The following is a 288,358-nucleotide window of genomic DNA, read 5'->3' as shown; positions in this document are numbered from 1 at the left end:
GGATGTACTACTGGACCCCTTAAAAGCCCACACGTTACAGTGTGCTCAGCATAGTTCCATGTTGATGGGAGCATTCTTAGAGCCTCCACAGGATGCTTCAGCTCCTGTCAGATCAGGCAACAGCTCTGCAACACGTTCACAGGTATTGAGTGTTCCCTCTGCGGCTGCTGTGGGAATTGAAGATGATCACCTTTGTTACATTGACCTGATTCAATTGGTATTACAGGAACCGTCATCTGCGGATGCAAGTGACAGTGATGTTGTGTCTACGACACAGGACACATACAGATTTGGCTTTCTGTGTGATGGGAACAATGCCGCTTTTTCCAAAATAAGCCAAATTGGAATTCGATTACACCATTTTGTTTTAGCATTTCCTGCTCTCACTGAGCACCATGGCTTTCGGCGTGCTCAGTCGGCCTAATCATCTATTGACACTTTTCTAGAATTATAGAGGTTTTTACTTTTTATAGCATCCTTTTTAACATATAGCATATTTTTAGATGTTTTTATAACTAATTTTTAACAATGTTTTTATGCTTTTATCAGGCATATTTTAGCATTAGTGGACCTTATCGACCTTCAGATGAGGAGTGGGTGTTATGTACCCCAACATACCCCAATCTAGGCCTAGGTAGCTACACAACCTTTTACCTAGAGTTATTCTGCTTTGCTCTGCATAATGATTCTAGCACTGACTTTTTACCCAGTTATGTGCTGACTAATTGTCGATCAGTTTCCTGGAAACTAGCATCATTTATTATGCATGAGGATTTTTAGAAAAGTCCCTGCACATGACGTACATAACAGCATGAATATACTCTGCGAAAAGGTCATGGCCATTTTCATCCTAGAGCGAAAGAACTGCTTTGTATAATCGCAGGTCTTGTTCTAGGCTCATTTGCATAATGGATCACTGACATAATATGCGAGGGACATAATATCGACTATCAAAAATATCGTCGACAAAATATCGACAGACAGAATATCGACTTTGTATCTACAAACAGGTAAGTACAAAAATATTGAATAAAAAATATCGTTTACAAAAATATAGTTAAAAAAATATCGACTTTATTAAAAACAATGTAAAATTAAATTAATATTAAAAATTAATTACTAAAATATGCTTAAAAATACTGAAATTACCTTATAATAATTAAATAATTAATGAAAGTTCTAAAAAAAAAATTTTACAATCATATTTGTTAAAACATATATATATAGTAACATAATATAATTAAATAATATCCAATATTATTACCGTAGGATACCGGAAGTGTAAAAATTACTATTCCCACTCCAGAGAGTGCAACAGTAGGGAAAGCGTTGGATAGCGTAGGGGTAAAATTTACTATTCCCACTCCAGAGAGTGCAACAGTAGGGAAAGCGTTGGATAGCGTAGGGGTAAAAATTACTATTCCCACTCCAGAGAGTGCAACAGTAGGGAAAGCGTTGGATAGCGTAGGGGTATAAATTACTATTCCCACTCCAAAGAGTGCAACAGTAGGGAAAGCTTTGGATAGCGTAGAGGTAAAAATGACTATTCCCACTCCAGTGGGTGCAACAGTAGGGAAAGCGTTGAATAGCGTAGGGGTAAAAATTACTATTCCCACACCAGTGAGTGCAACAGTAGGGAAAGCGTTGGATAGCGTAGAGGTAACAATTACTATTCCCACTCCAGTGCGTGCAACAGTAGGGAAAGCATTGGATAGCGTTGGGGTAAAAATTACTATTCCCACTCTAGTGAGTGCAACAGTAGGGAAAGCGTTGGATAGCGTAGGGGTAAAAATTACTATTCCCACTCCAGTGGGTGGAACAGTAGGGAAAGCGTTGGATAGCGTAGGGGTAAAAATTACTATTTCCACTCCAAAGAGTGCAACAGTAGGGAAAGCGTTGGATAGCGTAGAGGTAAAAATTACTATTCCCACTCCAGTGGGTGCAACAGTAGGGAAAGCGTTGGATAGCGTAGGGGTAAAAATTACTATTCCCACTCCATTGAGTGGTGCAACAGTAGGGAAGCGTTGGATAGCGTAGAGGTAACAATTACTATTCCCACTCCAGTGGGTGCAACAGTAGGGAAAGCGTTGGATAGCGTAGGGGTAAAAATTACTATTCCCACTCCGATGAGTGCAACAGTAGGGCAAGCGTTGGCTAGCGTAGGGGTAAAAATTACTATTCCCACTCCAAAGAGTGCAACAGTAGGGAAAGTGTTGGATAGCGTAGGGGTTAAAATTACTATTCCCACTCCAAAGAGTGCAACAGTAGGGAAAGCATTGGCTAGCGTAGGGGTTAAAATTACTATTCCCACTCCAAAGAGTGCAACAGTAGGGAAAGTGTTGGATAGCGTAGGGGTAAAAATTACTATTCCCACTCCAGAGAGTGCAACAGTAGGGAAAGTATATACTTCTTATATTATTTAAAAACAGTATAAATTATTATCTATAAAAAATTAATTAAAAGTAAATACCAATTTAATATAATATAATAATTAATCAATTAAAATTACTAATTACAATTAATTTTTACTATTAGTTACCTATTCAAATTAATTACAAATTAACAAATAATTAATTAACAATTAAAAATTAATTAACAATCAATTAAAATTAAAAACAATTAAATAAATTGAATTATTTAATTAATTATGAATAAATTACTTCCCACCCTATTCCCCTATAAACTCACAACCCGCTACAGAAAATAAATTAGTAAAATTAACATAATTAGCAATTAATCAATTAAATAAAATTAATTGGCAATTTAAATTTAATTAATTACCCATAAAAATGAATTAACAATGAATTCTAAAAAAAATACCAATAAATATGTTTACATATTTAATTAATTATAAATAAATTACTTCCCACCCAATTCCCCTATAAACCCACAACCCGCTACAGAAAATAAATTAGTAAAATTAACATAATTAGCAATTAATCAATTAATTAAAATTAATTGCCAATTAAAATTTAATTAATTACCAAATATAAATTAATTAACAATTAATTAAAAATAATACCAATATATAAATTTACATATTTAATTAATTATAATTAAATTACTTCCCACCCTATTCCCCTATAAACCCAAAACCCGCTACAGAATTAAATTACGCAAAAATAAAAAAAACAAAATTCATTAATTAAAATTAATTTTAACATAAATACACACTTTTCACACATATAATAACATAACAAACACTATAAAAAATTTGATATTATTAAAAATGCGATAATTTTAAAAACCTATATTATATACTTCGATATTTTAACTTTCTATATTTTTAACATTCAATATTACATTACTTACCTTCAAAACGATATTTTTGATGTCGATATTCTGTCCATTCGATATTTTGTCCAGCCTATATTTTGGACTCGATATTATGTCCATTCGACATTTTGTAGTCGATATTATGTCTGTTTACCTCGCATAATAGTGCTCACAACATATTGATTGTGTAAGGAACCCTGAGGCTATCTTTATGGTTAAAAAAACCATACTGAGACTAGATAGGTAGAGAAGAAGCTTCAACACTGACACTAGACACTGAGGTCCTAGCCTGCAGAATCTACAACATGCAGCAAGGTCCTTCATTCTCTCCTATCAGAAAATGGGGTTGGCTCTTTCCTAGGGGATTCTTGGCTTTACACCCACATACATGCTAGGTACACATGGATACACGTAGGTAGGGTTTTTGGCTTAGGAGTATGCTTGATTACTGTCATGTATCTATATGCCTGCATATATTCACTGATTTAGCACCATGATAGAATTCTACCTTTTATTTACTCTGGTAGTGCTTGTAATCTTATACATCTACTACATACAAAAATGGCGGCAGGGTATATCTTGCTGCACCAACTACCAGTGTTTATTGTAAGTCATTCAGAAAGTATTCCGTATATTTTTACAATCAGTGCCCACTTCCCGAAACCAGTCACCTACTATGGTTTCAAATACAACATGAAAACACAAAAACTGAGAGAGGCATTATTACGAGGGCAAGAGTTCATAGGGTTTAAATCCCACAGATGATGAAGGACAACAACGACAGAAATGGCATCTTGTCCCCCATCCTATTTTGTGGTGCGTTTTCAAAGATATGGGAATGCCGAGTCCCCTCCTCACTCTAATCATTAGACTACATGAGCAGAATTTTGCTCAGATTAGATGGGGGCGCCCAGGAAATGTTACCCCCCAGTTTCCTGTGGAACGAGGGGTTAGACAAGGCTGTGTCCTTGCTCCAACTTTACTTTCCCTGTACATCAACGATGTGGCAAGTATGCTGATAGAATCAAATACTGACGCCTCTATTCTTGCAGGAGAAAAAAATTCCCATTTTTATGTTTGCTGACGACTGTTTGATCATTGCAAAAACCCCGAGTGGGTTGCAAAAGGCTCTAGGAATCTTTGAAAACTTTTGCTCCACTCGAGGTTTAGAGGTGAATGTTTTAAAATCAAAATGTATGTCTTTTAATGAATCGAAAACCTTCAAGGGTACTGTAACTATGAACAAATTGCCACTTGAGAAGGTCCAAGCTTTTAACTATTTGGGTGTTTGTATTCAACATGACCTTTCCTGGAAACAACAGACTGAGCTGGCGACCCTTAAACACCGACATCTTGCTGGAGCTTCGAGACAAGAGCATTCTAGGTCACTCACTAAGCCAATAGCCCCGGCATTAACAGTGTATAATGGTAAAGTTGTTAGCTCTGTTTTATATGGTGTCGAAATTTGGGGATTTGAGAATTTGAAGAAATTGACATCTTCAGAAAATCTGTTTTTAAGAAATCTTATTAAGTTACCCCAGAGCACACTAATGTGTCCCTTATTATTTGATTTGGGATTAAGCCCAATTGCTTTAATTGCTAACCTACGCCCAGTTTTATACTGGAGACGTTTATGGATAACACCTGCATTGAGAGTATTTGCAAATGGGTTTATGGATATTATCAAGTCTGACACTTTCCATAAGATAAAGTGGCTGTGTAAGATTGGAGAGACATTATTGAACCTAGGGTTGAATGAAATGTGGGATGATCCCACAAATGCTAGGTTCCCCTCCAAAAAATCTTTAAAAATCATGTATTGGGAGACAGCTGCCACGAAAATCTTTAGGAACACTGCTCCACTTTCACTGACTGGTACCTTTTTGGTGCTTAAGGATCGGCCCAGCTTTGAAGATTTTGGGGATTTCATTACACGATCCCTAGACCGCAAGCTCTATTTCCAACTCAGAATTGGTAGTATACCGGTCAGAGCGGAGAAGTGTGGCTCACCTATTAGAGCGGCAGACCCTGAGGCAGAGGTCTGGCCCGGGACCAGGGTTCAATTCCTGACGCGGCAGGGTCTTGGGCTCAATGTCCACGAACTCGATATTTCTCGCCTCGGTGCCTACTCTAATCATGGGTCCCACTCTGCAACTCTGGGCAATAGCTTGCTTAATCTCCACAACGGCCTCGAAAGTGCTAGGATGCCTGGCTTCACCTTGGGGGTGCCCAGTAGGGGGCATCTCACAGGGAAAGCCAGGAAGGGTTCCACAGCGGTATACAGCGCCAGGATGCCTGAAAGGTGATAGTGCGCTTTACAAGTATACATACATACATACAGCGTTTACTAATCGCTGGTCTAGTGGAGGCAAACTGGAGTGCCCAGGTTGTTTGTACCCTAAGGAAACTGTTGACCAGTTACTCTTTGTCTGCCCTGTATATGCTACATCTCGCAGGGTGTGGCTAACTCCCATGTGTAAAACCTTGGGTACTAGGAGCGGTTTGGTGGCTGTAAGATTAATCTGTACTTGCACTGATCAATTTGCGGCCATTGCTGTGGCAACATTTTTAAGATGGGCTTGGCTAATAAGAAGTAAATTGTTGTAAGAATACTCTTCCTTCCTATAGATCTATTAACTTATGTTTGGACTCAGTGTATGCACTTTAGTTCCCTTGAAGAATATTGTATATGTAAATATTTGAATGAATTAATTATCTGAATTTAATTTTAACTCTATTTATTGTCTTATTCCATGGTGAACTGTATTTCTTTCATATGCTTTTATGACAACAGTCGAATAAAGCTTGTTTAACTTACTCTGGTAGTGCTTGTAATCTTATACATCTACTACATACAAAAATGGTGGCAGGGTTTATCTTGCTGCACCAACTACCAGTGTTAATTGTAAGTCATTCAGAAAGTATTCCGTATATTTTTACAATCAACGCCCACCTCCCGAAACCAGCCACCTACTATGGTTTCAAATACAATATGAAAACACAAAAACTGAGAGAGGCATTATTATGAGGGCAAGAGTTCATAGGGTTTAAATCCCACAGATGATGAAGGACAACGACAGAAATGGCAAGTCTTTCACTAGATGGTTTTGTAGATCCTTTTATTCTTTATTAAATATACCACCGCCAATGCGTTTCACCATTGCAGGCTTCTTCAGGGCAAAGAGATAGTTTGCACCATCCAGAAAGGGAATTCCAAATTAAGTAAGCCCAAATCGATCAACATTGTCTTTTTTTTTTGATAATCAATTTTTTTTTTGTCAAAGATATTTTTAATAATTTTTTGTAAACAACTCATGGCACAGTCCGCCCATGTTCCCACACAGGGGTGACCAGATCAAAGGCATGCAGTCAAACGAGCTAAGAAGGAACCCAAAGAACTAGGTTCACGTACCCCGGTCCCAATGTACAGGTCTATTTACAGGTTACAGTTTCTAAGAATAACGGGTACTCCAGTAAGCCTGTCTCAGCATTAATGTCAGTAGTTGTGCACTTGGCTCCAACGTCCCTGAGGAAGAGCTTGTGCTCAAATGGGTCCATCAGCGGGTAAAGTCCATTGCTCGTAAGTGAATAGTGATCGCCCCCTGGGGCTCAAAAAAGGCAAAAAGAGAAAGAAAAACATTGGAAGCAAATAATCAATTTTTATTGAAATTTCTGGAACAAACAAATTCATTGGTAGCAAATCACACAACAATGTTAAAAACCTTCCCCACCTTGGCGACCACACTGGCATATGTGGTTACATTAGCTTCCACATAACAGATATGCATAGTGAGGCTTGGACCCTCAAGAAGGCAACAAGCCGAACCATTTGCCCCACACCTTGCTGAACATTTCCGGGCAACCCCAGGCTTCAAAGAGGGACTCCTCCTGAACCCCACACCAATCTACCACCCTCCTCCATTTCCGCAGCGTCGGGCCGCAGCCTGGGACCAACTGGCCGCTATGTCCCCCTTCGCCACCACCTGGGCCGTTCCCAGGAAGCGCTTGTCAGCCCTGGAGCCATCTAGGCCAGCAAACACCCCCAGCAGCAGCTGTCTCGGGTCATAGGGACCCACCCACCCCAGAGCCTGCGCAAGCTCGCGTTCCACCCCCTTCCAGAATGGCTCTAAGGCCGGGCACAGCCACACCACATGGTAGACGTCTGCAGGGGCAGAGTCGCAGCGCGCACATGCCGGGGAGGTTCTCAAGCCGGCTCGGAAGAGACGTGCTGGGGTGAGGTATGCTGTGTGGAGATAGTAAAGTTGGACCAGGCGTAACTTAGATGATGTAGTCAGGGTTTTGGGTGCCATAAGGGCGTCACGCCAGTCTGTGTCGTCTAAAGGACCCACCCACCCTTCCCAACGCTCCCTAAGCCGGTCCAGGGATGTAGGGCAGTTGTTTACCAGAGCCCGGTATATACGGGACACCCCCCCTTCCCAGGTTCCCCATCATTACCTGAGCTTCCAGAGGTCTGAATTCTGGGAGAGTGGTGGGTGTTGGGAGATGTTGGTGGAGAAGTGTGGCTCAATGGTTAGAGCGGCAGACCCTGATACAGAGGTCTAGCCCGGGACCAGGGTTCAATTCCCCACCTCGGCGGGTCTTGGGCTCAAAATTCCACGGACCAGATAATTCTCGCCTCGGTGCCTATTCCAATCATGGAGTCCCACTCTGCAACTCTGGGCAATAGCTTGCTTAATCTCCACAACGGCCCCCACAACGCTAAGGATGCCTGGCCTCCACCTTGGGGGTGCCCAGGAGTGGACACCTCACAGGGAAAGCCAGGATGGGTTCCACAGCGGTATTCGTACAAGCGCCTTGAGACCCTTGCGGGTGAGTAGTGCGCTATACAAGTATCAATTTACATGTGCGTGGAGGGCATGGCGGAGTTGTAAGTATTTGTAGAACTGGGCGTGGGAGAGGGCATGTCTGTGTTGTAGGTCCGAGAAGGAGTGCATGTGGTCCCCCACCCACACATCCCCGAGGAGCGAAATCCCCACTAGGTCCAAGCAACAGAAATCTCCCAAGGACGAGACCTCCCTCAGCCAGGCGCCATGCCATAACGGTGTTTGTCTAGTTAGCCTCTGGTCCCATATCACATGTCTAAGGGCCGCGCGCCAGGCCGTGAGCACCGTCCTAGTGACTGGGGCCAAGGCCTATGGCACCGGGGAGCCATAGAGGAAGCCCTGTAGCTGTGCAAAATCGAAGGTACTGAGTTCCACGCGGTAAGCTGGGTCGGACCAGCCGCCCGCACACCAGTCGTGGATCACGATGAGCCTCGTGGCCAAATAGTAAAGGTGGAGTTTGGTGACTCCCATGCCTCCATCAAAGGGGGGAACCCGGCAATGAGACAGAGACATTCGCGAACGCCCACCTCCCCATAGGAATCGGGTGAGTGTGCTGTCCAATTCCCGAAACCAGCCAGCCGAAAGGTGGACTGTGGTGTTCTGTAGAATGTAGAGGAAGCGGGGGAGAATCATCATTTTAAAAAGGGCGCTCCTGCCCAGCGGGTTAAGTGGGAGGGATTGCCAGTTCCTTAGGTCGGTCCTCATCCGAGCGACCAGGGGGGCAACATTGAGGGCCCATTCCAGATCTGGGAGGAGGGTCACCCACACGCCCAGGTATTTGAATGATTGCCCCTGAAGAGGAACCACCGCCTGCCAGTCAAAACACGCCCGGGAGGGGTGTAGGGGGACCAGGGTGGATTTCGTCGGGTTAAGACGAAGCCCTGAGACCTGTTCAAATGGGAGTTCTGTCGGATTAACGCCACCAGGGGCTCCATCACCAGTGCGAATAAAAGTGGTGAGAGAGGGCAGCCCTCACGGGTGTGCCTCTTCGGATCGGAAATGGTGCCGACAGCTCACCATTAACGAATACACGGGCTCTAGGGCTATGATAAGGAACCCTGATCAGGCGGCGGAAGGGAAGGTCGAATCCCATTCTCTCCAGGACATCGCCCAGGTACCCCCAATCCACAGTGTCAAAGGCTTTCTCGAAATCCACGAGAAACAACGCCAGGTATGGGGACAGTTGATGACGATGGGCCAGCGCCAGATGGAGGTGACGAATACAGTGGCGGGTGCCCCTGGCCTGCATGAAGCCACACTAGTCAGGGTGGACCAGGTCTTGCAACAGAGGCCGAAGTCGCTGGGCTATCGCGGTGGCAAAGATTTTGATTTCTGTGTTAATCAGCGAGATTGGGCGGTAGTCAGAGCATTCTAGAGAGGGCGGCTGCGTCTTTGGGATGACCACAATGGTAGTCACATCGGATTCAGATGGAAAGGACCCCTCCTCAACCACCTGGCGGAAAAGTTCCGTCAAATGGGGAACCAGGCCGTCCCGGAATATAGCGTAGAACTCTTGGGAGAACCCATCGGGTCCGGGCGTCTTGCCGGAGTGTAGCAGGGAGATAGCCCCGTGAATTTCTTCCGGGGTGAGGGGGCCGTCCAGAGCATCAGCGGTCTCTCGGGAGAGACATGGCAGGCGGGTTCTGGATTCCTCCATTAGTCCAACTAGGGAGGAACCGGGAGGGCGCGCAGCGTATAAGGTCGCATAGTAGTGTGCGAAGGTTTGTGCGATGGCCGACGACGTCACTTGACGGGTCCCCGCGACCGTCCGGATCCGCGGGATAATACGGTTGGCTCTGGGGTATGACACCAGGTTATGAAGAAGTTTACCATTTTTGTCCCCCCAGCCGTAGATAAGTGCCACAGAGGAGCGCCAGAGCATTTTGGCCGACTCCAGGGAGATCCGCCGAATCTCGTCTCCGACTAGCGCCAGTTGCCTAGAGGAGTCGCTAGTACCATTAGTCAGCTGGGCATGCTCCAGTTGTACAGCCCGGGCTTCCAATTGTACCAGTTGGGCGACCTGGTCTGTGCGCTTGGCATGGACTAGTCCCCTGGCCACCCCTCAAACCTCCCAGAGCGTTCCATGTGAAGAGACCGAGCCCGTGTTGGTGGAGAAGTAGTGTCGCAGTTCCTGGCCCAGGGATTCCACCAATGTGGAGTCTTGTAGGAACCAAGCGTTCAGTCGCCAGACCGCCCTAGGGCACGCAGCAGGGGACCCAATGCGGAGAGAGGCGGGGGAATGGTCGGAGATTCCTCTGGGGAGGACACCAGTTGGCAGTCTGTGGCGGGCATTAGGACAAGATCTATGCGGGAGTGGGTATGGTGAGCAGCCGACGTGTGTGTATATTGTTCCCTTCGGGGGTGCCAGACCCTCCAGATGTCGCAGATCAGCACTGTCTTTAAGTGTAATTATCTCACACGCAGAGTCTGAAATACGTTTATATTCATCATCTGTGAGATTTAAACCCTATGTAAACCCTATGAACTCTTGCCCTTGTAACAATGCCTCTCTCAGTTTTTGTGTTTTTTGTAATCTTATACATTTGTTTCTGTCTAATGGTTGTCGCAGCACACGTTTTATACTAGAATGATGCTGATTCAATAAATGCTCATTGAAAAACGTCCCCATCGTTTATTCTGTGCCTCTCTGTGAGATTAAGTAAGTACAACTGACTGAGAAAAAAGTACTGTACTGTTTTGACGATCCCTGTAGGATCAAGGGTTGTCATGTTCGATAGTTGCTAGAAACTGTTTGCACCTTGGTAAGGTTAGGGGATTATGGTGGCACTGTGAGCTAGCTGGTCTAAAGGCTAATATATCTTTTGGGGGGTGTCTGAAATCAGTCTGGACACCAATCCATTAGCTTATGTTGTCTAAACATGCAGATTCTATGTATATTTAGGAACTACATGACACAGTACACCCTCCCTTACCCTCTCTTTATAGCAATTTGGGCTTAGATGGAAATCTTTGATGAAGTAACTTGACTAATCTGTCTGTGTGGCCATTTTCTGCAGGTTCCCACAATTGCGCCTCAGGACCATACCTTCTCAATTCAACTAGATTGAATTACTTCCCTTTCACTCTTTTTTAACCCAGAATACTTCGGATTTTGTATTCAGTATGTCCATCTAGCTACATAGGGATAGATGTGGGTTCCAACCGGGTTCCTATGTTTACTGATTTTGTCAAAGAAACGTGAAACACAGGGTGAATTAACATAGGTTTGGGTAGCTATAACTTCAACATAACTGGATTGAGTACTTTAGAGACCAGATAATGATCAGTAAATGTAGGATTACATTTATTGCCTTGTTTTATTTTCTAATGTTTAGTAGATAACAAGACTTGGTCCCACGCCTTAAATCGACGGGCAACTCTGTGTCTGTTATTGGCAAACCTTTGAAATCTCGCTTTTGGAAAGAGTAAATTCTTTTGGGCCCTTTGATGAATATTCTCAGCACTCTTTAAGTAATCTTGTACTGCAGGACTCGTTGGTTCTTTTATTGTTAAACCAGGAGACTTGGGATGGTAGTTATAGTTATTTTAAAAAAAAGCAAAAAGCCCAGTGAAGGATGAAATGGCCAAGGCGCTACATGGACTCAGGCCCGCCACACTTATGGCGGTGTGCTAGTCCTTGCCAAAAGAGGGCGGGGCTGGTGACAGAGGCAAATGAAGCTTCCAGCACCAGCCCCGATCGCGCCAATTCATTGGCTGTTTCGGCAATGTCCCGGAAGTGCTTCAAGCACTTCTGGGGCAGGAGGAGCTAGTTTGTGCTGGTTCCCGCCCCTTTAAAGGGGCAGCGGAGTCACGCAACAGTCTCTTTTGCACCGCTCGCTGCCCCCGACACAGTACCCTTCTGGCTGCCTCATTGGAGGCTTAGGAAAATCCTTCTCTCTTTTGTGTGTGTTTTTTCTCCTTTTTTTTGTCTGTGTGTGACTGCAGGTCGACGCCACGAGGATCGTTGGCAGCAGGAGGAGCATCAGCATCGCATCAGCTGTTTTCTATTAGGGCCAGCTGGGAGCCGCACTGGCTTAAGTGCTTCACTCGACTGACCCCCAATTTAGGTATTGCGGTGGCGGCTCTAGCAAGGAGGCCCAGGTGAGAGGGGAGATTGTGTTTAGGTGTTGGTATTGGTTTTCCACTGCAGCAAGCTGGGATTTTGGTGCTGAGTGGAAGGAAGGGACAATGGCTTCTGTATTTTGGCTTCCCCTGCAGTAAGTTGATTTGTTGGTGCTGTGTATACAGATGGGGGCTGTGTAGCTTCTAATTTTGTTTCCTGCTATAGGCAAAGGGCGTTTTTTTATTGGTGCCTTTTACTGGGATGAATAAGCAGGGTTGCAGTGCTGTCCTTTTTAGGTCGAGCGACCTGTCTCAATGCGCATGCGCATGCGCATTGAGCGGAGCGAGAGATAAAGGGGCTTAAACAGAGCTTACCGAGATCGGGCGATTCCATGCAGTGCCCGTGAAAAGGAGCTCAATGCGCAAGCGCATTGACATAGAAAAGCGCGTGCACAGGAAAGACAGCCATTGCCGCCAGCAGCTTCACTTCAAAGGGATCATTTCGCACTCTCAGGCATTTCTCCTCCCTAATTTATTCACTGCCGACGGCCAGCCGTACTTTCACTTTGACGGCGCCAGGCCGTCTCTTGTTGTCTATATCTCTCTCATGTTTTCTCTCGTCCCTTCTTTCTGCTCATCCTTTCTTCCTCTTTGGCCTCCCCGTTGCACTCTTCTCCTACTTCTCCTTACCTTATTGTTCACCTGTCCCTATCTCTTATCTGCCCGTTCTTTCTTTTTGTCTCCCAGACGGATGCTGTCCGATCCGCCTCAGCCTTCTAGCAAATCTCACTCAAAGTACGGCCACTCTGGATTGCTCGCATAGAACTCCGCCCTCTTCTTCCGGCTAATGCTACTATGTCCAATCTCACGCTCACCATCTCTCCTGAAGGCTGCTCCTCCCTGTATCGCCCGCCTAATCTCAACAGAGCTGTCATGCCCTCCACAGACTGCAGCTGGTATCCTGTATCTGCTTGCGTCTGGGTTTCGTTCTCCGATCTTCACCTGTCTTGCCTATTCCCTCTCCTCCCTGCTCTTTCTAGCAGTTTTTTCCTCACTCTGTCAGTGCCTCTTACTTTCTCTGTGTGGCCACTGTTTCTTTCCACTTCAACTCTTCGCTACTTCCCTCTTTGTGTTTTACACTCCCATTTCTTCTAATCTGCTGCCATATACATTTGCTCCACCCTGCGTTCAGCCTCTGTCGTCTCCTTTCACCGTTACCTGCGCCCCGCCCCCTTGTACACAGTGCGCTTGCACATTACAATTGTGTGCGTTAACAACTGTACCACCATCCCAGGAACGCATTTGGGTAAGACTGTTCCCGTAGTAAATCTGTTTCCGCCTCAAATAGCTTTGCTGACCTAAAATTGTTATATTTATCAGCCTTAAAAAATGTCGAAGGAGGCGCAAGGAGAGTTATTTGCAAAGGACCAGCTTGCTGCCTGTTTCTTGAGTTGAATCATGGTCAGTCAGGGATAACTACAGATACAAGAAATCCAAAACAAAACCGATACAGCATAAAATGGCTGCTGTGTGAGGAAGTCTCCCATCAAAGTTTTGGACTATTTGTCTGTTTTCTGTGTCTCCTACCATGAGACTGTAGAAAGCAAATCTACCATTACGCTTATCTCGAAGCCTATAAAGGGGTAAACCCTTCCATTAGGTATCAAATGCAAAACAAGCATTGGCGTAGCCAATAGGTCTCGCCTTTGGAACCTTGTAAGTATTTAATTATGCAGCATAATATCCTTGGTGCAACATTAACTGTTGCATGGCTAATGTCCCAAAGGTGAGACCTATTGGCAATGCCAATGCTTGTTAGATTAGGCATTGCAAATGTGAAGCCACGGTGCAGTGGCTGGTTGTCAAGGCACGCTCAATCACTCCAGAGGGTCTTGGCATTTTTAGGCAGGTAGGCAGCATTTTGGGGGTGATCGTGTAGGCAGTGCTGGGGTGGTGGTCACTTTTTTTTGGGTAGTTTTGTTGGAGCACGAAGCTCAGGTGGTGAGTAAGTATGGGTGCAAAATCTGTTCCGCTCGCGGAATTTGCGAATTTTCGGCAATTTCGCATTCCGCGAATCTCGCGAAATTGCCAAAAAATTCGCAAATTCGCTCGCGGGCGGATTTTTGCACATGCCCGAGTTGAAGTTCAAATAATCAGCCCAAACAACTAGTGAGCACGGTCTAGGCTAAGCAGGTGTGCTTCCTCCCTATATCTACCGCCTACAAATAGATGTAATCCTTGATGGAGGTCTTTGCATCCACGAGTTTCTCGAGCGCAATCCCCGTGTACTTCCTGTGACCAGGAGGCCGCTTTCTTCTCATCTGCTGCTCTGATCGGTCTCTGACCCTTTATAAACAAGAGGCATGTGAACTCGCATAGAAGCCCCGCTCGTTTGGCCCCGCCACACACACACTAGGGTATGCAACGTCTTCCCGCCCTTTCCTCACTATGATGGACAGCACACTCGAGGGACCTCTGCACCTTTCGGCGCGGTGGCAAAGTTACAGACGCACGTGGTCACTGGAGACAAGTCTTCTGGCCCTTTACATAGCTGTAGTGTACCAAAAGCACTATACATTTACCCAACGAGGTAGCACTTACTGATTAGCCAGTAGAAAGTACTCCAGTTGAGTAGAGGTATGGCACAACACGGTGGCATCTTCGTGGATAAATATGCAGGCAGGATTCATTCTGGCACGATGCTCCTGTCACAAAAATTAAACCTCAACAGGGAGCACTTACAGATATAAGCAGGTGCCCGAGTTGAAGCTCAAATTCAGTCTTGCATTATAATCAGCCCAAACAACTAGTGAGCAAGGTCCAGGAGTGCTTCCTCCCCATATCTACCGCCTACAATTAGATGTAATCCTTGATGGAAGTCTTTGCATCCACGAGTTTCTCAAGCGCAATCCCCGTGTACTTCCTGTGACCAGGGGGCTGCTTTCTTCTCATCTGCTGCTCTGATCGGTCGCTGACCCTTTATAAACAAGAGGCATGTGAACTCGCATAGAAGCCCCGCCCGTTTGGCCCCGCCACACACACACACACTAGGTTATGCAACATCTTCCCGCCCTTTCCTCACTATGATGGACAGCTCACTCGAGGGACCTCGGCGCCTTTCGGCGCGGTGGCAAAGTTACAGACACACGTGGTCACTGGAGTCAACTCTTCTGGCCCTTTACGCAGCTGTAGTGTAGAAAAAGCACTATACATTCACCCAACGAGGTAGCACTTACTGATTAGCCAGTAGAAAGTACTCCAGTTGAGTAGAGGTATGGCACAACGTGGTGGCATCTTCGTGGATAAATATGCAGGCAGGATTCATTCTGGCACGATGCTCCTGTCACAAAAATTAAACCTCAACAGGAAGCACTTACAGATATAAGCAGGTGCCCGAGTTGAAGCTCAAATTCAGTCGTGCATTATAATCAGTCCAAACAACTAGTGAGCACGGTCCACGTGTGCATCCACGAGTTTCTCGAGCGCAATTCCCGTGTACTTCCTGTGGCCAGGAGGCTGCTTTCTCCTCATCTGCTGCTCTGATCCGTCTCTGACCCTTTATTTACAAGAGGCATGTGAACTCGCATAGAAGCCCCTCCCGTTTGGCCACGCCACACAAACACTAGGGTATGCAACGTCTTCCCGCCCTTTCCTCACTATGATGGACAGCTCACCCGAGGGACCTCGGCACCTTTCGTTGCGGTGGCAAAGTTACAGACACACGTGTCACATTATTTGTGCAAATGGCAAAAAAATACGGGAGTTCGCTGGAAAATCCGCGAACTCGCTGATTTTTTGCCATTTCGCGCGAATTCGCGGACCGCGAATCCGCAAAATTCACCCATACTTAGTGGTAAGCAGCAAATGGCACCTAAGACGCAGAAAGGGGAGAAGCGCATGCGCATGGAAGAGCTGATGGAGGCTATGATGCACAGGATGGACGATATGGGCCAGTCCTTGGGAGAGTTGAGAAGTCGGGTGGATGGGCAGGAAGGGGCTGAGGAGAGGCCTAGAAAGGCTGGGGTAGCCCTAAAGCAGCATTCCCGCCAGTGCTCAAGAAAACTATAGCCAAACAAGGTGGGAGCAAAGGTCAGTTTCCTGAGGTGGAGATTCTGGGGCCCTCAACCCCAGGCGGGAGGGTCCCTTCTGAGAGGGTGAGTACAGGGGCTCCAATTGAAGTGCCATTGGGCCAACTGAATGCAGGGGGAGGCCCTAGTCAACTGGAATTAGTAGCCAGTTTAGCAGCTGTGGTGCAGTGGTTGTCAAAGGTCGGAAATGTGGGCCCCTTCCGCTGGCAATGAGGCCTTTTTGGCTGAGGGGTATGATTTGGAGAAAGCTAGAAGCTGGTGGTGCAGGTGGAGGGGTCCAGGGAGACGGGGGCCCAGCCTGTGGCTGTGGGCACAACAGTGGTTAGTAGCATTTCAGCTAACACATTTGCCCAGGGCTTTGCAGAGATAGACAGGAGCGCCCCTGAGGCGAAAAAGCCAGTACAGCAGCGGAGGGAGCTCCCACCAAGAAGCAAGACGCCGCAACCTCAGGTATGGCCCAAGTGTTGCTAAGTTTAGCTTTGACTGAGATACGGTCACCAAGGGAGATTTTGGGCAGGCACATTTCACAGGAGGGGAAGAAAAAGATTTGGGAAGGGGAATATGTGAACATGTTTGATTTGCTGCTGGACAAGCCGGAAAAAGAGGTGGCAAAAAGGTGCAAGGACTCCAGGGAATGTGGCCATTGGCCTTACAAAAAAGAAATAGAGGAGACTTTGGTTAACTATATAAAGGGTTTCTCCAACTCCCAATTAATTATGAATTATGGAGGAACGCTTTACCAGTTTAGGCAGCCAAATGGCATGTTATCAGTATAGGATTGCTTGTGCGCATGATGAACATGGGGGTGTGGGGTGGAAGTAATATGACATGGAGTTTAGGGGGGCGAAGGAGCTGACCCCGATTTAACATGGAATCAGATTGACCTCATTATGTGGTTACGCCACATGAAACAAGTGCGCTAGGACAACACCCACCCACCCCCGGCAGTCCTTTTGGGAAGGCCCTTCGGGTAGCACAGGGGGAGCTGGAAAAAAGGGGACATGCTGGGATAGGCCTGGGGCATGTAGGTTCAAGCACGATTGTTCATTTTGCGGCCTCCCCTTTCACCCCCAATCAAAATGTTTTAAGAAAACAAAGGATAAAGGTAGTAAGAAGCAAGAGTGATGATGTACTCCTCTTCAAGGCTCCCTCTCCGGTGAAGTTAATGGCGTTGATACCATGGCTTAATAGATACAGTGGTCCAACCACAGCCCAAATACATTTTGAGGGTTTTAAGGAGGCACCTGCCTGCCTGGGTGTTCCACACTGCCGGAATCAGCAATCTGTAAGGTCTAACAAGGCAATGGCAGTTGCAAAGGTAGAGAAGGAAGTGAGATTAGGGAGGGTGGCTGGACCATTTGAAACAGCACCATTGGAGGGTTTTGTCTGCTCACCTCTGGGGGTGGTGCCCAAGAAGGACATGGGTGAATTTGGCTTGATACACAACTTGTATGTTTCCAGGGGGCAGTCATTGAATGATGTAATCAACAGCACATTATGCACTGTCAGGTATGCCTCCCTTGATCAGGCGATACAAATGCTCCAGGTTCTGGGGCCGGGTACCCTCTTAGGAAAATTGGACATTGAGTACTCCAGGTGCACCCGCAGGATTTTCATCTGCTGGGGTTTCAGCTCAAAGGGAAAAACTACATCGACAAGTGCATGCCCATGGGTTGCTCAGTCTCCTGCTCATTCTTTGAGAAGTTCACTTCTTTTCTTGAATTGGTTTTCAGGCAGTAGACGGGCTATCAGTGGGTTTTGCCTTACTTGAATGATTTCCATTTCCTTGGCTCATCGGGTTCGCCAGAGTGTGGCAGGGCATTGCAGTCTTTCTGCGCGCTGATGAGTGAATTTGGAGTCCCTTTAGCACCGAGCAAAACTGTGGGGCCATCTATAGAAATGTTGAAAAATAGCAATGTGTATGTACATAAGCGGCGTTCATTTGTGTTCACAGTACCCCTTGTTGTAAGCAGAACGAAGATCGCTAAAACACTGACTGTGTTATCCCGCTAGCATAGACCCATGCACACACGTACACGACAGCCATTTTAGGTACCATGGTCTCTCTGTTTGCGATCGATCACCAGCGCCCCTTCCCTGACCCTGCAAGCTTCCCCCATGCACCCTGACTGCCCCCGCTCTCACATGCACAAGTCATGAGCCCTCCCCTCCCGCATGACTCTGTCTCTGAAAATCGCACCCCCGCGCCCGACCAACACCTCCTTTTCCTCCATGAATACCCCTCCTTTGATGACCTCTTCCTCCGAACCTAATTGTCTACATGGACCGCTGGTCACCTCCCTAGCCTGAGGATACAGTTTATTGCCCACTACTGTATGCACTCGCCTCTCTTAAAAAGAGCCACTATTGATCATGACCTCCCCACCCCCTGAGATTCGATCAGGAGCACACATTCCAAAGGAATCAGCAGAACACTCAGCTGCATGACAGCCCCCTCCTATTGTATGGAGGATAAGGGCCCCTACTGTAGCCACGTGTTGGAATATCTTCGTACTTCACAATGTCTTGATTGTAATAAAGGATGCCTGTGTGCCACAAACCTGTGTATAAAAGACGAAGCCTCAGAGAAACTTGTTAGAGCACCTCCCGAAGACACTATGCGAGTGTCCCAAATGACAGGCTCTCCTCTTGAGAAATAAACCTTTGTCTTTGTCTTCCTGCTTCCAGCGCCCGTCTCTTTATTTGGTAATTATTCAAGATGGGAACTAAGAGGCGTCTTGCGCCAGCAGCCTGGGCATCCAGTGCGTTATGGGCTGACTTTTCTACAATTGGCGTCCCAACGCGGGGTCCATCAGCGACATAAGGTCCGGTAAGAGAGGTCCAGACGATGAGGTGAACATCTAAATGATTGGAGTATACCTGCCTTGAGAGGGCCCTCGTCCGGCTGCCGATTGAATGAACTTCACCGATCCCGAACGGACCTCTCTCAAGTGACCTATTGTCCTGACTGGAATCCCACAGGAATGCTGCGGTAAAAACATGGAGAAAGAGAACGATCGGGCGCTGGAAAAAGGAAGGCGAAGAACTGTCCACATGGTCCGGTCCGGGTAAGGTCGTGACACACGACAAATTGCGAAATTGATTGTTTGATTGTTTGAAAATACTAGTATTACTCACTTTATTGTCTCTGAGAGATTCTCTATTTGCAAACAAGCACAGAGTCGCCATACTCTGTTTAGTCTTTGCAGATAGTGAAGGATAGGTAATGCAGACTTTTGTCCCCATTGTAATCCGTCATACCTATTTTTCTCCCCATTGATTGATTGTTTGAATCGAGCATTGAATTGTTCGAAGTTGGTTCTCTTAAGGATCATTCTCTGCCTACAAACGGGGAAGAATAGGAATATTCTCTCTCCCTTTGCAGATAGTGAAGGGTAGGTAACGCAGGCTTTTGCCCCCAATTGTAACCCGTCGTGCCTATTTCATTCCTCATTGATTGATTGTTTGTCCGAACATTGACTGTTTGGAAATTGGTTCTTTTCTTGGAGGTATTCCCTGTTTGCAAATAACATAGGAAAATCTTTGCAAGTAGTGAAGGGTAGGTAATGCGGACCTTTGTCCCCCGTTGTAATCTGTCATGCCTATCTACTCCCCACTGATTGATACACCAGTTTCACCCGGACCATTCACTAGAGGTAGGTCATCTGGCCCGACCAGAGAGCACCCCTAGTGAAAAGGACATATGCAATAATAACGAAGTGATCACTGTATCCTGTTAACAGAAACTTTAGCATGAAACAACCTGGAAAGAAAGGAATAGGAAAACGAAATCAGTAGGCCACTGATGAACTTTTTATTAAATAACGAACAAGGAAACGATAACAATACTTAATGATAAAACCTATTATTGTCCTAGAAACAAGAAACATTAGAAATAAGCCCGTAATAAGAAACCTGAAAATGATAAGAGAAGCCAAGCTTGACATTGCGACGGCCACGAGGCAACGAGGCTTCATCGCCCCTCATTGCTCCAAACATGTCTGTCCCACCGCCTGCCACGCCCAAATAACGGCAACCTGGGAAAGATACAAGTCAGCAGACATCCGCCCCCTTTCTGGAAACTCCCAAAATGCAACAGGTTTGCGGCTACGCCCAGCCGGAAGCAACACATGTAGGGCGGGTCCTGTTGCCAACCGTCGGCCGGAGATCATCACATGGGGTGTAGCCGGAGGAGAGGCCGAGGCCGACGGGACCTGGCCAAGGGGACTGCTCCGACAACCCTGGAGAGTTGCAGGGAGGGGGAATGTCCATGTCCTCGACCCCCCCCTCTCTCTCTCTCCCAGTCTGGACCGGCTTCCACGGGAGGTCTGGGGTGGAGAGGCCGCTACGCCAACAGCCCGAAGGCGGCGCCGCGCGCCAAGGCCTGTCCCCAGGATGGACTAAGGGACCCTTTCCTGGGGCCGTGGCAAGGAGCGTCCGGCCACCATCGACCAGAGGCCCGGCCCAATGACGGACGGGACGTTTCTTCTTTCTTCAATAATGGCTGCGACAACCCTGGGGGGGGGGTGTCTTGCACATGCCTCCGACCCCCCCGTCCTCATCGCCTGGTCCGGCCATAACAAATGTCAAGCGAGACGCCGTAGGGTGCACCGGGAGGGAGAGGCGGAGCGAATGAGCCTCTCCCACCTCCTCAGGTGGAGGCTCCCCAGCTGAGCCCTCAACGCTCCTCGCACCCGGCAAAGGGTTCGTCCACTCTTGCGGTGCAGCGACGCCCCACGCACCCGGAAAAGGGTTCATCCACTGTGGCGATGCTGCAACACCTCGCCCGGCAGGTTGGAGCCCGTCTGCTCATTTGACCCCGCGATCGCCGGTAGTTGCCGAACTCTCAAAATGGCGGTCGACCTTGCAAGAGCGGGCCCAACATGAAGGAATGGCCCGGTTGCTTGTGGATGCCACCATCATAAAAGTTCTCCTCGTCCTTGAAGATTCTAGAGGAGCCGCGGGAGTCCCCGACTCCCGCAGATACCCCCGATGGGGAATGACTGCCATGATTGCCCACGGAACGATGGAAATGTAGCCGCAGGACGTCGGCGCTCCCATGCTGGCGCCAGCCTCAGTTTGAATGACTAGAATCCTGCAGACTACAGTTCGGATCAGTTCCGGTGAAAACACAGCATGACCCGGTAGGAAAATTGTTGCCTCCCTCCCCTTTTTGACTGATGGTTCAGACCACCGATCCTTTCTTTTGCCCTTTAATGGAACTTTTGGACTGCCAAAGGAAGCTCTGGGCCAACCACGGGTTAGTAGAGATTTAGACTATGCCTGGTTCTGCCTGACTGCACCCAAAATGGCGCCGATGCAAATGAAACTTTCAACTCCTTGTTGTACCCCGATTGTTCAGCCCTGGTGTCATGAGATATGTATGCAGGTTTTTTTAACCACATGGATTGATATAGGATGTGTACTGATTATATGTTCGGACAATTAATTGATTCAGGATGTGTACTGTCAGTTCGGGAAATGAATTGATATGGGATGGGTACTGGTTATATGTTCGGACAATGAATTGATATTGGATGGGTACTGATTATGTGTTCAGACAGTAAATTGACATCAGATGGGTATTGATTGAACATTCGGACAATGAATTGTTGTTAAGTTTGACGCATCATGATTATTGAAAGTTCGAAGCCCAACACTTATGACCCTCGCTCACACTGAAGTCTCGACATGATTTTATTACACTTTTCGCACTTTTTATTATGAAATAAACGACCACCGACTCCATTAAAGTTTTTCACTAATAGGTATCCCCACATATACAGTTCCAGCCTGCTCCGTGGCCGGCCCACGGGGTTGTAGGCCCGTATTTGTGCACCGACATTCTTATTAAAGATTTTTGGAGAAAGCAAATATAGTTGCCCCGCGTAAATTGATAAGTCTCGAATGAATGATCACTATTTTCGATATAACTAAAATATAGGTGAAATGACTCAGCTCGATTAGATAAGGGTTAAAGGGTATAGTATGCAGAAATACTGCAAACATGAATGGTCCAGGTTTTTGTTGTATGTACTTTGCACGTTTTTGTACAGCCTAAAGCAACCGCTAAAAGACCCCGGAATTCAGTCTATACTTTATATGCCACCTGTATCAGGAAAATTGTGCTAAAATGCCCCTAAGTCGCTCCGAAGGAGTGCCATCTGGCCTCCCTACTTACGATCTGTAATACCACACTTGGGTGACCTATGCTATCTACCGGCCTCCGATAATCATCTCTCCCACACTAAAAGGTTCATCTGGGCTTAAATGCCGAGTTGGCAAGAACTGCGTTCCGTGGAGATAGACCGAGTATGTAGTAAGTAAAAGCCTTTTCGGGTTTATGCGCGCTGATGTGTTCTTAAATGCTGCCCCCGCCCCCCTTCTTTTTCCCTCTTTCTGCAGGTCACTTTGGAACATCGATTAAGAATACAAAAAAGGAAAATGGTGATCTAACGGACGAAGAAGACGGGAAAAAGGCGTTCGATTATGGTGCCCACGCATTCCGAATAATACAACCAAAAATAATGTGCACGCATGATTAAGCACTCCACACTTAACTAAATAGGGAAAAGTTTAGGGTATATTTCGAGGTAAGGTTTACATAAGTATCCTCCGCCGAGAGGACTAGGAATATTGCCAATATTTAAAAAACCTACTACCCCCCCTTTTTTTTCACATCCTCATAGACGTGTAACTCAAAGCTGCCCCATTGTTCTCCAACTGACACCGACTATTGTCTCAGCCTGGAAACACATTTGCTAAAATGACTCGAAAATACCACCGTGAGCACTAGCCCGACCAGGTTAGTTCATGACCAAGTGGCAGAGACGTAAGTGTGTGCAACCACAACCTCCAGTAAAGGCAGCCGACAATAAAAAGAAAAGAAAAAGTAAAGAGAGCTTAGGATGCTGAGAATGCGCAGCGTACAGGAGGAGATCATTTTGGCCAATAACTGTTCTATGTTTTGTCTTGGATTTTTGTATATAATATATGTACTGTCTCCCCCATCTGAGTTTGTGTGTACGTGATGCATGAATCTACGTCATCCCTCTGCCTGTGTTTCCGTATTACTTAACCCCTGTTGTTCTGTGTTGTGCGCGCACTGAATGGCCCATTATTGTACACGTCTCACTCTCGCTCTCTCTCTCTCTCTCTCTTTCTCTCTCCATGTCATACGTGTACCGAATGGACCATTTAGGGTGCGGTCTCTCTCTCTCTCTCTCTTTCTCTCTCCAAAAGCCCCCTGTTCCCTCTTTCCTTGTATGGTGACGTTGTGCCCCCCCCCCCGGCACAAAACATAATTGGGTTTCCTCGAACGCAAAGGTGTTCAGCAAAATTGACCAAAACCAAAACGATTGTGACTTGCCATATTACTACCTCTCCTTTCTGCAAAACGATAGAACCCGAGTTGGTAATGAAGGAAAGGACAGGTAAGACGACGGACGTCCCCTAATCTGGCCTTTTATAAGGGGACTATAACGTCAATGGTCTTCTGATTCTCAGTTCGTTAGAAATGCGATCCCCAATGCCCCGATTGCCCCACCCCCCTGCACCTAAGTGCGGATGTCCAGAGTACCCCACTTCTCCCGTTCAGCCCCAGCTCCCTGTCCAAAGCGCCCACGCTTCCCCTGAATAACCCCAGCCTCATGTACGTAATTGATGACCTTGATTAACGGTCATTCCCCAGGAAAGCCATGTTTTTCATCTGCCCCTTCCCCCTTCGTCATGACGATAACGCCCCTGCTTGCAAGAGTTAGCCAACCCCGAAGGGAAGTGTAAGACTGTCAGTACTTGGGTCAAAATGATAAAGGCGAGTCTATACATAGGGGCTCGAGTTTTGAGTGATGATATAATACACCATGTATAAAAGCCCAATTTCTCTCACCATGCGTCGCGCATGAACACCACGCAGGTTTATAAAATCAATAACAATATAGTCCTACAGACTCCATAAGTGACGACTTCTGACTGTGATCGATGAACATATCCCCCACCTACGCAGGAGTGGGGATGGAATTGAGATGTATAAATGTCTTCTCCTGCCAGTTTTTCTAAAACTTGTTTTCTACCCATTCAAAGATACAATCACCGGAGGAGAGGAGCTGGACGTAACGCACAGCCTGGCCACAGATCATGTGACAACCAAAGGTGGAACTGCAGAGCAACGAGACGCGGGACGAGGCATAACTTTCAACCTCAGCAGATGGAGGAATGAAGGGCTGCCTTGAAGCCCTCGACTCGCTGACCCACTTGTGCCTGAAGTCCCCCGTCCCCTTTTGAGTCCGACTGTTGGGCTTGCCTGCTCGTTGTCCTTTGCTCCCTTGGTCCCTTGGTGTGTTCAAAGATCTGGCCCCACTCCGCCCTCTCTTCCCTCGATTATCCAACAAACTCACCCTTTTTCGCATAAACTGTTGACTAATAGAATGAGGTTTTGCCACGGAAAAAGAAAAGACACGCAGGTGCCCAGCTTGAGGCACCCCTAAGAAAATAAGTTAGGAAACAGGACTGTGATCTAACAGCAGAGGACTGATCGCACCCTGCAATGTGTAAGGATGAATCCGAGCTGGACCTATAGCTCCACCGCCGGTGCTCAGCAGCGCCAACAAAAGAAGACGGACTCTGTTAAAAGACATTTCGACAAAGACCCTCCCCCTTTCCAGAACTTTCTACTCACCCCTTGCGAATTGAATCCCTCCCTCAACCATTTTTGTATTGCCTTTTAAAATGTTTCATCGGTCACTCATGTAGTTAGTTTTTCAAACGTTTCTTATAGTACTGACAAGACCCGAAGGTATCAGAGCATTTTTCCTGTATGTTGATGTCACTGGAGAGAAAATGTGAACCTGATTTTATAATGTGTCGGAACATTTTTCCTTGATTCTACACTGACTAAATATTGTGCCGATCTCTAGGCTTGTATGAAGAACCCAACAGATGTAAATTAACATATATTGCATTCTGCCTGTAGCATCGACTAGGTAGAAATTGAACTTGCTTATGTAAAAAAGCGGCGACTGTTGAAAAATAGCAATGTGTATGTACATAAGCGGCGTTCATTTGTGTTCACAGCACCCCTTGTTGTAAGCAGAACGAAGATCGCTAAAACACTGACTGTGTTATCCCGCTAGCATAGACCCATGCACACACGTACACGACAGCCATTTTAGGTACCATGGTCTCTCTGTTTGCGATCGATCACCAGCGCCCCTTCCCTGACCCTGCAAGCTTCCCCCATGCACCCTGACTGCCCCCGCTCTCACATGCACAAGTCATGAGCCCTCCCCTCCCGCATGACTCTGTCTCTGAAAATCGCACCCCCGCGCCCGACCAACACCTCCTTTTCCTCCATGAATACCCCTCCTTTGATGACCTCTTCCTCCGAACCTAATTGTCTACATGGACCGCTGGTCACCTCCCTAGCCTGAGGATACAGTTTATTGCCCACTACTGTATGCACTCGCCTCTCTTAAAAAGAGCCACTATTGATCATGACCTCCCCACCCCCTGAGATTCGATCAGGAGCACACATTCCAAAGGAATCAGCAGAACACTCAGCTGCATGACAGCCCTCTCCTATCGTATGGAGGATAAGGGCCCCTACTGTAGCCACGTGTTGGAATATCTTCGTACTTCACAATGTCTTGATTGTAATAAAGGATGCCTGTGTGCCACAAACCTGTGTATAAAAGACGAAGCCTCAGAGAAACTTGTTAGAGCACCTCCCGAAGACACTATGCGAGTGTCCCAAATGACAGGCTCTCCTCTTGAGAAATAAACCTTTGTCTTTGTCTTCCTGCTTCCAGCGCCCGTCTCTTTATTTGGTAATTATTCAAGATGGGAACTAAGAGGCGTCTTGCGCCAGCAGCCTGGGCATCCGGTGCGTTATGGGCTGACTTTTCTACAGAAATGGAATTCCCAAGAATCAAGTCAGACTAGGTAAATGGGGTGTCCTGGCTCCCACAAGGGAAGGTTGCCGCTTTCTCCCTCGCCCTGCAGGAGTGCTTGAGTAAGGATAAGGTCACCTTGCACCAGCTACAAAAAAATGTAGGGCAGCTCAACTTTGAGCTAAAATCATCCCCACGACCCGCACATTTTCGGGTTCCATCGCACAAGCAATGTCGGGTCTAAGGGAAAAGCACCACCACACCAGGATGACCAGTGAGGTCTGTCAGGGCATAGGTATTTGGATGGCATTCCTGCATGATTTTAACAGCACTGTGGTGTGGCCCAGTCCCCCCCGGTCCAGGGAGGAGCTGGGCCTGATGTCAGATGCAGCAGGAAGCGAGGAGTTTGGTGCCATCCTGGGCCCAGCATGGTCCACGCAACATTGGCCATCATGGTGGGTGGAATCCGGTTTGACAGCCAACATAGGTTTCTTGAAGCTTTTCCTCATCCTGGTGGCATTGACCATTTGGCCAGTGCAGTTCCGCAATCAGTCATCTTTTGGTCCGACAACATGTCAGTGGTTGAGTGCATTAACCAGCAGTCAGCTAAATGTAAAATGATACTGAGGCTGTTGAAGGAGATAGTGCTGCAATGCATGAAATTGAATGTGTTGTTTAGGGCCAAGCATGTCCCAGGGGTGATGAGTAATGCTGCTGATGCTTTGTCTCAAAATACAGGTGTTTAGGTCATACCACCCAGAAGCAGCGGAATGCCCAGCGCCTTTTTCCGACCATCAATGGTAACTTGGTGCTCTGACCCATCAGACCTTGCAGCAGCCACCCTAGCACCCAGGACGAGGCAGGCTTAAGAGGGGGCTTTTAGCGTCTATGTTCTTTCCTTGGGGAAGGTTGGGAAGGGGCGTGGCATGAATCCTCTGCTCTCTTATCATTCTTGAGGCCATTAAGGGATGAGGGACGTTCTGCAGTGGGCGCACTTTGCCATTTGGTAGCGATTTCCTTCTTCGCAAAAATGAAGGACCACCAGGATCCAACCAGCAGTTTCATAGTGCAGAGGGATCTGAAGGGATGGCAATGCTTACAGGGGTCACAGTCAGAAGCCCGGCACCCTTTTGGCATAAGCATACTTGCAGCGGTATTGGGGTATTGGAGAGTTTTTGTAGTTCCACCGGGGAGTTTCATCTTTCAGGGCAGCCTTAACCCTGGGCTTTTATGGTGCTTTCAGGGTGAAGGAACTGGTGGCATGCAATAAGAAATATTGGCTAGGAGGACTTCAACTGGTGCATATGCAGATACAAGGGGGTTTGGTGTTCCTATCAATCCCTCTGTCAAAAATGGAGCAGGGCGGCAGGGGGACCACGTTTTATTGTACAGAGCGCAAGGGTGCTTGTGCTGTACCATAGGCAACCTTGAGACAGTCTTGGCCCATTGACCGCGGGGAGCAGGGGGTCCTCTCTTAATCCACGAGGATGGCACCCCACTCACCAAGATTCAGTTCACCAGGGTTCCTGGGTTAGCCCTCAGGGCGGCTGGGATGGACCCTTCTGAATTCAGTTCCCATTCCTTCAGAATTGGAGCGGTGGCAGAGGCCACGGCTAGGGATCTTACAGGGCAAGCATTACAGAGGTTTGAAAGGTGGCCCTCGGATTGCTATAAGCACTATGTTAGGCTGCACATGCTTTACGGCTAGGTCGCTTTTCCTATAACTGTGCCTTTTCTTCGTTTTTTGCAGTTTTCATGTCCAGTGACGCAGGAAGGAAGTTTGCTGATGGATTGTGGGATCCTCGTGCAGCCCAGGTGCCCCCCTGGGGGCCAGGTGAAACTGAAGTATGGGTTGTAGGCCATTATTATGTAAAAAAAGTTGAGACATGCTTTTTTCACAGGAAATTATATGGGATGGGCCCGTCGGGCGGGTTCCAACATTTCTTTTCATGGGCAAGGGGGTTGTGCCTGGGACAGTTATGGAGCATGTTGGAGTCTTTGTTGGTTAAGGGATGCACACCCACCGGAGTTGTGGGGGTACACCTGAGGGGCAACGATTTGGTAAACAAGGGCAGGAAGGGCATGTTCAGGGCACTGATCAACGAGATAGGGTGGTTGGCAAAGAGATGCCCACAGTCAGTTTTAGCGTGGTCCCACATCATCCCAAGATTAGAGTGGAAGGCGATTAGGTCTGGACCCTGAACCATTCTGTTAAGAGAATTAATAAGAAGATGTATACGTTGATTAGGTCCCCAGACCATCTCACATGGATGCATTAGGGGGGGGGTGAGAGCGGTTTTTCTTACAGGATGACGTCCACCTCTCAAAGTTGGGGAATGAGTTTCTCTTAGAAAACTTGATGGCATGGTTGACCAGGGCATGAGACAAAGCATGACCTTGGGTCATGTGTGGGGGCGTGGCAGATAGTTGGAGAACTATCCTTTACTGTGGCTGTAAGGTCATGATTGGTGGGGCATTTACGGTCCTTAGTAGGCATCCCCATTGTTAATCGGCGTAGCTGGTGGGGAAGCAGTATCTCATGGAACTCCAGTGGGGCTTTCGGCCAGTCGACTGGAGGGTGCAAGGGGTAGGGAAGGGCACGCTTCCAGCAGGTCCTTGCGGCCACTCGCTGCTCAGGGGTGGAGGCTCCAAGTTACCATAACTGCGCAGCACCTTGGGGTGGTATTTGAGGACAAAGGGGCTGCCCGAGGTAGGTAACCTTCTGGGCCTCCTGCACAAGGTCACTCTGGGGGGTCTTGGGACCAGTCATGACCTTGCCCGTAAGCTCAATGCAGGATAGGCAGAAACAATGTATATATTCTTTAGTTTAGTATTAGGAATGGCTATTGTATTAGAATCTCTGTTAAGGTTAGCCATCCACAAATATTGTAAATAATATTGTACAAAAATATCGTAAATAATATTGCATGGAGTGTTATGGGGGGAGCGGTTGTCTCTTCTTAATAAAATAGGCCAAGGTTACTACGACCCCTAACCAAAAAAAAGCTCTGTTGGTATTTTGTGTGTGAACTATGCCTGGGGGGGGGGGGTGGTAACCACAAGGTCACAGGAATAGGGGTGTTTAGGGGCGGGGACTCTGCAATGCCTGTTGCACACACAATTTTTAACAAAACTGAGAGCTAAACTGTACCCCCCTATTGGTAATCACGATAGAAGGTATGCCATGTAAGCTGATAAGGTGTTGTGATAACGCTATTGCCAACTGATGAGCTGTGGCAACCCTTTCAATGGGAAAAAAGAAGACTTTTTTTAAGATGGTCCATTGTAATAAAATTCACTTTATGCAGTGTGCCATAGACCCAGTGGTACTGGTAGTGGTAGTAATAGCCTCCAAGGTGTAGAATGTGACGTTTTACTTTGTGTGCATAGTGTGCAAGTGCTTATATCTTTAAAATCCTTATGTCACCAAAGTTCTCTGTCCCCTGGATGTCGTGCTTACGGTGCCAAATGACACCAGTGTAAAACCTATTGCTGTCAATCAATCATAATCTGGTAAACATAAATTACCTGTTTCAAAGAATAAACCTGTAAGGAAATGCCTTCTTTGGCCTTGTCACCCCTAAGGTTTTGGAGTGATGCTGATTTTTTTTTACTCTTAGAGTGCATTGAGACCTGCTAACTAGACCTCAGCGCCAATGCTCTAAACCCTTACAAGTGAATGCTTAATTGACGTATACTCAATTGGCATAAGTTAACTTACTTATAAGCCCCTGGTATATGGTACCAGGGGTACCAAGGGCCTATAAGTTAAAGTGTCCCTAATGGGCAGCAGCACTTGTTGTGCCACCATGACGTTGTCAATAGTTTAACCCCTTCGCCGCTCGCGATATTTCCCCTCTGTGCTGGGGGGCAGGGGGGCGCGTACATCTCCCCCATGCTCATGACGAGGTCAGCTCGTCATGAGCCACGGCGCTCCGGTGCTCATGACGAGCTGAGCTCGTCATGACCGCGCCGTTCCAATGGAACGTTCAGCACAGCAGGGGAATCAGCCCAGCGTGCGAGCGTTCCATGGAACAGGCGCGGTCATGACGAGCTCAGCTCGTCATGAGCACCGGCGCGCCGTCGCTCATGACGAGCTGAGCTCCTCATGAGCATCCAAGGTGTTAAATGTCAAAGTCAAAATAGCAGTTTAAAACTGCTCTACCAGTCTGCAGTGGCACGCTGGGAAACCGGTTTTACTCTGTCACACTCATGGTGGCATATACCCCTGCAGCAAGTCTATCGAGTCCTAAGGCACTTTGCTGTATATTAAAAACTTGGGCATGTATTTTTATACCTCCTAACAGTAAAACCCCCAAATCGTCATTTTTACTGCAGAAAAGCTAGCAACCCCCCTTGGAACTGCTAAAATTGGAAAATCAAGATATCAAAATAACTGTTACATTAAACCCACCTTGATGCCCAGGTTGAATATAATTTTTTTTTTAATGCAATGTGAGGGAATTCCCAGGGGTGGACCCACCACTAATAAGGGAACCCCGATATATCCAGTGTAGATTCCCAACCGTAAAGAAGATGAGGAAGCACCCTGAACTTCGAAAATAACAGATGACTTTTCCCTCCTCACACAGAACGCAGGAAGTGACCCGGACGTAATCCTTCCCGAGGTGGGCGGGCCTGAAGCCCAATTCACCCAATCAGAAGCAACAACGAAAGGTCAAGACCAGCAAAAAAGGCGGAAAGACGAAACGTCAGGTGTTCCAGCGGAGAAGAATCCGAAGCCACACATTTGAGAGACCGAAACGCTGTTGAGGAGCAACACTGACACCGGAGTAAAAGAAGCCGAAGAAGAGGATCCGGACCCCCTCAGACGTGGACAGAAGAGTGATGGATCCCGGAGGACGTGCGTGCCGCCACAACTCATGAGAGTTGTGGCTCTTAGCAGTACGTGATGGGACGGGGAAATCAAGGGAAGGGGGGGATAAAGCACAGGGGAAGAGAGTTGGTGGTGGCTCTGCTTTTGCTTCTCCCGTTTTCAATACAAGCTGTTGTTCTTAATGACGGCCCCATATTATGCCCATATATTATCAGACAGCTGTTGGGAGCCATAATATATCGAGATCAGTAACTCCATCTCTATCAACCCTTGCGACCTCCCTCTTAAACTCTCCCTAAGCCCTCACAGTTTTCCGTGCACTTTATCTTTTCACTTGGTATGTGACGGTAACCAAACCTATAGAAGGACAGCCTTAATGACCGCTGCCTTTTTCTTGTTTCTTTTGGAGCACATTCCAGGATCCCGACTGAACCCCAGTAGCCCATAGCTGTGCCCTTGAACATTACAGAAGACAGACCTCTAATCAAAATCCCTGGAAAGACATCCTACTCCCAAATCCTGTGCTGCAAACAGGCCTAAATCCAAAACATACTGTGTTCATCCTGACCCGAATTCCTTTTGTTACCAAACTGTGTTACTTACCACCAATAAATATCTCAGTATTAACCCCATACGGCCTCCTCGCTTCTGCTTCCGACCATCCCTCTGACATGCAACTTTTAGAAAGTTGCTACTCTATTGACCACATTTTCCAGTGGCCATTCGCAGATACTGGCCACAAGGCAACCTTCTGCATTCCTAAGGAGAAGTGTGAACTCCCAGGAGAGGGATCAATAGGGTCTGCTTTTGGAAGAGGTGTTACCTCCCCCTGCAGGAAGCCACACAGTGTGTGAGCTCAAAGTGGGAGCTTCAAAGGGGAAGCTACCTTTTAAGGGCAAATTGTTGACACACATGAGAGGGGCTGCTTTTTTGTTCAGGTAGAAGGGTTGGTGTTCAGTACAAAGAGGGAAGACCAGTTGCCAAGTCGTTTTTTTCTGTGGGGGTGTAGCCCTTGGGTAACTACACCCCCAGGGTGGGCTACCAATCTCCACACACAGAGAGAAGAGTTCAGCCATCTTGGGAGTGGGCAGAATGTTGCACTCTGGGACAGCTAGATGCCACACATTGCAGAAAATCATCAAGTGGAAAGGTCCTAGTAGCCCATTGGCTATTAACCACTGCACCCCCAGAGGGCACTTTCTAGGCATAAATATACACCTCTGGCATCCAGACCTCAGATCACATCGGAACCTGAGAGAGGACCAAAGAAGGACTGCCCTGCTGTTCCCTGGACCTTGCAAGAGAGGCTGCACCAGCTGATGGACTACACCTGCTGATCCTTGAGCTAGCATAGACAGGAATGTGCAAGTGGAGCCTGGCTCAACAAAAGGTCACTCCTGAGCCCCAGATAAAAGAGGTGTACTCCAAGAGTCGGTTGGCTGAATTCCTGTTATCGTACGAGGTCAACAAAAGTTGACAAAGCCTTTCCTATCTAGTCTGTGGCCACAATCCCTTGATCGCAACCGACTGCTGTTGTGCAGCCAGGGAGAACAAGTCCCAATGCTCAAAAGAACTGGGTAAGTCATTGGAATGCAGTTTGCTTACTCAAGATGGACACTAGCCTTGACCAAAGGGGACCAATGGTTTCACTGTGACTGGGAGACCAGTAGTCCAGTGGCAACTGGGCTTTTGCTGGACTCAAGAAGGCTTCAAGGAACATCGACTCACCAAGACCGGGGACTGAGTAGTAGCCCCAGGAGACCCCCGTAAACCTCACTGCACCCTCAGCATCTTACAGCATCTTCAGCATCTTGTATCTCTTGCATCAGGACCACTCCATTATAATCTATGGCGGGTCAGCCATAGGACCTGGAATTGGACTGGAGCCTGCTTTGGTGACAAGGTAACTGTCCTGCAGATCCTTACTGGTCTACCTGACCCCCCCTGTTAGGACAGGTGGTCGGCCAAAGCAGGCCACAGTACCAAAGCACACCTCTTTCAAAGTTTCACACAGTTTCCTGTTGTGAGTAGGGGAGATGTAGTGTTAAAAAAGGTTGCTATCGGATAGGAAACATTTAAGGAGAAAAACTGCCTGCACAAGGAGATGAGTTGAATATGCTGTAGTCAAGGAAGTCCTCAGTTAAGCTCTTTTCCTTGGGTGCTTTAGGATGCTTAGATTCAGAATTATCATTTCATGTTGGAAATCTCAACAGTGAGGACTAGTAAGGTGGAGAAGTTAAACAAGCTGATTGTTTTGTTTTTGTTACTCTTGGTGTATCAAGGCACCTCCTGGCCTTATTTCTCAGTATATTAGAGGTGATGATTTTTGTATCCTGAAGGCAAGACTACATCATATAGAATTATGGAGGATGACCTTGTCAGTAAATTGCTTTCCTTGCTGCACAGCTCCACTTGGTAGCTGCTGCCCCCAGACCTTTCCAGGATCGAGACCCCTGTTCCCTGGTGGTCCAGTAGGGAGCATCTCTGCTTTGCTGCTACTCTCATCCCTGCTCTCTGCTTTTATGCATTTTTGCTCCTCTGCTCTCTTTCACCTTCTTTTTTTCTCTTACTGCTTTACTAATCTATTTTATTCACTTCTTTTATTTCTCCTGTTTTTGTGCCTTTTTCCTTTCTGTGTCCTTGCCGCTGCTCATCCCCCCAGCTCTGCCCCCGCAGCCCGCCCCTCCTCTAGCACTGTTTTTCCACCTCCCAGCTGTCCAGCTGTCCTCAACACAACCTAATGGCGGCTGCTGTGCAGTGAAGGAGCAATTTTACTGACTTTGCCAGTAAATTGCTTACCTCACCACACAGCTCCGCATGGTAGCTGTGATCCCCTGACCCTTCCAGGTCCTCTATTCGAGCCCCCATTCCCTCGTGGTCCAGTGGAGAGCATCTCTGCTCTGCTGCTGTTCTCAGTCATGTTGTTTGCCTTTCTGCCTTTTTGCTCCTCTGCTCTCTTTCACCTTCCTTTTATTCTCTCTTTGCTTTTCTAATAATTTTTTTTTTATTCACTTCTCTTATTTCTTCTCTTTTTGCGCCTTCTCTCCTTCCCTGCCCTTGCCACGGCTCATCCCCCATGGCCTGCCACCCTCCAGAGCCGTTTTACTGCTTCCCTGCTGCATGCCTCCCAGCTGCCAGCCCTCTCCAACACTACTTAATGGCAGCCGCTGTATGGTTGTGCTGCTGGTGAGCTGGAGGTTTGCCAAAGGCAAACCCATTGTGCCTGTCCGCATCTGGACTGCACCCAGCTCCACGGCGCTGGTTCTAGGACCATCTACTGCTATGCCTCTAGCGCCCTCCACAACGGATGTTCCACTGCCTGCCATCTCGCATCGCCGAAGAACACCCAAGGCCTGTCCACTTGCTGCAACTGCACCTTCGCCTGGCTCTGCACACCACACCCACCAACTGCACAACCCTCAAGAACCCAACCCAACCACCTCAGATGCATCCTACTCAATAGCTGATCCCTCAAAAGACTCGCTGTGGAGATCTGAGACCTGTTCGACTCCATCTCCCCTGACGTCGCGTTCTTTACGGAAACCTGGACGAACCCCACCTCAGCCCCAGACATTGCAACCGTCATCCCTGACGGCTACAAAATCATCCACAAGGACTGCATCAACTGACTGGGAGTACATCATCATTGTACACAAAAACACCCTTCACCTCACAACTAGCTCCGATGACCACTCACCCGACATAGAGCACCTCCACTTCCAGATCACCACCCAGAACACCACCCTCCACGGCACCCTCATCTACAGACCTCTCGGACCTCGCCCCTCCCTTAAGCAAAGCCATACCTGACCTATTTGCTTAACAACGCTCTTGCCTCAACGGACTACATACTACTCGGCTACCTCAATTTCCACCTGCATAACCTCGACGACCACAACACCACATCCTTTCTGGAGAACCTCACCACTATTGGTCTCACACAACTGATCCCAATGCCTTGCCACTCAGCAGGACACATGCTGAACCCCATCTTCTCTGCAAGCAACAACATCTCTGTCAGCCACACCTCTGAGCCACACTGGACTGACCACCACTGCGTCCACTTCTTCTTCACCAAACCCACCATACACCACGCGATCCTCGCAGAAGCTGGAACAAGGTCACCAAAGACCAGCTTACCTCTGCCCTCAGCAAAACCCCATCACTGACACCCACAGACACTAACACCTCAGCATGCAACTTCTACCGCCGGATTTCCGACTGCACCAACACACTGGCTCCCTCAGGAAACCGTCAGGAGAGCAGCCCTCCAAGAAAGCCAGCTGGTTCCCCCCCTGCCCTCCAAGAGTCCAGGTGCACCTGCAGACAGATCGACACAAGATGGAGGAGCAGCCAGATTGTGGCAGACCACGCTGTCTTCAAAACCACCGTTATCGCACACCACACCCTCTTCAGAACAATAAGGAAAACAGCCCTCCAGGAACGCATCGGCACAACCCGCACAACAGCAGAGAACTCTTCGCTGTTGTCAAAGAATTCACCAAACCCGACACAGAGACAGCAGACATTTCCCCTCTCAAGATCTCTGCAACAACCTCACCACCTTCTTCCACTGCAGGGTCAAGGAGATCTATGACAGCTTCACAAACCAAGTCCCACCCGTAACCACCGCACCCAGTGTCTCCAGACCCAAGCAAACCTTGACCAAATATACTACCCTTACCTCTGATAACACTCTCAGAATCATGAAGAGCATCCACTCTGGAGATCTCTCAGACCCGTTCCCTCACTACATCAACAGAGCTGGCACTTCCAATGCACTCGAACTCTGCCACACCATCAACTGCTCCATCGAGTACCCCACCTTCCTGGAAGACTGGAAGCATGCAGAGATCAACCCCCTGCGGAAGAAACCCTCTGCTGACCCAAAGGACCTCAAGAACTATAGATGCATCTTTCTGCTCCCCTTCCCATCCAAATTCATCGAAAAGGCCAACAACATGAAACTCTCCGAGTTCATCGAAATGAACCACATCCTGGACCTCTCCCAATCAGGTTTCAGAAGCAACCACAAACGATATCTGCACCCTCCTCGACTGAGGCAAAACCACTGCCCTCATCTTCCTGGACCTCTCAGCCGCCTTTGACACGTCTCCCACCACACCCTCAGTGCCAAACTCCACAACGCCGGCTTCCGCAACAAAGGCCTAGAATAGATCTACTCCTTCCTCACTGGCTGAACACAGAGAGTCAGACTTCCACCGTTCAACTCAGAACGCACAAAAATCAGCTGTGGGTGCCTCAGGGATCCTCCCTGAGCCCCACCCTCTTCAACATCTTCTTGGCCCCCCTGACAGCCATGGTCAGAAGCCACAGACTGAACATCATCTCCAAGGTCGACAACACACACAGCTGATCATCTTCCTCACAGACGAGAGGAGTTGGCCTGATGGCTAGAGCGGTCAACCTCGAATCTGGGGAACTGGGTTTGAGTCTCTGTAAGGATGCTGAACATCCTGTGATTCTGGGCAAATCACTTAATCTCCCCGTACCTAACAAAAAATGGATGTGTCCTCATGTAACGCAACTGGTGCTTGTAAAGCGCTCTGATACCTAATACCTTTCGGGTCAAGTTCGCGCTATATAAAACTCCGTAAAAAAACTGCCACCTAGAGCTACATCCACATTGGGACGAAAGCAGTCGCCATCTGGATGTAGGACAGCTGCCTCATGCTCAACTCAGACAAGACCGAAGTCCTCATCCTGGGTTTCACCCCCTCCTCCTGGGACCACTTCTGGTGGCCCGCGGTTCTCAGAACCACCCCCACACCCATGGACCACGCACAAAACCTCAGAATCATCCTCTGCTCCTTGCTCTCAATAAGCTGCCAGATCAACTCCGTCTCATCCTCCTGCTTCCACGCGCTCCATCTGCTTCATAAAATCTTCGGGTGGATCCCCACCGAGTCCAGGAAAATGGTCACCCATGCGCTTGTCAGCAGCAGACTCGACTACGGCGAAGCACTCTACGCCGACCCCAGCCAGAAGCTCCCAAAAATACTCCAGCCCATCCAGAACACATCCGCCAGATTCATCCTGAACATTCCACGTCGCCGACACATCACCAGCCACCTGAGACACCTTCACTGGCTACCTATCAACAAAAGAATTACCTTCAAGCTACTCATGCATGCCTACAAAGCCCTCTACAAAGCCAGACTTGCATAACTCAACCACCTCCCCTCCATCTACACTCCCAACAGACATCTCTGCTCCACCCAACTGGGCTAGGCCACCATCCCACGGATCCGCCAGACCACAACTGAAGGAAGATCCTTCTCCTCTTCGCTGCAAAGACCTGGAACTCCCTGCCTCTGCACCTCAGGCAATCACCATCACGGCCGCAATTCAGGAAGGACCACAAGACCTCGCTCTTCAACTGAACCGCAGAGCCCCCAACCCATCCTCACCCCACTCAGCACCTTGAGACCCTGACGGGTAAATAGACGTGCTTTGTAAGAATCCTGATTGATTGAATTTTCTAAAGTTTCTATAAGAGATAACATCAAGGTCATCGAGGTCATATTCCTGAATAAAAGCAGATATGTACATGACATGTCCATATCTGCTGTGAGGATATTAAGTTGCTAGTACAAGAATAGACTGTGCTTTTGAGGGTACTTGGGGGAATTGGTCCAAGATTCTGTCTGTGGTGTATGGTTCAGTCAATAGTAAAAATGGGGTGATGTGTGGCATCTACAATTGTGAAGTAACCAAGGTTGATGCTAGGGTTGAAGGTGGTATGGGTGGTGGCTTGTTTGTAGGGGTTAAATCTAGAGTGTAGGTGCTCTGATGTGAGACTGTCAAGTGTGCCTTATGCATGGAGGGTCAGGAGGGCAGCTTTAGTGGTGAGAGTGCATGATGGAGAGAGAGGTGTGCTCTGGGGCTTTTGTTTTGTTGAGTGGGGGTGATGTAATTTCAGTTTGATAATATTCAAGTTGTTTGTGAATTAGATGAAATAGTTGTGTTTGGCCAGAAAGAGGGGGGGGCAGTACTGGAATAGACGGCATGGAGTCACCTGTCTTATGAAGGTCGCTGATAATGGTGGTAGGGTCTGTCTGATATGTCACTTTGTACAGTTCGGGCTGGACTGTTCCTATTGGGCGCAGGGTCAAGACTGATTTGCATATGGCTGGGTCCAAACTGGAATGGCATGGTGAGCAAAAAAACGATGCATTTAGGCCCAGATCTCTGTACTGAGGTGAATGTATAACATTGTTCTGCATTCTGTCCATCAATTGTTCTTTTTGAGTTTGTACACTTATGGAGCTCCCAGGCAGGACTTTGAGCTTGGTTAACACAGGAAGGTTGTATAGGTGGTGGTAGTGCATACATGCCAACATTTCAGAAGAGCAAAGTGGGAGATTTAAAAAAAAATCGGGAGAATGGGGCCTTGAATCGGGTTACTGGCATGTATGGGGGGCTTTGGAAGTGCGCTGCTGCAGGTTCGGACATTTGAAACGCAAATGCACGTTTTTTTCTTACCTTTCAGAAGCATGGAGCATAATGGCAGGCAGAGAGAGGGTGATGCAAGTGTTGTACACTGGCCTGGCACAGGTTGCTGACAGTGCATGCACCACTCCCCCCCCCCCCCCCCCCCCCCCCCTCGGCAGCCCGGGCTGAAACAGCTTCCCCTGCACACACAAAGCTGTCCCCTCCCCCAGTACTTCACAGGTCTTTAAAAGACCATTCCCTTGTTAATGACGCTTTGTTGTTTTTTCACCCCATCGAGAGCCCCTGCATCGCCACTCTTTGTTGGAAGAATTAGCACTTTAAACAATACCAAGCCCTGTCAGCTGAAACCCCCAAGGAATCGGGTTTTGACTTGTAGGAATCGGGAGGCGGGAGACTAGCCTTCAAATCGGTAGTCTCACGCCTGAATCGGGAGGGTTGGCATGTCTGGTAGTGGGGGTGGGGGCAACTGAATCCTAAGAGATCTCAAGTGGTCTCACACCATATGTGAGTAGGTCATCCAGTACTTTTCTACTCGAATTGTCATCCTACATAACTTACAATCAAAAGAATGCCCATCTACTCATCTCGAGTCCTAAACGCCCTCCCGTCTCCAGATTTCTAAAGAGCTGGAGTCCTACCACTACCTATGTTGTGTTTGAATTTGTACATTATTATAATGTGTTGGCTTTATGTTCTTCGTATTTTCCCATATACCAGCAGCTCTCTGCTTTCTCTTGACAGTACAAATATAGTTTTTCTTTCTTTATGGTATTGGTGCCAATGGTGTCTGCAGTATCTGTATCGGGCCTTTATAAATATAAAAAATAAATAAAAAACTAAAGGACTCAGTTAATCACCGACACCTGATATAGTCAGCTTTTTTTTAAAAAAAAGCATTGCAGTGTACATGAAGCACAACAAAAAAGACGACGAAGTCTGATTTTTCTCAAAGGGGAAATGTTTTGTCTTTTCTCGCTGCAACTGTATGAGATTACGCAATGAAGGAACTATAAATAGAAAGTGTTGCGCTCCGGCAGGAGAATCACGTTTTAATGGTATTAGCCCCTCGCTTTCCCTCTGTACGGAGAGGTGTTAAGCAGAATTAGCGCCTCTGCGCGAGAACACCCACAAAGAAACACGCCATGGATGCAAACACACCAGAGAATCCCAGCGGCTAATTAAGTCCTGACTGCTTGGTGTCAGCAGCGCGAAACGCTCTCCTTGACACCACGATGTTTCCTGTCCCCTCAGTCACATGGGAGGCCTAACGAGCTGGAAACCAACAACGCCTTGCTGTTGAATTCCAAGCCTACACCTGTTTTGCTGCGCCGGTACTCCTCCCAAATTGCTCCTGTTGAAAAAGGGAACATCTGCGGATCAAAGCAGCGTCTGGCCTGGGACAGGCCATGGGGTGAATTAACACCTGTGTAGCAGTTTGAGGCTGACTTCCATGGGCAGGGATCCCGGCACTCGCACAAAAGAACCCCCGTCCGGGGTACTGGAGAGGCGCCCTGCTCACAAACATGCTCACGGAAAGGTGAGAAATAAAAAGAGGACTGGTTACTTCCTTCTCTTTACGTCGAGCCGTGTGAGGTCCTTAAACGGTGGCCCATTGTCTTATCGCACAGCTGACACCTTTCTCTTCTTTATGGCTGAGATCATCGCCCATGTAACGACCTCGTCACATTGTCAGCTAATGGAACACAGTCCCCCACCCTCAGAGCCACTTAGCGGGGAGGATCTGTAATTAGCACATCGGCTGATAAGGCACACCAAATACAGAAACCTCCTAAAGTGTAAAAGGACTCTTTATTAGGCCAGGCTGATGGGCCAAAATGAATGTATGTACATCAATGAGTAACTCATTTCACTAAAGGATGCGAAATGGCCAGAGCTGCTAACTGTGGGAACTGGGGAATCAGGTTCATGTCTCAGCGTCAGCTCACCATTCTGTGATTCTGAACAAATCACTGAAATGCACCTTTATCAATATTCAACGCAACACAGCAAGCCACCTTGCTGCGTTGCGTGAAATTGTGAGGACAGCAATGCGCCATAATTAACATTATATGGTGCCTTTCTGTCCTCTCCTTGTGATGGCGCAGTTTTGGCTGACTACCACCAACGCCGTCACCCTCACGTCAAGTGCAACGATTCCTGAATTGCAGGTAGGAAAGTATTTGTGTAAGAAGGGACACCTTCCTGCTCAAAAACAATTGCCTGAGGCTTTTTCCACTTTCTATGTGTCCAGCAGATCGCATCACATGTAGAAAGAGGAAAAAACAAGGCCTGGGCGGTGAAATCCTTCCGTTCGCAGAGTTTTTCTCACTTCACGGAGCACGCAGAGCTCTGAAAACTTCACTCCAAATTTTCCTCGCTTGCGCTCACCAATGTTAAGTTGACGAGCGAGGAAAATTCAACGCTAGACCACCTCCCAGCGAGAATGCTCAACACGGGCTGTCGCAGATGGCCGCTATAACTCGCATTGAGAAACCTTTCGTTCACGTTGAGGAAGCAGCAGCTCGATTTGAACTTCTATTAGAGCGTCAGACAGAAGCAACAGCCTTTTGTGCTGCTCATGGTGCCGTTTGCGCCGATTTTTCGGTGCATGCAATCCCCCTCTTGCAGAACTTAGCGTAGCGTGACTGAGTTTTTGCCACTTTGCAGAGTTCCGTATAGCAGAACTCCGCAAACTCCGCCCAGACCTGGAAAAAACAAGGAGTAATAAAGATATTTCTCCTTGCTAAGCCTCCCTGGAAAGGTGTAGCATTTGAATGCATTTCCAGGACTTTTACTCATGGTAAATTTGGGATTGCGCCAAATCCATGAATGGGTGCGTGGGAATGAAATGGAATGCATGGAACGTACGCTGCCTTGTGTTACTCTAGATTTACCAAGCACCGCAGGTGTATTCAAGGTAGCCTTGTGAGGCTTAGTAAATCTGACTTTGGTGTTGTGTTGCCCTTATGTTACTTGCGTGACACAAGGGAAACACCGCACTTTGATAAATATGGCCCTTAATCTCCATATTGCTAAAAAAGGGACGTGACCATGTGTGATGTAACTGGTGCTCATGTAAAGCACTCCAATACCTTCAGGTGGAGTTTGCTCTACATATAACTGCAAAAAAAGAACAACACAAAAATATGACCTAACATACCATCACCACCCAGTTGTCCAAACAAGGTGAATAACAGCTACCATCCAAATTTACAAACCCAGACTCATACAAAAAAGTGCACACCACCCAAGTTGTTCCTCTCTTGCTCCGGAACACCTAACCATTGCCATGAAATCCTACCTAATTCTTTGCCCTGAGTCCCTAACTCCTAACTGGATACATCCACCCTCAACACTCCATCACTTTTCAAACTAGTGCCTCATCCCCTTCTCCTCCTGCCTCAAACCTGTCCAAAAGCATCAATATCCAACAACATGAAACACCACTACCTTAGACTCCAACTAAGCAACCAATCACCAATGAAAAAGAGCGTCTAAACTGTAGCTTTCCAAACAAATCCACGTAAATAAATAATACCCACAAAAATTGGCCACACTCATAAATTAGAAAGAAAACCTTTACAACCATCATAACAAATGATCTTACCCCCAGCCTTCAAACCAATAGCAACAGGTTAGTGGGTTTGACCGAACTAATACCTCCAACAAGATTAAATGATCTGCTGGAAGGAGGAGCAAACTTTAGCCAGCAGTTAAGCAATAGCACCGGTTGCATTTTTAAATAATTCTTTTACATTTTTCATCGCATTTCTCCAGGCATTAAAAAAAGATACAAATGATTTTAAAATAATACAAATTCCACAAAATAAACACACATCGTGTTTTAACAGCAGTGTCTATGAATGCATAATATAATACTCGACTAGTGCACGCTGAGGCCACTTCTCGAGTGATAAAACTGTGATAACATTTTAATTCTGCACACTCCGACATACAACATGCAAAAAATAGTCTTTGTAACTGTCAGGACTGTCATGTGTAATGCGCAACTTCTGAACCATTCCTTGGTCTCTTTTTGAGAGCAGATTAACACTTGCAGGCATTGTGAACTTCACAAAGATTGAGAAGTTAAAAAAGAGTCAGTAAGAAAGCCAACTAAAACCATTTTTCGAACAGAATGCTTCAGAAAAAACATACAGCATAATGCATCAAGCGAAATTGCGATCGCAATCACAGCGAAACAGCGATTGCGATTGCAAATTCCAGTTCTGCAATGCATCAAGTTGAAAAGCAACAATTTGCGAATTCGCAAAACAAAGAATCGCTAAACCCGTCCAAACCCCCAGTGCGAGTCCTTAAAAGCAATTCCCCACATAATCTGCGAATTTGATAGCGAATTCGCAGTCAAATAGCAAATTCGCAAACAAATCGCTATCCACATGCATGAGCAATCGCAAATAGCGAAAACACCATAATTCTCAATATATGAGTTGCAATTTAAGGAGAAGCCAAAATAGGTGGTAACCATGAAGTCAAATTGTAAAAAAAAAAAAAAAGAGTTGGAAATAACAAACAGGTGTTGGCTAAATCAAACACACTTAAGGAGACTCATTAGGAGCATGAGGAAAGTCACAATGGCAGGTCTATACATCGTGACAAGGCGGCTGAGGCTCCAGGCTGCAGCCCAGAACAGACGCAGGATCCATGAACGCATCTTTCGGCTGCGGATTACACTACTGGGACAGACGGAAGAGAAGATCTACTCCAAATACAGGCTCAATGGGGCAATGATTAGGAAGCTCATCAGAGACCTTGAGCCCCGGATGCAGCACCCAACACGGAGGACCAATGCCGTGCCCACCAATGTCCAGGTCCTGTGCTGCCTGCACCTCCTGGCCTCCGGCAGCTTCCAGGGGATAGTTGCAGTTGCAGGGGGTATGTCCCAGAGTACACTTTCACGCTGCCTGCCGAGTTTCCTGGATGCCATGCTGAGCCGGATACATCACTACATCACCTTCCCAACAACCCAACAGGACTTAATGCAAACTAAACTGGACTTCTATCATACCACCCATTTCCCCCATGTAATTGGCTGCATCGACTGCACCCACATACACATCTGTCCACCCGCAGAAACCGAATACATGTACCGGAACCACAAGTCATATCACTCCCTCAACATTCAGGTGGTCTGCAATGTGAAGACCATCATTACAGACATTGTGGCACAATACCCAGGGAGCACGCATGATTCGTTTATCTTCCGGCACAGTGGCATACACACCCGCCTGGTCAGGGGTGAATTTGGCGAGGGACATCTCCTAGGTAAGTACACATGCCCACATACAGTATGTTAAGATCATGTTGCTGCCGTAGCAGGCACTGACCCTCTGCTCCTCCCTTCAGGTGACAGCGCCTACACCCTCCGTGAATACCTCCTCACCCCATACCTCAACCCAGCAACACCACAGGAAAGGAGGGACAATGGTGCGCATATACACACCAGAAATGTGATTGTGCGAACATTTGGCATGTTAAAGAGTAGATTCTGCATCCTCCACAAGACTGGCGGGGCTCTCAAATACCGGCCTGAGATCTGCTTCCGCATCGTGGCCTTGTGCGCCATGCTTCACAATATTGCCACCAAGCGGAGGATACCTGTTGAGGTGTCTGGTAGTGAGTCGGAGGGGGACAACCTGCCACCTGCACATGTGCATCATGCACACGGGGAGAATCCTGCTGAAGGTCACAGGCGCTGCGCGCACATCACACAGAACTATTTCTAGTGCATCCATACCCCTCACACAACACTGCACTCATGCAAGCCACATCAAAGATTGACATGAGGATGATTTGTTGTCAAAATAAAGCTTGTGTTTATTTCACACAGTCTCAATGTGCTTCCATCGGCAACAAATAAGGGTACAGCTTTTAAACATCCAAGGTCATGTAACCTGAGTTGGTGTGCATAGTTGCCTCACCACGGCACAGCCTGAAATGTAATTTAACTAGCGCCTCCTGCGGCGTGCACCCTGTCGCCTCTCACCCTCCACGTTAGGCTGGTTCTTTTGGGATGCAGTGTTGAGCCGGGCACTGCGCCTCCTGTCTGTTTGCACCGGCACAGACAGGCTTCTGAGGCTAGATGCCTCTTCGCTGGCATCATCCTCCCCCCTTGCATTGCTATGGTCTGCCGCATGTTGGTGCTCCACAACGTTGGTGACCTGCTCCAGGGCCCTTGCTACGTCAGCACAGCATTGGACCATCTGGATTTACATGGTCAATGATCTTTGAAAGAGCTGGGATGTGGCGTTCCCGATCAGGTGATTTGAACAGGTGTAGGCTGACAGCCGTGTGAGCAGCCGCGCTGCTCCATGGCTGCTGTGGAGGGCACGGAGCGCTGCTGCCTTGACCTGCTGCTGGAGTGGGCCCGCACACTTGCAGTGATTTGTGTCTGCCTCCTGGGTGGTGGTGGGGTCTGCTCTACTTCCTTATGTGCAGAGACGTGATGTTGTGCTCCGCCTGTAGCTGCAGGGGTGGCCCTGGGTGTCGGTGCAGGTGCAGGCTGCCTCTCCCCCTCCGTCTCTTCAGGTGTCTCCGCGATGTGGAGGATGTCACTGTCGGATGTGTCAGTATCCGCAGCACTTGTGATGTGGATGAGTGCATGATTACTGGTATGATTAAGGCAACCGGGATGTTGCAACATGCATGCAGACTCGCTATTGGTTAATGTCTGCATTCCCTGGCTGCTTTAGGGGTCTGTGCATCTTTACTAATCTGGCTGTGTTTGGATATCAAGGCACCTTTACACACTACAGGTTCCACAATGCATTTGGGGGTTTGGGAGGAGCAGGGACTGGAATACTGTGCTCACAAATATGGATAGCACTGGGGGCATGGGCATTGTTAGGGTACGGGGTCGCAGTAGCATGCCTCTAACCTTGACTTTGGTGTGTGGTGCGGGAGGTGTCCAGTTGGGCAACGCCCACTCTGGCTTCAGGGTGTATGGTGCCCTCCACTAGGTCCTCCATGGGGGTGTTTTCTGGGACTGTGGAGTGTCCCCCTCCCGTAGCCATTCTCTCCCCCAGTCTCTCAGCTATTCGCTCCTTGGCACGGCCTCTGAGGTCGTACCACCTCTTTTTTAAATCATCGATGCTCCGGTGGGTGACTCCCACCGTGTTCACCTTTGCCTTGATGCGCACCCAGATGCGCCTCTTGGTTGCCTCGGGCACCTTCTGGGACAGCTTCCAGAACAGTTGGTCGTGGTCCCTGCTCACTCCTTCGATCAGGTACTCAAGTTCTTTCTCACTAAACTTGTTTTTGCGCTTGCAGGCTTTTTCACTTGGTCCTGCAGCTTCCTGGGACATTGTGATTTGATTTCCACTCCTGTATGGGCTCTGCAGGGTGTGGCTCCTGGAGCTCAGTGCTCTGCCTCCTCCTGTATCAAGCTCTGTGCTCTGAATGATGCATGGAGCAGGCTACTTTCTGGTAGTGATGTCATCATTGGGCTCCAAATGTGACTTCACATTTTTGCGATCTCGCAATGTGTGAGATCGCTATTTGCGAGATCGGTAATTGCGAAGTCGCAATTAGGCTGTTGGAAACAACTGATTTTGTGATTTTGGAGGGATTTCTACGGAGTCGCATTTGGCGATTGCAGGCGGGTGCGAATCGCAAATATTTTGCGATTTTGATGGTGCATCCCATTCTTCGAATTCTTAATAGCGATTCTTTATTTTTCGCTATTTAGGATTCGCAGAATGGATGCTTGATGAATCTATAGGATAGTGGGGCTATAAATGGTCGGACAATTATGCAACACAAACTTTTTGACGGAACATTTTCTTGCAAAATCAGTTTTTCTTGATAGGCCCCTACCAAGGCCTGGACCTCCAAGTGTGTTTATTACAGCGTTGTTGTGATTTGGTGTGTAATTTTTATTTTTCAGCAGGTGCTGCAAACTCAAATTTGACACACCATTTACCTTTTAAGTAGCCAAATGTTCTGAGTGACGATGTCCAGCCTCTCCCCATTCACCAGTAATACATGTCGTTTCTGAGCCCCCCCCTTCTCCCATTGCAATCATGTAGAGCAGGCAATTTCAGGGTTCTTCTTTAATTAATTTATTTATTTAGTAAGAAGGGTATAGCTAAAAAATCCATAAATCCTGCCCATCAACAGAACCATGGTACAAAAGGTCAGGTGCACTTTGGGTAGCAACAAAAAGATTCTGTAGGGTAGACGAATGCTAGGTGTTGTATGCAATACAAAACACAGGCTTGATGAACACAGAATAGTCAGACAATAAAACTTGGTATGCCTACATATTTGCACATTTACAAAATAGGGTCACAGGAGCACTTAGGAGTGCAAGAGTGGGTAGACAACAATTAGCTGTGATCACTTTCAAGCATCAATAGGTCAGTCTTTAAGGACATTTTGAAAGCTGGGAGTGAGAAGATGGAGCGCAGTTCAGCAGGGAATTGATTCCATTGATATGATTCTAAAAGGTTTGGCTAAGCAGAATCAGGCGCAGCTAAGGTATGTTTGGAGCTGTGGGGATGAGAGTGTGTTCGAGAAACAATTTAGCACTAGGCAGAATTCTGGGTTCTGATTTAAGAGGGAAACCATTTCAGTCTGAGAGGAGTTTAGCACATGGGAATATATAGCCAGAAACAGGCAAATGGCTGAGTCAATCAATCATTCTGGGTAGGAGAAGAAAATGTGCACTTCAATGGCAGGAAATGCTGCAAGGTGGTTAAAAGAAAGGCAAATCCAAGGTGGCAGCGGAGTAAGAGCTCCACCGTGCTTCTTCGTGGAAACTGAGCAGATCCTGGTGTGATATTGGTAATTGTATCAACCTGAATTGGAAGAAAAAGAAACTCCTGAACAGAGAGAAATCTGGAAATGAGCAACAAGGATCCTTGAGAGCCCAGGAGACGAGAGAAGTGAAGAATTGGCTCAGACAAACCCAACAAACTCACCAGAACAACAAGATGCAATAACCATCTTCCACCATATGGCAGAGTCCACTGTTGAGGAGGAGCCCCAGATATTCTATCCCTTCAGAACCCAGGGCTCACATTTATCCCAGTTCACGTTGTTGCCAGGGAACATAAGAGAATGTGTTCAGAAGATCAATAAGGGTAGGCATGGTGACAGTCATAAGAATGTCATCAGTATACAAAAGTGTCTTCTCAGAGGCTGTATTAACAGACATCCCATGAATACATGGGCCTAGGACCCGCATACCCGCAGACTGGACTGTGCACCCCCAAACCCAAACGAGACACTGACAGAACAGACAGTATTTTGTGGGAAAAGTCACATTTATTGCAAGTGAATGATGTGCATAAAATGACATTAACATCATAAAGGGTCATAAGAAATCAAGAGATAACTTCATACAGTAAGCAATGAAGTACATCTTTTAAAAAAAAGTAGAAAACATGACTGAATGCTAACAGGCCTTATCTCTAAGTGCAAGAATACAGTTTACGCAAATGAGGTCTCTGCAATGAACAGTCCAACACCAGGGTCTTCGGCAATTTTTCATACCCATGGACCACACAGGTGGAACCATTTCCATCCAACTCACTGTACCCTTTTTCGCATCCCACGATCCCACGGCTCCACCCCCAGGCTGCCTGAGGAGCTACTATTAGTGTGCCCAGGAGCCATAGCCCATGCCCAACACAGGTAAACCACAAGCTCAAGCCCCTAAGTCAGTGTGTACATCCTCTAGATAAATCAGGATTGCTGCCCCATACCCTCAGTGCTATTCTGGGAAGTAGGACCTCTCTGCTGATTAGAAGCGAACATTGGAGTTGGGTTCCTGTCACAAGGGTGACCAGGGCAATGAGGTCCTTCAACCATCCCACTGCAGAAGAGAGAATGAGTGAACGCACATATGTCATCTATAAACAGATCAGTTCCCACATCAGAGAGATGAACACCATCTTGATAAAACATACTGTCGCCCCTCAGCAATTTTTGCAGGATATTCCATAGTCGCCCAGGGCCTAGGCACAACTTGGACATCTCTGAGTTCAGTTGCCTGAGGGACACGTTAATTTACTAGACCTAATGTCCTCATCCCAATTGCAATGCGGTACAATGTGCGACTAGGAGATGACAGCGTCAGGGTAGACCCTACCAAGGTAAGCAACTCTTTCCGGATTGCTAACCTGAGTGCCTTGCGGCCCAATTTTAGCAAATCATTACCATCAAGATGCACAATGACAAGGTCTGGGAACTGGTATCCCTCACGACCTCTGGTCTCTTCTACCAACAGTTGCAGCTGTGAAATCCAGAGTCCCCCGGCTCTGCACCACCGAAAGGAAATCACTCTCAGTGTCTCCAGCTTCGGCTGATGGAGCAGTTGCATCCTGTATGACACCCGCCAAACGAATGAATGGTCATCACCCACACAACCTTAGAAGGCATCCTACTAAATGAGAGCAAAGAAGAAGCATGAATACAGAGACACAGTATAAAGAATACAGAGTAGGGCAAATCAGGGTGAATATCATGCTTGAAGGATGCTGATGACCATCTACCTATTCTCTGAACTTCCTTGGGAGAAAGGACTGCCTCGGCCATAAGCATTGCTGCACCAATCCTAAAAGAGTGTGAAGAGTAACTGGTATGATTGACTTCTGCCACCTTAAGGGTGCAAGGCATTACCACAGTAAAGTAGTTGCGTGAAAGGCAGCCCTCGTTTACAATGAGAAATAATGCTCGAGTCTTGAAAGTAGGCCTAACAGCGAGGTTGGACTTCATGCGAAACACCCGACAAATAGGCAAGCCCATGGCTGAGCTGAGTTCCACACGTAACACTTCCTTATTGTTCTTTCCTAGATCTCCTTAACCAGATGGAGAGCCTATCCTGGTCCAAAAGGACATCTGCCCATTGCAGGCCACCCGCATAATCCAACTTAGATGATCCTACCAGTTCACTGACCCTGAAGGCATCATCGAATACCACTGTAAATGCAGCTGCAAACAATGCCACCTCGTGAGATGAACTGCACCCCTTGTGCAAGATGTCTAAAAGAGGCCCAGAATATGCGCATTAAAGAGTCGCCTGCCATCTTTAACACTTTCCTTCAGTCTAGCCCAACTGAATAACGCTTTAAGCAAAGAAACTAATAGCTGTGAGGTGTGCCCTCACATAAGAGACTGGCCTGCCCTGATCTCTGATGGCACCGAGAAAGAGATAGATGCTTTCGTGGTATGGTATGTTATGTTATTATTTTTGTAAAGCTCTCAAATACCTAAAAGGTGTCTTGGCACTGGCTAAGTTTACAGAGAGGAGAAAAGTGTACCCAAAGGTGTATCCAACTATTCTACAGAAAAGAACCAGGTTTTCAGAGCCTTCCTGAAAGTTAGCAGAGTAGGCATGGTCTTGATGTCCAATGGGAGAGAATTTCATGATTTTGTTGCTCCCAGGGAAAAGCTTCTGCCTCCCCAAGATGCGCAATGAAACCTGGGTACAGCTACTAATTTAGCAGATGCTGATTGAAGTTTATCTGAGGAAAAGTGGACCTTGTCCATACAGTGCTTTGTAAGTAATACAGAGGGCTATAAAAGGTAATTCTGTGGCTGGCTGGTAGTAGTGTAGTTTCTTGACTAATTTGGAAATGGGCTAATATTTGGGAATTTTAAAGAGAAGCTAGGATGCTGCATTTTGCAGTACTTGCAGCTTGTTTGTGACATACTGATGAGCATTGAGATATAGCAAATTGCAGTAGTCAATATTTGCCATCATTAATGAAGTAACAGCAAGTCTCTGCAGATTGGCAGGGATAAAAGGCAGAATCTTTTTTAACAGCCTGAGAATGTAAAACGTGGCTCAGGTAACTGCGATCACTTGATCAGAAAAGGTAAGTGTGCCATTGAACTTGACTCCCAAATTCCTTATGGTCCTAACCAGAATGGAAAGGGTGCAGAGTTCAGATGGCCACCATGATGGGGACCAAAACTAAGGTTTGGCCCCAAAGATCAAACCTTCAGTCCTAGCTGAGTTTAGTTGAAGGCAGCTTCTGGCCATCCACTAACTAACTGCCTGCATACAGTTGTTGAATTTAGCGACAATTCCTGTGTCCCGTGGTCCTAATAACACAACAATTTGCTTGTCATCCACATATGATGTTAAAGCAAACCCAAATGATCTTATAGTCTCAGCCAGAAGTGAAACAAAGATATTAAAAAGTGTTGGGCTGAACAACGAGGCCTGCGGGACTCCACAAGGAAGAGAATATGCACAAGAGGTAAAACCTCCCAGATTGACCTTTTGTTCCTGGTCATTAAGAAAGGCGTTTAACAATTTCCAGGCCGTGCCTGACATCCCTATCTAACTCAGTTAGTCCATCAGAAATACATGATTAACTTTATCAAAGGCTGCCAATAGATCGCGGGGGCGCTAGGTGGCACACATCCAAAATGGCCGCACACCTGTGAGGCTCTGGAGCCTTGGCGAATAACTCCGGCATTTATCCTTCTCGTACCACACAAAACTGCACTACGAGGTGGCAAGTCTAGTCTTCGGAACCTCGAGCTGATCTGGGGTGAAAATCGTGCCTCTCGCATTCACGGAGGCGCCTCTGGAGTGGACTTTCGGATGTGGGAGCGACTGAGCAAACACTGCTCCGGATGACCTGGGCGGCGGACGCCTTTACCAGAGCCCCGGGGATCCCACATGGGGGTAGGCCGTGCGCTGCACACTTTGCTTCCCAACATCTCGCTGAGAGATCTTCTACACGCTGGACAGACGCGTGCTGTGCCACAAATCTCTGGGGAAGGTAGAACACGAATGGACCTTCTATAGAGGGACTTGGCGCCATATCTCTTCTGTTCCCGGCGCACGCGACCGGAGACGCGTAATACTATATGGACCTCTGACCTACCTCGCAGCTCCATACCTGGCCCCTGTGGAGTCTACTGCTGGTCTGCTAACACAGGGAAATCGCATACAGCTAAACACAGACAAACGGAGCCGCCCACACAGCAGAGCACTGTGGACGCACTGCCGCCATCTTACATGCTTTGGAAGGACTCAGACGCTGCGGCCATGGGACGCGTATGGCAACCGGTAGGACACCTTCACCCTATCCTACCCGCATCTCCCACGGTGCCTCCATCCTAGGCTTGCCTGACTCTCCCCTTTTGCCGGGTGGCTGGCGGCCGCTGCTAGTGGGATGGAGCTCTGTAGGAACTCACTGTACCTGCTCCACGCGACCTCTACCTGCTTGGCTTGGGCCTGCTACTGGCTACATACCCGGCTACATACAGGAACACGGCGACCCGGGAGTACATGGCTTCTCTGCACTCACGCACGTAAGACATTTCGGCAGAATTTTGGGTTTCTTTATTGAGTTCGTACTCGACTCCTGATGACTACACTTCTTGACACCATTTAGAGAATTGAACGTTTTTAAGAGTGTCCTACACGGTACCTACATTTTTATAGAGATTCTTCGTATTGATCGTCCGCTACTGAATGCAGGGTGTGGACGTCACTTCCCTGAAATTTCACATCTAAAGCTTACGGGCCCTGCTGGGTCGGAAGTATAACCAGCAGAGCGACCTCCTGGTTTGACACAGCCACGGATAGCCCTGAGGATTTGCATAGGCGATGAAACACGTGTCGGCTGGCTGTCTAACATAATAAAGGATTGCATCGGACTACTCTCCCATTGGAGAACCCTACAATTTTCTGTTGCTTTGTTTTTCTGTACATTGTCTTATGATTGTTACACAACGTTTGATTAATTTTATGTGAGTGCATAGGGTGCTCCTGTTACATACCCGGCTACGACTAGAACTCACCTGTGAGTGCGTGGGGCCCCCGTGGGGTGCACGTGGGACTGGTCCTGCAGGGAGAGATGTGAAACTGTGCTTCGACCCTTGGCGTGACCACCCCATCGATGCTCTGACAGAGTTGGGCACCACTCCACAGCAAGGCTGCTACATCTCTCGATACACCACCCAACGAAATACACCACTGCGGCCTGGTGTATCGCTGACTGGCTCCACTGGCATAGCCCTTCCTGCCTAGACAACACTGATGAGCAGGTGATCCCTTCTCAATGACCTCCTGTGATATATCTCTACAAGGGCCCGCCATCATTGCCTGCCACCTCGTCGAACACAGGCCTGCTCCCCGCCTAAGGCTCCGTCTGCCATACATACAAGTGGTATGTTCATGCACCCCTGAAATCCTCTGCTAACTATTACCACAGGACTAACCTATCACAGAATGCTACTGTCTCCTGTTTTTTAATTGTTTGATCCCTGCCTCCCTTGACTTGTTTGTTTACATCCGGCATCTCACTGTGCTCCTCATACTGCTCTTCTCCTGGGCACAAGTCACGGGAGAAAAAAACAAAAAAACATAATGGGGAAGCCTGATGGCCGCCAACCTAGACTCACCTTCGACAATAAAAAAAACACTACTAGATCCAGCTCGGCTGATTCCGGACAGACCGCCACGGACCAGTCGCATGCACCCTCGCCGACACCGGAGGATGATGTAAAAACGCTGCTCCTGGCTATGAAACACAGCCTCAGCGACCTGTCTTGGAAAATGGACCAGATGAACAATCAACTGGATTTTCTTGTTCAGAAAGTCGACAAACATAATGGGAAATTGAAGGAGGCTGAACGACAAATCTCGGAAAATGTGGATGCCACATCCCAGATGCAACAGCAAATGTTGCAAATGGACAAATTGATGAATGTCATTGCTGCCAAAAATGAAGATTTGGAGGCTCAAAGCCCCCAGAACAACTTCCAAATTATTGGCATACCAGAGAGCACAAACATCGGGCGCATGGAAGACTTCATTGAACGCCTACTGACCAATACCTTCGGAGAGGACTCCTTCTCATCGCAACTGGTGGTTGAGCGGGCACATCGCTCCCTGAGCCCCGGCCTCCACCGGGAGGAACTGCACGACCCATAGTAGCACGTCTTTTAAATTATCGAGATGTGGCCCTCAAGAAAGCTTGTGAACAGAAGACACTGCACTTTGAAGGTAAAGAGTTCACCATTTAACCTGACTTGTGCTCGCTTCGGTAGCACATATACCATTTAACCTGACTTTACTATGGCGGTTCAGGAGGCGCGCCGCAAATTTTTGCCAGTTAAACTCAAACTCCGTAAGGCTCAGGTCGATTATGCCCTCATGTATCCTGCACGACTCCGGATTACGCACCATGGCAAACACACATTCTGCAATACCCCGCAGCAAGTGGAAGATTTCCTGAAGACAATTCAAAGAAAATCGCCACAACAGGACCGCATTTCCAGATCTCTTTTTCCATCTTTGGACTAAATTGAGCCCAAACTGTCCTCACTACAAGACCCAGCTTTGACCTCCCTTCTTCCCCCCTCGGGGGGGGGGGGCAGTTGAATGGAGATGCTGCACTGAAGGGCTCCATGCGCTTTGTCTCCCCTTCGGGGGTGCCGAGATCACCCTTAGTGATGAGTCGCCTCACATACTGGATGGACACAGACAGCTAAGTGCCCTTTGGGCTTTACACAATGTATAAGATGTATGATTGAAAGGATATGTTTTTTTTATGGTAGGTTTGAAATAGACTTCCCTTACCGCTCTATTCCCCCCTCACATTGGGATACTTGGGGATTGCAATGCAGTGGAGTTGGAACATGGGAAGGTTTGTTGTAGCCCACTGGCACCCCCCCTTATGGGAGATCCCCCCTACTGCTTATATTCTCATATCTCTTGTTGTATCTTACCCTACTGGGTTGGATTTTCTTGTTCTTGACCGTACTGTTCAAATACTTGGGGTTTATGGGTGGGCACCTAAGTACCGGCACGATTGGGGTGCTGTTGTGGGTGGGATGGTTGTTAGCTAGTCGACCCATTGCTGACATGCGAGGGAAATCGTTGGGGGGAGGATTCGGGGAGGTAATGTTACAGTTTGCATTGATGTATAAGAGACAGCCCCTGATGGCCATGTTCAAACTTTGTGGACCATACACACACCTTGTGAACACTTCTACATGCACTACAGCACAGCGCTACCCCCTGATACAACATCTCACTCGGAATGTCGATACACACTGAGCCTCTACGAATTAAAATGATCACGTGGAATGTCAGAGGCCTTGGGGATCCCTGCAAGTGCTGACAAATACTGGCGTACCTTGAGAGACATCATATACAACTTGCACTGGTTCAGGAAATGCACACAGGCCCACGACACACTATTTGTTTTGGCAGTAAATGGGCCTCTGCTCGGGTGTTCTCTTCTTATTCCACATACTCATATTGGTAAAAAAACACCTTTTATACTCGGAGGCACGTATAGTGACCTCTCAGGTCAGAGCTGCTTACTTTGGGGTACACTGGGCACGCAATCGGTTACTCTGACTTGCTGTTACAGTCCCAATAAGGAACACCCAGATTACTTCACTACACTATGGGGACAGATAATTAAGGTAGGATCCACTCATGTCATATGGGGCGGATATTTTAACACTGCCCTGCGTCCCTCCCTGGACAGGTCCAATCCTCTTCCACATCACTATACCAACACACAAGATGTTCTTTCTCAATTATTTCTCGACCACGGGCTTATAGATGCGTGGCGATATGTCCACCCATTGGCCAGAGAGGGAACTTTTTTACACAGCCGGACACCTGGCTTGGTCGCACTTGGAATACTGGGTGTGTTCCCGAGGGGTTAACACTTGGATACACTCGGTAGAGCATATGGCCAGAACATATTCTGCTAAACACAAGGAAGGTCCTAGGGGTAAGTTTATCGACCTCAACTGTTAAATCCCCTACACAGAATTGACACCAACCAAAATTAACAGTGAGTCCAAGAACAGACAATGTACCCAAAATATAGCAACACCAGGGAGTAGTTTAATTATAAACAAGTTCCCATCAGTCCACCAACGAGACCGCCCTTCATCATCTGGAATCTTTTATGTTTATAAATAACACAAAGAGGGTAAAAAAACCTGGGCTGGCAGATGGCTAAGCCATGCACAGGAAAAACCGTAGTGTTATTATAGATGTGCGAAGAAGGCATGTATACTCGGGGAACTAAAAAGCAGTGCAAAGAAAAGGTGTATGTGAAAGAGAGAAAGGCTCTAAAATTAGGTCGTGATCGGGAAAACAATTTTAATAGACACCCTCACACTCCTAAATCAATAAAAACAGTGCAAAATTAGTGGTGTAACAAATGACCACTAAAAAAGGTGTAAGGTCGACATGTTTCTGCAGACAGTTGGAGTCTAGTGATCTCCTGCTGCTTCTTCAGGACCATTAATGCTACTGCTGAATTAAAATAACAAAAACCATATCACCTGATGGTGTATGTGTGTTCATCTTCTCATCCTAAGAGAAAAAACGTATATAGAAGGGTACAAAGTCAAGAATACTTTTAACAAAAAACAACATGCACTATGTGCCATCATTTCAATGTGCTCGTCGTAAACAATTATCGACCATCATCTCGGACTGTCAAGGTCAGTCACAATCACCACTACAATCAATGTGTAGAAGTAAATTCACTCACCCACGTGATGGGAAGGAACTGCCCAACTTGTTTATAATTAAACTACTCCCTGGTGTTGCTATATTTTGGGTACATTGTCTGTTCTTGGACTCACTGTTAATTTTGGTTGGTGTCCAGAACATATTCTGTCCATGAGCCTGTGTGCCTCGAGATTACACCACCTAACTTAATTGCTACCCCACGATGTTGGAGACTTGTGCCAGAGGCACTTTTGGATGCTGTTTTTCAAGCAGAGATAGGTGAAGAAATAGCTGACTTTTTTAACTAGAAATAAGGGCTTTGTTACACACGTAGGTACAGTCTGCTTTTAAAGTCACTATGCATGGCACATGTATGTCCAAAAGTTTTGGGGTGTTACGTGACATACGAAGAAATTTGCGGTCTCTTGAAACTGAGCTGAAGCAACTTGAACTAGACTTGTGGAGCGAGACGTCGGGAACCCAAAGGGCATTACTCCGGGAAAAACTAACAGACTATACTACCACTGCAGACCGGGAAGCCAAGTTCAGAGGCAAGTATTTTACTGCCCACAGGTATGGGGAGGGGGAGTGACCTGGAAGGGCACTGGCAACTGAAATTAGACCACCCCGTTTTTCTAATTATATCTTGGACGTGGTGGACAGCAATGGGGTGCGACATCGGGATAGTCGAGACATTATCCATACATTCACTGACTTCTATGCAGATCTGTATAGCTCACGCCATACTGCTCACCCGGACCTCTTGCACTATCTTGAAGATATAGCGCTGGAATGGCTGGGTGATCATCAGCGGGAATTTTTGACAGCGCCATTTGAAGCCGATGAGCTTTGTGAAGCCATCATGCAGATGACATTGAGAAAGGCACCTCGACCCGATGGACTCCCCATAGATTTTTACAAAATGTATATCAATCAATTTCTCCCAGTGCTGAAAGAAGTATTCCTGGAAGCCCAGGAAACTGAGACCTAACCTGCATCAATGAGGGAAGCACTCATTATCTCATTACTGAAGCCCGATAAGACTGCAAGTCGCTGTGAGTCTTATCGCTCCCTCTCACTAATTATTGCAGACGCCAAGATACTCGCTAAGCTAATAGCCAACCATCTTAAACTCCTCATGGAGAAACTAGTTTTACCGGATTAGGCCAGATTCTTCCCTGGTAGGGCAAGTTCTAATAATCTTAGGACACTTTTCTCTATATTACAAAATGTGGACCCCATGCTGGCACTTGTGGCAATCTTCCTCGACGCCATGAAGGCCTTTGATTCGGAGGAATGGGATTATCTCTTTACTATACTCCAATGTATGGGACATCCCAAAGGTTTCCTGGCCTGTGTCTGACTCCTATACACGGCACCGACAGCGAAGATCCTGGTTAATGGCCATGTCTCTTCTCTGATCTCTCTTTCGTGGTGCACCCAGCAGGGAATGCCCGCTATCTCCCCTTTTATTCGCTCTTGCAATGGAGCCACTGGCAGCTAAGATCTGGCAACACCACCAGGAAAAAGGGCTCTGCTGCTTTCTGCTCCCCATTCTCATATCTCTTTATGTGGATGATGTTACTCTTTATGTAAAAGAGCCGCACCAAAACCTTAATCCACTTCTCAGGGAATTTCTTAAGTTCGGTGGCCACTCCGGTATTCATATTAACTGGACCAAATCCTAAATGTTCCCATTGACTGCTGCAGCCACGCCCTTTGACACAGACTTACCCATTGCATGGTGTTCTGACGAGGTGAAATAACTCGGGATCACTGTCAAGACAGATCGCGAGGAATAATGAGGCTAAACTATGGCCGTACATTGGATCACATTACTGGTTACATGACTCAATGGAATGCCCTCCCCCTTACCATGGCGGGCCGTATCTCACTCATTAAAATGGTGGTACTCCGAAATATTTGAATTTGTTCTTAAACATTCCATATGACCCAGGACAACACTTTTTCTCCAGCCTCCGTGTGAAGCTTATCAAACTGGTATGGGGAGGCAAACAGCCACGATTAAAATCGGACACACTTATGCGACCATACTCACAGGGGGGTTTTGATATCCCAAACTTTGAATTGTATTATCTATGCGCCCAAGCACACTTTGCCCATTTTTGGTTCCACCCTCCTCGGTATACACCTCCTGTGGCTACCGAACACTGGCTTGCAGATCCTATTCCATTAGAGGGGGTTATGTTCTCATCGATCAAGCCTCGTGAGCCTCGCCCCACTTCTGTGGAGTGCACGCTCCAAGCCTAGCACCGCATTGCTGACCGCCTACAGGCACCATGCCTATACTCCCCGCTGCTCCCACTTGCATATCACCCACAAATGCCCTTACTCTAGGAAGGGGTGTTCAAGAAGACAGCTAGGACTCGGAAACTTCGCTCCTGGGGAGACTTATACTTAAATGGTAAATTCCGTACCCTCCACCAGCTCTACCCAAATCCCCCACTTTCTACTATGGAAACCTTTCTCTATACCCGCTTACATCACGGGCTGAATGACTGCACCCCTGAGCACCCATTGGAGCCTGTGGTGGTAGCCTCGCTGCATCATGTGCTACATGCACCCACTGCCTCTCACATAGGGCTCTATTATGATGGCTGGCGGTCGCCCCGGGAAATGGGACCGCCAGCTAAGGGTGCAGCGGTCCTGCATGGGCAATTAGGATGCGCCCGCCACACTGGCAGGCGCATCCCGCATTTTTTGCATTGCGGCGGGTGGTGCTGTCAGCAGCGCCCGCCGCAATACAAAACAGGCATGTGCGCATTTGCATGCACAACATGGCAGGCACCGCGCGGTGCCTGCCATGTCATCCAGAACGGGCCCTCAACTGAGGAAACCGCATGTCTTTCCGTGGTGGCAACACCGCCACGGAAAGGCTGCTTCCTGCTGCCATCATAATATGGATGGCGGTGTCAAGCAGACACCGCCACCATATCAGGTCCCTTTTTCGCCCGGTCACCTGTGTGACCAAAGAAAAACCGGCAGACTGTCTTTCCGTCCGCTGGGGTCCCCCCACCATACTTATATGGCGGGGGAAAATGGCATGAGGGTGGAGGAGTATGACGGGTGGTTCGCCACCGCCATGCGGGCGGTGGCGATACGCCCAACATTCTAATAGACCCCTTAGTGTCCGCATTATATCGCAGCCTACACACAGATACAGCATACCCTCAATGCGCTGCCCGGGACAAGTGGCCGGCCGAACTGGAGCACCCCGTCTACGACACACAATGGGTGTTCTGTTGTAAACAAACTAAACACGTCTCTTCTAGTAGCCGCCTGCGCATCACTCACTACAAATGTCTCCAGCGCTGCTAATACACCCTGGCTAAACTACATAGGTTTGGGTTATGAGACACAAACAGATGTGATAGATGTAGGGCAGAGGATGGAGACTTCCTCCATCTCGCTTGGGGATGCCCGGCCGTGTACACATACTGGCAACAGGTCTTCACCGCATGGTATCTCTACCTCTCTCGAGATCTCCTCTGGCGACTCTACTCGGCTATACTGAGCAGATCCCGGTGAAACATCGTAAATTTGGGTCCTTTGGACTTGTGCTGGCCAAACGACGGGTGGCCTGTATATGGGGCCACAGGAGGGCACCTACGTTTAAGGAATGGGTTGGAGACATGATATTATGGCAGGACCAAACATGTATGTATGCTGAGCTTCTCCCAATTTCCTCATGCCCTAGGGACATATGGGGCCCACTTCAGACATACCTGCTGGAACACCCAACCACCATCGAACATATGATGTGCCTGTACAATACTAAGGTGAGGGCCCACAGGGTGGCGGATTGTTCCATATGCATGTACAGATTTGTTCCACGTGACTCTACTTGTCAATTGATGTGCTAAGGTGTTGTGTACATTGCTGATTGTCTCTTGCATATATTGTGATTTGCCTATGTACAACATTAATAACAGTAAATAAATGTAATTTAGAAAAAAGGCTGCAAATAGATCGAGTAGCACAAGGGCAGCCCTAACTCCTAGATCCATAGTACCTCTGATCTCCTTTGATGCTTGGATAAAAGCCGTCTCCATGCTGTGCTCAGCCAAGAAACTGAACTGAGTGGAATCCAAGCAATATTGGTCTGATTATATTCAACCAATTGCCTATTCAAGACTTTCTCAAATATTTTAGCTGGTAGGGACAGGTGGGAAATCGGCCGGTAGTTACTTGTAATTTGTGGGTCAAGAGAGGGTTTTTAAATTAGAGGCAGCACCAAGGCTTTTTTCCATAAGGTGGGGAAAAGGCCTGAGACACAGAATTGATTAAATATGTGTGTCAAAGGGGTGGCAATTGTTTCTGCAGCTAGGCTAGTCACTTTAGGTGGGCAAAGATCGTACAGCGAGCCTGACTTAGCTGACTCAATCAGTTTTGTGACCTCCTTTCCAGTCAGAGAAATTATATTCTCAAACTTGTCAAACATGAGCTGATAGGTGGAAATAGTAATGTCTGGTTTGGACCCTGTGTTGAGGATTTGGCATTTTTATAAATGTCCTCTAATTTAAGGCAAAAAGCCTCTGTCAGTGTTTTTCAAAAGGATTGTGAACAGTGGTTAAGAATTAGAAATGACTGAGGTTAAACAAGTCAGAAATGTTTACCGTTGTGTAAAAAAAGATCTATAATGCACAAACAATTTCTCATATAACAGCCATATCTCTTTTAATTTGGGAGGCCGCCACTAGATCCGAAATGGTGGAACTTCAATCTTCCACAGATATGACAGGAACTCTGGGCCCCATTAGGATGGCAGGCGGACTCCTGTCCGCCCTCCACCCTAGCGGTGCCGGGACCGGCCGCCAGTGGGGCGGCGGCCCCGCACTATCAATTAGGATGCCACTGCCACCGTGGCGGTAGCAACCTGCATCTACGACATTGTGGAGGGCGGGGCTCACGGTACCGCCCGCCACAATGTTGTGAATGGCCGTTGTACATTGGCATGCACAACGTGACAGGCACCGCGCGGTGCCTGCCACCTTGTCCATGCCAATGTTGGGGGTTAACATAGGTAACCCCCAAGAGCAGCCCCCCACACCCCTGGGGGCCCGCAACTAGCCCCCTAGCAAATACAGCATGCGTTTCCATGGCGGAGTCTCCGCCATGGAAAGGCATGAAAAATGCCACATCATAACATGGATGGCGGTGTCTTGCAGACACTGCCACAATATTGTGTCCCTTTGCCGCCTGGTTGAGATTTCGACTGGCCCAGCGGAAAATCAGCGGATGGTCTTTCCGTCCGCCATGGTGCCCCCCGCCATACTAATATGGCGGGGGGATAACCAGGGACTTATGGTGGATAGATACCAACAGCCGGGCCGGCGGTAGTGATCCGCCCGCCATCATAATGGGACCATAAGTTATCTTCTCTGCTGCTTGTAGGTGAAAATTCTGAAATTCCTGTAACTTGAAGCGAGACAAGGCCTCAGCAGCATTATTGTTGATCCCAGGCACATATTTAGTTTTAAACAAAAAGCTCGACTTTAAGCACAGCAACACCAGATTTTTCAGTGATATCAAAACAAACATGCAAGAAGCCCCTTGCCTAATAATGGCCTCGAGCACAGCCATGTTGTCCGTTCAAAAGACCATGCTTCTGTTCTGAAAAACATCTGCCCATATGGTTACAGTCACACAAAGGGGAGCATTCCTTGTCACTCCGCTGTCATGCCATGCAGAGTGCCAAGTTCCCCCCGCACCATTCTGCCCTAAGAATGTAGCCAAATTCCATGTTACCCACTGAAACAGTGAACAGACCAAGAGTGTGATTGAAAATTCGCTGCAAAGGCCAAATGTCATTGAATTGTTGCAGAAAACGGTGCCAAATTATCAGGTCATCTTTCCCTTCAGCCAGGAGTCATGTGTGATGATTTTTGTGTGTAAGGCCAGTCATCGCTTTTGCAATTGATGTTGAAAAGGGGCGCACCCTAGGAAGATCTGCAAGGTGAAATTCAACTGACCAACCAGTACCTGATGCTGGTGCAGGGTTACTCTCTTTAAAGCTAGCATGGTGTCAATTGACTGACTGAAAGCAAGCACCTTTTCTGTAGAGAGGCGGCACTTGCTGGCCACGGTGTTTATTTCAAAACCTAAGAAAGTGAGACGTGGTCGGGCCCATAATCTTTTCTGGCACTAGGTAGAAACCCTAAATCTGTGAACAAGGGAGTTAGGGCCTTCAATTCCCAGGAGCATGACCCCGACCCAGGCGGCCCCAAGACCAAGAAATCATCCAAGTTTTGAATCACCTCCAGATGCCCAGAAATCATTGTGAAAATCCATTGTAGCAGTCAGCTGAATTGTTCAAAGTATGTGCCAGAGGGTGCAGAGACAGAATATTTTGACGTTAAAATATCGAATTGCATGAATATCGAGTAAAGAATATCGATGGTGGAAAATATCGAGGTACGTTTTTTCGTTGTTTAAAATATAGATTTTTGTGTAATGTAGAAATATCGAATTTGTAAACATTGAATGCAAATATATTATTGTAAATAATATCGACTGTATTTTTTTGTTTAATGTTTTTATAACTAATTTGGTAGTAGTTATTTTATCATTTTTAATTTTTAATTTTGTCATGTTTTTGTTGTATCTTACTTTATTTTTAGGAGTGGGATGTTTGGTTTATAGGGGTATGGGTGGGAAGTAATCTAAAAATATTTGTTAGTATTTGTAAAATTTTAGGAGCAGGATATTGGGTTTATAGGGGATAAAGGTGGGTAGTAATTTAAAAATATTTATATGAATTTTGTAATATATTTTTAATTTTATGTAAAAATGTAGGTGCGGGATGATGGGTTTATAAGGGATGAGGGTGGGGAGTAATTTAAGAATGTTGCTTAAAAATAAAATTATTGAAATATATAAATAATTTAATATAAATAAATTATACATTTGAAATAATCAAAAATGTTGAATTTTTTTGAGAGTTAATATTTAGATGTAAATTGTGTAAAATATGTTATACATATTTTTTTAAATAAAAAAAATATTGGCTTATAATTTTTAATGTTTTTATATATTATTTTATTGTTTTACTTTTATATCTTTTAGTTTCAATACATTTTGGATAATTTAATTTCTTTTAATGTAAGTGTGATTTAGAATTTAAGATTTATATTTGTAAATTGTTTTGAGAATGGGTGTCTTAATATTGTAATAATATATTATTTAATAATTGTATTTTTAAAATATTTTTATTTAAATATTTCGAACACATTTTAGATACATTTTGTTACATTTTAAATTTTATTAAAAAAAATTAAAAACACGTTTTTTATTGTTTTGAAATATTTTATATTTTTACATATTTGTCAGTGTACAATATGTAGTTTTTTCCTTTACTTCTTTTGTTTTGGAGTTAGTAATAATAATTATATGGGGGGTTATTATCCTGCTTTTTGTTTTTAGTTTAGTTTGTTTTGGAGTTGGAATAATTATTTATTATGGTTTATTATCTAGCACTTTCCCTGAGTTTATTTTGTCTTGGAGTTGGAATAGTAATTTCTTATGGTTTATTACCCAGCACTTTCCCTGAGTTTATTGTTTTTTGGAGTTGGAATAGGACTTTACTATGGTTTATTATCCAGCACTTTCCCTGGGTTTATTTGATTTTGAAGTTGGAATAGTAATTTATTACGGTTTATTATCCAGCGCTTTCCCTGAGTGTATTTGGTTTTGGAGTTGGAATAGTAATTTATTGTGGTTTAATACCCAGCATTTTCTCTGAGTTTAGTTGATTTTGGAGTTAGGAATAATACATTTTTATTGTTTATTATGTCGTGTTTTAAAGAGTTTATATGTACATTCAAATAAAAAAGTAGATGTATGTTATTTTTTATTGTTAATGTTTTATTTGCAAACACATTTGTTTTGTTTGTTCACAATTATATTGTTTTTATTTTGTCTTGTTATACAATTTTTGACAACATTAGAATGATTCACAAATGTTGATATTATTCAGAATTTATTATAATGTACAATATGTTTTTTATTTATATTTTTCATGTACATTAGTAAAATTAAAAATACATTTTTACGTACATCTTTTTTAAGTTTTAAAAAATGATCCATTTTCTGAAGTATAGTCATGTAATAGTAAAGAGATTTAAAACATTTTTACTATGAACATTTTCATTTTTATTTTGGAACATTTTTTATGAGAAAAAGTAAACATTTTAGTGCATTTCTTTTTACATTTTTTTTAATAAATTTTATATAATTTTATTTTTGTAGGAAAATTATTTAATAAGTATTTTACAAATTTAGATTTTGTACATTTTTTATTATTATTCAATATATTAAATATTATTATTATTAAGAAAACAATTGTTAAATATTAAAGATTGTTCTTTTTTTAACAAATATATATTTTTTACAATTTCTTTGGGGGAAAACTTTGTTATATTGGTTGCACATTTACAATAGTATTAGTGTAATTTTATATTTGGAAGGTAAGTACATGAAACAAACATGCATTTTTATCTATATTAAATATATTATTTTTTGTTTTTGGATAATATATTATCTAATGTATATTTTACAAATGTTTGAATTTTTTTTGACTATTTGATATTTTTTTACAATACGTAAAAATATATATATTTACTTTTTGGGATTTTTTAAAATTAATTCTCCATTCTTGTCTATGGGGAGTTAGTCTTTTTTCATTTCTATTACACAGCCATTTTGTTTTCCTTTTTCTGACTTTTCTGTCTATCTGTTTCATTTTTAGGTCATTTTGCAAGACGGAACCTCACGTTTGGGAGCTGTATTTCATCGGTTAAGGTAAGTTTGATTAATTTTACTGTTAAGTTAGTTTTAGGGAAGGGGCGAGGCAATAGTAGTGTAGTGAGTTGTGTTAGTTTGTTAATTGTTCGATTTTGGTGTGGTTAGTTGTTGTTTTCATAGTTTAGTGTATTGAGGGCCTGATTCTGATGCGGTTTGGAAAGCTTCCCACCCAAATGGGTTTGGGAATGGTTGCCAACCAAATCGGATCTGGAGAGTCCAACCGACCGAGTACGATGCATCCAGATGCTTCCAGATACAATTTGTTTGGACTCCAATTAACTTCAATGGGAGCCTTTTTTCCGACTGAGGGGCCGACTAGAGTCGGTCTGCCATCGTGGTGGTGACCGGGACCATCCGCAATTCATGCTGCGGTCCTGCACACCCAATTAGGATGCGACCTCAGTCGAATTTAGCATTTTAACATTGCGGTGGGTGCTGCTGACAGTAGCACACGCCGTGATGTTAAAATAGCATGTTGGGGATTTCACTGCACTACGTGGCAGGTACCACACGGTGCCTGCCACTTGGTGCAGTGAAATGTGGGATACCATGGGTACCCCCCCAGTGCACCCATGCCTCCCCCAACACAAGGGGGCCCCGAAACGGGCCCCCGAAACCAATCTCTACCAGCCTTTCAATGGCGGTTTACCAGCCACGGAAAGGCTGGCTGGAGACAGCATCATAATTTGGCAGATGGTGCCTGCTAGGCACCGCCCCCATTTCATGGATGCAGACTGTTCCACCAGGCAATCAGAACTATTGCCTGTGGCGGTTCCGTCGTGGACGGTCTTTGCGTCCGCGCGGTCCAAAAGCGATTCCCCAAGCCATCTTAATGTAGCGGAGAGGACAATTGCGGTCCGATGGTGAAAGGACCAACACCGTGTGGCTGGCGGTGGCGGTCCTTCCTCAATCATAATCGGTCCTTGAATGCATAGGCTTTCATTGAAGAAAGGGGTGGCTGGAAAAAATCGGACACCCTGTGACGGGCACCCCCTGGTGCCTGCCAGACAGTGCATGGCTGGTAAGGGAATACCCATGGATACCCACACAGGCCCGATTGGGAAGGCTCCAGGAGCAGGGGAGCCCACTACGAGCCCCCAAAGTCTGATTCAGACTGCCAATTCGAGTGGGACAGCACAATTTGGAAAGGTAGTCTAAATCCTGTATCGTACTCGGTCATTTGGAAACGCGGCCCTTAGAGGCGTACAATTCTGCTCCGTACGGCTTGGTCATTCCAAATGCCGCCGGGGTTGGATTGGGGTATTCCTAACGCCTAACTCGCATTATACTCTGTCAGTTGGAAACTTTTCCGAGTCGGTTGGAAAGACACATTCATGATCCAGTTTTTGACAGAGCAAATGCTGTTAGAGGGCCTTCCTAACTGCATCAGAATCAGGCCCTATGGGGCCGATTCCGATCTCGCTCGGATGGCCCTCCCAAAGCCATCCGAAGCCTTACCTTCCGACCAACTCGTTCCCGGAGCCGGTCCATCCAAATGAGGAAGTATGATGCGCAAATGTGTGCATTTCCCAGGCGACACGCATGCTCCGAATCGAGCAACATTTCCCATATGAACCAGCTCTGTAAATGCTGAATGGACTCACCTGGAACCATTACCATAGCAGTTCCCGGCCGGGCAAGTACGTGGCGTACTTCCTCTGCGCCGAACAGGTCACCACCTCCAGCACATCACAGCTCCTGGATGAGCTGTATTTCAGCTCCGATTCGTACCACAACACGAACACCGCATACAAGACAAAGCTTCCATGTACATCACAGATGGTAAGTCAGACACCAAACACCCCCCCCCCCAACACAGCCCACCCCAGATGGGGTGGATGTCCATCCACCCATCATTGTCCAGCATTGTCCACCCCAGAGAGGGTGGATGTCTATCCCCCCAGCACAGTCCACCCCAGAGGGGGTATATGTCCATCTCCCCAGCACAGTCCACCACAGAGGGGGTGGATGGACATCCCCCAGCACAGTCGATCCCAGAGGGGATGAATGGCCATCCCTCAGCACAGTCCACCCCAGTGGGGGTGGATGGCCATCCCCTCAGCAAAGCCCACCCCAGAGAGGGTGGATGTCCATCCCCCAGCACAGCCCACCCCAGAGGGGGTGGATGGCCATCCCCTCAGCACAATCCACCCCAGAGGGGTGGCTGGCCATCCCTCCAGCATTGTCCACCCCAGAGGGGGTGGAGGTTGAACACTCCCCCCTACTCCCATGCCTAGCTTGTGTATTGTGTGCAAACATCCAGAATTAGTGACACATGTAGAAAACAAATACAGTAACATCCATCGTTGTAGTGAACAAAAGCAGATTGTGGGTTCAAATCCCCAGCGTTGTCAAGCACATAGGGGAGATGGTGTATAACCCCCACATCAGTGTAATGACCAAAAGGTGAGTGTGGGGTTCAAACCCCCAGTGTTGCCAAGCACATAGGGGGCATGGGGTGTAACACCCCCATCAGTGTAGTGACAAAAAGGTGAGTGTGGTGTACAAAACCCCAGTGTTGACAAGCATATAGGGGACATGGGGTGTAACACACCCATCAGTGTAGTGACAAAAAGGTGAGTGTGGGGTTCAAAGCACCAGCATTGTCAAGCACATAGGGGACATGGGTCATAGCCCCCCATCAGTGGAGTGACCAAAAGGTGAGTGTGGGGTTCTGACTCCCAGCATGTGCAAACAATCATGTATGACTTTCTGAGGCCTAAAACCACATGCAAAGTAGTGACAAAGTAGTGGTTGTGTGCCAAACAAACACATATCTGTTCAGGAAAACGTTGTGCCTTCAAAAGCTCCCCCTGCCATGTGGAGACAAGCATTGCCATTGTGGGCTAACACTGCCACCAATGTTCAATTGGACAATTTGAGAAGTGACCATAAAAATGCATAAACAATCATTTGTTCACAAACAGACACACATACAAAGGAAATCCTCCAGAAACAACAGGGTAGACAAGATCCTGTTCCACACTGTGGCAGCAATGGCAAATTATGAACATGATGAATGGGCAGACTGAAGATGTAGGAGTCCCAGGGACATTAGATAAACAAAATAAAACAAACATCGACTCACTGCCCACAAAGCCAGTAGAAATACGTGGGTCAAGATGCACTAAAACAACCAGCCAACCACACACTGCTGAACAAACACAACATGTGTGTGATGGGGGTCTAAACTCCATTGTGTTACTGAATGTTGGCAATCTGGCATTGTTTGATTTGCAGGTCCACAACAGTCACCTGTGGAACAAGCTTGGTGGAACAACAAACAATACATTAAGAGACTGACTTTCTATCCCTGGTACCCTCAAGGCCACTACACTGTGGTGATAGTTTCCCGTCTGATGACCCTCTGTGATGCTAAATTATGATGTGTACCATACTTTGGACCACACTCACTCTTGTGCACTGTTTCACCTGTCTTGCCGGAACAATTTCCATCACACATACCCAAACATTATTTACAGGGCATAGCCTGTAATGTATGGCAAAAATATAGGTAGGAGCCTTACCAAGAGGCAAGTCACATTTGGCCAGTCTAAAAACCACACACTTTGATCTCACACAATGTGCATCAGCTAAGCCTACATTGACTAGTGACATTGCACATGCACCCATGACAATCCCAGGGGTGGTGGTGGGGTCTCTGTTTTACAAACACAAGACACATAGCAAGGCATTACACATGGTGGAATTTGCCACACCGCTTAGGACAGAGTACATGTGCATAACGTGAAATGTATCAGACACATTGGAAAATTTAACACTGTCCCACAATGAAACACTCAAGGAGACCTACAAATAAGACATGTTGCCATCAGGTGACAGGGAAGGGAAGAATCTGCTGAGTGTGAACAGTCATAAACACATACAAGTGCCAAATGCCCGAAAAGAGATGAAAGATAAAAAAACACGCTGATGTTGGTAGCACAGATGTGACTTGTGGAATCCTAAATATGTCTAATGTGAGTTTGCCCACAGTGCAGACACTTATAGCAACCCAAACAGGGTGGACACCATAATGACTCTATTTGTCCCATGCACCCACATCATGGACACTCACAGTCAAATAGGCTGAGAAATCACTGGACAATTTGGCAAGCCTCCCAGACAGTAACATCTGCTGGGACTACAGTCTTGGTAGAAAAAGGGCTGTCAACACAAAAAATAATGTTCACAGAACACACACCATGGGTTCAGGAAAGGTCAGAGATTAACACACTGCCAAGAGGTGATTTCCCTACTGTGGAAGGTCCGCTGTGTCAAGCTTGGTCTTGGCAAGGGTCTGCCAAGTCAGAATCAATCAAGCAATCAATCAATCAGTCAGGGAGCGTCTGATGCTCACTGGGAGCTCGTTCCAGGTTTTGGCTGCGAGGTGGGAAAAAGTTCTTCTGCCGGTTCTGTTCCTGCGGATGTGGGGGACCTCTGCCAGGGTGAGGTCAGTGGAGCGGTGGTTCCTCTTGGGTACGTGGAAGGATACTCTTTCATTGAGGTATTTGGGTCCGATGTTGTGGAGGGATTTGTAGGTGTGGGTGAGGAGTTTGAAAGTGACCCTCTTCCCGATGGCGAGCCAGTGGAGGCCTCGTAGGGGATGGGTCATGTGCTCATGGCGTGGTACACGGAGGACGAGTCTTGCTTTGGCGTTCTGGATGGTCTGGAGTCTGTGTAGAAGTGTGTAGAAGAGTTTTGTTGATTCCGGCATAGAGGGCATTGCCGTAATCTAGTCTGCTGGTGATGAGTACGTGGGTGACAGTTCTTCTGCAGTCGGCGGGGATGCGAAGGCAGTTGAAACAGGTGGAGGCGACGGCGTTGATCTAGCAGTACATGGAGTCAAGGATGATGCCGAGGTTCCGCGCGTGGTCTGTAGGGGTGGGTGGGCTCCCGAGGGTGGAGGGCCACCAGGTGTTGTCTGAGGCAGAGATGCAGGGGCCGAGGATGAGGACCTCGGTCTTCTCTGAGTTTAACTTCAGGCAGCTGTCCTTCATCCAAGCTGCCATGTTCTTCATATCTTCCTGGAAACAGAGTCTGGTGTCTTTGGGATTCTTCGTGAGTGAGAGGATGAGCTGGGTATCGTTGGCATAGGATAAAATGCTGAGCCCATGCTGTCTGACGATGGCTGCGAGGGGGACCATGCAGATGTTGAAGAGCGGGGGCTGAGTGATGATCCCTGGGGTACTCCGCAGTTGATTACGGTAGGTTTGGAGAGGAAGGAAGGGAGTCGTATCCTCTGTGTTCTGCCGGAGAGGAAGGATTGGATCCAATCGAGGGCAGTTCCTTGTATTCCTGCGTCATGCAGTCTGGCTGCGAGAGTGCAATGTGAAATGGTTTTGAAGGCTGCGGAGAGGTCTAGGAGGATGAGGGCCACGGTGTGTCCCTTGTCAAGTAGCCTGCAGATTTTGTTGGTTGTGGCGAGGAGGGCTGTCTCAGTGCTGTGGTTGCTGCAGAATTCAGACTGGGAGGAGTCCAGGATGGAGTTCTCTTTTATGAAGACGGTCAGCTGTGTGTTTATGAGTCTCTCTGTGACCTTGGACGCGAGGGGTAGGAGGCAGATGGGCTGGTAGTTTTTCAGGTCCGTTGGGTTGGCTGATGGTTTCTTGAGGAGGATTTTACTTCCGCCCGTTTCTAGTCGTCTGGGCAGATGCCGGATCTGTTGATGGAGGTGTTGATGGTGGATCCTAGTTTGGGCTCTGTGGAAGGTGGCGGCTCTGTGGAAGATGTGCGGTGGACAGGGGTCCATTAGGGCTCCTGAGTGTGTTTTCTTCATGGTCGCTGTGATGAGTTCAACGGAAGTGGGATCCCAGGAAGTGATGGTCGGCTTGTCGGCGGCGGAGGGTAGGGGGTGGTGCTCGTCGTTGGTTCGCCGAAGTCATCATAGATGGCCTTGATCTTTTGATGGAAGTAGGAGCTGAGCTTGTCGCAGAGTACCTGGGAAGACGTGATGTCAGAGGCTTCGCAGGTGGGTTTTGCGAACTGCTGGATGACGTTGGACAGTTCCTTGGCATTGGTCGCATTGGTCTGGACTTTGTCTCTTATGAAGGTCCGTTTGGTGTCTCTTATGTGCTGGTGGATTCCTTCAGGGCGCTCTTGTGGTTGTTCCGTGCTTCAGTGGTTTTCAGGTTTGAAGGTTTGAATGAGACTCAGACATTGACTAAACTATTACAACACACAGAATACTTTGGTCCCATTAGCCTGTGTACAGGTGTGTCTCCCAAGTCATCGGCACATAGTCATATTCCATGTTTACCAAGTGGCACTGATGAGACGGATGACTTGTTCATCATCAATGTGCTAATATGCATGTCCATTGGAGAGGTGCGTACGATTAGAAACATTTAAAATGAGTACAAATGTCAGACCAACATATGTGCTAAATTGTAAGCCAAAGATGGGAGGTTGCGAAAAGAATGTCACACTCCTTGTCCAAAACAATGTGGATCCTGACAAACAGCAATTTCAGTCAACAACGACTCTGCTACATACTGTAATAGGACACATATCTCATGGACCTCAGGCAGTCCATCACATCACTATATCATGTTTTGTCCTCAAACAATATTTCAACAGCAATTTCAGTACACTAATCAGCAACATTATGTACACAAAATGATAATCACCAAAATAACAAAAAAAATTGCTTTATTCAGCATCTAAATATGAAATCACGAATCATGAAGAAAAATAAGGCCAATGGCCAGTCCATGTCAATGAGTCCTTCAGGGGGTAAACATGATGAGTCTCATCCATTGCTTGCCTTCACTGACATAACTAGGGGACAACTCCCCAAGGAGTGGTATCTTCTGGGGCAGGCCAGGCACCACAGGGACATTAGGGTGTACCAGGATGGGTAATGGCAGTGGACAATTCGGATTGAGGGGGTTGTGGCCCCACTGCAGTGGACAGGGTGGACTGAGGGGGTTGTGGCTCCACTGCAGTGGACATGTTGGATTGACAGGATGGAGGCTACACTGCAGTATCTGGAACTGACTGAGGGTGTGGTGTTGTGGGAATGGATGGACCTGTGGTGGGGGAGGGCCTTATCATCTTGGGGATGGTGTAATGGTGTGTGGATGAACCTGGGATGGCTTTTGATGTGTGAACTTTAGGAGGGATGGTCTTGGCTTTGGCAGATGTAGCTTTTGGGAAGGAAGTGTGGGATGGTGGTGGGGTTTTGCTTTTCTTTGTCCTGGGGGATGTATGGGTGGAGGCCTCAGTGTTCCTACTCCTAGGGGAAGGTGTGCATATGGTGGGGGATCTCATCTCTGTGCGTGGTGATTTCCTCTTCCTCTTGTGAGTCTAGTCTGATTTATCAATGAAGAAGAGGCCAAGGTCACAGAGGAAGACCCTCTGGGAAGGGGGGGTTTCAGGAGAGTCAAGGGTATGGCTTCTGGAGGGAGACGTAGCTGAAGAATGCAGAGTGGTCGTGGATGGGTGTGTGTGTTTTTTTTGCCCTATATCTTGTGTGTGTGATGTCAGTCCCCTCAGTGTGCGTGCATGTTTGTTTGGAATTTTTCTTAGGTTAGCGTGTGCTGCTTCTGTCTGTTGGGGTGTGCGCATGTGCCTGTGTGAGTGTGCTTTGGTCAGGTAGGTTAGTGTGGACTGTAGATCGGACAGAGGTAGAAGGGGTCAGGGACTGTTGTAGGAGGGATACTGCTGCCATCAGTGAGGTGGCCATGGGCTGATTTGTCCGCTGTAGGGCAGACATGTCTGATGACATGCCCTCCATGTATGACACCAATTGTGTCAATAGACTAGTGTGCATAAAGAAAACTCAGCATGGATGTCTCCCCCACATGTAACTGTTTCAGCAATTCCACAGACTCCCCACTCAGGGCAGCAGGGGTGACAGATGCAGTGGGTGCAGTGACTGGACCAAAGGAGACATGCTCCCTCACACAGGAGTGTCCACGGACCTTTGGAATGGGAGCAGCTGGGAGGGTGGAAGTGGTGGTGGTGGTGGGGACAGACTCTGTGGTTGTGGCCTCTGCTCTGGTAACACCCACAACCACAAGAGAGTCATCAATGGAGCTGGATGGTTCATCAGCAGATGTTGATGTTTCTGAGCGGCCCTCAGTGTGGCTCCCTTCACGCTCTGTGCCACTGGGTCCCTCCTCCTCCTCCTCCACAGTGGACCTCGTCTGGCTAGCCGCTTCCTCCTGGTCCATGGAACAGTCTCCTCCAGTTGCACTAGATGATGCTGTGAACAAGATTCACATCACATCAGTCATCTGCATATACTTGTCATATGATTTCTTTTAACAACACATCACAGAGCAAGGCCTCGCATAATGTCAAAACCACTATTCATTTTCCTCACACATATGTGAACATGTCACTTGTCAGTCTGCCAGTGAATCATGGCTACCAAATACATGATGGTAATGGAAACATCTGTTAGATATATCTCAAATTGAAATCAATACATAGAAAACAGGGCACTGTTTGCCTGTTGTCTGATCTGTAATGCTCCTGAGTGTCAGGCTTATCACAAACATGTCTCATCTCAAGCAAGGGTGTCTGGAAGTGGGCACTCAAATGGGTTTGACAAATTCCTGAGTTAACATGATGAACATACTTCCATCTCCAGTAACCATGATGGGCTCATGTATTGAACTCCAATGCTAAAATGGTCTGCATGCAGGACAACTGACAAGTACAAATCCTGCATCTTCAAGTTTTTTAATGTGGCACACTATGCCACAGTCCTGTCTGGCTAAACAGTCTGTACTGACTCTTGTTACCGGGGCAATGAATCACAAATGTACAGTCAGCACCGAGTCACACTCATGTATACACTGTTCAAGCAACATCTGTGGTGGTCAAGTATGCATGTTCCCTAAGTGCTACATACAATTCGAACACATTGATAAGCTCAGGTTGTTCTACTGAGACATTGGAGTATGTGAAGTCACAAATCTGTATACCAGAACATTTTGAAAGTTCCCAAGAACAATGTAATGCAGCATACACATATATGTGGAAGCCACCATTAAGCCCAGTCAAGGGATAACACACACATGTTTAGTCCTGTGTATCTAAGCCAATTTCCATACATGAAATGTCTGTCCATATTCTATATATTTGACACATGTGTAATCAAAATAGTTCGGCCTGTACACCCTGACACAGTCAGACACATTAATGTACATTTGCAATGGTTACAGTGTTGCCTGACACACAAAAATAAGATGTGACAGTGTCTCAGATGGCCTGACTTGGCATACCTCTCTTTGGTCCATGTGAAACATGGGATTAGTGGGAGTACTAGGCTGGTTACTAGGTATTTTGAAAGCTTATCCATTTCATTTGTCTGAGGCATCAACATTGGTCTTACCTTCTGCACATGTTTGTAGTATTAATCTCACAAACCTGTGTTTACCTAGATCTGCAAATCATACATTTATGTATGTATCACACAGACTGCAGGTCATATTTCTGTCAAGGTGCTGACATCTTCACATCACTCACGATGGTCAATTTGTGTAAATGTGCCTTTTTTAGGGGCACACCAGTGCAGGGTTCACCCTTCTCTGTCCACGGGTCCTTAGACTAACAAAATAGAGGTTGACACTGAAGCTGAAATTCAAAATAACAAGTTTATTCACTCATGAGTGAGATCACATCCATACAACATCCTCAAGTGTTCCAGGAGGTAGTGGCTTGAAAACACAGACCACGGTGCTTATATACAGAGTTTTCTGCAATGGTAAGCATGTAGTTACAAATAGAAGGTACACGCATACACAGGAAGAGTTACCGACAAACATGGACAAATGGGAAATCACTTAGTCAGCAAAGTGGGAGGGGGAGCAGGAGTGCTTATGGCAGCACTAAGAGATTGACAGTTGAGTCTGAGACCAGGTGTTATGGCAGCTACAAACTCTTTAGCATTTTTACACATAAACAAGGGAACCCAGAAGGTATAGTATAGGGACCTTGGGCAGTAGCATATTTTATAAAACAGTGGTCCCTATTTTAGAAACAAAATAGTCTGTGAGGACAGACAAAACAATTTTCATACACATGATAGGTGAAATGACTTTTGTCCAGCCGGACAAGAATTTTTATTTTTATTTGATTTAGAACGATAATTATGAAAATGGAAGAACCATTTAGTATCAAGTGGGCACAGCCGTGACCCATACAATACAAGACAAGACAAGACAACAAAACAATAGTGGCCAAGAGGGCAAAGCAAAAATTGCATCTGTATACTATTAATCAGTTGTTACAGATTTTAAATTTCATTATAACACTCCACTGCAAATGATAATATTTCAGTCATATATTGCATTTGGGGGTTCAAAAAGAAATATAAAGAGTATTTTGTCAGTTTTAGGCATGTTAAATTGCTATACAAATCTCATAACCATTTTTCCCTTTTTCCCTTTTCTTCCCATTTATAAATGTAAATGTTTTATGTACAGTATTGTGACTAAAGGCTTAGTTTAAATATAATGGTTAAGACAACAACTGTCATTTCCTGTCCTGATGATGATGCCCTAGATTAAAATACGGCATCGAAACGTCGTCGACCTCTGAACCCCCAAATGCAATATATGACTGAAATATTATCATTTGCAGTGGAGTGTTATAATGAAATTTAAAATCTGTAACAACTGATTAATAGTATACAGATGCAATTTTTGCTTTGCCCTCTTGGCCACTATTGTTTTGTTGTCTTGTCTTGTCTTGTATTGTATGGGTCACGGCTGTGCCCACTTGATACTAAATGGTTCTTCCATTTTCATAATTATCGTTCTAAATCAAATTAAAATAAAAATTCTTGTCCGGCTGGACAAAAGTCATTTCACCTATCAAGTGTATGAAAATTGTTTTGTCTGTCCTCACAGACTATTTCGTTTCTAAAATAGGGACCACTGTTTTATAAAATACAAACTCTTTAGCATGCATATTGCATTTAGCTGAGTCAGGTAGTTAACTAAAATAGACAGCACAGGCAGGGAAAAAGACGAGCAGCAGATGATGGGAGAATTACATAACTGACAAAATGGATGCCACAAACAAGATGGTTTCAGCTTATGCTAACAGAGATTATCTGTGATTTCCACAGACGGCCCTTTTAGCATTTGCTGAAGACATCTTCCTATACTTTTGAGGGCGTACAGAAAACATCGTGCACATCTATCTGTATTAATTCAGTAATTTCTCGGTCCATTGCCAAGCGAGCATTTACATTCTTAGCATTTTGTTTAGTCGGTATACACGAGGTACAGGTAGAAATACAAAGGGAACAGAACATCGGGCTACATTGTATACATAGGCAAGAAATGAAAAGAATCGCAGCAACTATATGTAGAGCTGAGAGTCATTTCCAGCCCCATACAGTAAACATGGTCCATAGCCATAGCCATCCAGTCAAAGTCCAATTTCCTGAATCCTGATGGATTTCAGTGGCTCGTTTGTGGATTTTGGAAATTGCATCAAAAACAGAAGGGGCATGGTCAGGGATGTACACACAGCAGCTGCTCCCAATGATGCGACATGCTCCACCCCGGTCGGCCAGGACAACATCCAAAACCTTCCTGTTTTGGAGCGCCACAATTCTCGCAATTTGTAGTTCTTCTGTGATATTTCCAAGTGCCATGGCTGTCTGATTGGTTACCGCCTCTACAACACGTGTCAAACTCCTTATCTTTCTGCTGTTTAAGGTGGCACCAATAAAGAAGAATAGTTCCAAATTAAAGTCAACGTACTGCTGCAGTGCAGTATCAGTTTGATCCACCTCATCATTGTTTATTGTCCTCTTGAATTGGTTCTTAGAAATGTCATTATACAGTTTATAGTCTTTATGGTAGGTTGCAGGTGCCAAACACAGAGGTGGTAGCAAAAAGGACACAAAGCAGCTAGCTGACCACCCAATAGGTAGGTGGTAAAAACCTTTTCTTTCACAAATGAAATAGAGGTTGTATGAGGACCAAAAACTGCTATTGTTTATTCCAGTAATATTCAACATTATAGTACAGTTAATTTATCCCACAGGAATAGTGCCAATTCTGCTCACACAGAGATCCGTCCGAGCTCTAGTAACAGCAATAACAGGAGGCCCATTTCCCTTGATTGTTCGAGTGTTGGGGAAAACAGAACGCGCAGAGGAATTTCCTCAACGATACTCCTCCATTTCCTATACATTTCCTTTAGCTTGTGGATCTCCTTACTCATCAAGTCAAGTCAAGTCATAAAATTTGTATAGCGCACTACATACCCAGAGGGTTTCAAGGCGCTTAGGAAGGGGAGGAGGATTATTTGTCAAATATCCACGTTTTAAGCTGCTTTCTGAACGCTAGGTGATTCTGGGTGAGGCGAAGGTAAGCGGGGAGTGAGTTCCATGTTTTGGCAGCCAGGTAAGAAAAGGATCTGCCTCCCATGGTGGTCTTGTTGATGCGAGGTACAGTGGCGAAGGCTTGGCTGGAAGAGCGAAGTTGGCGGGAGGGGGTGTAGAAGGACATTCGAGAGTTGAGGCAATCTGGTCCGATGTCGTAGAGTGATTTGTGTGCGTGGGTAAGCAGTCGGAAAGTGATCCTCTTATTGACGGGTAGCCAGTGGAGGTCTTTAAGGTGACCAGAGATGTGTTCATTGCGTGGGATGTCTAATATGAGCCTGGCTGAGGCGTTTTGGATTCGTTGTAGTTTCTTCTGGAGTTTAGCGGTGGTACCTGCGTAGAGGGTGTTTCCGTAGTCCAGTCGGCTCGTGACTAGAGCGTGGGTGACTGTTTTCCTTGTTTCGGAGGGGATCCAGCGAAATGTTTTTCTGAGCATGCGAAGAATGTTGAAGCAGGAAGAGGATACGGCGCTGACTTGTCTGTTCATTGAGAGTGAAGAATCCAGGATGACGCCAAGGTTCCGTGCGTGGTCTGTCGGGATGGGTGCTTTTCCGAGGGCTTCCGGCCACCAGGAGTCGTCCCATGCAGAGGGGGATGTACCTAAGATGAGGACTTCTGTTTTGTCTGAGTTCAGTTTCAGACGGCTTTGTTTCATCCATTCGGCGACTTCTTTCATTCCTTCGTGTAGGTTAGTTTTGGCGGTGCTGGGGTCCTTGGTGAGAGAAAGGATCAGTTGAGTGTCATCCGCGTAAGAGATGATGTTGAGGTTGTGTTGGCGGGCGATGGCCGCGAGGGGGCTCATGTATACGTTGAAGAGGGTGGGACTGAGTGAGGATCCTTGAGGTACGCCGCAGATGATTTCAGAGGCCTCGGACTTGAATGGTGGGAGGCGGACTCTCTGGGTTCTTCCGGTGAGGAACGAGGTGATCCATTCCAGTGCTTTTCCTTGGATTCCGATGTTTCTGAGGCGTTGTAAAAGGGTGCTGTGGCAGACTGTGTCGAAGGCTGCAGAGAGGTCGAGGAGGATGAGGGCGACTGTGTCTCCATTGTCCAGTAGAGTTCGAATGTCGTCTGTTGCTGCGATGAGGGCGGTCTCAGTGCTGTGTTTGGCTCGGAAGCCAGATTGTGAGGGGTCTAGTGATTTGTTGGCTTCGAGGAAGGCGGCGAGCTGGTTGTTGACGGCTTTCTCGATGACTTTGGCCGGGAATGGAAGAAGCGAGATGGGGCGGTAGTTTTTGAGTTCGGTGGGGTCCGCTGTGGGTTTTTTCAGAAGGGCGGTGAGTTCAGCGTGTTTCCAGTCTTCTGGGAAGGTAGCGGAGTTGAAGGAGCAGTTGATGACGTCTCGGAGGTGCGGAGCTATGACGGAGTCTGCTTTGTTGAAGATGTGGTGAGGGCATGGGTCTGTGGGGGATCCAGAGTGGATGGAATTCATCAGGCGGATGGTGTCCTCAGTGGAGATTGGGTTCCAGGCGTTAAGGGTATTTACGGGGGGTAGATGGTCAGCAGATGGTAGGGTGGGTTGGCTTCCGGGTTGGTTGTCAAAGCTGTTGTGGATGTCAGCAATCTTGTTGTGGAAAAAAGAGGCTAGGGAGTCGCAGAGGGTTTGAGAGGGGGTGATGTCGTTGGAGTTGGCCGAGGGGTTGGAAAATTCCTTGACGATGTTGAAAAGTTCCTTGCTGTTGTGGGCGTTGTTGTCAAGTCGATCCTTGAATGCTGTTTTCTTGGCTTTTCGGATCAGTTGGTGGTGAGTACGGGTGGCGCTTTTGAAGGCGTCCTTGTTGCTGGTGGATGGGTCTTTTTTCCAGGCCTTTTCAAGGGAGCGGCACAGTTTCTTGGACTTCTTGAGATCATCGTTGAACCATGAGGCCTTCTTGTTGCCAAGTTTGTGTTGACGTTTTTTCAGTGGTGCTAAGGTGTCGGCGGTGTTGGATAACCAAAGGGTGAGGTTGGAGGCGGCTTCGTTGGCGTTAGAAGAGAGGGCTGGGGAGGTTCGAAGGAGCGATGTGGAGATCTGATCCGTGGTGATTTTGTTCCAGTTTCTTTGTAGAGTTGGTTGGAGGTGGATGATGGGATTCGGCTTGTTGTAGGTGAAGTGAACGCAGCTGTGGTCAGTCCAGAGGAGATCCGTAGTGTGGCTGAAGGAGACATGGTTGCTGGAGGTGAAGATGGGGTCGAGTGTGTGACCTGCGATGTGGGTGGGGGAAGTGACTAGTTGTTTAAGTCCGAGGTTGGCGAGGTTGTCTAAGAGGGTGGCGGTGTTGCGGTCGTTGATCTTTTCAAGGTGAAAGTTGAGGTCTCCCAGAAGGATGTAGTCTTTGGAGGGGAGCGCGTGTGGGGTGATGAAGTCCGTGATGTCTTCACTGAATTTTGCGCGGGGTCCTGGAGGTCTGTAGAGGAGGGTGCCTCTAAGAGTTGTCTTGGGGTCGATGTGGATCTGGAAGTGAAGGTGTTCGGAGTTAGCGAGGTTGGCGTCGGAGCTGGTAGAGATGCGGATGGATTTCTTATGGACGATAGCGATTCCTCCTCCTGTATGGTCGGTGCGGTCCTTGCGTGTGATCTTATAGTCGTCAGGGATAGCGATGGCGATGTCAGGGGCGGAGGAAGCGTTCATCCATGTTTCCGTTAGGAAGGCGACGTCAGGAGAGATGGTGTCTAGTAGGTTCCAAAGGTCAATGGCGTGCCTGTGGACCGAGCGGGTGTTGAGAAGGATGCATTGTAGGTGGTTGGGGTCGGGAGTCAGTGGTGTGGTCGTAGCGGAGATGTTGTCGGTGCCGCGAAATTTGCAGGAGAAGCAGGAGAACGGTCCATGGGTGTGTCCAGGAGCGGCTTGGACGCAGTTGGGGGCGCGACCGGGATTAAGGGCTAGGAGGGTGGCAGCATCGTAGGTAGTGCGGGGGGGCTGGGCAGCGCGAGGACCAGGGGGTCTGGCTCTGGGCGCGGTCCAGGCGCGGACGGGCGTAGACGGGCTTACCTTTGGCGCACCTTCGGCGCGGGTTGGGCGCTGACTCTGCGCGTAAACGCTGCGCGCGGGAACTACTGTCATATATGGATAGTGGAGGGGGAGGGGCGAGGGCGTCTTAGCTGGGAGGCGGGGCGGGCTCAGGTCAGCACTGAGCACAACAACAACAGATCTAAAATGGAGGGGGGAGTCGAGCAGGGCGCCGGGGGTATCGCGCAGTGAAGTCTATGTCAGAGCAACAATGGTGCGAGGTGCAGTTAAAATACTTAATTAGCTGTTCTACAATGAAATGAAAATGCACAGGTCGAAAAATGTCACAAACACACAATGCAGCGCACTTCGAGATATCAGACAATGCAGCGCACTACACGATACCGGCAAGCAGGCGAGTTCAAAGCAAAGCAGGCGAGTTCAATGTAAATAGTTTAGCCGTTCTAAGCCGGGTACAATCACGCAATGCAGCTAAACGATACCGCTTCAGGTGGAGAGGCAGGGGAGCGACCACTCAGGGCAGAAGCAACGAGGGGTCACAGCGCTTCTGGGATAGGGAGCGCTGTAGATAGTTAGTGGGAGGGCGTCTTAGCTGGGAGGCGGGGCGGGCTCAGGTCAGCACTGAGCACAACAACAACAGATCTAAAATGGAGGGGGGAGTCGAGCAGGGCGCCGGGGGTATCGCGCAGTGAAGTCTATGTCAGAGCAACAATGGTGCGAGGTGCAGTTAAAATACTTAATTAGCTGTTCTACAATGAAATGAAAATGCACAGGTCGAAAAATGTCACAAACACACAATGCAGCGCATTTCGAGATATCAGACAATGCAGCGCACTACACGATACCGGCAAGCAGGCGAGTTCAAAGCAAAGCAGGCGAGTTCAATGTAAATAGTTTAGCCGTTCTAAGCCGGGTACAATCACGCAATGCAGCTAAACGATACCGCTTCAGGTGGAGAGGCAGGGGAGCGACCACTCAGGGCAGAAGCAACGAGGGGTCACAGCGCTTCTGGGATAGGGAGCGCTGTAGATAGTTAGTGGGAGGGCGTCTTAGCTGGGAGGCGGGGCGGGCTCAGGTCAGCACTGAGCACAACAACAACAGATCTAAAATGGAGGGGGGAGTCGAGCAGGGCGCCGGGGGTATCGCGCAGTGAAGTCTATGTCAGAGCAACAATGGTGCGAGGTGCAGTTAAAATACTTAATTAGCTGTTCTACAATGAAATGAAAATGCACAGGTCGAAAAATGTCACAAACACACAATGCAGCGCACTTCGAGATATCAGACAATGCAGCGCACTACACGATACCGGCAAGCAGGCGAGTTCAAAGCAAAGCAGGCGAGTTCAATGTAAATAGTTTAGCCGTTCTAAGCCGGGTACAATCACGCAATGCAGCTAAACGATACCGCTTCAGGTGGAGAGGCAGGGGAGCGACCACTCAGGGCAGAAGCAACGAGGGGTCACAGCGCTTCTGGGATAGGGAGCGCTGTAGATAGTTAGTGGGAGGGCGTCTTAGCTGGGAGGCGGGGCGGGCTCAGGTCAGCACTGAGCACAACAACAACAGATCTAAAATGGAGGGGGGAGTCGAGCAGGGCGCCGGGGGTATCGCGCAGTGAAGTCTATGTCAGAGCAACAATGGTGCGAGGTGCAGTTAAAATACTTAATTAGCTGTTCTACAATGAAATGAAAATGCACAGGTCGAAAAATGTCACAAACACACAATGCAGCGCACTTCGAGATATCAGACAATGCAGCGCACTACACGATACCGGCAAGCAGGCGAGTTCAAAGCAAAGCAGGCGAGTTCAATGTAAATAGTTTAGCCGTTCTAAGCCGGGTACAATCACGCAATGCAGCTAAACGATACCGCTTCAGGTGGAGAGGCAGGGGAGCGACCACTCAGGGCAGAAGCAACGAGGGGTCACAGCGCTTCTGGGATAGGGAGCGCTGTAGATAGTTAGTGGGAGGGCGTCTTAGCTGGGAGGCGGGGCGGGCTCAGGTCAGCACTGAGCACAACAACAACAGATCTAAAATGGAGGGGGGAGTCGAGCAGGGCGCCGGGGGTATCGCGCAGTGAAGTCTATGTCAGAGCAACAATGGTGCGAGGTGCAGTTAAAATACTTAATTAGCTGTTCTACAATGAAATGAAAATGCACAGGTCGAAAAATGTCACAAACACACAATGCAGCGCACTTCGAGATATCAGACAATGCAGCGCACTACACGATACCGGCAAGCAGGCGAGTTCAAAGCAAAGCAGGCGAGTTCAATGTAAATAGTTTAGCCGTTCTAAGCCGGGTACAATCACGCAATGCAGCTAAACGATACCGCTTCAGGTGGAGAGGCAGGGGAGCGACCACTCAGGGCAGAAGCAACGAGGGGTCACAGCGCTTCTGGGATAGGGAGCGCTGTAGATAGTTAGTGGGAGGGCGTCTTAGCTGGGAGGCGGGGCGGGCTCAGGTCAGCACTGAGCACAACAACAACAGATCTAAAATGGAGGGGGGAGTCGAGCAGGGCGCCGGGGGTATCGCGCAGTGAAGTCTATGTCAGAGCAACAATGGTGCGAGGTGCAGTTAAAATACTTAATTAGCTGTTCTACAATGAAATGAAAATGCACAGGTCGAAAAATGTCACAAACACACAATGCAGCGCACTTCGAGATATCAGACAATGCAGCGCACTACACGATACCGGCAAGCAGGCGAGTTCAAAGCAAAGCAGGCGAGTTCAATGTAAATAGTTTAGCCGTTCTAAGCCGGGTACAATCACGCAATGCAGCTAAACGATACCGCTTCAGGTGGAGAGGCAGGGGAGCGACCACTCAGGGCAGAAGCAACGAGGGGTCACAGCGCTTCTGGGATAGGGAGCGCTGTAGATAGTTAGTGGGAGGGCGTCTTAGCTGGGAGGCGGGGCGGGCTCAGGTCAGCACTGAGCACAACAACAACAGATCTAAAATGGAGGGGGGAGTCGAGCAGGGCGCCGGGGGTATCGCGCAGTGAAGTCTATGTCAGAGCAACAATGGTGCGAGGTGCAGTTAAAATACTTAATTAGCTGTTCTACAATGAAATGAAAATGCACAGGTCGAAAAATGTCACAAACACACAATGCAGCGCACTTCGAGATATCAGACAATGCAGCGCACTACACGATACCGGCAAGCAGGCGAGTTCAAAGCAAAGCAGGCGAGTTCAATGTAAATAGTTTAGCCGTTCTAAGCCGGGTACAATCACGCAATGCAGCTAAACGATACCGCTTCAGGTGGAGAGGCAGGGGAGCGACCACTCAGGGCAGAAGCAACGAGGGGTCATCAGGGTAACACGTTTTATTCAATTAAAAGTGTAGTCTTCCTACATCAGCATAAGTAATGTTAGCAACTTCAGAGGCCCACAACAATGCAAACCAGGCTCTGCAGGAGCCATTATGTGAAAACGGCAAGGGAATAAAAGGCGTTCCTTCCTTTTTTTGATGTGTTGGCATCATTCCACATACCCAGCAGTTGGTAACATTTGTAGCATTGTGTGGTGTATGATGCAACATCTGAATAAAAGTGTTATTGAGGTAGGATATTCTGTGCTTCTGTTCATGATAAGGAAGAGTAAAGTAATGGTGTTCAATGGGGACAGGAGTAGTAGCAGTCAGCAGATTTTGAGCAGGAGCTACCCCCTCTACAACCCATGTAGTTGTAGAAATAATAATAACAATCGAAGTGAGTCCAATAATGAACATACTCTTTCGATCACAGACTCTTGCTGCAGTTTCCTTCTTCTCCTTAGGCATGTTCATCTCGTCGTTGAACAATAAAACAGATGGTGCCCTAAGGTCCTGGGCAGACTTTGGTTTCTTCACTGCGGTTGAGACGAGCAGTCACTAAAAAGCTACCCCCCTTTGTAATCAGTCTTTAACCACCCAGGACAGTGGCTCAAACAGTCTCTTTCTGCGATTAAATGTCTTTCTTCCTGGATCGAAGCAGATATCTAGATGTACCAGGGATCGTGTGGTCCGGGAAGACTTCCTCAGGTCCTTCAGGTGACGTGGCTTGTCCTTTCTCTGTGGCCAATATGTCGCGGTGATCTGTTAATGCAGCTGGGCTCACAAAGGAATGCGGCATGGAATTGCCAGGCCGCAGATCACAGCCTTCACCCTGCGACCTATCTGGAACAATTGCCTGTACCTGCTGATAAATAGAAGACAAGCTGACAAATTTTCACTCATCCATACATTCGGTGCGTCATCTAAAGGGCGAGGCTGAGGGATTCCCCAAATATTCATTGGCCTTCCAAAAACCACCTTATACGGTTTGAGGCCAGATCGTGTATGTGGTATTGATTTGATAGAAAGTATTGCTAGGGGCAGGGCATCGGGCCATTTCAAAGATGTGGAAGCCTGTATTTTTGCCAGTTTTAATTTTAAGGTAGAGTTGTAGCTCTGCTGATTGTGGGTAAAAAGCAGCATGAAACTTCTGCTTAATTCCTAACCCTTTTGAAGAGATACTCAACAACTTACCCAATGAAATGGGGTCCATTGTCCATTCGCAGGACCTCAAAAGGTGCAGTTGGTGTCGCAAACCCTCCTATGGAAGTTTGCGTTCACGTTCCAGGATTATATCGGAGACAAATCAGACAGGACTGGACTAGTTTCTTAGCTGTACCGACAATCTCTGGATGATCCCATACTTGCATAAGTTGCTTTGCTATTGAGGATGCTCCAACATATGCCGGCCCATGTGCCATGTGAATCATAGGGTGTATAGGTTGCGGGTAACTTCCATTTTGTCATTTCTTTATTTCTCCAACAGCCCTCATCGTCCACTGCTCCCTTCCTTGGACCTTTGGTCTATTTCATCAACAGAGGCAGATTGTTGCATGTCCAGGACCTCTTGCCAGGCATCATACCAACGTTCAGCCTGTGATTTAACTACATACATAGATGTGGTACTTCGTGGCATTGCAGTCTCACGAGCTGTGTAGTCTGCAAAGGCATTGCCTGCTCCTATTTTGTCAGTCACTTTCTTGTGTGCGCTACACTTAACAATTGCCACTTTCTTAGGATATGTCAAGGCAGTAAGGAGATTACGTACTAATTCCCCATGCACTATTTGTGTCCCGTGTCCAAAGTTGGGCAAAGGTCTGTACCACACCGAAGGCGTCCTTAGTGTAGTCTGAAGTTCCTAATACTGCGCAGAACAAAGAGCTTGGTGTGACTGTTGGAATGCATTTTGACATTCAGTAGTCCATGGGAAAGGCATCGGAGTGTCTTTAGTCAAAAAGGGCCAACAAAGGTTTAATAACGTGTGAAAAACTAGGGATTCACTGTCTACAAAAAAAGGTAAGGCCAGCCAGTGCACGGACATCCTTCTGAGTACGGGCTACAGGAGTGTCTAAAATGTTCTGAATGCGACCTGGTGTGAGTGCACGTCCCCCCTTAGACAGGAGGTGACCTAAATAGGTAACCTGCTGTCTACAAAATTGTAATTTCTATCTAGAGTTTTTGTGATGGTGGGAGGCGAGGAAATAGGAACAATAACAGTGTTCCTTCTTCACACTAGGTAAGGACGCCAGAGCGGCATCCTCATTAATAGGACAGGATCTCTCAACCATTGAATAAATGTTATTTTAAACAACACGCACACCTTCCGGAGAACAACGTATTGTGGCACGAAAATATTTAAGCATATCGATACCCACAATATTGTCAGGTGTGGTAGAGGAAAGCAAAAAATGGACATGCTGCAGTGAATTTGTCAAGTTTGAATTCAAGTGACTGTGAAAGTGGGCTAGATGTAGGTGTCCCATCGAATCCTATCGATGTTATCATTGTGCCGGACAGGAGAGCCCTAGGAACCAATTTTAGACAGAGTACTACAGGCAGCCCCTGTGTCAACCAGAAACCGCTCAGTAGATCCCAAGATGCTTGCATCAACATAAGGACCCATTTGATCTACTGGCACCTCAACCGGTCCCTTACCCCATCCTAGGCATCCCTATGCATAATCAGAATATACAAGGGCATCAGCAGAATAATCAGACATTTGATATTGATTTTGTCTATCAAAAGTATTAGAGTAATTTGGTCCTTGTTCAACTGCTTCAAATCGGGGGCGAGCTCCTGTACTTTCCCTGTTTCCTGAATTCCCTGGGCGTCTTCTCACACTACCCTTCCCCGGTGGTGCTGCTGACTTTGCTAAAGAGGGCACTCAGAACACCAATGCCCAGCCTCTTTACAGTAAGCACACTGATCAGGGGACATATTTGCTCAAGGGAGAGGGGGTACCCCAGGTGTATACATTGCACGTCCGCTTCTTCTACCTCCCCTAAATTGTGGACCATATACTTGAGCCAACATAGCTTTTGTCTGTAACTCCTTAACCTTCTTATCCTCCCTGCCTTTTGCTTCCAATTCCTGACGCTCATAGTAATGGGCCATAGTCAAAAGGGGGGAGACTGGGGAAGATCTAGTCCATGAACTCTCGCTGGCCTTTAGGCGACTAGCTATTTCTGGCAACATGTTAGCAACAAATTTATAAACAAACAAATGCTTACCCGTATCATTGGCCAATGACTGACCAGAAAAATTATGGAATGTCTCTTCAAATCTTGAAAATAAATCAGAAACTAACTCATAATTTTTCTGTTTACAGCACGCAAATATGATTCAATCTATTTTCTTAGGGGGTATGAGAGTTTCAACTCAGTTACAATAGCTTTGGGATGATCTAATATCACCTGTTGCTGAGCAGGCTCTCTAGCCACATCTATTTCCTCTAAATGCACCCAAGTATCACCATAAGCTGCACTATTGTCTACCTTCCGAATTGTTCTCCACATATCAGGGGGCAAAATAATTCCCCCCAAAAATATCAATATTTAGCTAATAGCTCCTTCCACTTCTTCATAAAAAGTGGCCGGATTTTTCCGCAGATCAGGCAAAGCAGCTTTAAGAACCATAACATCTGCTCTACTCCAAGGGGTATAGACCCAATTATAAATAAAATATCCCTTTGCATCATCTGAGGTTTTATCCTCATCCGTTCCTGCTCCCTTTGGAGGAACATACAGAGGTGCTGCTTCACGCATTGGTTTCATAACAGCTTCACTACTACCAGATTTGTTTGCATCTACTGAAGCATCTACTACCTTTGTCTGAGATGGAGCTATTTCTACAATGTTATTTCTTCTAGCTAACTCTTTCTCTTTTCGTGAATGCAATGTTTCATCTCGTAATTTTACCACTCGCCTAATCATATCAGGTCAGTTTGAAAAAAGGCAAGTCCCATCTACTAACTGTTTATAATCAATACTTATATCCTCTGGCTCTGTTTCATTATAATTATGCTGCCAACCATATATTATCTCCAAAGAGAATTTTTCTAAAAAATATAACTGTTTGGCATTTTCCCAAGCCTGAACTGTAACTGTGAGGACCATCGCTGTAGTAGTCCGATGCGCTTCCTCTCTGGGTACTGGCCAGTTACCTCTAAACGACGCTCCCTATCTTCTTTTTCTTTTATTTCCTTCATTTCGTTATTTTTCAACTCCAATGCTTTTTGATATATCGTTTTACACTGCTCTTTTTCAGCTATAGCTTCTTCTTTCCTCACTCTCTCTTGCACTTCTTTCTCCCACATTCGTACATAATCAAATGTATTCTGTCGACTTTTACGTTTAAACAAACATTGCTCTTCATACTGAATCTTTTTAAAATCAAATGATCCATTCACTGGCCATCGTAGATCAGGATCCTTTTTCGTATATATGTTTCACAGTGTACTATATATTAGGGAAGAAATACTGTATTTAATGTACATATGCCCATTAGGTGTCCCCTCTGGGAGAGCCAGCTGACTTCTTTCCAAATCCATTTTGGTACCTCCAAGACAGCAACACAACCTACGAAGTGTGCTAGGAGCAGGCATGCTAACAAATTATAGTAAAATATTACTATTCAAAAATCTTCCAAAGTAGAGAAAAATTTCCAGATTACCTGCCTTTATCTATTGCAACAGATAAACAAACAAACAAAACCAGAATCTTGGCCAAGCAAATCAAGAGTGCAGCTTCAGCGACCTTACCAAACAAAAGTTTTCAACCTCCAACTGCCAATCTCTTGGTCGACCTAATGGTCACTGCAAATACTTGCACCAAAGGAAACGTCAGTCCGGACCGGTCACCACCTGAAGGGTCAGATCAAGAAAACCGGAAAAATCACTGTGGCTGCAAAGACACATGCAGGACGTCTCCTCAGCAAGATTCCATTCTTCCATCAAGACCACTCTTTTGGATGGGAGCGTCTCTGATGAGGTCCCATCTGGGGTGCCAAACTGTGGAAATGTGCCTTTTTAGGTGCAGGGTTCATCCTTCTCTGTCCACGGGTCCTTAGACTAACAAAATAGAGATTGACACTGAAGCTGAAATTCAAAATAACACATTTATTCACTCATGAGTGAGACCACATCCATACAACACCCTCAAGTGTTCCAGGAGGTAGTGGCTTGAATACACAGAGAAGTTGCTTATATACAGTTTTCTGCACTGGTAAGCATGTAGTTACAAATAGAAGGTACAAGCATACACAGGAATAGTTACAGACTGTTAGACCTGGCATCATTAGTGTGAGTCTCCCTTACTTTTTGACGGATTGCCTCCTCTGTTTTGATATGTTTTTGCTGGATTTATGCTTTGGGCACTGTGCCACTGCTTATCAGTACCACAGTACAAGGGCTCCCTATGTTAAATTAATGTACTAATTGGTTATTCCATGATTGGGTTACTTGATTTATCTGTCAGCCCCTAGTACAGTGCACCATATGTGCCCAGGGCTTGTAAATCAAATGCTGCTGGTGGGCTTGCAGCACTGGTTGTGCCACCCACAGAAGCAGCTTGTAAAGTGTGTCTCAGACTTGCCGTTGCAAGGCCTGTGTGCAGTCTAGCACTGCCATGTCATCTTGGTCAAGTGCACCCACTTGCTAGTCGCTAAACCTTCCCTTTGGTTCATATTAGATACCCCTATGGTAGGCCCAAGGGCAGGGTGCATTGTAAGTATAAGGTAGGACATGCTCTGATGTGTGTAGCATGTTCCTATAATGAATTACAGCCATTTTCGTTTTTCACTATTGAAGGATGACTGTTCTCATAGGCCAGAATGAGCAGCTAGATTATTACATGCTTATAATCCTAACTGACTCAAGGAACACTGTAGAAATTCGAACTTAGTATGCCTGAACTCAGAATAATAAAATACATCTCTTAGTAAAGTTAATTTTAATATTCTGTGTTTGCAAATACCACCTTTAGAAAGTAGGTATTTGCTTGCCTAACCATTTGAGCCTGCCTCTGCTGGGTTGTGTATTCCTTGTCTAGGTTTGTGAGTGACAGGGCTGGGGGATTCCAGCAGGCAGGCTGGGGCAGCCCGGTGGTGAATAGAGAGATCTGCATCTAGATGGGAGGGAGGAGTTGCACCTGGGACTTGAATAGGGCTGGGCCTTCCCTCTACAATGCTGGCTCCACCTACTGTGGCTTGTCTGATGTCTCTACGTTGCACTGTGAAAGGAGAGGAGGAATCATGTCAACAGAGTGCTCCAGAGTTGTATCTTCCCGCCCCTGTGCTGGCTCCACCTCCTGTGGGGCGTCTGATGTCTCTGTGCTGCACAGTGAAAGGAAGAAGAGAGTCATGTAAACAAAGTGCTCAGGAACTGGTTTGGACAAGGCAGAGGCCTCTCTGCCTTCAGAGAACAAAGGATTTTGGGGTATAAGGATAGGGACCCCGATCCCAAGAAATTAGACCACTTCTGGAACAAGAAACCTTTCTGCCAAGGAGAAGAACCAAGGAAGCTGCAGGAGTTGTACTGCCCCTCTGCCAGTGTGCTGTTTGCTGGGATGGCCTGCAGTGGTTGCTTCATTGCCAAGTGAAAGGAGAAGGAACTTTGTAAGGACTTTCGTCTACAGAATATTCTCCAAGGGCTTGAACTATGTTTGCCTCCTGCTGAAGTCTCAGGGACAAAAGACTTCGCCTCCAGCTCCCTCCTGAATTTCCTTGCTGGGAATTCTGACTCCATTCACTTGCGTGCCTCTGGGAGCTGGAAGCGCGACGCATCAAGAAGAAGCGTGTCGCCGCCGCAGCTGAGATCATCGCAATGCCGGGGAAACGAGCCTTCGTCGCCTCTCCATGGAAGCGTGTGTTCATCGATGCTGCCTGCTGTCGCATCACCGGAAAAGCGTGACGCCATCGAGAGAGTCACCATCGCATCACCGGAGAAGCGTGTCGTAGGGCCTGTCGCGGCTCCAAAGTACAGAGTCGTCGTAAGGCTGCCAGGGCGTCATCGCAACTGGATCATTGCATCGCATCAAGGCGCCATCTTGCGCACCGCAACGGGCCCGCAAGCAGAGAATCTACACATCACCTCCGCTCCGGTAAGGCTCATGACGAGTCCCCTACTCTGCGCAAGCATTGAGGCAGAACCTAACCATTCCCCCGGATCACGGAACTGATGCATCTCCCCTTTTGCGAGCCTTTTGTTTACTTTGCATTACGCATCCAGGTACTTTGTTGAGAACTTTGTCGCATTTACCAATAACTTGAACTAAGCAACTTGAATCATCTTATAAGTAATCTTAAGTGTAGTATTGTGGATTTTTGTCGTTTGTGGTCTTGTGCTTAAGTCTATATAAAGAATACTTATTTTTATAAAACCTGTGTTGTGTCCAGCTGTAGTGTTTTCACTGTATTACTGTGTATATTCACAAATGCTTAACACACTGCCTCTGAAATAAGCCTGTCTGCTCCTGCCAAGCTACCAAGGGGGTGAGCAGGGGTTATTAAGGAGTGTATTCCCCTTATTCTGACTTAGAAGTAAGGGTCCCTATTTGGACAAAGGTGAATACCATTGTCAACTAGAGACCCCCAGGTCTAACACCGACAAACATTGGCAAATGGGAATTCACTTAGTCAGCAAAGTGGGAGGGGGAGCAGGAGTGCTTATGAGATTGACAGTTGAATCTGAGACCAGTTGTTCTGGCAGCTACAAACTCTTTAGCATGCATATTGCTTTTAGCTGAGTCAGGAAGTTAACTAAAATAGACAGCACAGGCAGGGAAAAAGACAAGCAGCAGATGATGGAAGAATTACCTAGCTGACAAAATGGATGCCACAAACAAGATGGTTTCAGCTTATGCTAACAGAGATTATCTGCGATTTCTACAAACTCAATGCACCTGTTGTATATGGTGCTGTTGACTGTAACCTTGGACTACAGCAAATACACAGGAGCCAAGTGACACGTGTCACAGACAGAAAGGGACACACCTGGGCATCAGATGAGAATGGGGCTTTATTACATTTTGGCACATAAGACAGCAGACAGATGACCTGGGAGAGTGTTACCAGGCTGAGGGGGTGCAACATGCATCTCAGACATAGTTCGGAAAAATGGCACAAACTCACCCCCTCCTTGCTGCTGTCTGGCCTTCAACTGCCCATCCAGGTCAGGGAAGACCACCGTGAGTACCCGGAGCATGTGGGGGGTCAGGGTCCGTCGTCCGCCCCTTTTGCGAGAAGGTGACAGCTTCAGCTGGACTCTTGCAATCCTCCGTGTCCAGCCACGGAGGTGCTGCCACCTCTTCTGGCAGTGGCGGATGCAGTGTTTGAAGACCCCCACAAATCTCACAGCCCGGACGATGGTCAGCCAGATTTCCTGCTTCTGATGGGCGTCGACCTATAAGGATGACATCATGACACACCATTACTACACATGCTACATGTTTCTTAATCGCACACTTGGACGTATAGGCCATTAGTAGAAGGGCAGACAATGTATTAAGGTGGTTCAAGTATCAGCAGGGGCAATTATCTTGTGTACAAGGCTGCCTTAACAACATGAGTACAGTGCATGAAATGAAATTGCACAAGATACACTTTTACATCACTGTACCAGTCCAGAACATGAATCAACACACTGTGAGATGTACAATAACTATGTGTGCATGCTTGTCCTTGGGGATCACAATGCTAGTGGTGCCTGTTAGGAAACATGGTCTATTGAGAAGTCACTGCAGTCAACACTTACCTGCTCCCCTGGTTTCCCATACAGCTTGCTGTACTGTGGAAGGAGGCTGTCTAGCAGGGCCTGGTTCTTCTCCTCTGTGAAAGCTGGTGCCCTCTCCATAGTACGTGCCATTGCAGACCCCAGAGGATGCAGAGACAGCAGCAGTGGTAGGTTGAGATGTAGGCAAGAATGTAGCGTAGGCAAGTGAAGTCTCTTGGGAACAAACAGCCGTATATCTGTGCTGTAGATGTGGATTCTGTTCCATGGGTCCAAAGAGATAGTTCTGAGACGTTAGCATTATCCGAATTTCTCCAATCCATCACATCCCACGCCGCGGACACGCCTATTGCATCTTTCAAATATTCAGCATCATGACACTATTGAGATTGATACATTGTTTTTTTAGACATATTTTTATTGACACTTTCTTGATTTCAGTGCAAATACAGTGTAGATTTCCAAAAAGCAACGTCTCGTTCAGTATTACATTAACATTGTTATTCAACAGCAGTAATAGATATGTCAATACCTAATAAGTTGTCAGAGTTGATAACTCAGTTCCCCTGTCTCTCTCAGGCCCCTCCCCCTTTCCCCCCCAGTCACCACATGACCCTGGTGGCTCACTGTGAGTCCTCCACCAGGAGACCATAATGTTGTATCCATGGTTTCCATATTTTCTGGAACTTTTTGGGACAACCTCGGGCTATGCATGTTCTTTTCTCCCCTGACATATACATGTCCTTTCTCCTCCTCCATTCATCCACTGAGGGGCTTTGTGCTGTTCCCCATTTGTTTGGCCACTACTAGTCCTAAATTAAGCAGCGTTTGCTTATTTGGGGGGAGATCAACCTCTGTATGTATCCCCAGCAAAATAAACTTTGGGTTCAGGGGTGTCTTATCTTCTAGGGTGTCTTATAATTCCTTCAGTAGGGTTGCCCAGTATTTCTGTATGTGTTGGCATTCCCATATCGTGTGGAAATAAGTGCCATTGGCCATGTTGCATCTAAGGCAGTTGGGTGTGTTAGCCCTCCTTATAAGATGCGGTTGAGCTCTATCCTATTCAGATATTTAAATTGAATCATTCTAAGGCTGGACTTGATAGCCACCTCCCGGGGATGCATCAGCACAATATACCAGTCCAGGTCGACAATCTCGCCTAGTTCTCTCTCCCATTTCGCTCTCAATTTCAAGAGAGAGTCCGGTTTGTTATTTATTATGGTTCGGTACGTCCAGGAGACTGCCTTTTCCTTGATTTTGCACATTAAAAGTCGTCCCTCCAACGGGGCATATTCTGGGAGATTGTCTATGTCTATACACTGTGCCCTCCAGGCGTGCGCTAACTACAAGTATTTATAGTATTGTGTCCGGTGCAAGTCGTATTCTGTCTGCAAGAAGGAAAATGCTGCAAGCTCAGTAAGGTCCAATATGTATTTTAATTGTGAGATCCCCAGCAGGTCCCATTTCCCAAATCCAGTCAGCTTTGTGAATTCTTTAAGTCACCCACCGACCCAGAGAGGGGTTCCCCTTGTAACTCGGTTATTCCATTTCATTTGCTTTCTGGTTTTTTTCCACACTATTATCACCACCCGTGTGGCCATTAAAGGTTTTGTGGTGCCCTTTCCTCCGTAGAGGTAGTGTATGTGTGAGCGCTTTTCAAATTGTGTGCTTTCCAGTGTATATGTAGGGTGGTCTCCCGGCATATGCTTCCAATCGTTTACCACAATCAAGTGAACCGCCCAGTAGTAGGCTCAGATATCTGGAAGGGATATGCCCCCATTGTATCGATTGGGTTGTAGTGTTGCAAGTGCTATCCTGGGGGGTCTCCCGTCCCATAGGAATGTTTTCAGTGTGTCATCAATTTTGATGAATGCCTCTTCTGGCACCGGTTGATATGTGTTTTTAAGGATATAGAGGAGTTTTGGGAGTACTATCATTTTGTAAAGCGCCACTCTGCCCATCAGTGTTAATGGCAAAGATTTCCATCTTTCTACATCTGTGCTAAAAAATTTGAGTACTCTGTAAAGGTTGCGATTTAGAGCTTCTGGGTTATCTGTGGTGGTGTAAATTCCAAGATATTTTATTCCATTGGGTGCTATCTGGAGCTGACTAATGGGTCCATATGACACTTCACCCTGACCCACGGGATAAAGACAAGATTTCTCCCAGTTAATTTTGTATCCTGCATGTGCACCATAGCCCTCGAACCTAGTCATGAGACTCGGGAGCGTCTCTTCTGGATTTGTGAAATACAGAAGGATGTCATCAGCATATAATGATATACGCTCATCTAAGGACTCATTCCCTCTCCCCCGGAAGCCCATTATATTTGGATGAGTTCAGATGACACATGCAAGAGGCTCCAACACTAGAGCGAAGAGGAGGGGGACAGAGGACACCCCTGACGTGTCCCGCGTTCTATTGGAAATTCCTGTGAAACCACTCCATTGACCCGTGTCCTGGCCAGGGGGGTCTTTCATAGAGAATAGATATCCATTGCCTAAATATGGGACCAAATCTAAACTCCTCCAGGGCGGACATGAGAAAAGGCGGTGGAAGGTGTCAAATGCTTTCTCAGCATCGAGTGACAGGATGAGGTGGGGGTCTGCTCTGTATTCGCTACTTCTAGCCAGTTATGTGCCTCTCTTTGGCATAAAGCCCAAATGGTCCTGGTGAATGAGGCTGGATATTACTCCAATGAGTCTGTTGGCTAGTATTCTAGCTAATATTTTTGTTTCTATGTTAATAAGGGAGATGGGTCGATGTGAGCTACATTTCTGTGGCGGTCTATCCTTCTTGGGAATTACCACAATTGAGGCTGTTTGCAGGTCTTTGGGAAGACTATCCACCGTCTGTGCCTCTAAAAACAGGTTAAGCATGTGAGGGCTGAATAGTGCTGCATTTTGCTTAAATAGGTTAAAGTCGTAACCCATTCGGACCACGAACTTTTCCGGTTTTCAACTGAACGATGGCTTCCCCGATTTCTTCAAATGCAATTTCCTTCTCCAATGTCTGTGAATCCCTCATCGCTAATTCAGGGAACTCTATGTTCTCGAGGTAGGCCTTTATTTGCAATGGTTCTGCCCGAGGACTTGTGGCATAAAAGGCCTCGTAGTACAAAGGCATTGGCTATTTCGGTGGGTGTTGTGGGGGCTTTGACCATCATCGGTCTGTATCTGGGCCACCCATCTACTATCCAACTGTTTTTTACTGAGCCATGCGAGCAACCTGCTCGTTTTGTCTCCAGCTTCATATAGGCGCCGGTGCAAGGCTGCGCATCTTTCTTGGCCAGGGCAGAGTATTCCCGCCGGAGAATGTGTTTTCTCCTTAACAGGTAGGGGTCTTTGCTCGTGAGGGCTTGTGCTTCGGTTCATAGGAGTTGGGATTCAAATCCCATAATCTCCTCATATTCTTTCCGCTTCTTATAACCTATAATATTCTGGGCTCTATCCCGTAGAACGTGTTTGTATGCTTCCCATAGTATAATGGCTCAGTCTACGGACCCCACATTTTCACGAAAGTAAAGTTCAGTGTCTACCCAAACTTCCTTGGCCATTTTGGGGTCTTTTAAGTCCCAGGCATTGAGCTTCCACTCCCCGGCCGAGCGCTTTGTACTGAAGCCCACTGTGAGCCATAGGGGCGAGTGTCCAAGAGACCTCTTGCCAAGTATTCTATTTTTTTAACCTCTGCTAGTTCACCTGCTGATGCTAGAATATAATCTATCCTCGAGAAGGCTTTGTGGGTGCCTGAATAGAAGGAGTAAGCTTTGGCCTGGGAGTGTTGTCCGTGCCATATATCAGTTAATGCCAGTGTATCTGCAAAACACTTAAGTTGTGTCTCCTTGCAGACTCCAGTTGGAATTGTCGTGCGGTTAAATAAGAAGTCCATTACATCATTGACGTCTCCCCCAATAAGGTGAGTGCCGGAGCCTGCTTCCAGAAGAATAGCAGTGAGTTTCTCTAGCATCTGCCTCTGTAGTCTGGGGGGGTGCTTATACGCAAATGAAAGTGATGTCTCTTCTGTCTCAAATACCTTTGACCGCTACATATGTTTCATTTGGGTCTGTCCATGTGCGCTCAATTCTGAATGGTGGGCATTTCCTAATTAGAATGGCCACTCCCAGTGCCCCGGTGGAGAACCCTGCGTGGGCCAGTGTCTTGCATGCCCCTCTACCCAGGAACCCACATTGTGTACCCTTCAAGTGTGTCACTTGCAAGAATATGGCGTCTGGTTTTAGTCTCTTAATTTATGCTGACACCAATCCTCTCTTGACTTTGTTCCCCATCCCATTAACGTTCCATGAAAGGACTAGGTAAAAGTCATTTCTAGGTGCTGTCATAGTGGAGTCATGATGCGCCCTCCCCTCTGCCGGAACTGCTTCCCAGGTCTACCTGTCTCCATTCTAATCTGCCTATTAACTGTAATTAAACCCCACCACGCCCCCCCACACTCCCCCATCACCCGACCGACTACCCCTCGGGTCAACATGACCAACTGTGTCATGTTTGGATTGGAGAGGTTTGTCACCCACCCACCCACCCAAATTCCCTTTCACAAGTGTCTCCCTACTCTCCCAGCCTTCCTGTCTCTGTTCTATGGGACTGTATTAAACTTCCCGGGGGGGCAGTATCTCTGGCTACCTATGTCAACACCTGACTAGGTTGTGAGGGTGACACTCCACACAAATAAACAACACAATAAGTCCAACCTAGACTATAAAACGGAAACAAATAAAAGGGGTGGGGGGTTGGGGGAGGAGAAGGCAGGGGGGCAGGGGGGGGCCGGGTGGGAGGGGGGAAAGAGAGAAAAAGGAGGAGGGGAAAATCAAGGACACCAAATAGAGAAAAACACACGGGGTACGAAGCTCCTTTGTCAGCTTACTGTCCTTGTAGCTCTCCTGGACCGGCGTTGCTCTTCATTCTTCTGTCTGCTTGTCAGGTCTGAGTGTTTATGGCAGTCTCAGGATCATCACCTATAGGAATTTCGAGGAGATTATTATTCTGCATCAAGGGGTGGTCCTCCTCCGAGTCAGTTGTAATGTCTTGGTCCGTGCATTCTGCGGAGTGGTGGTTTCTAGGCTCTTCAACCCACGATTCTGTATTGGGACTACCTGTTATGTGCGTGCTTTCTGAGTCTGAAGCCTGGGGTGTCAACTTGGCTGGGTTCCTGCTTTGGTATGGTGTTGAACTGATTTGTTCACCCGGCGTAGCGCTGTTATTTCTCTATTTTAGACATTGCGATCTCGTTCTACCTCCATGTGCCAGGGGTGCTTTTTTGGGAAGTGTTACAGGGTTCCCTGATGTCCTTTTCGGGGGACGTTCCTCCAGCCAGTGCCAGGCTTCCTCCGGGGGGTTACAGAACAGTGCCCTAGACTGGTAAATCACTTTGAGTTTGGCGGGGAAGACTAACATGTATGTGATTTGTAAATTTCGCAGTTTTTCTTTCACTGAATCAAATGTTTTGCATTGTTATTGGACATCCCTGGAATAATCTGGAAACACCATTATTTTGGTATTGTCAATTAGTATTTCTCCTTTGTGTCTTATTTCTCGAAGGATGAGGTCCCTATCCTGATAATTAAGAAAGTGTGCGATTAACGGACGAGGCGGAGCTCCCGGCGGTGGCCGTGCTCCTGGTATTCTGTGTGCCCTTTCGATCACAAAGCAATGCGAGAACTGTGCATCCAGGAGAGAGTCCATCAGCCATTTGTGCAAGAAGGCCCCAGCGCCTGATCCCTCTATAGCTTCTGGAAATCCAAGAACGCAGAGGTTGTTTCTCAGCGCTCAATTTTCAGCGTCATCGACTCTCCATATCACATCTTTCATGGCCGCCATCAAGGCCGTGACTTCCTTCCAAAGTGTGTGTGAGGTATCTTCCACCTCCGATATGCGCTGTTCGGGTTGCGTGACTTTATCACTTTATATGAGACGTTCCAGAGATCTTGACGCAATACGTTAACGTCTATTTTAATTTAATCTATTTTACCCTCCAACGCTTCTCTGGAGGATTGGATAGCCTGAAGGATGGCATTGTTATCCGGTGCATCTGCAGCTGCAGTGGCGTGGGTCTCCGTTGTAGGTAGGATCTTTGTGAATTTATCCATCTTTCCCTGCCTCTGCGGTTTCGGGTCTTTGTCCTTAGCCATCTGAGATTGTTTCTGGGTGTTCTCGGTGTGGTGTAAATCAGAGGAGGGAAGGGGTCCTTCGGTTTCTCTGTGTTTTCACTCAGTTTGGGTGTCCCGCTGTAGGGACGCGCCTCTAGTGGGTCTTTGCATGGGCACCTCTGCCCCATGCACAAATGGAATGTCTCCTGTTTTTGAAGCAATGGTATTCTGCCGGTTTAAGTGTGGCCTCTCAGTCGCTCCTTAGGTTGTCTAGTGCCTATGCGGCCCTGCCCCAGTGTTTGGTGGAGCCACGGCAAGGGGGGAGGGGATGTGCTGGCTAGAGGAGAGTTAAAGCCCCCCACTGAAGTCCACGGAGCCGAGCGTCTGTGTGGTCCGCTCCCCTCGGTGGGTTAGGGTGTGTACATTTTATTGCGGCATAGTCTGTCCCCCGCATTTTTCCCCACACTCTCAGCATCTGCGCTGCAGGTTCTCTGTCCCCACTCACCAGGCAGCATGAGGTCAAGGTGTCCTCTCTTAGATCTGTGGGCCCATATAGGGGAAGGCTGGGCCAGCTTGGTAGATCGTTGTCAGTTTACAATTTCCTGCAACCTCATGAGGCAGTCTAATAAGCCAAGAATTCTTTCATTGACTCCAGACGGGGGCTCCTCACCAGGGTCTTCGCAGTATTTTCTCCTGGGGCGTTGTCGGCAGACGCTTCCTCTGGATCTCAACCGCCTCAGCTCCCACAGACCAGGCCATTGTCTGCCGGATGAGTACTATCACCTACTGCTCGCCGCCTCGCGGTCTCAGGCCGTTTACCTCTTTCAATGGTGCTGGGAAGATGTGCGGGTATTGCACCGCTCCATGGCCTCGGTACTCCCTGTCAGTGTAGAGCAATAGCTTAGAAGCAGAGGGATGGGAGAGATGACACCGGGCCCAACGTCCCTCTGGGCCAAGCGCGTCCACATCCTGCAGTCCTTTCACGGGTCCCCCACCGTCAAGCGTGGACCTCGGCTTCTGGCCCAGGGTGTCCGTGGTTCGGGCGCACTCCCGGCAGTGCACGCTTCCTCCAGCTCCGTCTCTGGATGTCTTGGGGTATCATCTATTTCCGCGCTCTCTCCCGGGGGTTCCGCCAGTGCTGATTTCGGAAGGAAGAGTGTGTCTCGGGGTATCCACACCACGACACTGGGTCTGCCGGACTCGGCGCCTCCCTCCAGCCCCTGGGGGTGGTTACGGCGGTCATGGGAGATCAAACCCAGGTGGTCGCTGCTCGTCACACTCGGTGCTGGGAGGGAGGAGGGGGCTGGAGGGCCCTCCCGGCACCACAGAGTTACCGCTACTTCTCACAGTGAGGAGCCCCGCAGCCTGGGTGCATTGCAGTCCCCATCTGCATCACCTCCGTCATCACCATCTTGCCTACGGCATCGTCGCTCATCTTTTCTCCTTTGCAGTTCGATTTTGGCCAGATTCAGCTGTTACAGAGTCTTCTCTGTACTGGTGCTATTTCAACTCAACAATGAGGGGAGTGTAGGAATCATCTAAACTACTTCCAATGGCACTCCAGGTGGAGAAAATGTATCCTAAATCAATTCAAGGATTGTAACCAGCGTAGTGTATGAAGCAACAACAATCCATCAGTTATCCATGGAAATGTATTTGCGCTGAAGAGTCACATATTACAATCATAGCGACTTCATTCAAGAGGGCATGTGATCTCATGGATTTATCCAAAAAGTAGCAATATCCCATGTAACAATATCCCTATGCATTTTGGGACGAGGTCCCTTATTCAGGGGACAATGGGTGAATCTGTAAGTGAAATAACAACGAATCAGGAAGTGGACGAGCATCCGCTAAGAAAGTACATGACGCACATATTAACATGAAGAACAGTTGGGCTATGACTACAAGTGAAGTAAAATGACGAAGTCAAGTAGTAGATCCACTGGAGTGAATGATTAGAACTCTGGAAGCGGGGGGAAGCAGTACGTTGCATGCGGGGGAAGGATAAGGTGCAGGACCAAAATAACGAGGGACCCGGGTGAATTACGGGAGCAAAACGTGCACGGGCGACAAGGTTGAATATAGCACTCAAAAAAACGTAACTATGGGTCAGTTAAAATTATCAAAGTGGCGGAGTGAGGTGGATTAATTAAAACGATAAACCGCAAACTGTGTGAGCAAAGTATCATTAGCGTAACTATATAAAAAAATAGTGCGCGAAGGTGATCTTACCAGCGTGCTCAGAAGACAGCGTGTTCCGTGCAGTCGAAAGTGTAAATGTACCGGGTGGAGAACCCGGAAGTAAATAAAGGGAGTGAACAGTATGACGTGCCAGTGGGAAACAAACGAAGGACTCACGTCGGAAAGGCGAACTGAGAGGGGAAATGCGGGAAGCAGAAAAATGTGTAAACAATTATAATTAAATCACAAACGTTTTCATAACATCATGAGGGGAATAAAAGATAGAGGTATAAAGATAAACTAAATCAATATGGAAATACGAAAGGCAAATAATAAACACAGTAGACAGACACAAAAGGTAGCCATTTTAGGTGAGGAAAAACTGGTCAAACGAATAAAATGAAAGAAGCAAAAGTGAAAAAGGATGAATGAACGGTAATATTAAGGGTAAACAACACAAGTAAAGCACACAAAGGTAGAAGACAACAAGACGGATGAAAGTATGTAATAGTGTTAAATGGAGTATATAAAAGGTAAGAAAAATGGACAGTGTGGTGTACAAGTGGAAGTATGTTGTATCAAAGAAAACAGCTGTATTCGATTCGGTCATTCAAGCCTTTCGGCTGACAGGTGTCAAGTCTTTTCATCCAGATGGTTTCTCTTTGTAGGAGTCTTTTTCTATTGTCAATGCCTAGACTCAACAGTACAATCTCCAAGACAAGGAATCATAGTTGACTGACGTTGTGATGAAGTGCGGTGAAGTGAGCCGCAAGCGGTGCTTTTGTGGTCTTATTTCGTATAGTACTCTTATGTTCAGTCAAACGGACTTTTATTTTTCTTTCAGTTTTCCCTACATAAGGGAGTCCGCACGGGCATTTAAGTAGATAGACAACGTTTTTGGAATCAAATGTGGCGTTGGTCATGAGCTTAATGGTTTTGCCAGATGATGGATGACATACGGTGTTTCCTTTGATAATGTTGTGGCAATGACTACAGTTTTGACAGGGTCTGGTGCCCATGAAGCAAGTAGATGTGTTGATGGGTCGTGATTCCAACATATTTTTGATGTTTTTGGCCCTTTGGTATGCAAAGAGTGGTCTATGGTTGAAAATGCCCTGAAAATCCGGTTCATATTGGATCATGTCCCAATTTTTCAAAATGATGTTTTTAATGGTGGTGCTTCTGATGGAGAACTTTGATACAAAAACCGGTCTCTGATTGCTGGAATGTTCAGACTGTGGAGTCAAAAGGTAATTCCGATTCTTAGACAAGATGTGTGTTTTTGCTGTCAGTAAAGTGGATTCAGGATATTTCCGATCTGTGAATTTTTGAAGAATATTTTGCTCAGTTTTTTCATAAGATGGCGGATTAGAGCACATTCTTTTGGCTCTTAGCAACTGAGAGTAGGGTAGGTGTCTCTTCAGAGATGTAGGATGGCAGCTGGTAAAAAATAAAGCGTTATTCCTGTCTTGTGGTACTGAAAATTCTGGACTCATGTAATAAAACTTTGTCGTAGCATGACGATTTTTATATCAAAAGACCGAGAATGGCTAGTACACTATGTACAAGCATTTTCGTTATATTCCAGTAACAATTTCACCTCGAAATCGTCATTTTAGTTTCTGAACAACCCTTGCCTTCCATTTTGTGTACAGCAGCCATTTTGTGTGTTGCCCTTTACATAGGCTATAATACAGCTAAATTCGATTCCAAAGGCCACGCACACCTTGACTGACGTTTTCCTGACCTGGGCATGTTGGAACCATTGCCCCAGGCTGAACCTGTTTGGTCAGTTCCTCTCCCAGTGGCCGAGCAAGATAGCATCAAGGCCCAAGATGCCATAAACCTTTTTATCGCACACACACCCTGCCTTATCTTACTTCCATCTGTTCCTGATCCTGCCTCCACGAGATATTTATGACATGGGCTGTGATCTTACTGTTTTGGGGCTTAGCCGGCCTTGTCAGCTAAAGAATGTATTCATTATGTGGACATTGTTTATGGCCTGGACTTATCTTGAAAGTGGGTTTGCATCTGTGTGCACGTCCTGGGAATGACCAACAATAACGTACTTCAAAGCAAAAATGTGTGCCTAGGGCATGATACATGGTATAAAGGATCTGTGCTCAGACCATTCAGCAGGCTATCTCATTCAGTCGCTTTAGGTGTGACTGGGCGACGTAGCCTCACAATTAATTGTAATAAAGATGTCTTTTCATATTTCAGATTCTCTGTTGATTGCTTTGCTGTTTTTGAATGGACTACTTATTGGTAAGACCCCTGAGAAGGAGATTGGGGATTCTTAATACGTCAAATGGCGCCCTAACAGTGGGCCTCGTCAAGCAGTGATTATCTGGAGGAGTAACTTTGTCAGAGGACGGAAATCTACTGGGGAAGGCAAGACAGAAATCTACTAAAAGAGGTACTGTGCACAGAGGTTCTGGGGGATTCTCTGTCTTTGCGGCCCAGTATATTTTTGATTTTTCTGACTTAAACTCTCCAAAAGATGTCACTCACGACTGAGGAACCCATTTTGGCTTAAGTGTTTTTTTTGCAGTTTGAACTTGGCAGTTAGAATGTTGACAACTATTTGTTTGGTATAGCTTTCATAGGTTTGTATAGGTTTGTATACGCGAATTGCAATTTGTGTAGGCAGATAATGAAGAAACTTTTCTCCATCTGCTTTAGTGAAGTGGGTCGCTCCCAGTCCTTAGTTCTTTGGTATTTGGTCCTTAAGTTTATTTGAATATTGCAATTTTCAAAAACCAAGGGTCTTGTAAATTTACGAGTGTATCGATAGAGATAGCCCCCTTGAAGTTTGGAAGCTAGATTAGTGAGCTATAAGATGCCTGATCTTAGCAAATTTGGAGCTTTGTGTTGGCCAACTTTGTATACATTTGGATTAGCCGGCTAAAAATATCTAAATAGGTTTAGATTTAAAAACATATTTCTTCCTTGGTGACTTTGTATCCCCAGGGAATTAAAATATGACATAATACATGTAAGGATCCTTTGTTCTGTGTAATTTTATGAATGGAGATGCAGAACGAATTTTGGTGTTCTGCCAGTATTGAGAAGCGGTTCTTGTAAATATGACTTACATTTAGTATTTACAAAAAGATTTGGTTTGGGTACAATCTTTGTAGCTGTCCTCTGTTTCAGTCCTATGTATTGACCTGTGGGTTCCATGTGTGTTTAAATGTGGTTTTTACCGTTACTGTAACTTCTGTTGTGAATAGCGTTGGCGCGAATTTATGAAACGAAATGCCTACAGCGCTGTCTTGTTTCCTGAATGTTTTGAACACTTTCTGTTTCTGTTTGAAATAAGCTCAATATGTGTATTGTGAGTTTCTTGATGTTTTTCAGTTTGTTGAGTGAAATGTTGGATTAATTAATATTAGGTGGAAATTACATGAACATGCAGCAGTTTACCATGCGACATGCTAAAATCGCTATATGTTGCTATTTAATTTATACATTAAACAAAACGCATATGTGCAAAATATTAAAGGCTTAAATTTGATAAAGTTAAAATTCGCATTCACTAGGAATATGAAAGGCCTCAAAAATGAATTGTGTGTTTTATAGAAAAACGAATTTATAGCATTTTTTGTACATACATGCATTAGTATATGCACGCATACAAAACTGCCGTTACACGCTTAAAAAGGATAAAATTAGGAAAAACATTCAATGGATATAAATAAGGCCCCAAAAGGAAAAAACGAAATTGTCTATTTTTGCAAAAATAAATAAATTTACAGCATTATTCCTTAGATGCACTGTATTAGATGGTCACAGGCAAACATCTCAGCTGCAGTACTTTTGATAGGAATGTTCATTCAGCCAGCACTTTTCCAGTTAAACATGGGTGGAATTTTGCATAACCGTCCTTTTAAATGAATGTGGCGCAGAAATGTGACGCAGGAAAATGTCATGTTTCAAGTTAGGCTTTTGTGCTTCGGCGCATAAATGAATTCATCTAAAATGATAGGCAAGGGATGCAGCTTACCTTTATATGTGGAATTCTCATAAAAAATAATTGGTTTCTTTGAAAGACAAATTATTAATTATGAAAAAATTATCTGAAAAAAATAAGTGCTTTTTAAAATCGTTTTTTGATATTTATAAAGCTTAGTACTCATACTATGACCCCCTAGCATTAAAATTTGATTTAAGTTATGTTGCATCACTAAAATGACAAGCATTCGTGTGTATAATTTCCCCTTGGCATAGGCGCAAGCAAGCTCATTTTTATAAAGTATAAGTTATTATTTTCAAATGCCTGACTCATGGGTTATGTAATAGACATTATAGTAATGCATGTTATGCAAGAAAATTGTAGGATATTCGTTTTTTAATGCCCAAAGTTTGAAAGTCGATTTTGAGTAAAAACACTGTTTAAACTGCATTTTGCTTTCATTCACAGTACTTTTTACAGTGTCTCAGGCTTAAGTAAATGCATACATTTAGGTTTTTGATATATATATTTGCAGGTTGTGCCTTCTTATGATTCAGTGGGTTAATGGGCCAGTACAAAAGTTTGTTTTAAATATCAGGATTGAAGGTTCTAACTTTGGCAGGGCCCATTTGGTCGGTCATCTTTAGGATTGCTAAAATGAGTATCATTGCAGAGGGTGGTAACAGGCAGTTGTTTTTAAGATGGTATGTTGTGTTGTTGTGCTCAGCAAATTATTCACAGTGAATGTTTTAATAATCTAAGCATAAATTAATTTTAGCCACTAAAAGAAGTCATTTACAAGGAGTGCGCGGAGTGCGCCAGGCAGAGTTTGACCTGAAGGTCAGTGAGGTGGGGGTTTAGGAGTAAGTGAAAACAGATGTTCTGCTGAGGGCCTCTCTGGCCTCAGGGCCTGCTGGCGCAGGGGATGTAGAGTGTCTGTGAATGAGTTCTGCTTTTGGGAAGTTGGAATTAGTATGTTTTCGGAAGATGGTTAATTACAGTTGGTATTTTTGTATGTTATGTGCAGTCAGCAGTATGTTGAAAAGAGATGGGTTGTTATTATGACTTCTTTGCAAGGAAATGTTCGTTTGGTTTTTTTTTTCATGATTTTGCATTTTCCCCTTTATGAATCGTTCCTGCTGGTCCAGTGTGTCAGAAGCGACACTGTAAGTTTTATTTTGACAGTTCAATCTCCAGTGCTGGTGATCTCCTGTCAAAGGGTGGGAGTAAGTGAAAGTGTGATTTTGAGACTAAATGAAAGTATAATTTTGGTGCAATTTTGATTTTGATTCTAAACCTGACAAATTAAGCAGGCCTGCATTTCTGGGTTTTGGGCTGCATGAATGCATGCGTCACTGCTTCTTACATGTGCTATTGTAATTTGTCCATGCCTTTTTGTGCTTGCTATACTGCATGTATATTTGATGGCTTGGTATATGTTGGTTGTGTTTTATGTTGCTGCTTAAGAAATTATTACAAGTTTGCCTGTGTTGTAAGGAGGCATGTATGACGATATGTGTCACTTTACAATAGTTAGGTGAAATTTGTGTTGATACTAAATTTCACAGACATGATGTTTGCATGCTGTGACAAGAATAGACAACACCTCACCAGTGTATGTCAAAATGTGGCCATAATAGTATTGAAGTAAAATAAAAGAGATATACAGGAGTCATGATACTGCCCTCTCCCTCATGGACCAGGTAGTTCTAGATTTATGTATCCTTGATTGGACCTAAGGATGAAATTATAGATTTGTGGCTCTTGTTAAAGGTGACCTAAACTTTTCATTTTTTCCCTGCAGAAGGAACTGGACCATTAACTGACATTACCGTATATGGTGTAGGGGCCAGTGGTAGAGTCCAAATTTCTGCACTATTGTGACTTTTTGTGTCCATGCTTTTGGTATTATGTCACAAACTTGACTATCACCCAAGTAATTTTTGTTCTTCCTATAGATTTTTCTTTTGTTGCTTCTCCCCTGACCGATGTCGCATCATGCTTAGTTATTGGGGATTTTAGTTCTGTCCGAGTTCCATTTCCCTTTTTCATATTCCTTTCACCAGTCAGCCCATTTATTATTATGGGTGTATTGTTTATGTGCACACTTCTAGATTGAAGTGATGTATTAGGGACCCCCATGTTATGTAAAATGTTTTTTTTTCAGACTGATTGTCGGGGTAGTGACAGGCTGGTTAACTGACCCAATGTTATAGTAAGACACGTTTTCCATCTCAATAGGAGATATCTTAAGTTTACCTTTTGAACATGACGAATTTTCAATGTCTATTTTTATTCCTCAGTTCTCTTTTATTACTGCTGCTTTAATTTGTGGTGGGATCAGATGTGTTCTAATCATGCAAATACCGGGACTCTCCAGTTCTGGTCTTGTTGTCTGCACGTTTGATCATTAGCCTTCGTATTGCATAGTGCACTTATGCACAATTTTTAAAGGGACTTTTCTTCATGTCCTTGATAATCTGTATTATGTCATTTCTCTATTTGAGATGTTCTAGATAAGGAATTTAGGAGCACTTAATCATTGAGGAAAATATGTATTTGCACCATTAGACAATGCCACCATATGTAAAAACATCCATTTAGATAGAATTTTTCATGTAGTTATTTACCCTTAGATGATGAAGGATATGCTCTCACACGGAAACCCAATTGAAAAGCCTAGAGACACCGTTTTGCCTACTGCCTTTATTTTTGAATTGCTTTTTGAAAATGACAGTGTATTCTAAACCAACATTGTCCCATGGCGTGTGGCCACTCCCTTGCAGATTGCAGGCCACCTGCTTGCAGTCCCCTTGTTAAAACCCATGAACTGTTTTTGTGCTTGATTTCAAGGAAACTAACAATTGTGTTACATTTCCTATATCACTAGGTTCTGCGGGATCTTCCAGAGTCAAAGGAAGAGTGATACCCTGCAGACCTGTGATCGAGACTAAGCCCACTCCCCATCAGTGACTACTACAGATGAATGACAGATTTCTTGGCTCTACAATTTCTGCAACCAGAAAGTCGCGAGGCTGAACAGCGATCATCAACGTGCCGTCAATGGTACCTCCCAAGCAAGGCATTTGCTTCATCGGAAAGCGTTGCAGAGGAAAAGAGGAGCTGGCTCCTTGTTTGCCACAGAATGTTCTGTTTGTTTGAGCTTTGTACCTGTTATGTACTGGTAACCTCTGACAGTGTACAGTCCCTTGAGCCCTTGGCCCGAGTTTTGGCCACACACACACCTCTTTTCCCTTTGCTCCAGTGGAAAGGCAGTGCACCCAAGGATCCACGTTTGGAAAAAGGCACTACATTCTGGTGCCCATGAGAGAGCAGCTTGAGCGTCTTCTGACACTGAATGATGAGTGTTGGAGTCTGGAAGTGCTGCTGATCTTGAGATGTTGTTTCTCAGTAGTGCTTGGATCTGCACGAGATGTTTTGTGCCCATGATCATTGAAGAGCACATCATTTGTAGTGTCTGCCACAAAGAAGAGACACTGGTGCACTGCCTTGAGACATTGAGACTTTTGAATGAGCTATGAGTGTTTGCCAGGAGGGCACTCCAACGGATACTGAGTAACATCATTTTCATGAAAAGGCCTAAATGAAGAGGCCCAACGCGAAGAAGACACTGGAAGCGGATTTGATGGACAATAGAAGCCTGCCAGGAGAGGCTTTGACGGACTCTGGGTATTTTCTGTGAGCCTGTATAGAATTGGAGTTTGGAAACTAATTTTTGCTGCTTTGCTGGCATTGTTTTAAAGTACTATTCTGTTTAGTAAAAGCAGAATAAACGTCCATTTTCTGTGAAAAAGTATCCCCTTTTCACCTCAGAGCATTAATGAGGGTCACCACTGTTTCACTTGAACATATAATGAATTACAGAAATGCATAGGAAGACCTAAAATGTACAAGATAATTTTAGGATTTACTTTTGCTTAGGGTTGTGGAAAATTATGATTCATTTTTAATAGCGGTCACTACTTTGTCTATATGTTCTTAATGACGTGTTTTCTAGTGTTTTTTTAAACATGGCATTGTCTTTTATGGGTGGGATTGTTTTTTTTTTCTGCCCAATTCACATACCCACCTCCCAAACCTATGTCTCTTCCTACTTCCACTTCTTTGCATCCTGTCCAGATTTTACCCGAACACGGATAGTTAGGAGATCAGAGTTTACTGATAATTCCTTTTGTACAGTTTCTGCATCAACACCAGTTAGTAGTTGAACATCACTGATTGTTGGGCGTGTGGTCTTGTACCACATACTACAGATAGAGGCATTCCCTATTTTTGTCCTGCCATATATGGCCTTTGTGCTACGGCGTGTGTAGGGAGACCTGTCCCGAGAGAGTCGCTAGGTAATAGGATTATGCTTCAGCAACATCTTGAGGATTTTTATAAAATATAGATCTGGACTCAGACTAGCGTGAGTATAGGTTATTGCCTATGTAAGGGCAAAAGGTGCGTCTGTGGTACTGAAAATTCTGGACTCATGTAATAAAACTTTGTCGTAGCATGACGATTTTTATATCAAAAGACCGAGAATGGCTAGTACACTATGTACAAGCATTTTCGTTATATTCCAGTAACAATTTCACCTCGAAATCGTCATTTTCGTTTCTGAACCCTTGGCTTCCATTTTGTGTACAGCAGCCATTTTGTGTGTTGCCCTTTACATAGGCTATAATACAGCTAAATTCGATTCCAAAGGCTACGTACACCTTGACTGACTTTTTCCTGACCTGGGCATGTTGGAACCATTGCCCCAGGCTGAACCTGTTTGGTCAGTTCCTCTCCCAGTGGCCGAGCAAGATAGCATCAAGGCCCAAGATGCCATAAACCTTTTCATCACACACACACCCTGCCTTATCTTACTTCCATCTGTTCCTGCTCCTGCCTCCACGAGCTATTTATGACATGGGCTGTGATCTTACTGTTTTGGGGCTTAGCCGGCCTTGTCAGCTAAAGAATGTATTCATTATGTGGACATTGTTTATGGCCTGGACTTATCTTGAAAGTGGGTTTGCATCTGTGTGCACGTGCTGGGAATGACCAACAATAACGTACTTCAAAGCAAAAATGTGTGCCTAGGGCATGATACATGGTATAAAGGATCTGTGCTCAGACCATTCAGCAGGCTATCTCATTCAGTCGCTTTAGGTGTGACTGGGAGACGTAGCCTCACAATTAATTGTAATAAAGATGTCTTTTCATATTTCAGATTCTCTGTTGATTTCTTTGCTGTTTTTGAATGGACTACTTATTGGTAAGACCCCTGAGAAGGAGATTGGGGATTCTTAATACGTCAGTCTGTTGCTTTCACAAACAAGTCTGTAACTAGTAATTCACCCAGGTCCCGCGTTATTTTGGTCCCGCACCTTATCCTTCCCCCGCATGCAACGTACTGCTTCACCCCGCTTCCAGAGTTCTAATCATTCACCCCAGTGGATCTACTACTTGACTTCGTCATTTTACTTCACTTGTAGTCATAGCCCAACTGTTCTTCATGTTAATATGTGCGTCATGTACTTTCTTAGCGGATGCTCGTCCACTTCCTGATTCGTTGTTATTTCACTTACAGATTCACCCATTGTCCCCTGAATAAGGGACCTCGTCCCGAAATGCATAGGGATATTGTTACATGGGATATTGCTACTTTTTGGATAAATCCATGAGATCACATGCCCTCTTGAATGAAGTCGCTATGATTGTAATATGTGACTCTTCAGCGCAAATAAATTTCCATGGATAACTGATGGATTGTTGTTGCTTCATACACTACGCTGGTTACAATCCTTGAATTGATTTAGGATACATTTTCTCCACCTGGAGTGCCATTGGAAGTAGTGTAGGTGATTCCTACACTCCCCTCATTGTTCTGTTCAAATTCAGAGTCCTGACAGGCCAGGACGGACTCATTCCTTGGCACCCGAAGATCTTTACCATTTTCAATTGTGTTAACATTTGTTGAACTCATTTAAAGGGCGTGCCGCACTCCTACCTAATTGCTATTTCAACTCACTCAGCCCCTGCCATTGCGGGTCAGGATGATTGTTTGGAGCCTAGGATCAATGTAGGATCATTGATGGGCTCACAGAGCTCCGGTCGGACACGTCTAGTCCACCATGCTGCTCTAGTTTGATACATAGTTGTTATTATCCAACCAAATTTGTTTGCACGCGATCTGTACACGCAGCAAAAATGCGTCTGGCCCCATGACGACCAATAGCCAATGTGTGCGTCCGGCTTGGTGTAGAAGTGTACGCTGCATCTTTTGAATACCCACCCGCGTCTGTACCCCTGAAGACCAATAGCAAATGTGTGCGTCCGGCTTGGTGTAGAAGTGTACACCGCGTCTTTTGAATACTCACCCGCATCTGCACCCCTGAAGACCGATAGCCAATGTGTGTGTCCGGCTTGGTGTAGAAGTGTACACTGCGTCTTTTGAATACTCACCCACTTCTGTACCCCTGCAGACCAATAGCCAATGTGTGCATCCGGCTTGGTGTAGAAGTGTACGCCACGTCTTTTGAATACTCACCCGTGTCTATAGGACAAAACCTATCACACCAACAGAAATTATTAAGCAAACTTGTATAGTTATCTCCAAATTCAACATAAATACACAATGCGACAGAAAATTGGATTCATTTAATTTCAAAGGCTTTCCCTCAGTCCAGCCAACACGTGTTTCGTCGCCTGGGCGGATACCCACGACTTCCTCAGGGCTGGGAAAAGATACAATATGAAAATATATTGGAGTTGCGAGATACACTATCTCGTTATTATAAAGTATACAATTTAGTCATTCTATTTACACGAAAATCAATATTGGAAAATTACATATTTCCCTTGGGTAACGTCATATGATGTATGTACATGCATATGGAGAGGTAAAGGAGGTGGGATTGGAAGTGCAACTCCCATAGATAAATCAATGTGACATTACAAAGTCTAGTACAGAAGAGGACTACCTCACAGTTCGTGATGGTGATTATCATATATCTCGTGCAAGTATAATTTCACTGATATCATATGTGCTCACCCCAGTATTCCTCAAGTCAATGGGTGAATATTGACGTGCCTTGTCGTGCCGGATTTGTGCAACCTTAATGCCAAAAGTCCCAATCGAAGGGTTCTATTCTATTTATTGGAGGCTGAGTAAATCTATACTCAGGCTTACCTGATATTGATTATTAAGCGACCTGTGTGCCTGAATAGATCAAATTAGACAAAGTGTTAACTCTCTTGAACCGTTCCCCATTTGAATCTTCAGTTGAATTATACACATATCATCAATGTAAAAACATACCTTCTAGCTGGTTGTAATTCCGGCCCAGCCTAACGCGGCGTGGGCAATACTTCTTAGTAGGGCTAAGTTCGTTTTCTCACGAATCGCTAAAATTCAAATGAATAAGTATTTACCTAATCTGGTCCCAATAAACCTTATTTCGAGAATAACACCTATATAATACCACTAATACTGGTATTATATAGGTGTTATTCTCGAAATAAGGTTTATTGGGACCAGATTAGGTAGATACTTATTCATTTGAATTTTAGCGATTCATTTGAATTTCCGGCACGACAAGGCACGTCAATATTCACCCATTGGTTTGAGGAATACTGGGGTGAGCACATATGATTACAGTGAAATTATACTTGCACGAGATATATGATAATCACCATCACGAACTGTGAGGTAGTCCTCTTCTGTACTAGACTTTGTAATGTCACATTGATTTATCTATGGGAGTTGCACTTCCAATCCCACCTCCTTTACCTCTCCATATGCATGTACATACATCATATGACGTTACCCAAGGGAAATATGTAATTTTCCAATATTGATTTTCGTGTAAATAGAATGACTAAATTGTATACTTTATAATAACGTGATAGTGTATCTCGCAACTCCAATATATTTTCATATTGTATCTTTTCCCAGCCCTGAGGAAGTCGTGGGTATCCGCCCAGGCGACGAAACACGTGTTGGCTGGACTGAGGGAAAGCCTTTGAAATTAAATGAATCCAATTTTCTGTCGCATTGTGTATTTATGTTGAATTTGGAGATAACTATACAAGTTTGCTTAATAATTTCTGTTGGTGTGATAGGTTTTGTCCTATAAATTCTGATCATTTTTGATTACTGGTGGGTTAGGATGACAACCCATGCCTAAGCACCCAACAACTTATACATGGATCAATAGGAATATCTGCCTATATATTGTTAAGCGCCAATTCCACCAAGACAAGTCATCCGTTCAAAAATCATACTCACCCGTGTCTGTCCACATTGCAGTCAACAGCCAAAGGATGCAATCCACACTATTTTGGCTGAGGCTCAGGTGCCCTACACCAATCAATAAGCCTGTCAGGCAGTATAAGAAACTTCATTTCCTGCTTCATGACATGTGTGGGTGCATAGCTTCACATGTCATATTGGACAGAGCTCTTTCTAGCTCACACTCCCATGATGAGCCAAGCTTCATGGGGACCAAATCCATTGTTTGTGATGCACATCACAACGGTTAGTTACAACTTTACAGAATGCCCTCCTAGGCCTGGACACAGTTCCATGGCCCATTGTGTAATCACAAGTTACATACACCCAGAATAACAGCTGTAATGGACTGTGTGTTACAAAGTGCTCTGGAGACTGTATTTCTGGGTGAATCCACAGTATTTGCTTATTGTGCAATGCACACACTCCATTGTTTAGGTTGTTGATGAAATTCACTTTAAACATTAATCTGTATTTGGCATGTGAGTTGCTGTTGTGTCTGTGTGTCACAGACATACCTGTTTGTCATGCAAACAAAATATGATACACATCATGGGTGTGATGGTACATGCTCGACAAACACTGAAGGCCACTAATCCAACCCCCATTGAGCACCATTATTTCTCCCTTCCCTATGATGAGCAGCAGCATAGAAAATCTTATCTCAACAATACCTTCATTCAGATGTTGCACCATACCCACAACACTACAAATATGACCAACTGTTGGGTGTGTGGAATGATGCCAGCTCATCAAAACAAAAGAGGAACACCTTTCATTCCTCTTCCATTCTCTCATAATGGTTCTTGTCAAGCCTGGTTCGCACTTTTATTGGCTTCTGAAGTGGCTAATATTACTGTGTGTTATTCTGATGAGGAAGGCGATCCGCAGGCTAAAGGGACTATATGGAAGATGGAGGAGTACCGACGAGGAAAGGCTTCTGCACATTATGTTTACCCAAATACTCGAACATCTAAGGGTAATGGACCTCCTGTTATAGCTGTCACTAGAGCCCAAGCAGATTTATGTGTGAGTACTGTTGAGAAAATTCCAGTGGGGAGAAGCAAAGGTGCTCTGGTTTTGAACATTGCTGGCACCAACAGTAGCTTCACGTCTTCACATAACACGTATTTTATCTGCGGAAAAAAGGGATATTACCATCTACCTATTGGATTGTCTGGAATATGCTATGTGTCCTTTTTGTTACCTCCTGTGTTTCTGGCACCTGCATCATATCACAAGGACCATCGACTGTTTAATGACATTTCCAAGAACAGATACAAAAGGACAATAAGTAATGATGAGGTGGATCAGACTGACACTGCACTGCAGCAATACATTGATTTCAATTTGGAGTTGTTCTTCTTTGTCATTGCTGCCTTAAACAGCAAAAAAAGAAGGCGACTGACACTTGTTGTAGAAGCTGTGACCAACCAGACAGCCATGGCACTGGGGAACATTACAGAAGAACTACAAATTGCAAGGACTGTGGCCCTCCAAAATCATATGGTCCTGGATGTTGTCCTAGCTGATCGAGGTGGTGCATGTTGCATCATCGGGAGTAGTTGTTGTGTCTTCATCACTGATCATGCCCCTTCAGTTTTTTACGCAATATTTAAGTTACATAAAATAGCTGCTGAGATTCATCCTGATACTGGCACATGGACTTTAGCCGGTTGGCTACGGTCACTGTTTACCACCTGGGGCTGGAAGTTGTTGACGATATTATGTATATTGTTTGTGATTCTGATGACCTGCTGTTTATGCATATAATGTGGACCGATGCTTTGCTCCTTATGTATCACTACTTGTACACCTGCCAGACGTGATGTTAAACAAATGAATGCCCAACGTGTACTAGACAAAGAAGTTGATGAAATGATGCAGATCGATGTACATGATGTATACTTAGACTCTTCTAGATTATAGATGTCTTCAGCTAATGCTAAAAGGGTTGTCTGTTGTAAATTGACCAAGATTACTGTTAGCATGAACTGAAGCTATATCGTCTCTGGCAGCCATTGACGGACCATGTGCTCGCCATGTGCTCCTTCTATCTTTGCTGTTGCCTACCCTTGTGCTTTGCTAGAGGACTGTCTATACTTAGCCCCTGCTACACTGCACATGCTCAGAAGAAGTCTGTAGCTGCTTATGCATCTGCTGTAGTCTGTAAATGTCAGGCTGTTTTAACTGATGTCAGCAACTCATTGCTCCTCCCTTTTGTTGACTGTGCATTCTCTGTATGACCATCTATGTGTGTAACTCTTCCTATGTGTACCTGTACCGCCCCTTTTTGAGCTCCTGTGTGGGTATAAAAGACCCACAGTTCTTCTACTCCTTGTGCTACCTCATACACTGCTGAAGGGTTGTGTATGGATGTAGTTCCACCTCATAAGGTTTTAATAAATCCATTCTTTGATATCCAGGTTCCGTGCCAATATCTACCTATTGGTCTGAGGACTAGTGCGCAGAAGGGAGAACCCCTAGCGGCGGTAAGCCTTGCTGAGGTCTACTTTTACAGTGCACCAAAGTTACTGCACTCCGTTACGTCACAAGGATAGAGAAAAATGTGCCATAGCTACCAACACATGGTGCATTTAATCTCTCCCCTAGCAATGGCGTACTTTTGGCAGCCATGCGCTAACCCAAACACCCTTACACCATAGTGGGAGGGTGTGTGCGTTTACTGACGCAGAGGTTTTGAAAATGAAGGGGTCCCTTCCAGTACAAAAACCATGCTTTAAGGCTTTTCCTACTTTGTATGTATGATGTACCATGCAGTACACATGCAGAGTGGAAAAACAAAGAGAAATTAAAAAATTCTCCTCTTTACGCCTGCCTGGAGAAGGAATAAGATTTTGGTGCAAGTTCCTGTTCACTAATGTTTGCAGATAGGGATTTGCATCAAAAACCATGGTTGGTTGCATGGGAACGTCCATACACCACCCATTGAAAGCACCCTTGACACAAAGTAATTCAAAGCAGTGCATAGCGCAACTTTGTGTTACTTTGGGATACCACTCAACCGAAATCTTGATTTGTATTAGATGGTTAATTCCACCATAACACTTTGCGCTAGACTTGTGTCACAAAAGTTACGCAAACTGATGGCAAAGTGTTAGTAAATCTAGGACTATACGGTAAGAGTGTTAGTTTGGCGGACGGGATACCAGGAGCGGGTCCTCCATTAGGGAGAAAGAGCATCGCCCCACTAATAAAAATGCACCAGAAAATGCCCCAGAGACAAAAAATAAAACGGTAATAAAGTTAATTTATTACCATTTTATTTTTCCCTAACCCGCATCCTGTGCTGAGTGTCAGTGCGGGACGGGGCTATTGCTGCTGAGTGACAGCAGCAGGAAAGAGTGGTGAGCTGGGCACTTAAGATCAAAGTGTGCATGTCGCTTTAGTCGGCCATCTTGCAACTGCCAGCCAGACATGCACACTTCAAACCTCTCCAGGAGAGCAAGCACAGGCCTCCAGTGCTCTTGGGAACACTGAGAGAGCCCGTTCCATCCAATCCTGCCGCTTCTTTCATGCTGGTCAACAGCATGAGAGAAGCACCAGGATTAGTTAGGGGAATTTGCTGGGACCCACGCTGTATGAGAGAAGAACTCCAGAACCAGAGCATGGACGTGCAGCAAGGTAAGTGAATATTTTATTTTAATTTTATAATTTATTTTAATGTGCACTAAATCGCCGACATGCATTACAATAACGTTTTAAAGTTAACCATTTTAACTTTAAAACGATAATGTAATGCATGTTGGCAACTTAGTTAATGTAAGTGCATGCATGCACATACCCACCCATTTACCCGCCTCACCACTTTCCGTAGTTGGCAGAAGCCACCGTGGAATACTCCATCACAAACGTGATGAATATCCCACCCATTAATTTGGAGTGAGGTGCTAAGGGAATCTGTGGAGAAAGAGGAGAAAGAGGTCATGTCGAGGGGTGCCAACAAAGATTGTTGCACCAGTATCCACCAGTGCTAAAGCCTGGACTAACGTAAGTATACAAGCATAGGACAATTTCACGCAAGATACCAGCCAAGTTCATTCTACGCAATGCACATACCATACATATTTCGTGGTAATTACATTTTTTTTGTTGTTGCGAAAAGTGTCCCAATTTCGCCCACCCCTAATTTGTTATGCTAGTGTACATGCCATAAATGCATGTATCTAAGCCCAAGGCATTTGTGTACAGTTCTGATTTACAGCTGTTTTACGTTTAAGCCAGTACAATGCCACGAAATTTGGGGTATTTCACCACTAGTTAATGTCTGCATGTCTTGTGTACAGTACCCACACATCGAAAATATATATATATATATATATATATATATATGGGTCAATTTCTGCTGAAAACGGTTCTGACCACAGAAAAGTCACGGACCACCACGCAGCTCATCGAGTGTTTACAGAGGAAGTTTATTATCCATCTCAGGTCAGGATAGGCACGACGCGTTTCGGGCAGGAACTGCCCTTGATCACATAGCGGACATGCAGTAGTGGACACTTTAAATAATGCACACACTCTTTTTTCTCATTTGTGATTTCACCACGTGACCTAGTGATGGACAGTGAAAACATACTATGAATGTTAAGTGCTGAAGTTAACTGGGTATCTAGCACGCCAGCTTAGTAACAAACATGATAAACATATTTTTGTTTATATTTTGCAACAACATCTATACATTATTTCCGCTTAAATGCGTGAAGTTGTGTGATAATGGATTAGCTGTCTCAGAACGAATCATTTTTAAATAGCATGTTATATGCACTAAATAAATAACATATAAATAAGCTAAAATTCTGTAAATACAACCTCATGTAAAAAGTCATAAAATGAATATTATATTACATGTGCAAAATTCATGCCAGGTTAAATGTACAAATACCGCTCTTAATTAATACCATGAATGGTTTTCTTGCAAGAATGCGTATTCCATAATGCTGAATAAAGCTGCCTCACTAATGATCCATGTTAGATCCTGCATATGATGTTATGTGTGTTAATGCTGTCTCAAGTCGGCGAAAGTGCTAGTGCTTTGATCATTCTAATAGATTAAGGATCCATTCCGTTCCCGGAAATGGCCAACTATCTAGTTTATTATCCATGTTTCGCAAATACCCATTAGTGTGTGAAATACTGAGTGAAGATAGTGCAAATTTATTTAATGTTCATTAAAAAAAGTTATTAAAAGAGTATGAAAAAGTTATATATATATATATATATATAATAAAGGAAGAACTTTCAGCCTTTGAGGCGGTAAACTCGGGAACCACAGCGCCAATCCACACACCCGATACACCGTTGGAATCGTCAGGGTGTGTAGATGGTTATAGGCTATATAAATAAAAAAAAAAACATTATTTAAAAAATGTACAGTAAAAAAAAAAGTAGTCCCTTCTAAGTAGCGCCGGCCGCGACGTGCGTGCTCACGTCAGGAGCGCGGGGAGGAGCGGCGTCCAGGAGTGCGACGAGGAGCGGCGGACATGGCGCAGGGGAGGAGCGGTGACGTGAGGAGCAGCGGACAGGCCAGCGGCAGTGCAAGCAGCGGACAGGCTGGAGGAGCGGCGGCTGAGGTAATGGAGCGGCAGACATGGCGCAGGGGAGGAGCGCTGACGTGAGGAGCAGCGGACAGGCCAGCGGCGGTGCGAGCAGCGGACAGGTGGGAGGAGCGGCGGCTGAGGTAAGGGGACCCATGTCGGGGCAGGCGGGGGACGGGCTGGGCGGGGGCCCGGGCTGCAGGAGAAAAGAGAATGATCCCGTGTTTTTATGGTGAAACAGCAATCATTAACACACCTCTAGGCCAAAAAGATTAGCTATGATGTAAGCTTTCCCAGTCAATGTACACTTTGTAGAACGGATTGGTCAGCTGTACACCTCTGCAAAGAAGAACAGACATATTTAAAGCAGTATATCAGCAGCGGACAGGCGGGAGGAGCGGCGGCTGAGGTAAGGGGACCCATGTTGGGGCAGGCGGGGGTCGGGGCAGGCGGGGGTCGGCCAGGCGGGGACGGGCCGGGCGGGGGCCGGGCTGCTGGACAATGTCGGGGCGAGCGGGGGTCGGGGACGCCTGTTGCTCCCGGACAACGTCGGGACGGGCTGCTAGTGTATATATATATATATATATATATATATATATATATATATATATATATATATATTCACTGAAAAAACCATAGGTTATAGACCATATATAGTTAGGAAATAGCATTTAGAAAACCTTATTTTACTCACACAAAACCATTGAAATTCCATATATAGTTAGTTGCACTAACTATATATCGCGCACCTGCAATCCACTGCTGATGATGTCACATATTACATCATTCATGACATGGTCAGTGACATCACTGATGACATCACTGATGACATCTCAAATGACATCACTGATGACATCACTGATGACATCTCATTTGACATTACTGATCACATCACTGATGACATCATTCATGTGATGATACAATGAACCTCTTCAGACTCTAATATAACCTTAGATACACTCAGTGTAAACAGACACTCACAGACTGTCACTCATCCATGGAGTTACTCACACACCTAGTCAGTCTTGCAAAGAATCAATCACACCTCGATTTCCTCAACTATATAGTTATACACACCTTACTTATTGGAACATATAATAACACATATTTACTCTGTTATACAATCCCTGATACAAGTTCACAATAATCCATACAGCCACTCACACATTCACTGGCTCTTATGCACAGTTATTTATATATGTCAACTATCACATGTACTGTGTTTTACATATGTACTTACTTTGACATGTAGCACTGAGATATCCATTCACTCACCAATACACTCATGCACACAGTCAACCGCCCATACAGATGTTTCCACATGCACTTTTGAACCCATACATCTAGTGAATCAACTGCTCACACATCTATGCACAGAGTCATACACCTCCCAGACACCCACACACACACTCAGTCTCCCATACAAATACTTGGGCAACTAATCAATAACCCATATAGTTAGTCATATAGCTAATGATCAACACATGCATCAGATTACAAAACAACAGACACAATGATGCACAATTTAAAACAGTTTAGTCACTAACCCATGCACTCAGTGAGACACATTTAATCACTCACTTATACAGTCAGTCATGCACCTACTAAATCCTTCATCCAGACACTTATACATCCACTCATTCTTCAATATGTAAGACATATTTTAACTTTACAGAAGCATACAGTCACTGGATGTTGTCATCAGTGATGTCATCAGTGATGTCATTTGAGATGTCATCAGTGATGTCATCAGTGATGTCACTGACCATGTCATGAATGATGTAATATGTGACATCATCAGCAGTGGATTGCAGGTGCGCGATATATAGTTAGTGCAACTAACTATATATGGAATTTCAATGGTTTTGTGTGAGTAAAATAAGGTTTTCTAAATGCTATTTCCTAACTATATATGGTCTATAACCTATGGTTTTTTCAGTGAATTTTCAAGGTTTTGTAAATGCTAATTCCTAACTATATATGGTCTATAACCTATGGTTTTTTCTGTGAATTTCATTGGTTTTTTAACAGCTAATATCTGTAGCTGTAAAATGTATTCTTCTTTAAATCCAAAAATATATTTTATATGTTTATGAATAATTTTTTTTTAAAATATTTTTTTTTCTTCGTTCCCGCTTCGCGAATCGGGAAGCTTCCCGTTAGCTGACCTTGATGCCGCGAAATAGACCGCGAGCCGGTAAACGTTTCTTTACCGCAAGTGCCGCGTTAGAAAACAACATCGTGACGCCTCCCGTCCGCATGACGTTCCACGTTGTCGCTTGATACGTCATATGACGTGCTACGTTAGCAAACTGGTACGCGAAGCGAGTGCCAAAGCGCAGGTTTCTGGAAGCAAACCGGGAGGCCCTGCAAAGCGCTTAACGTAAACACAGCAAGTCATGTGACTTGGTAATAACACTTTTCATTGGTTCATTTCACTTTTGGTTTCCTAATGATGTAAGACTAGGTCATATAATCTAAAATGAACACTTTTGATTGGTTGAGAACTCTTGTTTTTCCCAAATGATGAAAATCCCTCCTTCTTTCCTCACTCTGACTTTCATCATTGTGAGAGAAAGACCCTTTGTGATCACTGAGCAATGGCTTCTTTAGTAGCTTCAGCTGGTGCTTCCCCACCACCTCCACCACATCCAAGGAAGAGTGGACCACCTGCTCAAGTTGTAATTCAACAAGAAGAAGAAGAAGAGGAACAGGAGGACGAGCACGAAGAGAGGCAGTTTTTGCCTGAGCAGCCCAAGACGTCTCACCGGAAAGAAAACTTCATTTGGCAATTTTTTTAAATTCCCAAAGGTCAGAAAAAAGTAAATGCAAGATACGTAACTTGCCTTATATGTCAAGATAGACTGTCCAGAGGGACCGACAAAAAATACAGTTTCGGAAACTACACAATGCATCGCCATATGACTAGGTGGCATCCTAACAACTACAGTGCTGCACAGTTTCGGAACGACCTAGATAATCTCCCTATTATGGCCAGAAGATCTGTTGTACCGGAAGTAACGGGACCAGAGGGCAGGGAGATGGTGCCAAATATACAAATGAGATTTGGTGAAGTAAAACACACCTGCGTATTTTGCGATGGATTCATTTCCTACGGAGAAAGAAGCATCACTCTGATCAACAGAGCTATTGACTATCATATGCAAGTTTGTCCGAAACGCCCAAAATAATAAATACTTCTTTTTTTTGTTTTGTTGCTCCTGTTGAGCCCTTTACAATGAATCGTTTTCATTGCCCCCTCCAAGAAAAACCCAAAAAAATATAAAACTGTTCCGAAAAATTCAAAAACAGTAAAAAAATGTTCAGAAAAATAAAAAAAAAAGTTCTTTTCACAACTACCTCCCCGTTATTAAAAAATTGGTACAATATTTGGAACTGTGCCAACCTCTATTTCTCTTAGTTCGCTTCCTAGTTCGCTCGCTGGTACGCGAACTGGAAGCGAACCAAAAACAGTAAGTATAAGGGAAGGAAACACACACTTATGTTAAAAGAAAGACAGCTATAGGGGAGTAAACTAGAGATACTATTACCCATAATCCACTACTGATGATGTCACATATTACATCATTCATGACATGCTCAGTGACATCATCAGCAGAGGATTGCGGGTTTTTTGGCAACATGCCTTATCCACGGTTTAATAACGCTGCCTTTTGCTTTATATAAGTTTTCAAATTGTATGAAATATATACCAATAGGTCTTTATGAACCTTTAGGTAGTGCTTTTGATCATGAGGTCTGGTCGCTTCCATACACATACAGATGTTTCAAAGATGATCAAGAAGTTTATCTGAATGGAGAGGAATGCACTGAGACGCCAGATCATTCACTAATGTGTAGGCACATACAGTTACACGATTCATGCAACAAACACCGACCAAATATGGCTTGCGTGTTGCAAGGCACGCCAGTTCCTGCTATCATCCCCACGTTCAAGTTGTTGGAAAATGGTAGTTATTTGATGCTCAATAATGAAGATTGTTCTGAGTTAATTAAAAAGTATTCCTTTTATCGTAACAGTAAGTGAACGGGTTATTTGCTGCAGAAATGTTCTATTTCCTCCCACACATGAACATAGGGAGTTTTCAATCTGGCCACAAATACCAACCTTGGGACACGTTTCAACGGCATGACAAGAATAAGAGCTCTTTTGTCTCAGAGAGAGGTGGCCTTGAGTTCGGCCCGTGAAACTTTCGTACTTCACATAGCGAACACCCGTACACAGGTTTGCCTTTCAATTTCAGCAACATGTTTCCGACTATCTTTAACGCATCCTCCACAAAATCCCTGGCACACTTTTTTAAAGTTGTTACCAGTGGTCTCGTGACTTCATTTGAGAAAATCTTTGGAGTCATCCCTGCTCCCTTTCATTCCATTTTCTCCACTCTGGTTCGTGGATTGCATTTTTACTTGCATTACCAGCGGACGCTCTTGTGCTTTTTTACATTTTTAAATATGGATGTCCCTCCTATGCAACCTCCGACCCTGCAGCTGCTGACACTGTTCCGCAATCGCATGCTAGAATATTATGGCACAATGCCGTTGGCGATATTAAGCACGGCATATGGATTATCTTTTCGGTTCTCCTACTTCACCTGTGTCCAGCCTGTATTTCACTGCCTGACCTGTGATTTCGATTGGGCCATTGATTTGTGTCTCTGCGGACCGGTTTCTCCTGACGTCGACTTTAATCAGCTGATGACTCCTATCATTACTCACGAGTTGATTTGTCCTGGCGAAAGGATTATGGCTGTGGCATTGATGCATGGACTACTTGGTCCCTGGAATTTACTGGCGGCAGCACAGTCTTTCTTGGAACACAGCTTTCTTGAAAACCCACCGAGCTGTCCTCTGATGGTGATAGAGGATCCGGTGCTGGGAGAGCACGTATGTTCTTTTCCGCTTTTAAATTGGATGGCTGAACTGTTTTCGGATGAAGACGGTGACTTCCTATTGGAGGCTGTTGCAGCTTATTTTGCATACACAGTTATGTCATAGACCTTTTTCATGTTTGATATGCTGAGTACTAGCATTTCATTGACAATTCATTGACTTATTTGTCAAGTTTTTATTATTTACCTTGCCTATTGGCTTAAGACTCGATAAAGTACTTGGCTGTTTTATTTTTCTTTAGCATTGAATTTTCCTAGTTTTTAATGCTTTACCTTGCGGACCGTCCACATATAAACTTGCAATCTGCTCTCATGAGATGGCACTTCTATTATCTTATTCAGTTCGTTTCCGGATCATGAGGAGGTGTCATCTAGGTCCTGGATATCTTTACACCGTGTTAAGTTAGCATGGGCTCATTACCGGTTTAAACGCCATTTTTCCTTTTTTGCAACTTCTGCACACGACACTTAGTTGTTGCTTTAGCTTTCCACCTAGTAGTTCATCGTGGTTTACATGAGAATAATATGTTATTGGTCTACTATCTGCTTTACTTGTTAAACTATATCTGTACAGCGAGTGCTAAAGTTTCAAGAACAACACGATACAGAATTGTTATGAGGTCTGATCTCCACGACTTCATACTCATAACATAAGTGCAACTTCTGCCAATTCTGGGCATGAGGCGGGTTTTATATTGCTTTGCCGAACACACATACACAACAGTTGATGCGGTTCACATGAAGAGAGAGCTGGTGTATGCTGATGTGATTCCTTCAAATCTAAGACACTAAAGTATGGACACGCCCTAAACCAACACAAAGAGACCTTCTTAGCAAATAATATAATATGTGTATTAGGGAGGGTGAGATATAAGCAGCCGCGGGCCGTGGAGGGAGTTACGATGGGGCAGGGAGGCGGGGAGGGGGAGAAGCAGGGTGGAGCCCTCTCTACCTTGCCCCTCCCCCTCCCCGCCTCCCTGCCCCACCGTAACTCCCTCCACGGCCCGCGGCTGCTTATAAGTGTTGCTAACTCTTATTCATTTACAGCATGTTAACATACTGTCACCATTCGCTTTTTATGTACTAGTAACTATGCTGGTAATTTTGCTACTGATAATATGTGTACTTGTATTCTCCACCCTGCTTCTCCCCCTCCCCGCCTCCCTGCCTCACCGTAACTCCCTCCACGGCCCGCGGCTGCTTATAAGTGTTGCTAACTCTTATTCATTTACAGCATGTTAACATACTATCACCATTCACTTTTTATGTACTAGTAACTATGCTGGTAATTTTGCTACTGATAATATGTGTACTTTTATTATCTAAGGTACTACGCCTGAGAAGACGGCATTAGTAAATAAACATTTCAAATACACATGTGTTCTTCTTAACTCCATGTTCTGGTTTCTAAGAAATATATAACGACCGACTGTTCATGAGTTCCACGTATCCTGAGGTACTATAAGTTTATATTCTGGATTGTCTAAACATTGAGAGTTTGTTATATCCAATGTGACACTGTACCTAGCTTGCTAAATAGTTTTTGATTACTAACGTGAGTTTTGGGACACCCTAATTCGCCGAGGTTCCAATCCTCTGTCCACAGTTCTGTGTGAGAACAGAAACCCTGCGACAGGGGCACCCCCGACCCTTGCTGGAGCTTCATCACACTTGCGATACAACTCCAGCAATGCGCCACCTTTACGGCACAGATACATCACGCATCTGTGCTGTTTTTGCCCCATGATGCGCCGCATTGTAAATGCAGCACACCATAGGTGACGGAACAGCGGCACAGAATGACTAACACATCCCTGGTGATGCGCCAGTCATCATAAATCTATCCCTATGCTTCTTATCTTGTTAGAGATGAACCGCCATATGTATCATAAAAGTTATTTGCATTTCCTAAATAGCGAACTTTAAGGAATAAATAGCGATTCTTTACCATTCCTAGTTTGCGATGAGCTATTTGCTAATTAGCCGAATGTAGCCCAATGAAGCCCAATGTAGCCCAATGTAGCCCAAAGATGGCCGCCAGACACACAAAAAAACAAATGTAGCCCAAATATCAGCCAGATGTAGCCCAACTATAGCCCAGTGACAGAATGACCAATCAGCTTCGCAAACCTCCGTTACGCGAAGCGGAGCGCTGTTACAGATATATATCTTTTTTTGAACGTTAATTTCTCAAAATCCACTGGAGCACATATATTGAGACCTAGCAAAGGCACATCGGGCTACCAGTCCCTAATATTTTGCCAAGTTTCGTGCAAATCCATTCAGCCGTTCAATTATTATTTTTATTATTTTTTTTTGCCCCGCGGGGCCCTTTTAAAACCTCCACATCAAACCTAGGGGGTCAGCGAGGATCTACTATGCCCCCTTATAGTTATTTCCCCCTTTGTTTTGACCTCCTCTTGTCTCTCGATCCTACCGAGAGACAAGATGGCGGCCGCTACGGACTGTTTGGAATGTTGACAGACGCCGGAGAACCAATCAGCTTCGCTTCACAAAGCTCCGTTGCGCGAAAAGTCCGCGAACCAGAGCGCTAACCGGTCCGCTGTTACAGATATATATCTTTTTTTAAACGTTAATTTCTCAAAATCCACTGGAGCACATATATTGAGACCTACAAAAGGCACATCGGGCTACCAGTCCCTACAATTTTGCCAAGTTTCGTGCAAATCCATTCAGCCGTTCGGGCTAAAAGTGAGGCCAACCGCCCTATGGAAAACTCAATGTTAAAAACACGTTTTGGGACCCCCCTTTTTTCTCGGCCCCCACTGGACGAACCCCCCCCAAATTTTCAAGGGCTGCTCAGAAACAAAATGTGCCATTTTCCTGAAAATTTCAGCCGATTCCGTCCACAAACGCCAAAGTTATTAGACATAGAATTTTCAAAAAACCCATAGAGAAAAAATCCTAACTATATATACCTACTGGCGACCGCCAGTAGGTAATATATATATATATATATATATATATATATATATATATATATATACATATACACACACACACACAAAAGCAGGTACATTGCTCCTCTCTAAATAATACGAGCAGTACGCACGCATACATTAGCACTTTTTCCAAGCATAAACCAGGCTTATGACAGAAAGAAGCTATGGGAATTGGACCCGAAATCTAACACCACACTCAACCGAAGAGTAGCACTACAAACCGTGAAGCCACAAAACTGATCTTCTCAGCTGCAGAGCAGCCAAAAGCAGTGTGGAAAACAGAATAGACTTGTGTGATTCTAAGAGGAAGATTTTGTTTTAACGTACCGTGCCAGAAAAAATGACTGGATGTTTTCCCTCTGTAAAAAAAGAAACTTTCCTTCACGGAAAGGTCACTTTTCAACTGAAAATGGAATCAGGAACGTAGCTATCGTTCGTGCAGCAGGTGCAGAGGCACCGGGCCCCAGTGTGCTGCTAGGTGACCACTGCAGTTACTACCAAACTGAGAGGTGCGGCCCTCACCGTGAGGGGGGGTTTCTTGGCTGGCAGGAGGGCCCTGGCACCCTTGACAACACAGAACGGAAATAGGGGAGAATGGTCCCAGCAATGTAAACATATCGAACACGCGCCTAACCCTTCACTGTGCCTTTCCTTGGCATAGCTCTGCCGGGCCCACTTAACTTGGCAGGGCACACTCAGCCAGCCCTTATGTCCCACGACATTATGCACATCACGCGCGGCTAACGACGCGAACAAGTATTCAGCCGGGCTTCGCTGGTGTGTGCCATGTGGCCCACGAGATTTGTATGTATTTAACAGTTTTACATCTTTAGCCGCTTTTCGGCTAAGCATCACAAACACCGCCAGCCAATTCTAGCATCATGGGTGGCGGCCGCACGTGGGGACTCATTACCGCTCTTAATATTGATCACACGCTTTTAGGACATATTCATAAACTGTATTGAACTCGGATGAATGGTGGCGCCAATGCAGCCTCGAGGTCCATCTGTGCCCTGGGTGGGCGGGGCTATCTTGGCACAGGCCTCCCAGCTTGCATTGGTGTGATTATTAAGAGAGGCCGGATGGACATGCATCAGTGCATCCAGACAGCATAGCAAAACACGGGCGAGTGAATATTTATATGTTTCTTTATGAATTTTCTAGTGCTGCACATGTAACCTTTTGGTTGCTTCAGAGCCCGACGGTTTTGTGGCACTGTAGAACTATTGGTGTGTTTGCCTAAGCCTAGCCTCACAATAATATAATAAAAGCTCTGGGATGGTGACGGGCCCCATACCTGGCATTTGCCGTTAGCTGATCTGCATCTCAGATTGTGCCAAACTGGCACCCTGGTTCCGGGACCTTTCTTCTGCTGGACTTTCTCCTCTCTATTGCCAAGTCTTGGCTTATATGATAAGAAACGCCCTACTCGTAAACGGCAGCTGGGTCTCTTCCTTTGTGTCTATTAGTTAACAACGGGGCACAATGTTGTTTGACCTTCTACTAAATGTTCAGACTGAACTCAGCAGAAAAGCAGAATAATAAAACAAGTGTAGCCTATTTCTAACAAAAAACAGTGTCATGCTAACATAAGGAAACAAGCATTGGAAATGCAATAGGGCTCGCATTAGGAAAGTTTGAGCTATTGGTCTTATAAATGGATTTTTTTTTATTTCTGTGTTATTTTTTAAAATAGCTAAATTAATAGCTTTGACCTGCTGCCGTATTGTCGAGTTTCCTTTCCTTTGGAGTGACTGTCGCCAAGACCTTTCTGGGACCCTGCTGTGGCTGCCCTGGGCTTCCCTCCCGCTGCCGTGCACTCTGCTTTCCGTGGTGCGGCCGCCGAGAGGAGAGGACGCCATGACCACCACGGACTACATTTCCCTGCAGCCCCTGCGGCCGGAAGACGCCCACGGGACATTCGCGCCAGGAGGCGCATAAAATCAAGCCCCACTCCCGGCGGAGCAGGGTGACCTGCTGCCGTATTGTCGAGGTTCCTTTCCTTTGGAGTGACTGTGGCCAAGACCTTTCTGGGACCCTGCTGTGGCTGCCCTGGGCTTCCCTCCCGCTGCCGTGAACTCTGCTTTCCATGGTACGGCCGCCGAGAGGAGAGGTCGCCGTGACCACCACGGACTACATTTCCCTGCAGCCCCTGCGGCCGGAAGCCGCCCACAGGACATTCGCGCCAGGAGGCGCATAAAATCAAGCCCCACAGCCCACGTCACGGGAGCGCGCGGGGCAGCGCCGGGCTAAGCCCGGGCAAAGGGCGGGCCCTCTGTGGCCCTCAGAGGCCCGAGGGGTCTGGGCTGGGCCAGAGATCCTGGTCAGATTTACACGAGCGGACGCTGGAACTGTAAGCACCTGATTTTTATATAGTGCATTCAAAGCCCCCATATTGGGAGCCAATGACATTGCATAATAGCTCACCTTTAATCTTGAACTAAGGATACATTTAGACTCTCGATATCTGTATATGGTTGGAACTTATTACTTACCACTTTGTCCTTATACAAACAGCCTTCCTAAGACATATTTTCTTCTAATTTAAGTGAGTTTTGATTAAATAAAAATGACTCGCGAAACCAGAAGTAAGGCTGCAGCCGGAGGGACAAAGTTGACGGGAACTCTTGATGATTTTATAGTACGCACGAACTCATTGATATATCAAGGGATTGTGCTAATGGAGAGAAGGGTTTCTCAAGATTTGGCGTTTGCTAAGAGGTCGTCTATGGGCCACATTGCCGTGGCTCGTAGTCCGGAAAACGCCTTAAGTAATTCCACCATTTTGCAGACACATGCTGAGGTTCATAATATCACCTGTACCCAGCCCGCTCTTCAGGATTCTATTTCTTAGGATTCCCAGGATTTGGCACCATCTGGAAACATCGTGACTGCCACACAAATAGATACCGGGGCTGATAGTAGTAACTATCAGATGAGAGGGAAAAGGGAGGGGGCAATTCCAAAAAATAAGCATACTAAAAATAACAATACTACTGCCAAGAAGGCAACATCGGTAACTGTGAGTGAAATTAGAAACGATACTAGCGAAGAAGCCGCGAGGGAAGTCCCTGGGGAGGAGTCAGGGAAGGAAGAGGTTGGCCCTAGAACCTTGCCTCTGATTATTCCAGATGACTCCATCTTAGATGACACTTTAGCTGACATTTGTATTAACAGTATTACAGCTAACAACACAGCTAATAGTACAGGAATCAGTGTAGAAAGGGAAGACTTTTTAATAACTACATTGAAGACACTAATTAAATCCTTACTTACTCCTTTAGAAGAGAAGCTTTTGGTGATAGAAACCCAACTTAATGAGCTACATAAGGATTTAAAAGCCCTGTATACTACCGAGACTAAAAAAGCAGCCTACATAACCTTACCTGCTAACAAACCCCAAATACTTAAAAAATGTCTAACTGAAGGTAAAAAAGCAGCTCCGAAAACCCCATTACCAAACCCCACTCACCCCGAAACAAGTAAAACTTGTGCCAAGCCCACTCCGGCCACTGAGGCTAAGATAAATAAACCAGCTAGCCTCAATGTACCCACTCATAGCCCGGATAAAGTCCATCAAGACAGGACCGAAAAGCGTAGAAGCATCAATTTACCACCAGAAGCATGCCCCTACGTGGTAATCTTGACTGGGGTTACAGAATTGCCTCCTCAAGTCACGGAACCCTTTTGGGCACTCAAAAACAAGGTGCTCCATTGGTTAAGTTCCAATCGGTATACAACCTTTACCACGCATTTTTTACCACGCAATACCATTACAACGCTGGCATTACAACGCAAACCATTACAACGCATTGCGCTGGGGGGCGCTCTAGAATAGGGAATACGTTTAATTTTCTATCCAACACCTTCCCTAGTGTCCACGGGGACTGGAGTTGGAATAGAAAATTATACTTACCACTATCCAGCACCTCTAAGCGCTATGCGTTGTAAAGGTATGCGTGGTAAAAACCACGTTGTAAAGGTATGCGTGGTAAAAGTATGCGTTGTAACGTCATACATCCGTTCCAATCACCCTCTTCCACCAACAATAACTAGTAACATCTTAATGGTACAGAGGGTGCCATGGGTGGGATGTAACAGAAAGAGAACTCAAGAAGATTGCGTGGTCATAACTTTTGAAGATCCACGAAAAGTGGAACATATCTGTCTGGGGGCACCTAGAAATAATGGAGCAACAATCGTGGCCAGAGCACTCTCCTATTTCTATACGCCAGTACAGCAATCAGATAATAGATGGAGTTGGATGAGGGGCACCAATTGTGCCAGCGGAGGGTTGGGGCTCGACCTGCATAGGGATTCTAACCAAAATGGCTGGGGAGGGGGGGGCAGAAGATGGTTGGACATTAATTCAGCGAAGGGCTGGGAGAATACATTATGGTGACCGGCAGCACTATGGTGAATGGTTGGGACCACAGTACGTCCCATCCACTATCCCTTGTTATAACCGGTTTAGTGAACTAGAGGCTGTGGATTGACGTACGGTGCATGAAGAGGCCCCACAGTCCTCCTCTTTTTTTATCCATTCCCTTTAAACCAACGGATAGTAGCCTATCACAGGAAATGCCTGATATAAGCGTTAGAAGGTCAAGCAATAAAAGGGTATTAAATGGCAATGAAACTAAAAAACTGATAAATAATTGGAGGGGGAGAACAATATTTGTAAAAAGGGAGCAGACACTAGGAACAACAGTAAACAAACCACCGTAGTATCTAAAACCCATAGAAAAATAATATCTGTAAAACATGGGAAGCAAATGGGAATTGTTAGTATGGACGAGACAGTTGTGGTCCAAAATAAAGATATGTGCTCTCTGATGTTTTGGAATGTGGCAGGTCTAAAACAAAAAATCGTAAATTCTTCTTGGGAAACTGTTACAAATGGCCTGGACATCTTAGCTCTTCAAGAAACTTGGGCCATAGATCCCATACTTCTAAATGGCTATAAAACATACTGTACGCCGGCACTAGGAGGAGTCTATGGGAGACCCAAGGGGAGCTTAATTACGTATCTCTCAAACTGTTTAGCTTATGAGAAGGTACGTTTTTATTCTGAATGTAATTTTTACCATAAATTAGTGATTGATACTAAAAGGGGAGCGAGTATCATTATCATAAACTTTTATAATAATATCCCAAGTAATGCGATTCGGGATATTTTGAAAAAGCTAGGTAATGACTTACAAAGTGAAATAGATAGCAAGGAGAAGGAAGTAATGATTTTATGGGGGGGAGATTTTAAATGTCCACTATGCAAAAAGGGCCAAAAAGGCATTTGTGGTTTAATGTTGAAGCAGGACATTAATCTTACACATTTTAATCATACTCAAATCGGGGATCTGTTAAATGAGTTATTATTTAATTATGATTTGGGATACGCAAATGAAATGACACACCGACCAACACCATTTGCGCCAACATTTATTGGCAGGGGAGCATCTACCACTATTGACTTTAGCCTCTGCTCAAATGGTTATGGTCATAGGATAGGTAGCTTTAAGATTCTTGACTCACCAATTAGTGATCATTTACCACAAATACTTGAGTTTCAGAACCCCTTCGTGGTACGACAAAATGACCAGCCCCCAATGCAGGCTGCCCCGGATGTGGTGCTAGGAAGGCAAAACGGGTATATACTTAAGTGGAGCAAGGTGGTCCCCGAGGATTTCCTGGTAAAGCTGGTAAATACCTGTGCCGATAGTTTTAACATCTGCCTGGATGAAGACTCTAAGAGTGAATGTATAATAGAGCATTTTAACATCATTGCATCTACTATTAAAGAGAATCTGAGGGTGGAGCTAAGGAATAGGCCTAAGAATAGTAAAAGATGGTTTGACAAGACATGTACCAAGGCCCTTACAGATCTTAAACATGCAATCCACCAGGTGCCCCGGGACACCTCTCAAATAAGAAACCTAAGGAAATGTTATAATCGGGCATTGATAAACAGGAAGAATGCCATAAAAAGGGCGGTATGGGAAGAATTATGTGCAGCCTCACAATCTAAAGATATATCTGCCTTCTGGAGGGTGGTAAATGCCCCCCTCCCCTATGATAATACTAAAGCTTGCATGGAAATTGCGATTGATGAAGACGATTGGGCTGCACATTTCTCCACTCTTTACATGTCCTTAGATGAAATTACTGATACAGGACTTAATTTAATATATGAGAAAGGGGACGAGGCACAAAAGTTAGTGGTAACTCTACCCGAAGTCTTAACGAGTCTGGAAGCCACAAAGGGGGGAAAGGCGGCTGGCCCAGATGGGATTTCGGCTGATCTGTTTAAAGCTAACAGTGAAATCTGGGGCCCTATGCTTGTACAGCTTTTTAACGCAGCCTTAGCAAGGGGACTGAGTCCATCATGGTTTACATCAATCATTGTTCCCATCTACAAGAAGGGAGATAGACATAATTGTGCTTGTTATAGGCCAATATCCCTTCTTGACTCATCTATAAAGATCCTCGGCAGAGTCATTTTAGCTAAACTACAAAACTGGGCAGAGGAAAATGGGGTAATAAGTGACCTACAATTCGGGTTCCAAAAGGGCATAGGAACAACTGAGCAGGGCCTAAATTTATTTCTTGTCCAGCAGAAATACATAAGGATAAAAAGGGAGCGTCTTTATTTCACGTTCGTCGATCTTACATCGGCTTTTGATTGCGTGTCTCATCATAAATTATGGGATCTGATGTTAAGGCTGGGCGTGGAAGAGTCGATCATTCGTTTCCAGATGGAATTGTATGCAGGGGTCACTGCTACTGTTCGTTATGGAAAAGGGGGGGAATGTAGTAGGTCTTTTGGGATAGGGCGTGGTGTACGCCAGGGGTGCGTTCTGGTGCCCTTTTTATTCCTGATCTACATAAACGGCCTGGAGCCTCGTCTGCTGCAAGAGTGCAGGGATATGCCCATGGTTGGAAAAAGATCTATCCCTGCACTCTTGTATGCGGACGACGCTGTGTTAATGGCTCGTACCCCCATGGCCCTGCAAAAATTGATAATATCCTTTAATAGGTTTATGCTCAGTTTGGATTTAAAAATTAACTGTAGCAAGACTTTTTCCATGAATTGTGGAATGAGTACAAAGAAGCAAATGAAAACGATGTATATAAATAACGCTCCCTTAGAAAAAACATCTACCTTCCCTTATTTAGGAATCCTGTTCCATGAGATGGGTTCTTGGACAAGTGCGGTGAAGGCAAGAACGCTCTTGTTCTCGAAGGCAATAATGGCCTTAAAGAGTTTTATAAAAAAACTGGGGAAAAAAACGATAAAGGAAATTTTAACTATTTATAATGCAACGTGTGTAACGGTGGCTTTGTATGGAGCTGGCCTTTGGGGGTATTCTAATATAAAACCCATCCAAATAGTTGAAAACAAGTTTATGCGACATATCCTGTCTGTACCGGAAAGTACTGCGACCTTTATTTGTCACGCGGAGCTCGGGCAGTTGTATATTTCAGATACAATTAGAATCCAGCCCATTCTCCTGTGGCACAGGGTATGGACTACAAATGAGTGTGTACTAAATCGAGCCATACTTCAGGACGTGTTAAAACTTGAAAATGTAAATGGTCTCAAGTGGTTAAATTACGTCAGAATGTTTCTGACGGAAATTGACCGCTTACAATATTATGATGATCCATCCACAATGGTACATATTTCCAGAAAACTATTGAAAAAGTTGTGTATGGAGCACCTGAGGGAAAAAAGACTGTTAGAAGAAACTAAGAAAAAGACGGTTTCTTCGCACCAGTTGTTCCTATCCGGAGATAAATTACAGCCATACCTCAGCCTCCCTTTGTCTAATTATGAAAGATTTCTTCTCACACGTTTTAGATTCAATATTGTTTTTAGGTTATTGACTTTCCCTGAAATGAACTCTTGGTCAAATGAACTGTCTCTGTGCCCTTGTGATGAATTATCCGTGCAATCTGACATTCACGTTTTATTTTTTTGTAAATGTTATTCTTTGCCCCGTAGGAAATTTATTGTCCCTTTTCTAAAAGAGATGAATTTAAACAGATGTTGCCCAGCGTTTTTAGATTTGCAAAAAATGGACACTGTTTTTATTGTTGCATCACTATTAGAGTTTTTTAAACATGTTTTTAAATTCCGGAAATGAATTTGTATGGATGAAATTTAAATCTGTGTATATTGTGAAAAACAAAAACTGTGATAATTTCTCCTTACACAAAAAGTTTCTTTCTATCACTGTAAATGAATGTTATTTGTCGCTTTTATGGTTATTGACTTTTTAACCGAATAAAGTATTTTGATTACTGAATAGCTTTGTCATTTACAATGCCAATAGTTATAACTTTCGCAAACTCCTATAGCATTTGTAATGCAACATGTTTTGTATTTACGTGACTTAGATGTATTGATATTACAAATAACAATGGCTTTTAATTTTTTTAAATAATTAATACTTAAATAATGTATTTAATTTGTAATGGCAATAGCTTAAACTTTTGTAAATAACTTTTGTGAAGATTATGTTCAGTGTTTTTTATTGTGACGAATATCCAAGAACAGAAGTGAAATATTAACATCTTTTTGTGATTTGTAATAAAGCATGAAAGCTTGAAACAGCTTGAAACATTGAAAGAACATATTTGAACCAGTGATGCTGTGGTTGCGCTGAGTGATGCTGTGGTTGCGCTGAGTGATGCTGTGGTTGCGCTGAGTGATGCTGTGGTGGTGCTGAGTGATGCTGTGGTTGCGCTAAGTGATGCTGTGGTTGCGCTGAGTGGTGTGTGCATCGGTGGAGCTTAGTGGGTGCATTGGTGGAGCTGTGTGGTGGGTGCATTGGTGGAGCTTAGTTGGAGCATCGGTGAAGCTGTGTGGTGGGTGCATCGGTGGAGCTATGTGGTGGGTGCCTCGGCGGAGCTGTGTTGTGGATGCATCGGTGGAGCTGGGTGGTGGGTGCATCTGTGGAGCTGTGTGGTGGGTGCATCGGTGGAGCTGTGTGGTGGGTGCTTTGGTGGAACTGTGTGGTGGGTGCATCTGTGGAGCTGTGTGGTGGGTGCATCTGTGGAGCTATGTGGTGGGTGCCTCGGTGGAGCTGTTTGGTGGGTGCATCAGTGGAGCTGTGTGGTGAGTGCCTTGATGGAGCTGTATGGTGGGTGCCTCGGTGGAGCTGTGTGGTGGGTGCATCGGTGGAGCTGTGTGGTGGGTGCATCGGTGGAGCTGTGTCGGTGGAGCTGTGTGGTGGTTCCATCGGTGGAGCTGGGTGGTGGGTGCATCGGTGGAGCTGTGTCGGTGGAGATGTGTGGTGGCTGCATCGGTGGAGCAGTGTGGTGGGTGCATCGGTGGAGCTCTGTGGTGGGTGCATCGGTGGAGCTGTGTGGTGGGTGCCTCGGTGGAGCTGTGTGGTGGGTGCATCGGTGGAGCTGTGTGGTGGGTGCATCGGTGGAGCTGTGTAGGTGGAGCTGTGTGGTGGGTGCATCGGTGGAGCTGTGTGGTGGGTGCATTGGTGGAGCTGTGTGGTGGGTGCATTGGTGGAGCTGTGTGGTGGGAGCCTCGGTGGAGCTCTGTGGTGGGTGCATCGGTGAAGCTGTGTGGTGGGTGCATCGGTGGAGCTTAGTGGGTGCATTGGTGGAGCTGTGTGGTGGGTGCATTGGTGGAGCTTAGTTGGAGCATAAGTGGAGCTGTGTGGTGGGTGCATCAGTGGAGCTGTGTGGTGGGTGCATCAGTGGAGCTGTGTGGTGGGTGCATCGGTGGAGCTGTGTCGGTGGAGCTGTGTGCAGGGTGCATCGGTGGAGCTGGGTGGTGGGTGCATCGGTGGAGCTGTGTGGTGGGTGCATCGGTGGAGCTGTGTAGGTGGAGCTGTGTGGTGGGTGCATTGGTGGAGCTGTGTGGTGGGTGCATTGGTGGAGCTGTGTGGTGGGTGCATCGGTGGAGCTGTGTGGTGGGTGCCTCGGTGAAGCTCTGTGGTGGGTGCATCGGTGAAACTGTGTGGTGGGTGCATCGGTGGAGCTTAGTGGGTGCATTGGTGGAGCTGTGTGGTGGGTGCATTGGTGGAGCTTAGTTGGAGCATCGGTGGAGCTGTGTGGTGGGTGCATCGGTGGAGCTGTGTGGTGGGTGCCTCGGCGGAGCTGTGTGGTGGGTGCATCGGCAGAGCTGTGTGGTGGGTGCATCGGTGGAGCTGTGTGGTGGGTGCTTCGGTGGAGCTGTGTGGTGGGTGTATCTGTGGAGCTGTGTGGTGGGTGCCTCGGTGGAGCTGTGTGGTGGGTGCATCAGTGGAGCTGTGTGGTGGGTGCATCGGTGGAGCTGTGTCGGTGGAGCTGTGTGGTGGGTGCATCGGTGGAGCTGGGTGGTGGGTGCATTGATGGAGCTGTGTGTTGGGTGCCTCGGTGGAGCTGTGTGGTGGGTGCATCGGTGGAGCTGTGTGGTGGGTGCATCGATGGAGTTGTGTGGTGGGTGCTTCGGTGGAGCTGTGTGGTGGGTGCATCTGTGGAGCTGTGTGGTGGGTGCCTCGGTGGAGCTGTGTGGTGGGTGCATCGGTGGAGCTGTGTGGTGGCTGCATTGGTGGAGCTGTGTGGTGGGTGCCTCGGTGGAGCTCTGTGGTGGGTGCATCGGTGAAGCTGTGTGGTGGGTGCATCGGTGGAGCTTAGTGGGTGCATTGGTGGAGCTGTGTGGTGGGTGCATTGGTGGAGCTTAGTTGGAGCATCGGTGGAGCTGTGTGGTGGGTGCATCAGTGGAGCTGTGTGGTGGGTGCATCAGTGGAGCTGTGTGGTGGGTGCATCTGTGAAGCTGTGTCGGTGGAGCTGTGTGCTGGGTGCATCGGTGGAGCTGGGTGGTGGGTGCATCGGTGGAGCTGTGTGGTGGGTGCATCAGTGGAGCTGTGTAGGTGGAGCTGTGTGGTGGGTGCATTGGTGGAGCTGTGTGGTGGGTGCATTGGTGGAGCTGTGTGGTGGGTGCATCGGTGGAGCTGTGTGGTGGGTGCCTCGGTGAAGCTCTGTGGTGGGTGCATCGGCGAAACTGTGTGGTGGGTGCATCGGTGGAGCTTAGTGGGTGCATTGATGGAGCTGTGTGGTGGGTGCATTGGTGGAGCTTAGTTGGAGCATCGGTGGAGCTGTGTGGTGGGTGCATCGGTGGAGCTGTGTGGTGGGTGCCTCGGCGGAGCTGTGTGGTGGGTGCTTCGGTGGAGCTGTGTGGTGGGTGCATCTGTGGAGCTGTGTGGTGGGTGCCTCGGTGGAGCAGTGTGGTGGGTGCATCAGTGGAGCTGTGTGGTGGGTGCATCGGTGGAGCTGTGTCGGTGGAGCTGTGTGGTGGGTGCATCGGTGGACCTGGGTGGTGGGTGCATCGGTGGGGCTGTGTCGGTGGAGCTGTGTGGTGGCTGCATCGGTGAAGCTGTGTGGTGGGTGCATCGGTGGAGCTGTGTGGTGGGTGCCTCGGGGGAGCTGTGTGGTGGGTGCATCGGTGGAGCTGTGTGGTGGGTGCATCGATGGAGTTGTGTGGTGGGTGCTTCGGTGGAGCTGTGTGGTGGGTGCATCTGTGGAGCTGTGTGGTGGGTGCCTCTGTGGAGCTGTGTGGTGGGTGCATCTGTTGAGCTGTGTGGTGGGTGCCTCGGTGGAGCTGTGTGGTGGGTGCATAGGTGGAGCTGTGTGGTGGGTGCATCGGTGGAGCTGTGTGGTAGGTGCCTTGATGGAGCTGTGTGGTGGGTGCCTCGGTGGAGCTCTGTGGTGGGTGCATCGGTGGAGCTGTGTGGTGGAGCTGTGTGGTGGTTGCATCAGTGGAGCTGGGTGGTGGGTGCATCGGTGGAGCTGTGTCGGTAGAGCTGTGTGGTGGGTTTATCGGTGGAGCCGGGTGGTGGGTGCATCAGTGGAGCTGTGTGGTGGGTGCATTGGTGGAGCTGGGTGGTGGGTGCATCTGTGGAGCTGTTTGGTGGGTGCATCTGTGGAGCTGTGTGGTGGGTGCATCTGGGATGTGGGTGCATCTGTGGAGCTGTGTGGTGGTTGCATCAGTGGAGCTGGGTGGTGGGTGCATCGGTGGAGCTGTGTCGGTAGAGCTGTGTGGTGGGTTCATCGGTGGAGCCGGGTGGTGGGTGCATCAGTGGAGCTGTGTGGTGGGTGCATTGGTGGAGCTGGGTGGTGGGTGCATCTGTGGAGCTGTTTGGTGGGTGCATCTGTGGAGCTGTGTGGTGGGTGCATCTGGGATGTGGGTGCATCTGTGAAGCTGTGTGGTGGGTGCATCGGTGGAGCTTAGTGGGTGCATTGGTGGAGCTGTGTGGTGGGTGCATTGGTGGAGCTTAGTTGGAGCATCGGTGGAGCTGTGTGGTGGGTGCATCGGTGGAGCTGTGTGGTGGGTGCATCAGTGGAGCTGTGTAGGTGGAGCTGTGTGGTGGGTGCATTGGTGGAGCTGTGTGGTGGGTGCATTGGTGGAGCTGTGTGGTGGGTGCATCGGTGGAGCTGTGTGGTGGGTGCCTCGGTGAAGCTCTGTGGTGGGTGCATCGGCGAAACTGTGTGGTGGGTGCATCGGTGGAGCTTAGTGGGTGCATTGATGGAGCTGTGTGGTGGGTGCATTGGTGGAGCTTAGTTGGAGCATCGGTGGAGCTGTTTGGTGGGTGCATCGGTGGAGCTGTGTGGTGGGTGCCTCGGCGGAGCTGTGTGGTGGGTGCTTCGGTGGAGCTGTGTGGTGGGTGCATCTGTGGAGCTGTGTGGTGGGTGCCTCGGTGGAGCAGTGTGGTGGGTGCATCAGTGGAGCTGTGTGGTGGGTGCATCGGTGGAGCTGTGTCGGTGGAGCTGTGTGGTGGGTGCATCGGTGGACCTGGGTGGTGGGTGCATCGGTGGGGCTGTGTCGGTGGAGCTGTGTGGTGGCTGCATCGGTGAAGCTGTGTGGTGGGTGCATCGGTGGAGCTGTGTGGTGGGTGCCTCGGGGGAGCTGTGTGGTGGGTGCATCGGTGGAGCTGTGTGGTGGGTGCATCGATGGAGTTGTGTGGTGGGTGCTTCGGTGGAGCTGTGTGGTGGGTGCATCTGTGGAGCTGTGTGGTGGGTGCCTCTGTGGAGCTGTGTGGTGGGTGCATCTGTTGAGCTGTGTGGTGGGTGCCTCGGTGGAGCTGTGTGGTGGGTGCATAGGTGGAGCTGTGTGGTGGGTGCATCGGTGGAGCTGTGTGGTAGGTGCCTTGATGGAGCTGTGTGGTGGGTGCCTCGGTGGAGCTCTGTGGTGGGTGCATCGGTGGAGCTGTGTGGTGGAGCTGTGTGGTGGTTGCATCAGTGGAGCTGGGTGGTGGGTGCATCGGTGGAGCTGTGTCGGTAGAGCTGTGTGGTGGGTTTATCGGTGGAGCCGGGTGGTGGGTGCATCAGTGGAGCTGTGTGGTGGGTGCATTGGTGGAGCTGGGTGGTGGGTGCATCTGTGGAGCTGTTTGGTGGGTGCATCTGTGGAGCTGTGTGGTGGGTGCATCTGGGATGTGGGTGCATCTGTGGAGCTGTGTGGTGGTTGCATCAGTGGAGCTGGGTGGTGGGTGCATCGGTGGAGCTGTGTCGGTAGAGCTGTGTGGTGGGTTCATCGGTGGAGCCGGGTGGTGGGTGCATCAGTGGAGCTGTGTGGTGGGTGCATTGGTGGAGCTGGGTGGTGGGTGCATCTGTGGAGCTGTTTGGTGGGTGCATCTGTGGAGCTGTGTGGTGGGTGCATCTGGGATGTGGGTGCATCTGTGAAGCTGTGTGGTGGGTGCATCGGTGGAGCTTAGTGGGTGCATTGGTGGAGCTGTGTGGTGGGTGCATTGGTGGAGCTTAGTTGGAGCATCGGTGGAGCTGTGTGGTGGGTGCATCAGTGGAGCTGTGTGGTGGGTGCATCAGTGGAGCTGTGTGGTGGGTGCATCGGTGAAGCTGTGTCGGTGGAGCTGTGTGCTGGGTGCATCGGTGGAGCTGGGTGGTGGGTGCATCGGTGGAGCTGTGTGGTGGGTGCATCAGTGGAGCTGTGTAGGTGGAGCTGTGTGGTGGGTGCATTGGTGGAGCTGTGTGGTGGGTGCATTGGTGGAGCTGTGTGGTGGGTGCATCGGTGGAGCTGTGTGGTGGGTGCCTCGGTGAAGCTCTGTGGTGGGTGCATCGGCGAAACTGTGTGGTGGGTGCATCGGTGGAGCTTAGTGGGTGCATTGATGGAGCTGTGTGGTGGGTGCATTGGTGGAGCTTAGTTGGAGCATCGGTGGAGCTGTGTGGTGGGTGCATCGGTGGAGCTGTGTGGTGGGTGCCTCGGCGGAGCTGTGTGGTGGGTGCATCTGTGGAGCTGTGTGGTGGGTGCCTCGGTGGAGCAGTGTGGTGGGTGCATCAGTGGAGCTGTGTGGTGGGTGCATCGGTGGAGCTGTGTCGGTGGAGCTGTGTGGTGGGTGCCTCAGTGGACCTGGGTGGTGGGTGCATCGGTGGGGCTGTGTCGGTGGAGCTGTGTGGTGGCTGCATTGGTGAAGCTGTGTGGTGGGTGCATCGGTGGAGCTGTGTGGTGGGTGCCTCGGGGGAGCTGTGTGGTGGGTGCATCGGTGGAGCTGTGTGGTGGGTGCATCGATGGAGTTGTGTGGTGGGTGCTTCGGTGGAGCTGTGTGGTGGGTGCATCTGTGGAGCTGTGTGGTGGGTGCCTCTGTGGAGCTGTGTGGTGGGTGCATCTGTTGAGCTGTGTGGTGGGTGCCTCGGTGGAGCTGTGTGGTGGGTGCATAGGTGGAGCTGTGTGGTGGGTGCATCGGTGGAGCTGTGTGGTAGGTGCCTTGATGGAGCTGTGTGGTGGGTGCCTCGGTGGAGCTCTGTGGTGGGTGCATCGGTGGAGCTGTGTGGTGGAGCTGTGTGGTGGTTGCATCAGTGGAGCTGGGTGGTGGGTGCATCGGTGGAGCTGTGTCGGTAGAGCTGTGTGGTGGGTTCATCGGTGGAGCCGGGTGGTGGGTGCATCAGTGGAGCTGTGTGGTGGGTGCATTGGTGGAGCTGGGTGGTGGGTGCATCTGTGGAGCTGTTTGGTGGGTGCATCTGTGGAGCTGTGTGGTGGGTGCATCTGGGATGTGGGTGCATCTGTGGAGCTGTGTGGTGGGTGCATCTGTGGAGCTGTGTGGTGGGTGCCTCAGTGGAGCTGTGTGGTGGGTGCATCGGTGGAGCTGTGTGGTGGGTGCATCGGTGGAGCTGTGTGGTGGGTGCCTCGGTGGAGCTGTGTGGTGGGTGCATCGGTGGAGCTGTGTGGTGGGTGCATCGGTGGAGCTGTGTGGTGGGTGCCTCGGTGGAGCAGTGTGGTGGGTGCATCGGTGGAGTTGTGTGGTGGGTGCATCGGTGGAGCTGTGTGGTGGGTGCTTCGGTGGAGCTGTGTGGTGGGTGCATCTGTGGAGCTGTGTGGTGGGTGCCTCTGTGGAGCTGTGTGATGGGTGCATCTGTTGAGCTGTGTGGTGGGTGCCTCGGTGGAGCTGTGTGGTGGGTGCATAGGTGGAACTGTGTGGTGGGTGCATCGGTGGAGCTGTGTGGTAGGTGCCTCGGTGGAGCTGTGTGGTGGGTGCCTCGGTGGAGCTGTGTGGTGGGTGCATCGGTGGAGCTGTGTGGTGGGGCATCTGTGGATCTCTGTGGTGGGTGCATCGGTGGAGCTGTGTCGGTGGAGCTGTGTGGTGGTTGCATCAGTGGAGCTAGGTGGTGGGTGCATCTGTGGAGCTGTGTCGGTGGAGCTGTGTGGTGGGTGCATCGGTAGAGCTGGTTGGTGGGTGCATCAGTGGAGCTGTGTGGTGGGTGCATCGGTGGAGCTGGGTGGTGGGTGCATCGGTGGAGCTGTGTGGTGGGTGCATCTGTGGAGCTGTGTGGTGGGTGCATCGGTGGAGCTGGGTGGTGGGTGCATCTGTGGAGCTGTGTGGTGGGTGCGTCTGTGGAGCTGTGTGGTGGGTGCATCTGTGGAGCTGTGTGGTGTGTGCCTCGGTGGAGCTGTGTGGTGGGTGCCTCGGTGGAACTGTGTGGTGGGTGCATCGGTGGAGCTGTATGGTGGGTGCCTCGGTGGAGCTGTGTGGTGGGTGCATCGGTGGAGCTGTGTGGTGGGTGCCTCGGTGGAGCTGTATGGTGGGTGCCTCGGTGGAGCTGTATGGTGGGTGCCTCGGTGGAGCTGTGTGGTGGGTGCATCGGTGGAGCTGTTTGGTGGGTGCATCGGTGGAGCTGTGTCGGTGGAGCTGTGTGGTGGCTGCATTGGTGGAGCTGTGTGGTGGGTGCATCGGTGGAGCTGTGTGGTGGGTGCATCGTCACAGAGGGAAGGAATCTGTACTTGGAGGAAGTGGGGAGAAAATCGGTAGGGGATAGGTAGAGCTTGAGCAGGGAGAGAAATGCATCTACAAGCGGCTTGCCAATACTGAGATTACAAAGCTTCACACACGAAGCAGAGCCGAGGAGTTTGACAGAAACAAAGGTCACTCCGGGAATGGGTACAAAGCAAAAAACTAAGTTTTTCATGAAACAAGAGAGTAAACTGGCAGTGGAACTACCCAGACTACCGGAGCAGTTTTGAGTTTCTTAGCACACCTCCGCCTGAGCCCGCATTCAAGGAAAGATCAAAATGTCAAACAAACATGGGCACTCTTCATATGCAGCCGCCTCTTCCTCGAGATGTCAGCGCTGCATTGCTAGGCACTGCTCGTCAGACAATGTCCACAGGAAAAAAAGAAAATATATCCTTAAATGCGCAATGAAAACAATTACGACTGGCAAGGTGATCTGCAAGAACTATACTTACAGAGGGAAGGAATCTGTACTTGGAGGAAGTGGGGAGAAAATCGGTAGGGGATAGGTAGAGCTTGAGCCGGGAGAGAAATGCATCTACAAGCGGCTTGCCAATAGAGAAATTACAAAGCTTCACACACAAAGCAGAGCCGAGGAGTTTGGCAGAAACAAAGGTCACTCCGGGAATGGGTACAAAGAGAAGGGTTTAGTCCGGGAGATTGATGGGAGTGAGTAAGGATGACGAGAATAGGGTGAGGGAAAGCTAGAAGACATTCAACCAGAAAAGGAAAAGCTGCCATGTTAAAATAAACGCCAAGCTTGCGCATTGAGCTTGTTTTTCTCGGGCACAGCAACAAATCACCGAGATGGTTAAGCTCTAGTTAAGCCACAATATAGCTCGCCAGCTATGCGCAAGCGCATCAGCAGGCGAGCCCTAAAAACGACAGTGCGTCCTATAGGGGACACACAACAGGTATACCTAATACCGATGGCCATGGCCAGGTACGCTATTATGAGCGACACCAGGTGCAAAAGATGTGATGCTGCAAGGGCGGACTTTATTCATATGGCTTGGCACTGCCCCACTGTGGCTGCGTTTTGGGGACAATAGGGGCTAATGAGGATATGACAGTGCACACATTTCAGCTTACCTCCAACATAGTACTCATTGGCTCTATCAAAAACGTCCCAAAGCAATTTTAAAAATAGATTGCTAGGGCTATGCTATTGCTGGTGTTTAAAAATTGGTGCATGTTCCTGGTACTGGCAAACGATGGCACAAATTAAGCACTTCTTTCAAGCAATGCAGCACAGTAAATGTGGTTATTGCACTGCGTTGCTTTGTAACTCAGGGCCTGTTTTAGAGTTTGGCCAAGAGGATACTCTGTCACAAGTGTGACGGATATCAGATCTGCTGTATTATAGGATATACAGCACTTGTAATACATTGGATTAGATCGTTGTCATGTTTGTGATGGAGTATCCCATCCAAAACTCTAAATCAGCCCCTTTGGAAATCTGCCCTTTCCTATTTTCAGACCAAGCACTCAATGCATAATGCCAACTAGTATGGACGACATGTGACGCTACAGCTTGTAGCCCTCATTCTCGTATGTAACATTTCCACCACAGTGATTTACTCACTTGTACGATTCATATGTGTGTATGATGTAAAGCACTCGGACATCCTTCAATGGAGTGAGTAACGTTATAAAAGAAATTAAATAAATGTTGGAGAGGGGATCAGGAGAGATGAGGGGCATCGTTGAAATATGGTAGCGATGAAATCAGTGGAAAAGGAGGCCATGGCGCGGCGAACCAGACACTACCATTGCTAAAGCTGGCCCTGGTAGCAGGTGACTCCACAACGCTATGCTCACCAGCACCATGAGCCTAGGCGAAAGCTGGACCCCATGGTCCCCTGATCCAACCAACAACATACAGCAGTGTGTGCCTACTCAGGAACAGTAGAAGTAAAGAGCCACTTGCACCAGTCCTACAAGCAATCAAGTTAACTGATTGGGGGGTGTTGTGGGATATAAGCATGTGTGTGGCGTGCGTGTGTATGCATACTAGGATTAACATGAGCAAGGTGAGTTAAACGATAGGCATGTGAAGTGGTTTCTGGCATATGATGGTGATACAAAGACCTATGAGACAGTTCACAGCCACATGAAGATGTCCACGTGTGTATGAGCAGTCCATGGACACAAAACTCGGCACCTAAACATATATCATGGTAGAACATAGACACATACTATATTATAGAGATGCAGAGGCGTAACTAGAGCTAATTTCGGGGGGTGGGGGCAACAACATTTTTTTGGGGTGGAGGGGGCTGATTCTTCCAGCAATAGGCAGAGTGGAGATGCAGGGGCTCTAAGAAGGAGAAAAACAACAAAGCCTTGTTAACAAATAAATGGTCTTTCAACCCGTTGCGTGCATCGGATGGCCCCTGGCCGTCCGACGTCACAGTGGGCGTGTGCAGAGGACGGCCGGGAGCTATCCAAAACACGCCCACTCATAAATTCCCCAGCAGCGCAGTGGAATTTGCGCTGCGGTCAAGGGGTTAAAGACCTGTGAAGTACTCGGTGTGGCTGCAGTAAGACGGACGCCAGACCAGCCAGCCAGCCTACAGCAGCTCAAAAACTGTCTTTGTGTGTGCCCGGAAAGCTGTCTCACACGGGCTGACACACACAAGGGGGGGGGCTGAAGCTCTTTGAGCCTAATGGGCGTTGCACGCCTGCACAGACATACAACGGTTGGTCCAGGGCATATGAGGTGGTGCCTGAAAATACATTAATTGAGCCTGCTGGCACAATGGTGTGAATTAGCATGTGATGGTGAATCTGTATGTCTGACAGTATCTCACAAGCAGATGTGGCATTACAAGGGAATACAAGGCTATACATAAGCATATGAGCCAACTAAGACATCTTGGGCCTGCCTAGCCAAGTACTTATGAAGCTTTTCGTTTCCTGGAATATGTTGTTGAAGTATTTGCATATAAGGTGGCACCAATCCATATGATGTCTCATCCTGGACATGTTAGACTTTGGATAGGTATAATCGGCTGATCAAGAGCATATGAAGCTATTTATGGTATCTGATGGTGGATCATTGCCTATTTACCTTTATTATTTTTTTATTTCATAAATGTAGGCAGCTACACAACCATTTCAGAATGCTTTAACCCCTTCCATGCTGATGATGGCCCCGTCCGTCATGCATCACAGTGGGCGTGTGCTGATAACGGCTGGGGGCAGTCATGACCCCGCCCACTCTTTAAAAATGTCACCGCACAGCGCGAAAATTCGCCGCGCATGCAAGGGGTTAAAGGAGGAAGCAAGGGAGGTTTGCGGAAAAAGGGAAAGCTATTGCATGTCAATGTCCAAGAAAAAAACTCCTTTTGGTGCAGGGAGCATGGTTATGCCTTGAAAGGGAAGAGCGTTCACTGATCATCCTTTTGTGATTACTATTGAGGGGGCAGACAACTGTCAGGATGGGGGAAGGGCGACAAGTATGAAAGTCAATATGGCATCAATTTGGAAAGTAGCTCTGAGGGGAAGAGGGCAGAACGGTGTACTAGATGAATGTTGAGAAAGGGATATTGGTCTTTTGCCACCTGCATTATTTGAGTATGTTCTCCTTGAGTGTAGAGTGTGATGGGCAGGCCGTCCAGAGCGTAGAACCTTGTATTTATAGTGCGCTCACGCTCCATCCTCTGTACTGACTTGGACAAATAGCAGTAGGTTCTTTCGTGTCACCCTCAGGAGCCTGGCTGACTTTTAGGACTGAGAACTTTGATAGGTTGCCTGAAGTAAGTTAAAAAAGAACTTCTAATAAGGTCTTGAATTGTGTTCTGTTCTGTTTTATTTTATCGAGGACCCAGTGTAAAGCCTTTGATGAAAGTGTAACATTTATTTCATGTGGTAGGCAATAATGTAGCCATTCCCTGTGATTATGGGTTCTTTTAAGCTTTGAGGGATGTTTACTACAGCTCTTTGAGAGAATTGCAATACTCCGCCCCCAGATCTCAGTGGTAAGCCCTCAGGTGATTTTGTGGAGGAGCTGCAGGAGAGGCTGAGCCCTATGGAATTGTTGCAGGTGGTGGAATGTGTCATTGGAGGTAGCACTTATGTGCAGAGCAAATGAAAGGCCACTACCAAAGACCATTCTATTATTGCTTAATGTTGGCACTGATCTAGTTGGGGATTATTCCATTGTGTCAGGCACAGAGAAAAGAATAAGTAGAGGGTCTACAGCAGGATCTTTATTTTCTGTCTATTAAATCAATCTGCAATCATTCTTGGACATCTTTTAGACAGTTTGCTGCAGGGTTCCAGCCACTGTACCCTCTGTCATCACATGGTAATTCAGGCTGTATGCTGCATACACCTTTCCGCAAACGTTGGGCCTGTCAAGATTTTAGTCAAGTTACATACATATTGAAAAAGTTATGTTAGAGCACGGGTACTCACAAACATTTGCCCAGGGCCACGAAGTATGGTCTGTGGTGTGGCCGAGGCCAGCCCTGATGCCAGTGTGGTGGCGGTAGGTGGTCTGGGTGGCAGCCACGGCTCGTGCAGGGCGTTACACCGGGAGGTGATGTCAGGCAGAGGAGGGGCAGGGTGGGGGGTTGTAAAATGCGGGATATGGACGATGTCAGGTAAGTACCGAAAAAAAACACGAATTTCGTTACCCGCGCTGCATCGCCAAATGTGATGCAGCGCGCGCAACGAAATTCGTTTTTTTTTTTTCCGGTGCTTACCTGACATCGTCCATATCCCGCATTTTACAACCCCCCACCCTGCCCCTCCTCTGCCTCACGTCACCGCCCGGTGTAACGCCCTGCACGAGCCGTGGCTGCTGGGTGGGTCAGGAATTGTGTAAGGAACATGTTAAATAAACGGGCAAGCATTTATTTGCAGTTTAATAAATGTTTGCCCGTTTATTCAACATATTTTTCTGAATATTAGTGCTCAGAAGCTAGTGCTGCTGTTCACCAGGGGGGCCGCATGTAAAGGTCAAGAGGGCCGCAAGCGCCCCCGGACCGTTCTTTGAGTATCACTGTGTTAGAGGATGAACCTTGGGGGACTCCAGATTTTATAGTCTTGGATTTACAGAGGAAGGCTTTTCTTTATACCTGCTGGGACTAACTTGTTTGGGACGAGAACCATACTTGGATGATTCCTCCCATTCTGGTGACTGTGGCCAATTGAGCAGCACCTGGTAGTCAATGGTAGTGAAGGCTTTGGGGAGGTCCGGTACCGTAAAAGCACATGAGGGTTTTTGTATGTCTGACTTCTGCCATTATTTAGCACATTATTGGCTTTAAAATATGTAGATAGTTGGGAAGTGACCAGAGTTTCCAATGCCTTTGTGATAGCGGGAAGCTAGAGACTAGTCTGAAGTAGGACATGAATTACATGTCCTATTTCAGACTAGTATCTAGCTTCCCGGTCGGAGAAGCTGGACGGAGTAGTTACTCAAGCATGGACCTTGGAAACTTGAGAGCTCCAGTTGGGGTCTGTATGAATGTCCCTTCTTACCAAGTACTAAATGCTTGTCGTTGCCACCACTGCTAACATAAAAAGTGCTATTTGTTGTGGGGTGAACAAAGGCCCAGATTTACTAAGGTTTTACGTCGGGTTGCGCCACTTTTTTAGTGTAGCCCGACGCAATTTCTTCTTTTGCATTTACTACGTAACACAAAGCCACTTACTGTGGCTTTGCATCAGTTAGAAAATACAAAGGGGCAGACTTACAAGCCCCTTGCGCCTGTTTTACGCCTCGGTTGCGTCACTTTTGTGACGCAGCGGCGCAAGTCCTGTGCCATGATGCGGGGTACTTACAACATGACGCATCTGGGAGATGAGTCACGTTGTAAAGCCCTTCGCCACATGTAGGCGTTCCTGCGCAGGGAGGGGCGTTCCAGCGCAGGAACGCCTCCTAAAAGTGGCTGAGTGAAATCTACAAGATTTCACTCAGTCACTTTTAAGCCCATTCTGCGTCAAAACCCTGCGCCTGCTTGAAGCAGGGGTAAGGATTGACGCAGCATTAACAGGATAGGGCACCCCCAAGCCTTGCTGAAGCTGCGTCGCGCTTGCAACGCAACTCCAGCAATGCGCCGCCTTTACGGCAGCAGATGCGTCACGCATCTGTCCATTTTTGCCCCATGGTGTGCCGCATTGTAAATGCGGCGCATTCATGGTGGTGGAGCCGTGACGCACAATAACTGGCGCATCCCTGCTGATATGCAGGGATGCACCAGTTATTGTAAATCTGCCTCAGAGTACCGCAAAGCAGCACATAACACAGCCTTGTGCTACTTTGTGCCAGGGAGACATTCCATGGGAGGAGCATGGGTATTCCCATGCATCCATCCACAACTTTTTACGCAATCCCAGATTTACTCAGGTGAGTAAGCCTGAGAATGCACCACAAAGCTACGCCTCCCTGAAGCAGGCACAACGAGGAGAAATATGTTTAGGAAATTGCTTCTAGGGATTGCTTTTGTGCAGGAAGGTACCTCTTCCTGCACAAAAACAATCCTGCTGGTAATGCAGGCACCCTTGCACCATGGTGCGAGGGTGCCTGGGTTGGTGCTACCCAGCACACAGAGTACCAGCACAATAAGACCGAGAAATGCACCATAGCGGATGCATTTCTGCTGTCTACCTTTCCCACAGCGCAACAACTTTGCTTGCTGTCCTGTGTTGTGTGAAATTTTAGTAAATATGCCCACAAGTGTCTGCTTCATTTACATGCACATGCCAAGGATGATTTCATCCTCACTATCCTAACTGCTCTGGTACTAGGATCTCAGAGAAAGCTTTCAGGTACTTGTTGAGTTTCGTCAGAGCCCCGTTGCACAGTGTCATTGCTTTGTGTAAAATTCAATTACAAGACGAGTTTTCTCACAGTTATGAGAGAAGGAGATTGCGAGCATTTAAAAGGCACGAGGAGCAAAAACACATTACATGACAGAGAAAACCTGAGATTTCATCCTATCTCCACTATTGCTCAATTAATCATATGTTCGTAAAGGAAGCATTGTGATAAAACTAAATGTATTGGGTTTGTTACATTAATGCATTTTAAATATGTTGAAAGGTACCAAATATGACTGGGAAATAAATATCCTATTCAGAATGTACTGGTGTTAACCCCAGGTTATAATTTACACTGTCTTTTGGTGAGCCATATGTGCACTATCTTCATGTGAACATTACAGTTATAACAAGCAATGGCAAAGCCAAAAGGTTTTGCCTTTGGGACCTATTGACTTTGCTAATTCCTTGTGGAGAGGCTGTCCGGCATCAGAAAGAGGCTGTCCAGCATGGGCAAACGCAAAAAGGTTGAGGAACCGGCTTTTGCATTTTTATATCGCCGCATACTAGACATCGTAGCTGCCTGGCTATGCGGAAGACATCTTAGGGACTTTCAGAAAGTTGACCTAGAAATGCATTCTACCTGTAGCTTGCTATTGGCTTTGTGGTTTGCAACTCACATTTTCTGCCTTCCCATGTGCTGTCTTTATTTACTTTAGACTATGTAGCTTGAGTTCCTACCTCCCCATGCTAAAGCTGTGTTTACAGTATTCTTCCACAAACTCGTTTTCTGTAATAAATAGGCATTTAAATCTTCTTCTTATCTCATCACATTTGCTGGGCATTCACAGACCGAGGTCAAATGTCAGGCTGTGTTATTGTGGGAGCCTGGTGTTTATTTTGCTTTCGGCTGAGTACAAAGTGAGAGCGTTTATACGAAAGAGGAATGCAGCATACTTTCTCTATGGAGCCAGCTTGTGTCTTTAAATTTATTTTTTATTTAGACATAGCCTTCTCAAAAGGTATCTCGTTTTTCAGCTGGCCAATACATTTGCACTTTTTTTGCAAAATTTCACTACTTTGGTGAATCCATTTTATTTGTGAAACTGTCTCTTTAGGAACAAAGTACAAAACCGCATTTCAGTCAAAGAATGCCAGCAGCCTAACATATGGTGATCTTGGGCAAATTATACTATTTATAGGGTGCTGTGTAGCGCACGTGCATGATGGCCGCACAACTTGTGGCTCCTGAAGCTCGGTCCACTAATCCGCTCAAATATCCTGCCTAGGAGGTCCTAGGATATAAGCGGATATGCCCAGTAGTTCAGCAAGACCTGGAATTCGTGAGGTGTAAGCGTGGAGCAATTCAGATGCCCCTTTCCGCAGCATCAACACATTTGCTAACTGAGCGGTACGAGCGGCCTGTCGTCCCTGGAGCCATCTCGGGCAGCGTGAGGTATGCGAGCACCGCGGTGAGGTTCCGTGAATTCTGAACCCACTTTATAAATGTCATGGTTTTGTTACGTATTGATAGTAGCGAACCTTAACTAGTGAGTGCGACAAGTACGAGTGGTTTCGTCATGTTAGATCGATGGATTCACTATGTATTTGGGGATTTCGTTCTGAACGCTGGGTTCCATTTTGTGTATGGCAGCCATTTTGTGGTTGTCCTCACATAGGCCGATGACTGCGGCGGAACGAGTCTTTAGTACACGTACACTTTAGCTGACTTCTGAATGACCTGAGTGAACTGACCCTGTTGCCTGAAGCTGACCTTGTTAGGCCAGTTCCTTGCCCAGTAGCTGATCAAGATTGAGGATCAAAGCACAGGACATTGTAGAGTTTGGTATGCACACACAAACCCCTTATCCTGCTTCTTATCTGTTTTCTGTTCCTTCTTTTATGGTCTGTTTATGATATGGGTTGTGGTTCTTTTAATATGGGTTTGTCCGGCTTGTGTAAGAAGGAATGTTGGGCTTTTCTGTATAATTAATGGTTGGCCGGACAACTGAAAAGTGGGTTTGTCGTCATGCGATACCTTGCGTAATAATACCTATGATTGGACAATTGTAAATAGTGGGTGTTTGTCCTATTGGCTAATGTTTGGCAGACCTTGCATGTCCATGTTAGGCATTTTGCATGCTTGCAAAAGCAAGGACTTCCCCTTACTTTTATGCTGAGTTTTGTAACCCTGAGCATATATAAGGCCTCTGTTCTCTGTACTCCTCAGACTACCTCATTCAGTTGCTACGGCTTCTGTGTGACGTGGCCTCACTTATTAAATTTAATAAAGATGTCTTTTCATATTTTCAGCTTCTGTGCCAAGTTCTTTTTTCTATTAGTAAGTATTCCCTGAGAATGAAGACTAATTTCTTCAAATGTCGCGGCCAACGTGAGCTTCATCAGAGAAGTGACTATCTGTGGGAGTGATCGTGTCAGAGGACTGAAATCTACTGAGGAGGACAGAACAGGATTCTACTAAGGAGGTACTCTGTGCACAGGGATTCTGGAGATTCTTTGTTTCTGCAGCCCAATATACTTCTGATCTTCCTGATTTTGATCCTCCACATGATGTCACTCCTGACTGAGAACCTTTTTGGCGTGAGTATTCTAAAAAAGACCGTTAGGTCATGTAGAACTTGATAGTTAGAATTTGGATAACCTTTTGATTAGTAAGAATAGGAAGTACAAGTGGGTCGCTCCCACGACTTTGTTTGGTTTCTTGGTTTTGATTTGATTATTGCAATTACCAAAGCCGAGGGGCTCGTATATTTGCTAGTATATCGTTTATGATAACCCCTTGAAGTTTGAAGCTAGATTAGTGAGCTATAAGATGCCTGGTCTTAGCAAATTTAGGACTGTAACTTTGGAATTTTGGAATTTGTGTTGGCCAACTTTAGATATGTTTTGGATTTTGGATATGCAAATTGCAATTTGTATAGGCAGGTAATGATGCATGCCTGTTTTCTAAGCTCACATGGAAAAATGTGTTGCTTTTTCTTGGCGGTACCATAGTGTGGTGTGAAATTAATTAGCCGGCTCTCCTAGAAGGAATACTTAAATAGGTTTAAGTATACAAACATATTTCTTCCTTGGTGATTTTGTATCCCCAGGGAATTAAAATATGACATAATACAAAACAAGGATCCTTTGTTCTGCGCAATTTTATAAATGAAGATATGCAGAGCGATTTTTGGTGTTCTTCCAGCCACAGCTAGTGAATTGAGTGTGTTTTGGCTCCTTGGATATGCAGCAGTCTGTTTTTGCAGTCTTTTGGAACACTATTGAGAAGCGTTTCTTGTAAATATGACTTCCAACTAGTATTTGCAAATAGTTTGGTTTAAGTACAGTCTGTGGGCTGTCCTTTATTTTTGTTCTGAGTATTGATTTGTGGGTTAAATGCGTGTTTAAATGTCTATGTGGTTTTCCCATTAGTGCAACTTCTGTAAGTACATAGCGATGGCACTATTTAATGAAATGCATGGCTAAAGCGCGCCGTATTGTGTGTCCTGAGTGTTTCACCCCTTTCTGTTTATGTCTGAAATGAGCTCAAATGTGTGTTGTGTTTTTTTATGTTTTCAGTCTATTAAGCAAAATGTCTAAATGCTTAAAAAAATAAAATTAAAATTCACGTTCACTAGGAATAAAAAGGCCCCCAAAAACAAATGGTGTGTTTTTGTAGAAAAACCAACTTATAGCATTTCTTCATTATTTTGTATTACAGGAAGACATTTCAATTAAGGGTTTCCTCTCTTTAAGCATTTTTTTACGCATATTCTTGGCTCTGTTGCTAAATAAATATTGTCCTTTTTAGAAAGAAAAATGTGACGCCAAATGTTGTCATGTTTTAAGTTAGGCTTCTGTGCTTAGGCTTATAAATGAATGCGTCTAAAAATGATAGGCAAGGGATGCAGCTTGCTTTTATCTGTGGTATTATCAAAAATGATTGGGTTTATTAAAAATAATTATTAAATTATGAAAAATAATTATTAAAAATAAGTGCTGCAAAATTCGTTTTTACTATTCATGAAGCTTAATGCTCATACTATGACCTCCTAGCATTATAATTTAATTTGAGTTGTGTTGCACTGCATAATGAGGACATTAGCATATGACATCTCACTTAGCGCAGGCGTAAAAAACTCATTTTTCTAAGGATTTACATGAGATATGTCTAATGTCTAATATCTGTAATGTGTAAAGAACATTCTGAGGATGATTAATATGTAACATACTTATAGGATATTTATTTTTAAGTGCCCCAAATATCAAAGTCGAATTTGGGTATTTTTGCCATTTATAATAGCTTTAAAGTGTTTTAGGCTTCAGTAAATGCATACATTTAGGTATAATACAAATTTGCAGGCTGTCCCCATTTGGGGTTTGCTTTTAAATGACCCAGTGAGATCCATTTAAGGTTGATGAAATAAGTATCATTGCAACAAGCATTTGTTCTAAAAACTGGTATGTGCGTTATTAGGTTCTGTGAATTATTCACAGTAAATGTTGTTTAATAACCTGGAAACAGAGATAATTTTTAGCGCCTAAAATGGAGACATTATTTTTCAAAATAGAGTGAATTATTGCAGGTTAGGAGGAATTAGGAAGGCCTTTTGCCTTTGTCAGCCTCAGAATGAGCAGAGGGTGGGGGCTAGTAGAGCTGCAGAGGCTTGCTCAAGTCGCGCTGAGGTGTTATCTTTTGTTTACCTGTAAACAATGGAAGGAGGCTGTCATGTTGACATTTGTGACCTTTTAAATTAGGGCCTTGTCTCTGTGAAATGCAGAATGACCTTGCTAAACAGGCCACTAAAAAGGGAGGGTTTCTGGTTTCTCCATAAGAACATCAATAAAATTAAAGAACTTAATTACAAAGGAAAAATATGAAAAAGGGTTTCTTTGAAAGTCCCAACATCATGCTAAATGCTCTGCAGAAATGATACATTTGTATTTCTGCTCTGAAAAAATGATGTCCGCTAGTTGCTTTTATTTGACAGAAAATGAGGCTTTGCTTTAAGTTTTAGACAGAAAATAAGAGGAAGCTCTTTATTCAAATTTTGAAGGCTACATGCCTAAGTGAGAACGATTTGCCAATTAAGAATTATTTTTCAAAGTGAAAATTGTGGCACAAAGTTAACATGGAGTGTCAGTGAAAGAATTTTAGTTTTAGCTTAATGTTGCAAGCTGACCGACAAGATGGTAACAGTTAAGTAATGGAAATTTATTTTTGTGTCTGTTAATTTGTATCATGTTTGGTCTTCTGATGACAAGTTATACAGAATATTTGTTTGTTATGAGAAATGTTTTCTCTTTTGTGTGTTGTGTATTTTTTTTTTTTTTTTTGCGCTTCTGCCCACAGATCATCCATGGATTGCTCTGGGTGATTTTAAGGCTGACAAGACACGTAAGTTTGGTTGGTTGAAAAGAGATGTGTTTTTGCGTAACTCCTTTGGAAAGGAATGTTCAAGTGGTTTTCAAGTGGCACAGTAGATTGTCTTGCCAGCCGATCACGACTGACTAGTGATCAGCTGTCAAAAGGAGGGTAAGGAAAGTAAAAGTAAGTGTGAGGAAAGTAAGGGAAAGTGTGTAAAAGAAAGTGTAATTTTGATTTTAAACCTGACAAATTAAGAAGGCCTGAATAGTGGGTTTTGGGCTGCAGGTTCACAGTGCATAAAGTACAGGACTTGAAGTGTGTGCGTCACCGCTCATTCACACATGCTATTGTTTGTCTATGTTTTTTTGTGCTTGATATACAGCAAGTATATCTGATGGCTTGACATGTCCGTTCTGTGCGTTTTTATTTTAATGCATGTTTTTGTTTTATGTTGTTGCTTTAGATACTATTACAAGTTCACCTGTGTTGTGAAGGGTTCTACATGACGATGTATATCGCTGTACAACAGTTGGGTGAATTTGCGCTAAATTTCACAGATATGATATTTTTTCATTCTGTGAGCGAGACAGACAACACTTCACCAGTGCATGTCTATTTTGGCTATATAGTATTGAAGTAAAATAAAAGAGATATACAGGAAACAAGGTTTCACCTACAGTTAGTCACATTGCTGCCCCCTTTCCTGTAAGGAACAGGCAGCCCTAAATTTATGTATCCTGAATTGGACGTAAGGATAAATTATAGGCCCACATGCATCATTGTTACATTTTGCACTTCCTAATTTGCGAAAAATAAGGAATCGCAAATTAAGAAGTGCAAAATGCTATGCATCATTATTTTCGGTATTCATTTGTGATTCGGTAAAAATCGCAATTTTTACCGAATCCCAAATGAATACCGAATTCTTTAGTTACCTTTCGCAATTCCCATTGATTCCTATGGGCCAAAAGGCCCATAGGAGTGAATAGGAAGGCATCAGCAAATTGCGAGTGGCACTTTGAAAATTTCATGGGTGCAAAGGACCCCCCATGCACCCCTGAAATGTATTTTTTGCATCATTTTTCACACACACATGTCCTAAGGACATGTGTGTGTGAAACATGAATGTTGAAAAAAAAACATTTTATGCATTTTAAACACTTTTTCCAAATTTACCGAGTGGTTCAACCACTCGGTAAATTTGGCACCCTAATTGCGAATTTGCACTTGTAAAACTAATGATGCATTGCTTTTAAGAAATCGCACATCTGCGACTTCTTAAAAGCACCCGCAATTTTAGAACTCGCAAAAATGTTACGAATTCTAAAATTGCTTCATGCATCCCAAAAAGCACTTTTGCATTCGCAAACGGCCGATTTTAAGGAATCGCACCGTTTGCGACTACAAAAATGCTTGATGCATGTGGGCCATAGATCTGTGACTTTTGTGCCTGGTGACCTAATTTTTATATTACATTAGTCAGTTGTGTTCTGCTTCCTAAATAGTGTATGGCCTTGTACCATAAAGGAAACAAGGTTTAATTTTTGTCCCTGAAAAAGGGAACTGAAACATTAGCTGAGATTACCGTATATGGTGTAGAGGCCAGCGGTAGAGCTAACATTCGTGAACTATTTTGATATTTATGTATCACCCCCACTCTTGGTGTTGTGTCACATGCCTGACTATCACCCAAGTAATTTCTTGTTCTTCCTATAGATTTTTCTTTCGTCACTTCTCCCCTGATTGATGTTGCATCGTGCCTAGTAATTGGGGATTTTATGTGTGTCCTAGTCCCATTTTCCCTTTTCCATATTCCTTTCACCAGTTAGCCTTCTTTTATTATTATTATTGTATTAGGTTCACACTTCCAGATTGCAGTAATGTACCAGAGACCCCCATATTATGTATAAATCCCTTTTGTATAACAAGACTGGTTTTTAAGAATTTTCTTTAGGCCTACCTCGATGTTTTCCAGTCTGACCGTCATGGTAGTGATGGACTGGTTAACTGACTCAATGCTATTATAAGACGAGTTTCCACATTTTGATTATTAGTCTGTGTATTGCACAGTGCATATGATGCACAGTTATTAAAAGGGAGGTATTTACATGTCCCTGATAATCTGTATCATGCAATTTCTCTTTTGAGATGTTCTAGATAAGGAATTTAGGAACACCTAGACTTAATCATTGAGAGAAAAAAATATGTTTACCCCATTAGACGATGTCATCATGCGTGAGGACATCCATTCAGATAGAATCCCTATGTCGCTATCTACCCTTAGATGGTAGAGGATATGCTCTCACATGGAAATTAATTGAAGAGGCTAGAGGCACTGTTTTGCCTTCTGCCTTTGTCTTTGTATTGCTTTTGAGAATGACAGTGTGTTCTAGACCAGAATTGTCTCATGGCGTATGGCCACTCCCTCGCAGATTGCAGACCACCTGCTTGCAATCCTCTTGTTAAAGACAAACTGTTTTTTGTACTAAATTGACGGTAACTAATAAATGTGTCCCATTTCCTACGTCACTAGGTTCTGCGGGATTAAGTCATAATAACCTGCGGACCTTTGATGAAAAGCTAATTCCCATCAGTGACAGTCCCAGCACCCAGAAAAGCAGCAAGGCTGGACAGCGATCGCCAGCGCGCCATCCATGGTATCTCCAAAGAATCATACTTGCTCAATCAGACGACATTGGACATCACAGAACCAGTTTCAGTGCAAAAGAGCGACATCACAGAACCAGTTGTTTTGAGGTTTTAGTTTTTCACCTGTCATGTGCTGGTAACCTCTGACAGTAGGCAGTCCATTGAGCCCCTTGGCCTGAGTTTTTGCCACACACCCCTTTTCTTTGCTCCAACGGAAAGGCAGTGCACCGGAGGATCCAAAACCGGCAAAAGGCACTACATTGTGGGAGCTATGATTAAATGAAAGAGCAGCCCGAGCATCCTCAGACACTGAAAAGCGAGTGTTGGAGTCTGAAAGTGTTGCTGAGTATGAAAGCCTGTTGCTCTTTCCTGATTAATAGTACTTGGATCTGCATGAGATGATCTGTGCCCATGATCAATGGAGAGCACACTATCTGTAGTGCCTGCCGCAGAGGAGAGATAATGGTGCACTGCCTTGAGACATTGAGACTTTCAAATAAGCTGCAAGTGTTTGCCAGGAGGGCACTCCAACGGATAATAAGAAGGACCATTTTCATGAAAGGCCTGAATGAAGAGGCCCATGTTGAAGAAAACAACAGAAGAGGATTTGATGAACAATAGAAGCCTGCCGGAGAGGCTTGGACGGACTCTGAGTATTTCCTGTGCGATTGCATAAAATGGGTGTTAGGAGACTGATTTTTGCTGGCATTGTTTTAAAGTAGTATTCTGTTTAGTAAAAGCAGAATAAAATCCATTCTTTGTGGAAGAGTCTCCCCTTTTCACCTCAGAGCATTGATGAGGATCACCACTGTTTCACCTGAACATATAATAAGTTACTGAAATGCATAGGAGCCATAAAAATGTTACTAGATAATTTTAGGATTTGCTTTCTGCCTAGGGTTGTGAAAAATGATAATTTTGTTTGTAATAGTGGTCATTACTTTCTCCTGTTGTCTATATGTTCTTAATAACGTGTTTTCTAGTATTTTTAAGCATGACGTTGTCTTTTGTGGGTTGGATTGTTTTTGCTACCCAATTGACATCTGTACCCACCTCCCAACCTATGTCTCTTCCTACTACTACTTATTTGCATTCTTTCCATACTTTACCTGAACATGAACTGGTTAGGAGGTCAGAGTTTACTAATAATTCCTTTGTACAGCTTCTGCATCAACACCAGTTAGTAATGAACGCCACTAATTGTTGGGTGTGTGGTCTTATGCCACATACTACAGATAGAGTTGTTCCCTATCTGATCTCACCGTTTAGTCAGAATGGGTCTTTATGGGCTTTTCAGACGATGTTCATTTATGCCCTCGAAGTCTATCCCTTGCGTTCCATGAAAGATAACTCGAGTAATAATGCCTTAGTGAAGAAAATAACGGATAATATTGATATCGATTCAGACACAGACTGAGTGATTGCCTATGTAAGGGCAAAAGGAGGTCTGAGGTTCCGTGAATTCTGAACCCACTTTATAAATGTCATGGTTTTGTTACGAATTTGATAGTAGCGAACCGTAACTAGTGAGTGCGACAAGTACGAGTGGTTTCGTCATGTTAGATCGATGGATTCACTATGTATTTGGGGATTTTGTTCTGAACCCTGGGTTCCATTTTGTGTATGGCAGCCATTTTGTGGTTGCCCTCACATAGGCCGATGACTGCGGCCGAACAAGTCTTTAGTACACGTACACTTTAGCTGACTTCTGAATGACCTGAGTGAACTGACCCCGTTGCCTGAAGCTGACCTTGTTAGGCCAGTTCCTTGCCCAGTAGCTGATCAAGATTGAGGATCAAAGCACAGGACATTGTAGAGTTTGGTATGCACACACACACCCCTTATCCTGCTTCTTATCTGTTTTCTGTTCCTTCTTTTATGGTCTGTTTATGATATGGGTTGTGGTCCTTTTATTATGGGTTTGTCCGGCTTGTGTAAGAAGGAATGTTGGGCTTTTTTGTATAATTAATGGTGGGCCGGACACCTGAAAAGTGGGTTTTTCGTCATGCAATACCTTGCGTAATAATACCTATGATTGGACAATTGTAAATAGTGGGTGCTTGTCCTATTGGCTAATGTTTGGCAGACCTTGCATGTCCATGTTAGGCATTTTGCATGCTTGCAAAAGCAAGGACTGCCCCTTACTTTTATGCTGAGTTTTGTAACCCTGAGCATATATAAGGCCTCTGTTCTCTGTACTCCTCAGACTACCTCATTCAGTTGCTACGGCTTCTGTGTGACGTGGCCTCACTTATTAAATTTAATAAAGATGTCTTTTCATATTTTCAGCTTCTGTGCCAAGTTCTTTTTTCTATTAGTAAGTATTCCCTGAGAATGAAGACTAATTTCTTCAGCGGTGCTCACTTGGTGCCTACTGCACACCTGCACATCGGTGCCGTTCTTAATAGCAGAGGGTGAATGACAGAACTCTCATATGGCTGCTTATAACTGTCATCCTCTGCAAGCTCAGTCTCTCGAGTTCTGCTACCCCACTCGGCTGTGGTCTGTGGCACCACTACGAACAGCAAGGGAAACTTTGCGCGTGGCAATACTGATTGCACCTGCTAACCCCTTCAGGACTTTCTCTCTGGAACTCACAACCCGAAGGCATCACTAGTCCCCATCCAAACTCGCTGTGTTGAGACCGCCAAGCACCCACGACCTTGTTGACTGTGAGTGTGCTAACCCAGCCACTTTACCTCATTCGTTTGGTGGGTGTCTCATCCCCTGTGCAGCATACAGACTTGAACAACTGGTTTTGCCTACCTATATCTCAGAATGCCCAATATGCCGCTGTGATTAAAGCGACAGAGAATGGTGCGCCCAAGCTAATTTGCCGCACATCAGCTCGTAATAGCACAACATAAGCAGCAACCTATGCGTCTTACCTTCCTGGTATCCTGCGCCTCTTTGCAACATATCCTGCTGTGAGCCTGGCCCGCACGACGTGAAAGCTCCCCTAGTTCTTCCCTATACAAGCAATATTGAACCACTTGCTGTAAGTCATATGGCTCTCTGCAATTCCCCCCCGGACTTACATACAGCGATGTAAACATGCACAAGCTTATGTGCCCTGCATCAACAAGCAACAGCAAAACCGCACGTGAAGCCTCCACCTCACCTGCAATGCTACACCGGTTGGGGATGTGTTGACTGTTACTGCCCTCAGTAATAAGAACTCTTGCACACTAGAGCCGACCAGAGCTACTTAGGAAGTTACATTCACTGCCTGGCCACGATGCAAAGAATTTAATCATTGCAAGCCCCGTGGCGGGTACTAACACAGCTGATATAGAATCACAAAATCGGGAAAGCGGATAACAAACAAACTCCGCTAACATTTGAAGCCAAAAAGGGTGGCAGCGCGCAGCAAGATGACCCTGATCATACAAATGAAGAACATGCGCAGGGGCCAGCACAATCACAGGATGAAGACATGAAATCCCTCCTCCTTGAAATGCAGCAAACCCTTACTTTGATCGCAGAGAAAATGGATGTCATGAACACTCGGATGGATGCCATAGTTCACAAGTTAGATGGCCATGATGAACACATCAAAGAAACTGAATGCCACATCACCACATCATGGATGCGGAGGATACAACGTCCCACATTCAGACCCAAGTGGTGCAAATGGATAAACTACTCAAACTTATTGCTACAAAAAATGAAGACCTGGAAGCACACAGCAGGAGGAACAACATCCGAGTCTTTGGCATTTCGGAAAGCACCAACACAGGCTGGATGGAGGAGTTTATCGAGAGACTGCTGCGAGAAAAAATTGGCGCAGAATCCTTTTCTTCCCAATTCATAGTGGAAAGAGCGTACCATTCTCCTGGCCCCAGGCCTCCTCCGGGAAGCACGCCTCGCCCTATCATCGGGAGGCTGTTAAATTACCGAGACTGCAATGTGGCCCTCAAAACAGCACGTGAAATGCAGTGGCTCACCTGTGAGGGAAACACATTTACCCTGTACCCTCATTTCACGGCAACTGTCCAAGAAGAGCGGTATAAGTTTCTACCTGCTAAACAAAAACTTCGCCAAGCGCAAATCGACTACGCTCTCATGTACCCTGCCCATCTGTGGGTAACACACCAGGGCAAGCAAAATGTCTTCACTAATCCGCAACAAGTTGAAGACTTTCTGAAGCGGATCAACCTCACTCCAACTCCCGCTCCTCACATGAACTATCATCCAGACCGCCCTCCCCGGCTGAAGAATAATTGGAACTCTATGCAGGTCATCAATGCACTCTGGAACTGCTGAAAAACTACCCTTGCAATGACAAATGAGCATTGGTGTGCAGATTTGACTGATTGGGACATCTGAAGCCTCAAACCAGATGAGTGACCTTCTAGAGCTGTATGACACTTGGCACCGAGCACCCCAGCCCTCGATGAGTTTAGCCTCTCTGACCACTCACAACTCTGAGGGCAGGGTGTAACTGTGCATGAGCCTAGGAGTTCCCTGCGAGGGCACTCCCCCTTTTTTCTGCAGACAAGCATGCAGATTGTTTCTGTTTTGTTGGGGACTTTGGAGGGGAGAGGGAATGTTTTGTCTGGCATGATTGGGATGCTACAGTGGGTGGGGGTGGGAATGGGACTGTCCTTGAAGTTTGACACAGCATCAGAAATAAAATACGAAAGGCAGATGCATTACAACACTTCTATCCATTTCACAGAAGTAGTACAAACACTGCTCTACACATTATGTACTATCTTGCTACATTAGGCACTTATGTCAAACAAAAGATCCCTTTGGGCTCCTTTTAAACCATACAGCAAAGCCAACTCACATTCAATCATAAGACACTTGCCAGCGCCAAATAGAAACCAAATGGCACTGCTCCAAGAGACCCACTTAAATCCTAGGTGCGATAGTACTTTTGTACATAAATGGGTGGACCATAGAATATTCTCCTCCTACTCCTCCTTCTCTAGGGCGACGACCATACTTCAAAAAACAAACTCCATTTGCCCTAGCTGGTTCGTCACAGGATTAATAAGGACGATACTGCATTATGTGGGGCAGATTGGGTACAGATTCCGTCACCTTGGTATGTTGCTATGGCGAATATTGATACCCCAGATTTCTTTACCATGCTCTGGGTGAAAATTATGGAGATAGGCTCTACTTACATTATATGGGGGGAGATTTCAATACCACTCTCAACCCTGTCATGGACAGATCTAACCCTGCACCACATCATTACACTAGATCACACAAGGTGCTACAAGACAGTGACTGACAATGGATTACTGGATACTTGGTGCCATGCCCACCCGCAAACCACTGAAGGCACACACTACACAGCCATGTACGCCTCCTGGGCCCGATTGGATTATTGTCTAGTACCACTTGGCCTGGGCCCATTGATAATCGCTGTTACACATCTAGCGAGAACATATTCAGACCATTCTCCTGTAAGGCTGACACTCACCCCCCTTGGGATATGGTGCCCCACATACTGTCTGGAGATTATTACCCCTCACACTACTTGATGCAGCATTCCACAGCGAATTGGGACAGGAAATCGCAGATTTTTTCCAGAGGAACATGGGGTCTGTGGACAGTGTGGAAACAGTTTGGAAAGCCTTTAAGGTCACAATTCATGGGTTTTGCATCTCGAAATGTTCTGGAGTCCTGCGTGACATCCAAGGAACATTGAAGAAACTAGAAGCAGAACTCAAGATACTGGAGTTTCTGCTCTCTATAGGTGCAGATGGAACAACCCAATGTGAATTCCGTGAAAAGCTTTCAGACTACACATAAACTGCTGACTCCAAGACTAAATTTAGAGGTAAATACTGGGTGGCCTGAAAATACGGAGAGGGCGAATGCCCCGGCAGGGCTCTGGCAGAGACAACACGGAAACCCCACTTCTCTAATTACATCTTAGAAATTGTAGGTCCTGACGGAGTGCTGTACAGAGACACTGCTGATATACTAGATACATTTACCACTCCCTATTCTTCGCTATACACCTCAGGTAGACGAGACACTCTCAATCTAGTTAGTTATCTGGAGGATGTAGCCTTGGGGTGGTTGGGTAACTCACAGAGAGAATTCCTGTGGGCCCCCTTTGAATTGGATGAGCTACGGGAAGTCATCATGCATATGAAGTCTGGCAAAGCCCCCGGTCTAGAGGGGCTCCCTATCGACCTCTACAAAACATACATTGATCAGTTAGCCCCTATCCTAAAAGAGGTGTATGAAGATGCCCTTGAGACTGGAACACTCCCACCCTCAATGAGAGAGGCACTCATTACCTCCCTACTGAGGCCCAGGAAGCAGGCAAATCTATGTGATTCTTATAGGGCATTGTCCCTCATCAATAATGATGCTAAAGGAGGAGGAGCTTCGCGGGCATCCAAGATGGTCGCGTGAGCACAGAGCTCCCCGGACCCGCGCCCCCCTTCTCGGATATCCTGACTACATCCTGATTTCGAGGACGGGCTTTTGTTCGTACATCCTTGCTGATCTTCGTACCTTTGGAAAAATCGAATTTGGACGCTGGGGTCCACTTTTGCATCGTCTCTACTTTTTGTGGCCTACCCCGAGGCGGACCGGGGGCTCGGTTGCTTGGCAGGCCGTGGAGTAGTGGATCACCAACGGCTGAGGGGGTCCCCTCTGGTCGACCCCTCCTGACTTTCGGTTTCGTTTTCTGCTCCCAGCTCTGATTGGCAGAGGTGTAGCCCTGATCCACCTTCGGCTGGCCTGTTGTCACTTTGCTGTTTGGTGCTGGCCCGACTGACTGCCCACAACCCTGCCTTTTTTGTGCCTACAACCATCTGATCTAGTCTTGTTGACTGTCTGGACACTCCACGACCGGCCATTTTCACCAGGTCGCGAGGACCCCTTCGGGGTCCCTTTTCCAATATGGCCACCGGACCGCCTCTTGAGAAGCGCAAGACCAAGGCACCTCTCCGTGGTGGCCAAACCCAGACGAACATTATGGATCACTACTCGCAGGTCAAGGGGTCGCCTGGCGCTGCGGGCCGCACTTTGGATAATCCTAAGACCGTCTTTTCAGCGTCTTCGGAACCATCCTTACAGGACGTCATGGGTGCCATTGCCAACATGGGTCGAGTCATTGGGCTTGAAGACTTCTAGTCTTACTGCGGATGTCACAGAAGCCCAGACTGAGATCGGCAATTCGCGTTCCTCGCATGACCTGATGGCTCGTCGTCTCGAGGACTACGAAAACAGGGCCCGTCGCAACAACGTGCGCCTTATTGGTGTCCCGGAGAATCCCGAGATCCTGGGGGTTGACCTCTTGGTGGAGGACTTGATTACCAACTATCTTTCTCCCGCTGGACTCAGCAAGTTCTTTGCAGTTGAGCGCGCTCATCGTGTCCCTGGCGGGAAGGCTAAGCCGGGTGCTCCCCCGAGGCCCATTATTGCGAGGTTGTTCCACTTTAGAGACCGGGATGCTGTTCTGCAGGCCTCACGGGACAAGGGCCCAGTGAATTTTGAAAATGCCTCTGTTTCTTTTTATCCTGACTTTTCACTGCTTGTCCAGAAACAAAGACTTGGATTTCAGGGAGTGAAGAAACGATTGCGGGACTTGGGTCTCAAGTACGCCATGTTGTTCCCTACCAGGCTTCGGATTGAATATCGGGAACGTGTATTCCTTTTTGATCGCCCCGAAAACGTCAGTGACTGGCTCGACTCTCTGCCTATAAGAGATGAACATACTGGGCACCCCGAAGGCGCCGACGGGGGTGTGGCGGAATGAGGATTTTACCTGTGGATCCTGGCCTCTGAACTTTTCTGCTGTTTCAGCTGAGTCTGGACTTGGGTCTTCTGTTAGGCCTAGATCAGCCTGGGGGTGGCGGGGGGGTGAATGGGGACTCTTCCTCCTCCTGGGTTCTTTGCGTAGCTTAGTTTAGTAATGGGGCGACAGGCACACTGCAAGTTGGGGTGGCTTATTAGTCGTATGCAGGGGTGCAGGGTCGGGGGAGTAACACGTTCAAGTTGGGGGGTGGCGGGGGGGTGTGTGTGGGTTTCTGTTTACTCACGAGGCATCGTATTGTTTTTCTCATTTGCACTGATCATGGGGTTCTTTGTGGGTCCTGCTCTGTCTACTTTTCGGGGTTGGGGGGTGGCGAGTTGAGATTGTTATCCTGGAATGTCAATGGGTTAGGGGACAGAATAAAGCGGAGTATTGTTTTGCGATTCCTTAGGCGTCATTCTCCTGATATTGTCCTCCTACAGGAGACGCATTTAATAGGCAATGCATGTCAGGCAATGAATAGGCGTGGTTATCGGTTGGTGGCCCATGCGGGGTTTACTTCTGGGTCCAGGGGGGCTGGTATTCTCATTTGGTCCTCTCTCCCTTTTGCAGTTGACGAGGTGAAACTTGACGACAGGGGGCGCTATGCGGTGCTCACTGGTAGGTGGGAGGGGAAGACATTGTCCATACTTTCAGTTTATGTCCCCCCGGGTCTGCAGGCTTTAACCTACGCTGATCTGTGTAGAGTCCTTTTGGACCTTCCTGAGGGCCTTCTTATTTTGGGTGGGGACTTGAATTCGGTTGTTTCTGGCTCCTCTGATCGTCACCCTCCCAGAGATCTACCCAGGGCACAAATGTGGTTGAGTGATTTGCTAGAGACCTTTGGGCTTGTGGACGCCTGGAGACTACTACACCCTACACAGTTGCAGTACACTTTCCACTCTGGGGTACACAGCAGCCTTTCTATATTGGACTATTTCTTAATGCCAGCGGTCCAATCCTCCTCCATCAGAGAAATCAGTCTGCTCCCTAGGGGTATTTCCGATCACTCCCTCTTATGGCTCCGGTATGAGGTCGGGGCAGGCGATGAGGGCAGAGTTGCTCCTATTAATCCATGGTACTTTCGCAACCCCAAGACCCGTTCGGAACTTGTAAAAGCTATTGAGCATTATTTCGACGAAAATGTGGGGTCTGTTTCTTCTGCTGTTTCGCTATGGGAAGCATTTAAAACTGTTATACCTGGTGAGTCCCTGTCCTTGTTTGTCGCTGCTAAGAAGGCCGCCAATGTGGAGGTTGTACGATTGGAATCTGAGATAGCCGCTCTGGAGGACGATCTTCGGTTGGGCGTCTCCAGTATGAAGTTGCACTCCCTTGCTTTGAAACAAGCTGACTACAAGGCTCTTATAACTGATGCTGCGAAAGTGATGTATAGGGAGCAGCAGGGATGACTGTATGATGTGGGAGACAAAGCGGGTAAACTGCTTGCGTGGTTGGACAAGAAAGAGAGGGTTAATCGTGTGTTCCCTGTGATTGAGCGGCTTGATGGAGAGTGTGTCACTGATCCAGCTGGGATCGTTCGGTGTTTTGCGGACCACTTTGAGACTGTATACACCTCTGTTTGTGATGGGGATGAAGAGGACTCCCGATTGTTGTTGCGGGACATTGCTTTGCCTCGCCTTTCTGATGCTGACAGAGACCTCATGGATGCTCCACTTACAGTGGATGAAGTTGCGGTGGCTATTCGTTCCCTCCGTTCGGGTAAGGCGATGGGCCCCAATGGTTTGCCCATTGAATTGTACAAGCTGCGACCTGATAAAATGGCGTCCTACTTAAGGGACATGTTCATCGAGGCTCTGGAGTCTGGCTCCCTCCCCTTGGACCAACGACTCGCTACTATCGTAGTCATTCCTAAGGAGGGTAAGCCACAGGATCGTTGTACTTCGTACAGACCTATTTCTTTACTCAATGCCGAACCAAAAATTTTGGCTAAACTATTAGCGAATCGCTTAGTAACTGTGATCGGGGACTTGATCCATCCAGATCAATCCGGTTTTATCCCACACCGCAACACTGCTTTGAATCTGCGCAGACTCCACGGAGTTCTCGCGAGAGCCGGGACGCTAACTGAACCGGCCATTTTGGCTTCTCTTGACGCTACCATGGCCTTCGACACTATCGAAGGGCCCTACCTTTGGGCGGCCCTCTCGAAATTCGGGTTTGGGCCGGGCTTCATAGCCTGGGTGAAACTTCTTTATGAGAGTCCCCTGGCCCAGGTAGTTGTTAATCGAAGAGTGTCTTGCGTTTTTACGCTTGGACGGGGTACCCGGCAGGGCTGTCCGCTGTCCCCTTTGCTTTTTGCTCTCGCTCTTGAACCTTTGGCGGAATGGCTCCGTTGGGAACCTTCTATGCGGGGCATCCGATGGTCTCCTGATTTCGAGGATCGAGTCTCGCTATACGCGGACGACATCCTCCTATATCTCACTTCCCCTAAAAAGTTTCTGAATGTACTTTTTGATGTTCTGACCTCTTTCGGAAAGAACTCCGGTCTTGTTATTAATTGGGCTAAATCCTGCGTCTACGTTTTGGCAGGAGAACTCCCTCCACTGCCGCGTAGATTTCCGATTCACGTGACGGAGACCGGTTTCAAGTACTTGGGGATTTTTGTGTCCTTGGACCCCTCTAGGCGCTACGAGCTTAATTTATTACCCCCCCTTCAGCGGCTCACGCTCGATGTGGCTCGCTGGCGTAGGTTGCCGCTGTCGCCCCTCGGTAGAGCGGCGCTTTTTAAAATGATGTCTCTGCCTCGATTTTTGTACGCGCTTCAGAATTCCTTTGACCCGATTGCCTCGGGTTATTTTCGTGAAGTGGAGAGCCTACAGAGACAACTGGTCTGGGACGGGCGTTCCCGTATTGCTCTTTCTAAACTCACACTTCCGTGGTATGATGGCGGTATAGCCCTCCCGGACATCAGACGTTATTACTGGGTATCCCAGTTAAGTGCGATTAATCATGCGACCTACGCACCAGGCCCTGCCCCGGCGTTCTCCATGGATACATTTATTCTGCGAGGGGGGACCTTCGGCAGAGCGTTGTACTCTGGAGGACTCCGTGGAACATTGACCGGTCCCACTAAGATTGCAGTGAGAGTGTGGCGTGATGCGAATGCGGCCTTGGGTTGGTGTGGCAGGTTCACTCGGGCCACCCCTTTGTATGATTCGGAATGTTTGGGCCATTTGTGGAAAACGAAAGGCTTTGATAAATGGGATATGATTGGTATCAGCAGAGTGGGCGATCTGTGGTCGAAGGGTACTGTCAAGTCCTTTGACGTGCTGCAAGTGGAGTATGATTTTGGTGACAATGAATTCTTTAGGTACGCCCAGATCCGTCATGCTCTGTTGTCTGTGTTTGCTGCGGGTGATGATATTCCTGAGTCTTCCCCTCTGGAGGACCGCATTTTGGATGGTCATGTGCCCGACAGCACGATCTCATTGATTTATAAAAAACTCATCAATAACAGAGCTGATTTGCTGGTTCGCCTCAGGGCCGCGTGGTGTGCGGACGGACTGGAATTGGATGATGAGGACTGGCAGTCTGCTTTGTCCTCGCCCAAGGAGGTCGCCATTCCTGCTCGATTGAGGTTCGTCCAGCTTAAGATACTTCACAGAGTGTATGTCACTGGGCCTTGTCTGGTTTGAATGGGTTTTTCCTTGGATGGGTTATGTAAGCGTGGCTGTGGGATGTCTGGTACCTTTCTTCACATATTGTGGGAATGCCCGGAGATGGTTAAGTTCTGGTCCCGAGTACATGATGTCATGGAGAGTGTCACGGGTGTGTCCCTGCTGCCCGAGGCCAGGCGTTGTTTGTTGAATGTTTGGGAGCCTAATGACTATGGCTCAGCACAGATTGTATGGGCGACCCTTGGAAATATGGTCGCGAAAAGGGACATTGCCCAGCTCTGGGGTTCACATAGACCGCCCACCTTATCCAAGTGGAAAGAGAACATGGACTGGTGCATGTTCCGAGAGAAGACTGTTTACCTTTCCCGGGGACGGCCCAAGAAATGGGTTAGAATCTGGTCCCAATGGAACGCCTATCGTGGTAATATATGTACTCCCCCGCAGGATGTAACCATTGATGTGTCTTCGTCCCCCTAATTGACATTCACTTTTCATCTATTGTCAATGATTCCGCTTGTGTCCTTGTCCGCTCCTATCCCCGTCCTAGCCGATTGAAATGTATCCATCTATCCTTTGAGCTCGGCCCACACAGACCCATGATAATGTACTATTATGTTTTTGCCTTGTGAGGTTTGGTTTGTTTTCATGTATGTTTGTTTAATTTCAATAAAAATTATAAAAAAAATAATGATGCTAAAATTCTCGCTAAGATCTTAGCCAATAGATTCAATTTATTAATGGAGAAACTGGTCCTTCCCGATCCAGCAGGGTTCATCCCAGGTCATGCGATCCCACATAACTTACGTACCTTTTTTTTCCATATTACATAATGTGGATCCCAACCTAGCGCTGGTGACGGTCTTTTTAGATGCCACCAACGCGTTCGATTCCGTTCAGTGGGACTATCTACTAGGTGTACGACACCGAATGGGCTTCCTTCCACTGCTTCTCTCCTGGATAGGTTTGCTATACCGATGCCCAACAGCTAAAGTCCTTATTAATGAGCGGATGTCTCCAGCCTTCTCTATTACTAGGGGCACTAGGCAGGGCTGCCCACCTTCCCCCGTGCTTTTTGCCCTAGCAGGTGAGCCTTTGGCGGCTAGGTTGCGGCAACATCATCAGGACAAAGCGTTACGCTGTAATTTTCGCCAGATACTCATATCCCTCCACACGGATGATATTACTCTTCACGTTAGAGATCCCCAGCAAAACATAAACCTGCTTTTGCGTGAATTCATTGTCTTTGGGAAGTTATCCAGAATTCACATTAATTGGGGGAAGTCACAAATATTCTCCCTCACCTCTGCGGCGACACAATTCCCACTGGAACACAGACATGCGGTACTAGAGTCAGGATTTGAATGGTGCAGCAGGTGCAGTGGCACAGGGGCCAAAAGATCCAGGAAACCCCCTGAACACGGATAATTGCTATATTTCACTATTAAACAATCAGTCACAAGTCTGGTCACCTTCTGGCACCAGAGTCATGATTTGAAGGGAGCAGCAGGTGCGGTGGCACAGGGACTAAAAGCTCTAGGGACCCCACAGAACACTGATTATTGCTATATTTGACAACTAAACAAGCAGTCTGGAATACAATTACCTTGCCGGTACTAGGGTTATACATTTAAAGGCACTTTTTATGAAGGGTTTTGTGTGTATGTTAAGCTACACAATAAATATATATTTCGTCTGCAACTGTGCTTTTTTAGGAACTCATATATTACTGGATATAAATGATTTCCTCAATTGTGCTTGCAAGCACTAGGGCAGTGGTCTTGAAACTTCTTAAAGCCGCGCCCCCCCAGTGAAAAAAAAATGAATCGGGCCACCTTCAGAATGAATTAGCAATATTTAAATATGTCTCGACTTATTTAAACACAAAACATATTTAAACATTGCTGGTAAATTCTGTACTGTTTTAAGAATGCAACCAAATACATGATGGCAAATATACTATTCTGGTCAGGCTGGCCTTACTAAAGTGTAAAAGTATCCACAGTGTGACTATTAGACATGGGGTGGGGTTTTTGAAGAATATTTGGAGCCCCTTTCTTTTTGATACATACTCCCAGTTAGGATATTAATGATAAAAGATGTTAGTGGTGGCCCATTACAGAGTAATTATTGACACTAATTTAATTCCTGCTTAAAAAAAACACTGCTATCAGCATGCTTCATTTGGCCAGAGCCTATCGCCCCCCTGGGCCCACCCCCCGGTTTGAAAAGCCCTGCACTCTGGTCATGATTTGAATGGTACAGCAGGTGCCGTGGCACAAGGGCCAAAAGGTCTAGGAAACCCACAAAACGATGATTATTGCTGTATTTTACCACTAAACAAGCAGTCACAAGTGCAGTTATCTTACAGTTACTGGGTCATGATTTGAATGGTTCAACAGGTGTAGTGGCACGGGGACCAAAAGGTCTAGGAAACCCACTGAACACGGATTATTGCTATATGTTACTACTAAACAAGCAGTCACAAGAGCAATCACTTTGCAGGCACCTGGGTCATGATTTGAATCGTGCAGCAGGTGCATGGCGCAGGGGCCAAAAAGTCTAGGAAACCCACTGCACACCTATTACTGCTATATGTTACTACTAAACATGCAATCAGGGGTGCCTTTTTGGTTCTTTTGTAACCATTGCACCCAAAGTAACACATAGCCTAAAGCATCACTACAATAAAAGATGTAACCCACTGAACATTTTTCTCTACCTACAACTTATTTTACATTCAGCACATTTATATGGCACATTTTCACAGGTTTTCTATGGTCCTTAAAGACTTCTGAATCTGAATACACTAATACCTTAGTAAAGGCATTCTCCATTCTATAATAATAGCACCTCAGCCGTAAACACTGTATAAATACTTATATTTTACCATATGGCATTCCTTACCAAGCATTAGCAAATCAAATAGGTCTCAACTCTGCGAGATCTTTTGGCTTTGTCAATGTTTTTAGCCAGGATTATACAGTAGCGCCAAGTTCAGTGCAGCATAACTGAAAAAAAAGTGCAATAATGCGGACAACACTGGCTGTGTCATACAGCTTTTCAACATTGCTTTCAGCCATTTGCAACGTAGCTAAAAAAACAATAGCAAAGTCAAATCAAATCAAATCAAAATTATCTTTATTCGGTTTTCATATGATGGTAGAAAAAAACATAAAAGTACAATTTAAAACAATAGTTAAGAACAGTTTTTCAGTCTCATCATACATTAGGTTTTAGAAATTCAGTTCGATTGGTAAATTCATGACGTCATTATGAAGCGCAGTAAGCAAGCAGGAAGTTTTCAGGAAAAAATGGTGCATAGTAAAAAAAAGAATTAAAAAAACGTATTTACAGTACAGAATTCATAATAAAAACAATTTTCAATAGCAAAGTCAATAAACCTATTGGCTTTGCAATGCTTGTTTAGGTGTAGGATTAGGTAAACATGTGCCCATGTGTCATTACACATGTGCAAGCCTACAAAATGACAGGAGTACTATTTTTTATTTACCAAATCAAAAGGGATTGGCAAATAGAACAAGCATTGAGAAAGCAAATAGGTATCGGCAACCCAAGAGCTATTGGCATTGTCAATGACAATGTCTTCCAGCCATGTTATGGAATTGAGTGGTTGTATGTGATATGGATTGGGATTGTTTGTTGTGGAATTGTGTGGCGTGGAATTTTGTGGTGTTGAGTGGAGTTATATGTAGTGGAATTGTGTGGCATAGTGTACAGTGGAAATATGTGGATAGGTATTATATGGTATTGTGTGTACTGCAATTATATGGAGTAGTATTATGTGTCATGGAATGCACTTATGTGGAAATGTATTGTGTGTTGTGGAGTGGAATGTAGTGAAGTGGGACTATGTGGTGTGCTGTTGAATGTTGGGGCCTGATATAGAATTCTGTGGTGTGGATTGGATGTATGTGGTGTGTAGTGGAATTGTGTTGTGGAGTGAGTGGAATTGTGCGGTTTGGTGTGGAATTATGTGGTGTGGAATGGAAATGTGTTTAGTTTGATTGCATGGTGTGGAACTGTGTGGCGTTGAGTGAAATTATGTTGAGGTGAAATAAGTTGGATGGATGAGAAGTGTATTTATGTGGATTGTTGCTATGGGGAAAAGCGTGAATTTATGTGGGGTGTATTGATGTGGTATTGAGCAGAATGGAAATTTTTTGAGTTGAAAATCATTTAAAGAGGCAATAAATTAAAAATAATGACCATTGGTGTCTAAATCTTATATGGTTATTACTGGAATTCTTTGCTGTTGCATTGTTTTTTTAACTCAGCATCTTTTTTCAAAATACACACTTTCATACATTTTTTGCAGAATAGCGAGACCAGGTGTAGAATGGACCTGCCCTCTTCAATCTTTTGTGCCACTGCTCTGTTAAGGGGGGGATAATGCTGAGCTGTACCAGTGGAAACTGATGTAACACTTTGAGGTGAAAGGCATCGTTTTTGGTTTTTTTGGGTTGAGGGGAGGCTCAGTGCAGTGGGAAACAACCATTACAACGCAACTTTTACAACGAACTACCATTACAACGAAACTTTTACAACGCAAAAACTTTTACAACGCATACCATTACAACGCAGGATTTTACAACGCAAATACCTTTACAACGCATACCATTACAACGTGAGTATTGGTAAGTATATAATTATTTTTAAAATATTATATGTTTGGGTTTTTGGGTAAAGGGGTATTTTTAGGGTTCAGGGTCAGTTTTCAGTTTTTGGGTAAAGGGGTATTTTTAGGGTTCAGGGTCAGTTTTCAGTTTTTGGGTAAAGGGGTATTTTTAGGGTTCAGGGTCAGTTTTCAGTTTTTGGGTAAAGGGGTATTTTTAGGGTTCAGGGTCAGTTTTCAATTTTTGGGTAAAGGGGTATTTTTAGGGTTCAGGGTCAGTTTTCAGTTTTTGGGTAAAGGGGTATTTTTAGGGTTCAGGGTCAGTTTTCAGTTTTTGGGTAAAGGGGTATTTTTAGGGTTCAGGGTCAGTTTTCAGTTTTTGGGTAAAGGGGTATTTTTAGGGTTCAGGGTCAGTTTTGGGTTTTTGGGTAAAGGGGTATTTTTAGGGTTCAGGGACAGTTTTGGGTTTTTGGGGTACAGGGTTAATTTGTAAAAATAAAATAAAATTATATTTAAATTAAATTAATTAAATGTAATTAAATAAAAATTAATTATATTTTAATAATTTAAATTATTTAAATTAAAAAATATATTTTTAGGGTTCAGGGTCAGTTTTGGGTTTTTGGGGTACAGGGTTAATTTGTAAAAATACATTAAAATTATATTTAAATTAAATTAATTAAATAAAATTAAATAACATTTAATTATATTTTAATAATTTAAAATAATTTATATTAAAAAAAATATTATATACTTACCAATACTTACGTTGTAATGGTATGCGTTGTAAAGGTACTTGCGTTGTAAAATCTTGCGTTGTAATGGTATGCGTTGTAAAAGTTTTTGCGTTGTAAAAAATTCGTTGTAATGGTAGTCGTTGTGAAAGTATGCGTTGTAACGTCATACATCCCAGTGCAGTGTGCCACCTTGGAAACCTCATGGCCAGTGTTGTGATTGTGACCTTGACTTTACAGGGAATGCTGGACAACAATTATGGTCTGCTTTCATTGATTGCATGCCATCGCCTACAGCCCGTAGCAAAAATGGCACAACAGGGAGGAGGCGCGTGTTCGGATAGAGGGAAGGTTGAAATGCCTTTCAAGGATGGCAGTTCATGCAGTAGAGTATTAAAACAAAACTGGAACTTGGTCACCATAGTTGGCTGACACTCAGACAATTAGGGGAAAAAACAGCTAATTGCAGATTTAAACAAGACGACAGGCAGCAGGAGAGAAGTAACAAACAACACACTCCATGGCCGTGGTAGAGGTATGGGGCAAGCAGTCAGGGGGGCGCAGCAAGCGATAGCGGGAAAAGAGTCTGAAACAGCAGCTTTCAAAGAACGGTGATGGAGCAAGATGGGGTCCCTATGTCTGCTTCTCATGGCTCTTTTATTTTAGTGCTATGAAGCTACCAAAGCACTTTACAAGACCCCAAAGTATGTGACTTCAGAGAGTGTCAAGTTTCATAAATACAGGCACAGGTGTTGCTTGGTAACCCTTTGAGTGCCCATCTAGTAAAGGTGGTGGCTTGGATTAACCAGCTCAGTGTCATCCCTTGATACATCATGCAATCCAGCTGGTTCCTGAAGTCATATAAATAAATAAGGCTCATATCAAATGCCATCAGCCCATGTAATAGGCAGGCCAGCCAGCTCCGTTACTGCCTGCTGATGGTAAAAATATCCAGAGGGAATATCATTCCTCAAATTCTTGCATAATAATGCTCTTTGTGCTCCTGGATTCAGTTCCAGTGGCTACCCCTCACCGGATCATGCTTGCACTTCTGTACCCAATGGGGAAATAGATGTCCGGTATGCCGCTGACCGTGCCTTCTATTGGCCCAACTAGGACCAGTTACTATCGAGATAGGGGCTTTAAAGAGCGGGAACTGTAGCTACCATGGTTAGAGATGGGCGACCGCCAGCCCGGTCAATGCTCTGAATGCGTTTGCAATGTAGATGATGCAACACACATCACGTAAAATATGATAGGGCACATTATGGAATGGCACTGAGAAGTACTTGTTTAAAGTGATAGTTTTTAAATGTTTTTGAAAGAGTGCGAAGAGCCCTTGCTGGTTTAGGATAGAAGGAGAGAATGTGGCGTTAGGCCAGAACTGTCGATTATGGAGCTCGGTTACCGGGTATGAGTTTCAGCATCATCACAACATCCTGTGATCTTGGGTAAATCACTTAATCTCCCTGTTCCTAGACAACCAAACATGTCCTTCTGAAAAGTAACCAGCGCTGAAGCAAAGCGCTCTAATAATACTTTTGGGTGGTGTTTGTGCAATATTAAATTGCATTAAAAAAGGGGAGACGGAGGACTGGGTGAGTGAACTGAAAACACAAGCACTGTATGGTCAGTGCTTCAAGACAAAGAAATAAGTAGCTCCAAAAATGGGATCAGTGGATGTTTACAAGTACTTGGTCAATACTCTGGGGGAGGGACAAACACTGGAGAGGGATTTTTTTTTTGTATACATATTTTATTGGCTTTTCGATTCTTTACATCACAAGATCATGTGACATATTTCGTACCATCTTATTAAGGATTCATACTTCTACAGCATTTTCCTGCCGCAACACAAGTTTATACAGCAATTCAACAATCTACAAATGAACTACAAGATATCAATCACTGTTGATGGTCGTCATAGTTCAACATATTAATACCGCTAACTATCCCCAACTCCTCCCTCTTGTCCCTCCCCGGTCTCATGCATACTTCTTTTCCCTCATGTACATGTAGTATTCAGACTAGCCCCCAGATTCATCATTGTCATGTTTTGCGAGTCCTTAATAGCGATTATTAAGGAATCGCTATTAAAGACTCGCAAAACGGGATTCATGTAGAAATCGCAATATTTTTTGCGATTTCTACTGCTTCCTTATTTGCGATTCGCAAATTGCGAATCGCAAATAAGGAATGGCTTTCCCATTCATTCCTATGGGCCAAAAGGCCCATAGGAATGAATGGGGAGTCATTCCTTATTTGCGAATCGCAATTTGCGAATCGCAAATAAGGAAGCGATTTCAAGGGTGCCAGGGTGTCCAAAGGACACCCTGTAGCACCCCTGAAATGATAATGTACACTGATGTTGTGCATGTGTGTGTGTAACATACAACTTAGAAAAATGCACTAAAGTGCATTTTTCTAAGTTTTCGCTATTTACCACGTAGTCAGACTTCGAGGTAAATAGCGGCCCCAGATTGCGAAATCGCAAATTTAAAATGGTTCATGAATTGCATTTAAGGAATCTCAAATTGAGATTCCTTAAATGCAATTATTCGCAATTTAGCGATTTCTGAAAATGCGATTTTTGCATTTGGGATGATGAATCCCAAATGCAAAAATAGCACTCGCAAAGGGCCAGATTCTCAGAATCTGGCCCTTTGCGAGAAGTTTTGGCCTTGATGAATCTGGCTGATAGTCACATGCACGGATCTGTGAACACTGTGCATACTTCTTTACAAGGATGTGGTTATTCTTTCACACATCCAGCTATCTATCTCATACTGGGACTTAAACATCCTCTATTGGCTTTATGGCTTCTAGTAACGCATCCCACTCTAGTGCTATTGGTATCTTCCGTAAGCCCCTTAGTTCTTCTCTGGAGAATGCAGTGCTCTCTGCAGTACCACACTGGAGAGGGATGACGCATTCATGCCATGGACAAATGGGGCAAAGGATTTTAGGGCGACGAATGAGCAAGAAAATGGAAAGCCTATGGGCGAGCTCCAGGGCCAGACTGGCTACCGGGCAGTTTGGAATGCTGCCGAGTTGCTGCCTGATTTTACTGCAGTGGGGGCTGATTTTGTCCATGCAGACCTGCGTGTGCTTCCAAATACTGAAAGCAAAACGAATTTCGTTTAGCTCACGCAGGTCCCCATTAACGAAATCAGCCCCCAGCTCAGCAGCATTCCAAACTGCCCGGTAGCCAGTCCGGCCCTGGCGAGCTGAAGTCCACAGATTGAACACTACATGTCTGTTCGTGGACAGCCCATGTGCTGTCTAGCCAGGACCAGAAAAATGAAATGCAGGCAGCAGACAAGCACTTTTTAAGGCAGAGGGCTTGGCAGTAATTAGCTGCCTGGTCCTCTGTCCCAAAACAAGTGGACGGGCAACAGTGAAATAGTAACAGGTGTGGGGAGTGTGGGGAGAAATAACCATGGTATTTTCACTGCGCGAACTTGGCACAAATTCGAACTCCGCTATGTCAACTTAGATAGATCAATATCTCGAAATGAGCCTTTAAATTATAAATTCAGCAAAAAAGCAATGACTGTGTAGCAGATTTTTCCCGACAGCAAACACCAAAGAAGACTGAATTTGTAACCATTGAGATTTTATTAACAAATTAATAAAGTTACAATTTAAAAATCAATCAGTTAATGATAAGTAGATAACCACCTAAATACACAATATTTTAATATAACTCAGGTCAAACAACAAATGGGAGAACAAGTTATGAGAAAAGACAGGGTATGCAATGTTAGGTAAATTCCATTCTGTGAAGCGAAACTGACTAATGTGTGGGCAAATCAGGGAATTTAGAAGCAGCTTTTTTTCTGCGAAACCTAACATTCAAATAATTAGTTGCAAGCTAAGGCCTTCACATAAGTTTCAATAACAACATTTCAGACTAACGAGACCATGGTGTTCTTGGTGCCTGGAAGGAAAAATGGATTACACACACAGCAAGCAAAAAGACATTATTATATTAAAATGGAGTCAGCTTCGCTAACTTAACGCTAACTTAATAAGAAAATACTTTGACTATAGTTAATAATTCATGTGAAAATTACTCACAATATTAAATCTAAATATAAAATTGTATGTGCGTATACTGAAAACATTGTTTATATGTGTTATATATTAATATGTTATTAAATGGAGAATAAAAATAATGACACTGTATCACCAGTAGCAACAGGGAGTGGGTGCAGGAGGGTAGAAGTATCACATGATGGAGAGAAACACCGTTGAGGGTTAAAAGCACAAGTGAGAAAGCAACACATAGGTAAGGAAGGGGAGGGTTTGGCAGTGAGATGACTGGCTCGCAGTCCACAAACCAGAAAGTGGCTGCTTGACCAATTAGAACCAAAGGCCAGATTCAAATTAAGTTTCTGATTCAGTTAATGACCCCAAAACTCACGATAGTCCAACATTTGTTTTGTTAAGGTTCTCAAAAATTGCTTGAAATCCATTCTCACCATCCCTGTTATAACTACGAAGTTGAATCAAAGCTTATGTACATCTGTGAATTCACTTTGCTATGTCATTAAGCAAAGGTCCCCAGGGGAGTTTGAATGAGAAATATACCATGTGGAAGGCACTCTATAATCCCTCGTATCTTCCTCAAATAGACATAAATCTTTACAGGATCAAACGTATGCGGATGTATATTTATTTGGAAACATTTTATGCAGGGTCATTAAAGGAGGCTGCTGTGCACTCCCTTTGCACCCAGAGCCATGCAATAGTTTCCTCTCACCCTATGCCCATTGTACCTTCCCAACACGCTATTGACTGAATTTACAGCCTTTGGCAAATAGCCATGGGGCATATTATCAAGGGATTTAGCTCCGCTTTTTTGGCTTTAAAAGTCAAGTAAGCGGAGATAAAATTATCTCCCTATCAGCAACAGGGTGCTAACACGCAAATTCGCATGTTAGCACCCTTTTTCTCTACGCTTCCCCTTGCATCTCTAATGAGATGCAAAGGGGGCGTTCCAGAGAAAAATAATAGGAGAAATGTTGTTAAGCGACATTTCTCCTATGATCAAGGATTTCGCTAACCCTGTTAGTGATAAAAAAAAAAGCAGCGCTAACCGCGGTTAGCGCTGCTTTTTTTTACACCTGGTATTTTCCTGACTTAGCCATGATATTCTATGGAAGGTGAATATCATGGCTAAGTTTGTGAGCCCCTATCATCAAGCTAACGCCAATCTTCGAGAGATTATCGTTGGTTTTCCAGCGATAATCTCTCATTTGGCAGTTAGCGCGAGGATTTTTATCACTTCTGAGATAAACCTTGCTAATAGCAAGTTATCTCTGTGATAATTTCCGGCGATGCTTAGCGTTAAAAAATTTGTTGCTAAGCCTCGTTAGCGATAAATATCGCTAATCGTTGGTAATATGCCCCCATGTCTTTGAGTCTGCCTTTTGTATGCGCAGGCAGGAGGCTCAGGGCACTTCCACTGTGCACCCAAGTTCATTGGGGTGCCCAGTGAGCCATGGGTACGTGGTATGGTCTTTGGTATGTCTTTCAGCTTGCCGTTTTATCCCTAGTGGCCACAAGGCATGGCATGTCCCCTTGGCCTCTGGGTACCGATCAGTACTGTGCCTAGTCGCCCTCCACACACAGTGCATAGGGCACTGCCTTCAGCCATGACCAGTGGGCTCTGAGTTTAGGACCTTGCCTGTGGGCACTCTCAGCCTGCCAGCCCGAGTCATGCTTCTTGTCAAAGGGCGATTGGAACAGATATTACTTTTGGACAACATATCACAGAATAAAATGTGGTGCATAAATATTTTTTGGGCAAAATTTCAAGCAGGTTCGTCAAACAGGGTCAAAGTTAATAGCGATCAAACACTCTTTTACTATTTAAAGGCAAGTCAACCATAACTAAAGAGTTGTAATTGCTTATTGATAACTTGTGTCCAATGTCTAACCTCAAAAAAAAGGTTATAACAAACATTAAGGCTCAGATTTACCAAGGTCTTGGCAAAGCAACGCAAATGGCTGTTAGTGTTGTTTTGTTTAAAAAAAGTAACACAATGCAGCACATTGCACGTGCCTTGCATTACTTTGCATCAAGGAGTAACAATGGCTGGTGCATGGGAGTTCCAGTGCTGCCACCCCTGTATTTTGACATGAACTCCTATCTACAATGGCTTGCGGATATGAATTTTGCACCAAATTCTTGCGCCACCCTGAGGCTAGTGTAATGAGGAGAATGAGTGGAGTGTGCCCCCATACGCCTAGGAGCACCCTATGGTCCTGGCCCCCCTCTGCTTTCACAAATTTCTGGCTAGGCTTGGGGAGAGAGCTGTGTGTGTCCCTGGTATTGTAGATTTCAGAGCACCCACAAAGGAGACTTCTCTTGGGACAGGTGTCTGGACATTTGCCACCAAGATCTACAGTGCTGTCTTGGCATGGCACAACTGCAGGGGCAACTACAGGTATATTTTAATTTGTGATGCACCACTCTGCCTTTTCCTTTTCCTAAGTGGCCTGATGCATGTATATACAGTTAAAGACACCACGCTTTTCCTGGGGAGGGCAGGTGCTCCTTTCGTTGGTGCGGTTGCTACCTATTTAGTGCCCTGTTTTGCCTTGGGGTCGCGTAGGTGCGACCAGAAAATCATCTAAGTAGGGAGATAAATAAGGACTATCGAGAGCTCGATGAGGGGAGGTCAGTCAAATGGTTGACGTATATTCAGGATACTGTTCTCAAAGTAGGCAAGGCCGTCCTGTTTGAGATGCCCTCTGCCATTTTGAAAGCTGATATCCCTGGATCTGGGATAGTTTCATACAATGGAGAAAAACTGAGAGGAGAAAAACTGAGAGGAGGATGTTGAGCTGGAGAAACCCCTAGTTCATGGGCATGCATTGAAATAAGCCCTTCCTGGTAATGGTGGATGTTCCAATCTGGCTGGAAGAGTTCTGGATCAGAATTGTCATATTTTGGTCTGATCAATTGGTGGTGATGGAGACCATTAACAGACAGGTTGCCTCGTGAAGATGTTGAGGTTATTGAAAGAGCTGGGGCTCCTCTGAATTATGCTTAATGTGATGGTTACATCAAGACATATATATTCTGGGGGGTTACAACTATGTAGCTGATGCCCTGTGTCACTTCAAGCTACAGGATTTTCGGCTCATCCAACCAGAGGCAGTGGAGTGGACGTTGGAGTTCCCAGAAGAGCTGTAGTCTGGTCTCGGTAAACACACACAGGTGGCTAAAGGAAAAGTTTTTCAAAACTAGAGATCTTTTTTACCAGAGAATCACCGGAGCAAATGTTGTCGACTCACTGTCTTTTCCTTGGTGTTTCTTGTGAATAGAGGAGGCTGGTCTCATACACCAGGGCACAAGTGTCAGCAATAAGCTTCATCCCAAAATTAATGGGGTCCTAGGAAATGGGAAACAGATTCCTGGTGAAGAAAGCATTAGCAGGTTGGGCCAGGTGGTCAGCATCTGGAAAATATGCCAGGCCACTGCTAGGCACACAAAAAGTGGCAGAAATGCAAGGTTTGCAGTTCACCATAAGCTTTTTTTGGTCGCCTTTATGGCCTCGTCTCGTAGACAGGTCTATGCGGGATCACTTAGAGGGTCTGCAATATAATGAATGCCTTACTGTCTCTGAAAAAAAAATGGTCATCAAACTACGCCCGTCCAGGACAGATCAGTTAAGCAAAGGGGTGTTCATTGCCATTTATTCTGCCGCAGCCACTCCAATTTGCCCTTTGGAGAAAATGAAGACCTATTTATATGGCTGAACGAGATTAGGGTATTCCTCCATTTTTTTCACCAGAACAGTGAATATCTTCTCTAAATGCGATGTACAGCCTGGATTTTTGTGGCAGCCTCCTTTGGCCCAGGAGGCACATTTCCTTCTCTTTCTTTTCTCATGCCATCAAAGGTTGAATGGGTCATCGGGTATTCCTTTATGTGACGGCCAGGGTACCAGTTGCAACAGCTCCATAAACCAAAGCCAGCAGCATTGAGGAAGGTGTTCTTCAGATGGTGTGATGGAGTGGGAGGCCTGAAGATCAGTCAACTGCAAGAAATGGTGAAAGATGTAAAGAGCTATGAGGAACTCCAGTCCTGAGGCCTCATCATTCACCTGGGCGGCAACAAACTGGTTAAAACTGGATGCAAGGGCCTGAGAGGGTAAACAACCTTTACAACGCAACTTTTACCACGCAGTGCCTTTACAACGCAAACCATTACAACGCATTGCGCTGGGGGGCGCTCTAGGATAGGGAATAGGTTTAATGTACTATCCAACACCTTCTCTACTATCCACGGGGACTGGAGTTGGAATAGTAAATTAAACAATTCACTATCCAGCGCCTAAAAGCACTATGCGTTGTAATGGTATGCGTTGTAAAAACCGCGTTGTAAAAGCATGCGATGTAAAAGCATGAGTTGTAATGTCATACATCCGCCTGAGAGAATGTGTTTTAAATAAAGTTGAATTGCTGGGCTGGGTTTTTTGAGAGGTTGTCTTTGCCTGGTCCAACATGATACCTAGACGACTGTGGGGTCTGAGCATCAGCTCTAGGGTGATTACTGGTCAGTCAGGCACCTCAATGCCTAAATCCAAAGCACCTTAGTCCAGATATGGCAAAACTGTGTCCGTGGCCCCAGTGCTTTATTGGTAGAAAAATAAAAAAGTAAATTTCCACTGCCATTCTTGGGAGCACTGAAGCCTGCTACACCTATTGCCTCGTTAGCTCTGTCAAGGTCAGCCTCAACATAGCTACTAACCATCACACTCCTACAAGTGTGACAATTCTGCCTATTCTAGGCCATTCAAAGCAATAAAAATTGCATGAGCAGCAGTCCATGTTCTTTTTTTAATGTATATATACCGATTAAACCCTAATGTTGTGCATATCTCAAAATTATACCTACAGCGCCCCTATGGGGTGGACTGTCACAAGAGCTGGTGCTGACTATTAATTGTCGGTGCAGAGCACCGGAAACCACAGGTTCAAATTAAGCACTGAGTGGCCCGATCGCTTGGGTCATATCCTGCATAGGCTAATGAGAGGTGAGCGAATATTCTGCAAGGATAGGTTGCAATTGTCCAACCTGGAGTCTGACCTTTTCATAGATGGCATTTGGATGCTTGCAACTGTAGGGGTGACTGGTGAGGAGGGCAAAGGGCCACGGAACCCTGGTAGCGGGATTGTGGCACACAGCCAATAATAATTCACAAGGACAGATACACTCTCCATCAATTTCTGTACAGGACAGCAGTGAGGAGACAGGTCACAATATTCATTCTACAGGGACATCCTCCCCAGGTTGAGGCATGGGCTCACAGTTCAGCATTGCAGGGCATTGTGTAGCACCCTTTTGAGGCCTTGTGTTTGGAGGAGCAGGCCAGGACAGATATCAGTTCAGAGTCAAGAACCATCTCTCAGGAATGGAGGTGGTTTGCATGGTCTGTATGGAGTGGAGGGAATTTCAGCCTGAGTCAGAGGCGCAACTAGAGCCAAATTTCAGGGGGGGCTTGGAAAAAATTTCGGGGGGGGGGTGAATCTTTAAGCAACATGCAGAGTGGAGCTGCAGGGGCTCTTAGAAGGGGTGAAACAACAGCAAGGCCTCGTTAGCATGCAAATGGTCTTTTAAAGACCTGTGAAGTGCTCGGGTGCGGCTGTGTGTGTGCTCGGGAAGCTGTCTCATCCCGGGATGCCACACACGAGGGGGGGGAAGGGGGCGGGGGGGGCTGAAGCCCTTTGAGTCCAATGGGTGTTGTGCGCCTGGCCTGAGTGCTGTAACATCTTTCAGGAAACAAAACGTAACATACATGTATATACAGTGTGTTGTTATCCTTAAACAGTCGCTAAGTGTTTGACAGGTGGGCTGGGATGGGCAACAGGGTTGTAATGTGATACAAAATTATGTTTCTATGCTTGAAATGTTCCTGTTATGTTTATGATGTATATTAAACACGGTGGGTGTTTGCCCACAGTTAATATGAGAACTGAGATTTGGCATTGATTCTTTTGAGATGGAGAGGGTGGGACCCAAACTGGGGGTCTTCTGGGCCTATAAGTAGAGCACATCCGCATGAGTGCCTGGGGGTGGGGGTGGCACCTATCGGTCCTGGCCCCCCTGCTCTAGCGACTCTCAAGGTACCCCTGCGCTTGCAGATTTCCAGTCACAATTTTAATCCAAATCCCATGGGATCTGATTCAAAATTGCACTTTTGATGGTAAAATAGCTTGATTTACACCTGTGAGATAACCACAAAAGGATACTTAGCCGTTGTAAATGTATTCACTACTACATAATACTACCCCACTATTGCATACAAGTACACAGTAGTAAACCACATGCCAGTCTTGGGGGGGGGGGGGTGAATTAAGACTGTGTTTACATTGAGTCTGTAAACACCCACAAGCTGGAGGGTTTATGAGCCTTAAAAAACTCCTCGACAATCAAGGAGGGGTAATGTGCTACAGCAAAGGACTGGAGTAAATGTCCTTCCAGAGTGTGCAAACAGAACAGACCCAAATTTTCCTGGGACCCAACGTGAGAGGTTTTTACACACGGAAACGTGTTTCCTCCGCGGAGATAAAAAACAAAAAGAAAAATGCAAAAATGCATCTCTGCAGCATGGCTGTTTTTCCCTAAAGCGTTTTGAGCAAAATATAGTGAATGACATGGGTACAGTGAACTAGAGATGGTAAATCTGGATTTGTGAGTGGAGTAGATGGCTGACTTTACAGCTGTGGAATTCGCTTCCTCTGCTGTGTCGTCCAGCACCATTTATGTTGGCTTTTCATCATTGTTCGACAACCCACCTGTCTGAATACATTCTAAGACATGAGTGGAATGCGTAATTGTAGATTTTTTTCAAGCAAAATTTTTACGATGATGGTTCAAATTATGTGGAATTACTAGAAACTAACTTGCAGGAGCCTCGAGTGAACACTTAAGGGTAGATTTACAAACTTTGCACTGGGTTAGCTGTACACAAAAGTGACGTTAACCAGCACAAAATGTTTTTTTCCAACTTTACTTTCCAGTGCAAAACTTGTTTTGTGGTGGAAAGTACCCTAAAAGAAATAAAAAGCAGAGCTAAGCACTGCTTTGCAGAACTTAGCGCCAAGGGGGTGTTCCATGGGTGCCACATGGGCGTTCCCATGCAACCACCCATGCCTTATGACGCAAAATCCTACCTACAAACAATAGTAGACAGGGTTTGGCGCCAAAAGTTAATACCATTTCAAAGGCGGCATTAAAAGGAGAATTTTTTTATTTCTCCTTTCTTTTCCGACTTTGTATGTGTGCAGCACTGTACAGCACACATACAAAGTAGGAACATTGTTGAAACTTGTCTAGGCATGGTATTTTGTAGCGGAAGGGTACAGGGCCGGACTGGGAAGCGAAGCTGGCCCTGGCAAACTGCTCGGCCAGCCCACAGGAGGGGGGTGGGGGTGCAGCAGAGCTGATAGTTAGTGGTGGTGCGGTGAAAAACTTTGGGGGGCATCGTGTACCTGTGCTGCTGCTTTGCTTGGCCCCCTAATCCCTTGGTGACTCTGTTGCTTTGCCGTGTCTCCCTCCCGCCGCCGCTGCACGTCATCCTGCGGCCGCTGAGCAGAGGGAGACCACAACTACCAGGCTCCCCAGCGCCCCAGCACCGGAAGTGACTCTGCCTGCTTGGCGCCCGGAGGTGCTTTAAAATCACTGCAGCCCCGGTGGAGCGGGTGGTGTGGTGAAAAACTTTGGGGGCATCGCGTACCTGTGCTGCTGCATTGCTTGGCCCCCTAATCCCTTGGTGACTCTGCTGCTTTGCCGTGTCTCCCTCCCGCCGCCGCAGCACGTCATCCTGCGTCCGCTGAGCAGAGGGAGACCACAACTACCAGGATCCCCAGCGCCCCAGCACCGGAAGTGACTCTGCCTGCTTGGCGCCCGGAGGCGCTTTAAAATCACTGCAGCCCCGGTGGAGCGGGTGGTGCGGTGAAAAACTTTGGTCGCGTACCTGTGCTGCTGCTTTGCTTGGCCCCCTAATCCCTTGGTGACTCTGTTGCTTTGCCGTGTCTCCCTCCCGCCGCCGCAGCACGTCATCCTGCGGCCGCTGAGCGGAGGGAGACCACAACTACCAGGCTCCCCAGCGCCCCAGCACCGGAAGTGACTCTGCCTGCTTGGTGCCCGGAGGCGCTTTAAAATCACTCCAGCCCCTGTGTCGCGGGATCGCGCGCGGGCGTGCGCCGGGCTAAGCCCGGGCAAAGGGCGGGCCGTCTGTGGCCGTCAGTGAACGGAAGAGGACGGGACGGGCCACCCCCCCTTTCTTCTGCCAAGGACAATTTCTAGGTGAGGACAATCCATAAAAGGTACTGTTACTTGGATTTAAATCCCCCGGCCTAAAACGCACTACACCAGCAACTTACTCTGCAACCTTAAGGGAGCTAGCCTATCTGATTGGGTTTTTTTCTATCCCCACCTAGTACTACTGATCCCATTAGAATGAGTAAAGTGGGGAAAAAAATACAAACTCCAGCAGCTACACGACCAAACACTAGACTGCAAGCGGCAGTACCACAGCCCCTTCCTACCTTAACAGCGATCGATAAGATGTTACAAAAAACTATTGGGGTTGTGGTTACAGCAATCGAAAATACTGAGAGAAGGTTATCAATCACACCCACTCTATCACTGCAAAGCCAGGAGGGTGAATGTTCAGTTAATGCAACTGACATTCCGGATCAAAACTCCTATTTAACATCATCTTATGTACAACTGCCCTGTGCACAGGTATCCATAGAGACCCCTGTAGTTGTAGAGGATTCACCTATTGTTTTGACCCCCTCCCCCCCAGGAAAACTCCCTCAGTTGGCAAACCACGCCCCAGGAGAAAGAAAGTGAGCCCCCCCCAAAAAAATCGGGCAAAAAGAACTCGACCAATCATAACCTGGTGACCCCAATTCCCAATACGTCTCATCCGAATCTAGGAATTCTGTGCTGGGTCACTAACTTGGTGGCTGATTTGCAAGCATGCCTGGAACGGACTATTGTTACCCACATTAAACCCCTGGTGTCAAAGCTCGACAGATTATCCTCTATCTTAAATAATAAGGGGGCAGGGATAACAAACTCAGTAAATCCCCTGGGAAACCCCGCATCCTTATCTGCTTCTGATTGGGTGGCAGACTTAATAGTATGCCTAGTGATAGGGTTGCTCACCAAAAAAACATTTTAAAACAGACTAAAAACCCAGTAATATCAATAACCCACACTGAGTCTACACATATCTCACCATCCCTCCCACCTAATAGTAATGCACATGGCCAAACCCAAGTATCAGTGGGAAATTCCACTGCCAATTTGGATAAAACTGATTCAAAGCCAAAGGGGAGTAAAAATGAAAGTAAAACTAGTATTTTAACGAACAGGAATGTTCCACCCAAAACCTCTTCCTGCCAGTTACCAATAGTCAACCTACCCCCGGAAGCACAACCATATGTGGTAGCCCTTACAGGAGTCCCAGTTCTAAGTGATGGGAAAAGAGAAAAGGAGATTGACCTTAGAAATAAGTGCATTCAATGGTTAAGCACTAACAGACCCTTACCTCCAAATGTTTCAGGGGAAATACTGGCAGTTAGAAGAATAGACTGGATAGGGAGGGGACCTAAAACAGTGTCAGGAGACGTTGTAATAATACATTTTAGGGACACCTCCGCTGTGGATTACATCTGTAATGCGCCCTATCGCAGATCAAATCCCCAAATATGCCCATTACATTTATCATTCTTCTACCCTACCCCCAATTGGAGATCAACCCACCCCAACGGGATCCACTATAACAGGGGGATCCACTCACCAACAAGCAGAATGCAATATAGGCCAACATTTGGGGAGGATTTGTTCCTACATAATCCTACACACCTCCTTCAACCCCATTGGAATAGGTTCAGTGTGCTTGAGGAGGTGGATTGGCTTAAAATGAAGGGGAACTCCCCACTACAAATCACTAATAAAGAGGCTATTGGGAGATGGGCAGTGGAAGAAAAGGTTACATTCACACCACAGGGGACGACTCAATACTTTACTCTTTGGAGAAGGAGAGGACCAGAGAAAGGGGGAACCTGGATACCCCCCCTGTAAACGGAGGGAGGGAAGCTCAAGGCTTAGACAAACCAGTGGAAGGTTGTTTAAAAATAATCTCCTGGAACATAGCCGGGCTAAAAAATAAATTGCACACACCAGAGTGGCATTCATTTATGGCTGCTCACGATATCTGCCTTATGCAGGAGACCTGGGCAATGGAGGAGAGCAAAAGCCCGGCCTTTGCAACCTATGATAGTCTAGCAGTATCTACAGGAAGAGGCCGCCCTTCCGGCGGACTATCGATATGGATTGGTACCCACTTGGGCATCCAGGCAAAACAAGTGCAAACTAATTCCCTGGATGTCAAGTGTGTCCTACTAACACCCCAAAGTAACCCACAAGTAGCCATAATAAACATCTACTCAAGGCCAGTTAAAAAGGGGCAGGAATCAAACACAATTAAAGCACTTGACCAATTTATCCAAGGTTTGGACCCCTCTATTGCAATAATCTTGGGTGGTGATTTTAACTGCCAATTCGAGCCTCTGGGTAGCATGGAGGCTAGTGAACAAGATGAGGTAGACTCATTCTGGCATATCCCAGACCCAAAGATCACCCCAGTGAGAGCATGGACACTGCTGGTGCTCCAGATAAAATCCTTCACCCTTGCAACGTCTATGCGGTCGTGCAATGGGAGATTGGATCCCGACCGTCCAGGAGTAGTCACCTACAATAGGGCAAATCATACCTCCTTCATAGATTACATCATGATGGAGGCAAAACACTGGGATAGACTGAAAGAATTTAGGGTTGTACCAAGGCATGATAGTGATCATAATGCCTTGGTTCTAACCCTTAAGCCTGGGTCTTTTGGTCTCACAAGCCCTGCCCCAGACCTAGCCATGGTGAGAACACCACTCACGGTAACTAACAACAGGAAAAGGGTAAAATGGCCGCACTTTGCGAACTCTCCCACTAACCTTGCAAAAATATACCAGATCACAATTACCTATATAAGCGAGATGGGTGAGCCGGCTTTTTGCCGGCAACCCGTACAAATACATACGCAATTAGCTATGACACTAGGGGAGGTACTCTACCCAGTTAGTAGAAACAAACAAAGCATTCCTAGGTCGCACCCTTGGTTCGACTGTACCTGCAAGAAAGTAAAAAGGGATCTTCTTGCAGCAATAAAATCCAAAGACATGCCAATGATTAGGGCAACTAGACAGCGGTACAAAAAGGAGATCACCAGGGGCAAGAGAGAGTGGGAGGAAGCCAGGTGGGAAGAATTGAGACAAGCGCTACTTTTAAAGGATGCTAAATTATTTTGGGCTCTAATTAATGCTTGTACAAAAGGGGTGGGGGAGGTTAATTTCCCAAATATAGCCCCCTCAGTATGGGAGTCACACTTCGCAGCTCTTTACACAAGCCCGGAGACTGGTGTTGATGCGTATTATAGACAGGCCCAGTTGTCAGGGGCAGATAGGATCCTTCGGACCTCCCCGGCCCCAGACCCCCCGCACGAGCATCGACTGTCAGGGGCCTCGGGCCTGGGTCATCGGAGGGGCCCGTTGGACGATCGGGAGATGACTTCCTTTCAAAACCTAGAGAGTATTTCCCTTAAGGAAGTGGAGTCCGCTATAGAAAGATTGCTCCCAAACAAAGCCCCAGGCCTTGACAAACTACCTGGTGACCTCTTTCGCTCCCAGCCCAAAATCTGGACCCCGTATCTTGTAGTCCTGTTTAATACCATCCTTTGGGGTTCCAAGTTACCGGAAACTTGGTTGGGAGCTGAGATCGTCCCCATTTACAAGAAGGGCTGCCGTTATCCCCGTCCAATTACAGGCCCATTAGTCTTCTAGACACTACCCAAAAACTAATGGGCCGGATTTTATTGGATAGGATACTGGGCTGGATAGAGGAACACAAAATACTGACCACCTTCCAAGCCGGATTTAGATCGGGCATCTCGACCCTGGACCAGATCTTTAGACTGCAGGTCCTTTTTTGGAAAACTGCAAGAGTAGAGGGTGGCAGCCTCTACCTTGTTTTTGTGGACCTGCGGGCCGCCTTTGGTCTTGTGCCCAGAGAGAAATTATGGAGAGTAATGGAAGAACTAGGCTTGCAGAATTTTAACATATGATACCTCCCCTCCCATTGTGTTTGCTGTTTCCCGCTTCTTACACGGCATGTGGCGTAGAAGGACCACCTTTCTGATAAGGACCTAATTGGAGCAACCCCCCTCTATTATTATTTTTTCCCTTTTACTCCCCCTTGATAACTTTTGAAAAACTTGTTGTTTAATAACTTTTTAACTGCTTGTATTTATGGATTTTATCACCGTGCTTGTATGTATTTTATCTGCACTTTTATGGTCAACGACCAAAATAAAGTTATCAAATGAATGAATGAATGAATGATAGTTAGTGCCGGTTTCGGACGATTTTGTTACATGGGGGTTAATATTGCCAGCACCCGGTAACCAAAACGTCCTCCCAGGGGCCCAAAACCGGTCCCGACCCTGGCTGCCCACCGGGGAAACGCCCGGTGCCTGCTACGACCAGTCCGGCCCTGGAAGAGTACCCTTTCTGTACAAAACCTACGGTAGACTCAGGCACGCCCCCTAGCACTATGGCACTACGGTTTGTGCCTGGTGCACGGCAACTGAAATCAGCACCGGCGCTAGGGAGAGGGGAGGAGAAAGACAGATTTCTATATATGGCACTCCCTCCCTGTCACGCAAGGCAGCACTTTTGGCTGCGTGGCTGCGTTGGGTAGCAGTTTGAAAATCTGCCCCTTAATGTGAAGGTAGAGCTCACCTTCAAACGGCAGACGAAGTAAAGACAGCTCATTTTTCACAGATTTTACAGATGTAATTCACGCAGGCATAGTGTTTTTTTGGTGCCTGGTAGGCTGCAGCGCCTACACGCAACTGGATGTGCTGCTCAGTAGAACACAGCACAATGATCTTTGGAGTTGCTGCTATGTTCAAATTGTGACTCATTAATACAGAAGTTGAAGACGGTTGCAATTCGCGCGCTCGTGGTGTGTTTGAAAGGGGCGGGGGACTGTGTGTGTATGTGTGTGCATGTCTGTCCCTGAAAGGGGCAGTGAATGGATTGTCAGTATGCATTGCACTATCTACAGTAATTCTGATAGCAATATTTACACGTCTGTGTGCAAGGATGACTTAGCCCGCAGCTCCCCCTAGAGGCCCGGGCTGTCCATTGCTGCTCTCGACTGTCCCCCAGGACCGTGTCTCGCATCCTCCCGCTCATATCTGTTTACCCTCAGCAACAGCTAAACGCCGAGAGCCGTCTGCGTCGGCAGTGGTGGCATTGGCGCGGCGCATACCAGACCAGCAGATTGTTGTGGGAAACGGGCGGCCGGAGCATCCTGACATCTGAGACACATCTCCCCCGGGTGCCGATGTTGCTCAATGCAGCAGCGACAATAAATAGTTGCCATATGCCGAGCACATATGCCTCCCTCAGAGAGCGGCACCGAGTTACAGCCCCGGCCTCTCCAGAGCCCAGGACTTTATTAAATGAGTGCAATGTGAGCTGACGCCCGGGAAAGAGGAGACGCGAGCTGCCCTCGGTGGGACCGTGCACGCGCTAAACGGATTAGAGGAAGAAAGAGAGAGAACATAGAATCCCTATCAACTTTTGTGTTTTATGAGGCCGTTTCGCCTTGCAATCGGATACCGGTCCATTTCATCATTGCAACTGTCGACAGAAGGACCACCGGGCTAAGCACCTTGGAGGAAATTCCAGTTGACCAGTCTCAAAAGGCTCCGACTGGAAACTACAGAATTTTTTATTTTTTTTTACATATGAGGTACTACATTGAACTAAATTCCAGTTGAACCTCGTTCTGTCTTGGAATTGGTTATTGCCTCTAATGGTTTCAGTTTGTCCACAAACCTGTATGCCACACTTTAATGTAGTAAACATATTTGCAGCTGTTCAACTGGAATTTCCACCAGTGCAAGGTGCAGACCCAAATAATTGAGGCATTATGCCCAGGTAGAGGGATTGCCATATCAATATATGTTATTCGTTATGTGTACAATATTTATGCTTGTCGAGGCCTCCTCAGTGAGCTGACAATCGCTTTCACCATTCAGGACACTAGATAGAAGTTTGGTTTCTGCTGAGTTCAATTATATAGGTTTTATGGCCTGCTAGCCAATCAAAGTCCCGAAGCATTGAATATAGATCATATAAATATCCAAAAGGAGGGACAGTCAGTTCATAATCATCGGAAGGGTGAAAGTCTGAGCCATCCAAGATGAAATATGCACCTACTGCATGTAGGTCCCACAAGCGTACTCTACTGCCATTATTTCGTTCTACATTCTGGTCAACCTTGTCTCATTACCACTTTCATGTGTAACCACCCACCTGTCAATGATCTTATCTTATGAACTGGTCTGTAGCCGGGTCAAGGTTTCTGGTAATTTTTTTTAAATAAAGGAATGCACAAATCTGTTCAGCAGGCAGGTGCGATCTTTAACTGGGCTAGCCTGTGAGTCTTTGTAATCTGCAGATGCTATTTTTTTGATTAAATCAAACAACTGGAACAAGAAATTACATTTTACTTACAAGAGCTAGACTTTGGAAACACCTGCACAAAGGTCTATGCATGTTTAATTTTTTATTAAACAATCGTAACAAGTTATTTCTATGCTTCTTTGTATGATGTATGTGTGTGTGTGAGTATATATATATATATATATATATATATATATGTATATATATATATATATATATATATATATTCACTGAAAAAACCATAGGTTTCACACCAGTTATAGTTAGGTGTAAATTTTACTCGCATAAAACCATTGAAATTCCCACGTTATAGTTAGTTGGACTCACTATAACTTGCGCGTGCAATGCACTTCTGATGACGTCACATATTACATCACTCATGACATGGTCAGTGACATCACTCATGACATCACTGATGACATCACTCATGACATCACTGATGACATCACTCATGACATCACTGATGACAACATCCTTGTGACAAAGTGGCAGACCTCCTATCAGCATAAAATAACCTTTGACACACACATTCAAAAATAGAAACTAACATTTTCTTAAAAAAGGAGAAACCAATACCAATTACAACAACTTATTAGGTAATTCCAACATCTACATACACATCCACTCATTCACCAACAGTTCTATATAGTCACTCATGCATGTACTTACTCATCATATGTACTCATACACCTATACATCCTGTTACACACTAATACTCATCCAAATAGTTACTCACACACAAATTCACACATGCAAATAAACTATCAAAAAAACATTTACTTGATTATACTGCTATATACACACCACTACACATACTTCTACAGAAACGGAAACATATTTACTCTCTTAAACAATCAATTATAAAAACACATACTCACTAACCTACCCATACACACAATCATCCACCCATAGAGTCTTGCACACATGCTGTCTTCAAAATACATACACATAGTGAGTCACTCATTCATGCATCTGTGCGCTAAGTAATATCCCCCACCGAACCATACAGACACTGATACTGATACTCAAAAAACAACTAATAACCCATATACACACTCATGTAGCTACTCACCAACCCATGCAGCCACTTATGCACAAAGTGAGACACAGATACAGATATTTAAATATTTAAACATTACTCGCTAATATATGTATTCACTAAGATACATTTAATAAGTCAGTTAACCAATCAATTTTACACAAAAAACATCCATTTAGACATTTATTTACCCATTTATTCTTCCATCAACCTTTAGATATACATATATAAAAAATATTTATAACGTGGGAATTTCAATGGTTTTATGCGAGTAAAATTTCCACCTAACTATAACTGGTGTGAAACCTATGGTTTTTTCAGTGAATTTAATAGGTTTTTTAAATGCTAATTCCTAACTATAACTGGTGTGAAACCTATGGTTTCTTCAGTGAATATATATATATATATATATATATATATATATATATATATATATATATATATTCACTGAAAAAACCATAGGTTATAGACCATATATAGTTAGGAATTAGCATTTAAAAAACCTTATTTTACTCACACAAAACCATTGAAATTCCATATATAGTTAGTTGCACTAACTATATATCGCGCACCCGCAATCCACTGCTGATGATGTCACATAGTACATCATTCATGACATGGTCAGTGACATCACTGATGACATCACTGATGACATCTCAAATGACATCACTGATGACATCACTGATGACATCATCCAGTGATTATGTGTTTCTGTAAAGTTTAAATATGTTTTACATATTGAAGAATGAGTGGATGTATAAGTGTCTGAATGAAGGTTTTAGTAGGTGCGTGATTGACTGTATGAGTGAGTGATTAAATGCGTCTTACTGAATGCACGGGTTAGTGACTAAACTGTCTGAAAGTGTGCATCAGTATGTCTGTTGTTGTGCAAGCTGCTGCATGTGTTGATCAGTAGCTATATGAGTGGCTATATGGGTTATTGATTGGTTGCACAAGTATTTGTATGGGAGACTGAGTGTGTGTATGGCTGGCTGGGAGGTGTGTGACTCTGTGCAGATCAATGTGTACTTGTATCAGTGATTGTATAAGAGAGTAAGTATGTGTTAGTATATGTTTCAAAAATGTAAGGTGTTCTGTGTTTAACTGTATAGATGAGAAAATGGAAGTGTGATTGATTCTTTTCAGGACTGACTAGGTGTGTGAGTAACTCCATGGATGAGTGGCAGAGTGTGAGTGTCTGTATAGGTGTATGAGTGCATATGATAGTGTTGTAAAGATGAGTGATTGTATGTATGAATGATTGTATGGGTGAATGAGTGAATGTGTGTGTAGACATAGGAATCAGTGAGTGCGTGTGTAGTAACTAGTATTGGTGTGTCAATGGTTTCAAAAATTATACTCTGTATTTAACACTGGGTGTAACGGAGGTTATATTAGAGTGTGAGGAGATGCATTGTATTATCACATGAATGATATCATCAGTGATGTGATCATTGATGTCAAATGAGATGTCATCAGTGATGTCATCAGTGATGTCATTTGAGATGTCATCAGTGATGTCATCAGTGATGTCACTGACCATGTCATGAATGATGTAATATGTGACATCATCAGCAGTGGATTGCGGGTGCGCGATATATAGTTAGTGCAACTAACTATATATGGAATTTCAATGGTTTTGTGTGAGTAAAATAAGGTTTTTTAAATGCTAATTCCTAACTATATATGGTCTATAACCTATGGTTTTTTCAGTGAATTTTCAAGGTTTTGTAAATGCTAATTCCTAACTATATATGGTCTATAACCTATGGTTTTTTCAGTGAATTTCATTGGTTTTTTAACAGCTAATATCTGTACCTGTAAAATGTATTCTTCTTTAAATCCAAAAATATATTTTATATGTTTATTAATAACTTTTTTTAAAAATGTTTTTTTTTCTTCGTTCCCGCTTCGCGAATCGGGAAGCTTCCCGTTAGCTGACCTTGATGCCGCGAAATAGACCACGAGCCGGTAAACGTTTCTTTACCGCAACTGCCGCGTTAGAAAACAACATCGTGACGCCTCCCGTCCGCATGACGTTTCGCGTTGTCGCGTGATACGTCATATGACGTGCTACGTTAGCGAACTCGTACGCTTACCGAGTCGCAAAGCACAGGTTTCTGGAAGCAAACCGGGAGGCCCTGCAAAGCGCGTAACATACACACAGCAGGTCATGTGACTTGGTAATAACACTTTTCATTGGTTCATTTCACTTTCGGTTTCCTAATGATGTAAGACTAGGTCATATGATCTAAAATGAACACTTTTCATTGGTTGAGAACTATTTTTTTTCCCAAATGGTGAAAATCCCTCCTTCTTTCCTCACTCTGACTTTCATCATTGTGAGAGAAAGACCCTTTGTTACCAGTGAGCAATGGCTTCTTTACTAGCTTCAGCTGGTGCTTCCCCACCACCTCCACCACATCCAAGGAAGAGTGGACCACCTGCTAAAGTTATAATTCAGCAAGAAGACGAAGAAGAGGAACAGGACGACCTAGATAATCTCCCTATTATGGCCAGAAGATCTGTTGTACCGGAAGTAACGGGACCAGAGGGCAGGGAGATGGTGCCAAATATACAAACGAGATTTCGTGAAGTAAAACAAGTCTGCCTACATTGCAGTGGATTCATTTGCTACGCAGAAAGTAGCATCACTCTGATCAACAGAGCTATTGACAATCATGCTCATGTTTGTCCGAAACTCCCCAAACAATAAATTCTTTTTTTTTGTTTTCTTGCTCCTGTTGAGCCCTTTACAATGAATCGTTTTCGTTGCCCCCTCCGAAAAAAAAACAAAAAAATTATAAAACTGTTCAGAAAAATTCAAAAAAAGTAAAAAAATGTTCAGAAAAATAATAAAAAAAATATAAAACAACAAAAACAATTTAAAAAAAAGTTCTTTTCAGAACTACCTCCCCGTTATTAAAAAATTGGTACAATATTTGCAACTGTGCCAACCTCTATTTCTCTTAGTTCGCTTCCCAGTTCGCTCCCCGGTACGCGAACCGGAAGCGAACCCAAAATTTTTTTTAAAAAAAAAGAACAGTAAGTATAAGGGAAGGAAACAGACACTTATGTTAAAAGAAAGACAGCTATAAGGGAGTAAACTAGAGATACTATTACCCGTAATCCACTGCTGATGATGTCACATATTACATCATTCATGACATGCTCAGTGACATCATCAGCAGAGGATTGCGGGTAACAGTATCCCTAGTTTATTCCCTATAGCTGTGTTTCTTTTAACATAACTGTCTGTTTCCTTCCCTTATACTTACTGTTCTTTTAAAAAAATTTTTTTTAGATCAGTCAGAAACAGTGAAAGTAATGAAATATAAAAGACTACGTAGAATATGAGGACTGTATGCAACAACTTTGACACTTACAGAAGCCTCACCTTCTCCATGCCTCCTACACAGTTCTACATGTACATCATAAATGCAAACAGAACAGAATTAATTATACATGTTAAATGGTTTATTTTTGCTGTTCTCAGAATGTATCAAATTTCACTAAAACAGTGACTTGAAGGTATTCATCATATAACAGCGGGGAAAAAAAAACACAATCAAAATGATTGTGTTTAAAAAACCCATACAACATTAAAAATCAGAATTCAGAACTCCTTAAAGTTAACTTACTTTCCATGACGGCCAAGGATGTCCTATGAACAGCTTACACTCTGTTGTGCTGTTATTACTTTCAACCCACCACTTTCTGAAAGAAAACCTCCATCGTTTTCAAAAACATGTTACATACAATAAATGACTTCTTGCTCTCTACCACAAGATTCCACAAGGCCAAATCTTGTCAGAGCCATGTATAACTCTTGGATTTCTTGTTAGCCAATCCCGTCTTTTCGCATTTCCACAACTTTCAGAATTAAAATGTTGAAGATCATTTACACAATCCTGGACTAGTAATATCTTCCCCTTCTTCCTCAATCATGTTCTACATTTCCTATCACACTGATACTGCTTACTATGAAGCAGACTTACACTACCTTTATGACTAGTACAATTATTTAATTCTCTACATCACTTTTAATCACAAAGCAATGTAAAACAGTAGACAGCATTGCAGACTTACATTCCCTCTACTCCATGTTTTGATTGGCTGCTTCAATTAGCTTATAAAAAGAAACAGTTTTTCTGAACTCATTCAAAGTGCACGTATTTCTCCATAAAGTCCAGTGTTATGGTAAGAAGTTATGTCTCTGTACTACACTTATCCTCAAGGCCAAATCGTGTAGGAGCCATGAGAACTTCTTGAAATTCCTCAGAGCACATCCCGAGATTCTTTCCCTAAAATTTTGGTTTTAAAAACACCAGGTAAGAGTTTTTAAGGTCAAACGGCAATTTTTTTTTGAAAATTAAAACAGAATCATTGCAGAATGACCAGCCATTTCTACACTTTAAATAAGCTGTATAATGTCCTGATGTTATTGAAGGACCATCATGATATATAATTGCTACAGTTACAAAAGTCCTTCCTGATATTGACAACTGTGAAGCCACAACATTTTTAATTAAAGTTGTCAATTTTGTTCCATCAGGCCTACATCGTTGGAACATTAAAATGACATACTGGCCATATGTTCGTATAAATAATGTGGACATCATTTCAGATTTACATTGGCTACACTCCATGTTGTGATCAGCTGCTTTTACTAGCTTATTAAAAGAGACTGATTTACTGTCTGGCAAAGTTAAATATATAAATCTTTCTGAGTCTACACTAGTAGTACTTGATACCCTACAGTTCTCGCAGTCATGCTGCCATTGATAAGAAAGCCCAAACAGGTGATCTACATCTACACCTTCATCATGCAATACATCAAGCATGTACATTAAAAACTCCTGACAATCTTGCTGACTATTTTGAGAGAATTGTGTTTGGCCTGAACATCTGTCTAACAGATTTCGAATTTCAGACACACTTTCTATGTTTGTTCTATCAGTGCTACATTTCTCTAACACAGAATTTAACAAACTGCAAAATCTTTGATCAGAATTGACCACAATCTCTTCTTTTACATTTTCTAGAGAAAACAAAACATTAACTACTACATTAGCATAGCAGTTGACACCAGAACTGTTTTCAAATTGAAAACCAACAACATCTTCAACAGAATCCTTTTTGTTTCTGCTTGTAATTTCAGGTTCATCGACTTTTCGTCTTTTTGCTACAACCTCCCCAGTATTGGTCACATTTCTTCGTTTCCGGCCTACCACACGTTTCTCAAACAAAGGATACTGAGGCAAATGTGGCGCATACTCTCTTCTCAACCTATTGTATTCCTTAACACAATCTAGATCCGCACAAATGTTTGTGACATCACACTCAATCAAGTACAATCCCGATAAAGTCCTAACTCGTGACAATGCCACATATGCCATACCCTCCTTGAACACAGAACTGCCAATATTCACCAATGCACAGTCTACACTTAAACCTTGCGATTTATGAATTGTCACCGCATATGCCAAGCAAACAGGAAACTGCTTACGACGAACATATAAGTCTTTTACAAGCAAAAATCTAGCAGAACAACGAGCAATTAGCTGTACTTCCTCAATGCCATCAAATTTAATTTTTAAAAATTCAATTCCATCTCTTTTTCTGTATTTCACAAAATCAACAACATTACCCATTGATCCATTTACCAGACCTCTTTCAACATGTAAATTCCTTCTTAAAATTATACGGCAGTTCAAGCACACATTCAGAGTCTTTTCAAAACCCGCAGTTTTAGATATACTCTTCTCTAATGAATCCAATTTTGTTTTCAGATTCTCAGACAAAATAATTGTTGATCCCATATGCTCTACTCTGTCAATAGCTTCCAATTTTACAATCTCTTGCTTTTCTAAATGCAACATTTTGTTGTTGAATTTGGCACATTCTGCAAGAGTTGGCATCAAACATATTCCAGATTTTTTCTCAGTAACTTTCTGAAAAATATTCTCAGGCACAACATCTTCGTCTGGATATAAATTTGTCAGTAATCGTGCATGTAAAGCTTCTTTCCCATGCTCGGTCACTTTTCCAATTCTAACATCTGGTAGAATAGTCTTGTAAACTTCATCCTTTGCCTGACGCATATTTTCATGCAGTTCAGCATAATTGAAGTTTAACCATATATTGACGTTGCCAATACTCCCTAAGCACTTCCTGGTATCTTCATGCGTGAGCATTTTGAACACAGGTTGCCCTTTCACTGGTGTCAGCTGCTGAAGATCTCCGAAAACAATGATGTGTTTGCCACCAAATAACACATCATACTCTGTTTTGAGAACTTCTTGCATTCTCAAATGCACAAAGGCAAGCATGACATTGGAAACCATGCTTACTTCGTCAATGATAAGAAGTTTCATTTTCCTCAAGACTCTTGAAACTTCAAAACAAGCATCTCCAGATAGCTTGTGATATTCTAATTTGTTGTCATGCTCCACTGGCAGCATCAGTAAACGATGTAAAGTAATCCCTTTAATGTTATGTGCTGCCAGTCCAGTTGGAGCGGTGACAACACAAGACAGCGATGACTCTGTCCTTTCCTGCAAATAACATGAAATTGCTTTAATAAGGAAACTTTTTCCAGTTCCCGCTTCTCCACTCACGTACAGTCGGACAGGCTTCAACGACGTACATGAGCACTCTTTCTTGTCATGACTTAATCCATGATCAATTTGCATGGTAAGTTCGTCATATATTTTCCTCTGCTCAACGTTGAGTTGTCTTTCCAACTCTTCTAAGTTAACCGCATCCTCCTGAGCATGTGCCATGGCTCTTTCCACTTCATTCATAGCAGTGGCAGCTTCATTTTCGATAAGAGGTCCTCCTAGTGGATCCTGACTCAATGAAGCAGAACTCTGACTGTCCTGAGAACTGTCTCTGGCAATCTCGGCTGCAATCGTTGCTTCCTGCTCAATTTCCACATTCAACATTTCTACATATTTGGGAAAAGCAGGACATTCTATGGTCTCCTTGGCAGCATTGAATGAGTCTTCGTAACAAAGGAAATCTCCAAGCAGTTCCTCTTCTGCACGCCAAGGCTTAAAAAGTTGCAAAAGTGCTAAATAGAAAAACTCCTTTTTTTCAGGAGATTCGCCACTCAATTTTCGATGGTTTATCAAGTGGCATTTTCTTTGCTTGACCAGACATCCCTCACTTCCTATTACAGCATACACTCCTTTCTCAGTATCTTCTTTGATGTTCCTCTTGAATATGTAATTTTGCAGAACCTCATACAGACAAACATTCTCGAGGTGACTGCTTCGATTTGGATAATATGTATCCAACATGTTGCTCTTCAAAATGTCGGTACTGTTTGGCTCCTTTTCCGCCAAATACTCAATTTCCCGCACAGGTTTCAGAACTCGATTACGCGTTGCAGCAAGACCAACACTCGCCCAAACGATACTCCTGGACTTGGCATAGAGACTTGCTGAAGACAACCGGTCAGAACATTCGTAAGCTCCGATTTCTCGATGCGACAACATCTTCAGACTGAAACTGTACAACTTCTTGCTGAGGCTCTTTTCATGGGAAATGTCCTCCCACATATCCTTCAATTCTGTCTTCTCTTTTTTGGTGATGTAAGATGTCACATACCGAGCCACAGCCATACAGTTATCAGCCACAAACTGTATATCCATGTTAGCATTCCACATGGACAAAATCACCGGGTTGTAGTCGTTAATGTACTTAGACTCTTCGTTCCTCTTCAAATTGTATGTGTTTTTAGGTGATTTCTTCATCAGATTATGTCGCAGCGAAGACATCAAACTGTTCACTCTTCCTTTAGAAATCACCGGTCGTGGAAAGCCGAAACGACATTTGGTGTAGAACTTGTCTTTGTTCCGGAATTTACGACGACAGTACTTTCCACATCGATGGCTTTGGAAACGTAGAACTTTTTCTCGTAGGCTTTTTTTCTCCTTTGCGTTTGGAACAGCACACGTAGAATACTGTTCTATGAAACTCATCACTGAGTCTTCTGCATCCGTTCCAAATTTAGGTGCATCCTTGATCCACAGCAACATATGTATATGAGGAGCACCTCTTGCTTGGTACTCCTTCCTCCAGAAGAAATCCAACACCTCTCCAAGAGGTGGATTCTTCTTATTCATGATGAAAGACATCATACCTTCAAATCTATGATTGAAGTACCTACATACATTGACTGGATCCAAAGAGCACAGTTCTCCGGGTGTCTTGAATTCGATGTTTTCTACGTTAGCATTTGCCTCTCGTAGAAATTCAAGTAAGTCTTCCCAGCCATACTCAGCACAGCTCAAAGTGAGGAACCATGTGGGAGTTCCTAAGTTCCTTAGCATACATTTTAAATCACCATGACGACGGTACCAGTACTCATTAGTACCACGCTGACACGCCATGAGATTAATCAGGTGAGAATCCAAAATACTGTCTTGGACATTGACTTTATCCATAAAGTCACTTGCCGAGATGTTTTGCATGTGTATACCACTTTTCAAGATGTGGTTCACTGCATATGACAGTCCAGACAGATCGCTTTCAAACAGGAGATGAAACAAATAAGGAACGCATTGTCGAAACCTAGGATCTCCTGCATACAATCGCAAAGTCCGGTATTCAGAAGCAGGAATTTGATGAGGTCGCTCATCATATCTTCCTCCCAGACCTGTTGGAAAAAGCTGTGGGAAACACCGAGCTTCCAAACTTTCCTCCCAAACACTAATGGGACTCCCTTTCGCTTGTTTCATTTGAAACAACTCAATAGCATTCCCCATGACTTCCTTGGAATGCAAAGGATGAACACTATAATGTTCATATATTTCTTCACTAGTACAGGGTTCTACTTTCTCAATTTGACCAGCACACAAATCGTTATCCTCTTCCTCACTTACTTCCTCTTCTGCAACATATACATTTTTATAGTACTTATTATATTTTTTCAAATACAATGTTGCCCTTTTGACTTTCCTAACATCTACTAAATCTTGCCATATTTTCTTATTCTTTGTCGGAACCCCATTAACTAAGATAACAAGAGGTTCCTCTTCCACTTTTTCTACTCCAATTGTGTTAATGTTTTTCTTCAAATCTAGAGGCAAATAAACAACTCTTCCCTTTAATCCTCTCTGTAAATCTGATGGAGGCAATTTCCCTGTCTTTGGCTCCATTCTTACAATAGCCTGAAAGGGATGGATACTTTGAATCAAAATAGATTCATAAGTATTTAAATCCTTCAATTCAGAAGGAATCTCAACCAATTCCAGATTATTATGAACTGCTCTAGCAGGCATCTGGTTTTGATTTAATTTGTTACAACAATAAGTACACACACGTTGATCCAATCCCAAATCAAAACAATTTTCTACCATCAAGTATGTTGTAAAATCCTTCCATTCACTATTATTTTCCCTTTCACTTTTTCCATATAAATCCACTAACTTAGTCTGATTCTTATAATAAGTGCGTCGACAACACACACAAGTGAAATTTGGCCTCTCACTTGATTTCACCTCAAACGTCGCAATTTCCCTCTGGAAATTATCTGTACTGGAAACCTGTACACTATCTTCCACATTACTCTCTTCTTCTTGGTCAATTTCAACATTCTCCTCTTTACTTCCAAAGTAACAAAACTCAATTTCTTCACATATATTCTTCACATCTATTTCAGAACCATGCAAAAGAGCAGCGCATAATTGTTTAAGCATAATTGCTGGACTCTTAGCATAATACAACATTCTAACTAATTTCCTCACTTTATTATGATGCACTGCTAGCATCCTGAAATAATGAAAAACACTCTGGCATACTCTCCTGGAAAGACAAGCCAGTGAATGACCATGCAAACCTATCACTTCTCTCACTCTGCAAGGATCTAATTCTTGCAACAACTTCATTTTCTGCTTCAAACTGTTCTTACTAAATGACCGTATAAAATCACAAAGCAAATTGATGGAATCCTGTCGTACACTGCAAATACTACTACACTTCCAGGTGTACACAGGACCCTTAGGACGTCTCCCTAAAACCTCATTACCTAACACCTCTTCTATCTCTGTTGTCACAAGTTTTTCTTTTTCAACTGGACAACCATCTTTCACTTCATAAGCTCGACCACTGGTGTCAACTGCATGCACCAAATCATTATCCTGGAAATAACTCTCCTCATTAAAAAATGCCTCAGAGCTTGAACTATGCATCCATTCTCCAGAAAAAACTTCACAAAAATTACTACGATTAACTATTCTCTTCCATCTACTATTTCTTTTGAAATCATAAATTACCTTGTTTAGCTTCCGAATTCTATTGATTGTCAAAATAAATAACTTACGTTTAATTTCAAATGCCTGATCAATAACTTTCTCAACAATTTTTTTTCTCTTATAAAAAACCACTTTCTGCTGACCTTTCTTAATATTTTTTAACAAATTCCCAATTATCCTGTTGCGGAACATTCGTTTACGAATATCCCTAAACTCTTGTTTCCTTCTACTTTCATGCATAGAGTTATCTCTTACTCTAGCAGTAACATTTCTCATTGGCCTTTCCTTACCATTTGATTTCTGTCTCCTTTTCTGGACTGAAACATTTTCTGTAGTAATATTTTTTTTACTACACATATTTCTTATGACTGTTTTTCGACTCTTACCCGGTGCTTTCTTGGTGACTTGACAAATCTTTTTGTTAGAGGACTGCTGCATTCTTCCATGGTCCTGCTGTCTTTGACGTTTTGCAGCCTTTCTTACTCTTTCTTTGCTAGGCATCCTAAAATCTTGAAATAATCTGCAGTTGAATCTGTGGTAAAATATAATAAAAAATGTTATTAACCACTATTACCCAACAGTAAATTAATAACAGTCATCAAAAACTTAACACACTACTTAAGTATATAATATACTGAAGCCTATCTCCAATTTTTCACTGAACAGGACTCATCTCTTCTTAACCTTGGATAAACCTCACCTACTCTGTGTCCCCTGCACATAATTAAATGTAAAGGGGCAGATTTATATTAACTAGCACATCCCCAGGGATGCACCAGTTAACGTGCACCGCTGCTCTGCCACCCACGGTGTGCCGCATTTACAATCAGATAGGACAAAGCTACATCAAAACCCTGCGCCTGCTTGAAGCAGGCATAGATCTTGACGCAGGTAGGCTGAAAGCTAAAGCAACAACTAAGTATCGTGTGCAGAAGTTACAAAAAAGGAAAAATGGCGTTTAAACCAGTAATGAGCCCATGCTAACGTAACACAGTGTAAAAATATCCAGGATCTACATCAGTTTGGGGTTCACGAACCTGGCAGGTACAAGGCACTGAGGCTTTCCACCGTGCATGTCTCATCCCAAATCATATGTTGTTTGTGAATGAAACAATTTCCCAGACCAAATGCTTTGGATTGGCTACTTCTAAAAAATTAAACACCCCTACTATCCCGGAGTTAGAGGAATATGATGGTTGGAGTAATTTTACTCGTTGTCCATTAAAGATTTACAGGCCCTACTCCGTAATTCTTCCTTTAACATTTCCAGTATAAATCCAAAAGGTTCACTGCTTTGGCAACGTGCCTTATCCACGGTTTAATAACGCTGCCTTTTGCTTTATATAAGTTTTCAAATTGTATGAAATATATACCAATAGGTCGTTATTAACCTTTAGGTAGTGGTTTTCTTCATGAGGTCTGGTCGCTTCCATACACATACAGATTTTCAAAGATGATCAAGACCTTTATCTGAATGGAGAGGAATGCACTGAGACGCCAGATCATTCACTAATGTGTAGGCACATACAGTTACACGGTTCATGCAACAAACACCGACCAAATATGGCTTGCGTGTTGCAAGGCACGCCAGTTCCTGCTATCATCCCCACGTTCAAGTTCTTGGAAAATGGTAGTTATTTGATGCTCAATAATGAAGATTGTTCTGGGTTAATTAAAAGTATTCATTTTATCGTAACAGTAAATGAACGGGTTATTTGCTGCAGAAATGTTCTATTTCCTCCCACACATGAACATAGGGAGTTTTCAATCTGGCCACAAATACCAACTTTGGGAGCACATTTCAACAGCATGGCAAGAATAAGAGCTCTTTTGTCTCAGAGAGAGGTGGCCTTGAGTTCGGCCCGTGAAACTTTCGTGCTTCACATAGCGAACACCCGTACAGAGGTGCAGACCCTTTTAAATACAGATTCGACTTTGCATTTCAGCAAGATTACCCATTCATTTCCATGCAGCAGGAGGCCCATAGGAATGAAGGTGCAATTTGCGATTAGCAATTACCTCATCGCAAATTACGAATTTTTCCGACGGTGCAGGGGTGTCTCAAGAACACCCTGCTGCACCCCTGAAAAAAAAATTTGGGGTCATATGGCGCACATAAATTTTGAAAACATTCCTTTACCTCAAAAACGATTTTCAACTCATAATTTGAAAACACTGCACATGGGGAAATGACTTAAAATGTCCTTAAGACACATAAAAGCATTTTTGATTGCCTTTGCAGCATGTTTCAGTCACCTTTAACATGCCTATGTAACGGAAACATTCAAAATCTAAATTTGCCATGCACAGGTGGGAGCATATTTACAAGCAATTTGCTCCACAGACAAACTTCTTACATTGAAATGGGAAAAATAACATCAGAGACTCTCAATTACCTTATAAAGAAGCAGACACCATTATGTCCTTCTCATCAATATTAAAACCATTGCTTTTTCTCAAAAACGATTTACAAGTCATAATTTGAAAACACTCCACAGCTCCTATGCACATAAAAGCCCTGTCAGTACTAATACTTCACATGTTCTCCAATTACAATTTCTCAAAGAAACAAAATCTATTTCTGAAACACTTGAGACAAAGCAACATTTGAAAAACACAACTTTCTTCATAATTTTCTCCTTAAAGCACACTATTTTCTATCTAAATTAAAGAAATTTTTTCTCACCTTAGCAAATACTTTGAGTTTCAAAACAGTCTCAGAAACACACCAATTTGTCTTCAGCAGAGCAAAAGGTATGCACTCCAGAGTCTGCAGCTATCAAAAGCACAGAAATGCTGTAATTCCTCACACAGATCTCTCATGTCACCCAATCAAAACTCTTCCCTCACTTTTTTTCAAAGCAAAACCCTTCCCCCCTCTGCCCCCTCTCTGCTTTTTCTGCATAGCAACCACCTCTTGCAAGACCTCTCACACAACAATGTTGCAATTGAACTCTGAACTCTCAGTGCACCTGCATATCCAAAGCATTCTTTCATTTAATGATTTTTTCTTCGCCACTCAAAATACATCTTTCAACGAACTCATCCATGCACACTAACTTTCTGTTTTCAGCAATCAAAATCCACCAATCACTCTTACTGCTTCATTAACACAGAAACTCCTCAGTTTTTTTCATTTTACACTCTCATTTTTTCAACTGCCATTTCATTGCCACACTTCATCTGACTGCAGGAGAACCTTCTCTCGCCATGTTTTCTGTCTGGATTGTTGGACATAGCTACATCTATTGGGCTCAAAGGTACGCTGAAAACAGGAATTTACCTAACCTCAATTTACAAGATGTGGAAATTAAGTGGTTTGGCCACAGAGGATTAAAATGTCACCAATTGATACCATTGGTGAAAACCTTTATGCATTTGCCAAAACCTGACCTGTTAATTGTGCACTGTGGAGGTAATGATTTGGGCACTTTGACTGGGGTAGGTCTGGAAATGCTTTTAAAGGACACCTTTGAGCAATTGATGGCACTTTTTCCTCAGACTGCCTTGGTATATTCAAATATATGCCAAAGACAGAAATGGAGGTGGTCGAACCAATTTTGTCCACAAATTGAGAAATCGAGGAAGCATGTAAACAAATCTGTTTCAGCTTACATGAGAGACCATGGAATGGGCTCCCTGTACAACAATAACTTGCGTTACTACATGCAAGATATCTACAGAGCAGATGGAGTTCACTTCTCAGATGAGGGCAACAGAGTTTTCACTCTGAATTTAAGACTGTGCATTGGTACCTACTTATAAGTACCTAAATGTACCATAAACCCAAAAGCTCTTCTCAGAGCTACCCTACATCTGATCACTCACAATTATTATTTTACTCTAACTTTTTTCACTAATTTTCAAGAAAGTACGCTCCCCAGACCGCTTCCCGGTTCGCGAACCGGGCGCACTCCACGCAAAAAAACTAAAAAAACGGTATTTTTTTTTTTTGCCCTGTGAGACCCTTTCAAAGCCTCCACATCAAACCTAGGGGGTCAGGGAGGATCTACTATGCCCCCTTATGGTCATTTGCCCCTTCGCTTTGGCCTCCTCTTGTCTCTCGATCCTACCGAGAGACAAGATGGCGGCCGCTACGGACTGTTTGGAATGTTTACAGACGCCGAAAAACCAATCAGCTTCGCAAACCTCCGTAACGCGAAAAGTACGAGAAGCGGAGCGCTGTTACAGATATATATCTTTTTTTGAACGTTAATTTCTCAAAATCCACTAGAGCACATATATTGAGACCTAGCAAAGGCACATTGGGCTACCAGTCCCTACAATTTTGCCAAGTTTCGTGCAAATCCATTCAGCCGTTCGATTATTATTATTATTATTTTTTTTGCCCCGCGGTGCCCTTTTAAAACCTCCACATCAAACGTAGGGGGTGAGCGACAATGTACTATGCCCCCTTATGGTCATTTGCCCCTTCGCTTCGGCCTCCTCTTGTCTCTCGATCCTACGGAGAGACAAGATGGCGGCCGCTACGGACTGTTTGGAATGTTTACAGACGCCGGAGAGCCAATCAGCTTCGCTTCGCAAAGCTCCGTTGCGCGAAAAGTCCGCGAACCAGAGCGCTGCCCGGTCCGCTGTTACAGATATATATATTTTTTTAAACGTTAATTTCTCAAAATCCACTGGAGCACATATATTGAGACCTACAAAAGGCACATCGGGCTACCAGTCCCTACAATTTTGCCAAGTTTCGTGCAAATCCATTCAGCCGTTCGGGCTAAAAGTGAGGCCAACCGCCCTATGGAAAACTCAATGTTAAAAACACGTTTTGGGACCCCCCTTTTTTCTCAGCCCCCACTGGACGAACCCCCCCCAAATTTTCAAGGGCTGCTCAGAAACAAAATGTGCCATTTTCCTGAAAATTTCAGCCAATTCCGTCCACAAACGCCAAAGTTATTAGACATAGAATTTTCAAAAAACCCATAGAGAAAAAATCCTAACTATATATACCTACTGGCCACCGCCAGTAGGTAATATATATATATATATATATATATATATATATGAATATATATATAACATTTCTATGGCACAATGAAACCCCTCATTTTGTTCCTTTTCAAATTAAATGTATTAAGTGTTACCACTTTATTCCAATCAAGATGACTTCAGGTGTGCCATACTTTTGTCATAAGTAAGACTGTTAGCGTTCTAGTTGTTCTTTAGAACACTCTGGGACATTCTGTCATTGGGCTATAGTTGGGCTATATCTGGCTGATATTTGGGCTACATTTGGGCTCTTTTGTCTCTGGTGGCCATCTTGGGAGACTGCATATCAGATTTCTTTTAATGAAATATAAGAGGATTTGAGAAGTCACTCAAAATGTGCCCTAATTTTTCTTTCTTCAGCACTAATCATAATTTCTATGGCAAAATGAACCCCCTCATTTTGTTCCTTTGCAAATTAAATGTTTTAAGTGTTAACACTTTATTCCAATCAAGATGACTTCAGGTGTGCCATACTTTTGTCATAAGTAAGACTGTTAGCGCTCTAGTTGTTCTTTAGAACACTCTGGGACATTCTGTCATTGGGCTATAGTTGGGCTACATCTGGCTGATATTTGGGCTACATTTGTTTTTTTTTGTCTCTGGTGGCCATCTTTGGGCTACATTGGGTTACATTGGGCTACATTTGGGCTCTAACATATATATAGCCCAATGTAGCCCAATATATATTTTTTCAAAGTTAATTTTCGTAAAACCCACTGGAGCATATATCTTGAGACATAGCAAAGGTACATCGGGGTACCAGTCCCTACAATTTTGCCAAGTTTGGTGGAAATCCATTCAGCCGTTCGGGCTAAAAGTGAGTCCAACCGCCCTATGGAAATTAACATGGGGAAAACACGTTTTGGGACCCCCCTTTTATCTCGGCCCCCGCTTGACGGATCCCCCCGAAACTTTCAGGGAAGGAGCGGAGCGCAGCGAGGCAAAGTTAAGAAAAATTACAGGCAGATCCCTTATTCGGCGCCAAAGTTATTCCCAATAGAATGTTGCGGATTTCCTATGGAAAACGATCCTAACTATAACTACCTACTGGCGACCGCCAGTAGGTAATATATATATATATTCAGCAATTCCTCAGACCTCCACGGGACGTGGCAAAAGAAGAGACGGACCCCACGGCTTCAGGCAAGATGTTTTTTTATTCAGTACCTTTCAAGCGACGCGTTTCGAGTATCAAGTACTCTTGATCACACCTGCACAAAGGTCTATGCATGTTTAATTTTTTATTAAACAATCGTAACAAGTTATTTCTATGCTTCTTTGTATGATGTGTGTGTGTGTGTGTATATATATATATATATATATATTACCTACTGGCGGTCGCCAGTAGGTATATATAGTTAGGATTTTTTCTCTATGGGTTTTTTGAAAATTCTATGTCTAATAACTTTGGCGTTTGTGGACGGAATTGGCTGAAATTTTCAGGAAAATGGCACATTTTGTTTCTGAGCAGCCCCTGAAAATTGGGGGGGGTTTCGTCCAGGGGGGGTCGAGAAAAAAGGGGGGTCCCAAAACGTGTTTTTAACATTGAGTTTTCCATAGGGCGGTTGGCCTCACTTTTAGCCCGAACGGCTGAATGGATTTGCACGAAACTTGGCAAAATTGTAGGGACTGGTAGCCCGATGTGCCTTTTGTAGGTCTCAATATATGTGCTCCAGTGGATTTTGAGAAATTAACGTTTAAAAAAAGATATATATCTGTAACAGCGGACTGGGCAGCGGCCCAGGACGCGTACTTTTCGCGCAACGGAGCTTTGTGAAGCGAAGCTGATTGGTTCTCCGGCGTCTGTCAACATTCCAAACAGTCCGTAGCGGCCGCCATCTTGTCTCTCGGTAGGATCGAGAGACAAGAGGAGGTCAAAACAAAGGGGGAAATAACTATAAGGGGGCATAGTAGATCCTCGCTGACCCCCTAGGTTTGATGTGGAGGTTTTAAAAGGGCCCCGCGGGGCAAAAAAAAATAATAATAATAATAATCGAACGGCTGAATGGATTTGCACGAAACTTGGCAAAATTGTAGGGACTGGTAGCCCGATGTGCCTTTGCTAGGTCTCAATATATGTGCTTCAGTGGATTTTGAGAAATTAACGTTCAAAAAAAGATTTATATCTGTAACAGCGCACCGCTTCGCGTACTTTTCGCGTTACGGAGCTTTGCGAAGCGAAGCTGATTGGCTCTCCGGTGTCTGTAAACATTCCAAACAGTACGTAGCGGCCGCCATCTTGTCTCTCGGTAGGATCGAGAGACAAGAGGAGGCCAAAGCGAAGGGGCAAATGACCATAAGGGGGCATAGTAGATCCTCGCTGACCCCCTAGGTTTGATGTGGAGGTTTTAAAAGGGCCCCGCGGGGCAAAAAAAAAAATAATAATAATAATCGAACGGCTGATGACCATAAGGGGGCATAGTAGATCCTCGCTGACCCCCTAGGTTTGATGTGGAGGTTTTAAAAGGGCCCCGCGGGGCAAAAAAAAATAATAATAATAATAATCGAACGGCTGAATGGATTTGCACGAAACTTGGTAAAATATTAGGGACTGGTAGCCCGATGTGCCTTTGCTATGTCTCAATATATGTGCTTCAGTGCATTTTGAGAAATTAACGTTCAAAAACAAGATATATATCTGTAACAGCGCTCCGCTTCGCGGAGATAAAATTATATGTGTATTACCTAGCTGTTGCTAACACCAGTTAGCGACGGCTAGTAGGAGATAGCGACCATCTTGGGTCCCACTTTGCATGTGAGTGATATTTATCACTAATGACATGCAAAGTGGGCATGCCAAGATGTTAGCGACTGGAAACAGTCGCTAACATCGCTATCTCCTATTATCAACTTTTGGAAATATTCGAGATAAGCGCGAATATCTCCAAAAAGTAACAGCTGCCCTGAGCAGTTCTTAGCCATGTTATCCAATGGGAGGTGGATAACATGGCTAAGAGCATTAGCTCGGTAATGCATGAATATCGCGGAGTTTTCAGCGACATTAATGCATTGCGCTCGTTTTTTATCGTATTTGCGATAAACCTTGATAATAGCAAGGTTTATCTGCGATAATTTCTGACGGTAAAAAAATCTTTGCAATGCATCGTTAGGGATAAATATCGCTTAACTTTGGTAATATGCCCCAACGTCTGTTAACGTTCGATTCGAAGGAAATCAGGAATTGTTGAAAAACATTGTGTGCGCCATCTTGTCTTTTTTCAAATGCCACACTTTTGTCGTGCACGGCAGCCATTTTAGATGCCTTGACCAGATCCACTCTGTGAACGCTGTCGATCCTTACCATGGCTCCCCACCCTCGCAAGCATCTCCCCCAGGCAGTGGTCACCCCCGCTCTCTGTTTTATGCATGGGTAATAAACCTCCCCCCATCTGCGCTGTTCTTCCCTGAGAATCACACCCTGTGCCCGCCCGACACCTCCCTTTCGCCCTATTCACTACCGCACCCTCTGACACTCCTTTTCCTCTGTGTCCGATTGTCCAGGCCGGTCCTAGGCTATCAGCTAGCCCTGCAGATGTAGTTTATGGCCACAGCTGTAAAGAATCACCCGTCTTCAAAGGAGTTATAGTAGATCAAGGCCCACACTCGATGAGATCCGTCACAGCAGAAGCGTTGCTATTATCTGAAAACCATCCTGTATTGTGATTGGGGAGGGGACCGAGCGTGAAGCGGAAGATTCCAGGGATGACTCTTTGTACATCAAAGTTTTTACAATTATGTGTCACATTAAAAATATATAGCACTCCGACAAAGTAGTAAGATTATAAAACTTTAATAATTTATAAATATATACAAGAAAACAAAAATAGTAATAACATATAAACATTTTTAGAGAAAAACAACGAAGTAGCGGTCGGCTGTGCGAATAGTCCCAACGCAGCACAACGTCCAGATTTCCGGCGTGGGGCGTCGCGGGGGGTGGGTGATCAGTAGCAAACTGTTGTGCGAATAGTTCCAAGGCAGCAGAACGCGCCGAAATCTAGATGACACAAAAGTGATGTCTAGTAAGTTGCCACCCAGCAAATAACGGCGTGGGGCGTCGCGGGGGGTGGGTCATCAGTAGCAAACTGTTGTGCGAATAGTTCCAAGGCAGCAGAACGATGGCACCAAGGTGATGTCCAGTAAGTTGCCGCACTGGTTTTGGTATCCTACAATGCTGCTCCGAATAACGGCGTGGGGCGCCCCGGGGGAGGCGGCGTGAACGGGCCTCTCCAGGTGGAGTGTCATCTGTTGTAGTGGGGCGCCCCTTTACCGTTTCAGTTGCCATTCCGTCCGCTTTTGGTCCACTGTGTCAAAATCCGCCATTCAGCTGAGTTGCGCCCACTCTTGCGGTGCAGCGATAGGCGGCTGCCACAGGACTCTCAAAATGGCGGCAGGCTGTTTCCTTTTTGGGCCTGGTCCACTGAAATGGCCCTGGGACACCTTGGAAATCGGACGCTTGTCTGCTAGGTCTTGGACCCCATTCTCGAAAGCGTCCCCTCCGCCTTGAGAATTCATCAAAAGTTTTGGGGGCCCCGACTCCTGCAGGCTTCTGGTGGGGAGCGGCTGCCATGATTGCTCGCGGAATGACCACGACGGAGCTACGAGATGGTGGTGCTCTCATGGTGACGCCAGCTTCAGTCTGAAACATCCAGAAACAAGGTGGGGCTTTCATCGTTTGGGGGGAAAAAAAAGTTTTCATCCAATGAAAAGTGTTGTTTTTAGGTCATATGATCAAGCCTTCCATCATTAGGAAACCAAAAGTAAAATGAACCAATGAAAAGTTTTATAAAGAAGTCACATGACCTGTTATGCGGCATAGGGTATAAAATGTGGAGAAAATACGTTGGCACGTGAGGCGGTGTCAGTAGCGGACCGATGTGCGAATAGGCCGAAGGCAACACAACGCGCCAAGATCCGGATGGCATCGAGGTGGTGTCATAGTTGAGAGTTCTGAGCAGCGGTTGTAACACTGTCTGAAGCTTATTTGCAGCTGCTGCAGCTTCACTACGCGCGAAGATCCGGATGGCACCGAGGTGGTGTGTAGGAAGTTGCCGCACTGGTGTGGCCATCCTACAATGCTGAAAGTCGGCGTGGGGCGCCCCGTTGGCCTGTGAGTTTGCGTCAGTAGCGGACCGATGTGCGAATAGGCCGAAGGCAGCACAACGCGCCAAGATCCGGATGGCATCGAGGTGGTGTCATAGTTGAGAGTTCTGAGCAGCGGTTGTAACACTGTCTGAAGCTTATTTGCAGCTGCTGCAGCTTCACTACGCGCGAAGATCCGGATGGCACCGAGGTGGTGTGTAGGAAGTTGCCGCACTGGTGTGGCCATCCTACAATGCTGAAAGTCGGCGTGGGGCGCCCCGTTGGCCTGTGAGTTTGCGTCAGTAGCGGACCGATGTGCGAATAGGCCGAAGGCAGCACAACGCGCCAAGATCCGGATGGCACCGAGGTGGTGTCTAGTAAGTTGTCGCACTTCTGTGGCCATCCTACAATGTTGAAAGTCGGCGTGGGGCGCCCCGTTGGCCTGTGAGATGGTGTCAGTAGCGGACTGATGTGTGAATGGGGCTAAAGGCAGCGCAACAATATTTTCTACTATATTTCCGGTGTAGAAGAGACCACAAGGCGCTGAGATGCCAAGATCCGGATGGCACCGAGGTGGTGTCTTGCAAGTTGTGGTACTGGTGTGGCCATCCTACAATGCTGAAAGTCGGCGTGGGGCGCCCCGTTGGCCTGTGAGATGGCGTCAGTAGCGGACCGATGTGCGAATAGGCCGAAGGCAGCACAACAATATTTTCTGACTGACACCACAAGGCGCTGAGATGCCAAGATCCGGATGGCACCGAGGTGATGTCTAAGTTGCGGACTGGTGTGCGAATGGGGCCAAAGGCAGCGTAACAATATTTTTTGTATGGAAGATACCACTAGGCGTTGAGATGCCAAGATTCGGATGGCACTGAGGTGATGTCTAGCAAGTTGGTGTGGTCATCCTACAATGCTGAAACTCGGCGTGGGTCACCCCATTAGCCTGTGAGATGGCGTCAGTAGCGGACCGATGTGCGAATAGGCCGAAGGCAGCACAACGCGCCAAGATCCGGATGTCACCGTGGTGGTTTCATAGTTGAGAGGCACTTCATCTGCAGTGGGGCGCCGAGATCCGGATGGCACCGAGGTGATGTCTAGCAAGTTGCTGTACTTGTGTGGTCATCCTACAATGCTGAAACTCGGCGTGGGTCGCCCCATTAGCCTGTGAGATAGCAGTTCTTTGGATTTGCGAATAGGCCGAAGGCAGCACAACAATATTTTCTGACTGACACCACAAGGCGCTGAGATGCCAAGATCCGGATGGCACCGAGGTGATGTCTAAGTTGCGGACTGGTGTGCGAATGGGGCCAAAGGCAGCGTAACAATATTTTTTGTATGGAAGATACCACTAGGCGTTGAGATGCCAAGATTCGGATGGCACTGAGGTGATGTCTAGCAAGTTGGTGTGGTCATCCTACAATGCTGAAACTCGGCGTGGGTCACCCCATTAGCCTGTGAGATGGCGTCAGTAGCGGACCGATGTGCGAATAGGCCGAAGGCAGCACAACGCGCCAAGATCCGGATGTCACCGTGGTGGTTTCATAGTTGAGAGGCACTTCATCTGCAGTGGGGCGCCGAGATCCGGATGGCACCGAGGTGATGTCTAGCAAGTTGCTGTACTTGTGTGGTCATCCTACAATGCTGAAACTCGGCGTGGGTCGCCCCATTAGCCTGTGAGATAGCAGTTCTTTGGATTTGCGAATAGGCCGAAGGCAGCACAACAATATTTTCTGACTGACACCACAAGGCGCTGAGATGCCAAGATCCGGATGGCACCGAGGTGATGTCTAAGTTGCGGACTGGTGTGCGAATGGGGCCAAAGGCAGCGTAACAATATTTTTTGTATGGAAGATACCACTAGGCGTTGAGATGCCAAGATTCGGATGGTACTGAGGTGATGTCTAGCAAGTTGCTGTGGTCATCCTACAATGCTGAAACTCGGCGTGGGTCACCCCATTAGCCTGTGAGATGGCGTCAGTAGCGGACCGATGTGCGAATAGGCCGAAGGCAGCACAACGCGCCAAGATCCGGATGTCACCGTGGTGGTTTCATAGTTGAGAGGCACTTCATCTGCAGTGGGGCGCCGAGATCCGGATGGCACCGAGGTGATGTCTAGCAAGTTGCTGTACTTGTGTGGTCATCCTACAATGCTGAAACTCGGCGTGGGTCGCCCCATTAGCCTGTGAGATAGCAGTTCTTTGGATTTGGGCCTGGCTCGTCTGCTGTAGTGGGGCGCCCCTTTACCGTTTCAGTTGCCATTCAGCTGAGTTTCGGCTGCTCTTGATGCTACAGCGACAGGCGGCTGCAACAGGACTCTCAAAATGGCGGCCTGTTCTTTGGATTTGGGCCTGGTCCACTAAAATGGCCCTGGGACACCTTAGAACTCGGACGCTCGATTTTTTTTTCCTTTCCTGTACATGCAAAAAAAGGTAAATGCCCGGTACGTTACACGCTTCATCTGCCACGATGAACTCTCTAGAGGAACCGAAAAAAAATATAGTTGTGGTAACTATACCATGCATCGTCATATGGAGAGGTGGCAACAATTAATTATAGTGCTGCATAAAAGAGAGATTTGGAGGAGAACCCCTGACCTGCTAGTACATTCATCAAAGAAGTGGCACTGAGAGCTTCAGAGGCAAGGGAAACGGTCCCAAATATTTAGAAGAACTTTGGAAAGATTAAAATGACATGTTTAGATTGTGGCAAATTTATTTCATGTGGACATCTGAGTGTTACTCTAATAAATACAGCATATGAACATCATCATAGTCGATGGTTGGTAGAGACATTTTGACTATATCCTGGACCTGCCCGTCCTCGCCCAAAATGGCGCCAGAATAAATGGGACTCGTAACTCCTTGTTGTGTACTGGTTGCAGAACCTTGAAATCACGAGATACGTATGCAGTTTTGAAGCACATGGCGGGCGGGGACGAGAATTGATTGAATATTTCGACATCCCTATTGATATTAAGTTCTGATGTGTTATTGATTACTGTACTGTTGAAAGTTCGAATTAACGTCACCCATGGTACTTGCCCGCAAATGTATATCTAGATAATTTTATTGTAACTGGCCCTGTCGTATTTTAATTATAAAATGTACGTCCACCGATTCCGTAACTGTTAGACACCTTAGTTCTTGCAACCTAATGGCCCGCCCGTTACGTTCCTCTACAGTGTAAATGTCTATTCATCATATACGATTACAGTTTGCTCCGTGGCCGGCCCACGTGGTTATAGGCTCGTATTTGTATAATGAAATTTTCACAATAAAGGTTTTTAAAAGAAAACATGGTAGTAGTATATACATTGGTAAAGTTTTTAATAATAGTCACTGTTTTAGAATCATTAAAAGGCAAGTGAAATAAAGCAGACCAATTACATGAAGGGTAAAAGGTATAATACGAAGGAACGCAGTAAAGATAAATGGTCAAGGGCTGTTGTGTTTTCTATTCCTGCAATATAAAGTGATCGATAAGAATCTCATATTCAGGCGTATCGGCGACTAAGACAGCAGGTCGACCCTCTTTTGCTCAACGGCTCCGTCATGGGACGAAGAAACGCTCTTTTTCTCGAAAAAAGAATATATTTTACTTGCAGGACAGTTGTAAAATTTCCGGGAAAGTACATTAGCCTGGAACATTATAACATATATTTAAGAAAAAATAATGTTCGGAAGTAATGAAAAGCGTAATTTTTAGGTCATATGATCAAGCCTTTCATCATTACAATAAGAAAAGTAAAATGAACCAATGAAAAGTTTTATTAACAAGTCACATGACTTGTTATGCTTACGTTACGCGCTGCGCGCCCCGGATGACTTCCGGATGCGCTAACGCGGCGCGTCATATGACGCATTACGCGACAACGCAGGTACAGAATATAGTCAAAATGTCTCCACCAACCAGCGGTCGGAACACAACCCCTTTCAGCAGGCTAAATAGTTCTGTTAAATGACAACAGAAGGGACAGGCAACAAGAACCATCAGTCAAAGAGGGGAGGGCTAGTTCTTCTCTACCGGGTTACATTGGGGCGCTACCGGAACTGATCGAATTGGTAGTCTACAGTGTTTCTGGATGTTTCAGACTGAAGCTGGGGTTAGCATGAGAGCAGCACCATTTCGTAGCTCCGTCGTGGTCATTCCGCAACCAATCATGGCAGCCGTTCTTTATCGTTATTTTGGGCGGGGTGGGTGGCGGAGCCGAGCTGTTTTGCAGCCATCATTGTGTGGAGTTCAGTTCATCTCACTAGTTTTGTATTTGTCATGAGGGGTTGTTCCTAATGTTTCTATTTTTGCGAGGTCAAAAAGAGATCCCATTAGTGGCCTACTGATTTTGCTCGATTCTTTTTCTTTTTTTTTACACGATTTTTCGTTATCTGCAAAGACTAAACAGAGTATTGCGACTCTGTGTTTGTTTGTAAATAGAGAATGAACCAAAGAGAACTAATTCTAAAACAGTAAATACTTGGATAACAATGAATCAAATGGAGAGAGAAGCAGGCACGACGGATTACAATGGGGGCAAAGACCTGCGTTAACTACCTTTCACTATCTGCAAAGAGAGAGTACTCCTAATAGAAATGAGGGGGGGGGGCACCATTCAAAGCAGATCAGTGTGCATAAACACGAAAATGTTTTCACTTACCACGTACTTGACATTCGACAGCTTATGATATTTGCTATTAAAAAACCATTGAAATTCACTGAAAAAACCATAGGTTATAGACCATATATAGTTAGGAATTAGCATTTACAAAACCTTGAAAATTCACTGAAAAAACCATAGGTTATAGACCATATATAGTTAGGAATTAGCATTTAAAAAACCTTATTTTACTCACACAAAACCATTGAAATTCCATATATAGTTAGTTGCACTAACTATATATCGCGCACCTGCAATCCACTGCTGATGATGTCACATATTACATCATTCATGACATGGTCAGTGACATCACTGATGACATCACTGATGACATCTCAAATGACATCACTGATGACATCACTGATGACAACATCCAGTGACTGTATGTTTCTGTAAAGTTAAAATATGTCTTACATATTGAAGAATGAGTGGATGTATAAGTGTCTGGATGAAGGATTTAGTAGGTGCGTGACTGACTGTATGAGTGAGTGATTAAATGTGTCTCACTGAATGCATGGGTTAGTGACTAAACTGTCTTAATTTGTGCATCATTATGTCTGTTGTGATGTAAACTGCTGCATGTGTTGATCATTAGCTATACGAGAGGCTATATGTGTTATTGATTGGTTGCCCAAGTATTTGTATGGGAGATTGAGTTTGTGTGGGGGTGGCTGGGAGGTGTGTGACTCTGTGCATAGATGTGTGAGCAGTTGATTCACTAGGTGTATGAGTTCAAGAGTGCATGTGGAAACAGCTACATGGGCAGTTGACTGTGTGCATGAGTGTATTGATGAGTGAATGGATATCTCAATGCTACATGTCATAGTAAGTACATATGTAAAACACAGTACATGTGAGAGTTGGCATATATAAATAACTGTGCATGAGAGCCACTGAATGTGTGAGTGGTTGTATGGATCATTGTGAACTTGTATCAGGGATTGTATAAGAGAGTAAATATGTGTTAGTATATGTTTGAATAAGTAAGGTGTGTATAACTGTATAGTTGAAGAAATGGAGGTGAGATTGTTTCTTTGCATGACTGACTAGGTGTGTGAGTAACTCCATGGATGAGTGACAGTGTGTGAGTGTCTGTATACACTGAGTGCATCTAAGGTTATATTAGAGTCTGAAGAGGTTTATCGTATTAGCACAAGAATGATGTCAAATGAGATGTCATCAGTGATGTCATCAGTGATGTCATTTGAGATGTCATCAGTGATGTCATCAGTGATGTCACTGACCATGTCATGAATGATGTAATATGTGACATCATCAGCAGTGGATTGCAGGTGCGCGATATATAGTTAGTGCAACTAACTATATATGGAATTTCAATGGTTTTGTGTGAGTAAAATAAGGTTTTTTAAATGCTAATTCCTAACTATATATGGTCTATAACCTATGGTTTTTTCAGTGAATTTTCAAGGTTTTGTAAATGCTAATTCCTAACTATATATGGTCTATAACCTATGGTTTTTTCAGTGAATATATATATGAATTCAGCTTTTCCCGTAGGGAAGTCTTTTCCTCATGCACTCCCGTGTGAAAAATTCCAAAACCACACCGGGTTTGAAGTCAAATTATAATTTCTTTATTCAGCAACGCGTTTCGGTCTCTACGGAGACCTTGCTCACCTGTGAGCAAGGTCTCCGTAGAGACCGAAACGCGTTGGGTTTTGCTGGTTGCTGAATAAAGAAATTATAATTTGACTTCAAACCCGGTGTGGTTTTGGAATTTTTCACACGGGAGTGCATGAGGAAAAGACTTCCCTACGGGAAAAGCTGAATTCTTGTAAATCGCAGCGGGTCCTGCTGCGCCTCGCGTGCACCGCCCCAGAGCACCCGGGAGCCTCCGACCCTGGGCCAGACTGGATATATATATATATATATATATATATATATATATATATATATATATATATATATTACCTACTGGCGGTCGCCAGTAGGTATATATAGTTAGGATTTTTTCTCTATGGGATTTTTGAAAATTCTATGTCTAATAACTTTGGCGTTTGTGGACGGAATTGGCTGAAATTTTCAGGAAAATGGAACATTTTGTCTCTGAGCAGCCCCTGAAAATTTGGGGGGGGTTCGTCAAGGGGGGGCCGAGAAAAAAGGGGGGTCCCAAAACGCGTTTTTCCCATGTTAATTTCCATAGGGCGGTTGGCCTCACTTTTAGCCCGAACGGCTGAATGGATTTGCACGAAACTTGGCAAAATTGTAGGGACTGGTAGCCCGATGTGCCTTTGCTAGGTCTCAATATATGTGCTCCAGTGGATTTTGAGAAATTAACGTTCAAAAAAAGATATATATCTGTAACAGCGCTCCGGGCAGCGCTCCGCTTCGCGTACTTTTCGCGTTACGGAGCTTTGCGAAGCGAAGCTGATTGGTTCTCCGGCGTCTGTAAACATTCCAAACAGTCCGTAGCGGCCGCCATCTTGTCTCTCGGTAGGATCGAGAGACAAGAGGAGGCCAAAGCGAAGGGGCAAATGACCATAAGGGGGCATAGTAGATCCTCCCTGACCCCCTAGGTTTGATGTGGAGGTTTTAAAAGGGCCCGCGGGGCAAAAAAAAAAAAAAAAAAAAAAAATCGAACGGCTGAATGGATTTGCATGAAACTTGGCAAAATTGTAGGGACCGGTAGCCCGATGTGCCTTTGCTGGGGCTCAATATATGTGCTGCAGTGGATTTTGAGAAATTAACGTTCAAAAAAAGATATATATCTGTGACAGCGTCCCAGGTAGCGCTCCGTTTCGCGTACTTTTCGCGTTACGGAGCTTTGCGAAGCGAAGCTGATTGGCTCTCCGGTGTCTGTAAACATTCCAAACAGTACGGAGCGGCCGCCATCTTGTCTCTCGGTAGGATCGAGAGACAAGAGGAGGCCAAAGCGAAGGGGCAAATGACCATAAGGGGGCATAGTAGATCCTCCCTGACCCCACAGGTTTGATGTGGAGGCTTTAAAAGGGCTCCGCGGGGCAAAAAAAAATATATATATATCGTTTTTTTGGGTGGGGTGCGCCCGGTTAGCGTAACGGGAAGCGGACTGGGGAGCGTACTACAAGGAAACAAGAATGATTGACTTTTAACTTATTGTATGTTTATAGACTTTTTTAAACTTTTTTTTCTGCTGAGTGACGTCTCGGCCTATCTCCACGGGATGCAGTCCCTACCATCTCGGCGTTTAAGCCCAGGGGGACCGGTAGTGTGGGAGAGATAACGTCTGTTAACGTTCGATTCGAAGGAAATCAGGAAGTGTTGAAAAAAATTGTCTGCGCCATCTTGCCTTTTTTCAAATGCCACACTTTTGTCGTGCACGGCAGCCATTTTAGATGCCTTGACCAGACCCACTCTCTGCACGCTGTCGATCCTTAGCATGGCTCCCCACCCTCGCAAGCATCTCCCCCAGGCACTGGTCACCCCCGCTCTCTGTCTTATGCATGGGCAATAAACCTCCCCCCATCTGCGCTGTTCTTCCCTGAGAATCACACTCTGTGCCCGCCCGACACCTCCCTTTCGCCCTATTCACTACCGCACCCTCTGACACTCCTCTTCCTCTGTGTCCGATTGTCCAGGCCGGTCCCAGGCTATCAGGTAGCCCTGCAGATGTACTTTATGGCCCCAGCTGTAAAGAATCACCCCTCTTCAAAGGAGTTACAGTAGATCAAGGCCCCCACCCGAGGAGATCCGTTACACCACACGCGTTCCTACTATCTGAAAACCATCCTGTATTGTGATTGGGGAGGGGACCGAGCCTGAAGCGGAAGATTCCAGGGATGCCTCTTTGTACATCAAAGTTTTTACAATTATGTGTCACATTAAAAATATATAGCACTCCAACAAAGTAGTAGGATTATAAAACTTTAATAACTTATAAATATAAACAACGCAACAAAAACAGTAAAAACATTTAAATATTTTTAGGAAAAAAGGAACAATGGTCAGTAGCGGTCGGTTGTGCGAATAGTCCCAAGGCAGCACAACGTCCTGAGTTCTGGACGGCACCCAGGTGATGTTGCCTGGGTGCCGCACTGGTTTTGGGAATCCTACAATGCTGCTCCGAATAACGGCGTGGGGCGTCCCAGGGGGTGGCTCGTCAGTAGCGGTCTGTTGTGCGAATAGTCCCAAGGCAGCAGAACGCGCTGAGATGTGGATGGCACCCAGGTGATGTCAAGTAAGTTGCCGCACTGGTTTTGTTATCCCACAATGCTGCTCCGAATAACGGCGTGGGGCGCCCCGGGGGGGGGGGGGGGGTGAGGCGGCGTGAACGGGCCTCCCCAGGTGGAGGCTCGTCTGCTGTAGTGGGGCGCCCCTTTACCGTTTCAGTTGCCATTCCGCCCGCTTTTGGTACACTGTGTCAAAATCCGCCATTCAGCTGAGTTGCGCCCACTCTTGCGGTGCAGCGATAGGCGGCTGCCACAGGACTCTCAAAATGGCGGCAGGCTCTTTCCTTTTTGGGCCTGGTCCACTGAAATGGCCCTGCGACACCTTGGAAATCGGACGCTTGTCTGCTAGGTCTTGGACCCCATTCTCGAAAGCGTCCCCTCAGCCTTGAGGATTCTACAAAAGTCTTGGGGGCCCCCGACTCCTGCAGGCTTCCGGTGGGGAGCGGCTGCCATGATTGCTCGCGGAATGACCACGACGGAGCCACGAGATGGTGGTGCTCTCATGCTGACGCCAGCTTCAGTCTGAAACATCCAGAAACAAGGTGGGGCTTTCATCGTTTGGGAAAAAAAAAAAGTTTTCATCCAATGAAAAGTGTTATTTTTAGGTCATATGATCAAGCCTTCCATCATTAGGAAACCAAAAGTGAAATGAACCAATGAAAAGTTTTATAAAGAAGTCACATGACCTGTTATGCGGCATAGGGTATAAAAAAGCGTAGAAAATCCGTTGGCACGTGAGGCGGCGTCAGTAGCGGACCGATGTGCGAATAGGCCGAAGGCAGCACAACGCGCCAAGATCCGGATGGCACCGAGGTGGTGTCTAGCAAGTTGCCGCACTGGTGTGGCCATCCTACAATGCTGAAAGTCGGCGTGGGGCGCACCGTTGGCCTGTGAGATGGCGTCAGTAGCGGACCGATGTGCGAATAGGCCAAAGGCAGCAGAACGCGCCAAGATCCGGATGGCACCGAGGTGGTGTCTAGCAAGTTGCCGCACTGGTGTGGCCATCCTACAATGCTGAAAGTCGGCGTGGGGCGCTCCGTTAGCCTGTGAGTTCGCGTCAGTAGCGGACCGATGTGCGAATAGGCCGAAGGCAGCACAACGCGCCAAGATCCGGATGGCACCGAGGTGGTGTCCAGCAAGTTGCCGCACTGGTGTGGCCATCCTACAATGCTGAAAGTCGGCGTGGGGCGCCCCGTTGGCCTGTGAGGTGGCGTCAGTAGCGGACCGATGTGCGAATAGGGCCAAAGGCAGCGCAACGCGCCAAGATCCGGATGGCACCGAGGTGGTGTCTAGCAAGTTGCCGCACTGGTGTGGCCATCCTACAATGCTGCGCCGAAAGTCGGCGTGGGGCGCTCCGTTGGCCTGTGAGTTCGCGTCAGTCAGTGGGGGTTATTTGAGGATCTGACTGCATTGGAAAGCAATGTGATGCTGTGCGTCGCCCCCAAGATGAAGGTTCCTCGGCTGCAGTGGGGTGCCCCTTGGTGTTTCACTCGCTATGCAGCTGAGTTGCGTGCGCACTTGCGGCGAATAGGTCGAAGGCAGCACAACAATATTTTCTGAATAGAAGACACCACAAGGCGCTGAGATTCGGTTGGCACCGAGGTGGTGTCTAGCAAGTTGCCGCACTGGTGTGGCCATCCTACAATCCTGCTCCGAATAACGGCGTGGGGTGCCCGAAGGGGGGGGGAGGAGGCGGCGTGAACGGGCCTTCCCAGGTGGAGGCTCGTCTGCTGTAGTGGGGTGCCCCTTTACCGTTTCAGTTGCCATTCAGCTGAGTTTCGGCCGCTCTTGATGCTACAGCGACAGGCGGCTGCAACAGGACTCTCAAAATGGCGGCCTGTTCTTTGGATTTGGGCCTGGTCCACTAAAATGGCCCTGGGACACCTTAGAACTCGGACGGTCGAATTTTTTTTCCTTTCCTCTACATGCAAAAAAAGGTAAATGCCCGGTACGTTACCTGCCTCATCTGCCACGATGTACTCTCCAGAGGAACCGAAAAAAAATATAGTTATGGTAACTATACCATGCATCGTCATATGGAGAGGTGGCACCGATTAATTATAGTGCTGCACAAAAGAGAGATTTGGAGGAGAACCCCCGACCTGCCAGTACATTCACCAAAGAAGTGGCACTGACAGCATCAGAGGCAAGGGAAACGGTCCCAAATATTTAGAAGAACTTTGGAAAGATTAAAATGACATGTTTAGATTGTGGCAAATTAATTTCATGTGGACAGATGAGTGTTACTCTAATAAATACAGCATATGAACATCATCATAGTCGATGGTTGGTAGAGACATTTTGACTATATCCTGGACCTGCCCGTCCTCGCCCAAAATGGCGCCGGAATAAATGGGACTCGTAACTCCTTGTTGTGTACTGGTTGCTGAACCTTGAAATCACGAGATTCGTATGCAGTTTTGAAGCACATGGCGGGCGGGGACGAGAATTGATTGAATATTTTGACATCCCTATTGATATTAAGTTCTGATGTGTTATTGATTACTGTACTATTGAAAGTTCGAATTAACGTCACCCATGGTACTTGCCCGCAAATGTATATCTAGATAATTTTATTGTAACTGGCTCTGTCGTATTTTAATTATTAAATGTATGTCCACCGATTCCGCAACTGTTAGACACCTTAGTTCTTGCAACCTAATGGCCCGCCCGTTAAGTTCCTCTACAGTGTAAATGTCTACTCATCATATACGATTACAGTTTGCTCCGTGGCCGGCCCACGTGGTTATAGGCCCGTATTTGTATACTGATGTTTTCACAATAAAGGTTTTTAAAAGAAAACATGGTAGTAGTATTTACATTGGTAAAGTTTTTAATAATAGTCACTGTTTTAGAATCAGTAAAAGGCAAGTGAAATAAAGCAGTCCAATTACATGAAGGGTAAAAGGTATAATACGCAGGAACGCAGTAAAGATAAATGGTCAAGGGCTGTTGTGTTTTCTACTTCTGCAACATAAAGTGATCGATAAGAATCTGATATTCAGGCGTATCGGCGACTAAGACAGCAGGCCGAGCCTCTTTTGCTCAACGGCTCCGTCATGGGACGAAGAAACGCCCTTTTTCTCGAAAAAGGAATATATTTTACTTGCAGGACAGTTGTAAATTTTCCGGGAAAGTACATTAGCCTGGAACATTATAACATATGTTTAAGAAAAAATAATGTTCGAAAGTAATAAAAAGCGTAATTTGTAGGTCATATGACCAAGCCTTTCATCATTAGAATAAGAAAAGTAAAATGAACCAATGAAAAGTTTTATTAACAAGTCACATGACCTGTTATGCTTACGTTACGCGCTGCGCGCCGCGCCCCGGATCGCTTCCGGGAAGCTGCGCTTCGCGCACCGGAGCACTTCCGGGTGCGCTAACGCGGCGCGTCATATGACGCATTACGCGACAACGCAGGTCCAGAATATAGTCAAAATGTCTCCACCAACCAGCGGTCGGAACACAACCCCTTTCAGCAGGCTAAATAGTTCTGTTAAATGACAACAGAAAGGACAGGCAACAAGAACCATCAGTCAAAGAGGGGAGGGCAAGTTCTTCTCTACCGGGTCACGTTGGGGCGCTACCGGAACTGATCGAATTGGTAGTCTACAGTGTTTCTGGATGTTTCAGACTGAAGCTGGCGTTAGCATGAGAGCACCACCATTTCGTAGCTCCGTCGTGGCCATTCCACGAACAATCATGCTAGGCGCTCCCCACCAGAAGCCTGCGGGAGTCGGGGGCCCCCAAGACTTTTGTAGAATCTTCAAGGCTGAGGGGACGCTTTCGAGAATGGAGCCCAAGCTCTAGCAGACAAGCGTCCGAGTTCCAAGGTGTCGCAGGCCCATTTTAGTGGACCACGCCCAAATCTGAAGAGCCGGCCGCCATTTTGAGAGTCCTGTGGCAGCCGCCTATCTCTGCACCGCAAAAGCGGGAGCAACTCAAGTACATGGTGAGCGAGACGCTGTAGTCGAAAGAGCGGGCGGTAAACAGCTGAATAGCGGAAGAGGCACAGTGTAGCAAAAGCGGGCTGAATGGCAACTGAAACGGAAAAGGGGCGCCCCACTACAGCGTGTCTTTAGGTGAAACGGATTGTGGGACAAGGTGAAGAATGGAAGAGTCACCAAAAGGCAAAAAGTTCCGCTTGACCCCGGGAGCCGGCTACCTATGTCGGGGGCGATCTCAGGCCACACCAGGGCAACACGACTTGCGGAGGGGGCCGGAGCCAAGCGCCCCCTCCGAGTCCGCGCCATGACACCGTCCCTCGGGGGCCTCCGTCAAGCGGTTCAGGGTGGCACCGCATCACATTGTTTTCAAATGCAGTCACGTCCTCAAACAGCCCCCACTTACATTAAGAATAGTGAAGCTGAAGCAAGTGCAAATAGGCTTCAGACAGTGTTACAAGCACTCCTCAAAACTTTGAATTATCAGAGTGCATGAGTTTCATGCTCGATCGATTGAGCTAGCCGGATCGGGCAACAAAAAGTATAAAATAGTTATGTAAATAGTTATTTAATAAAATGTTTTACCCTGTTACTTTGCTGGTGTGTTGTATATATTTGTAATATTTGCATAGAGTTTATCGTTATTTTGGGCGGGGTGGGTGGCGGAGCCGAGCTGTCTTGCATACATCATGGTGTGGAGTTCAGTTCATCTCACTAGTTTCGTATTTCTCATGAGGGGTTGTTCCTAATGTTTCTATTTTAGCGAGGTCAAAAAGAGATCCCATTAGTGGCCTACTGATTTTGCTCGATTCCTTTTGTTTTTTTACACGATTTTTCGCTATCTGCAAAGACTAAACAGAGTATTGCGACTCTGTGCTTGTTTGTAAATAGAGAATGAACCAAAGAGAACCAATTCTAAAACAGTAAATGCTTGGATAACAATCAATCAAATGGAGAGAGAAGCAGGCACGACGGATTACAACGGGGGCAAAGGCCTGCGTTAACTACCCTTCACTATCTGCAAAGAGAGAGTACTCCTAATAAAAATGAGGGGGGGGGGGCAGCATTCAAAGCAGATCAGTGTGCATAAACACGAAAATGTTTTTTCTTACCACGTACTTGACATTCGACAGCTTATGATATTTGCTATTAAAAAACCATTGAAATTCACTGAAAAAACCATAGGTTATAGACCATATATAGTTAGGAATTAGCATTTACAAAACCTTGAAAATTCACTGAAAAAACCATAGGTTATAGACCATATATAGTTAGGAATTAGCATTTAAAAAACATTTTTTTACTCACACAAAACCATTGAAATTCCATATATAGTTAGTAGTACTAACTATATATCGCGCACCCGCAATCCACTGCTGATCATGTCACATATTACATCATTCATGACATGGTCAGTGACATCACTGATGACATCACTGATGACATCTCAAATGACATCACTGATGACATCACTGATGACATCTCATTTGACATCAATGATCACATCACTGATGATATCATTCATGTGACAATACAATGCATCTCCTCACACTTTAATATAACCTCTGTTACACCCAGTGTTAAATACAGAGTATAATTTTTGTAACCTTTGACACACCAATACTAGTTACTACATACGCACTCACTAATTCCTACGTCTACACACACATTCACTCATTCACCCATACAATCATTCATACATACAATCACTCATCTTTACAACACTATCATATGCACTCATACATCTATACAGACACTCACACTCTGCCACTCATCCATGGAGTTACTCACACACCTAGTCAGTCCTGTAAAGAATCAATCACACTTCCATTTTCTCATCTTTACAGTTAAACATAGAACACCTTACATTTTCAAACATATACTAGACACATACTTACTCTCTTATACAATCACTGATACAAGTACACATTGATCTGCACAGAGTCACACACCTCCCAGCCAGCCACACACACACTCAGTCTCCCATACAAATACTTGGGCAATCAATCAATAACCCATATAGTTACTCATATAGCTACTGATCAACACATGCAGCAGTTTACAGAACAACAGACATAATGATGCACAAATTAAGACAGTTTAGTCACTAACCCATGCACTCAGTGAGACATATTTAATCACTCACTCATACAGTCAGTCATGCACCTACTAAATCCTTCATCCAGACACTTATACATCCACTCATTCTTTCAGTGAATTTCAATGGTTTTTTAATAGCAAATATCATAAGCTGTCGAATGTCAAGTACGTGGTAAGTGAAAACATTTTCGTGTTTATGCACACTGATCTGCTTTGAATGGTGCCCCCCCCCCTCATTTCTATTAGGAGTACTCTCTCTTTGCAGATAGTGAAAGGTAGTTAACGCAGGCCTTTGCCCCCGTTGTAATCCGTCGTGCCTGCTTCTCTCTCCATTTGATTGATTGTTATCCAAGTATTTACTGTTTTAGAATTAGTTCTCTTTGGTTCATTCTCTATTTACAAACAAACACAGAGTCGCAATACTCTGTTTAGTCTTTGCAGATAACGAAAAATCGTGTAAAAAAAAGAAAAGGAATCGAGCAAAATCAGTAGGCCACTAATGGGATCTCTTTTTGACCTCGCTAAAATAGAAACATTAGGAACAACCCCTCATGACAAATACAAAACTAGTGAGATGAACTGAACTCCACACAATGATGGCTGCAAAACAGCTCGGCTCCGCCACCCACCCCGCCCAAAATAACGATAAAGAGCGGCTGCCATGATTGGTTGCGGAATGGCCACGACGGAGCTACGAAATGATGCTGCTCTCATGCTAACCCCAGCTTCAGTCTGAAACATCCAGAAACACTGTAGACTACCAATTCGATCAGTTCCGGTAGCGCCCCAATGTAACCCGGTAGAGAAGAACTAGCCCTCCCCTCTTTGACTGATGGTTCTTGTTGCCTGTCCCTTCTGTTGTCATTTAACAGAACTATTTAGCCTGCTGAAAGGGGTTGTGTTCCGACCGCTGGTTGGTGGAGACATTTTGACTATATTCTGGACCTGCGTTGTCGCGTAATGCGTCATATGACGCGCCGCGTTAGCGCATCCGGAAGTCATCCGGGGCGCGCAGCGCGTAACGTAAGCATAACAAGTCATGTGACTTGTTAATAAAACTTTTCATTGGTTCATTTTACTTTTCTTATTGTAATGATGAAAGGCTTGGTCATATGACCTAAAAATTACGCTTTTCATTACTTCCGAACATTATTTTTTCTTAAATATATGTTATAATGTTCCAGACTAATGTACTTTCCCGGAAATTTTACAACTGTCCTGCAAGTAAAATATATTCTTTTTTCGAGAAAAAGAGCGTTTCTTCGTCCCATGATGGAGCCGTTGAGCAAAAGAGGGTCGACCTGCTGTCTTAGTCGCCGATACGCCTGAATATGAGATTCTTATCGATCACTTTATGTTGCAGGAATAGAAAACACAACAGCCCTTGACCATTTATCTTTACTGCGTTCCTTCGTATTATACCTTTTACCCTTCATGTAATTGGTCTGCTTTATTTCACTTGCCTTTTAATGATTCTAAAACAGTGACTATTATTACAAACTTTACCAATGTATATACTACTACCATGTTTTCTTTTAAAAACCTTTATTGTGAAAATTTCATTATACAAATACGAGCCTATAACCACGTGGGCCGGCCACGGAGCAAACTGTAATCGTATGTGATGAGTAGACATTTACACTGTAGAGGAACGTAACGGGCGGGCCATTAGGTTGCAAGAACTAAGGTGTCTAACAGTTACGGAATCGGTGGACGTACATTTTATAATTAAAATACGACAGGGCCAGTTACAATAAAATTATCTAGATATACATTTGCGGGCAAGTACCATGGGTGACGTTAATTCGAACTTTCAACAGTACAGTAATCAATAACACATCAGAACTTAATATCAATAGGGATGTCGAAATATTCAATCAATTCTCGTCCCCGCCCGCCATGTGCTTCAAAACTGCATACGTATCTCGTGATTTCAAGGTTCTGCAACCAGTACACAACAAGGAGTTACGAGTCCCATTTATTCCGGCGCCATTTTGGGCGAGGACGGGCAGGTCCAGGACATAGTCAAAATGTCTCTACCAACCATCGACTATGATGATGTTCATATGCTGTATTTATTAGAGTAACACTCATCTGTCCACATGAAATTAATTTGCCACAATCTAAACATGTCATTTTAATCTTTCCAAAGTTCTTCTAAAAATTTGGGACCGTTTCCCTTGCCTCTGAAGCTCTCAGTGCCACTTCTTTGATGAATGTACTAGCAGGTCAGGGGTTCTCCTCCAAATCTCTCTTTTATGCAGCACTATAATTAATTGGTGCCACCTCTCCATATGACGATGCATGGTATAGTTACCACAACTATATTTTTTTTCGGTTCCTCTGGAGAGTTCATCGTGGCAGATGAAGCGTGTAACGTACCGGGCATTTACCTTTTTTTGCATGTACAGGAAAGGAAAAAAAAATCGAGCGTCCGAGTTCTAATGTGTCCCAGGGCCATTTTAGTGGAGGACATGATACAGCGATAATGCCCTGGATAAGGACACTTCCTTCGGGCACCCCACGCCGTCTTTCGGCGCAGCATTGTAGGATGGCCACACCAGTGCGGCAACTTGCTAGACACCACCTCGGTGCCATCCGGATCTCGGCGCCCCACTGCAGATGAACTGCCTCCACATGGAGAAGCGGGAGAGGCTCGTTTGCGCCGCCTCCCCCCCCCCCTTCGGGCACCCCACGCCGACTTTCGGCGCAGCATTGTAGGATGGCCACACCAGTGCGGCAACTTGCTGGACACCACCTCGGTGCCAACCGAATCTCAGCGCCTTGTGTTGTCTTCCATTCCGAAAATATTGTTGGCAGCATTTTGAAAGGAAAGACAAACAGCCGTTTGTGGCCCTCACTACACCGTTCTCCTAGTGAGTCTCACATTGTTACATTTAGGAAGAATGTTGAAGAGTAGTATGTTGAAAATCTGAAGCCATTGTTATACAAACTCTCAACCAGCCTTGGATGGAAAAATCCTGAAGAATGTACAAACTGAAAACCAGTTTTTCTCTGTATAGCATCAGCAGCAACGCTTGAGTCAGCTTTGTGTGAAGCCGCCATTTTGATTCAATCAATAGCGTCCCCCTGCACACATTCAGGGACCTGGTCGTGTCTTCAGGTCAAACGGATTGTGGGACAAGATGCACAAAGGAAAAGGAAAAAAGTTCCGCCGGACCCCGGGAGGTGGCCGCCTATGTCATGGGCGATCTTAGGCCACACCAGGGCAATAGTGAAGCTGCAGCAGGTGCAAATAAGCTTCAGACAGTGTTACAAGCGCTGCTCAGAACTCTCAACTATGACACCACCTCGGTGCCATCCGGATCTTGGCGCCTTGTGCTGGTTCCGGCCTATTCACACATCGGTCCGCTACTGACGCCACCTCACAGGCCAACGGGGCACCCCACGCCGACTTTCGGCGCAGCATTGTAGGATGGCCACACCAGTGCGGCAAATTGCTGGACACCACCTCGGTGCCATCCAGATCTCGGCGCGTTGTGCTGCCTTCGGCCTATTCGCCACAAGTGCGCACGCAACTCAGCTGCATAGCGAGTGAAACACCAAGGGGCGCCCCACTGCAGCCGAGGAACCTCCATCTTGGGGGCGACGCACAGCATCACATTGCTTTCCAATGCAGTCAGATCCTCAAACAGCCCCCACTGACTGACGCGAACTCACAGGCCAACGGGGCGCCCCACGCCGACTTTCGGCGCAGCATTGTAGGATGGCCACACCAGTGCGGCAAGTTGCTGGACACCACCTCGGTGCCATCCGGATCTTGGCGCGTTGTGCTGCCTTTGGCCCCATTCGCACATCAGTCCGCTACTGACGCCATCTCACAGGCTAATGGGGCGCCCCACGCCGACTTTCAGCATTGTAGGATGACCACACCAGTACAGCAACTTGCTAGACATCACCTCGGTGCCATCCGGATCTCGGCGCCCCACTGCAGATGAAGTGCCTCTCAACTATGAAACCACCACTGTGACATCCGGATCTTGGCGCGTTGTGCTGCCTTCGGCCTATTCGCACATCGGTCCGCTACTGACGCCATCTCACAGGCTAATGGGGCGACCCACGCCGAGTTTCAGCATTGTAGGATGACCACACCAGTGCAGCAACTTGCTAGACATCACCTCGGTGCCATCCGAATCTTGGCATCTCAGCGCCTTGTGGTGTCAGTCAGAAAATATTGTTGCGCTGCCTTTGGCCCCATTCGCACATCAGTCCGCTACTGACACCATCTCACAGGCCAACAGGGCGCCCCACGCCGACTTTCAGCATTGTAGGATGGCCACACCAGTGCGGCAACTTACTAGACACCACCTCGGTGCCATCCGGATCTTGGCGCGTTGTGCTGCCTTCGGCCTATTCGCACATCGGTCCGCTACTGACGCAAACTCACAGGCCAACGGGGCGCCCCACGCCGACTTTCAACATTGTAGGATGGCCACACCAGTGCTGCAACTTGCTGGACACCACCTCGGTGCCATCCGGATCTTGGCGCGCTGTGTTGCCTTCGGCCTATTCGCACATCGGTCCGCTACTGACGCCGCCTCACGTGCCAACGTATTTTCTCCGCATTTTATACCCTATGCCGCATAACAGGTCATGTGACTTGTTTATAAAACTTTTCATTGGTTCATTTTACTTTTGGTTTCCTAATGATGGAAGGCTTGATCATATGACCTAAAAACAACACTTTTCATTGGATGAAAACTTTTTTTTTTTCCAAACGATGAAAGCCCCACCTTGTTTCTGGATGTTTCAGACTGAAGCTGGCGTCAGCATGAGAGCACCACCATCTCGTAGCTCCGTCGTAGTCATTCCGCGAGCAATCATGGCAGCCGCTCCCCACCAGAAGCCTGCAGGAGTCGGGGCCCCCAAAACTTTTGATGAATTCTCAAGGCGGAGGGGACGCTTTCGAGAATGGGGTCCAAGACCTAGCAGACAAGCGTCCGATTTCCAAGGTGTCCCAGGGCCATTTCAGTGGACCAGGCCCAAAAAGGAAAGAGCCTGCCGCCATTTTGAGAGTCCTGTGACAGCCGCCTATCGCTGCACCGCAAGAGTGGGCGCAACTCAGCTGAATTGCGGCTTTTGACACAGTGGACCAAAAACGGACGGAATGGCAACTGAAACGGTAAAGGGGCGCCCCACTACAACAGATGACACTCCACCTGGAGAGGCCCGTTCACGCCGCCTCCCCCGGGGCGCCCCACGCCGTTATTCGGAGCAGCATTGTAGGATACCAAAACCAGTGCGGCAACTTACTGGACATCACCTTGGTGCCATCGTTCTGCTGCCTTGGAACTATTCGCACAACAGTTTGCTACTGAAGACCCACCCCCCGCGACGCCCCACGCCGTTATTTGCTGGGTGGCAACTTACTAGACATCACTTTCGTGTCATCTAGATTTCAGCGCGTTCTGCTGCCTTGGAACTATTCGCACAACAGTTTGCTACTGATGACCCGCCCCACGCCGGAAATCTGGACGTTGTGCTGCGTTGGGACTATTCGCACAGCCGACCGCTACTTCGTTGTTTTTCCCTAAAAATGTTTATATGTTATTACTATTTTTGTTTTCTTGTATATATTTATAAATTATTAAAGTTTTATAATCTTACTACTTTGTCGGAGTGCTATATATTTTTAATGTGACACATAATTGTAAAAACTTTGATGTACAAAGAGTCATCCCTGGAATCTTCCGCTTCACGCTCGGTCCCCTCCCCAATCACAATACAGGATGGTTTTCAGATAATAGCAACGCTTCTGCTGTGACGGATCTCATCGAGTGTGGGCCTTGATCTACTATAACTCCTTTGAAGAGGGGTGAATCTTTACAGCTGTGGCCATAAACTACATCTGCAGGGCTAGCTGATACCCTAGGACCAGCCTGGACAATCGGACACAGAGGAAAAGGAGTGTAAGAGGGTGCAGTAGTGAATAGGGCGAAAGGGAGGTGTCGGGCGGGCACAGGGTGTGATTCTCAGGAAAGAGCAGCGCAGATGGGGGGAGGTTTATTACCCATGCATAAGACAGAGAGCGGGGGTGACCACTGCCTGGGGGAGATGCTTGCGAGGGTGGGGAGCCATGCTAAGGATCGACAGCGTGCACAGAGTGGGTCTGGTCAAGGCATCTAAAATGGCTGCCGTGCACGACAAAAGTGTGGCATTTGAAAAAAGACAAGATGGCGCAGACAATGTTTTTCAACACTTCCTGATTTCCTTCGAATCGAACGTTAACAGACGTTGGGGCATATTACCAAAGTTAAGCGATATTTATCCCTAACGATGCATTGCAAAGATTTTTTTACCGTCAGAAATTATCGCAGATAAACCTTGCTATTATCAAAGTTTATCGCAAATACGATAAAAACCGACCGCAATGCATTAATATCGCTGAAAACTCAGCGATATTCATGCATTACCGAGCTAATCCTCTTAGCCATGTTATCCACCTCCCATAGGATAACATGGCTAAGAACTGCTCAGGGCAGCTGTTACTTTTTGGAGATATTCGCGCTTATCTCGAATATTTCCAAAAGTTGATAATAGGAGATAGCGATGTTAGCGACTGTTTCCAGTCGCTAACATCTTGGCATGCCCACTTTGCATGTCATTAGTGATAAATATCACTCACATGCAAAGTGGGGCCCAAGATGGTCGCTATCTCCTACTAGCCGTCGCTAACTGGTGTTAGCAACAGCTAGGTAATACAGATATAATTTTATCTCCGCGAAGCGGAGCGCTGTTACAGATATATATCTTGTTTTTGAACGTTAATTTCTCAAAATGCACTGAAGCACATATATTGAGACCTAGCAAAGGCACATCGGGCTACCAGTCCCTAATATTTTACCAAGTTTCGTGCAAATCCATTCAGCCGTTCGATTATTATTATTATTTATTTTTTTTGCCCCGCGGGGCCCTTTTAAAACCTCCACATCAAACCTAGGGGATCAGCGAGGATCTACTATGCCCCCTTATGGTCATTTGCCCCTTCGCTTTGGCCTCCTCTTGTCTCTCGATCCTACCGAGAGACAAGATGGCGGCCGCTACGGACTGTTTGGAATGTTTACAGACACCGGAGAGCCAATCAGCTTCGCTTCGCAAAGCTCCGTAACGCGAAAAGTACGCGAAGCGGTGCGCTGTTACAGATATATATCTTTTTTTGAACGTTAATTTCTCAAAATCCACTGAAGCACATATATTGAGACCTAGCAAAGGCACATCGGGCTACCAGTCCCTACAATTTTGCCAAGTTTCGTGCAAATCCATTCAGCCGTAAGATTATTATTATAATTTTTTTTTTTTGCCCCGCGGGGCCCTTTTAAAACCTCCACATCAAACCTAGGGGGTCAGCGAGGATCTACTATTCCCCCTTATGGTCATTTGCCCCTTCGCTTTGGCCTCCTCTTGTCTCTCGATCCTACCGAGAGACAAGATGGCGGCCACTACGGACTGTTTGCGGCCACTACGGACTGTTTGGAATGTTGACAGACGCCGGAGAACCAATCAGCTTCGCTTCACAAAGCTCCGTTGCGCGAAAAGTACGCGTCCTAGGCCGCTGCCCGGTCCGCGCTTACAGATATATATCTTTTTTTAAACGTTAATTTCTCAAAATCCACTGGAGCACATATATTGAGACCTACAAAAGGCACATCGGGCTACCAGTCCCTACAATTTTGCCAAGTTTCGTGCAAATCCATTCAGCCGTTCGGGCTAAAAGTGAGGCCAACCGCCCTATGGAAATTAACATGGGAAAAACGCGTTTTGGGACCCCCCTTTTTTCTCGGCCCCCCCTTGACGAACCCCCCCCAAATTTTCAAAGGCTGCTCAGAAACAAAATGTGCCATTTTCCTGAAAATTTCAGCCAATTCCGTCCACAAACGGCAAAGTTATTAGACATAGAATTTTCAAAAATCCCATAGAGAAAAAATCCTAACTATATATACCTACTGGCGACCGCCAGTAGGTAATATATATATATATATATATATATATACGTTCTTTCAAATTGGTCTGTAGTGGTGCGCTCACAATGCCGGTGCTGTGCTCCGAGGTCAGATCACCTCCAAAACTAATTATAACAAATAATTCGCAGCACTCTGAAGCTGTCTCAGTTGAGTTACTGTTCATTCACTGCACACATAGAAAAAAAGCCAACCCGTTTCGACTCTGCAGTCTTGATCACTGCTGGTGGTCCTGAATTCATTTCTACTTATATATCAATTAGGAGGCTCTACCTTACTGTTGCATTCTGGTAGATGTAGTTTTATTAATATTGAAAAAACCCATTGCAATCTGGTAATGTAATTTTCTGTTGGTGCCATGAATTATCAAATGCATTTAACAAAAGCAATTCTTATCCTCTAAGTGAGGAGTCATCAAGATGTTCTATCTGTACATTTTGACGTCAGTTAGACATTGTTATTGTCCTCTAAGTGAGACAACATCAAATTGTTAACTCCAATTTCTGTAGTTGGTTGAGGCTTCATGTACAATCTCTGAGTGAGGCCGCCATTTTCTGTGACAGACATAAACTTTTTCCCCCTCTTTTTGAGATAGCAAGAAATGTTCACTTGTATAAGCAGAGTTTTTCTCATGCTTATTTTAAATATACATAATATTTTGTCGTCATTGTTATGGCCCCTCGTGCTTTTCGTTCTGAGTCTTAAGTTGTACTTTGATTCCTTTTGAAGAACAGTGCACTCTTCCTATGGGAGATTTTACCACATGCTCAATTCCATAGTATTTCAGATATTTCCATGTCATTTCTTGATGTTCTTCCATGAGGTGTTTGGCAACTGCATAGGTAGGGGTCTTTATTTTCAATGGCCATTGGATGTTCAAGGATACGCTTCTTTAATGGGCAGATTGTGCTACGACGTATTTGAGTCCACAGCTGCATTCAATTATGTATATCACATATGGTTTTCACCCTCGCTGGCTCACCAGAACCCCCAACCAGACCACCTGGCCAGCCCTGCAGGAACTAGAGCAGAGTCATGGAACCCCTCTGGATCTCCGTCCTTGAACAACCAAGGCTTGTCCACTCCGACACCCTCAATCTCAACATCCAGAACTTCTCTAATTGAATCTCCACTGCCGCTGACACCATCACCAACCAGTCAAACTCGCCAGCTGGCTCACTCCCGAACTACTGACCCTCAAACGCAACTCCAAGAAACTAGAGAGACGTTGGTGCTCCATTAAGAACCCCTCAGACCTCAGCACCTTCAGATCCACCCTCAACAACTACCATCACGACCTCAGGGAGGCCAAGAAGAACGCCCCTCACCAACTGCATCAAGGCAAGTGTCAACCATGCCAAGGAACTCTTCAACATCGTAAGAGAGTTCTCCAGCTCAGCTGCCACCGAAAACATGATCCACCCTTCCCAGGCCCTCTGCGACACCCTGATGGACTACTTCCACCACAAAATCACAGCCATCTACAGAAACTTCGACCCCCAACCCATCGACTTCCACCACCTCTGCGAACAAACCAACGCTACCCACACCCACCGGCTCACCAACTGGAATCAGCCCTTGATCCAAACTCAGTCCACTCCAGTGCGCCCATATACCCCTGTCTGCACCACATCTACAACCTAGGAAGGAAAGAAATTAGCAGTAACCTCACAGCGATCTTCAACACCTCCATCATTACAGCTACCATTCCCCACGCATAGAAGCACATCTAGTTCAAGCCTCTCCTGAAAAAACCCTCCGCCAACACCATCGAACTCAAGAATTACTGCCCCATCTCTCCTGTTCCCTGCCAAGGTCCTGGAAAAAGCCATCGACCACCAGCTCATGGAGTACATAGAAGAAAACATCCGGCTAGACGCCTCCCTATCGTGCCTCCAGTCCAACCACAGCACAGAGACTGCCCTGATCGCAACAACGATGACATCAGACGCCTCCTCGACCAAGGGGAAACGGCAAACTTTTCCTCCTTGACCAATCGGCAGACTTCCACACTGTCTATCACCACACCCTCATCACCAGACTCCACCACATTAGCAACGCTGTCAATGGGATCCCCTCCTTCCTCTCTGGTCGAACACAGAGGATCCATCTACGTCCTTTCTCCTCCGAACCGAAAGGCATCATCTGCAGCGCCCCACAGGGCTTCTCCCTCAGTCCCACCCTCTTCAACACCTACAAGACACCACTTCTGAAATCACCCACACCCACGGACTTAACATCAATTCATGCACCGACGACATGCAGCTCATTCTTTCCCTTACAGAAGACAATGACACCACCAGAGTTAACTTCCGAAACACCATGTCCGACGTCGCATCTTGGATGAAGGCCAATTGCCTCAAGCTCAACTTTGACAAAACATAGGTACTCATCTTCGGGAACAAACCCTCTCCCTGGGATGACTCCTGGTGGCCCACAGCACTTGGCCCCACACCGACCCCTCCAACCAAGCATGCAACCTCGGAATTGTACTAGACAGCCAACTGACTATGAAGCAACAAATCAACGCCATCTCCTCATCCCACTTCCACATGCTCCTAATGCTCCCCAAGATCTTCCGATGTACCCAAATGTCCTCCAGGAAAATGGTCACCCAAACCTGTGTCTCCAGCCGCCTCGACGACGGCAATGCACTCTATGCCAGAACTTCCAAACAGCGCCTCAACCATCTCCAGACAATCCAGAACACCGCAGCAAGAGTCATCCTAAACCTCATCAGAAAAATCAGCACCACCCCTCAACTCGGCGCCCTCCACTGACTCCCCGTCTTGAAAAGATGCCTCGTCAAACTCCTGACTAATGCCTACAAGGCCCTCCACAACTCCAGATCGGACTACATCAACCTCCGCCTGACAATCCAGTGACCCACCATGGAGCTCCACTCTGCTGCCCACACCCTGGCCCACATACCCGGTATTCGTCTGAGTCGCTGTGGAGGTCGTTACTTCTCCTACCTGGCCACCAAGTACTGGAACCCCCTTCCCCTCCACCTGCAAACCACTCCTCCCCTTGAAGAATTCAGGAAGAAGCTCAAGACATGGCTATTCGTCAAAATCTCACAGGACCTAAGCACCTGGAGACCCCCGGGGTGACAAGCTGCGCTATACAAGATTGATTAATTGTATGTTTCACAATCAATTCTCTTCTCAAATTTATCATCTTCTGCTTTCCTTTATGGTCCAGTATTACTCTGGTATTTCCCCTATATTGCAGGCCTTGCACTTGAAACATTTACTAAAGCCATTTGTGGATTTAGTCACCCATGTTTCCTGTGGTCGGTCTTCAAAATGGCTCTGTACTAGTTTGCCTCTAAGTGAAGGAGCTTTCTTGTAGGTCACAGAGACATTTGGACCATGTTGTTGTCCAATGTCAGGATCTTATCTGAGGATTATCCAATGTTTTTTAAATATTTGTTTTATTTGTATACTTTCTTTGCTGAAAGTTAATATTAATCGTATTCCATTTTCTATTGGTTTGTCAATTAGTTTTTCTTTTTTTGTGATCAAGGTGTCCACATGATTGATAAGTTCGGATCTATCGTATCCTCTTTGAAGATATGTCTGTTGATATCCTCTCTTGAAGAATCTTTGTGAGGTTTCTTTGCAGCTATTTTCAAAGTTTTTTTTGTACTGAGCAATATTTCTTTAAACGTAAAAACTCGCCATATGTAATACTGTTGAGTAGTGGCTGTTGGTGAAAACTCAAACCATGCTATGTTGCATTTGTGGATGTTTCCTTTCGGTAATGTATAGTTTCCAGTTTTCCAATTGCAGTATAGTCACATCCAGGAAGTTTATCTGTTCTTTATCAATGGTGTGAGTAAATTGAAGACCAAATTCATTGTTGTTTAGGCTGGAGAAGTATGTTTTGGAATCATCGCTATTGCCATTCCAAAATATGAATATGTCATCTATATACCTAGTCCATACGATGATCTTATCTAGATATTGTTCATGTTTTTCACCATGAGACAGCGACAACGAGCAGCAGTAGCAAGGTGAGACTCATCACTACTTACAATATTAAGTCTTCCACTATCAGACAGATGCTTACCGAACACTGGCTCCTGGTAAAATCAGACCCTGTGATAGGGATTCAGATGACACTACACCGTTTACTGACTTACTGGAAATCAAAATCAGTCTGAGACATATTGGTACATAGTGACATGGGCAAACAGAATACAAATTAAGGAATACGAAAAGAACAACGTTTCTTTTACAAGTGTGGGAAGTGTAAGGCATGTCAATGGAGCAAGAATAGGAACACATATGACCTACCAACAGGTAAAACTGCTACTATCAACAAATGTATCACCTGTACAGTGATTACTGTATATATGTTGTTACATGCCCATGTAGTCACTATTACGATTATCTCAGGGCCATAAAAATGTGTGACCAGAATTATTCTTCTGCTAGACATAAGTGCAGAGAACATGAACAAAACCCTGACAATGTGTCCTTTTTGGATTGACAGGGTTGCCATGACCCCCATAGACGGCGACAAAGAGTCTTGTAGAATCAGAATACATAATTCTCCTCAAAAGCAAATCTCCTCAAGCTTTGAATGTGGATGAAGAGCTATTTGTACGCGATGGCTGAGTACATCATTCCTCTATACTGGGACTAGGATCTGTCATAATATTATGTCTCCTTTCCTCGTTATTTATGTCTCTTTGCCCATGATTTATTATCTTTAACATTATTATTTTTATCCTTATTCACACATTCTGGATTACCTTTTCCCCCCCTCCCAGTCTTTTTCTTTCGTCCTCTGAACACATGACATTTATGGAGATGTATTAAACATGTACACTTCTTGCTGTACGTAAGGTTGTTCCCGAAAAACATTTTGTTGCACTAGTGCCCTATGAGAATCCTGTATAGGATGCATTATTGGGTTTTCATGTCTCGCCTACGCAGCGCACATGCGCTGCTTAGGAGGGCCTTTAGCCGTCGCTCTGCTCATTTTCAAGCACACACTTGTGCTTGTGGCTGCATCCACCTTGCGGGAGTGAGCAGGGGCATGCCACAAGGACGAGTGCAGTGCTTGAAAATGAGCAAACTGCGCGCGCACGAACGCACCACTCCCAGGCTCACCTCCTGCTAACCCTCCCTCTCTCTCATTGGCGCACTTAACGAGTACAGTGATTAGGTTACAGATATATAATTTAATTTGTTTATAATATTTAGGAGAACTCCACTGATTGAAAATCATAGCTATGCTTCTACAAGGGAAGGTTTCCATGTACTAGTCTGATTCACAAACCCTTGAGCACTTTCTAATGACACTGAGGCATAACAAGTCAAAACTGTATTTGGAATATGTAGCTCAGACTGAGCAGCATTACATGGTCCAGTTGCTTTCTACATCTCTTTTGACCACCGCCAAACTATTCCACGCAATTCCGAAAGCACGGTCAACAGGCACTGTTGCAGACTTCTGTGACACTGCAAAGATAATGCATCTCCTCCCTCAGAAAGAAAAGGAACACAAACACAATATAACATCAGGCAAAATATCTAGCAAAACTCAGATACCAAGAAAAAAGGAAAATGTGGGGATAACCCTCCCTACAGTAACACGTTATTGATACCTTTTATAAACATGACATTATTACCATGTTCTTAATATGAAGTTTGGACCTCAGCACCTGGCTTAAATTAGAATACTACCTATTTGAAATCTCACCATTGCTGACCACTCTGTTTTTAAAACTTTCTTAATTGTTTTTTGTTAGGTATACATTATTGATGCATTCTAAGTATGTGCAAGCATTTGCAAGCAGAAGGGAATTAAATGATGTCATGCAGCACTCCCCATACTGCTTTTAAATCATCACTGTTAGCATGTTCAGTTATCGAATATTTCAGCCTAAATCTTATTGGACATACATTCCTCCCTATTGTCAACTCTTGCCAAGTAAAGAGAAATAAACATATGTTATAATTAGTAACCCAAACAAATGCACAGTGGATATCCCCATTAACACCGCTTTTTCTTTAGGAACTAACCCTAATTCTCCTTTGATGTTTCATAGATATTGGTTACCTTTCCCTTGCTCCTCTTGTTTTGAATCCAGTGCCTAACCCCAAGCATTGGTTCCCCTACTTTAGTAATTTTCTCCGCATTCTAACTGTCGTGCAGCTTACTAAGCTAAACAAGCATTGGCATAGCCAATAGCTCTCGCCTTTGGAACCTTATAAGTATTTAGTTATGCAGTACAATATCCTTGGTACAACAACATCAACTGTTGCATGTCTAAACACTTACAAGGTCCCAAAGGCGAGACCTATTGGCTATGCCAATGCTTGTTATTTGTGCTTATGTTTTTGCACTTGCAGTGAGTATTATGCCACATCTTAACTGTCTAATTTTCTTTTGACTGCCAGTACATGGCATTGAGAATGTTAATTTATTAAAAAAAACTTATATGTACCTTATTTAAGTATCTTTGGTTACTTTGGGATACATTTAATAAGAACAATGTAACATGCCTTCTGGTGCGTGGATGTTAGATAGTGGATTTATGATTCAATTGGTAATCGATAGGCCTCTTGGCTGCAATTCAGTTTCTACACAGAAGCACCGTAATGTTTAAATCATGATTTATGATTTGATTGGTAATCGATAGGCCACTTGGCCATAATTCCATTTCTGTTCAGAAGCACTGTAACGTCTCATTTCTATTTAAATCGGAATCAATTGTAAATGCTGACAATATTATTTTTTCATTTTAGGATGGATTATTTTCTCCCACTAATAAATGTAAACAGGAGTCTGTTTTCTAACCCTTATTTGCGTTTGACTTACTTGATTGCAGTGTGTTTGCACTTTTCATACACATTTCTTCTATGTTTACTGTTTGTAGTATTGTTTTTAAAGGTGATGGTGCACATGATGAATTCAGGCCATGGCGAAGACCCTAATGGTTGAAATGTGTTGCCAATAAATTGCAAGTCTTTTGTGTTTCGACATAGCAACACATTATATATATATAAAATGTCATGAGTGATGTAATATGTGAGGTCATAAGCAGTGAATTTCAGGGACTGAAGTTATAAATAGCTCAGCTAACTATAACCGCCAAGTTTCTATGGTTTTGTGCATGCATAATCTGAGCCTACCTATAACATTCATGTAACCTTTAGTCTTTTTATTTAATTTCAAAGGTTTTTCAAATTATATGTTCAAAGTATTATGTCCCGGCAATGTTCAGTTTTTTTAGTTAAATTCTAGGGTTTATTTTCAGTACTAAGGGGCCTATTACGATGGCAAGCGGACATTGTCCGCCCGCCACTGTACCGGGAAACAGGACCGACCACCATAGGTGCGGCGGTCCCGCCATGGAAATCAGGATGCCACCGCCACGGTGGCGGTGGCATCCTGCATACATTGCATTGTGGCAGGCGGTGCTGTAAGCAGCACCCGCCACAATGCAATATATGCATGTCGCCCATTTGCATGCACAACGTGGCAGGTACTGCGCGGTGCCTGCCACATTGTGCATGCAAATGGACCAAGTGCACCCCCAACCCCTCAACCCCTGGGGGCCCGCAACAGGCCCCCGAAAGTGATCTCTGCCTGGCTTTCCATGGCAGAGTCTCTGCCATGGAAAGCCCTGCACCGCCACACATCATAATATGGATGGGGCTGCCTGTTTGACCGGCAGAAAACTGGTGGACGGGGTTCCCCCGCCATCATAATTCGGCAGGGGGGAATTGGTGAGCGGGAAGTGGCGATCCACTCGCCATTCTAATAGACCCCTAAGTGTACTACAGTTTATTTTGCTTGTTAATTTAGTGATATATATATATATATTTAGTGATATATTACCTACTGGCGGTCACCAGTAGGTAGTTATAGTTAGGACCTAGTTTCCATAGGAAATCCACAACATTCTATTTGGAATAACTTTGGCGCCGGTCTACGAATCTTCGCGAAATTCTCCACGACAATGGCCTGCTCCGATCCGCTCCTTACCTGAAAGTTTGGGGGTGATTCGTCAAGCGGGGGCCGAGAAAAAAGGGGGGTCCCAAAACATGTTTTCCCCATGCAATTTTCTATAGGGACTTTTAAGTGAGGCTACAGCCCGAACTGCTGAACGGAATTACACCAAATTTGGCAAAAAGGTAGAGTTTGGTTCGCAGATTACACTTTTTGTTAAATGGTGTAAATACGTTCAGTAGTTTCTTAGAAACTCAAAAGTAAAATCATAGATATATCTATAGACGAAGTACCGTACGCGTACCTTCCCGAGCACGAGCTCTATGCTAATTGGCTGTCACACTCCAAACCAGGAAGTGTTGGCAGCCATCTTGTGCCTCGGTAGAACCTAGGCACAAGGAAGCAGCAAAAGAAATGCGAAAAACACGCAAAGGGGGCAGGGTAGAAACACCCTGACCCCTTAAAAAAAATTGTGAGATATGCATAGGTACGCGTACCCCGTGAAAAAACAAAACAAAACCCAGTCCGATTTTTTTTCTAATTAGCCCTTTATAAAATAAAGTGTGGGGGTGCCCCCAATCCCCCCACACTGCCCTGGGACCACCACCCCCAGGGGCAAAGTAAGTATAATAGCAGGGGGCACATGGCCCCCCGCAGCCCCGGGGACAGCCACTCCCCGGGGCTTGGATATGAATGATAGGGACCTCTAAGGCCCCCGAGCCCTGGGGACCGCCACCACCTTGGGCTTTATTATGATGTATGCGGGGGCTCACGGCCCTCCTGAAGCCCCGGGGACCGCCACCCCCGGGACTTCTTTTTTTTTTAAATTAAAAAAAAAACCTGTGTGGGAGGCTCAAGCCCCCCACATGCCCCGGGCACCTCCACCTCCCCAGGGCACTAATATTTAAAATAGGGGGGTCCGTGACGGACCCCCCCAACCCCGGGGACCACCACCTCCCGGGGCTTTTTACTGGTGGGAGGGGGGCCACGCAGCCCCCTCCTGGAGCCCTTGATGGCCCTGGGGACCGCCACCCGCCAGGGCCGGCTCCTGCAGTGTCCCCGGGACGCTGCTGTTTGCTATGGTAGGGCAGGAGCCTCGCGGCTCCCACCCTACCATAGCAAACTGCTTTGGTTTTTGAAAGAGAGAGCAGGAAACCTGCTCTCTCTTACAAAAATCAAAGCGGATTGCTTTTCTGCATGGGGAGCAGCATGTTAGCTGCTCCCCAAGCAGAAAAGCAATGCCGGCTCATGCAGGATGCGGGGAGCCAGCAGGGACCGTGGGGGGCTTGGGGACCCCCCCACGGTCCCCAACGGAGAGGGCAGGCCCCGGGGGATGGGGTCCCCGGGCCCATAAGTTGCCCAGGAGGGGGGCCACGCGGCCCCCCTCCACCATTAAAGAATAAAAAAAATTAAAAAAAGATTTGCAGGCCCCGGGGGATGGGGTCCCCGGGGCCTTAAGAGGGCATCCACAAAAAATAATAGAAAAGTTGACCATGCCCCGGGGGATGGGGTCCCCGGGGCTGGAATAGTCCATGGGAGGGGGCCACGCGGCCCCTTCCCGTAAAAAAAAAAAAAATAAGAATTGGGGGCAGGCCCTGGGGGATGGGGTCCCCAGGGCCAAAAAAAGAAAGAAAAGGAAGGGGGGCTACACAGCCCCCCTTCTTAAAAGTAGATTTTTTTTTTAAACGTGATCGAGAGGAGGCCATGCCCCCTCCCTGCACCTCTCTGCAAACGCACCCCCTGGCGCATTTGCAGAGGGGAAACTAATTCCCCTTGCATACTGGGGGTCCCTGGGGGCCAACTAGCCCACCATGAGCCTCCAGTATGGGCCAGGGGGCTGCATTGCAGAGAGGTGTAAAAAGGGGCGTGGCCTTAGAACACCTCTCTGCAACGCAGCCCCCTGGCGCATACTGGAGGTACCTGGTGGGCTAGTTGGCCCCCAGGGACCCTCAGTATGCAAGGGGAATTAGTTCCCCCTCTGCAAACGCGCCAGGGGGCTGCGTTGCATAGGGGTGTAAAAAGGGGTATGGCCTCATTACACCGCTCTGCAACGCAGCCCCCTGGCGCATACTGGAGGTTCCTGGAGGGCTAGTTGGCCCCCAGGGACCCCCAGTATGCAAGGGGAATTAGTTCCCCCTCTGCAAAAGCGCCAGGGGGCTGCGTTGCAGAGAGGTGTAAAAAGGGGCGTGGCCTCTTTACACCTCTCTGCAACGCAGCCCCTTTGCGCATACTGGAGGTTCCTGGTGGGCTAGTTGGCCCCCAGGGACCTCCAGTATGCAAGGGGAATTAGTTCCCCCTCGCAAAACCCACCAGGGGGCTGCGTTGCAGAGAGGTGTAATGAGGCCACACCCCTTTTTACACCTCTCTGCAATGCAGCCCCCTGGCACATACTGGAGGTTCCTGGTGGGCTAGTTGGCCCCCAGGGACCCCTAGTATGCAAGGGGACTTAATCCCCCAACTTAGAACACGCTACGGGGTGCGTTTGCACAGTGGTGAAGGTAGGGGGCGGGGCTTGAAGTGATATGAGTGCAAACATGCCCTGTGGCGCGTTTTAAGTTGGGGAATTAATTCCTCTTCAATCCAGAGGTTCCCTAGGGGGCAACTAGTCTAATAGGTATCTCCAGTAAGCGCCACGGAGCTGCGTTGTAGATTGTTGTTAAAAGGGGGTGTGCCCTCTGAACACCTCTCTGCAACACAGCTCCCTGGCGCATACTGGAGGTACCTGGTGGGCTAGTTGGCTCACAGGGGACCTCAGGATTGATGAGGAATGAATTCCCCAACCTAAAATGCGCCACTGGGCATGTTTGCACACATGTTACCTCAGGCCCCGCCCCCTTCCTTTACTATTGAGCAAAATATTTCTCTAAAATCAGCCGAACTACGAATTCCAATTTACTCACCTGTTATCACGAGAGACGTCAGTGCTGCATCTTTGAGCGCAGTACGGACCCTGAAAAGTAAATCTAAGCGTACTTACCAGTAACTTGTATTTCTTTCCATAGGAATTTTTTGTGTGATTTTTACCAGAAAAGTTTCTAAGTGTCTATTTTTGAAACGTACAAATATTCCTCTAAAATCAGCCGAACTACGCATTCCGATATACTCACCTGTTATCAGGAGAGACCTCAGTGCTGCATCTTTCAGCCCACTCCTGATCCTGAAAAGTAATTCTAACCATACTTACAGTAACTTGAATTTCCTTTCATAGGCTAACATTGACTGGTTTCACTTGGCAATTTTTTTAAGTGTGGGGTTTTGGAACTTTAAAAAATTCGTCAAAAATCAGCTGAACTACGAATTCCGATTTACTCATGTGTTATCAGGAGAGACCTCAGTGCTGCATCTTTCAGCCCACTACTGATCCTGAAAAGTAATTTTAACCATACTTACAGGAACTTGAATTTCCTTCCATAGGATATCATTGCCTGCTATATAAAATATATATAAATTAAAAAATATAAAATAAAGAAAATAAATATTACAATTTTAATATTTTAAAAAAAATTGTTTTCAATTTATATTAAAAATATGTAATGTAATTTAAAAAATAAAATATCTAAAAATAAATACTTTAAAACAATGTAGTAAATTAGTATAAAAAAATAACAATTAATACATCTAAAAATTATCATTTACAAAACCTTTGAAATTCACTGAAAAAAACTATAGGTTTCGGCCACGTTATAGTTAGGAATTAGCAGTTAAAAAACCTTAGAAATTCACTGAAAAAACCATAGGTTTCAGCCACGTTATAGTTAGGAATTAGCATTTAAAAAACCTTAGAAATTCACTGAAAAAAACATAGGTTTCACACATGTTATAGTTAGCTGGACAGTTCACTCATACAAAACATTGAAATTCCCCCTTTATAGTTAGTTCAGCTAACTATAAGACGCGCGTCCGCAATGCACTGCTGATGACATCACGTATTACATCACTCATGACATGGTCAGTGACATCACTCATGACATCTCAAATGACATCACTGATGACATCATCCAGTGAATGTGTGTCTTTCTGAAAAATACATATTTTTAAATATGTATATCTAAAGGTCGACGGAAGAATAATTAGTCTAAATGGATGTTTTTTTTGTAAAATTGATTGAATAACTGACTTATTAAGTGTATTTCTAAGGTTTTTTAAATGCTAATTCCTAACTATAACGTGGCTGAAACCTATGGTTTTTTCAGTGAATTTCTAAGGTTTTTTAAATGCTAATTCCTAACTATAACGTGGCTGAAACCTATGGTTTTTTGTCAGTGAATATATATATATTTTTAACTGAAGACTTGAAAAAAGAATTTATATACATTTTAAAAAGTAAAATCATGTCTACTTAATGTAAAATATATAATGTTTTAGTAAACGTAATTGAACAAGTTGGATTGTTTGTAATTATTTTTTGGGTACAGTGGTACTTCTGCAGGTCCGAAAACATAGACGGGACGACAACTACTCTATGGTTCTTGATTCCGATCACATGAACGCAGTGATCCCTCTAATTGCGGATTAGCAAGAATGTTTAAACATTATTTTAAATATGTACATTCCTCTACTTTAATAAATGGCACCAGTGTGCACATATTTATAAGTATATAGAGGGCACCCTGTACCATTTTTTCAAGAAAGTCACTTGTTTTACAAGTTTCGCGTTTTTGCAAATATACTGACCAGAATGTGAATTTGTTCGATGACACACCCAAACCTTGCCTTTTGATTGGGCACATTAGGACCCCACCACTGTACATGTAAAGCCACACCCAAACATTTTTTTATTTCTCCAGTGAACTCTGTAGAAAGAGGATTCAGAAGAATTGGTGCTGTTTTTTGTTCACTTTTGTGAACAATTTGATAGAATTGCTTTAGCTTCATCTTCTGTCCAGGATGAATGTCCAGAACCTATTGTGTGGCAAGGGTGATTTTGGGGTTTAGATTGGGTTTGGGTTTTTGGGTGGCAAAGGTAATTTTACGGAAAGATGCCCATCGCAATGCACGGGTGGGGGACGCAGGGCCTGGCATTGTGCTGTCTCCACCCAAAGCTTCCTGCTCCTGCCCCCTTCTCCTTGACATCCATTGTCCAAGTCCACACCCTTTCTCCCTCATTACAGCCCTGTGTAGCCATTGTTCTGCCACTGCCCTAAACAGTTAGCTTGCTGCCCCATCCACCTCCTCCCTACCCTCTGTTGTCTGAGTCCATGCAGCAGCCCCTTCCCTCCTGCCTGCATGGTCTGATACTCTACCACTGTCCTCCATTTAGCTTGATATCCCTGCCCACTCTTCCTGCCCTCCATTACCCAATTCTATGCCCCTTCATTGCCCGCCTGCTTAGCCTCTGTGCTCAGCTTCCTGGCCCTACCCTCTTTATCCCTGCTCTCTAATGTCGTTGTGTGCATCCCCTGCTCTCCTTTTTTTTGTTTAACTTTGTTTTTTTAATTTTTAGGTGCATCAGGTATAGTACATTACAATAATCACATGCCTCTTTCGAACTCCCGGCATCCAAGCACCCTACCCGCCCCGCCCCGGTACAGAGGGTGTACAGGCTCGAGAGACGTATGGAAGTAATGTGTCCATGAGAGCATGTTCAGGGCAGGCATCAGCAGTCAGCGTACCCAACCACCCCATGAGTTGACAACCTCCCCCTCCTCCCCTGAAACCCCCAACTCCCCCCTCATCCCCCCCCTCCCTCCCCAACCAGTGTGTCGCTTCTTTGCCTTGTGGAGGCACAGAGTCAGAGCACCTGCGCTTTGCCAATCATTTTGAGGTGTCCCCTGAGGATGATGTGTCTGTAAACCGCAGCAGTCTTAGGTATTTCGGGCATGTGATTTCGTTGAATTCCTTGGCAAGCAGGGTAAGGAAGGGCTGCCAGATGGTAGCAAATGACGCCGTGGATTGCGCGAGAGTTGCTTGAATCCGCTCAATGCCTAATATATACCAGATTTTATGGAGCCAGCCTGTGTGTGTGGGACGCCTCGAAGTGCCCCAGAGCGAAAGGATATGCTGAACTGCAACCCCCATTGCTAACTCCATTCGTTTCCCTCTGATCGACTTTAGTGGGAATGTGAGTTCATTTGGGATTCCTGATAATGTATGGGCTGGGAATCGGGGAATCTCTGTGTCGAAGTGTGCGTCTATATCGTCCAGAACTGCCGTCCAGTAGTCCGTCACCTCTGCACATTCCCACAGCAGGTGAGTTAGAGTCCCTGTCTCATCACAGCCCCTCCAGCATGTAGGGCTGCGGTTTGGATTACCTTTATTTAGTCGGCCCGGAGTCAGGTACCAATAAGACGTGATCTTAACTGCTGTTTCCCTACTGACCGTGTTCCTGGCCGTGTGGTGGGCCCTATGATATATATCTCACCATTCTTTGTCTGTGAAGCTTCTCCCCAGATCGGTTTCCCATCTTCTCTGGCCAGCAGAGCAAAGTGGGAGCGGCGATGGGCTGATCATTTTGTACAGGTCTGTGATCGCTTGTCTGTCGGTCGTTTTAGTGAAGAACCATTTCTCGAAGGCCGTGAGTCGCCTGCCCGCTAACGGCTGCATTTCCGGCTGTTTCAGCCAGTGTCTCATCTGAAAGTACTGGTAACGTCGTGGTGCAATTAGGTTATACATCCCCGTTAGGGCCTCGAGCTGAATGAAGCTGTCTAGGTCGAATAAATGTCCCGCACACCTGCAGTCAGAATTTCTCCACTGCTCAAACACCTTTGGCTCCATCCCCGGGGCAAAGGCAGGATTGTCAAAGAGCGGTGTGAAAGGTGAAGGGAAGGTGGTGAGTCCCCCTCTGACTGCCACCGCATCCCACACTCTAAGTATCGTGCGAGTGACGAGTTACTTATTAAGGTATGCCGGCCTATCCGAGCATTTTAAAAAGGGGACCTTCCAAAGTGACATCTGGGCCATCGCTTTGTCCTTGAACAGCATTCTCTTCTCCGACTCGGGGTGGTTCCATTCTAAGAGATAGGGTAGCTGAGTCGCCTGGAAATACCTCAGCGGGTTAGGAATCCCCAATCCCCCTTCCTGTAGAGAGCATTGAGCATCTCAGCATCCGCGGGCGCTTACCGGCCCATATGAACTGCTGTATTGCGTCTTGTAGTTTCTTTAGCATTCCTAGCGGTGGAGTCACAAGAATGGTCTGGAATATATAAAGGACCTGGGGTAGCAGGGACATTTTAACCGCTGCTACGCGACCCAACAGTGATAGCGTTGTTGCTGCCATCTCCTCAGGTCTCCCTGAATTTGGGTGTAAAGATCCGAGTAGTTCCAGTCGACGGTCTGCGAAGTGCTAGGTGTCAGGGTGATTCCCAAGTATGGGATCGAAGTGCGAGATGACAGTCCCCCATATGTCATTGATCTGCCAATAGACTTTCGAGCGTTACGGCCTAGCGGGAGGATCATGGATTTCCCTGTATTCATTTTGAACCCAGATACTTTCCCAAAGGCCTCCATCTCTTTCAGAAAAGCTGGCACGAACTGTTTGGGATTGTCCAAGGCTGCCAAGACCCCCGAAGGTGATACCAGTTATATCAGGATTATCCCTGATTCTCTGCGTAAGCAGTTCTATGTTGAGCTCAAAGACTAAAGGCGAAAAAGGGCACCCCTGTCTGGTGCCCCGTCTGATGTCAAAGGGTTGCGAGCCAGTGCCGTTGACGCGGATCGCTGCCCAGGGTGTATCATAGCAGCTGGCGACCCAAGCCCTGAAGCGCTCCCCTATTCCAAATCACACCAGAGTCTTATCCAGTAAGCCCCAAACCACCCTGACAAGCGCTTTCTCAGCGTCGACAGAGAGTAGCGCAGCGTCAGAGTTGTTTAAGTGGGCTTTATCCATTACATGTAAGAGGCGCTTGGTGTTGTCACTGCATTGCCTATTGGGAATGAATCCCGACTGATCGGGCTCGATGATGCCCGGTAAACACAGTCCCAGTCTTGCCGCCAGGATCCCTGTAAAAAGCTTGAGGTCGAGATTGAGCAAAGATATTGTCGTATCTTCAAGCCCCAGAGATCACAGGACGCGGTGGCTGATTACGAGGTACCTTTATTATATCTTATGGCACGGCATACATGTACGTCTGGCCCCTTGCCCTGCTGGTCGTCTTCTCTCCGGCCCTGCTCCCCTGACCAGAAGTGGTGTCCTGTGTCCCCTGCCCTTTGCCCCAGACCCAGGGTCCACTGTCTAGGGCACGACATCTCCCCCCTTGTTGCAAAACAATATTTCCCAGGATGCTGCCTGTGGTGAGAGAGAGGGAGAGAGGGAAAGAGAGAGAGGGAGAGAGAGAGAGAGAGAGAGAGAGAGAGAGAGAGAGAGAGAGAGAGAGAGAGAGAGAGAGAGAGATCCTCATCCTCATAGGCCTCTGTCACTTTACATCTCTTCAATCAGTCTCTGTGGTTTCTTGCACTCCCTTCTCGGCCGTGTCTCTCTGTTGTCCACTTGTGCTTCTTCCTCCTCTTTAACTTCCTCCAGCACGGGTGCCTGCTGTTCTTCTTCCTTTGTTTTCAGTTCTTTGAAATGCTAACTGTTTCTTGTGATGTGATATCGCCCTGCTGATGCTGTTATCATTGGTCCCCTCACTCCGTCACCATCAGAGGATCCTTTGAGAACGCGCTGTCTGACTTCCGCAGTTGTCTTTGCCGCACTACCACGGTATCTCCTTCTTTTATTTTTGTTTTAGTGGCGTGCCTCCTACGATCGGCGTACTCCTTCATTTTTGCCTTCGCTTCCTCGTCTATAACAGCTATGTTGCTTCGCTCCACGCTTGTCATCACCACCACTTGCGGTAGTCTGGTCCTGCTCGAGCGTCCCAGCACTAGTTCTGCGGGGCGCCAACCTGTGGAGCTGTGAGGAGTGTTCCGGTAATCCCTCAGTATTTGACATAGGGCTTACCCTATCGATATCTGTGTTATCTTGGCACACTGTATCGCTTTTTTGATCGTTCCCATGAATCGTTCGGCCATCCCATTTGCTTGTGGCCACAGAGGTGTTATCTTCCGATGATGGATCCCTAGGTATTCAATGAATCATCTGAATTCTTCACCTGAGAACGGCAGGCCGTTGTCAGTCTTTAATGTCTGCGGTGATCCCCATGCTGCAAAAACATCGTCCATGACTGGTAACGTTGCATTTGCCGAGGTTGACTCTACCTGCCTTACAATTGGAAACCTGGAGAACTCGTCTATTATCACCAACAGGTAATTTCCCGTCTCCAGGGGCCCATAGAAATCAGCCGCCAGTTCTGTCCACACTGCCTTCGGGAGTTCAGACATCTGAAGTGGCTCCCGCTTGGATGGTGGCCCCGTCACTTGGCAGATGTGGCAGTGCATGACAGTTGCTTCGACCATGCTGTCAAGTCCCGGGAACCACACTTTTTCTCGTAGCATTTTCTTGGTTGCTACCATTCCTCGGTGTGACTCATGTGCTAGCTCTACCGTCTGCCTCCGCAGCATTCGGGGCATCACTATTCTAGTGCCTCTCATCATTATTCCATTTTCGCTTTCTGAGAGCTCTTCATGGATATTTTTGAACGCCAGAAGTTCCTCTTTTATCACTCCTTCTTCCAGGATGCTGTTGTTATTGACATGCCTCCACCTTTGTTGTCTTGTCATCTTCTGTATTGCTCGCATGGTAGGGTCTTGTTTCATTTCCCGTTCCAGTTCTTCCATCGTTATTGATGCCGGTGTGTTGTGTTTCAGTACAAAATTTCGGTATTCCTCCGCCATTGTGGTTTCCTCCGATGCATGTGGCAGGGGGTGTCTTGGCATGTAGTCAGCCGGGTTGTGTTCCTTTCAGGGTTTGTGTATTATTTTGAAATTGTAGTCCATTAGCAGTATCCCCCACCTCTCTATCCGGGGCGGTATTTTTGCATTAGGATTTCCATAAATTGTTATCAGTGCTTGGTGATCCGTTATTATTGTGAAGGGTTTCCCATAGATGAACATGTGATAGTGTTCACATGCCCACACTACCGCCAGACTCTCTTTCTCCGGTTGGGAATACGCTCTTTCGACATCTGATAGGCTCTTGCTTCCGTAGGCTACTACGCATCTTGGTGAGTCTTTGCCTAGTCTGTGTTGTGCCAGTATTGCCCCCAAACCCACTGGGCTGGCATCTACTGTCAATTCAGTGCATAGCAGCGGATCAAAATACGCCAGGTGATCTACTGCCGTCACGGCGTGTCTTATCTCTTCAAAAGCTCTGCTGCAGTCTTCGGGCCACGTGAAACTCTGGCCTTGTTTTGTCAGTTCTCTCAGGGGTGCACTCACTGTGGCGAAGTCTTTGATGTATTGTGCACAGTAGCTGGCAAGGCCAAGAAATGACCTCACCTCTGCAATGTCACCTGGCTGCGTCGCTCTTTCCAGCGTGTCCACTTTGCTGTGATCTGGCCGCATTCCTTTCGTGGAGAAGATGTGGCCAAAGAATACTAGTTCGTCTCGCCCCAGTTCACACTTGTCCTCATTCAGGATCAACTCCGCCTGTTCCAGTTGGGAGCACATCTCACGCAATGCCTTGTTGTGCTCCTCATCTGACTTGCCAAACACCAGAATATTATCACTGTAGTTTAGGCTATTCTTCACCGGCCTTATTACTTGCCGTATTGTTTCCTGAAATATCTCAGCAGCGGACGATATTCCGAAACTCAATCGTTTATATCGGAACAGACCTAGGTGTGTGGAAAACGTTGTGATGTATCTGGACTGAGGGTCGAGCTCTAGCTGGTGATATCCCTTGCACAAATCTAGCTAGGAGAAGCGTCTTGTGCCTGTTAGGCAGCTGATCATATCATCAAGGTGAGGTCCAGGGTGTCTCTCACGTTCGATCGCTGTGTTCGGTATTCTCATGTCAACACAGATTCGTATTTTGGAGGTGTCTTTCTTCGGTACCGCCATTGTTGGTGACACCCAGGGCGTCGGTCCTTCTGCTGGTTCTATGATATCTTGCTTGAGCAGCGCTTCAAGCTCTTCTTCTACTTGCGGTTGCAGGTGTATTGGCACTCGCCGGTGGTGCTGAGTTACCGGCTTCACTGCTTCATCGATGTGCAGCGTTATTTGGTGCCCCTTTAGCTTCCCTAGTCCTTGCAGTAACTTGGGGTATTCCTTCAAGATGCTTTTCTTCTCTGACATGTTGTATGTCATTTCGAGGAGGCCCATTACCTGGGCTGTGACGTTGCTCAGTAAGCACGGTGCTGGAATGTCACCCTTCAGCACGTGAATCTCTTCCTTTATCGTTTGGCCTTTGTATGTTAGGTTCTCTGTGAATTTTCCCATGTTTGTCACTGGTTTTGTTGACCCCCATGTGAATACTTCAACTTTGGACGGCTTCAACGTTGGTTTCACCTTCATCTTCTCGTATTTCGACACGCACATAATGTTACATGTCGCGCCGCTGTCAAAGACAAACCTTGCTTTGTGTGGTCCTCCGCCTATGGTCACAGACTCCGTCTTTTTGTCCACAAGGCGGATGCTTTCTTGCTTTCCGCCTTCATCAGAGGACACGGCAGTAGCGTCCAACATGAGGTAGAGTTGTTCTACTTTTTCTTCTTCCCCTTCTTCTCCTGACTCTATCGAGGAGCTTCTGTTCGCTGTTTCGACATATCTGACGTGTCTGTTCGTCATCATTCGCGGTCTTCCCGCTCTTCCTCTTTCATTTCTAAATTACAGTCCCTGCCATACGCTGGCAAAGTGGTTGTTTCTGTTGCATTTCCTGCATGTTTGGCCAAATGCCGGGCACGTGCCTCTGTGTGGAAACTCAATCCACATCTGTAGCAGGTCGATTCTGGTTGCTTCCTTGTCACTTGTTCATTTTGCCCTTTTTTCCAGCTGCTCATGCGGCTGCTGTCCGTCATGCGGTGGGCTTGTTCAACTCGCCGTTCTTTTCCTCGCTCCATCTCCTTTGCCTGCGCTGTCGCTCTTGCCTCTGCTCGTGCTAGTGACAGAATCTTTTCCAGTGATGTTGGTTCCTTCAGGATTCTCGCCCGGAAGTCCGTATCACGGCATCCCTCAATGATGCGCAGGCGAATCGCTTGTTCATTGTCGTATTTGTCGAACTCGCAGTGAGTTACTAGCTTCCGCAGTCACGTTGCAAAGTCGTCCAACAATTCGTCCATGTGCTGAAACGCTATTATGAAGGTGTATCGCTCAAAATCAACGTTCCTCTGTGGGTCAAATTTGTTCGTTAGGCACTTTATTAGTCCCTTGTACGTGGAAGTCTCTTCTGTTGGTAGGGTCACTAGTAGATCCTCCACTTCATCGCCTACTAAGTTGAGGAATAGGCCCAGTCCTTTGGCCTCTGTCACATTTTCCTTTGTTGCCTGACTTCAAAATGGCCGCTGCCCGGTTCTGCCCCCTTATTGGTCCATTTACCTGACTTTAAAATGGCCGCTGGTAGTCTCGCGAGACTTCGTGGCCAATCGGAGCGCTGCCTGACTTCAAAATGGCCACCCGATCTTCTCTCGCGCTGATTGGCTCTGGCCGCCCGACTTCAAAATGGCCGCCGGTATTTGCTCAAATTTCGCTGTGATCGCGCTCACCCCGGTCATTCAGTCGGCTCACCTGCGCTCTCACGCTGCTTCTTTTCCTTCTTCTGTGGCAGTCGGGGTGGGCTCCCGCGCCGCTGGCCTCACTCACACGCGACCCAGGCTGGGCTCCTGGTTTCGCTGAAGTCGGCGCTCGTTCCTCGACACGACCCAGGGTGGGCTTCTGGTTTCGCTCCTGCTGGGCACTTGATACGATGTATCCTCGTCGCCAGTTGTCGTATCTTCAAGCCCCCAGAGATCACAGGACGCGGTGGCTGATTACAAGGTACCTTTATTATATCTTATGGCACAGCATACATCTACGTCTGGCCCCTTGCCCTGCTGGCCGTCTTCTCTCCCGCCCTGCTCCCCTGACCGGAAGTGGTGTCCGGTGTCCCCTGCCCTTTGCCCCAGACCCAGGGTACTAGTGCCCACTGTCTGGGCATGACAGATATGGCCCTGTAGGCGGCACATTGAGTAGCGTCCATGCAATACTAGGATGTCAGCCGCAAGCATGTTTGGAGGAATTGAGCCTGGCCCTTGAAAGGAATTAAATAGCTTGGTCAGGAGCAGCACTAACAGGGGGCAAAATGTGTTATAAAATCCGGCGGAAAAGCCGTCTGGCCTGGTGCTTTCAGAGGCTTTAGGCGCGCTATCGCGGAAATCACTTCCTCCGTCAGGATAGGTGCGTCTAAGGAAGCGGCACCCGCGGCATTAAGTGCAGTGACCGCCTCCCCGTTGAGGTAAGCTTCCTCCTTAGTATCCAGAGATGGATCTGCACTGTAGAGCGAGGCATAGAAGGCCCGAAAGGCTTCCGCTATTTTGTCGTCCTCTGAAGCGCTTGCCCGTGATCGTCCTGGATAGTGGTCATTTTTGACCTTTGGACTCATGCCCTGAGCTTGCTCACTAGCAGTCACCCAGTTTTATCCCCTCCCACATAGTAAGTGTGTCACAGTCGAAGGGCTGCGTACTCCGCACAATCTAAATCCAGTCCTGCAAGTTGCGCCCTGGCCGCTTTTAGCTGCCGCCATATCCTGGGGGCAGTTATGTACTCTCTCTAGTTCCGACACTTGCGCCAAAAGCGTCTCCCTTCTTTCTCTGCGGTCCTGGGCCTCAGCCGCCGATATCGCTATGGGATCTCCTCGCACCACCGCCTTAAGTGCTCCCCTTGCCGCTGTCACTGGTACACCAGATGTGCGTTAAGCATAAGGTATTCAGTGATGCATTTGTGCAATTGTTGTGTAACCCCTTTTCGTTGTAGAAGGGCCTCCAGCAAGCGCCATCGTCCTCTCTGTGTTTTCGTGTGGGGGGCGGTCCCTGTGAGTGTGACCGCATCATGGTCTGAGAGTGCAGCTGGGACAATGTCTACGTCTGTTACTGTTTTAGCAAGATCAGGGGACCCCACAAAATGATCAAGCCTAGCATACGTGCGGTGCACATGAGAGTAGAAATTGTACAGAGTAGTGTGGGGGTGTGCCTCCCGCCAGATGTCTGAAAGGTCTCTACTAGCCATCCACTTACTTCCCTCCAGGGACAGCGCCCCAGTGGTCCCATAATGGCTGCCCGATCTGTCTCTTTCTTGGTCCATCACAAGGTCAAGATCACCGCCCACTAGTGTGTATCGTGTTGGGTAGGCAAGGACGTCTGACAGGGCCACCTTAAGGAAGGACTCTTGCCCGGAGTTTGGGGCGTATACAGACATGATGACCAAGGACATGCCCCCCACCCGCACATTATAAGCTAGGAGCCTTCCCTTAATTTTAGTGACCTTGTCCCCTACCTGGCCTTTAAAGTGTCTGGCAAACAGAATGACAACCCCTGCTTACTTCTCAGTAGTGGAAGAGTAGAGTTGGTGAGGGAAGGCTCTGGAGTGCATTCTAGGCCAGTCCGTCCTTGCAGAGAAGGTGCGTTTCCTGTAACAAGCAAATCGAAGCACCCGAGTTCTCCAGGTAAGATAGCACGGCCCGCCGCTTGATAGGGTTATTGAGCCCTTTTACATTCAGGGTAATGACTCCTAGGGTGGTGTCAGACATAGTTCCCCTACTTTGGAATCGGTGGATTCCTGGGTGAGGTGCCCTCTTCTGACAACTTCCATGATCCCCCCTATTGTGCGACACACTGGTACCCTCCCCCCACAAATCCACCCTCTACACCCCCCTTCCCCAACAAAACCAACCCCTGCTCCCCGGCTCCTCCCAACCCCTCTCTCAACACCCCCCTCCCTGTTCTGAACTCCCGGCCCCACCCCTCCACCCTCCACCCTAAACCCAACAACGAAACCCCAACAGGTGATCATAGTCCCAAGCCTGGAAATTTGCATTGCAGGCCTGTGGTGAAGTTACCTGGTTGAGCGTGTAGCCGTGGCAACCTCTTTGGCCCCTCGCCCAACCCCCCCAACCCAGCGTTGCTGTAGTGCTAAAAAGCCCCCACCTCTCAAGCAAATCAATCCATTGGTGATGCGTCTCTGGACACCTCTTTGATGGCCGAGGCCCGTTCCTGTGATATGGTGGTTGGGTCTGGTTTAAAATCTGTGTTAGGTTAGCGTCTGTGGTTGACTCTTTGCCACCCTCCCCTGGAGGATTGCTGGGAGGGTCCTGTAAGAGGCGGGCCCCTCATTGTGTTCAATGCCCAGCAGGGTGCAGGTGTCCTGGAGAGATCTCAGTTGGTGCAATGTACCGTTCCATTTGAAAATCAGGCGAAAGGGGTGGCCCCAGGAGAATGGGATCCCTTTGCCTCACAGGAACTCCGTGGCGACTCTGAACGCTTTCCTCTTTTGAAGCATGATGGCTGACAGGTTCTGGTATAGTGCTACTGGATGACCCTGATATTGAAGAGGTTGCTTCTGGCTTGCTTCACGTAGGATCCTCTCTTTTAGTGGAAAATCTGGTAGAAAGGCCAGAATATCCGGAGGGGGAGTGGGTGCGTGCCGCGCCAACCCTACTCTATGTGCCCTGTCAATTTGAATGTCAAAGTCCGCAGATTCCCCCAGAATATCCCGAAACAGGCCCTGCAAGTATCTGGTGATGTTCGCTCCTTCCTCTTTGGATGGGACGCCTCTGACCCAAATCTTGTTGCATCTAGATCTATTTTCTAGATCCTCTGCATGTGCCTGCAGATCTACTTGCTGGTCCCTGAGGCGGAGGAGTTCTTGCTGGAGCTGTTCAACTTCCTCACTTCTGGTCTGATCTGAATCTTCGCCGTCCTCCACTCGCTCGCCCAGACCGTCCACCTTGCGGCGTATCTCTCGGACCTCCCCAGCCACCTCCTGTTTTAGCGTGTGGAAATCCTCCCGCAGGGAGATGAACAAAGTTTCTAGGAATGATTTTGTGATGGGCACCTCTCCATCGCCCGGTTCTGTATGTCGCTTTGATGCTGCTGGGGAGGGGGGGCCCTCTGTCTCCTTTTGGAGGGCCCTTAATGAGCATGTCAGTAAGCGTGCGCTCACCCTTCTTCCTCGTGCCGGCCATGCTCCGCCTCCCTTTGCCCTTCCTGTGCCCCCTCTGTCTGTGCAGGCCGCCGGGGACCGTACTCCGTGTGTAGGCTGTGGGGGAGCAGCGTGCAGAACCCACAGTCTCTCCCCGCCGGTCCCTCCACGTCGCCGCTGCAGTGCTGTCTCTGTGAGCCCCCGTCTCGGGCGCGCTCTCTTCCGCCGGCACCCTCACACTTGCTGCTGACTCAGGGGGCCCAGGCGACTCCTCCCCGCCGCCACCACTGTTCACCTGATCTGGGCAACGGTGGTCCTGCCACAAGATCCATGTCTGCAAATGAGGCCCTTTGTGAAGGGGAGGGGCACGGACCCGGTCAGTTCCCCTGGTGTGTTCTTCCCAGGGCCTACTCCACTCTCAGCATGAAAAGTTATTTATGGGAGTCCTCCTTGCCAAGCCATGCACAGGGCCAGTCGTAGTGCCAGCTGACTGTTCAGATTCCTTTTCCTGGGCCCGGGGGCCTGCAGTTGCACCCCCAGCTGAGCAGAGAATGTTTTATAAGCTGTCCCCCCACCGCTAACACTGCCAGAGTGGCCCCACTCCAACTGCAATGGGGTGCTGTGTGCCCCGGTTGGCTCTGGGATCCTCGTCGGGACAGTAGCGCCTAGGCCCTACGGCCTCCTCACCTGCCTTCCCGGCTGCGTGCGCCACAGTCCCACAAACTCCTTCGCTGAAGGGCGCCAGCGCCGGCTCACCATGTTTTCACCAGCAGTCATCCTCTAAAAATCGGCGTGTGGGCCTCTGCCTCACTGCCGCTGAAGGCCGTGTCCGTGCACGTTTTAGAGGCCTTTCAGCCTCGGCATCAATTTTTGTGCCACCGCTCGTGTTGCTGTTCCTCAGGTGCTCGCCATTTGCAAGTCCTCGGCAGGCCCCTCGCTGCTCCACTGAGCCGCCGCCTTTGTCCCCCAACAGTTCACCGGTGAACTGTGTCAGCTTACAATCTGTGAGACTGCCTGGAGCCCAGGATCCCCTGCGCCAGACCCGGCTCCTTCCGATACGGCGCCTCGTCCGCTAGGGTGCCATTTTGCAGCAGCCGCCGCGAACCGTTACCAAGTCCCCCTGTGTTGTTCAAGCCCCGGTTTGCTTGCAGGTCGGGGCTCCGCGCTTCACTGCAACTCCTGGCCAATATCAGTGCTCCGATGGGGGTGCTTATGCTGGATTTGACCGGTGGAGGAGGATCGGCGCGGGGAGCCTCCGGGACCCACGTCCTCTCAGGTCGCTATCTTGGCCATGTCCCCCTGCTCTCCTTTTTGCCCACCCTGTTCCATGGACTTGTAGCTGCTCCTCCTGTCTACTCTGAGTGTTCTGTTGAGTTGCCACTGCCCCTTCCACTGAATACGAACCCAATTCTCTGAGTGCAAAAGGATTTATTCAAAGCCATACACCAAAGCCATGACGCATTTTGACCTCAGAAGGCCTTGATCACGACCCGCATGCAGCGATCCTTCGATTTTTAAAGTGTTAATGCATACACACGTAACAATACAGAGCCATAGACATAGAAGAAATATTGCACTTCCCCGAAATTTACGCATGTCTGAATACATTTCATGGTATATCACAATTCAGCGTAATTGACAGAATGTTGTTAGTTTAACACTACTAATAAATACATAGTGTAGGTAGTAAAATAGTATGAATACAAATGGTCAGCACAACACACATAGATATATAAATAAATAAATATGTGGTAAAAGCTAGTTAAAAACATTCATAATAAATCAGTGCCTGTATACTCAAACATGACGCAAATATACACATTTATGTAGATGCTGTCTAAATACTTCTCTGTATGTATATAGGATTGTGCTTACTTTTATAAAGAGATACATCACTATAAAAGAAAACAAATATATATTACAAGATGTTTATGCACAACACATATGTAAATGACTGACCATGTATATATTTCTACATATATGTACATATGAATGTAGGTATATATAGTGGAGGTTTGGCCTTGTACATAAAATTGAATACATATAATGGGTTTATGTGTGTATGTATGTATACATATCACAATATATGTTCTTGTGTGGGTATGTCTCTACTTAAGTATATATTCATGTTTACTTTATGGAGGGTGGAGACATATTTTTTACTTTCAACCTGTCGGTCCCGCCACTCTTTGAGTCATCCCAGATCCTTCTGAATACTATGGACACCTAAACATTATTCCAAACTCTTCTCTCTTTTTTACAATTAATTCAACTAATAGGCGTGCATGTCCACCACTCCCAATAACACCTCACAACATCCCTTTACTAATCCACTTCAATCAATCTATTCCTTTCCAAACAATCTCAAAAGCACTAACTTTACACTCTTACCACAACTAATTCACAAGGAGACAAAAAAAGAAGCACTTTTACAAAAATATTACCTTTTCACCTCTAACCTTGGGTTCCAGAGTAGCATGCTACTTGCAGAAAAGCACTTCATCGCCTAGTCAGAGGAAGTAAGTGCTATACAAATACAATTTACAATTACAATTACAGTACATAAAAATTGGAATATCAGTTCTGCAAAGAACTAGTGTGTTATATGTCCAGCGAAGCTTGAACTTTATTTTTCATTTGCCTTTACCCCTAAACAGTCCCTAAGTAAAATCTGTCTGCATAGCATCCTCCAGAGCTCTGTACTTACCTCTTGGAAGTCTAACCAATTTAATACATGAAGGAGCATGGGTACGGTTATGATACTCCCCTCACTTCAGCAACTCGAACAACGAATTATAGAGCTCATTTCCTTGAGGTTTTATAACACGGAGCTTCTCCTCCCCACCCCACAAAGATATTTTCCCAATCATAAAGCAGGCAATTGATGATTGAAACCATTGATCAAGTGCTGGTGAATTATGGTGAGAGTCTTGCCAGTAAGAATTGGCAACTAATTGAATAGCAACGAGAAAAATCATGCTTCTATTACAATTCGCAATGTTTGGAACTGGACCAAAAAGAATATATTTTAGTGGGGGAATTAGAGGGGAAGCGGTCTTTACAGCGTGGGCTAGGCCACGTGTGCTGTTTCCCCGCAAGCGCAACCATGCTTGCCTTAACCACGCATATGCCTGGTTGCGTTATATGCGCGGTCTAGATGCTGGAATAGGCAGGCCCAAGAACAGGAAGGATCGGGAGACGATGCGGTAAGGTAAGTGGGGCTTGAGCCAGGTTTTGGGGTGAGGGAAGTTTTTAAGACCTTGTGGTAGTTTTTAGGGCTGGGGTTGTTTTAAGGGCTGGGGGTGTTTGGGAAGTTTTTAGGGCTCAGGGGGGGTTAAAAAGTTTTTAGGGCTAAGGGAGGATTGAGATAGGTTTTAGGGCTCAGGGGGGTCGGGTACTTTTTAGGGCTCAGGGGGATCTGGGTAGTTTTTAGGGTTAGGGGAGGGTGGTTTCGTTTTTAGGTCTCAGGGGCTAGGTTCTGTTTTTTAGGGCTTGGAGAAGTCGGGGTCGTTTTCAGGGTTTAGGGGGGTCAAGGACGTTTTTAAGGCTCAGGGCGAGTTCGGGGTAGTTTTTAGGACCTGGTTTCGGCAAGGTAGCTTTTTAGGGCTGGGGGTCAGGGAGCTCTTTAGGGCTCAGGGTGGTTAGGGTAGTATTGAGGGCTGGAGGGGTCGGGTTAGTTTTTAGGGCGGGGCAGTTTTTAGGGCTTAGGGGCGGTCGGGTACTTTTAGGGCCCAGGGGCATCTGGGTAGTGTTTAGGGCTTGGGGAGGGTGGGTTCGTTTTTAGGTCTCAGGGGGTGGGTTCCTTTTTTAGGTCTCGGAGGGGTTGGGTCATTTTCAGAGTTCGGGGAAGTCAGTGAAATTATTATTTATTTATTTATTTTAGCGATTTGTATAGCGCCTGGTGACCCAAGGGCATCCCCGCGCTGTAAGGAGATTGTTTATCCTGTAAGGAGAGGGAGGGAGGAGGAACAGTTATTTCGGGAATAGGTGCGTTTTCAGTTTTTTGCGAAAGGTCAGGTAGATGGCTTCCAGTCTGAGGGTGCGTGGGAGGGAATTCCATCTCACGGCCGCTTGCACTGAGAATCGTCGGCCTCCGGTGCGGGTCCTTTTGAATTTGGGGACGTTGACTAGGTGCTCACTGTTTAGGGCTCAGGGAGAGGTTAGGTCGTTTTTAGGACTCGGATAGAGCAAGGTAGTTTTTAGGGCTGGGGGTCAGGGTGCTCTTTGGGCTCAGGGGTTGGGTCGTTTTCAGGGCTCGGGAGTCAGGGTAGTTTTTAGGGCTCAGGGGGGAGAGCTCGGGTGTGAACTTTACCACACATATCCCTTTACCAGTCATGCCTTTACCACAATATTGTGTGGTAAAGGCATGCTTGGTAAAGGACTTTGTGGTAAAGGAATACATTGTTTAGACGCATTCGTGGTTAGGGCAGCGTTGTAGAGGCATGCGTGGTTTAGTCATGCATGCCTCTATCATACAATCGAATTAGAGGGGTGATTTTGCTATAATCAAGTGTCCAGGATACCTCCTGATCCAGGCAATTAGCCACAATGTGGGCCAATTCTGCATCCCCCTGTTTGACGCCTACCTAAGGGTCCCAGCGGGGGCATAATAGAGTCTGTTTATCATATGATATCGTTGGTAATGAGACAGAATATTGAGGGTGAAATATTTGACCTACCATAATATCTAGTTAAAAATATCGTGGAATGGAAATATCAAGCGCAAAAATATCATTGTCAAGAATATCGATTTAAAGGTAAGCAATATCGATTTTAAAAATATAGAAGTTGTTAATGTCATTTGCAAAAATATAGTTGTTTAAAATATCGATGTTTTAATTAGTGTTATGTATTTAAGTAAATATTTTAAATATATGTGATGTATTTTTTGCATAAGTATTGTTCATGTTTTTTAACATGTGTCAAATTTATTGCAGATATTAATTTTATTTTACCTAACTATTGAGGTTTTTACTTCTGTAGCGGGTTGCGTGTTCATAGGGGAATTGGGTGGGAAGTAATTTAATTATAATAAATTAATGAATATTTTTAATTTCTTAATCTTTATTTATTTGAGATTGTATAATGTTAATTGTGTTTTTAATTTTTGGGGGTGAATTTTAGGTGTGGGTTGTGGGGTTTATAGGGGTAAAGGCTGGGAAGTAATTTATTTTTAATTAATTAATAGTTAGTTGTTGATTAACATTAATTAATTAATGGACAATTCATTATTATGGTAATTGTGTAATTAGGTTTAGGTGTGGGTTGTGGGGTTTATAGGGGTAAATGGTGGGAAGTAGTTTATTTTTAAGTAATTAATAAATAGTTGTTACTTAACATTAATTAATTCATTATTATTTAATAAGGGTAATTGTTTATTTTTTGTGTGTGGGCTTTACTTTTATAGGGGTAAAGGGTAGGGAATAAATATATTTTACTTACTTTATTATTAGTTGTTAAATATTATTAGTTTTTTAATTGAAAAAAGTTTTAATTCTGTATTAATTTTTTTACAGTTTAGTTTTAGCTGTGGGTTGTGGGGATTTTAGAGGTAAAGTATGGGAAGTTAATTATTTTATGAGTTTTCATTTGCTTTTTAATTAATAATATTTCTTTAATTGTTAATTCATTATGTTAATTATGGAAGTATTTTTTTTAATTTAAATGTGGGTTATGAATTGTGTGGTGTTATAGGGTAATGTAGTGTAGTTCCTATCATCCCAATAGGCTCTGCGCATTGGAATAATACCTTCAATAGTATAGGCCTAGACCAGACGTTAACTAGGTCTACTACTGTCGATATTAGACTTAAAGTTTTGGGTTTGCCAGCTTAGCTCAGAGTTCACTAGAAACTTTCTCGAATAGGCAAGGAGGAGTTGAACCTCCCTGGATAGACAAGAAGGGATTTAGTTTCTGACAACCATAGAACATGACAACTTTGCTCTCCCCTAATCAAGAGTGTATCTCGAGAGTCGTGTGAACAAAAGGCAATTTATTTTACTCAGTCAGTACGTGCATTCTTAGTCTCATCAGATTGTAGAGAAAAGGAAGAGACGGGCGTGTTCAATAAAAGATGTTATTTATTGATCAGTCTCTTTTCTCATACAAGAGAAATGGATCGATATTATTGCAATACTTATAGTTAAGTAAAGTGCATACATTAAAAGCAGAAGTATAAAATAATACTGTAAAAACATTGATATGGTTTCTCAGCCATATGAAGGTTTAAAATGATTAAAATATATTACATACACATATACATTTGACTAAACGTACTCAACTGGTGTTTCTAAATACGCCTACCCCGTGTACCTGACCTAAGTCTAATGCGTGGGCGGGAATAGAAAGTTACAGTTTAAGTTAAGTTTGTTTTTGCCAAGTGACTGACTAGAGAATTCTCTGTGAGGGGTTATTCAGTTCTGTACCTGGAAGTTAGGATGAATGAGGGATGGTATCTCTCTCTCTGGTCTCGATATTCCAGGCTGCCTGCGAGGGCTACCCGGAAGCGCCGGTGCTTGATTTCTCGGCAGGAGAAAGCAGCGCATCTCGTTCTCAGCGCGTCAGGAAGGCGGGGCTGCGCCAGCGGGGTCTGCTCTGCTCTGGGCTTCGGCAAGTATGGCTGCTCCGTCTCGTCACCACCGCGTGTGTTTGCATAGCGCAATATCGGTAATATTTATACCTTTAAGGTGCCGAGATTGACGTAAGGATGGACATAGATACGTCAATAAGGATGTCATACGACTTGGTCGTTAGCACATTCTTTTGCTGAAGTTCTCGGTGAAATCAAAACAATGGCCGCAGGGTTTTTCCCAGGTTGTCATAGGTTTGATTTGTTATGAGAACTCCGTATGCCTTATCAGGGGCTGGAGGAATATCGCTTGTCTAATTAGATCGCAAGCGTTATGACCTAATCAGATAACACGTTCCTGTGCCGTAGTGTGGCTTCGTCAGATAACGGTATCTGCATCATGGGGGTTTGCTGCCTCATGGGCTGACTGCTAGTTAACTTGTTGGTTTGTTAACCAGAATAGGGTCAGGAATAGGGGGATCGATTCAGAACCTATAGGAATACATCACACCCACTCCACGCTAACTATGGACATATTTACTAATCTAGGCATAGTAAAACATAGTACAACATACTATAGGGTATTGTGTATACCTTACCACCCCAAAATACATAAATGCATTTTGAAATTTTTCAAATATACGGAAAAATTGCATTCACATGTATTGTATGCACTCAAGCTGTAGAATAATGCTAAAGTAATTACGCATCTGTATACATTATTGCTATATAGGTATATGAGAATTTACACATGAAATGGCTCTTAATACAGAAAAAAGGTTTGAGACCATTCCATCACAAAATAAAATATTTATGAACATGCCAGCGGGCAGCTAAAGTCTATAAGCTATCTAAAAATAGAAATCTTAGTTCTTCAAGAATAGTTTCTTACTTTAAGCAGAAGATAAGTGTCCCGAAAAATATGCAAAAATATTTTGGGGCTGCTGAAAAATTGCTGTCCGTGAACTGGAGGGAAAATTGTTCATGTGACTTTATTATTAAAGTTGAAGGCCAAATTCAGGGTGTCGGGAACGCCGTGTGCGAGCTTGCTCAAAAGTCTCTATTTCTGCTCTGGTGAGAACATCATATCATTTAGGCTTTCGACAAAGCTGTCAACAGCTTCCTGGGAAAGTTCCACTAACTCGGAAAAAGGTGTAACCATGCATTCGGTCGCATGATTGTCTCCATTGACGTTCTGATTTGGATTGCTGACAGAAGGTCGTACCTGATCGATGCTGCTTTCCTCTTGAACTTCACTACCCCTTAATCGTAGTGGTGAAGCTTCCACGAATGCCGTCATCAGGATTGGTAGCCTTTGAGGGCAGCACAAAGCGTGAGCCTTGATTGGACTCAACAATGTTTCTGCATCCATTGGCGCATCCGATTGTAGCGTCAGACAGGTGTCTAACACGCATTCTTCTCCGCATAGCAGGCACCTTAATACAGGTAAAACACATCGTTGCCACATTGGTCGAAATGATAGAAACCAAGTCATGTTCAGGTCTCTAAGCCGGGATAGTCCCAGGATTTTTGTTATCCGGTCCCGGTATCCAATGGCTAGGATTGTTTCTTCCCTTGTCGCAGGTGTTTTGTCTGTGACATGGTTTGCCATAACGAAAAATAAGGACTAGGAATAGGATTCCTGCAATCAGTCCTAAAATGAGGGGAAGTCCGCCAAAAATCGAATGGACGAAATCTGGAAAAATACCCAGTATGGCTTTGAATGGTGTTAATGCCATCGAAAATACTGTCTTAAATACCTTTGAGACCCCAGTGGTATCAGAAATATTTAAGATTTCATTCAGGATTTCTGCGAAATGTAGGGGGGAATTAGTTGATAACAATGAATGTATCTCTGCAGTCGTCCTTGCGACTTGTAGATCATACGTTTCCTTTGATGACGTGAGCCTGGTAGGCGTCTGAAGAAGCACTGTTTTCATTCTGCTTAAAGTATCTATTCGAATAGAAGTAATTTTCAAGTTGGGCCATGCCCTTGCCTCCCTGTCTGGAAAGGAGCTGGGGAACAACGAGTGTCCACAGCACTTGACCTTCGCAGTCGTAGTTACGAGATAAGGAGTCCCGGGCATAAGACTACAACATCTGCGATCTACAATTAGAATGTAACTCCCATTGTAGAGTCTTTGAAAGAATGGTTCTATCTCTGTTGCAGGTGCGCCTAGCTGGTGACATGAAAGGTTATTTGAGTTCCCTTCACAGGCTCCATGCAAACTAATTCCGTTACACAGAAGTGTGCCGCTTAGTGACATCGCACAATTATTGCCACTAAGAAACACTTTCTGTCCTTTATTACTGACACATGCATGTGACTAGGGCAGGTTCCATGTTGTTTTAATGTACCCCTTTCCCAATTTCTCGTACATGCCAGCCTGTATATATTTTTGGCAGTATTGAAACCTGAAGGTTGATATTGGAATATTAATTATCCCATGTATTATCCATTCACTGACAGGTCGTTCTGACATTGTCACTGGTAATCTCTCAAGTTTCTCAATGCTCACGATTGTATAATCAGCACCCTTCTGGGCCATACTGATTTGTCTATCAGTAAGGTTAAAGATATGGAATAGTGACGTTGTGTTGATTAAACGCCAAGGCACATAGCCTGAACGCAGATTTTGTAACGTCCAGCCAAGCTGTACAATAGAACGCAATTGAGACTGACCGTGTTGTAACAACAGTAAGTCCTGCGATAATATGTCGATTGCTGAAGACACAATGCTGTCCAAAGAAAAAATTCTGGAGGACAGAGTCATTAACCCATTGTCCACTACAGAAAGTGATTTTTCCAAATTAATACGGTCAATTTCCCGTATTCTCTCTGCTGTTTCAATTTGAGTAACCTTCCAGGCCTCATTGTATGCTGCATATACAGAGGCTGCTATGAAACGCTTTTGACGCTGTTTGCGCGGTCCCATAATGAAATCACGCAAGTCAGCACCATCAGTAAGTAAAGTTAGGTGTTGCTTAATTTCTGCCAGTGTGGAAGTTTGTAGCCATTGAAGGCATAATTTGCCCACACTGTAGGTGGTTATTATCCCTGGGTGTTGTCTTTGAGGATATCTAGGGTCTGGCCTGGTCATTTTGAACCCCTGTGATTTGTTCAGGAATCTGTTTTGACAGTTATTAGTATCTGTGGGCCAGATCAACCACTGTTTCCAATCTGGATGTGTTCTGTTTTGGTTTAATACATAATTTACGTCTATCTCTTCATCTTTAGAGCTATTGCTGTTCATTGTTGGTTTTGGAATAGACGGTTTATTTAAGTCTTTGATTTTGGCTAAGCCAAGACAGGTGGTTTGTTGAACAGTGTCATTTAAAAATATAATTTGTTCTGGGATCATGCAGGCTCTAAACAAAGATTCTATACCCTGTACTTGCCATTCTTTTGTACCCCAAACACTTTTCAATTCAACATTTTTGTCCCAATAATCAAAACCAAAAGTATTCATTTGTTCGAAGAATGAGTCTGAATATATCAATTTTGTGTTTGTTATCATGGTCTTTGTCCCTTTCTTATTTGACAATTTGAAATAAAATGTTTCAGCATTACTTGTGTTAAAACCTGAAAAGTATGAATATTTGTCATAAACGGTTCTTGAGCTTCCTTTTGGAGGGGTTGCACAATGTTCCCATTGATTATAATTTAAAACATTTCTAGTTTGTGCAGATTTATGTATAAAATGGTTACCATAGTGGTTGTAGCAATACATACTATCATAATTTGTAGAACCCTGCAAATAATCATGTTTGGTAAATTTAGCAGACATTACTAAGTCAGACATCATATTATTAATGCTTTTGAAGTCCCAATCATCAGCAAATGAGTTTGGTTTTACAAAGTCACTCAATGAGATCTTAATTTGGTGTGGATATTTCAGGATTTCAACCGGACCATAGATTTCGTAGTCAGTGTTGTCCCATGCTACCCCACCCGGTATAGGATTGGCTGTGAAGTTGACTGAAGAAAGTTCTCTTTTCTCGACGTGTGAAGATGTGTGTGGTTTGAGGATCAAGTTGATTTTCTGACTTGCTGTGTCCATTTTAGCATAGTTTCCCTCAATGAAGCGTCCCAAAGTTAGTATCATGATGAGCCAAAGTACGAGGATAAATGCACCAAAACCCACCCAAAATTCAATCCATGGAGAAATCAGATATGTTTCTTTCAGTTGTTTCAAAAGTTCTTTAGCTTTGTCTTTAAAGTTTTTTGATGATGGCTGTGTCTTTGATTCACTGAAGCCTTCAGAGGAATCATCGAAGTTTATGAAGTAGCCGGATGCAGTTCTGTCAATTGTTCCAATTGGTTCATGATCACTGTTTCTTGCATTTGTACTTGGTACTTCATTATAGATTGGTGTGTCTCTGCTAAAAGTTTTTATTTGGGTTTTCAGAGGTCTAAGTTCCATTGCATTGTTGCATAGTCCTTGTTGTTCTTCTGTAGGCGTTTCGAATGTGATTAGCCTCTTTGTTAGGACCTCTGTACTGGTAGCAAACCTTGGTGTTCTGCTACTCATTGGGAGTCCACTTGGCCTACTGTTTGTTATCGGCCACATGATTGTGGTTTTACCAGGTCGATGGATACAACTCGGTTCTCCTTTTTACCAGCAAGTGGCGGTAGTACAACTGATCTTGTCCCGTTGACAGACAAGACAGGAACTGCTTTTCTGTAAGAAGGCCCAAATTCCTTCTTTACCGCGATCTTTTCTCTGACTAGATCCCCGACTTTTGGAATCCAGACAGGTCTTGCTGGGACAGGTGGTGGTTCTTCAGTGGTTGTTGGCTGCTGTTTCAACTTTATGTTGTCTAACAGTGAAGATGGGAGGGTGCACAGCTTTTGATGGATTAGTTCAGGAAAGAAACTACAAAGTTCTGGGTGCTCCCCAAAGGGTGGTGTTGTCCGTCTAAACACCAATAGATATCAATAAAGTTGTGTTTGCAGAACGCTGCAAGTACATCCCCACTTGAGGCACTCCGTTATGGGTCACAAAAAATGTGATTCAATGTTCGATTGCGAATATCATTTATTGAAGTTCAATCAATTATTTCTCATGTCATTCCTTCTGGAAATTTTAAGCTGATATTGACAACATATCAGAAGACAACGTTAACGTATGAACTTTAAGCTCCAATGCATTTCGGGCATGGGTGCCCTTGGTCACGGAGAGCTGAGGAGGAAGAAAAACAAAAACGGGTGTGAGGGACTCGATGGTGTGGACGGGTGGGGGAATATACTAGTGCTATGGGTGCATGGGTTCGGTTGTCTAACTAATAAAGTGCTCGATACTAATGTGAGGGTGAAGGGTATGTGAGATAAAAGTTACCGCCAGTGAAGATTAAGCCACGAAAAAGTTGAACACAAGTTACCGGTTACCAGATATAATACCGAACTCTTACTTCATAGTTACTGGTAGCGCGCAACGACGCTATCTGCCGGTGGTCCGCTCGCTGTCTCGATTGCTAGTGCAAACAACTGTTACTTATGTTAACTAAATGAAAAGTGATAATGGACTCATGCAAAGAGAATGCGTCGGCCATCTTGGAGTGACTCGTGGACTAAAGTGAAGTATGACAAAAAACGGGTGCACATGGGGTAGGGAACAGGGTGCATGCGGAATGAATGTAGTACAAGGAAACAGTAAAACAGTTAAACAGTACATCATGGATAATTTAAAGGTAACAACTATATTCAGTGCGGTCATTAAGCCCATAAGGCTTCAATGTTTGTAGTAAATAAATCCATTCAAGTTCTCTCTTTAACAATGTTTTGGTGTTATCAATGCCTTCTTTCTTGGATATAATCTCCAAGACTATGAACTTCAATTGGGCGATGGAGTGGCGTGCTTCAGCGAAATGCATGGCGACATTGGATTTTTCCGTTCTCAATCTGATGTTTGACTTATGTTCATTAAGTCGAGTTTTTATTTTACGTTCGGTTTTGCCAACGTATAGTTTGCCACATGGGCATTTCAGTGCATAAATTAAGTTAGACGAGTCACAGGTGGCATCAACTTGAAGTTTGATGTTGTGTCCTTTCATGGGATGTTGGATTTTATTGCCTTTGATTACATTGTTGCAATGATTGCAATTCAAACAGGGTTGGGTGCCACGATGGTGTTTAGGTGTATCTGTGGGTCTGGCCAAAATCTCTTTAATGTTTCTGCTCCTGGTATGAGCAAATATGGGTGGTTTGTCGAAAATGCCCTGAAAATCAGGTTCATTCTGTAATATGGGCCAATGCTTCCATATGATCTTTTTGTACGCAGCACTTGCTGTGGAAAATTTGGAGATTAGCACCATACGTTGTTCTGTGCTCTTTTGAGTCTTAACCAGGCTGTCTGACCTGGTGATGTTGGCCACACGGGATTGTGCTTGTTGTAAAATATTGTCAGGGTAACCTCGTTCGCGGAACCTGTCCTGCATTTCACTAATGCGTTTGTCAACAATGCTGTCATCGGACACAATGCGCTTGACAAAGGCAATAAAATCCAACATCCCATGAAAGGACACAACATCAAACTTCAAGTTGATGCCACCTGTGACTCGTCTAACTTAATTTATGCACTGAAATGCCCATGTGGCAAACTATACGTTGGCAAAACCGAACGTAAAATAAAAACTCGACTTAATGAACATAAGTCAAACATCAGATTGAGAACGGAAAAATCCAATGTCGCCATGCATTTCGCTGAAGCACGCCACTCCATCGCCCAATTGAAGTTCATAGTCTTGGAGATTATATCCAAGAAAGAAGGCATTGATAACACCAAAACATTGTTAAAGAGAGATCTTGAATGGATTTATTTACTACAAACATTGAAGCCTTATGGGCTTAATGACCGCACTGAATATAGTTGTTACCTTTAAATTATCCATGATGTACTGTTTAACGGTTTTACTGTTTCCTTGTACTACATTCATTCCGCATGCACCCTGTTCCCTACCCCATGTGCACCCGTTTTTTGTCATACTTCACTTTAGTCCACGAGTCACTCCAAGATGGCCGACGCATTCTCTTTGCATGAGTCCATTATCACTTTTCATTTAGTTAACATAAGTAACAGTTGTTTGCACTAGCAATCGAGACAGCGAGCGGACCACCGGCAGATAGCGTCGTTGCGCGCTACCAGTAACTATGAAGTAAGAGTTCGGTATTATATCTGGTAACCGGTAACTTGTGTTCAACTTTTTCGTGGCTTAATCTTCACTGGCGGTAACTTTTATCTCACATACCCTTCACCCTCACATTAGTATCGAGCACTTTATTAGTTAGACAACCGAACCCATGCACCCATAGCACTAGTATATTCCCCCACCCGTCCACACCATCGAGTCCCTCACACCCGTTTTTGTTTTTCTTCCTCCTCAGCTCTCCGTGACCAAGGGCACCCATGCCCGAAATGCATTGGAGCTTAAAGTTCATACGTTAACGTTGTCTTCTGATATGTTGTCAATATCAACTTTATGTTGCTCAGGTCTTTTCTTGTTTTGTTTAAGTCCTGCAAAATAGCCAAACGGTCTTTGATATCAAAGCTTTTTTCTTTCACCACTGAAGTCTGACTATCAAGGTCAGAGATCAACATCCTAGTTCCAAATAATAATTCGTACGGACTGAATCCCTTCAGAGAATTTCTTGGCAAGTTATTTAGACTACGTTGGACACTTATTAGATGTTTGACCCACCCAGCTCCCGAACCTAATATCCTTTCCGTTATAGATTGCTTTATGCCTTGGTTTTTTCTTTCAACAATTCCGTTCCCCTCAGGGTGAAATGGACAAGAGTACCGCAATGTCACGCCCATGCTGACCATGGCCTCCTTATAAGCCCGAGAGCTATAAGCAGGACCGTGGTCTGAATGCAGCATGCCAATTGCGTATGTGCCGATAAAGACTCGCAAATCTTTTATAACAGTTCTGGCGTCAGCCGTTCGCTGGGGCCACATCCATATGAATCTCGTGCATGAATCCACTGCGACCAAGATATATTTATAGTTACCATCCCTTTGTAAGGGACCACAGTGGTCTAGGTAAACACAGGCTAATGGTTTATCCGAGATTAGAAGGGGCGTCTGAGCTGGACGTCTCACCGTTGATACTTTCATTTTTTGACATATCTCACATTCTAGAACATAGTTCCTTGTTTGTCTTCTCATTTGTGGCCACCAGTATCTCTGTTTTAATAACGATACTGTGGCTGAGACGCCAGCATGTATAGAAGCAAGCCCTTCGTGTGCCGCTATTATCAGTCCTAACCTGTGTTCCATGTTTGGAATTGCCCTATCCCCCACTCCAGGGATTCGAGCAAAAGGAACATTGTTTGCATCAGTTATGTATGTATATTTTACTGGAAAGCCTTTCGGGAGTGTTTCTATCGAATCCTTTCCTGAAGCGCTGACAGCTTGTAATATTTCGCTGTCTATTTTTGTTTTTGACCGGGTGATGGCAGCTACGGAAGCCGTTTGCACAGCTGCCTTCGCGGCCTCATCAGCCAATGAATTCCCTGCAACGTGAACGCCATCACGTTGATGACTCAGTGTATGTATCACGTGAGTCTTTGGTAGTTCTTTTTGTAAAAGAACTACTTGTTCCCAGAGCACTTTATGCTTGATTGTGCCACCTTTTGCATCCTTGAAACCATTCTGAAGCCAGATCTGCAAGTATTCATTGTAAGACTGAACGCAATAATACGAATCGCACACTATGAGTGTGGGGAATTCTCGATCGGTATTTTCAAGCGCCATCTTGAATGCCAGTAGTTCAGCTCGCTGAGCTGTACAATCTCCTAAAGATTGTGTTTTAGTGATTGCTGGTTTAAATTTTCCTTCGTGCCAGCGACCTTTAACGATCGCGCACGCAGCACTGTAAGCTTGTTTACCCCCATACTGCGGGTTGTGCTGATCCGTCTGTATATATTATACAGCCGTAATGTTCTAGAGGCAGAATTTCAGTCGGCGGAGGACATTCAAATTCATTTTGGAGAAATTCTTGTGTTTTTAAGTTAGGATCAAATTCGTATGCCACGTCTGTTGCAGCAAGAGAATTAGCCCATTGTATCCATCTCGGATGGAGCGCTTTAGCATTTGGAATGCTTGCTTTTGTTACAGCCTCCAAGGCTGGTATCGGTGTCACGATTATTATTCGTTTACCTTGTGCCAGGGCTCGTTCTTTTGCTATAGCTGTCTGTGTTGCAGTTAGAATTTTTTCCGTTGGGCTGAATTTCATTTCAGCTTTAGTGTACAAGTGTGATTTGAATGCAATTGGTACCTTTTCTCCCTCATTAGAGGTCAGGTATGTGAATCCGCATCTTCCTGGGATGACTCGAATCACAAGATTGCGTGTGTTATCACGTGTTTCTAATTTTGTTTTAATTAGCATGTCTGTTTGTAAGGATCTCAGAATTTCTGTGTGTATTTGAGTCCAATTGGATCTTTTAAAATCTGGTTTTATTAGATCATAAAGGGGTTTGACCCTTTCTGCGTAATTTGCAATGTATGTTCTTCCGAAATTTAGGAAGCCTAGAATTGACTGGAGGTTTTTTAGTGTTCTAGGTGCTTGGATTACGGCACATTTCTCTAGGAAATTGTCAGCCAGGCTTTTGCCTTCACTTGATAATTCATATCCTAAGAACAGGACTGTCAGATGGGCAATTCTGGATTTTTTAAAGTTGAATTTGTAACCCTCTGCTGCGAATCCAAGTATTATGGTGTTCACTCTCTTCAAGTGAGTATCCAAGTCATCATCTGTTAAGTATATGTCGTCGACATAAGATAATGCTTCATCATCATATATTTGTAGTAATTCTGTTACTCTCGCTGAGAATACTTCCGGGCTGTTCTTGTACCCCTGGGCTAACCGACAGAATTGTTTTTGAGTGCCATTTATTGAGAACGCAGACAAATATCTGCTCTCTGGTGCTATGTTTTGACAAAAGAATCCATTAGAGATGTCTAATGTTGTTTTGTATTTTTTGCGCACTATGTTATTCATTAGTGCAGCACTATGCGAATTTTGCACTGCAAACGTTTTGCAACATGAGTTAAGGTGTCGGTAATCCAAAACTAGACGGTATGAATTGTCTGGTTTGGAAACCGGAAACAAAGGGTTGTTCATTTGTGAGGTGCAAGTTTCAATCACCCCCTGGTATTCTAGCTGATCTAGTATTTCTTTTACCTGTTTTTTAGCTTCTTGCTTAATTGGGTACTGCCTTTGTGCAGTAGGTTGTGATTTTAACTGGATTTTGTGAGGAGGAGAGTCCTCATCCCATCCTACATGATTTTTATATAAAGCAGGAGCTAGAGCCACTGCCCACTTTCTAGCAAGTGTGTATTTTTTATGAATTGGGATATGATTTGAGAAGGCAGGCATAATTATTTCTTCGCCATGAGGGCACTCCCTGACAAACTCTGGTGGCCAGCCTTTTTCAGCTAGAAGGATGTCATAGCCCTTGGAGAGATTATCCCAAAATAGTCCCCTTATTTTTCTAGTCTTATCCCCCTCTATACGTAATGTTATTTCGTATATTTTGTGAGGTTTGCTAACTCTGGTGTCTGCAGTTTCCACTTGAAGATATTCATTCGTGTCCACTGTCTCCAGATGATTCATAAGGACTTTGCGAGCTATGCTCACTTCTGCTGCGCTGTCTAGCATTGTCTGAGCCCATTCTCCGTTTTTCAGTTGTGTCCTCAGAATTCTCGGCATTGTTAACTACCTTGATATTGGCTACCTTCTTTTTTGGAAATTGTAATTTCTTTTTTAGATGAGCAGGTTCCTTGTCTTTGGACTTGGCGTGCTCTTCTCTTTGTTCTGATCGTCCTCTTCTTTCCGATTTCTGCGAGGAAGTCTGAAAAGATTGAGAGGGACGTGTATCAATGTCTTGATATCTATCAGGTTTCTTTATATTATCCCTATTTCTAAGGATATATCTTTTCCCAGAGGGGTCACTCTGAGGTGACCTGTGTCTTTGGTTCGGAGATTTCTCCCTTCGCCTAGGAGACCTTCCTCTGGACTGGAATTTCTTTTCTTTAGGATTGGATTGTTTGTTTCCATCCCAGTTCTTTTTCTGTGATGTTGAATTATTATTAAAAAATATTTTTTCAGGACTTTCAATCAGTTGTGGTTTTACTGGTATTCCACCTAAACTATCTCTACCTAGTTCCTCATAGGATTTTTCTATGATTCTGGCAATTTCAGCTGGTTGGTCTGCTATATCTGTCTCCTTTAACCTCTGGCGGATCGCCACATTTGCTGCTTCACCCTTTATGTTGGCTAACATTATAGCCGAGACCTGCTTGAAGTCTTTCAGTAATTTCATACCAAGAGTTAAAGCGGGTTCTGGACCATATTCGTCTTGAATTTGTTTTAGCACATCTGGTATTACCGAAATGGATGGAACACTGTGCGTTTTTGTGTAAATGGAAGCAAAGACTGTACCCCAAGTGTCACAGTCCTCAATGTGTGGTGCGATTCCCATTGGAAGACAGATAGTCAGAATCCTGTGTTTTTCTAGCGGGGTGGTGTCTGGAAACACCGCCTCTATTTGGGTGATCTTTTGTGCCAACCAGAATGGTATTTGTTCCCGTTTAGCCGGTACTTTACCTAGGCAGGACTGTATGTTCTGCGGTGTAATTTTATTTGTGTTCCCCTGGTGAGGGGTCAGCTGTGGAATTTTAATTGCTGGTTGAATTGTTGAAGTCCGCATCACATACTGGACTAATTGTCTATGTACTTTTATTAGTTGTTTTAGCTGCGTTAAAAGCTCTGGTGCAGGCATTCTTTCGATGTCTGGATGTGGTGTGTATCCGGCTAGGACCGGCCACGTTTCTCCTGGTCTACCTAAAGGACCGAGCCTGGTGATGTGATTATTATGTTTTAGGGCGCCATCAAATAAGAGCAAATGCTCTTGAAATTTGAGTGGTACTTCCACCTCCTCGAAAGGAGTGTACATTTCAGGAGGTTCCTCTATTTTGTAATAGTGGAAGTACTTTGTTACAGCATTTGCTGCTGGAAAATGTATCCATGAATAGTATACCTCTGTCTGCCGATATTCGTGTGCCTCAATTACGAATATGACTGTGCCACCTCTAGGTGTCAGTCCATTTTCTATAAGTTTTAAGGTTATAGATTTCCTTTTGATGACCGGGATGAGTATTATATCCGGGTCTGCTTCTTGCATAGTAGCATCAGCTGCTGCGAGTTCAGTTGCTATTCTAACTGTCTCTCTTTCTTCATCACTGTCCATTTTACCGACAGGATGGTTATTTCTTTTGTTTGCAGATCAGGTTTCTTATGGAAACAAAGATTAGATGCACAATATTTTGGAACAGTGTATCCTTCAACGTTGACTATACCAAGAACCATACATAGGAGTTCCCTGATGCGAGGTTTTGGAGGATATTACCTTTTACCCACTCCAGACGTCTTTGGAGTATTATGGGAGAAAGGGGTCTGAGTGAGAAAGCACGACTGAGTTACTCTAAATGTCTTACGTTAGTTTTATCGCCCTTTCCAAACGCGTTTGGCGCCATGTAGTGTAGTTCCTATCATCCCAATAGGCTCTGCGCATTGGAATAATACCTTCAATAGTATAGGCCTAGACCAGACGTTAACTAGGTCTACTACTGTCGATATTAGACTTAAAGTTTTGGGTTTGCCAGCTTAGCTCAGAGTTCACTAGAAACTTTCTCGAATAGGCAAGGAGGAGTTGAACCTCCCTGGATAGACAAGAAGGGATTTAGTTTCTGACAACCATAGAACATGACAACTTTGCTCTCCCCTAATCAAGAGTGTATCTCGAGAGTCGTGTGAACAAAAGGCAATTTATTTTACTCAGTCAGTACGTGCATTCTTAGTCTCATCAGATTGTAGAGAAAAGGAAGAGACGGGCGTGTTCAATAAAAGATGTTATTTATTGATCAGTCTCTTTCCTCATACAAGAGAAATGGATCGATATTATTGCAATACTTATAGTTAAGTAAAGTGCATACATTAAAAGCAGAAGTATAAAATAATACTGTAAAAACATTGATATGGTTTCTCAGCCATATGAAGGTTTAAAATGATTAAAATATATTACATACACATATACATTTGACTAAACGTACTCAACTGGTGTTTCTAAATACGCCTACCCAGTGTACCTGACCTAAGTCTAATGCGTGGGCGGGAATAGAAAGTTACAGTTTAAGTTAAGTTTGTTTTTGCCAAGTAACTGACTAGAGAATTCTCTGTGAGGGGTTATTCAGTTCTGTACCTGGAAGTTAGGATGAATGAGGGATGGTATCTCTCTCTCTGGTCTCGATATTCCAGGCTGCCTGCGAGGGCTACCCGGAAGCGCCGGTGCTGGATTTCTCGGCAGGAGAAAGCAGCGCGTCTCGTTCTCAGCGCGTCAGGAAGGCGGGGCTGCGCCAGCGGGGTCTGCTCTGCTCTGGGCTTCGGCAAGTATGGCTGCTCCGTCTCGTCACCACCGCGTGTGTTTGCATAGCGCAATATCGGTAAAATTTATACCTTTAAGGTGCCGAGATTGACGTAAGGATGGACATAGATACGTCAATAAGGATGTCATACGACTTGGTCGTTAGCACATTCTTTTGCTGAAGTTCTCGGTGAAATCAAAACAATGGCCGCAGGGTTTTTCCCAGGTTGTCATAGGTTTGATTTGTTATGAGAACTCCGTATGCCTTATCAGGGGCTGGGGGAATATCGCTTGTCTAATTAGATCGCAAGCGTTATGACCTAATCAGATAACACGTTCCTGTGCCGTAGTGTGGCTTCGTCAGATAACGGTATCTGCATCATGGGGGTTTGCTGCCTCATGGGCTGACTGCTAGTTAACTTGTTGGTTTGTTAACCAGAATAGGGTCAGGAATAGGGGGATCGATTCAGAACCTATAGGAATACATCACAGTAAGACATTGAAAAACTAAATTTATGGAAGAATTAATGTTTTTGTTCAAAATATTCTCAAATTAAATATATTTATTTGTTTGAATATTATTTTTTTGTTTATTTAATATAATATTTGTAGGTATTTTGTTCTTAAAAATGTTGTTGTTGTTAATATTTTGTTTGTTTTGAATTTTGAACTGACTGGAGTGGAAATATTAATTGTTACCCCTCCGCAATCCAACACTTTCCCTACTGTTACACTTATTGGAGTGGGAATAGTAATTTTTACCGCTCCGCTATCCAACACATTTCCTCGTGTTGCACTCACTAGAGTGGGAATAGTCATTTTTTCCCCTCCCCTATCCAACACTTTCCCTACTGTTGCACTGACTGGAGTGGGAATAGTAATTTTTTACCCCTCCGCCATCCAACACTTTCCCTACTGTTGCTCGAAGTGTAGTGGGAAATTTAAGTCTAAAGATTTTTAAATTGTTTCATGTTTTAGTCTGTATTAGGATGGTTTTGTATTAGATTTTATGATATTGGTATATATATGTACATTTTTATATAATTATAAAATACATTAAAATTAATGGTGTATTGTTTGTAGTAAGTAAATATATGTAGATATTAATTGTTATGTATGTGTGTTTAACATTTTTTTATTACGTTTAATTGTTTTATTTTGTACAACTATATTTTTGACATCAATATTTTTTTTCTATATCTTTTTGTTTTTACCTGTTGAAGTATAGGGAGTCTATATTTTTGCATTCTATATTTTTACCTCAATATTTTTTTCATCTATATTTGTTAGGTCGATATTCTGTCAGTGAACCTATATTGGTGGAGCCACAAATTTGCTAGTTTCATGCCCCCAGGGCTGCATGCCTTTCTGATCGAGTTGAGAGATTCCGTTAGATTAGTGGAAATTATAACCTCCCCTATTTTTTGCCTTATGTATTCACAAGAAAATCCAAATCATTTGGAAGGGAGCAAAGTAATATTTTTAATTATATATCGGTTTTCATTTAGTTCTTCATTTAGGGTCAGATGTACGACCCTTTCATTTTGCAACTCGCAAATTGCGTCGCTTTGCGACTCACAAAATGCAATTTACAACAGTGTCTCAGACACTGTTAGTGATTCCTAATGGGGTCGCAAATTGCTTGCCTCATTAATATCCATGAGGCAGGTGCTACATGCAACCCCATTAGGCATGGCTAGCACTCCCAGGGAAGGTGGCCTGCTGGGGTCAGCAGACCACCATGTCTGTGATTGCTTCTTAAATAAAGCCAGTTTTTTTTTTTAATGCAGCCTATTTCCTTAAAGTAAAAAGGGATGCATTAAAAAGAGAAAAATTAAACGTTTCAGTTTAATTTTTCAAGAGTAGGCATTGGTCCGTCGGACCACTGCCAGCTCTTAAATATTTATTTTCGCACACACTCCCATTTGTGAGTGGTTTACCATCTACTGGAAGTAGCTGGTAAACTGCAAGTGTTTAGTGACCGCAATTGCGGTTGCAAATCAGTCTTACATCACGGTGCGAGTCGCAAAAAGTTTACCAATGTTTGTACATGGGGCAGACCAAATATGCGGTCACAAACAGGCTGATTTCCCGTTTGTGACCGCAAATTATGGTTGTACATCTGACTCTTAGTATTTCTGCTTTTTCTGGGATTTGTGAGCACGTGTTTAACAGTACTCTGTTTATTAATCGTGAAACAATGCAAGACTAACTTTGGCCAGACCTGGATTAGAACTTGTGACCTGGATTTCACATTAATTTCAGTACCAAGCCTTAGCTCACTGATCCATTTTGCCAGCATAGATAGGAATAGTTGCTCCTGATGTATCTTTTCTATAAAAATATGTATCCCACCTAACCAAAACTTGGAAATAGTTCTTTAAGAAATTGAAAGAATATAAAAACTCTTAATTGTAGGTTTGGGGAATAGTGTGCTGAATACATCTTCCGGAGTAGTGATATATTTGAAGTCTGTCGTTTGACCACAGCTTATCAGTTTCAACCGCAGCCTGTACAGGTAAGAAAAGTGGGGCCGGGTTGGGGGGGATTCAAAAGACGACCATGGGGGCAAAATCAAATAAATAATTACATTTCCCTCATGGTCGTCTGTCGAAGTTGAACCCCCACCACTCCCCTCAACACAGCCCCACCGCTGTTACCTGCACGGTCCACAGCTGATCAGTTTCTTCTCATAGGTTGACTAATGAATCGGTAATAGTGAAAAATAGAAAAATTGCAATATCTGGATCGTAGGGATGTTACAAATGTCAATCAACACATGAATTTAGGACTGCTTTATTTTAATTATAAATGCAAACAGTGGCGTCACTGGGGTTGGTGTCACCCGGTGCGGGTAACTCATGGTGTCACCCCCTCACGACTTACCGCATGGACCACCTCTGTCGGAAATGTACGGCGCTAGGTACTGTCTTACTCCCTCTAGCTCCCTCTCTCTGTCTAGCTCCCTCTAGCTCCCTCTCTTTGTTTTACTCCCTCTAGCTCCCTCTGGTTCCCTCTCTCTCTGTCTTACTCCCTCTAGCTCCCTCTCTCTCTGTCTTACTCCCTCTAGCTCCCTCTCCCTCTGTCTTACTCCCTCTAGCTCCCTCTCTCTGTCTTGCTCCCTCCAGCCCCCTCTCTACTCCTTCTAGCTCCCTCTCTCTCTGTCTTACTCCCTCTAGCTCCCTCTCTCTCTGTCTTACTCCCTCTAGCTCCCTCTCTCTGTCTTACTCCCTCTAGCTCCCGCTCTCTCTCTCTTACTCCCTCTAGCTCCCGCTCTCTCTCTTACTCCCTCTAGCTCCCTCTCTCTTGCTTACTCCCTCTAGCTCCCTCTCTCTCTGTCCTGCTCCCTCTAGCTCCCTCTCTCTGTTTTACTCCCTCTAGCTCCCTCTCTCGCTCTGTCTTGCTCCCCCTAGTTCCCCCTCTCTCTCTTACTCCCTCTAGCTTCCTCTCTCTCTGTCTTACTCCCTCTAGCCCCCTCTCTCTTACTCCCTCTAGCTCCCTCTCTCTCTCTTACTTTCTCTAGCCCACTCTCTCTCTGTCTTGCTCCCTCTAGCTCTCTCTCTCTATGTCTTACTCCCTCTAGCTCCCTCTCACTCTGTCTTGCTCCCTCTAGCTCCCTCTCTCTCTCTTACTCCCTCTAGCTCCCTCTCTCTGTCTAGTGCCCTCTAGCTCACTCTCTCTCTGTCTTACTCCCTCTAGCTCCCTCTCTCTGTCTAGCTCCCTCTCTCTCTGTCTTGCTCCTTCTAGCTCCCTCTGTCTCCCTCTCTCTGTTTTACTCCCTCTATCTCCCTCTGGTTCCCTCTCTCTGTGTCTTACTCCCTCTAGCTCCCCCTCTCTCTGTCTTACTCCCTCTAGCTCCCTCTCTCTCTGTCTTACTCCCTCTAGCTCCCTCTCTCTGTCTTGCTCCCTCCAGCCCCCTCTCTACTCCTTCTAGCTCCCTCTCTCTCTGTCTTACTCCCTCTAGCTCCATCTCTCTCTGTCTTACTCCCTCTAGCTCCCTCTCTCTGTCTTACTCCCTCTAGCTCCCGCTCTCTCTCTCTTACTCCCTCTAGCTCCCGCTCTCTCTCTTACTCCCTCTAGCTCCCTCTCTCTCGCTTACTCCCTCTAGCTCCCTCTCTCTCTGTCCTGCTCCCTCTAGCTCCCTCTCTCTGTTTTACTCCCTCTAGCTCCCTCTCTCTCTCTGTCTTGCTCCCCCTAGTTCCCTCTCTCTCTCTTACTCCCTCTAGCTTCCTCTCTCTCTGTCTTACTCCCTCTAGCCCCCTCTGTCTTACTCCCTCTAGCTCCCTCTCTCTCTTACTTCCTCTAGCCCCCTCTCTCTCTGTCTTGCTCCCTCTAGCTCTCTCTCTCTATGTCTTACTCCCTCTAGCTCCCTCTCACTCTGTCTTGCTCCCTCTAGCTCCCTCTCTCTCTCTTACTCCCTCTAGCTCCCTCTCTCTGTCTAGTGCCCTCTAGCTCACTCTCTCTCTGTCTTACTCCCTCTAGCTCCCTCTCTCTGTCTAGCCCCCTCTCTCTCTGTCTTGCTCCCTCTAGCTCCCTCTGTCTCCCTCTCTCTGTCTTACTCCCTCTAGCTCCCTCTCTCTCTGTCCTAGTCCCTCTAGCTCCCTCTCTCTCTGTCTTACTCCCTCTAGCTCTCTCTCTCTGTCTAGCTCCCTCTAGCTCCCCCTCTCTCTCTCTTACTCCCTCTAGATCCCTCTCCCTCTGTTTTGCTCCCTCTAGCTCCCTCTCTCTCTATCTTAATCCCTCTAGCTCCCCCTCTCTGTCTAGCTCCCTCTCTCCCTGTCTTACTCCCTCTAGCTCCCTCTCTCTCTGTCTTGCTCTCTCTAGCTCCCTCTCTCTGTCTTACTCCCTATAGCTCCCTCTCTCTCTGTCTTGCTCCCTCTAGACCCCTCTCTCTTATTCCCGCTAGCTCCCTCTCTCTCTGTCTTGCTCCCTCTAGCTCCCTCTCTCTCTATCTTACTCCCTCTAGCTCCCTCTCTCTGTCTGACTCCCTCTAGCTCCCTCTCTCTCTGTCTTGCTCCCTCTAGCTCCCTCTCTCTTATTCCCTCTAGCTCCCTCTCTCTCTGTCTTGCTCACTCTAGCTCCCCCTCTCTCTATCTTACTCCCTCTAGCTCCCTCTCTCTGTCTAGCTCCCTCTTTCTCTGTCTTACTTCCTCTAGCTACCTCTGTCTCCCTCTCTCTGTCTTACTCCCTTTAGCTCCCTCTCTCTCTATCTTTCTCACTCTAGCTCCCTCTCTCTCTGTCTTTCTCACTCTAGCTCTCTCTCTGTGTCTTACTCCCTCTAGATCCCTCTCTCTCTCTCTGTCTTCAGTCTTACTCCCTTTATCTCCCTCTCTCTCTGTCTTACTCTCTCTAGCTCCCTCTCTCTCTCTGTCTTACTCCCTTTATCTCCCTCTCACTCTGTCTTACACTCTCCAGCTCCCTCTCTCACTTTGTTACTCCCTCTTGCTCCCTCTCTCTCTGTCTTGCTCTCTCTAGCTCCCTCTCTCTGTATTACTCCCTCTGTCTCCCTCTCTCTCTTACTCCATCTGTCTTCCCTGGATTTGTATAAACAAGAGTGCGAGCAACAGGTGGCACTGTAGTGAAGAGCAAGCTGAAATTTGGAACTGGTTCACTGGAAAACTGAAGACTGTGCAAGATACTGAAAAACAGGAAACCATGCATCCTCAGATGAGCTAGGTTGCTATAGAGTTGCCTTGTGAGCAAAGAAAATTTCAGTCAAGCATTGCAGATCTCCTGCGAGACGCTGGCGAGTGTGAACAGAATGAGGAACAAGCTTGGCTTGCACAGGGAGCGACAGTAAAGGTGAGAGCAGAGGCGAAGCTGCAGTGCAGATTGGTGTCACCCCATGTGTTGGTGTCACCCGGTGTGGTCCGCACCCCCCGCATCCCCCTAGTGACGCCACTAAATACAAAACACAGTCATGGATGATCTTAAAAAGAAAGTTCTGATGCTTATGGGACTTGCTGAAAGAGACTTTGATTTTGGCCATCTTCAGGCTTTATTTAGAACATTGCCAACTTTCTGAAGTAATATTTGATATCTGCCACTGTACAAGCTGGGCCACAGATGATGACTATAACATCGCCAGAAAAACAAAACCACAAAAGGTTTGGCAGGCTAATTGGAAATGGGTAGTATTGGGGTTTGGTTGAATTACAGACATGAAAGGTTTAATATATAAACAACACGTGTGACAGGAGGAGATAACTGCAAAAGAAACAATTGATGGACGGAATGCTGGACAATGCAAACATTCACCCCCAATCACAAGGATCTGGGTTTAATCATAATTTGTTTGCTCACCACACCACCCCAGCTTGGACCCAGCCATATGCAAATCACTCTTTACCCTGTTCCTTGTGGAAACAGTCCAGCCCAAACTGCCAAGCCAGGTCCTCCCAGAACCGGAAACAAGCATCCTGGGACCGGTTTCAGGGCATCACCCGTGATCAGCCAGGCTAGGTTGAATCCAGTGGTTTAGTGAGCACGGGACCCTCGTCTAGGCATACCTTTCCCACTTAGGGTGACATGCCCAAAAGAAACAATTGATGGACAGAATGCTGGACAATGAAAACATTCACCATCAGTCACAAGGATCTGGGTTCAATCCATCATTCTTTTGCTCACCATACCACCACAGCTTGGACCCAGCCCTAAGCAAATCAGTCTTGACCCTGCTCCTTGTGGGTCCAGTCCAGCCCAAAATGCCAAGCCAGGTCCTCCCTGGACCGGAAACAACCATCCTGGGACCGGTTTCAGGGCATCAACCTTCATCAGCCAGGGATGTATGACATTACAACGCATGCTTTTACATCGCATGCTTTTACATCGCAGTTTTTACAACGCATGCTGTTACAGCGCATAGCGCTTTGGGGTGCTGGATAGTGAATAGTTTAATTTACTATTCCAACTCCAGTCCCCGTGGACACTAGGGAAGGTGTTGGATAGTAAATTAAATCTATTCCCTATCCTAGAGCGCCCCCCAGCGCAATGCGTTGTAATGGTTTGCGTTGTAAAAGTTGTGTCGTAAAGGCACTGCGTGGTAAAAGTTGCGTTGTAAAGGATGTTTCCCTCAGCCAGGCTAGCTTGAATCCAGTGGTGTAGTCAGCACAGGACCCACGTCTGGGCTTACCCTTCCCACTTAGGGTGACAAATGCAAACGAAACAATTGATGGACAAAATGCTGGACAATGCACACATTCACCCCCAGTCACAAGGATCTGGCTTTAATCCATCATTCTTTTGCTCAACACACCACCCCAGCTTGGACCCAGCCAAATGCAAATCAGTCTTGACCCTGTTCCTTCTGGGAACAGTCCTGTCTGAACTGCCAAGCCAGATCCTCCCTGGACCGAAACAAGCATCCTGGGACCGGTTTCAGGGCATCACCCTTCATCAGCAAAACTAGCTTGAATCCAGTGGTGTAGTGAGTACAGGACCCATGTCTGGGCAACCCTTCCCACTTAGGGCGACATATACAAAAGAAACAGTTGATGGACAGAATGCTGGACAATGCAAACATTCACCCCCATTCACAAGGATCTGGGTTTAATCCATCATTCTTTTGCTCACCACACCGCCCCAGCTGGACTCAGCCATATGCAAATCAGTCTTCACCCTGTTCCTCATGGGAACAGTCCAGCCCGAACTGCCAAGCCAGGTCCTCCCTGGACCGGAAACACGCATCCAGGGACCGGTTTCAGGGCATCACCCTTCATCAGCCA

The sequence above is a fragment of the Lissotriton helveticus genome, chromosome 6 (genome assembly GCF_964261635.1).
Source record: "Lissotriton helveticus chromosome 6, aLisHel1.1, whole genome shotgun sequence".
In the NCBI taxonomy this organism is placed as follows: domain Eukaryota; kingdom Metazoa; phylum Chordata; class Amphibia; order Caudata; family Salamandridae; genus Lissotriton; species Lissotriton helveticus.
This window is presented reverse-complemented; position numbering follows the sequence as displayed.